Source organism: Rattus norvegicus, chromosome 2, assembly GCF_036323735.1.
Source record: "Rattus norvegicus strain BN/NHsdMcwi chromosome 2, GRCr8, whole genome shotgun sequence".
Classification (NCBI taxonomy): Eukaryota; Metazoa; Chordata; class Mammalia; order Rodentia; family Muridae; genus Rattus; species Rattus norvegicus.
This window is the reverse complement of record NC_086020.1, coordinates 30586816-30872601: the sequence shown is the minus strand read 5'-3', so window position 1 is coordinate 30872601 and position 285786 is coordinate 30586816. Positions and strand designations below refer to the sequence as shown.

The 285786-nt window shown below is 44.7% G+C and overlaps 5 long non-coding RNA genes and 1 pseudogene across 11 annotated transcripts in view; 1 reads left to right on the top strand and 5 right to left on the bottom strand.

Moving 5' to 3' along the window:
* Window positions 1–463: 463 nt before the first annotated feature.
* On the bottom strand, window positions 464–2489 carry Atp5f1b-ps2 (ATP synthase F1 subunit beta, pseudogene 2; annotated as a pseudogene).
* A 32697-nt stretch (window positions 2490–35186) lies between these two features.
* Window positions 35187–38157, bottom strand: LOC102551263 (uncharacterized). Its single transcript, XR_351297.4, has 3 exons — window positions 37987–38157; window positions 37473–37555; window positions 35187–35462 (listed from the first exon to the last, which is right to left on the bottom strand). It is a non-coding gene; the product is annotated as an uncharacterized LOC102551263 (long non-coding RNA).
* A 17056-nt stretch (window positions 38158–55213) lies between these two features.
* On the top strand, window positions 55214–125530 carry LOC102551152 (uncharacterized). The gene is made up of 5 exons (XR_010063713.1): window positions 55214–55481; window positions 55610–56534; window positions 63643–66194; window positions 113120–113323; window positions 119997–125530. It is a non-coding gene; the product is annotated as an uncharacterized LOC102551152 (long non-coding RNA).
* LOC134485581 (uncharacterized) lies at window positions 62249–70949 on the bottom strand. Of its 2 annotated transcripts, XR_010063714.1 has the most exons (3): window positions 70718–70949; window positions 67180–67320; window positions 65475–66161 (listed from the first exon to the last, which is right to left on the bottom strand). It is a non-coding gene; the product is annotated as an uncharacterized LOC134485581 (long non-coding RNA). The 2 variants fall into 2 exon arrangements; XR_010063715.1 differs by lacking the exon at window positions 70718–70949 and having other exon boundaries at window positions 62249–66161; window positions 67007–67353.
* Window positions 125531–128297: 2767 nt separating the features above from the next.
* On the bottom strand, window positions 128298–232140 carry LOC102551027 (uncharacterized). Of its 3 annotated transcripts, XR_010063712.1 has the most exons (4): window positions 182909–183216; window positions 144041–144140; window positions 133726–141099; window positions 128298–128687 (listed from the first exon to the last, which is right to left on the bottom strand). It is a non-coding gene; the product is annotated as an uncharacterized LOC102551027 (long non-coding RNA). The 3 variants fall into 3 exon arrangements; XR_010063711.1 differs by lacking the exon at window positions 182909–183216 and adding an exon at window positions 231590–232140 and having other exon boundaries at window positions 128298–141099; XR_351292.4 differs by having other exon boundaries at window positions 128298–141099; window positions 182909–183210.
* A 52986-nt stretch (window positions 232141–285126) lies between these two features.
* Window positions 285127–285786, bottom strand: part of LOC102550768 (uncharacterized) — a 57936-nt gene continuing 57276 nt past the window's right edge. For all 4 annotated transcript variants that reach the window (XR_001836540.3, XR_005500528.2, XR_005500529.2 and 1 more), the window contains one exon: window positions 285127–285786. This exon is cut by the window's right edge and continues 6004 nt beyond it. This is a non-coding gene — a long non-coding RNA (uncharacterized LOC102550768).

Genomic DNA, 285786 nt, shown 5'->3' with positions numbered 1-285786 from the left:
TGTGTGTGTGTGTGTGTGTGTGTGTGTGTGTGTGTGTGTGTGTGTATGTTTCCCACAAGGCTATATGTGCTGGTTTCAGGGTCTTTTTTTTTTTTTAAAGATTTATTTATTATATCTAGGTACACTTGTAGCTGTCTTCAGACACACCAGAAGAGGGCATCAGATCCCATTACAGATGGTTGTGAGCCACCATGTGGTTACTGGGAATTGAACTCAGGACCTCTGGAAGAGCAGTCAGTGCCCCTAACCACTGAGCCATCCCTCCAGCCCTGTTTCAGGGTCTTTATATACTGCCTTTACATGTCATTTCTCTTTTGCCTTTTTTTTTTCGAGGGATATATGCTTTATTGAAAATTTTAAATATTCTTCTGAGAGAGAATATCACATCTTCAATCAAGGCTCTTATGTGACCTACATTGCAAACTGAACTCTCAGCATGGAGGTCAGTGCAGAGTGCTGTGTTTAGCCCAAGGGCCCCTCAGGACCCATGCTCTTCTGTCAGCTTACCAGCCTTTGCCACAGCTTCTTCAATGGGTCCCACCATGTAGAAGGCTTGTTCTGGGAGATGATCATAGTCACCTTCTAAGATCTGTTGGAATCCTTTAATGGTGTCCTTCAGGGGCACCAGCTTTCCCATGTGACCTGTGAAGACCTCAGCAACCTAGAATGGCTGAGATAAGAAGCGTTGCATCTTCCTTGCCCTGGACACAGTCAATTTATCTTCCTCAGAAAGTTCATCCATACCCAAGATGGCAATGATGTCCTGGAGAGATTTGTAGTCCTGCAGGATCTTCTGCACCCCTTGGGCAACATCATAATGCTCACTGCCAACAATGTTGGGAGCCATAATTCAAGAGGTGGAGTCCAGCAGATCCACAGCTGGATAGATGCCCAACTCAGCAATAGCACGGGACAGCACAGCAGTAGCATCCAAATGGGCAAAGGTAGTTGCAGGGGCAGGGGCAGTCCAGTCATCAGCTGGCACATAGAGAGCCTGCACCAAGGTGATAGATCCCTTCTTGATGATGGTGATTCTTTCCGACATCGTACCCATGTCAGTGGCTAAGGTAGCCTACAGCAGAAGAGATTCTGCCCAATAAGGCAGATACCTCTGAGCCAGCATGGGTGAAGCAGAAGATGTTGTCAATAAACAGCAGGATATCTTGGCCTTCCTGGTCTCTGAAGTATTCGGCAACAGTCAGACCAGTCAGAGCTACCCGGGCACGAGCACCAGGCGGCTCATTCTTCTGCCCATATACCAACGCTACCTGTAGACCATAGACAAGTCAGAAAAGCCAGCAGGGTAATAAGGAAGCTACAGAGAAATGTAAGATTCCCAGTCAGAGAGATACCACTAATGGGAACGCTCACTAGATGCCAATGTTTCTGTTTGCAAATTTCCTTTTCCCATTAGACATGAAATTCAAAACACTAAAAATGATTTCTGTACTAAAAATAAGACTGCCTATGTAAGTAGCTTCCATTCTATACCTTCAAATCAGCTTTCAAACAGCCGGGTTACTTGTCAAAAAAAGGTCTATATCTCACACCAACGAGAAAAATGTACATCGGTATTCTAGAAAATGATGGTGGGAAAGACAAGTATTTTGTTTACAGAACCGGGGCACTTTGCGTCAAATGTAACACACTAGTTTTATGAATAGGTGTCATGTGGACATCCATCAACAACTCAGAGTTCACCTTGGAAGGGGCATCTTTTAGGTTGATAACACCAGATTCAATCATTTCATGGTATAAATCGTTGTCCTCATGGGTCCTCTCACCAACACCAGCAAATACAGAATAACCACCATGGGCTTAGCGACACTGTTGATTAACTCCATGATCAGTACTGTCTTCCCAATGTCAGCACCTCCTAAGAGTCTGATTTTCCCACCCTTGGGGTATGGGGACAGCAGATCCACAACCTAGTCGCCAGAATTTCCTGTTCAACACTCATCTCTATGAACTCAAGGGCCTCAGCATGCATTGGAGCGAATTGTTTGGTTTTGATAGGACCTCTCTCATCAATCGGTTCTCCAACGACATTCACGATTCTGCCCAAGGTCTCAGGACCAACAGGAATTTTGATTGGTACCCCTGAATCCAGTACTTTCTGGTCTCTAACCAAGCCTTCAGTGCCATTCATAGCAATAGTTCTGACCGTGCTCTCCCCTAAATGCTGGGCTACCTCCAAAATCAGTCTGCTCTCCCTGCCTTGCACTTCCAAGGCATTTAGGATGGGTAGTAATCCCTCATTCAACTGGACATCCACCAGGGCGCCCATGACTGCCACAATTCGCCTGGTGGTGGTGCCTGCCTTCGGGGCTGCAGATACCGGTGCCGAATAGTCTCTGGCAGGATGGACCCCGGCGGGAGCCGCTTGCAGTAGAAGCTGCGCCTGTGGCAGCACAGCTGAAGGGCTGAGTCCCTATAAGGCCTCCGAGGCTGAGGCCAAGGCTGAGGCCACGCCCCACAAGACTCAACATGGCGGAGTCTGGGTGGAGACTGCACTTTTGCCTTCTTTAGTGGCTCACAGTTTATGTTTCCGAGATGAGGTCAACATCATGACCTTGAAGACCACTAGTGAAGATGTTACATAGACTTCTCTTTGGTTTGGCTTGGGCTGGTGTTTTCTGGAGCTCACATGGAGTTCAGACATTATAGTAATCAGGATTCTCTAGAGTCACAGAACATATGGAATTTCCTGGAATGATTTACAGTCTGCAGTCCAATGAACCCAATGATGGGCAGTTGTGAATGGGAAGTCCAAGAATCTAGTAATTGCTCAGTCCCATGAGGCTAGCTGTTTAAGCTGGTCTTCTTCATAAGCTGGGATCCTGAAGAAGTAGGTTCCAGCAGATATGCTGGCAAACAAGTGCAAGCCAAATGAAGAACAAATACTTCCTTTTCCCATTGTCTTCTATAGGCCTCTAGCAGAAGGTATGGCCCATATTAAGGTGTGTACCACCACACCTGGATTTGGGACTTTGCTGTGTCCCAGGTTGACCTTGAATTTAGAGATCTGCATGCCTCGGTCTCCTGGAATTAAAGGTGTGTACCACCTTGGCTAGACCTAAGCATTTCTTGGCCACTATGCCTCAAGAGATGGATCCCAGGTGTGCCCTCCATTTCTGGATTGTAGTTCATTCCAGATGTAGTCAAGACATAAAAAAGCATCTCATGCTTACGCCAGCTATCACCAGCCGCCAACCAGTGGACAGGCGGAGACTACATTCTTCCCTTTTATCCAGGGTCTGTCACACCAGGCTGGCTCTGTCTCTCTGGAGCTCTGTCCTGTCATTTCACCAAGGTACCATGGCTTGCTGTTGCCATCCACGCCCGGCTTTTCCAAATTCCATGGCTGGCTGGGATACACTCTTGCACACCAACCTCTGCCTCTGTACCTTTCTCTGGAACCCAGTTGAGTCGTTGAGTGAAGGAAAACACACACAATCTTAGTTTAGAATCAACAGGTAACACAACCACTGGGGGAAGAACCTAACATCTTAATACAAATTATTCTGTTAGAAATCCTCCAGGGGCAGATCCTGGCGGATCCGCCACTCAATCGGCAGCCTCTGGCTTCCTCCATTCTGTCTGCCTCCCTCTTCCCGACCTGGAACTCCCGCCTACTCGCCTGTGATTGGTTCCTTGTAATGTTTATTTATTAGGGGAAAATCCTACCATAAGCCACCACTATCTTTTTGTTCAGCATACTACAAGACCTATATCCTTTGTGCGTAATGGCACAAGATGCTGATATTTCCTCTAACTGGTAATTTGAGTCCTCATTTCTTGGAGAAGACTGTGTCTACTCAGTGTCTCTACCACAAAAAAAACAAAGCTACTGTTTTTCCCTTTGGCACTGATAAAGATTTTTATGGCAAAAATACGTTGAGGCTAAGCAAATTCTATTTCTTCTTGAAGTGTAGTCCACTCCTCTTAGCATTCATTGATAGATCTTGCCTGGAACAATGCTTATTTCGTATTCTGACGGTGAGACTCAATTTCCTTTATTCTTTGGCGCTTTTGATCGAGATTCTGTGAGGGAAAACTAGCCCTCATCTTCTCCCATAAATTAGTATCAGCATGGTTTGGCTGCCATTTATTTTAGGTTGTGAGGTAAAATCCAGTATTAGTGCTATTGTTTTAGTGTCAACCACTGAGGACTCCATCAGTTCTGCTGTGTTCTTTTTCTGGTGCTATACGATGTGAGAGCATTAGTTTGTGGTTTTGCTTTTTTCATTATTTAAAAAAAATAAATCTAGTGCAATTCTGGCTCTAAAGACGGGAAAGAACTAGTGAAAAAAATGTTCATTCACTTCTGAGTACAAATGTAAGATTTTTCTCAATATAAGACAGAACCTATGGGTACAAAGAGTAAAGTGATCAAATGTCAATTCCCGGAACACTTGTGTGAAAACCCCAAACTGAATTTGTACGTCCCATGGTTCATTTTCAAAGGGGCCTGTTTAGGTCCAGCTACAAAGCAACAGAAAACACTGACCCCTGAGCATGTCTGCTGGTCTAGCTTTTTCCTCAACATTCAAGTCCCACCAAGCTCCTCCTTGCAAACCAGAAATTTGGAGTAGACAAATATGAGCAGACAAGATGATGCAGTCGATAAACTTTCAAACAGACAAGTTGTAAAACTTACAGATGAACCCTCACACAATTTTTGTTAAGAAAAGGAAAACTGTAAGGGCCATAGGGAAGCAGGCTGCCTGCATGGTGGGCAGCTGTGCACTCTGCCAATCATCAACAAAAGGGAGGAAAGGTGAAGCACTTAGGTTTCATAAACCCAATGTAGGTTGATGCTTGACAAGGTCCTTAAACAGACTGCCTGGTTGGTTTCACTACTCTAAGCTTCTGCGGCTCTTGGATCTGTCAGAAGTATCGAAATGAGGATCTTGAAGAGGCATCCAAATGCCTTTATCCAGTGCAGTGCTAGCTACGAAAGCCCAACTATAGAAGCAATCCAAGTGTCTCTTGACAGGTGAATAGATAAACGAAACACAGCATAGATACTAGCAATAGTCTTCAGTGGAATAAAGAAAGAGTCTGCATTTATAACGTGAATGAGCTGGTAAGCCAGTAGTAGGATAAATACTGCAGGACTCCACCTCTGTGGTGAGCTAAAATTAACCAAATGCATAGAAGCAGAGTGTGCGAGGCTACAGTATATAGGCAGGGAGCTTGTTAGAATCAGAACATCTAACATCTGAAAGACTGGCAATGCAAAATGTCGACAAGGAGCACCCAGAACTTTATACCTTGTTAGCAGTTGTGGCGAATCACAGGTAAGGGAGGCAGTGTGGCCATCCCTGGTGAAGGCTGCTCGATCATCTTCAGAGAGTTTTAAGGTAATCATAAGACTTCACATGCCAGTCCAGTTTTGGAGAGAAAGGGCGGCTTGGAGACTGAACATGGGCGCTTTATACATGGAATGCATGCACTGTACGGCTGAGTTGTAAACTCCAGTTTCTGCTTCTGTGAGCAAGACACACTATCAGTTTTAACCATTATAAAACACTTCTACCTGAAAAGCATTGTACTGACCTCAGTGCTAAGTGATTATTCTTGTATTATCATAATGCACACATAAGCACCCGATGAACGTGGACATGTGAGTGATTCTCTGGTCATTACTGCCTACTCTCTAGTCTCATTCCTTTCTGTTGACTTGCCTGGAACACATTATTGGCCCAGATTGGCCTTGAATTCATGGGAATTCACCTGTCTCGGCCTCCTAAGTGCTTGAATTGTATCATAAGCTACCAGCCCTATTTTGGACACTGTGAATGGCCATGGGGTGAAGATGATCCCTTTCACATACTGATTTAATTTCCTATGAGTATGCAACCAGTAGTGGGGTCGTCAGATTCTATGCTTGAGATTACATACACACATATACACATATGTAGATGTATGTTCAGAGATTTTTGAGGAAACCCCATGCTTCCCTCCATATGCTTGCACTAATTTTCACTCCAAAGCCACCAGCTAAGAGTCCTCTTTCCTCGCTGCTCTCCCTAAAGCTCATCTTTTACGTGTTTGACAGCAGGCAGTCTAACTGGGATGAAGCACTGTCTCACTTTGCCAAGGGTCCAGGTTGGCCATTCGTATGTTTCCCACAGGACATCTGTCCATATCAGGAACAAGTGGGACCAGTTTGATGCCCCACTTCCAGCTTGACCGCCCCATTGTTTCTTTCTCTTGACTGATTATTGTGCCCAACAGAAAAGGTAGAAGTGAATAAAGCTTGTCCGGAAATGTCTCTTTTACCACCCCCCTTTGTTGTAGAAAATAATCACCTCTAAGGATTTTTGAAATCCTCACCCTGTACTTTCGACCTTTAGATATTGCCGTTGAGAAATTAGATTTCGGGGCCACAGAAGTGGCTCAGTAGCAAAGCCAGCAGCTTGGTAATTGTCAGATCTGATGACCTGAGTTCAATCCCCAAAATCCGTGTGGTGAAAGCAGAGAACCAACAAACAAGTTGTCCTCTGACTTTCACATGTGTGCAGGAGCACGCACACACGCACACACACGCACGCACACACACATACACATACACACACATACACACACACACATACACACACAGATACATACAAATACACACACATACACACACATACACACACATACACACACATGCACATGCGCGCACATACACACACACAGACACACATGCACACGCACGCACACACACACGCACACACACATACACACATACACACATACACACACATACACACACATACACACAGACACACACAGACACATACATATACACACACACAGACACACAGATACATACACACACACAAATACACATGCATATGCATACATACAAATATGCATACACAGTAAATAAACCTTTAAAGCTTTTATAAAAGAAGCCTGATACACACACACACACACACACACATACACACACACACACACACACACACACACACACACAGGTTCTGATCTCCATGGAAGCTTTTAAGATTTTGTTTCCTTCTAGTATTCTCCCGGTTCAAAGAATATTATTCTATTGGGTGTGTTTGCTTTCATCTTGCTATAAATTTTATGATTCCCTTAAAGGTAGAAACTTTTAAAATTATTTATTTGAAAAAAAAAAACTCCCATCCCCATTTTCCTGTTTCTTTCTTCTTTTTCTGTTGGTACATCACGTACACACTGGATTTCCTTGATTAATTCTCTAATTTTCTTCCCTTTCTTTTTTTGTCTCCTGTTAATTTGCTTTTTGATTCTGCTTTCTGGGAGAGTCTCTTGACTCATTTGGCGCACCTCCCTCTCATCTCTGAAACTACCCGTTTTTTGTTTGTTTTTTTTTTTATTTCTTCATTCACTTATTATCTGTGCGGGGCTGTGGACCTTTCTCATTGGATGCTGTCTGAGAGGAGAGGAGGCTTTTAGCAGCTTCCTCACAGTGATCCTTCTTAAAAGACATCGGTCTCTGGTCATTGGAAAGAGTGAGAATGTATACAGAGACGTCGCTCGCTAGCTGAGGACACACAGCAGGTTGAAATTTCATGCTCAAAGGTTGTCAATACCTTATTCTTTCCTCTCCAGGAACATGTACTTTGTCGGGGGAGTGAAGAATCTTCCAGTCTTTTTTTCTGCTGTGTATGCCTGCTGTTAACATTTATTTTCATTCAACATTTTTATTAAAACTTTATTGCTGTGAGCGTATGAGTATGAATGTGTGTGTGTGTGCGCGTGCGCGCACGCACGCGTGCGTCCGTACGCACATTCTTGCCAGAGGATAATCTCTTGTTTGAGACAGGGTCTGCTGTACTTTACCACTGTGTGTGAGGCTCTCCCGCCGGTCACTGAGCATTTGTGTATTCCATGCGGGGTTACAGATGTGTATGCTACAGTGTCGCAGATTTACGTGGGCTCTGTGCATCAAGCTTATCCAGCAAGAACGCTACTTACTGAACCATCCTCCTAGGCCGGTTGTTAGCATTGTTGAAGGAAAGGGAAAAGAGAACCCAGCAGTCTCCCAGTTCATACCCCAAATTTCTCTTAGTTCTACAGAATGTATTCTCATGTTTCTTTCTTCCCCATCCTTCCTTGCTGTAGCTGACATCTTTTTTTTTTTTTTTTGGTTCTTTTTTTCGGAGCTGGGGACCGAACCCAGGGCCTTGCGCTTCCTAGGTAAGCGCTCTACCACTGTGTAGCTGACATCTTTGATTCTAGATTTTCTTCAGTCCAGTTTTCCCAGACACTGAACTTTGTTACCTCTCTCTCTTGCTCTCTGTGTGTGTGTGTTATGTATGTGTGTGTGTGGTATGTATGTATGCATGCATGAATGTATGCATGCATGTATGTATGTATGCATGTATCTATGTATGTATATATGTATGTATGAATGCATGTGTGCAGTTTTATGTTTAGCATCGCTTTCTGCCCCTCATTGATAGCTACTGACACTCGGTCCTCGACCAGACTGCCTGAATTCTGTCAGATGAATTTCTTTTCTTGGGCTGTCTGCTAGTTCGGATCCTGCCCTGCACCTTATCCACTCTGAAGTTAATGTGCTGCTTCTCTACTTCCTTCCAGTCTTCTGTCGCCGCCTCTTACCCGTCTGACTCATGTTCCCTTTGTCTCTGTGATTGTATACACTTTAAATTTCTGTATTCTTATTTTAAATAGCCTTTATAGGGAGAGGATATAAACACACTTGGCCAATATGCCATATTTAACAAACTGCCTATAAAGAATTTGGATAAAATAGCTAATTTTATAATGCTTGCTATAAAATGGACAAGCTTTATAAACGCAGTCATCTCAAGCTGGTTTAATGCACAGGAAAAAAATAAAAGGAAGAAAGGGTGAGCAGTATTCCACACAAGAGACAGATACTGGTGACTTTTAGTTCCCCTGTTAGCCTTTTCTTCCCAAGTATCTGTGCAGAGCAAAAATGACTTTTGTGACCAAAATAGATAATTACTAAAAAATAGTATTCAAAGTAGAGGAAATGAGGAATTATGAGATTATCTCAGTGGGAAGTACTGTCCTGTAGGCACACTGTGTGCAACTGGAATTGTGCACAATTGGAGAATTCTGATTCTGCTGCCCATGAAGAAGCAACATTGCTAACACCACCTACGTTTGCTGTTCTTAAGTCGCTTTCCTTCTTTTCTTTTTAATAAGTTACATATTTTATTATTTTTATGTGCAGTGGTCTTTTGCCTGCATGTGTGCCTGTGTCAGATCTCCTGGAACTAGAGTTACAAATAGTTGTGAGCCACCATGTGGTGGCTGGGAATTGAACTCAGGACCTCTGGAAGAACAGCCAGTGCCCTTAACCACTGAGCCATCTCTCCAGCCTCCTTTTCTCATCTAACAGGAATCACGGTCAGAGAGAAAGCATGCTGGCCCTATGCTGAGGAGCAGCAGAGCCGGAGTTTGGATGCACTGAGTCCAACTCCTCAGCGGTATCTTAACTGTAACTTTATAATCTCACCAAATATAGTCCTCCCTCAGTATTTGCAAGAAGTTGGTTCCAGGACCACCCAGGAATTCCAAAATCTGGGAATGCTCAAGTCCCATACACAAAATGACATACAACATTTGTGCCTAACCTTCGCATGTTTTCCTGCATACCTTAAATAATTCCCTGATTGCTTATAGTATCTAACACAGGGTCAAGTCTATGGTCCTAAGTAGCTTCCAGGGAGAATGTACTGTTTCAGGAATCTCTACATGTTTTGCACAGATGCAATCTTTACCCAAATGCATCCACGATTGGTTGAATTTATGGGTGATGGCTACGGAAGGCCATATCCATTCTTATTTATCTCTTTATACACATTTGTGCTTACATCTGTGCTTTTTCAAGTGTATTGGCTGTGGAACAAACTATAAATCGAACACAAGAACAAAAGCCAACAGGACACCTCATGAAGCAAGCAGCAGAGGTGTCTGTCTATATGCCTACTTCTGTTAGAGTTCCCATCTCCCTTTCTCTCTCCTACAGGGCCCCATGCCAATGACTAGTCTCCCACACATGGAAATAGGGAGCCCTTGCTTCTGCCTGCCCTCAGAGCGAGCAGCCCTCACACCTGTCCAGCCTTGTGTTTTCTGAGGGCTGTAGCAGTATGTTATGGCCCCGGGTCTTGGTTTCACTGCTGTGAATGGAATGGAGGAGACATCTTGCCAGCCAGAACACATTAAAGGTTCACCGCAGATGCCCCCAAACCACTGCTGTGTGTCTTTCCCGACAGACTAGTTTAGACTCCCGTGGGTTTCCAGGAATGTAGGAGGTTTTTCTTTCCACTCCATTGTTTCAAAGCTCCAATTAAAGAGGGCCACATGCACTGCTCCCAGGGCATGGAGGGAGCTAGGATTTCAATGATCTGGAATGACTTGATTTTCTTTAAAACATGTTTTACAAGTAAGTGGTATGTAGACACCATTCTAAATATATTCTTTCTGATGATCTGAGACTCGACACTTGATTCTAATTGGCAAGGGATTTGTCATTATACAGCTCTTCTGTCTATCAGTCTTTTCCTTGCTTCTTAGTATGTTGCACACTGTATGTACATGTATGTTGTGTGTATGTATATTTAGTATGCTGTAGTCATAGATCATAATTCATGCATTTAAAGTGGACGGTTGAGCTTGATGGCTCAATTGGTAAGGTACTTGCCATACAACTTGGAGGTTCTGCCAGGCACAGAAGCTCCAGTCTGGAATCCCAGCTCTCAAGAGGGCTGCCATCTTTATGGCAGATCCCTAGGTCTACAAGCAGGCATGGCCCAGGCCAGTGAGAGAGCATGTTCTGGATACAAGGTGAATGGTGTTTGGAGGGGAATTACACAAAGACTGTCCTCTGGCATCCACATGCATGAGCACACATGTACACACATATTCAAATGGACACATATGCACACACACTTGAACACATACACACACACACACGAGTGGAAAACTCAGTGTCTCTTAAGCATAGTCACAGAACTGTACAATCATCAAGGGCACAGGTTTAGGACATCCACATCGTTGTAAGAAGAAAAGCGCAGCAAATCCAGTGCCCAGGTTGCAATCCTCAATAACAGAGTGTAGAATTCTTTGGGAAAACTGGATGATTTTAGAACTGAACCTGGGATCACACAGATGAGACAAGAGTAATTTTGTATCAACTAAGAAAAGGAGTTCTTAAAAACTGACCAAAACACCTGAAACACAAACTCCACATTCGTGGGGGCCTCACCAAAGAGAACCAGGAGCCAGATGAAATAGCTCCCAGCTATTTGACTGTGATAGTTTCCTGGGGAAGAGGTTTCTTTAAGGTGTGGCCCCTGGTAAACAGATTACCCTCCAGTAGATGACCTCATACCAATGGACAGCCCAAACTGGACTTGAGAGAGAGAGAGGGGGGGGGGCATGGTTAAGAGTATTTTGGGTACTATGTAGGAGTTAGGGGAATGTGTGGGGGTGAATATGATCCAATACATTGTATGAAATTCTCAAGGAATTTAGAAAAATATATTAAAAAGAGAAAGAGCTCTCAAATGCCAAGAGCTGGAAATTTAAGCAGTAAAATAAAGCAGTACTCGTTCATAACTCAAGATCAAATAAACACGTAAGGGTCCATAATGATGTGAATTAGTGACTCATTAAAAAAGTAATCGGGAGGCAAAGAAAATGAATCTTTGCTACATTGAATTTGGAACAACTTACAGTTTTAGGAATTTCTCTCTCGTCATTAGTATTCTCTACTCCATTAGATGTTGTCATTGGACAGCTTTAATTTTGAAAACATTTTCTTGGGTGTTTTGAAGTCTCTGTCGTCCACTCTGGTAGCCCGCCCTTTTACAGGCTGTTTCTGCTGCTTGATGGTTTCCCTGCCTATGGGTCCTACTTCCGAGCCTTCCTTCCACATCTCAATATTTGTTGAATGTTTTTGATAAAATATTGCAGCAGCTGTTGGTTCTGGCCTCTTTGCCCTCTCCGAGGCGTTATTTTGGCTCTCATCTACTGAATCATTTGGGTGGTTCACTTTACGCTGTTTCCTACCTTGGGAAGCTCAGGGGATAATCAGAGGATGGAGATTGGGTTGGATACAAGGTCCCTTTAGGGTGGCAGCAGCTCAGACAGTACTCTTCTCTGGGTCATCCCCCATCCCGTCTGTCCATCCTGCGCTCTCATCACTCCGGCCTTTCTCTAATTCCTGGCTGATGGACCCACTGCTGTCTTCAACATGGCCTTGGGTGTAGTCGTTTCACAGTCTGTCTAATCCTGTTGGGTCCAGTCACCTTGGTGGGGTAGCTTTGAGGTTTCTTCTGACTGAGGAAGACTTTTAAAAACACAACCCCAACCTTCTCTTAACTGATGAAACAGCTGACCTCGGAGCGAACTTGTTGCTCTCCTAAAGAGACCCGCTGCCCTCAATTGCTACCCAACCTCCTCTGACCTTAAGAGTGTCTCCAGGCTTGACCTTCCCCAGTGGTCTGCTTCAAACAGAGTTGGCTTCCCCTGGGGATCTTTGGCTTTCTGTTCTTATGGTCTCTCCATGGCCTTTATGCTCTGGGTAAAACTTCTCAGCTGCTGATATGAGGGATGAGTGGAACCCTCACACCAACAAAAAGACTCTCTGGGAGGGGCTGTAGCCACTGAGCCTCCCAGCTTACTTCTACCGGCCTGGAACCAGCACTCTATGAGCAAGCTGAGGTGATACAACCTCCTTATCACTGTGGATGTTGGAGAGGACGGGAGTGACCTCCCGGCTGAACTTGGAAGGACTTCAGAAGCTGAGAAACCATGGCCAACCCTTCTTAGTCAAGTGCTTTGTTCTCTGCACTGGGGCCGTACAGGCCCAGTGTGGAGCTTCTGAGTCTTCGAGCTGTGGGGTGTGGGGGAGGGGGAGAGTAGCCTGGAATCCATGTGCTACACAGTCTGGCTGTTCTTACCGAACTTGACTGGAATTTCTTGAACGAATGTTTCTTAATTTTCTGTTATGCCCTTAGTATAATTGCCGGAGACCTGTCAGGAAGGGTTGCGTTTGAAAGTAATTCTCACCTGGTTGCTTTGCCAGGGAGCAGCTGGCTCTGTGGGCCCATGCCCCCTTCTCAAGGGGATCCCCCCCACACCCCCATTGCTTATCTCAAGTCTCCAACATAGCTTGTTTTTCTTCAACTCCCTGGTTGTTCAACTGTCTGCACACTTAATTCACATTTCCTCTTTGACAGACTCTTGGGGCAGTGGAGTGAGTCAAATTCCTGATGGAGAAAGGCAGAGAAGGATATGATCCTGGCCTGGGTGTCTACCCATGTTGCTCTGGTCTTTCTGTACAGTGTCCTCAATGTGCTAGGCTTAGTGAGTAGGACATCCAGACACCAGCCGCAATTAGTCTAGGAATTCACTGCTGCAAAGCCACTGGACTGAAGAAGTGTGACTACAGCCTCCCCTCCAATTAACCAGCCAAATTCAGTTGAACTCACTGTTGTAAGCTATACAGAACATGGGGTAGTGTAACGTGATTCAGAATGAGTTTATTTTGGTGCTGATTTTAGGTACCCTGTAAGAAAGGACTTAAACGAAAAGGGTCTGGGAAGACAGTTCAGATAGACGGTAAAGAAAATAGGTAAAGTGTGTCAGGCAAGCCTGAGGTCTTGAGTTTGATCTGGAGAATGCACAAAAAAACCCAAGAGTGGACGGTCGCTCGCATCGGTACAGTGAGTGCTGTGGAAGGCGAAGCAAGGGGCTGGTCTGGGGTTTCAGAGCCAGTCTGACTAAGCAGTCTGATGAGCTGCAGGTTCAGGGAGACGCCACTGTCTTAAAAATAAAGCAGACAGCATCCGAGGACTACCACCCTTTGTACTTGCACATCCACACACGCACACATGCACACCACACCACATACCACACACACTGCACCCACACTTACATCACATACACACCACACACACATACCACACATCACACACACACACACACACTGTACCCACATTTACATCACATACACACCACACACACACACACCACACATACCATACATTACACACACACATACCACACATACACACACACCACATATATACCACACAACCACCACCTACAGACCCCACACACTGCATGCACACCACAAACCGTGCACATACATATACACACACCATACACATACACACATCACACATACATACACTACATATACAAACATACTGTACACACATACATCACAGTACACATCACACATATACACCACACACACCATACACACCACACACACACCACATCACATATATACCACATACACACCACATATACATACACATCACACATACATATACATACACATCACACATACATACACATATACACCACACCACATAAACACACACACCTCACCACCCCCCACATCACACCACACACACACAATGCCACACAAACACACACATTGCACATACATACATCATACTACTACACACCACATAAGCATGCATACACCACAAGCACACAACACCATACAAACACACACCATACCACCCCCACACAAACATGCACACTACACAAACACACACATACCATACCACCCAAACACACACACCATACAAACACACATATGCATACACACATGTGCACACACACATGCACATATCCATTTTTAAATTGAAGGTGTACAAAGGAAAGGACAGATCCCTGCAGACAGTGCTTCTCAGGGACAGGGCATTAAAGCTTCCTGAAGGTGGTGACAACTGTAATGTTTCTTTTTAATTTTAAATTTTATTTTCCTTTATATGTATGAGTGAGTGTTTTGCCTGCATGTATGTCTTAAGTACCACTTCAGTGTCTGGTGCCCATGGAAACAAGCAAGATGTTTTATGTCCTTGAACTGAGTTATAGATGGTTGTGAGCAGCCATATGGGTGCTGGGAAGGGAACCCAGAGAAACCAGGGCTCTTAACAGCCAAGCCGTCGTCCCTCCATGCCTGAAGCTCATCTCTTTTAAAAACAAACAGAAAAGAATCAAACCAGTTTAGGCTAGCATATCTGTTGTCATGAGTATAGAAGGTCTCTAATACTATTCTTACCGCTTCACTTGAAGAGTATCCCACCAACACTTTACTTTGCTCCATAGGCCTAGAAAATTTGAATAATATGGTACTGAACTTAAGTGCAAGCACAGACCGAGCACACATCACAATTGAAATTTCATGTTATCTCTTGGTGAAGGCTAAAGTAGCTAGTTCCTTTCATAAAAACCAGCCAACGCAAACACTATCTGGAGACATCAGAAATTATAAAGCAGTGTGAAAATGATTGGAGTTTTTCGAAAAGGGCATACACACCGGGTGAAAATTCTCCATAGTACCCAAACTGTTTACACAAAAGTATCAAATTGGTTCCTGTGACCTTAAGTTTGATTTTAAAGGGGGCATTATTCTGAATTCTCTCTTCTAATTAGTTATATCGCAGACCTTGAAACACTGGGAGTCTAAGCACACAAAAGGAAAAAAACTGCTTTCATTCATTCTTCCATCTGCTTTTTTTGTAGCTTCAGGTAGGGTCAATCTTTTTATTTTTTGAGAAGTACTGTCAGGATTAGCTTGGCCAGGCAGAGGGCCCTAGGGCCTCGGGTGACTTAAAAGCGGAGGATATGAGGGGACCCTTCTGATTTATACGGGGGGGGGGGGCGCTGGAGGGAGGGCTGGGGGGAGGGGGGGATGGGGACTGAGGTTAATTAGGAGCTACCAGCTGAGAGGCGATTGTTATGGACTAGAAACTACTGCTCATATCGGCAGCGTTTTTTCAGGTTAAGAGCAACCTTCCAGGGGAGGCCCGGGATCTTGGCCATGGGCTGGCTGCCACCTCCACCTCGGTCTAGGTCTCCGTCTAGGTTTTAGCTGCTTTCATAGTCCCGAAGCCGGCTTCAAATTCACACATTTGTCAGATGGGGCAGTGGTGGAGACTCACCCTTTTCCTGTGCTACACATCTCAGGGCCACGTTAGGTGTGTTTTCCAAAGACACTGTGTTTCAACCGCCAGAGCGTCTCCTTCTTTTCTGTTCGTCTCACCTCCCTCCCTCGCCCTTTTTTCTGAGGCAGTCAAATCTTGAGGAAACAGACACTACCTTGACACACCCTCTTCCCATTTAAAGAGAAACAAGGTTTTGCTGAGAAATTAAACTTCAGCAAAAACGATCAGGAACTAATTTTGTCCTCACTCTTGAGTTTCCGGACAACTGTCCTGGTTCTTCGACAGCTTGCCTTAATGGCTGGACAGAGACCTCCTGAGTGACGAGAGCATTACAGCAATGCGGCTTTTGCTTTTCAAGCCTCATGTTGCCCCGTGGAAGACCTACATAACCGGGCGGAAGGAGAATAGTGTGCAGAAATCAAAGAAACGGTGGTTCTAGAAACTTCTTGGCGCCCAAGAAGACTGACCGCAACTGATTATATGTGTGGTCAGGTTTCCCCAGATTCTTCCAACATCACCGCTCTCTCGAATCCTCACCTCTAACACTGGCAGCCGGAGGAAGGGAGTCAATTCATTCTGGACATCCAGGCTCTCTGGCACTGTCTTTAACCCCCCTCACTTCCCTCAAATCGCACCAGTGGGCCACTCCATGTGGTTCAGAATTTACTTCCCTGGAAGAAATGTGTGTCCAAAATGGGCCAAGAGACTCAACCTAGGTAGGGAGATTAACTTGGATAGAATTCCTTTGGACAGATGGAGACAGGAGAATGTCTACAGGGCTCCCTCCCCCCTCCCTCCCTCCCCCTTCCTCTCCTCCCCCTCTCTCTCTCCCTCTCTCTCTCTCTCCATCTTTTAGCTGTGCAGTTTTGGGTTAAGGGTTTTCCTGGAAGGTACATGGGCAAACAGCTGTCTCTGTGTTAATGGACTCTCGAAACATAGTAACCAGGACAGTGTGTATGTGACATTGTATTTTCTTCCCACTCCTACCCTCCCCTAACCTCTTTTCTCTTACTCTAGCTATCCTGTGGGTATTTCCCAGGAGTGAAGGGATACTTAGAACCTTCCCGGTATTGTGCTTTCTGTGTGTTCTGTCTGCCACAGATTCAAGTGTATGAACGCTTGGTTCACAGCAGCCGCAGGGTTCTGAGAAATGGTTGAAGTTTCAGGAAGTGAGGCCTGACTGCTACTGGTGGGTCACTGGGGATGGGTTTTTGAAGGATATCATCTGTCCCTGCTTCTGAGCCTACGTTTTGCTCTCTGCCTGATTCAATGTGACCCACTTCATGCTCCCTTGTACACAGGCTGCTTATTGCCCATACCATCCCTATCAGGGTAGATGGAAACTCCCTAAAACCAACGACCAGTATAAATCCTTCCTTCTTTAGGTCACTTCTGACAGCTATGTTGTCATAGTGAGACAAAAAACAACGGATACACCCAGGCCTGCCCTGTGCTCTGTAGCCATTCTTTTGGTGACTTTGCAGCTTCCTTTTCCTTCTACTCCTTTCCACTCTTCCTCCTCCTCTTCCTCTTCCTCCTCCTCCTCTTCCTCTTCCTCCTCCTCCCTCCTCTCTACTCTCTTCTCTCTCCTCTCTCCTCTTCTTCCTCCTTGTTCGTCTTCCCATTCAACCCCCTAACACTGCATAGGTGAGAAAAAAGGATAGGGAGGAAAGGGGGTGATGATGTCATCATAGCACTTCCTGCTGATTTGGGGACATCTTGTTCCTCAGCGTTTGCACATGCACATGTGTACATAGGCATGTGTTGTGGGGACCTGATGTTGGGCGTCTTCCCCCATCACTCTCCACTATCTTTACTGAGCCAAGATCTCTTGCTGAAACAGGAGCTCACGGACTATGAATAAGCCTAGGCCAGCTTGCCTTGGGTAGCCCTGTTTCTGCCTTCTGAAAGTGAGGGCCGCAAGTGGATACTACATTTGCCAAACTATGTACATGGTTGCTGTAGTTTCAAGCTTGAGTCGTCTCCCCTGAAGTTTTCCACACAGTTCCCACACAGTTCCGAGGTGAGTTTTTTTTTTTTTCTTGTTTTTTGTTTTTTGTTTTTTTTCCCTCTGAGTGCTTTTGTGTTCGCCAAGGTTTGTAATTCTTTCTTTTTTCACTTTTTCCTTTGGGGGAAACCCATAGCCGGGCTGGTTAAGTTGAAAGAAGATCCTGGCAGGGCTTTCGGTGGGATTTTACATTCCTGTCTTTAATTTGCCAGCCTAAGCTTCCAGTTAATTTTGATCCTCCACTTTTGTGTTTTCTTTCTTCTCTACTTGGCAAAACTCCCTGTGTCCCTTAAAGCCCAGCTAAATGTGACCTGGGGGAGGCTTTTCTTGTCACTTCCTTCCAGTCTTTGTTGTCTCCTACGGATTCTTATTCCCAGTTCTGTCCTTGCCTCTAGACCTCCCGTGTCCACAGAGAGGGAGCAGCACACATAAATAGTCACAGTGTCTAGAAAATGTCAGGCCACATCTCATCCGATGTGAAAGGCTTTGGTGTACCAGGTCTGTTCAGCCAGCTCCTGTCCTCCTGCAGCTTCTTTGAACTTTCCACCAAAGTCAAATCTGGCCTCTGGATGCTTTGCTACCGGTCTTCCCTGGAACAACTTCTGATTTTATCTGCGTCTATCCAAATCTTCTCCAGGGTCCAGCCTCCTACCCCGTAAGACTCAGTGGAGTAGATGAAACCAGGCAGCTGTCAGCTTACCTTAGCTTTGAAACTGCCAAGGCTTGGCCACAGTTTTCTCAGTCCTTCCCCTCTGTTCCCTTGCTCAGTAAGACTGCACGCTTCCCAAGAGCACGAGCCGTGACTGACACCCCCCAGTCATCTTCCTGGTGTCCAGGCAAGCAAGCAATCCTTCAGCAAATTCAAGCTAACTGATTCATATCTGTAGGGATTAGCCCGGCTGGACCAGGGAAGAAAAGTTAACCACAGGCTACAGCCTATTATTTTGAAGTTATTGTTAGATTTTTAAATCTAAAAAAAAAGGATTTTTTTTTGCTTGTTTTTACTTATATCAGCAACTATGGAGAAAAATCTGACACGCGCATTTTTCTAAATGTCTGGAAAAAGAAATACTACTGTATGTTAGGAGAGGTCATTAAAGCCCTCTTATGTTCCCCTTTCCCAGCATATGCTACAAATCTTCAGACCACTCGGGGTATATCTTTTTTCCAATTAATTTTCCCCTTTTGCCTTACTGGCAGTCAGTTTTACTAATAGTCATTTTTCTAAGTCAAATGCTTTAATTAAAACTGGGGTGAAAAAATCTGATCAAAATCTAAATTGGCTCTAGGAGCTGTGATCTTTTGCTCTGTTCTTTGCCGTTACATAATTTATGTCCCAAATTGGTACATTAGGAATTTTTCAGCCCATTTTTTCCTTACCTAAGGCTTTTACAAAAAACCTTGAGCTTTGAACCAAATAATCCTGATTTGGAAACCTTCACATATGCAATGTCAATAACTTCAAGACGAGCTATAGGTTAGAAGGTGGCTTTCCAAAATGATTTAATTCTTAAGCAATTCTGAAGGACAGGCACGTAAAGCCTTCCTAGCCATTGCCTTTCCTACCCTAAGCTGATATTTAAATATCCTCAATATTCATCCTGACACTCACTCCTGGTGATGGATGCTCTGACAGCATCCAGAAGAAACCAATTAATTTTGAATATATAAAGGGGTAGACAGGAAAAAAATGATCTGGCTTATCTAGGCTTCTCTCTTTCTGTTTTTCAAAAACCTTTCTGATGAATACACTTTTAAAGGCAGGACTTGAAAAATCCACAAGAAGCAATGTTTCGTGCCCTACACAAACAGGACCCGGAGCCACAGAGTGAGTTGTTGGATCTGATTCCAATTTAGTGTTGCAGGTGGACAGATTAATAATTTCATAAAAAATGTATGAGTCCATCGTGGGCATCTGAATTCGAACAAAGGCTTACCAAAGTGGGGAACACTTACAGAATAACATAGAAGTGACCCGGGCACGTTGGTTCTCCAAGCTCAGCTTGTGGGGGGTAACTAGAGGGGAGCTGGCCCCATGGCTTGTGCACCACAGACTGAAATGAGGTGCTGCAGGCAAATGTCGTCCTAAGGTATCCAGGACTTGCTGCTGCCTGGAAAATTTGATTTCATGCCCCACAGTAGAGCTGCTTTCTTCTCTAGCTCGAATGGCAATCTCCCTGGTTGATAACAAGAATAACACATTTCCTCAGTCATTAAACTTAGGTGGCTTCTCCATTGAAAAAGTCTTCTACAGATTGCCAGCAGAGCCAAAAGATCTGGGGCGCTCACGTGCTGAGGGCATGGAATGGAAGCACAGGCCTACCACCCTCTTCTTAACCCTTGAAGATGTGAGGTTTCTGATGGGTGGCTGATGGGGCAGAGCTACAGGGTCCAAACTCGGGCACGGCTAGCTCTATTTAGGTCAACATGGGTTTATTTATGGAGTTCCTCAGAGAAGGGAACAAATTTCAAATTGTGAGCAATTATAAAACATTGGGAACACTGAAGAAAGGAAAGTTTGTACTGGTTTGATTTTGATCTGGTATTATCTTTAATGTCTTATAAAGAATCTCCCACCCAGGGCCCCCAGTCCAAATCAAAGCCTTTGGAAAGGGAAGCTGTGCGATAGTGAGACTACTGTTGCACTAGGAGGCTTGTAAGAGGCTTGAAACACATAAACAGCAAACCCTTTCACTGCACCTGCTCCATCGTTGACCTGGCTGTGAGGTGAAAGAACGAAATCACGGAACAACCCACTGGAGATGCTTGCCCACCAAAGATGCTTGCCGGTCTCTGTTCTGAGTGAACCACCTTTAAAAAGAGCTCGTACGTACACATCGTTTTGCTTTTAACCATTATTTCTTTGGTTTTAATTCTAATTCAGAAAGACTTCGAATGTTTTCTTCAGCATTGGAAAGTCAGTCTAAAACTACAACTCCGCAAAACACCAATATATGTTGCAGACTAGCTAAAATTATATATATGTATTTTTAAATGGGAATTAGATACTGGAGTTAGAGGTGATTTTCTTTTAAAGAGGTAGAGGAGGATGCTTGTAAGCACACACAGCACACAGAACAACGTGGCTGACTAGTAGCCAGGCCTGCCAGTAAGGACTAGGAGAAAACGATGTGGAAACACATGGGTCATCCTCTCCCAATCAGCTTGTCAGTTTTCATTAATGAGATCAAATCCTGGGGTGGTGAAAGCATGTATAGGACAGACAGACCCTTAGGGCTGTGGGTGTTGGGCATCTCCCGGTGGGGGAAATGGTGGGGGTGTGAGGGAAGATGAGGAGGTGGGTGAGAACTGCGTTTTCTCTAGACACGAGTTCTAAGAACACTGGCTCATTTGAGGAGCACTGCCATTGTTAGAGGAAGCGGCAAATCTGCCCCGCTGAGGGTCAGGGGATTTTTAAATTATTCCAAGCCCTTTGATACAAAAGGCCGGACTCCCTCCTTGTCCCTGTGTGAAGGAATAAATGGGCTACCTAGTCATGTGTTGCTTTAAACTGACCATTATTATGCCTTAGCTAAATGGTTTCACAAATGCAAACAATCCTCTCAAGACAAAAATGGCGATTTTAGAAAGCCCTTTAGAAAAGGAAGGAAAGGAAAATTCTGTATCTTGGTTCTTCAGATCAACACATGGAAATGGAAATGAAAGATTTTTTTTCCCCTAAGTAACTCCTTTGTCACACAGGATGAGACATGGTAATTCAAAAGCACAAAGTGGTTTGCCCCAGATCATTTAGCTTCTTAGAAAAAGAAATATGTATTTCTTAATCTGGGACAAATTTGAGAATAAGAAGAAGTGATTGCAGCCCACTTTATCCCACTGGCCAGAGTAAAAATCCCAATTCCTGACTTACATGTAGGTGTAAAGTAGACAAGAAGGAGGAGTTGTTCTGCATTGACATGGATCCTGTGAACAGAGAAGAAATGCTGGATTCCTAGAACTATCGATGGATATTGGAGTGAGAGGGTGCGGTGACACAGTGGAGGGTGGCAGCAAGGCTCCCTGGACAATCCTGACAGCTCTCCACAGGCTCCTGGACTATCCCCCACCCACAGCAGGGAGCCATTTGCTCTAAGGTACTAGCAGACCCCCCCAATTAACATCTTCTCTTGCATCCGAGAGATCCATCATCAACCCTATGCTGTCTCCGGTGGGTCTTAATCCCTGTCAGATAAGTGACAGACATTCTTTGCTTGAATTGTCATACAAAAGCAAGAGACAAATCTGCACGGGGAAGCTTCTACTTGAGAAGAAGGATGTGGCTGCCATCTGGGACACACATTCACAGGGCAGGCAGCCTTGCTATGTTTAGAGAACAGACAAAAGGAAAGGTTGAGAGTTTTATTAAGACAGGGAAATCTGTGCACGTTATTATGAAAGCAAGTTCGTTGGCACCTCTGGTGCTTGAAGATGTTGGCAAACTCTGGCATGGGGCAACAGGAATCATTTGCTCCTTTGTAGGGGCAGAGTAGTCTGTTTTCCATACGGTTGCTAACGAGAACATATACTCTCAAAGATAAAGGTGGTCTGTTTCTCCTACAGTTCAGTGTCTGACACTGAATGTTTCACCCTTAGCCTCTTATACAGATGAATGTGACCAGAAGGGATTCATTAGCATGCTGTTTTCACAGAATGGACCACACCCTAGCAACTCAGGATCCTGAGCTCCTGTTCTGTATCAGTGGAGGTTGCTGGAAGGCAGGGACACAGCCAACATAAAAAGCCACACTCCATGCTCGACCAAACCTCTGGCTGTAGCCTAAAGCTTTCAAGAGAAGATATGCTTGGAAGGTGCGCCATTCTATGGCTATGCTATACAATTCCCAAGCACAGAGTTAAGACGGCTGAAAAACGAATCATTGTTCTTTTTTTTTCTGCGTCTTCCAATCAAGACTTGCATTTGTGGTTATCTGTCTTTAAAACCTAGAGACAACATTTGAGAACGTGACTGGAAGCCATCGTTTATGTTCTGCCTGATGAATAATGTTGAGTCATAAACAAAGAAGTAAATGGTAGTAAATCAACAGAGGCAAAAGCAAGCAAATCTAGATGATGTGACGAGCCAGGCTGTTGTCAGAAATAATGGTGTCACTGCCTTTCCCTCGTGGTTACAAATATGATATGGAACGAGCCTGACCCGTGCCCTTTACGGTAAGGAGTAGAAGACGCAGATTTAGTTCCTGAACTTAAACAGAAGGGATGGTGTTTGTACACCTGTGCTTACTACAAAGTAAGCAAGCATTTAAGGGAGTCCTGGATCTCTGATATTTCACACCTCACTGATATATTATGATCTCCAATAAGCCTATGTTTTAAATGTATTTTAGAGTCAGATTGTCTCTGCACATCAAAGCTCTATGCAGTGTAGTGCGGGAAGAGGGCTTTGCCCATGGCAGCATCTTGGTTTGATGAGAATATCTTAGGAATTTAGGTAATTGTTCAAATTCTATGGTGCTTTTTTCCTTATAGAGCCGATGTGATATATAAAGAACAATTCATGGCTTAACATATAAATCAGGGACTGAGTACTTATCCATCGTGTGAGAGGCTCCATGCTTGATCCTTAATACCATACACAAAAATCAATAGGGATTTGTGAGGAGTGAGCGTACCCCTGTATCAATGTGCATTCACGAGGTGAACATGTCAAGGACCATGATGGCTCAGACCCATGGGACTGGCAAGGCCTTCCCCTACTCAGAGTACCAGTGTTGGCAGGGCATACAGAAAATTTCAAACACAGCTTCCTCCTCCCCAATGACTGCAGCAGGAGACTGCCCCCATACAGAGATGACCCTCCCCCACACACATACACACAGAGATTACTAACCAATCTCTTTGCTCAGCTGTATATCATAAATGTGCTGAACTTCTGCCCTGTTAGTGCATCTCTATGAGGGCACACAGCTCACCTGATCTCAGCTTTTCTGGACCTATGCCTGAAATTTCTCCATTCTCCATGCCCCGATCAGGTCAATCTTAACCCCATGCAGGCCTTGAGAGGGATTTATTGTATTATACTGAGAAATATTATTGTCAAGTCCAGGCAGGTTTACAGATTGTCTGACCAAAGACTCTGTCCTTACAGACAAAACCCAGGGAAGCTACATAAAAGGTGGTTCTGATGCTAAGGTCCTATTACCAAATTGGTTCTTGATCTGTCAGTAAAGAAAGCCTTGGGCCAATTGCTAGGCAGAAGGTACAGGCGGGACTTCCTGGTCCCAGGAGGAAAAGGCAGACAGAATGAAGGAGAGGTTTCTGTCATGCTTTGGAGGGGAAGAAGCCAGCAGCCATGTGAGGTTTCGGGAGGAGCTGGAGCATGTAGCCACTGCTACAGGCTGATGGATGTTTGGCAGGGGTTAGGTGGGACTAGCTATTGAAGTTTAGGATGGGTGGGAGAAGCAGAGATAAAAATATTATTAAGGGCATACTTTTCCAGGCAAGAGATAGCAATGCCCAGCAATTGTGTCCTAAGTCAAGTTGAAAAGGAACAAACTGTGTGTGTGCCTTTTGTATTCAAGGGAAGCCAGGTGGGAGCTGGTAGTGTGGCCGATTTCCCGGAGCAAAAGGCAGTGCTTAAAACTGTGGGACTAGAAACTTGAGAGTTTATTTTATAAAGGGGATGTTTTATGTTTTGACAAATGGAATCAGCCAGTTTGGGGTCGTGTGTTGGGAAGTAGCATGTCTACTCATGACTGATGAGAGTGTTCTAATCCTTAGTATTCAATCTCTTTACCTAATTCATGAGTGTGGCTGACCAATCTTCCTGGTTTAAGGGTACCTCCCTTCTTTATCCATGTTAACTATTTCCAGTTAACACTTTTCCTCCAAGGGAGCCAGAGTGATATAGACACTTAATATTTCTTTCTGGACTTTAACTCTCTGGGGAGAAGATTTCACTAATTCCCCATATCTACGTTCTTCAGGAGCAGTCTCTGTCTCTCTTATTAATCAAAGGCTTGTCTCTTCTACAAAGGACATGAGCCTGCTAAGTAGCAATGTTTTAGGATGTATTTTATGCATCTACCAGAGAAAGTTTGCTCGTTGAAGTTTACATTTCCTCATGGGAGCAACTTCCTTTGACTCACTGAAGAGTGCCTGGACTTTCATCCCTCCCAATCAAGGAGGCTGAGATGCCCCTGCCCTCTGCCCTCACCCCAGCACCTGCAATTTTCATTGCACCCTCCTTTAGGGTAATATTTAAATTGCATTGTTTTTATTTTATAACTCTGTCTCTTCTAATGGCATATGAGCTCGTGAAGCGTTGATCCATACTTGACTCACCTTGAATTTCCCAGAGGCACAATATGCCAAGGTCAAGACATTGTCTAGGTGTCATGTTTGCTCCAATATTTCTTCCAATTCCCCCCAGCCTCCATTTTTCTCATCTACCAAATGGGAATATTAGTAGTAACTTCCCCATTAGATGACTGGGGATGGGGGGAACAACAGGATGACATTGTAAGATGTTCAGCATTAAAGTTGCCACTGAAAGACACACTCAGTCATTAGAAAACTAGAAGTTGATGTGTGATACACAGCTACTAATAAATGGGTGACAGAGACAAGCCTGTGCATCGAAATCCGAAAGAGAGCTCCCAGTCTGGTCTCTGTCAACCGGCCAATAAACAAAGACATTGGTTAAGACCTCAGTAGAACAAGTCTCAGTGGCTGCTACAGATAGATAGATAGATAGATAGATAGATAGATAGATAGATAGATAGATAGATAGATAGATAGATAGATAGGATTGCCGGCCTTCTGAGATTTTTGAACTTGCCGTTCTGTGCCCAAAGAAACTTTCCCGGGAAATCTGACAGCAGAGATCCAGCCCCATTGGATCATGTGATAAATAAGTAAGGGTGGAACATTGGGTGCTGAGGTGGAAGAATTATATTCTTGCAAAGCTGTTTACCCTCCCCAGCGATGTTGAGGAAAGGGGCAGAACCAGAGGCACACACAGTAAGAGGTGTCTTGATTTGAAGGGGGAAAGGCTAATGACCAGGCTTTAAGGCCCTTTTGAGGGTAACTTCTTTAAGAGGGGCTGCCTTGCTGCAGACACACTGGTACATGTCACAGGGACAAGCAGACACATCTGAAAGCAAACTTCACAAACACAACCGAAAACAAACCAGGTCTGTAAGAACATATTCCTCACATTAGCTCATCAAGTTCACCCCCTTGTCAAGAAGAATCAAGTCTCTGGGTAAAAAGGCAAAGCATTTGATCCTTTCCAGAAGGCTGAGAGAATGTAACTTTTTTCCTTTCCAGAACTGATAAGATCTCAAATAACCACATCGGTCTGGCTCACGGGAGGGGCCAGACCTGGCTCTTCTGCAGAGCTGGTAGTTGTTAGAGGGAGCCCTCGACTACAGAGAAGAGGGATTTCAAACCACCAGGCTGTACTTAGGTTTGGTTTTACATCAGCCTTCTCGGTGGGTGCTTACCTCACCAGCTTGTTATGCAGCTCCGAAGAGATGAGTGTAACAGAAACGTAAGAGAACCGTGAAGCTCCCTGCCTGTGTGCCGTGCCCCCATCCCTCCAGGCAAAGAGCTTTGGGTTGAATACATTTATGACCTGTGTATTTATGTGTTTTGTGTGTGTGAGCCTCATAAACAGTCTGCCTGAGTGACAGATTGATGGGCGAGAAGAGCACAAAGAGGTCTAGACAGAACCCGAGGTGCTGGTCTAGCAGCCAGCAGCATAATACACAACATTGCCCAGGTCCCACCGCTGATTTCCCTCACTAACTCCTTTTCCCTCTTAAATGCTCCAATGTTTGGGTCAGTAGTAGTAGGTGTTGCTATACATGGCTTTGCCAGCTCCCCCTGGGTCCCACCATCTTGCTGTTCCAGCCTGCACCGTGGGTACCACCACCACCCACAGCCATTCCATAGTTTATGTTATTTTACTTTCTATATTACACTCAGCTGGAGAGTTCTCCTAGCAAGGCAGCTTGATCACCCATCCCACTGTGAGTTTAAGAGAACAACTTCTCACTCTTCTTCTCTGTTCCTGCTGCTCTCCTATGTTGAGTCTGACACGGGAGACCTCAGGAGGCAAATCGATGGCACACTGTATACTGTGCATAGACGTGCCTTTCTAAAATGACAGCTGGGACTTAGCTTGGGTCTAACCACGTATATCCCACTTCTTCCCTTTGAAGACGTGAGACTTTTCTTGGGAGAATAATCAGTAGCCTTAAAGTTTACGTGATCATTTTTCACATATGCCCATGAGTTTTTGTCTTTGGTCTTTCTTCTCCTGTACACTTACTATGCAATTTTTGTAAAGATGTATCTTTTTTTTAAAAAGAGATTTACTTATTTAAATTATATAAGTACACTGTTGCTGTCTTCATTCACACCAGAAGAAGGCATTGGATCCCATTACAGATGGTTGTGAGCCACCATGTGGTTGCTGGGAATTGAACTCAGGACCTCTGGAAGAGCAGTCGGTGCTCTTAACCACTTAAAATTGTGTGTGTGTGTGTGTGTGTGTGTGTGTGTGTGTGTGTGTGTGTGTGTGTGTGTTATGTGTGCATGTGAATGTATGTGCCTGGGAAGTCCAGAGGAGAATGTAAGATCCCTGGAGCTGGAAGTACGAATGATTGTGAACTGCCTGGTGTAGGTGCTGGAAACCAAGCCAGGGTCCTCTGCAGAGCAGTATGTGCGCTTAACAACTGAACTATCTCTCCAGTCCTCTCACTTACCATTTAAAATAACCTTTTGTTTACATTTACGTGTGTGTGTGTGTGTGTGTGTGTGTGTGTGTGCGTGCATGTGTGTACCTGCACCATGGTGGAGGAGGTCAGAGGACAACTTGTAGGAGTCCTTCTGGAGATCAAATTCAGGTCCTCAGGCTTAAGCAGCAAGCACTTTGACTGGCTAGGTCATCTTACCAGTACTCCCTACTTAGCATTTTAAACACTCACTCACTTCATAGATTTCCTTCAAGAATATTTGCTACATGAACCGTTTCTTAAGCTGTAAAATTAAATTGTGTTCCAAGTCTAAGCAGCAATAAAAGACACTCTGTAATCTAAAACCTCGCAGCCCTGCAGGAAATTAGGCTTGTGGAAAACGGAATGACTTAGTACTGTGATGATTTTATTGCTTAAATGGAGTTGTAAGAGATAATTTAAATAAAATCAAACACGGAAATCGATTTAGAGGGTCTTATTAAAAATATTTACTTTGAATTGTACCTTACCTAAAACAGTCTAGGTATAACTTTACATTGCAAAGTCACAAAGCAAACAAGTTCATTTTGACTGTCTCAGGATCTCCTAGAGCCTTTGAGTCCTGGAAAGAACTAGAAGCCTGCAGAAGCAGGAGCCGGAGTGATGGGCAGCAGCTGAGGTGGGGAAAAGGCTGAGCTGAGCCCTCTCCACCCCTTTATCCTGTTACCCCTCTAAGAAGGTCTTAACCTATGTCTGCAAAATACTCCCACCAGGTGCATTGTGGGAGGGATGGAGTGTCAGAACATAGGAGATGATCTAGAAGGGGACAAGAGAAGACACTCAAGAGCTCTTTACTGCAAAAGCGTCTCAGCTGTTCTTCTAGAGTATCATGTAGGAGTTGGTCCCTACAGGAGCAGATTACAGGCTGAGACTGCAGCTTATGGGCCCACATGAGAAATCTGATGTGGGGCTAAGAGGAGAAAGTGTGGGTGAGTGGTGCCTTCTGCTCACACCAGATGTTTCCCTTCCACAGCTTTGCTTCCTTCCCTCTCTGATCTCCTCTCCACTTCAACATTTAGAGATCTGTATCAACTCATCCTGCCACAGGCAGGTTGTGGCTTGAGTTTTTTTTTTTTCTTCCTGGTCATGATTTGTTGATGCTACAGTTCCCTTTTCTGCTCTTTGATCATCAGCTAAGTTGGCAAAGGGAACTCCAGAGAACGATTTATTACTTGTTTACTTTTCGGTATTGAAAAAGATACAGACGAACAGGTCAGTGGAAGAAATGCACAGCTCACCGGCAGCCAGAGCTATGAATTCTCTGGGATGGTCAGCCTTCAGGTACATCTACATGGTTCAGAGATCCAGAGTTCTTTGGCTTCCACAATCCATGGATTTGTACAACCAGGATTAAGTCAAATCCCCTTGATGGAAGACGTGGGGATCAGGATGCAGGTTCCAAGCATCAACTCACTCATGGCTTGGTCGTTTTTGGTGACACCACCCAACTAGGAACTCAAGTCACCTCAGTAGAACAAGAGATGTTGCCATCACTCCAAGTGCAGCCAGGAACTGAAGCCCAAGGCTAGCTGTAAATGAAAGGCATTCTTAACATTCTTGCCACCCCAGAAATTATGAAAGCTTTAGAGATTCCGCCCTGCCAAGACCCATTCTCAGAGAACAAACGCATGTTTATTATTCCATCAAATCTTCGCCCAGCCCAGCTCCAATGGCATCCTTTGCTTTCACTAACACTAATTCTGTTTCCTCTTGTCTTGGAATTGTCCAAGGCCTAGGGTCCACTCTAATGTGGTCTCAACCAATGCCCCAGAACGCTGTCATTTGGAAACCTTCAGGCAGACTTCCCAACTTAGGCTACTTCTCACTGAAACAGGTGGTGTAAGTTCAAGTCCACAGGATGCCGAGCACAAGTCTGAGAATTTCCCAGGAAACCTTGATCAGTAGTGCATGTGTTGCCATTCTGTGTTAGAATATTAGCCAACACTTCAACTTCAGATGTCCAAAGTTTATACAGGAGTCTCAGTTCTACTACCCCAGCTGGCAAAGACCTTAAAACCTGAGGGTGCCAAAGTGCACAGGAGGCTCAGCTCAGTCACAATTGTAGCCATTTTCAGACACACCAGATGTTTGTGAGCCACCATGTGGTTGCTGGGAATTGAACTCAGGACCTCTGGAAGAGCAGTCAGTGCCCCTAACCACTGAGCCATCTCTCCAGTCCCTCGTCGCCTATTTTTACCATGCACTTTACCTCTTCATTCCTATTGCCTCGACACTTGTTCTGTTCTCCCAGAATGTGTTGGACATTTTGTCATAGGAAGGCTTTCAGAATGTACAGTATTTGTGGGAACAGAGCTTCACTGATACTCTTTATGCTGATGAAATCTGGTGACCATTGGCATGAGAAGAGGAAAAAAAGAGATGGGTGACACTCACATGGGGCAGGGGTCCTATTCGTCAAACTGGAAGTCAGGACATACAACCCCGAGTGTCTCACAAGTCCCTTTTCAATAAGAGCTGGTCTGAGAGGTTCCTGGATATATCACCACTGTCGTTCTCATCTTTTGCTGAGGAGAACTGTCTTCAGGGACCAAACAAGAGAGTAAAGCTAGACAGGTATCCCCAAGTTGCCTCCTGTCAGGTCTCCAGAGATGAAGAGGTGAGACATTCTGACCCCAGCGAAGTCCTGATTTTCTTTCTCAGGGTGAATTTCTGCTCTAACCCTTATTTTCTCAAAGAATTCGATCAGTAAGGACATATCATCATATCTGAGATCCTCAGTGTTTAGAATGTCACGCGTTCTGTTTTCTTAACGGAGAAAGAGACTGACAGAAAAAGGATTCTTACCGTAGGACACACAAGTTGAATTCTTGAGTCAAGCATCCATTTTATTTTAATATTCCACAAACAGAGTCTCTACTAAATGCAACCCATTCCGTCTATCTCAGGAACATTCTTATCCCTGGGCAGACTTTGGATGTTGTTTGATTTTGATTGTCAGTTGGGTTGGATTGATAAAGCACTCCTCTTGTTGTTCCTGTGGTCATGGACTCACTGAATGGTTTGATGAACTCAAACCATGAATGGAGTACTGGGACACAGTGGCCTTGTGGAAGTACGCCTGGCTGATCACTGGGGTGTATCCCTGAAAGCTGTATCTTGCCCTGGCTTCTTGTCTCTCCTCCATGCTGCCTCCTGTCTGTGGCGTGCGTTGCTCTGTGCAACTTCCCATAGACTTGACTAAAACCTTGAATAAAACTATCTTTCCTCCCTGAAATGGCTTCTGTTGGGAATTTACTAATAATCACAATAAAACTGGCTACCACAGGAGATGTGGTAGTGGTGGTGAGGCAGGGGGGTGGCTCTGGTTTAATGTCCTCCCTGGTCACCCCTGCTTGGAGTTTAGTTTCCCATTTCTCTGTACCTAATAACACATAAAGCTCCCAGTTCCAGTGAACTGTATTTTTTTTTTATTACTTGTGCCATTAAATTTCCAGCTTGGCTATGAAATCAGTATTGAATTTCCATGCTTATTATGTAGGAAGCATTTTATCTCCTGTGAATTCTTCAGCTGTGGGAGAAGCCATGCGCAGACGGCATTAGCAGTCTCAAGTGAGTGTCAGTAGGGTACTTGACACACAGACGTGTTTGAACAATTGACAAATCCGTATCTGTCTGAACCGTTGGAAATGCTGGGCCTCGGGATGGGCAGTACTACTCGTATTTTTCTCTATCTGTCCACTCTCTTTAGGGCTACCAAACCTGAATCCACTGTGTTTAAAAATCCATACTCCTATAACTCATTTTCAGACTGGAAGGGTGTTTCTTTCCTCACGTCTCTAAAGTAAAGATTGTGAAGGGCCTAGTGCTGTGCTCTCCTGAGGCTGTGTTTTCTTTCTCTGTTTCTCAGCCTGTCCCTCCTCAGGACAGTAGTGGAGTAAGAGGGCTTGACAAACGGCTGGGAATGATTCCCTTCCAAGGCAGTGTGAGACTTGGTTCTGGGGAGCTGCCTGCGTTGGCTGACATGGACTCAGCATAAACACATGACGGCTACAGAGGCCAAACAGACCCTACCCTGAACTGTGTCTCTACATCTCCAGGCTAACCAGACAGGTCATGTCTGGCGAGGTGTTTCAGTAAATAAACAGTTGCCTTTGATTTTCTATTAGGATCAAACTACTCCCTCAGCTTGTAAAGAGGAGCCCGTGGTTTTATGAGTGTGGAATGTTTGCAGCTCTTGTCCCGTTCTCTGTGTGAAAGGACGGTCCCATTACAATGTGGCCCACGGCTCCAGGTGTCCAAACCATCATGTGAACGTCCCCGACTCAACAACCTCTAAGCCAGTTCTCCTTCAGATTGGATTAGAGAGATGGAAACATCCAGAAAATTTGAAGTACGCATTTTCTATAGAGGCCATTAGGCCCATGATGCCGATAGGAAGTCCTGTGTTTAGTCCTCATTGGAAAGGGAGCTCTTGATGTTAGAAAAAGCCTTATTGTTGTAAGTATATGGTCATTTTTCTCATCCTGACACCAGACCCTCCCAAAACATCTTGGAGGTAACCTACGTCAGAGTTCACGGTAGGTCAGAGTTCACGGTCGTGACTTGGTGGAAAGAGTTGGAGGCGAATGTCCTGGATCTAGGTGGCTGATGCAGAGAAATACAGAATTCTCAAGGGTTTAAGTGTGGCCATGTCCTCAATGCAAACGGTTACTCAATGGGGGACTCAGAGCAGGTATAGTAACAACCCAGGCCTTTCTGTGGTGTGACCCTGGCTGTGACCACAGCATGACTGACTCCCTTTCTATCTGCACACTATCCAAACATGCCACTCTACAAGCTAGTCGGTCTTCCCACAGTGGAGTTCTTTTTTGGCTCAAGTCATTTATAATGCTTTCCTGTGGCTTGCCACCACCGGTCCTGATTGACCCAGTCTTTCTGTGTTTTGTTCAACGGAAGCAGGAGGATTTGAAAACTGAACCATGGTCCTGCACACCTTATTGGAGAGGAGTGAAAGCTGGCGTCTCACGATCTGCTGGAAGCTACCTGTCTAGCCCTTGTTGGTGGAAAGCGGGGCCATTCAGAACCAGCAGGAGATGGTGGCCTGTGTTAAATTGCCCATGTGACTTTGCTGCACACCCCCCCCCCACCCTTATCCCACCTTCCAGCCTAGAAGCAGGTACTGACAGGCATCCTGTGGATTTATTTTTCCCATTTCTGACCCTCTCCTCTTTCTGGCTCTCCTTTTCCTAGCCAAAAGTCAGGCCCCACAGCTGGATGAAATAAAACGACTGTTTTGGAAGGCCTGTAAGTGAACACGGTTCAATATGTCTTAAAGCTGGGGCCATTCCCTAGGTAGAGAGTGGGGCTTTTCTCACTTTCTCTGTGGCAGCTGCTGGGGATAAAGTCAGGACTGTCCTCAGGCTCCCCACCCCCAGGCTCTCCTCCCCCGCCCCTTGCAAACCCATGCACTATCACACTCACCAGGTACCACAGGGAAAGACAAGCCCACTCCATCAACGGCACATTATCGTGTGGCTTCCATTTTTCTTCATCACCTTATTCCTTTGCTCTTCCAAAGTTGAGGATAAATTATTTAACAAGTCTCCCGGGGTCGACTTTATGAGAACTTAAAGCCAGTGCCCATCTGCTACAGGTTAGGCCCGGCCAAACCCTGAAAGCTAATCCTTCTTGTTCCACTCTGGAAAACACCCAGCTCTACACACACACACACACACACACACACACACACACACACACACACACACACACACGTGCAATCCCCAAATCCGAACACCTCCTAATAGCACCTCCCAAAACACATGGCCCAAGTGCTAAAACATCAAGGCCTGAATTCCCATACAAGGGCCAATAAAAACTTCACTGTGTGCCCTGGGAGGGTGGTTAGACTGGGCTGTCAGTCTCCCCGTGTGCCTGCTTCTGTGAGGGAAACACTGCCATAGCTTCCAGACAAGGGGCTGGGTTTCGGTAAAAGAGCTACCCTTCAGTGCATCTGTACCTTTACTGAGCGGTTTCTTAAATGTATGGAATGCGAGAGACAGAAGGGAAGGCGCATGTTCTACACACCTCATCATATTGTATAATTTTAAACATTATTGATTTCCACACATTTCATCTAAGGGACAGCTAATCCAGTCCTTTCCAACCTGTTACAACACAAAATGGCTTATAATGTGACTCTGCCACATGCTTATCAGCTGAGCTTTCTGAGTTGGGGCTCAGTTCTTTTTGCTCTGAAACAAGGGATCAAATTAACAGGTGCCTTGGAATATGTAACAACAAAATAAAAGATTGCATGAAGTCCTAGCCGTCACCTGCCAGACGATGAATGACATTATACTCTAGGGAAACAGTAGCGACGATTGCTCCTCTGTTATACGATTCACCCTAATATAATAGGTTTTATTTTACACAGAGGTTTGTCAGCTCTGTGTATTTATGAATGAGTGATGCATTTGGTCCCTGGTCCTTTAAGAGTTACTACTTCTCATCTGAACTTCCAACCAGCGTCTCTATCTTCCACCATAAGTAGAACCATCTTGCTGTCAGTGGGTTATAAACAGCCAAACTGTTAAAACATTTTTTGATGCAATGATGTATGTACAATTGGTCTGATATGTTCCCCCCATTCCTCAGAAGAGAAAACAGATGTTCAGAGAGGGAAGACTTTGCAGTAGGCTTCAAAGCAGAACTAGAGTCTCCCACCCTCAAGTCTCCTGCAGTCTACTTGAGTTTGTATCTAACTAGGAACTTGAGGCCTGCTCTCAAACTACGAGTCTGTGTGTTCACTGAGCTACCCCACATTAGGAAACCAATGACTCACACCCTCCCCATCTTTTGGGGACCTGTTCTACTCCCCTCAGCTCCTGCCTACAGCTTCAGAAGGCCTATTTTGCGGGAGTTAATAGTGAGTCAACTCATGCCCATGGACCTGGAAATGATAACTGGGTTATGCTGGGCCACTAGGAATAGTTGTTTGTAGGACTACGGAATGAGGGGAGAGAGCCAGCCTTGGAGAGGCCCTGTGGATGGCTGCACTGTTGGAATTCTGTGGTTACTCTGGGAAGCAGAGGAGTTACATAAGGCTATGGAGGAGCGGAGAACAGGGGAAGAGTCCCTTAGATCCTAGTTTTTTCTAAAGCGGAGTGTGCCTTTGCTTCCGAGCCTTCTGAAAGCATTGTGGACTAAGCCTTTGTGGATTGAAGCTCAAGACTCATTCCTAGATCCCCGCACAGGCAGGCTGCACTTCAGCAGATGGGAGCTCAGAGGAATCTGCACCCCATCGACCACTTAGAAGGAACTCCACCCTCTGGAAACATCTTTTCTGGCCACCGCTGATGGCTCTCCCATTGCTTCAGATGTCTGGAAGAAAGGGCACACACCCTGCCTGTAGCTTCTGAATTGATCGAGCATATAACTGTCAGTCTGGTCCCTGCTATTGTGCTATTTCCTTTGCAAATTGTCTAAGGATTGGAGCCACGCCCCAGCAGCCATTTTTTAAACCTCAGTCAAGCTTTATTTATACTTTCATCTCGGCATAATATAGTTGCTTGTTCAGCCGCTGCGGCTCCTTGCACACAAACACGCATCTTTTGCATGTATCTTGGCTTTCAATACTTGCTCCGGGACACAAGCTGAATGACCAGGAGAGGAATCTCGGTGATGTAAGTGACGGGTGTCACAGAACACCCAGAGCATGGCCCCTGCTGATGGTGTGCAGAGATCCAGACTGGAGGCTCTCCCTCGTTGTAGACGCTAACTTAGAGCCTAAGGAACACACCAACACACACCAATCGCTAAGCAGGGTTGTTAAGTGTAACTATTCATTAAATACATGAACAAAGACACACTAAAACATTAATTCAGAGGCATGTATCAAGTCAGCTATATAACATGGGGGGATATATACCTTTGTAGCCCCCAAAAAACATTTATTGGTACAGGAACCCAGGAAATTTGTTAAAAGCTATGAGGACTAGTTAGACTTTGATTCATACTTAGCATGTGCTGTTGTAGTAGTACAAAAAACTGAACAAAAATATCTGTCACCGTGATGCTGCTGTCATAGACACGACAGTTCTAATGGAAACAGTAGCCATGGAAAATAGAAGTATAACTGCTTTCTACTTATCATGTTTCCAGGATACTGTGCCAATGGGGATTTATGGATTGTGTCACATGTTCTACACGGAAATAACTTCGTAAGTGATGGGCTTATGATGGGCTTTTCTCTTAGTTCTTTGTGACAGAGTCTTAAAACAGACAGTAGCCCAAGCTGGTCTTCAATGCTCTGGGTAATTTAGACTGGCCTCAGACTTGTAATCCTCCTGTCTCAGCCTTTTGAATGCTGAAATTACATTCTCCCTCTCCCTCTCCCTCTCCCTCTCCCTCCCCCTCCCCCTTTCTGTCTGTCTCTGCCTCTCTGTCTCTCTGTCTTTCTGTGTCTCTGTCTCTCTGTGTCTCTGTCTCTCTGTATCTCTCTCTGTCTCTGTCTCTTTCTCTGTCTCTCTGTCTCTGTCTCTCTGTATCTTTCTCTCTGTCTCTTTCTCTGTCTCTCTGTGTCTCTGTCTCTCTGTATCTCTCTCTGTCTCTGTATCTTTCTCTCTGTCTCTTTCTCTGTCTCTCTGTATCTTTCTCTCTGTCTCTTTCTCTGGCTCTCTGGCTCTCTGCCTCTCTGTCTCTCTGTGTCTCTGTCTCTCTGTGTCTCTGTCTCTCTGTATCTCTCTCTGTCTCTGTCTCTTTCTCTGTCTCTCTGTGTCTCTGTCTCTCTGTATCTCTCTCTGTCTCTGTATCTTTCTCTCTGTCTCTTTCTCTGTCTCTCTGTATCTTTCTCTCTGTCTCTTTCTCTGTCTCTCTGTCTCTCTGTCTCTCTGCCTCTCTGTCTCTCTGTGTCTCTGTCTCTCTGTGTCTCTGTCTCTCTGTGTCTCTGTCTCTCTGTATCTCTCTCTGTCTCTGTCTCTTTCTCTGTCTCTCTGTCTCTGTCTCTCTGTATCTTTCTCTCTGTCTCTTTCTCTGGCTCTCTGGCTCTCTGCCTCTCTGTCTCTCGCCATCTCTCCCCACTTCCCCCTGCCAAAAACAATCTGAGAGATGAAGCCTGAATGGGCGCAGAGACTCCCACGCATGCTCAGGTAGCGGAGCACCTGGAGCATGACATTCCTTCTCACTGTGCGTCACCGAAGCATTTCGTCTTAAAATAACTAAGCACTAACGTTTTGATGAAAAGAAGAGATCTTGAATTCTCACGTGGATGAGCACTAGAAAATAGCAGAGACTAAAAACAGGAGCTGTAAACACACCCAGCCTGATTACAATTGAGGAAGCTTAACTCACTGTGTGAGTGTGTGTGTGTGTGTGTGTGTGTGTGTGTGTGTGTGTGTGTGTATGAGTGTGAGCATGTATGAGCATGTGTGAGTGTGTGTGTGTGAGTGTGTGTGTGTGTGCTGTATATGTGTGTGTGGTGTATATGTGTGTGTGAGTGTGTCTGTGTATATGAGTGTGAGCATGGATGAGCATGTGTGAGTGTGTGCATGTGTGTGGTGTGTGAATGTGTCCATGTATATGAGTGTGAGTGTCTGAGTGTGTGAGCTTGTGTGTATGTGGTGTTTGTGTGTGAATGTGTCTGTGTATATGAGTGTGTGACTGTGTCTGTGTGTATGAATGTGTGTGTGTGTGTGTGTGTGTGAGAGAGAGAGAGAGAGAGAGAGAGAGAGAGAGAGAGAGAGAGAGAGAGGAGACAGAACAAGAGAGTGGTATCTTGAACGTGTCAGATAAACTTACCACGTAGCTGAAGCTCAGGGCCACGCAGGTGAGTCCCCTTAGCAGGTGAGCATGTGGGACATCAGTCCTCTGAGGCTCCAGCCCTAATTGTGACACAGAGGGATTAGACTTACAGTTTCACTGGTCTTCATCCAGTGTCACCCCTTGGAGACATCTCCTGACGTGGGCAGGCCTGGGTTTAGAACTGTGGGATAAAAGAGCATGCTTCGGGGAGAAAAATGCCAAGAAGAGAAGTTTATTAGGTGGGAATAAGTTTACAATACAGCCGGAGACCTCGATGTGGTCTGCATCTACAAGGGTGGTACTGTAATTAGGAGCCATTTTAAAGGGAACACTCCCAGCCAGGAATAATATAATTCTAGTCTTTTCTCCAAACTTCTCGGTGCCTGTGCATTTGAACTTATTAAACCCCCCCAGACTCCTAGAATGAAGTATAAATATCATTGTGTCCCTCAGGCAATAAAAGGAGCTGTGGCCACAGAGAGTGCTACCTCTGGGCTCCAGAGTTACCCACCAGCTTAGGGGTCCTCCAGGGGTGGTCCCTGCTCCCCTGGTGGTCTGCATCAGGTTTCCAGGGGGCCTAGGGTTGGCCTCCTAGAGGAGTCAGGCTTCATCAATAGCACCGACTTTGCTCGTGTTCCAGAAGGGATCGGTACTTCTCTTCTGCTCTGTGCCTTCTGAGAGCTTGCCAGATTTTTTTTCATTGTCATTCTTCTTGTGTCTATGACATTGTCCACGCCTACCCTGCTCCTCCTTTTTAGGGTGCTTACTCATTGAAGGACAGCCTGAAGTTTCTCTGACCCTGACCAGGTAGTCTTTGACTCCAAACACCCCAATTCCCTGGTTCATCCCTGGGAATACTGTGCCTTAGGCTGTCACCAAACATGCCTTTATTCAAGGCGTTGGTGGAGAAACGATCAATTTTTTTACAGTAACAGTCGTTCCTGACATTCAACAGGAAGTGTTGGTTGTTAAGATATCTTCCAGATTGTGCCTCCTGCTTTCCTAGGAAAAGACTCTGAAATAAATTCATGACAAAGAGAGACATTTGTAGGTCAAGGTTTGTTACTCAACATCAAGGCTTCAGTTTAGCAAGAAGGAAAGAGAAAATTCTCAGGCCCACCCAAATAGTTTATTAATGTGCACAGTCCTTTTCTTAGTAGCTATTATTTCAAGCCCTCTTGGATATATACATACAGTCATATTTTTAAAATAGTAACTGTTTGCAAAATTTCATATTTTACATCGAAGCTTTAATCTGCTACCTCAATTTTTCAATGAACAAACATTCTATCACAACAACTGGGGATCCATGAAACATTTTTTCACTCTTTCTTTGGCCTATTTGTTTGACAATAAAGTTTCACATCTGGCTGACAAACCCAGTGCCAAGTTTCATCTTAATGTAATTTCGAGCGGAAGAGCTGTTACGTTCGAGCAAGCAAGAAAGTCCAGGCACTCTAATGGGGGTGACTTGATGGCCTTTACGCACAACTGCCACTAAACCGACAGGATTGTTGTTTTGAGTGACAGGGATCTCAGAGTCCTGTTGCAGACCAGGAGAATTGTTCTGAATTCATTCTTCACTGGTTAAGACAATCATGTCTTGTGCATCTTGCCTCCCAGTCTGCTGGTTAATTCGGTCAATTTGACGGGATCTAGAATCTAGGAAACCAGGCTGTGCTGTGGACGTGCTTTGTGTGTTTGTAGAAGGAAGGAGTCGCCAAGGCTATGTGTTGGGATCCCAGAAGGAACACAAAGGAGAAAGCAAAGTGGTCATTGGCCACCATCTCTCCCTGCTTCTAGACGGCAGATACATAGTTGACCAGCTGCCTCACGCTCTTCCATGACTTTCCTGTTCCAATGACCTGAGTCCAAATAAATCATTCCTTCCTTCAATTGCTTTGTCAGGTATTTGTTTTCACACAGCAAATAAGAAATGAACCGATTCACAAGGCCAGAAAAGGAAACCACAGAGGCTAGGAAAAAATAGGGCCTTCCTCATTTCCTCCTTTGTGTCAAATGTTTGACTGCCACCGCGAAGATTCTCTGAGGTAAATGTTCCCAAATGCTTGGATATGAGGATAAAGGTAACTGCAGTTCAGTTCAGTTGGTCAAACTCATCTTCCTCAAGGGGACCCCTACCCAACCCCGGATACACTGCCATCAATTCCTTTCTGCTTCTCTTATCTTGGCAGACTAGCAGTCCTTCGCTCAAAACCCAATGCGAATGCTCTGTAACAGGCGGCATGCCCCACCCCACCCCACCCCCACATTTTCATCGCTCAAGTGTGATCACGATTTAGTATTTCTTGCTTATACCACACCCAAAATACGTTCCCAAATGGCAGCCTGCTCTAATTCATGTGAGCGGGGCTCAGGGTCTCCCTCCCGGGGGCTCTGTTATCTGTCTCCAGGGCCCTGTGGACACCAACTCATCATGAGAGGAGAGTGGGAACAATTACGTGGGATGCAAGTAGGGTGGAGCCTCCTGCACCACCTCTCCTAACATTTCATTAGTCCTAAGAACGAGCTGCGCTGTGGAGAAGTCTGGGAACCGCAGCCCAGCCATCTGGCCAGGAGGAAGAGGATTTGGGATAGTTGAGTCACGGCCTGCTGTCTGCTTCCTCACCTGGAGCTAAACTTGACCGTAGACTTGGTGTTCTGTCTTCTCCCAACCCCCAGCCTCAGAGGTCATAAAGGCCCCCAACACATGTACTTGACTCACATCTGCCTTTAGTCCTGATCCTGTCTCCAGACAAGTGAACGCATGAATTTTAGCCAGATGAGGAATTGTGTAGACATGGTTTATGAACCTTGGACCTCCTTATTGCAAGAACAGACGATGAAGAGGAACAGATACAGCCGGTAAGGTCATCTTTTGCAGAACTAAAAAAATAAAAAAAGGATTCTTGTCTTTTCTAATTATTAAAATAGCATGTGCTTATTGTAAAAGATTGGACGAAAATGCCGAAAATCTTTTAAGAGAGAGGATAAAAATCACCCATAATCCCCTTTCCTGAGAGATTCTAAAATTTTTCTGGCTCATATATTCAGAGACTACTTACATGCACACCGTTTCAATTATTTTGTGTCTGCAAAACAGACCACCTTTATCTAGTATACACCATTTTGGAATGTGATTTCTTTCACTTGCAAAAATATGTTATGAATATCCAAACATGCAAATAAGGCTATTTTTGACTACATATTCTTTAATAGCGTGTACCTGCATGGGAACAAACATACAACAATACATCATTTAGCTTAGCTAAACAAATACAGACTTGAGAGTGCCAATGAGACCCAGGATTGTGTCTATTTCATGTATCAGTTTTCTCCAGAGTGGGCTACCTAGTGTTTTGGTCCTGACAGAAGTTTAACAGTTTTCCGGTTAAGCAAGCCATCAACGAATCAAGTGTTCTTAGAGTCTGGTATGCCAACAAGTGACATGGGGACCCTGTTAGAACTCAGATGATTATTCAGAACGGCTAGGCTGGCCTGAAGGTTGTGCCCAGCATCTAGAAGCTACTTACACTTCTGTTACCGGAGTAGTGATTATCTAAACTAGTAATTCTCTACTGGGGAGATGTAAAGACGTAGAGGACATTGATCTTGAGACCTCTCTCTCTCTCTCTCTCTCTCTCTCTCTCTCTCTCTCTCTCTCTCATACACACACATACACACACACACACACACACACACACACACACACACACACACAGTGAGTAGCCTATACATGTATGAATGTGTGCATGTACACATATGTGTTTATTTGTGTTTAGGCTTCACAGATGATTCTGTTTCTTTTGAGCACTTCAATGAAGACGGTGGACATCCTGTCCCTTCTAAGAAGCTGACCTCAGTGAAGCTGCTTGGCCCTGTTCTTCTGGACTCCAGGTGTCTGTGTTTATGTGGGAGCAGGGCTCCAGCCTCTGCAGTTGCACAAGCCAGGAGCCCTGACAAACATGACATTAGCTAGAGAATATTTGCTAAGCAAATGAGCAATGTAAATAAGGCTTGGGGGAGTAGGAAGGGAGTTCAGCTAGGAAAATGCTTGAGAGTGAATTGTGTGCAAGCATCTTTAAAATCGTCCATTAGTGCTTCGTAATTTTAAATTAATTGCAAATGTGTTCTGTCGGGCCATGTTGTTTATATTTCTACCTATGTACATGCGTGCATATAGGACAAGCAAACAGCTGCCTTTCAGCCACTCTCTAATCCATGGGTTTTATTTATAGCTCAGATAACCTCAGCACACCAGTTTGCGAACTCAAGTGAAACGACACCACAGTTACTGCCCATATTCTGAAGCCTCATCGCGTGCATTTGTGCTCCTCAGAAACATATAGAATTTTCAGAAGAGTGACATCCTTGTGTCTGTGACTCAGTTAGGAGTATGGCTTCTCCCTGCCTCTGCTCTGCACATGCGGGCTCCTGGGGTGTCTCTTTCCCACAACCCTGACCCCAGCCACTCCACCTTGGCCTTTGTCTTTTGCAGCTGCAGTCCCCCACAGAGTTGGCGCCTCCCTTAGTTACATTCTTGCTTTGACCTGGACCCTTTCCAATGGCTTTCTGCCTGGCCAAGGTTTCAGCTAGTCAACCCTGGCCACCAGTGCTCTCTGTCACCACGAGCACCCTGACAGCTCCACAGTGTCTTGTAATTAGAAAGAAAACCACTCGCTCCCTCCAAGCCATCTTCAGATGAGGGTACTGTGGCTGGGTCCTTGGCCCTCAGTTTATTGGAAGGTTTATTGCAACACCTGTCAGCTTACCTACTCAGCTTCAAGGGGTGGACCAACACCACCAGGAGATCAGCAGCCTGGAGGATTCGTGTTTGGACGTCTTTCTAAGAGCAGGAGAGAGGAAACTCAAGTGCATACGGGCAAAATTTTGAAGATTTAAAGTTTACATTTTCCATTAGAAAAGTGGAATACATTTTAAAAGTCGAAGAATGTTGAAAAAAAAAAAGACTCAGTTGTGTGACAGACTACTGTTTAGTATGAACAGTTCCAAAAGAAATGCTCCGTCTTTATGCATTTCTCTAGGAAGCTCATAATTCCAAGTTTATTCCAATTTCACACACCTTTATTTTGACAGCGTTTCAAGAGAGTTACAGGAAATCAGCTGGGTGTCTAGTAGAATACTTACAGTGGAAGTCTTTGAGTCTTCGAGTGGTGCTTTCCCCACTCAGTGGTGAAGCCGAGTCTTTATGCTTTGACCTTACCCTGTGGTTGAGTGTGTCTTCTCATCGGCCTCTCCAGCCTTGATCTCTGCTGAATGGTGGGTGTGTGGCAGTCCAGACCACACCTAGCAGGCATCTGTCTTTATCCACAGCTCAGTGTCCAAAGGCAAATTAGCTCTTCCCAGTTCCCCTCCAACCAGATCCATGTCTCACCAGCCATTGCCTATTTGGGAAATGGCTCTATTTTGCTATTCCGTAGGAAATTTACTAAATAATTTTCAAAGAAGCGAGAGAATTTAAAAAGTTGTTTGCTCCCTAGACCTGAGGTGAGAGCATCTCCCTTTGTCTCATGGCTTTAAAAGATGCATGCAAATATGAATGCGTGTATATATGAATGCATGTACATGTGAGTGCCTGTACATGTGAATGCATGCATATATGATTTATACATGTTTGTGTGTGGACGCACTATGCCATGGCACCATTGTGGAGGCCAGTGGACAATCCGTGGCAGTTAGTTCTCTCCTTCTATCCTGTGAGTCCTGGGGAACAAACTCTAGTCATCAGGAGTGGTGGCAAGTTCCGTCACCCATTGAATGATCCTCCCAGCCCTCCTTACTGTTTTTAATAAGAGAGAATCTAATAAAGCTAACCATTGCAGAAAATTATAGTGGCTTCAGGAAGTGTGTGCGTGTGTGTGTGTGTGTGTGTGTGTGTGTGTGTGTGTGTGTGTGTGTGTGTGTGTAGAGAGAGAGAGAGAAAGAGAGAGAGAGAGAACGAGAGAGGGGGGGAGAGAGAGAGAGAGAGAGATGCTGAGACGGAGGAGATGAAGTTAGGCAAGGATTTCAGAGCCAGATGCCATTTTGGAATGAAGTCAGTGGCCATTGTTCCTGCATTCTCAGCATCCCAGGGGAACAGGAGTTGGGCGTGCACTACTGGGGATGCAGTGTCTCCAGCCAGCATGGCTCCATGCTGATGGGCACCAAGCATGCTGATGATGTCACTGAGCACAGCTGCTGCCATATCTGCTCTGGAGTTTGTTCCCAGCCTGGCTTAGACTTGGCGTTGTTGCTGGCTGGATGTGAGCAATCAGTGGGAGTCTTTGAGCACATTCTGTGCTTCCTAGGCTTGTCCAGGATAGGATTCGCTTCTCGGATCTATTTATCAATCTATTTATCCTGAAAGGGGAGGTCACAGCCGCTGCCGCTGCTCATAATTGGTTCTTCATGGTGTCTTTCCACACTGGCTTGAAGAGAGAGATGTGCTACCTGACTCCTTGTCTTCCAGTTCAACGATGCACATTAGCCAAGACTGAACTGTCCCGGGGGAGAGCAGACCCCACACCCAGGCATTCGATGAGCTATGTGATAGTGGGCAAAAGACTTAGTTTCTCTAAATCTCAATTACGTCATCTATTAAAAGTAAATAACAATCTTACAAGACTATTTTGGTATTGTGCTTGACCTATGCAATATTGTAGTTAATATAGGTGATGATTCATTTCACAACATTCTATTGTACAAGTAAAATTCTAAGATATCTAAGAGGTGTCTGTTAACCCAATAGCCATTTCTTGTGTAACAGAAAACAGTAATTTCACTTTCACCTCAGCATGTGTGATAGACAAAAGCTGAGATTTTTCTTTTGGCTATTTTCAACGACTAAGTTTTAATAACTGGACCAAGATCTCAGAGTTTTAAGATTGGAGTCAAAACTTTGTCTCTGCTCGGATTCTGTTCTGTTCTTTTTCCCACTGTTTCAAGCTGATTTGGACGGTGAATAGCTTGTTCAATTGATATTTGTGGAAAGTTGCCTTGGTAATAGAGAAGAGGGAAGTAATCAGTAATCGGGTGTGAAGAAGAAATGGCTGCCAATTGCAAAGGTGTAGTAGGGAAGCTGATGTAGGGCCATTCGCCCAAGAGCTGGGTTCTTCACACACAGCACACACGTTGCTACTCCACGTGCTCAGCGTGCACTGCATCTCGATGTGAAAGCTGGAGGCATCTTTGTATACCATGGCACCCTATGCAATGAATATGTAATATCATAAAGTTTTTAAATTAGTTCATTGAGAATTCATTAAGCGTGGTCTGATCATTGTAGCTTCTCTCCCAGCTCCTCTCAGACCGTTCCCCTCACCGTCTGCTCTACTGCTCAACTTTGTATCATTTTATTCCTTGAATGCCAATCAAGTCTGATGTGTGCTGTCCGTGTATTCTTGGATGTCTGGCCTTCCCACGGAATGTGGTTGACTTAGCAGGAGTTACATTCATGACGAAAACTGACTCTCTCTCCCAGCTGCTCTCAGTTGCCAATCGATCCTCAGCTCGGGGTAGGATTTGGTGTTCGCCTCCTCTCTCCATGCTGGTATTGGATTGGTTTGAACTTGCACAGATGTGTGTGAGCTGTTATAATCACCTCAAATTTGTATGTACAGCTGTCCTGCTCTCTCCAGACAACACTGTTTCCTTACGTCTGTCTACCACCTTTGGCTTTTACAGTCCGTACGCCTCCTTTTCCATTATAAACCCCGGGGAGCAGGAGGTGTGATCGGGATTTCCCATTTAGGGCTGAATGTTTCACAATCTCTTATTCTCTGTACCTTGATCGTTTGTAGGTCTCTATGTCAACTTTTATTTCAAGTAGAAGCTCCTCAGAAGGTTAAAAATGCACTAGAACACGACGAATGTAACAATGAATCATTAGAACTCAGTTTAATATTATGTGAACTTTAGCATGATAACAGTAGTAGGTCCTTGCTTAGGGCATATGATCTGTGTAGCCACAGCTTCTTGAACTGATAATGGTGTCAGGCATGAGTTTTACCTTGCAGATCCAGTCAGAAAGTGCTTGATTGCTCCAGTGGTGATGCCAGTATTATATCAGCAGGAGTGTCTTACCAGGCCAGTCATTGTGGTCACCTCACAGGGTTCACATCTGAGTGAGGTTGATAGTGACTTCTCTCTTCCCTCGGTGTGTACAGCCCCTCCCAGCACCCTGAAAGCTATTCAGTTAGGGACAAAATTCCCAGGACTGTGCCAGCTTAGTATCTTCATGTTCTGTGACTTAGGTATGCGATGGCTTCAGCATTAGGGTCTTACCATCACCTTCTAGAGGGTAATCAGCAAAATTGGCAATAACCTGTAATGTGTGGAGATCTGTGGAACCCCACTGACCAACGACTACAAAAGGGGTAACCTATTTCTGGTCCTGGGCTTTTATTTGTTAGCCTGTGGTTTCCTACAAGTGTTATCTCATGATAACTCCATTCTAAGTCTCTCTCTCTCTCTCTCTCTCTCTCTCTCTCTCTCTCTCTCTGTGTGTGTGTGTCTGTCTGTCTGTCTCTCTCTCACTCTGTGTGTGTGTGTATGTGTGTGTGTGTGTGTGTGTGTGTGTGTGTGTGTGTGTGTGTGTGTTTCTACAGTAGTAGGTTTCTAGGTGACTTGTTTTAAAGGTCTTTAGTGTTGTTGATTCCTCTGGTATCCCTTCCTCTCTTCTGCCTTCCCATTTCCCATCCCAATTTAACTCCAACTTTTAATCCTTTCTATTATTGTCTCTCGTCTTCTCTCCTTTGAGAGCTCCATCCTAATGACCCCTTACTAAAGTCTTGACTTACAGATATTACACATTGGCTGCTTTAAAATTATTAATGGATTTGATCCACTTAAATCAGTCAGGTTGTTCTAAAAATGTTTTAGTTTTTTTTTTTTCCTTTCTCATATTGGTCTTTAGCATTGATTGGGGTCATATTTCCTGGAATAACAATCTAGGAGTAAACATCCGATTCTCTCGTGGGTCATGCTGGTCTCCCCTCCCCACTTTCAGCAGGGAGGTTTTCTACCTTACTGATGTTTCTGTCCAGTATCCCAGTCTTCAGATAGATGCAGCACATGCTTCCACCCACCACAGGCTGTAGATTAGCCACTGTCTCCCCTTATCTTCTTTCCAATTCTAAGTGTGCTGGTTTGTTTTTGTCAACTTGATGGAACCTAGACATATCTGGGAAAAGAGAATCTCAATCTCAGAAGTGCCTGCCATCAGACTGGCCCGTGAGGTACACTTGTGATAATTGATGTGGGAGGGCCCAGCCCATGCTGGATGATGTCATCTCTGGTTTTGCAGTGCATAAGATGGCAGGCTAAGCAAGCTAGGGGGAGCAAGCCAGGTACAGGCATTCTTCCATTGCTTCTGCTTCTGTTCCTGCCTTTAAGTTCCCGCCTTGAGTTTCTGCCTGGTTTTTTCTTCTTGGTGTGCTGTGGGTTGTAGGTAAAATAAAGCTTTTGGACTTGGTCCTTACCATAGCAACAGAAACCCTAACTAAGACCCTGGGTTAGCACAGGACCCAAATTACTTTCAAGTCTCAAAGTCTTTTTCTTCTGTTTTTGACAAAGTCTGTCTCTAACAAATGTGAAAGATATTGACTAGCAGAACAACTGTTACTAGTGTGGGTTATAAGAGCTGTTGAAAGACAAAAACTGGACAAATATTTTTTCTAGAGGTGTTTCTAGAAACAGAAGCATTCAAGTATAGCTAACACACAAGTATAGCTGATTGATGACGAAGTAAAGTCTAATAAGGAAAGGACGGCTTAATCTCATACCATCTGGGTGGACTTAGATACTATGTGGGAGGAAAATAACTTTGATTTCTCCCCCAAAATGTACCTAAGTATTAAGCCAGAATGGATAATAACCTCAAATGAGAATTAAATCATTAAGTATTCTGAAAGAAAACATGAAAGAGACTCTTCATGATCTTGGGACAAACAATAACTTTTAAAAAACCAAAGGGTAAAAAGGGACCATGAAAGAAAAAAGCAGTAAGTAAAAGACAAGAATATTAATTGAGGAGAGAGAGAGAGAGAGAGAGAGAGAGAGAGAGAGAGAGAGAGAGAGAGAGAGCGCTGAAGAAGCACAGTAGTGAACGTGGCTATATTTACGGCTAGTCACTATGTAGGAAGTGCGCGGCGTTATTAACCATTAGTCAATATGGGTGAAATTACAGTGATGTAGCACTTCCTATTCCCCACAATGTGTAAGTTTATAAGGGGTGAATGGGCAAAACCAAGTATTGACAAGGTTGAAGGAAGTGACAGACTTCCACAGTGCTGGAGTCAGTTCGTAACGGTGCAATCACGTTGGAAAACTACTTAGCTACATCAATATAGCTAAATGTATGTATTGTTTCCAGATATATGTCCAAGAGAAATGAGTATTCATATCCAACAAACTTTACACATGTCCACGGGAGCTCTATTTATTATAATCAGAAACTGGGAAAAACAAATATTCATCAGTGGTACAAAGAGTAAATATATTGTAATATATTTATACAACAAATACTAGACAGCAATTTTAAAAACGTCAACTTCCTCCCCATCAAAAACATCCTTAATTCCCAAAGACAGTATGCTGATTTCTGAAACCAATAAAAACGAAGTCTGTCCTGTAAGATTATATATAGATAAGGGAATCAACTACTCTGTGATCATAGAAGTTACAATGAACATTATCGTTGACAGGGGCTGGGTATTGATTGGGGAATTCACTCAGGGCAGTTTATGGGAAATTTTATGTCATGTTCTGGGAGGTAGTTACATGAGTATGAATGCTCGTAAAAGTCCAAAAATCTTAAAAGTGAGATCTGGGCTCTACTATGGGTGTGCTATCTGATAGGAATAAAAAAACAGGTATAGTTATGACTGAATAGGTAACAGGAAGTGTTGGTCAATGTATCCTTGGATTACTTTGTGCTAGTAGGAACATCATAAAATGATTCTGACAAGCTTAGATGCTATGAGCCCATCACTTAGACTGTCTCCTGGAGGCAAGGGAGGAGCAAGCGAACACAAGAGATGAGTGAAGCTGTCATGGTCATTGTGAGGCATATTTTCAACATTTTTGTTTATTATTGTATTTATGTGCACAGTGTGTGCATTTGGACACATGTGCCATGGCGAACCTGTGAGAGAATGCAAGCCCCTGGAGTCAAGTCTCTTCTTCCATTTTTATGTAGGTTCTGGGGTCCTAATTCAGGCTCTTTTCTTTTCTTTCTTTTTTTTTTTTTTTTTTTCGGAGCTGGGGACCGAACCCAGGGCCTTGCGCTCGCTAGGCAAGCGCTCTACCACTGAGCTAAATCCCCAACCCCTCAGGCTCTTTTCTTACACAGCAAGCCCTTTACCTGCTGAGCTATCTCACCAGCCCTACCATACTATTTTATGGAAGACTTTTTCATATGCAGAAGTGTATACTTCAAGATGGCCGCGCGAGTAGATTGTAGTATAAGTACTTCTGCCAGTGACGGCCATTTTCTATTTTCTCCTATTAGGCCCTGAACACAATCATGGGTGACGTTTTCCATGACTGGCAGCTCAATAGACTCTTCTACATCAGCATCTCTACCAACATGTGAGCAACTCACTGTTCTGTGATCCCAGATGGCTGCAGTGTTGCCATGTGGTAAGAGATTTTTCAACTCCATTCTTGAGGCCACTGTCACATACGGGACCGACTGTTAACCTAAAGCTTGCTTTTATAAGGATCATATTGAAGAAATTTGGGGGATAAACATCAATAAAAAATTTAAATTCTCCAAGACACAACACATATCTTTGATTACCACATCCACGTGAGTCTGTGGAGCAAAAACATGAATTTTCCCACCTCCACCCCTATACTATAAGGCAAGTTTGTGCAGGATATGAGAAGACAAACAAGGGAAGGAATCACCGAGGACGCCCCGAAGAGCCTGGTCCCTGTCACAGTGATTTGCATACGCCATTGCAGATGGACATTTGCCAAGGCTCTGACTGCATCTTTACAAACATATTCAACCCCATTAAAGCCAAACAAACAAACAAAAAGAGTAAAAGCCATCAATGTACTCATCCTTTTACAAGAGGATGACCTGGTTCCTCCCTTCCCTACGTGTCCAGATGAGGTTCAGAAAGCCACTCTCCCATGCCTCGTGGAGATGATGGGGTCATCTAATTGTTGCCTCCCCAGCCTGGGAGAGTCCTTTCCTTATAAAACTTGCTGGCCTGCTCCCCACTTCCTATCCTAGTGTGCTCACTGGCTGTTGTGTAAACTAGACACTCTACATTTGAATAATCCTATCACGAGAGAGGAGCTTAGCTCAGTCTAGCCACGGACTTAAAAGTACCTGCAGTCTTTGTTTTGGAAAATCCATCCATGTCTAGAGAAATGAGCATCCTCTCCCGTGAACGCCTAATAAATGTCTGTAAGATCTCAAGGAGTGAACCTTGGCTGACCCACTGGCGCACATCTTTGAAATCCCTCCCTTCCGCACTTTCTGGGGAGCCAGGAGAGGGGATCTGAAAACCCCTTGAACATTTTCATGAACCATAAATTCAGAGAACTGTTAGTTTGGGGATTTGAGGAATAGATGTCAGGAAGTAGCGAGGAATAATCATGCGTTGGGTCATTTCATCAGGGCCAATTCCCAAGGGTTTACATGTGTTCTTCGCCTGTATCCCCAGTGGATCTGCATTTCCTGCTGGATGAAAAGAAACCAAGTCAGTATTCCATTTGCAAGTGATATTAATCAAAACTGTATTTTAAGTGACAGCTCAGTAATGTGGGGAGAGCCCTATCTCTCACCGAAGACCTATTTTGTCTGTTTGAATGTGAACAGAAAGTGGCATGCATCTTCCCTGCATGAAGAAGCATCTCATAAATATATATTCCTTCCCCATCCGACACATCATCTTCTCAGCCTTCATTAAGTGTGCGTTCTTGACAACAGCGTGCGGGAGCTTTGAACTCTAAGACCAAATTCGCGCTATTTTAACAATCTAAGGATTCAGCCTCAGTTCAGCGGCCTTACTTAAAATGGACAGACTCTTATGACTATAAAAATGGGAATTCTTGGCTTGATGAGTTTATTCCATCATCTTTGGGATAGAATCAATAGGAGATACTAGTAATTAGGGGAAAAAGAATTAATTCATTTATGTCCTGTGTAGAATTCATGGACTGCAAGTTTTGGGCTGTAGCCTAGAAATGGAGTCCTCTGGTGTTTGGACTTGTTTATATTGGTCAAAATATGACTACAGAGGAAGAAGATTAAAATGCTTTTGAATACATTCCAAATGCATCTCAGACATCAAAAGAAGTCTATAAAACAAAATCTTAATGATTTAATGTAAATGAACCAGAAATGACATACTGTATTTTCTTTAGATGTGCACTGGATTTAAATTAAAGGGGAGATGTTTGAAGATAAGCTGTTTAATTCTCAATCTCTCTCTGCTTCTCTCTCTCTGTCTCTGTCTCTCTGCCTCTCTCTCTTTGTCTGTCTCTGCCTCTCTCTGTCTCTCTGTCTTTGTCTCTCTCTGCCTCTCTCTGTCTTTCTGTCTTTGTCTCTCTTGGTCTCTCTCTGTCTCTCTGTCTCTCTCTCTCTCTGTCTCTCTGTCTTTGTCTCTCTCTGTCTCTCTCTCTGTCTTTCTCTGTCTCTCTCTGTCTCTCTGTCTTTGTCTGTCTCTCTCTGTCTCTCTCTGTCTCTCTCTCTGTCTTTGTCTGTCTCTCTCTGCCTGCCTGCGCCCCCCCCTCATTTCCAGACTGGGTTTCTCTGCATAGCCCTGGTTGTCCTGGAACCCACTCTGTAGACCAGGTCAGCTTCGAACTCAGAGATCCTCCTGCCTCTGCCTCCTCTCAGTGCTGGGTCTGCACCACCACCGCCCAGCTAAAGTGTCTGATTTTATTGATCCAAAAATGTTTCTAAAACTGATCTATGCTGGATAGAATTAAAGCAAAATAGCTTACTTTTCTTCAAAAAACACAATTATTGGTTATATCTTTTAACTCATAAAGCTCTATATTGACTAGCATTGGTCTTTTTTAGTGTTTTATTTTTATAGTATGTGTGTGTATGTGTGTGTGTGTGTGTGTGTGTGTGTGTGTGTGTCGGGGGGGGGGGACTACAGAGTTCAGAGAAAGGTTCTTGGATCCCCTGAAGTTGTAGTTACATGCAGTCATGAACTGCCCAACTTGGGTGTGAGGACCTAATAGGGCTCTTTGATGAGAACAGTAGTGACTCTTAAGCACAGAACTATTCTCGGGCCCCTACCTAGCATTGTCTAAATAGAGAGCATTTTTCTCATCAGTAAGACGAAAGAAGCTACCATGGTAACAAGACAAATCATTTTTTCACTAGGTATGGACTTATTGTAACAATGGTACACAAAGAGTGTGAAGTGTGGGTGTCAAGGGAATTGCAAGGGCGTGTTAACGTGAAAGCTGCCAGGCGGAGGCGTGTGGACTGAATCGACTCCGCCCACGGGGTTTACTTGGCTTAAGGAGCATAGAAAGTGGGTTTTTTTTGTTTTGTTTTGTTTTGTTTTCATTTTCCAGGGTTTAAAACTCAGGTGTATCACTTGACAATTTACGACTCCTACTTTTTCTTAACAAGTGGAAAATCTAGTGGATTCTAAGACCCAACTCTTACATATTGGCCCTAGCAGGAGCTGAGCACAGGCTACCTCTTGAGAGAACCTGTTCTCTCCGGCTTGCACAGTCATCTTCTCAGGGGTGTGCATCCCTTTACATCATCTCTCTAACCCTCTGGGCTCCGAGGGTGTGGTCCACGTTGAAGAAGATTGTAGAACACCGCACTCCCAGAAGACCTCGGCCTTCTTCACGCCTGCTCTGTGTTCTTTAAATGAAAAGTCAGCTCTACATTCTTCATGGTCTGCACAGTTCCCAAGTACAAATTCTTTTTTTTTTTTTAAAGATTTATTTATTTACTATATATGAGTACACCGTATCTGTCTTCAGCCACACCAGAAGAGGGCATCAGATACCATTACAGATGGTTGTGAACCACCATGTGGTTCTTGGGATTTGAACTCAGGACCTCTGGAAGAGCAGTCAGTGCTCTTAACCACTGAGCCATCTCTCCAGCACCAAGTACAAATTCTTTAATCTGTTGTCAGTCCCTTGCCCTTCTAGCTTGTTTGGCATGGGCTCTCTCATAAGAACCACAAGATGCCCCCATCTCCTGTAAGTACGTTAGCTGTTTGTACAACCGCTAAAAGGGATGGCCCTTGGAAACAAAGTTGAATTGCATTATTAATTATAACAATTAATTATGAGAAGTAAGTCTTCAAGTTTCTTTGTCTTGGGAGCTGTATAATTCACTGTGTTTGAAAATTTATTTCTGGGAGTCTTTTATAAGTACAAAATAGCAATTGGTTCTATTGCCCCGCATTTTGGGTTGGCCAAGATATTGTCCTTAGGTAGGACCAGATAATGAGATCAAATAATGACATGGACCAAATTCTCATATGATAGAGACATTCCTAAACAAAAACCAAACCCCTTAATTTAAGTAAACTGCCTGTCGTAAGCAGAAAGGACGTTGAAACGTACCCAAATTATTGTGAAAATCCATCATTATTTGAGGAAACAGTTGCAGCAAGACTGTAAGCAGAAATATGTCATTTTATAACCGGGTTTGCCAATTTATACTTTCTTTATAACCATGCTATAAATAATGTGACTAGCTCTGTACAATAATATGTAACATGTAATTGATTAATACGGTGGTTCTCAACCTTTGGAGACTGAATGACCCCTTCACAGGGGTCACTTAAGATCATTGGAAAACACAGATATTTACACTACAATTCATAAAAGTAACAAAATTGCAGCTATGAAGTAGCAACAAAATAATTTTATGGTTGGGGTCTGTATTAAGGGGTCAAAGCATTAGGAAGGTTGAGAAGCACTCGATTAATGTGTAACAAGAAAGTCTCTAGTTGCATCCTCAAATCTTTGCACACAAGCTAGGTCTTATAGCGTGTAGGTCTATGTGACATGTGATTAATTTTGTGAGAACTAACATGGTGCTTTAAAAAATGGTGACACCTGGATTCTGTCAAAAATCACTTAATTTCTGACAGTTCTATACATATATCCATCATATGATTATATTTGCCTTACATTTCCATCTATTATCCCCTCCTTCCTCTTTGACTTTTCAAACATGGTCGAGATCCAGGGTTTGGCCATGAACCCCGTCCTCTCTAAGACTGACACAGACCCCACTCTTCATTACAGTCCCCATGTGTGAAGGAACCATTGGCTCCACGTGCCTCCCTGACCCTTCATGCTCTCAAACATCACCATGACTGCCTCTCAGAGAGCGTCCTGGAGGTGCATCTTGCTACCCACTGGGCAGAGTTCAGCCGTGGGGAAGTCCTCGGTGTCCCTTCTCAGTGACAGTGCTGGGGGTCTGGAACCAGCATGTGTGGAAGAAAGCAGGCCTCTGAGGGGATCAGAAGTTATGATTTGCTTTTAGATTTGATAGCTCTCATCTGCTTCTCGGTTCTATATTTACTCAACAAATGTGATTGGCCAGGCCCCCTGGATTATAAAGCTGCTGAGCTCTGACATTTAACTCAACTGTTTCTCAGCATCTCCAGCAGTGGAGAATGAACCTGTCACAGTCATTGGTCACATGTTACCTTTTAATAACGCTGCTCACGTATTTCTGTGCTTATTGACATCACATGTAAGGACTTAAAACTACACCGTTTTTTTTTTTTCTTTTTCTGAAGACAGAACACACTTCACAAGAACACATCGTGGATGGCAGTCACAGTGGAACTCAGATATTCTTCTCCCTTCAACCGAGTTGAATGCATTTAATAGAGTCTTTCTTTTCTTTCCTTTTTAGGGCAGAGTCTCATGTAGTTTACCTTGGCATATAAAACCGAGAATAACTTTGAACTTTTGATCCTCTTGCCTCTTCCTCCTGAATGCTGAGATTACCTCCATGAGCCATTGCACCCTTTTCTGAAGGTACAGGAAGTGGGTGTCAGGGCTTTGTGCACACTAGGTAAGCACCCTAGCAATTGAGCTACATTAATAACCGTTAAAGTGAAAGTTTCAGGTGGGAACCGAGACAAGCTTGTTCCTTTATTATTTCAAACAATTTGTTCCATCCCAAAGTGAAAATGTACTACTTTGTCATGAGCAGTTTGTGGTGTGCTGAGCTGGCATTTCTCAAGGAAGGTATTTTCATTGCCAGATCTCCCAAGGAGCTCAGGAAACACAACAGCTGCCCAGGGTTGCAGACGGATTTCTATAAGAAAGGCTAAACAGTTTGGGTGGTGGGGCTGCCTGCCGAGGAATCAAATACGATAGCAGGGAGCCACTGAAACGCTGTTCCTGGCATGGTATCATGGTAGGCAGCGCGCAAGAGTTCTGATGTATGTGATTCAACCTCCTCGGGAACTCAGGTCTCTGCTGCCTTTCTAAAATGGGGCTCTTTGTGCCTCCATGGGCCTTTCCAACAAAGGCGTCTTTCAGGATCTTTTTATAGCTAAGAGACCAATGGGAAGCAAGAAAATCACAGGGGATTTCAGACATAAGAAAAGCCAAATGAAGCCTAAGAGAAGACAGCTCTCCCTCCCTTCTCTGTGGGGTGACTGTTTGCGATTCAGTGCGTGCGTTGTTGTGGGACTGATAGCGAATGGAAATCTTTAGGGACTTGTTGAAGACGAGCCTTTGCAGAAATGTGAGGTTCTCAAGAATCTTGAAACAAGCGCGTAACAGGGTAGAAAGGAAAAATCTGTGTTTATGAATTTGAGCCTTCAATTCAAGAGTTATTTCCACTTGTGTTCATGAATGAACCGTCCAATAAAAGTCACGTGGTAAGGGCAGTTGCGACGGAAGTGCAGGTGAGAAGCCCGGAAGCAAGGTCCCTACCACACAGCATGAACAGAGAGAACCCAGAATGGCAGCTTTGCAACCTGAAGCCCCAGCTTGAACCTGGGCAACAAAATGGCTGGCTGCCAAGAGGTAACCTTAATTTTTACCCTTGAGTATAAATTAGAGCAGCATTCCGGCTAGGGATACTGGAAGCTCAGTGCAGACTCAGCTTGCCTGAATCCCACCACATACTACAGCCAAATCTCTTATATCCACAGGTTAATTATCCTAACTTCCTGCAGAGGGAATCTTCAATGAACACAGGCTGTATGACAGAGATCAGAGAAACACTACTGAGGTGGTGGGCAAGTAAAGGGTTATATCAACTCCCAATGCTCAGCTACAGTTGGTAATTTTATAAACAAATTTATTCATTTATTTCTCCCAGGGCAAAAGGCAAGCCTAAGACACAGAAAATATTTTGTTCTTTATTGGAAAAGGCCGTTGAGTAAAAATTATTTTTATGGCTTAAGCAACGAAAAAAAAAATAAGTTCAACCTAAAACTATTTCAGAAGCATTAGGTTAGTCCGTATTAAGTATAATTAGATTAATTATTGACTTGATCGGGAATAAACTAAGTTACCATGCTGGAATTGTTAACATTATTGTTACATGGGAAATGTCGGAATAAAATTATAGCTGGAACAAAAAAACAAGGACACGGAAAATAACCCCACTGTCAACCTAGTCTGAGGGATCTCTGAGGGGAGGAGTAGAGAGTGAGGTTAGCCACAAAGGAGGTACAGTGGTTCTCACCCTTTCTAATGCTGTCACCTTTTAATACAATCCCTTATACTGTGGTGACCACAACCATAAAATATATTTCCTTGCTACTTAGCAACTCTAATGCTACTGTTAGGTATCTTAATGCAAATATTATATATGTGTGTGTGTGTGTGTGTGTGTGTGTGTGTGTGTGTGTGTGTGTGTCCCTTAAGGGGTTGCAACCCACAGGTTGAGAACCTCTGGGACAAGAGCTTGTTGGAAAAAAGCATCCACTATTTCTCATGGTCAGAACTGCACAATGGTGGAGCACCAGCTCGGTCTACACAGGACGCCGGGCTGGATCCTTGGATGTCAGACAATGGATTATCAAGAAATCTTAGACTAGCTCTCGGTTTCTCATACAGAGATCAAAACATGTGAGTAAAGGTTAAAGGTGATCTGAAGTCGGGGTGTGTGGTTCACTAGACAGGAGGGGTAAGAGGAAACCCATACAAATCGCACAGACGCCAGTCTACTAACATTATGTGTAGCTTGGCTGAGAAGCCAGTAAACCCTTCCACAGAAAGCTGTGAAGAGGGGAGTATGCAGAGCGAGCGGTCGGGATAAGGACAGCTGAAGATCTACAAATTAAAGCTGGGAATTGAAACCAGTTAGCTACAGTGACAGAAGGGCAAAGTGCAGGATGTTAACAGAGTCAAGAAGATCAAAGTGCGGCACCGCAGAAGACTGGGAAATGAAGAGAATAATCAACTGAACTTATGTGGGTGGGGCTGCACTCCTGACCAGTGCTGCACAAGTCCAGGGGGTACCCTTCTCCCCCCGACTGGTGCTTGGGGCTTGGGTTGGTACAGGTTTCACCTGGAGGTAAGGTTTCTTAGTGTTTTATGGCTGTGATCAGATACTGTGACCAAGGCAATTCTTATAAAGGCAAACATTTAATTGGGGCTGGTTTACAGTTTCAGAGGTTTGGTTCATTATCATGGTGGGGAACACGGCAGCCTGCAGGCAGACATGGTGCTGGAGGAGCTGAGAGCTCTACATCTTGATTTGAAGGTAGCCTAAAGGAATGTGTGTGTCACACAGAAATGGCAACAACTCTTAAGTTATTAGTAATCAATACACAAAAGGACAGCCGTTAGCCTGTAGTTCTATCCTGATAGTGTTTGAACTTCGAATTATCCTGTGAGATGGGCAGGTACTGAACACAGCAAAGACACCACAAGTCAACAGCTCTTTTAAAATACAAAACAAAACAAAACAAAAACTTAGTCTTGGCCTTTGCCCTTGATAGGAAAGAACCAGATCAGGATCAATAAACCAAGGACAATTAAAAAACCAAAAACCAGATCTCTGCAGAACTGGAGCTCATGAGTGATAAAGAAATAAGCCAATCAGATTCGAAAACGGTAAAACTACTGCAAAGCCCTCACCTCATTAGGAAGATGGTGATGACCCTAGAGCACTGGCCTCCAAAGATCTACTGGAGAGAAACTGGGGGCATTGACGCATGTGTCCCTTAGGCCTACAGAGACCATACATACCAGTGAGAGGCAGAGGCTTCCCACAATGCCCACCTACCCCTCCTCTCAGCTTGCACACCTCAACCCCCTCCACAATGTAGTTCCTCTTTTTTGTCGGGAAGGATGTTACAAAGGCATGCCACCTGTCCCATTGTCTATGTAGATGTCTAGTCTGGAATGTTTAATGTCAATCCCCGCCTCCTTTTTTGGTAAGTTTCCCACAGGTTTTTAAATAACTTCCTTGTTGTTCCTTTGAATTAACAGGGGCTGGTTCATGGCCCTGTCAAACACCCATGAATTCAGGATTCTCTTTCCCTAGTCCCTAGTGGGTCGGGGTGAGAGTCTTGACCAGTGAATAGGAGGAACTACTCAGCCATCTCCTGTTAGTACCTGTAGAGAGCTGTCCGCTGATGGGGACAATTCTCACTAGGATATAGACATCTTCGACACCTTGTTTTCAGCCATTTTTTTTTACCCTGAGAGAACAGAATCCTTTTATGAATGAATAAACGAATAGGAAAAACCAGGTCAGATCAATCAACGCAACAGTTTTGAGTACCCATTTCACGCATTCAACACTGGAAACTGGTTTGTAGTAAGAGGTCTGAGTAGATGGAGGAAGTTAACTATAATAAGAAACGGAGCTGGAAATCACAGATGAGAGAGGGGAGTGGCTCCTCTGTGAACCGGAAGTATTATGTCAAACCGGAAGTACTCTGTCCCGGGGCTTTATGTGGCTGGCTTTTCCTGCTTCCCTCGTTGAAGCAGTCCTAAGTACAGCCTGGGGATGGTGAACGCTGCATAGCTAAGTTAGCTTATCTTTGTGAACTGCCCCGTGTGGGGAATGTTTGTTCAGGGAATATACCGCACTTGTCCTCATTTCATCCAATTGTCCACAGAGTGATGGATTTTATGTTCTATAACTAATACCGCAGAGCATGCTTGAAATCTATTGGCTTTAGACAAGATATGCTTTTCCAAACTCCCTGTACATGTGTTCTCTGATCTTGTTTTGTTACTAAGCTGATCAACACTGCTGCCCCCCCTTATTTAGACTTTTTTCCTTTCTTTTTTTTTTTTAATTTAATCCTTGGGGTTGGGGATTTAGCTCAGTGGTAGAGCGCTTGCCTAGCAAGCGCAAGGTCCTGGGTTCGGTCCCCAGCTCCAAAAAAAAAAAAAAAAAAAAAAATTTAATCCTTTTACACAGTTCAGATTTTATCCCCTTCCTGGTCCACCCTCTGTGCCACATCCCATACCTCCTCCCCGCAACCTCCTACCCCAGCTTGGTCTCCACAAAGATGTCCCCATCCCCCCTCCCACCCCACCTCACCTCCCCACTCCCTGGGGCCTCCAGTCTCTTGAGGGTTAGGTGCATCTTCTCTGACTGAGTCCAAACCTGGCAGCCCTCTGCTGTATATGTGTTGGGGGCCTCATCTCAACTGGTGTGTGCTGCCTGGTTGGTGGCCCAGTGTCTGAGAGATTTCAGGGGTCCAGGTTTATTGAGACTGGTGGTCCTCCTACAGGGTTGCCCTCCTCCTCAGCTTCTTCCAGCTTTTTCCTAAGCTTTTCAACCAGAGAGGTCAGCAGCTTCTGTCCATTGGTTGGATGCAAATATCTGCATCTGCCACTTTCAGCTGCTTGCTGGGTCTTTTGGAGGGCAGTCACAATAGGCCCCTTTTTGTGGGTGCCCCATAGCCTCAGTAATAGTGTCAGGCCCTGTGGCCTCCTCTTGAGCTGGATCCCAATTTGGGGCTGTTCCTAGACCTTCTTTTCCTCAGGCTCTTCTCCATTTTTGACCCTGGGGTTCTTTCAGGAACAATTTTGGGTCAGAGCTTTTGACTGTGGGATGACAACTGCATCCCTCACTTGATGCCTTGTCTTTCTGCTGGAGGTGGACTTTATAAGTTCCCTCTTCCCACTGTAGGGCATTTCAGGCCTCTGGTACACATCCTACCTCCCGAGGTTGCCTGTTTCCATTCTTTCTGCTGGCCCTCAGGATCAGGCAGAGAGTGTTCACAACCCCTGGGCTGCTGGACTCGGGGCTTTGGCAATTCTTGGTGGCAGCAGAGCCGAGATTCCATTATTGCGTGATTGTTCTAGAAGTGTGTGATGGCAGGGCTGGGAGGTCAGATGGCTCTGTGGCCTTGGGAAGTCACTCACTCTAAATGGCTATGACTGTAAAGATCCTTCCCCTGACCAGGGCTGTGGGGAGGATCAAGTAAGAAACCTCTCAGAACAGTGCCTGACACAAGCCACTGCTTAATAAACACGGCATGTTATTTAAGGAGCAGGACGCATCAGGTTGGAGAGACTTGTTCTAGCCGGTAAATACAGAGGCAGTTACAAGTTTTCTAGGCACTTGAGCAAAAAGAGAATTGTAGTTTTTCCTGAGACTGGGGGACCTTGTCTGCAGAGAAGGAGATTGTCTCGTTGGGTTCACGTTCTGCCCTTGCAAGTGTTGCTGATGTTGACTTAGTTCCCTTGCGAAGCTGCCCAGCACCCAACAGCACCTGTCACCTTCTGCAGTCACTTATTAACTCTCTGGTTACTCCTGGAAGGGGGGTATTTGTTTTCTGGGAGAGTCACCAAGAATTGAAAAACAAAACCCTCAAAACAAGCAAACAGGGCCTATCTGGGACAGTGAAGAACTCGACTCCACTTCTCCTCAGGTCCATCAGAGTCTCAGGTGCCATTCATATCCCTCCATTTGATGTCATTCTTGTTGCTGCTTTGGGTCTGTTGTTAGTTAGTTAGTTAGTTAGTTAGTTAGTTAGTTAGTTAGTTAGTTTGATTGAGACAGGGTTTCTCCGTGCAGCTCTGGCTGTCCTGGAACTAGCTTTATAAACCAGGCTGATCTCGAACTCAGAGATCCACCTTTGCCTCCTGAGTCCTGGGAATGAAGGTGTGCACCACCACCGTCCCCCACTCTAAATCTGATGTTTTAACTGTAGAAGTTTCACATTTGTATAGTGAGAGCAGCAGGATAGGTGCGGAGAAACTGCAGCAGCGATCGGTTGGGATTTAGTCCCTTCCCTTTTCTCTACTGTGACTGGCAGGACTCGTCCCGTAACCTTGACAATGCTCATCTTATACCCCTGATAGTACAGGGCTACACTGGGCCAATCCTCAAGCCCCTACCAATGCAAATGCTCCACAGTCTCATGGGCTTGGATCAGAGATGACTTCTATGAATGACCCTAAACAATTTGACGGATTTTAGAGGTTTCAACTTAACACTCTTCTCATTAAGTAGTATTAGGCAAGCGCCGGCTGTATGTGCTTCAGGCCCATGTCTTCATAGCCTCAAGACCCTTGAAGAGCCTACTCTGGGCCCACCTGACCCCTCTGGATTTTTCTGATGCTGTGGGTGCTGCTGCTTCCTGCTGGGAAGCTTCCGGGCAGCTGCTGTTCTTGGATTTCTGTTTCCATTTGTTGCCAAAGACAGTGAGCTCATGGCAGGCTGCCTGGCTCAGCATCCCACTCCGAGATCTCTTGTTCTATAAAGAAGTTGCTCCATTTTCCTCCAGGCTAATGTACAGCTGCGTTCAGGAGCATTGAACTGTAGGATAATCACTTAACTGTGCTCTAAGATTGTAAGGGCCCTGCCTTCGCTTCCTCAGCAGAGATATGCCCACAACAACAAGGCTTTGGTTGTCTCCTGACTGCATGTGGCCTGTGGCTCTGTTTCTCATGAATATATCCCATAAGGGAAATGCTCAAAGAGCCAATGATTCAGAAGTCCCCACATGTGGCTCTCTCTACATTCAGGTTTCTAAAGGAGCAGTGCTGGGTAATTCCGCATGCATTTTGGAAGCTGGGTGATTTTTCTCACGGTGTTCTGTAAGAGGACTGTGTCTTCTAATAACTGGCTCACCTCAAAGGCCAATCACTTTGAATTTAAGACAAGGCACTGTCACATATTAATGGCAGAAGAGAGCAAGAATGATCACGAGTATCACAAATATCCGTACATCTTGCAGGGTGAGCATTTTCTAGGACAAGTCTTCCTCTCAACACCATTTTGGAGATGAAAAATCTCTCATGGTCTCAAAGTCGCACATAGCCAAACTGAAATTTTAATTAAGATTTAAATTAGGAAGCCAAGAGGGTCGATACTGACAGGAGGGCCTGATGCGTCCCAGGAGACATCCCCTAAGGCTTAGGAGGCCACAGAGTCATTTTTAGGCCTCCGTTACTTTCACGCAGGACATCAGCTACCACTGTTCTTTCGATCACCTGGGGCCTCTACAATGCTGACCAAGCTCCAAGCTCCCGTGCGAGAGACACTGAGGGGTCAGGAACCCTGCTCAGTGCTGTAGAACCCAGAAGCCAACGAATGAAACTGCTAAGCCTCTGTGCAAAGTACTCCTCCATCATCCAAGATGGCGCACAGCCAAGTGCAGGGAAACCCTGCAGGCAAGTGTCAGGGTCCAGGAGAAGGGCTAACCATGTGCATTGCACCAGTTCTATCAGCTTCCACTTCTTTACTTTCGCATACTTCTATAAGTCTTCACATTTGGTTTCAAATAACCTTTTATTAAAGTATTAAATGTTATGGATATGGGTATTACATAGTCATTTATCAAGTACACATAGGCCGAGTCCATATGTTTTTATTATATGTAATTTTTATTGAGGCATATTGAGCAAATTTAGACATGTCCACCCAAGTGCACGTGGCCTGAGGATATGGCTTTGAAGGCTCTTTAAATATGAACTAGTATCTCTTCAGAGACGCCATCTGTAACCCCTAGAAGTCCCTTCATCCACCAAGATGAAGAACATGCATTCTACCACTGTAGGTCTATTGATTGCTTTTGTTCTTTATAATCATGATGTAAGTGTTCACACGTAGATGATGTATACATGCTTCAACATCTGTCACACCTACCTAGCATCAGATCTGGGAGATCCACCCATCATGGGACTGATCGTGGTTGCTCTTTCCTGTCATGTACCCTTACCTCAGCTCACTTGCTTAGACCTATAGCTTAGCTGCTTGGGAATCTGAGGAAGAATGATTACAAGTCCAAGTCCAAGGTCAGCCAGGACACCTTAGTGAGACCCCATGTCAAAATTAAAGTTTAAAAGAAAGGGTCTGGGAATATAGCTCAGTGGTAGAGTGTTGGCTTAGAATATTAGGTTAGGACCTTGTAAGGCTCTAGGTTCAACCCCCCAGTGCTCTGATGAGAAAAGAAAAGTATTCCCTTGAGTAGAAATAGCCATGTACTTATCCATCCTTCAGATGATGTGGGGTAAAAGTTTCCTTTGGGGTCTATTAGATGTAAGTATATATGCCTACATACACAAATACAGACACAGACACAGACACAGACACAGACACAGACACACACACACACACACACACACACACACACACACACACACACACACACACAGAGGAGAGAGAGAGAATGAGAAAGTATGCATGCCTTCAATCCCAGCACTCAGGAAGCAGAGGCAGCAAGTTCGTAGGTTCAGGGCTAGCCTGGACTACATAGTATGACCCTGTCTTTTAAAAAAGTCTCTGGCCAAGCCACACACATAAATTGCTGTGTAACTGGGACTCAGCAACGGCCTCCTCTGCCTAGCTTCAGATGAACCTAGAGGGATGTCATTCCCAGACTCTCAGAGTCAACAGAGAAAATCCCTGAGTTCTGGAAAGCCCGTGGATACCTGCTGTCTGTATTAACAAGTCCGATGGGTAGATACCTGGGTCAGCTCATGCCTTGAGATACTATCCAAATATTCTGGGAATTCATGTACTGCCTGCTCTGAGTCAGGGAGGACGATGCTATAATTTGAGACAACTAGGAACATTGGCTCACATCTCTCGAATTTCTGACACAGTTGGAAGAGAGAGATCTTGAGGCTAGGGATCATACTTTGAGGTAAACCTGCCACCTCAAGTTCAGGCGTTTTCTCTGCGGAGAACAATTTGGGGCTGGCTCGGGTGTGTGTGGGCAGCCCGAGTGAGCATCTCTTTGCATATTTTCGGTTACAGAACAACTTACGAGAGCCACATGGGCAAAGGGCAGTGTAAAGGCCGTTGGTCCTCAGAAAATATCCAATTACAGACTCAACCAAGCTCAGAAAAGGGGAACGGAGTCAGGAGAGCCAGGGAGCCTGGTGATACCCAACAATGTGGGAGAAGCATGATGAACTGAAGCCTCTGGGAGGCTAATCATGGAATCGCAGCCCTCACCACCTGACGCGGAGCCACATATTTCAAACCACAGGCAGTTCCTGACCCACGGTGGGTCCACTTTCCACATTTCCTCGTCACTCTGCTGTGACAGCAACAGGCACTGGGCAACTGGGATTTTGAATTCTGATCTCTTCCCTGGCCAGCAGCAATGCATCCTTGGGTCCTTCCCTTTGTGACAGGCAGCACTGGTGAGCTACAGTTCTGAGCCAGCTCAGTAATGGGGCAGGGGGACAAGGGAGCCTCCGAGGTACGCTGTGTCTCTATGCTGTCATCACTCTGTAATGGCACTTTTTTGTTTGTTGGTTCTTTAGAGATGAAGTCTTAGGCATCCAAAGCTGGCCTTCAAGTGGCGATTTTATTGCCACAGTGTCCAAAGTGCTGAGATTACAGATGTGGGCCACCATACCCAGCAATTCGATGCACTCCTGAGTTTGGTATATTCAACATGTCATGGGTTTATTAGGACACAGCCTCACCAGTATCATCTTCTATCAATGGGTTTATGATCAAACACCACCTGTCAGAAGTCATTTGTGTTGCAATTTAATAAGATAACTTTCCCTAATTGGTGTCCCTAATTAGTTTTGGAAAATTTGTACATATATTTGTATATGTATTTGTATATATATTTGTATATATTTTGGAAAATTTGTATATATTTCTTTCCAACCTAAGAACATTAAAATTTTGCTTTCTGACTTGTAAGTAGCCATGACTACTTCAGCAAAATCAGGCAGGAAGAAATGGGAAAGAGAAAAAAAAATCATACACCCAGCTCCATCATGCTTAGCTTACCTTGGTATACATTAGCAAAGCCCCCCCTGTTCTTTCATTTTCCCCTAAATTTCTCTTTTTCCCTCTTTCTTCTCCCTTGGTGGAGCATATCACATACCACGACGTGATAGCAGTCTGGTTTGTTTGTTTGTTTAAAACTTTGTTGTGAGACAGGCTTTCAGGGTGGAGCTCAGACTGGCCTCAACTGCAGGAGCGACCCCCACCCCACCCCACCTTGCTTCGACCTCCAAGAGTTATGAGACACAGACATGTGCCATCTTGCCTAGGGAATAGGACATTTATAATGTGAATATTTTCACATATCCTGGAAGGTTTCATAAGTCAAGCTTACTTTGTCCTACTCTCTTTTAGAGATGATCGTGCCATATTACGCCTCCCCTCCTGCATTGCGGGAATCTCATTTATCAGCTAAATTGTAACGCGACCATAGGCACATCATCCTCACCGGTTGGCATAGAATTCGGCTTTGTGTGCTTTCCCTTCCTTTCTCAGAGAAGGAAATTGAGAGGCTCAACGCTGTTTTTGTTTGTTCTGTTCTGTTCTGTTTTGTTGTTTTGTTTTAAGGAGCCTGTCACAATTTTAACAAAACCCACTTCACATCATGTATACTATGAGTAAACTACGAACTTGATCCCCAGAATCAAGAAGCCAAATAGGAGGGAGTTCTGGAGTTTGGAATCAATGGGAGAGAATGCACTGTCTGAGATCTGGGCACATTCGATCGTGAGTGCCCCTTACAGAGGGAGCCAGACACTGCCAGGTCCCCAGGGACAGTTGGCAGTGTGGAGCTACACTAAGGAGGCAGGGGACAGTCCTGCAGTGATGCTATGGCGTTGTCATCAGAATGTCTCTCTTTTTAATTTATTTTTTGTTTTCCAACCGCAGTTCCCAATTTACTATCCTTCGACTCCTCCCAGCCTCCCCCAACCTTCCCTCTTCCCCAGATTCACTCTTCCTTCATTTCCCTCCAGAAAACAGCAGTCTCCCAGGGATATGGGCTGAACACTATGTAACAAGGTACCGTAAGACTAGGCACAAAGCCTCCTATCAGGGCTGGGGGAAGCAAGGCATAGAAGGAAAAGAGTCCCAGGAGCTGATGAAAGAATTGAGATAATCCTACATCCACTGCTAGGAATCCCACAAAAACACCTAGCTAAAAACCATTGTCATATATGCTGAGGACCTAGCACAGACCCATGCAGGCTCCATGATCGCTGCTTCAGTCTCTGTGAGCTGCTACGAGCCCTGCTTAGTTGATTCTGTGGGCCTTGTTCTCCTGGTATCCTCAACCCTCTGGCTCCTGCAATCCTTCCTTCCCCTCTTCTGCGGGGGTTCCCTGAGCCCCAAGAGGAGGAGCCTGAGGGAGATCTTCAGTTTGGGGCCTCTATCCGCCTAAGGTTTGGTTGTAGGTCTCTGCATCTGCCCCATCGGCTGGCAGCGGAAGCCTGTGTGATGACGATCGGACTTCCAGGGCCTTCTCTTTCCGAGTCATTTTTCCTTTCACTCCACATCTCGGAGATCTGCAATCAGCAATTGCAATCCACAGTAATCAGGTAAGGGATATTCAGACTCCTGCTGCTTCTAGGGACAACGGGCAAGAAGATTACAGGAGTCACTGGTTCCTCTAAGAAAGGAACATCGTATGACGGTAGGGTGGGTGCCCCTTAATGATAAGCAGAATACAGTCTGGTTGACCGCAGCAGATCAACGCAATTTTTATTTTGATTTTGAGATATGGTCAGATGTAGCTCAGTCTGTCTGGAACTCACTATGTAGCCGAGATTGACTTTGCGCTTTTTGTGTGTGTGTGTTGTTTGTGTTCAGTATATGTACATCTGAACATAGGGGGCATGCGCACCGTTACCGGAAAAGACCTCAGGCATCCTGTTTCCCCACGCTCTGATTTATTACCCACAGACAGGGTCTCCTCTGAACCTGGGAGTGGGCTCGTGGTCAGCAAACCCTGACGCTCTTCCTGTCTTTGTCAGTAACACCCCTGGGTTACAGGTAATCATTGTCAGGCTCAGCCCTTTTATGTGGATGACGGAGATTTGAACTTGGGTCTTCATGTCTCTTCAGCAAACTCTCCTACCCACTGAGCCACCTCCAAAGCTGAACTCTGACCTTCTGACCCTCCTGCCTTCACTTCCCGTGTGCTGAGATTGCAGGCTTATACCAGCATGCTCAGTATATTTGATGCTGAACCCAGGGCTTCATGCATGTCCGTACAGCATCCTATTGAGTATCCCTAGCCTCTGCATTCCTCTTTAGGAACCCCCGGGGCCCATAAAGGTTACTAGCCGCCGTTGGGGTTGGAGGCCAGGAACCAGAAATCACCATGCCCACATGCATCCCTGCAACCTACCGTCAACCTAGCAAGGATGGGATCCCTGTCAGGTAGAGTGCAGGACGAGCTCAGCCTGCCTTCCCAGCTGAGATGCATGAGTTCCAGACATCCGTGTCCTTCCTCTACAGGCACATCTGCTCAGCTCTGGCTATCTTTGTCTGTTAGCCTTCCTTCCCGAGTCCCCGACTCACCTATCCACTGGCCTCTCCTCAGCCTCTGTGGAGGACTGCACATGTGTGTGCACACACACTCCTGCCACCTGGAGTCCTCTCTGCGTTCCCCCTCTTTGTCTCATTTTGGTTCACAGCAGGGCTTCACGATTCTCTTGCATTCTGTTAATAAAAATTAAGCAATCAATTTTCTTCCCCTTCATTACATCTAATCCCCCTCTAACTCAATTATTATTGCAACCCTGGCAAGTGCTTTGCAATGGCAGATGGCAGGAAGGACAGGTTGCCAAAATAAAGGGCATTGTTTGCTGAGGGATATTGTTTCCATGAAAGTGATGACACTTTCCTTCCAAGGATGGATTATTTTTTTTTCTAAAATCAAATTCGTGGAGCTCTGTTAATGTAATAGTTTTGAGCAAGTGCTGCCAAGACTAACATAGGCATACACAACGAACTTCAGCGGCCATTAAGAGTCCTTTATGTAATTTAGTAACGTAAAATAATAGGATGATATATATCGTTTTCTTTGAAAGAAATTAGAATAAACGTATGACGTGACTTTGCGTTCCCAGACATTCGAGTTCTAAGCTATCCAATTGCAAAGGTGTTTTATTTGGTGCCGCAGTACAGCGCAAACCTGGTAGACTGACTTATAGTCCTTTACAATGTTTCTTGGGAAATTTCTGACTGACTGAGAAGGCAGGTATCCAAGCCAAAGTGCAAACTCTAATCGATTGATCAATTGAACGATAGATTGATTGCTATTGTCTGTGCTAATGCGAGAACGGGGTAAAAAGGGAACGGGTACTGTCTGTAATACCCCCAAGGAAGTTCAGCAAGAGTAGAGGTTAGAGGTAAGTGTGCCTCCTCAGGGTTGAACCCTGAAGAATTTTGGAAGGCTAATTTTTCCCTCTTGCAGGTGCTTGCATGTGTGTGCTTGTGTGTGAGCCTTGTGTGTGTGTACTTGCATATGTGCTTATGTGTGAGCCTTGTGTGTGTGCGCTTGGATGTGTGTGTGTGTGTGTGTGAGTGTGCATGCCTTGTGTACGTGCTTGCATGTGTGTGTGTGCATAAGCCTTGTGTGTGTGCTTGCATGTGTGTGCTTGTGTGTGTGGCCTTGGATGTGTGTGTGTGCGTGTGTGTGTGTGTGTGTGTGTGTGTGTGTGTGTGTGTGCGCGTGCGTGCACATGCATGAGCCTTGCCTATCGTTGCTCAGGAATTACCCACCTTGTTTTCTTGAGGCAGGTTTGCTCATTGGCCTAGAACTCAACAAGTAGACTAAGATGGCTGTCCAGTGAAACCCCTTGGATCCATGTCTTCAATTCACCAATTCTGAGATTTCAATTTTGTCACCTGCCTGACTTTTTTTTTCTTGTTCTGTGTGGGTTTGGGAGAATTGAACTCTGGTCCACATTCTTGTGTCAAGCACTTTCCTAACTGAGCTATTATCCCAGACATTCACCTTTTTGAGACAGGGTCTTACTATGTAGCCCTGGCTGGATTGGAGCTCACTGTGTGGACCAGGATGACATGTCCTTGAACTTGCAATAGTTCTCCTATCTAGGCTTTCTAAATGCTGGGATTACAGGTGTATCACACCGTGCCAACCCCAGCAAGCTATTTCTACGCTATATTGGTGGAAAGGCTGTTTTGTTTTGTTTGGGGTTTTTTATTTGGTTGGTTGTTTTGTTTCTGGTATAGAATCAGTCTCCTTAGTTGATAATTAATTACTCCAATTATAATACTTTCTGTCATGCTGTGTTTTCTTGTTCACTGCTTCTAGTCATTTGGTTTTTCTAGAACACAGGAGAGTCCCAGAGATGGAGGTCTCAGGGTCAAGAATTATCAGTAAAAGGACCTTAGCATGCATCTTTCTGCAGGCCAGGAAACCTGGGCATCTCTGTCCATTAATTCCCAGAGTGGACTTGAGTTTATCAGGACACAGTGAGTCTAAAACATCTGGCCAAGATTTCCCTTCTCCTAAAACAACTTGGTCCTGCATTACATAAGCGACTGCTAGACGTAAACATAAAAGGTGTTTCCTTTGTACGATACATTTATAACATTGTATAAAGCAGCAAGATACACTCACCATGGGAAACTCAGAAGGTGTAAACAAGCGCAGCAAATTTTAAAAACAAAAAGCAAAATCACCTATAATTCTGTTCTACAGAGACATCCGCCATTGAAATGCTACTGCGTCTGAAAGCTTTTGCTGTTCAGACTACGTCCGCTGTTGGCCAAGGGAATGGCCGTTCATACATGTCGCCTTGTCTGTTTAGCTTGCCAGTTGTTTTAGTGAACTCTCGGTTGCTGTGAAGAAAAACCTGAGATAGCCATTTTAAAAGGAGGACAGTATTGTTTCAGCTCATGGTTCAGAGCTTTGACCCAATAGCAGGGAGCATGTGGCAGAACTCAGCTGCTCACCTGTGACAACTGGGAACAAAGGAGAGAAGAACGTCCCAAGGTCTTCATATCCTGCAGCCCATCACTTCCTAACTCCTTCCACTAGGCCCCGCCTCCCACAGTTTCCACATCCCCCAATTGTTTATAAATATGCCCGTGGGGCACATGCCAGATCTAGACAGTAGTGGCAACATTAATATTGCTAATATGACCATCATTTGGCCAAACATACCTTAGTATTTTTAATGGCTGCAAAGTACTCTGCTTGTTTACGTGGATATACCATAGGTGATTTTTAACCACTTCCCTGCGTTTTACAGTTAGAAAATTTCCGAAGGTTAAGTTACAATATGCATTTTAGTCAACTGGCTTGTCATCAGTGCTTTACGTTATGTGGCGATGATTACCCTGGGACAGATTAGTAGAGGTGAACTGTTGAGTCAGAGTTAGTTTGTTTTTAATTTAAGGATTTTAATGTTGCTTGTCCATCTGACTTCCTGCAAGGATACGTGGTATTTTGCAAATCGTGACTTTTCAAATGTGTATAATCTGATTATATTTTCATTATCTGAAAATCACACACACACACACACACACACACACACACACACACACGCTTTTCTCATGTGCCTTCCAGTTTCAACTAAATATGTGCCTTCCAGTTTCAGCTAAATGACCTTACTGTACTTTAGAGCAATTGTTAAATAGGACCCCCTTAGAGTGTACCAGGTTCTTTTGAAAAACAGCCCTCATTTATACAACCGTCGCACTTAACATACAAATGAGTGTGGCCTTGAGCTCATGGGATTCAGATGTCTGTTCAATTAGAGCCATTTTCATAATGCATTTGAAGACTTTTGCTCAATATTCATAAACCCAAATGTTCAGATACTCTATTTGCCAGACTATTATGTCCCTGCATAATGGGAGGCTTCTGAGGCAGGACTGGCTGCCTTGCCCTGGCTCTGGGAACACACTACAGGTAACGTGCCTTTGGCTTCACTCCCAAAACCGCAGCACACAGATGGCAGGGGAACAAAAGGCCCGAGTGGCCCACCAGGTTTCAGCTGCTCTTCCAGCCTTCCCCTCAGCCCTCCTGGGGTCTGTCTGCTCCCTCCCTCCCTTCCTCTCCACCCACTCCACGATCACGCACCTCTGCCCTCCAGGACTGACAAAAGACCATGCTCAAAATACCCGAATGTTGGCCCAATATGGAAAAGCAGAAAAGCGAGCCATTTGATGTCACCCAGTCTTCTCATTAGACACTGTCACTGCTCTCCTCTTTGAATGTCAGGGAAATAAAGTCCATTTAGGTGCCAAGAAATCTTCCTGGTGGAGGGGTTGCTATAGCAACCATGGGGCGATGAATTAACCAGCAAGCCATTCAGTCCTAAGGTGCTGGCTTGGAAACTGCTCTGCATGGTGTCCTACCTTCTTTTGAAACTAGACGGTTCTGCGAGGGCCCAATGTCTGCTTTCTATTTCTGTGTTTTCGGCACGACTGTTAGTTAAGGTATTTGGTTTGCTATAGAACTAAGACTCCCAGAGGGGAGAAGAGGTGGGGTGGAGAATAAGCTGAAAGACTAGCAAACTATGACGAACCCAGAACAACTTTAAAGTGTAGGGGGGTGGGGGGTGATCAAACAGACTCGGCTCCCTACAGAAGCAGGTGCGGGAGGCTAATGTAAATTCTGTGCCCTGAGAGGAGGTAGAACAAAATCTATCGAATGTGGGACTGGTTGAAAATAAACCTCACGCTTTTATTAATCTAATCCCTGCTTTGTAAGCCATGACATTTAACCGGGTAATTAAATGATAATTGAATAAGTCTGCGAGGCATAGAACCAGGCTGAAAGGCACATTCCCTTGAGACAATTTTTTTTTTATCAAATATTGACTCACTCTTCAATATTAATGATGGAGAGTTAATGCTGTATTTTATATTTACATACTAACATTGTTTGGAAGATCCTTTGTGATTTATAGGTTCTCAACTTACTCATGTGAGTTGAATGGAAAGCACAAAAGAAAAATCCGAGGTCTGGGGAACACACCCGGATGGTAGTGTGGCCCAGGGCGAAGCTGCACTGCCCTTCCTCCTGCCCCTCATCTATGGTGGCCTTCAGAAAGGCACACAAGTCTGAGTGTCCTTCCCCAAACACACTGGCTTGGTGCCGGGGGGAGAAGCAGAGTTTCTTTTCCTTTTAAGATTATGATATTATTAGTGTTTAGTTAACATGTGCGTGCATGTGCATGTGAAATCAGGTACCTGTGGAGGCCAGACTCGTCGAACCCCATGGAGGAATTGTAGACCGTTGGGAGCGACCTAACGTGGGTGCTGGGAATGAAACTTGGGTCCCCAGCGAGAGCCATGTGTCCTTCTACCCCAGAGCCAGCCTTTCCAAGCAGCCCCTTGCATTTCGCTGGCACACTAGAAGCACCAGATAGAGAAGGGTGTGGCATCCCCATTAGCAGTGTGCTAGTAAATGGCTAAAGGCTGATTCTTGGAGATGAGTGAATATGTTTGTCTATGTGTACACATTCGTCCTGTACTTTACTCCCGTGAAGGTCACGTTAATCATGCTTTTAATAACAGTGTTCACATAGGTAATGATCTGTCTAACTTTCATATAGACAGCTCATATGCCCTTTATGCATAAGTGCTTTTAGCTTCTTGGTCGGCGATGAATTCTTGTGTCTGCACTCAACCTACTGTTAATTACCATTGACGAATAGTTCGTGCCCGAAGGTTACAGTGAGTTTGCATAGGATGAAAGTCCAACAGTAAGGGTGTGTCGGAACTTCACTCTGGCCTATGACATGATCTGTCCCTAAGTTATGACTTCATAACTCAAAAGACTGTCCCTCAGTATCCACGGCACAATGGCCACAGTCCTGTCACCCTTTCAGGTGTAATTTCATTGTTAGCATTTTCCCTCAGATCACATAGAAACAATCGGCAAAGCAATAAGTTATATCCAGACTTACAATTTGTAATTTCCCCTCTAATCCTAGAGACTGTGGCTACCAACAGTGAAGGATTGAACAGAGTTGAGAAGAGTTGATCTTGGCGACAATTGTATAATATTTCTAGCATGTACATGAAAAAAATAACTTTTAAAATCTCCAGAATGCCCATTATAATAAAGATGTGGAGAAATCATTTTAACAATGAATTTCAAGCACTCGTTGGCTCTGGCCTGGTTTTGTGTGGTGCTGGGTTAATACCTACGATTTCATGTACACTAGGTAAACCAAAAGGACCTACATCCCTAGCCTCTGTGATATAATTTTTCTAGTTGCTGGAAGTCCTTCTCTGTTTTCCCTTGGGTCTCTTTAGGGCACAGAACGGTTCAAGTTTGGGGACCGCAGATCCCAGAGGTGTGTCATTTTGTTTTATTCAGATGAATGTGTTTTCTAAAAGAGCCACGCCCCTCTCTGGACTAATGACGAAGAAACATTGACACCCAATGCGAATGTGACTGACTGTTTTCAAAAGCTCTGTAGGATGTGTGGTAAGGAGGGGTGCACGCTGGCCCTGGCTCTCCTAGTGCAGCTCAGTGGCTTCTGAACCAAAGGCACAATGTGTAGCCCTGGAAGAACCAGGCACTGTGCAGCGGCACTGCCTGAGCTGTGCCTCTGCTCCACACCAGTAGGATTGTCAGACGGCAAGCCCGAGCCTGCGCTCTTTCTACTGTCCCATTAGGAGGACAGTCGGGAAGATGGCACCTAGTCTAGCACTTCATGTTCTCCATCTCTACCCGGCACAGGGTAGCCTGCCAGCCTGCCACGTACTCGCAGGCTGCTCTCTTTTGCTGCGGTAGTTGCTTTTTTTTTTTTCCTCATTTGTTTGGTTTTGTAAATATTCAAATTTGAGCACAAACAAAAAATAAAAGATGTTCAGGAAATCCGAATGATCACTCTATGTGCACAGAGAAACCCAATCATTTTGCTGCCTTCCTGACTGTAAGCTTCCCTCGGATGTGTCTAGAAAATGCAGGACCAGAATTTCCACAGAAGGATTTCAACAGGGGAGATGTAGAGGTGTCTTGGTTTGTTTTGCTCTTCCTTTCTTTTCTTCCTTCCTTATTCCTCTCTCCCTCTGTCCCTTCTGTCTGTCTGTCTGTCTTTCTTCCTTCCTTCCTTTCTTCCTTCCTTATTCCTCTCTCCCTCTGTCCCTTCTGTCTTTCTTTCTTTCTTTCTTTCTTTCTTTCTTTCTTTCTCCTTCTTCCTTCCTTCCTTCCTTCTTTCCTTCCTTCCTTCCTTCCTTCCTTTCTTTCTCTCTTTCTAAGAGAATCTCTCTCTGGTTTTCAGGCTGCCTGCCAACTCCACACCCCACACCCACAGAAGAAATTTGACCCTTTTATTTTCTTTGTTTTAGGAGAGCTTAGAGACTTCAGACAGAAGGTAGAATATGAATCACGGAGCCACTGGTGCTCAGAGCTCCCAAAGACCAAATGACATGACAAGAAGCTGGCAGACCTCTCAAGGTTCCTGTCAGGGCCACTGGCATTCAACCAAAGTTATCCTATGCACTTATCAAAGTGACCAGTCTTCCCCTGAGTCAGAAAGTTAGTTTAATCCTGCAGTATGGGATTCCTGATCCTAATTGGGGGAAAGAAAGGCTTGCAAGACGCTCTTCTCCCAACATCTGAACTGCAAACAGTGCCTTGGGTCACACGGAATGAATGCAAAGGTGTCCGGGCAGTCTTTTGAATCCTTTAGATGTCTTGGTAGTGCTAGAGAGATACTTCCCCATAAGATCTTAGGTAGAAAGAGGACATAATTTCACTATAAAATATCGCTAGTTTGCCAAAGGTGCGTGCCAGTTCTTAATCAGGCTTTCTTCTGAGTCATCTACACATAAGAGGAGTAAAAGGGCCTCCTTTCTCCCCACACTGACAGTCTGCCCCAGTGGCTGTGCCATAGTATTTCTTCAGAACCAACGAGTCAGAGGAGCCTCTGCCTTCCTACAGCAGTCCTGAAGTCAGGGCAAGAAAACTTTGCTTTTGCATTTGAACTTTAGAATTCTCACTCCTCTTGAAGACGCGTGTTGAAGGTTTTGGGTTCTGGTGTCTTTCCATGTTCTGCCTTGGCAACCTTCAAGTCCAGCTAAGAGGCTGACTCTGCTGAAGGCCGATAATGAATATTCACTGAGGGGAGGAGCTGCTGCAAGGAATGATAACACGCTTGAGTGGTGAGCAGTTCAGCTCCCCTAGCCTTTTGCAACTGTCCACTGATAGAGCCATGGGCAGAACAGAGGTGGCCTTGGAAACCCGGTGTGCCTGGTGTTGGAGCAGGGAGCAGCTGGACCTGGCCATGGTTGACTGGGAGGGTGACAGTGGCAAACACAGAAACCAACATGGCTTCTGGGAGAAACCTGGGAGCATGTGATATGCAGATGAAGTATCTCCAGGGACAACCAATAGGCAGAGGGATGAAGGCTATGATTGATATCAGGGGTCCCCACATTCCAGTTAGTGCTGTACAGTAGAAAGTAGCCATGTTGCTGGTGCAGGTTTGCTGAGGTCTTTCCATCACTGTAAAGTCAGCCTACAGCACTGTCATTTATCCAATGACGTAGTGCCCGAGGTTAAACACCATTGTCACTTGTCTAGGTTTTCCATCACCATGGAAACACATCTCTGGATTTCCAGAAAGAACTTATTGAAAAGGATAGATCTACCCTGAACGTGAGTGGTACCATGGGATTCTGGATCAAGTAAAAGGGAAAAATCAAGCTAGGCACTAGATGTCATCTATTTGCTTCCTGACTGGATGCAACATGAGCAGCAGCCTTACTCTCCTGCCCTATGAGTTCCCCATCCTGCTAGGCTATAACCTCCATTTGTGCACCAAAATAAACCCTGACTTGAGAAGTAAAGTGACTATGACATACCTCTAGTCACTGGAGTCTGGTGCCCGTCCAGCATACTTTGAATGAAGGAACAAAGGAGGAAGAGGCATGGATAGGACAGAAGGACATGGACACTGGTATCTGAGATACTTGAGTTCAAACCCTGACTGATCCTCTTTTAGCTATGAACCTACAACTCTTGATCTTCCAAGCCTCCTTTAAAAATAAGAATGAGGGACAGCAATGCTACATCTCTGTGTTCCCAGGACCCAGAGGTAGAGGCAGGAGGATTAGCACTTTAACACCAATATGGGTTACACAGAGAAACTGTCTTAAAGCAACAACAACAAACTGCACATACACACACATACATGTATACGCACATATACATACATACACATGCACATGTGCACATGCATGCGTCCACATACACACATGCACACATATACACATACATGCACACAAATACACACATGCACACACACGCACATGTGCACATACATGCACACATGCATATACATACATGCATACACATACAATGCACATGTGCGTACACATGCAATACACGGATGCACATGCACACATGCATACACATATGCACACGTGCACATACACACACAAAGGGAGAAGATGGGATGAAAACATAGGAAGGGAAAGTATAGGAAGGGGAGGGATATGGAAAGAAAGAGCAGGGATAGATGGACAGAGAAAGGAACTAAAGAGGTGGGAGGGAGATAGAAGGGAGTTATGGTTGTGAAGGTTAAACAGTGCACACAAAGCCTGGGCATCCATCCATCTTTTTGGAATATGACCAATGCTGGGGCCTTATCCACTGCCTCCCATCTGCATGAGGGCACCCCATCTCTCTCTTGCTGCTTCCTTGAAACTCTCTAGAGGGAAGAATATACCTTGACTGTATTCAAAGCTTCTGGGAGACCTAGGGAAACTTCAGGTGATATAGAATTTTTTAATTTCGTTTTACTTTTAGTTTTTAGAGATAGACTTTCACTCTGTAGCTCAGCCTGGAATAAGCTTATTATAGCCCAACTTAGCCTTAAACTTGTGGAAATCCTTTTGTCCCAGGCTCTTAAATTCTGAGATTACAGGAGTGACCCGCCATGCTTGGTTTATTACCTAGATTTCTTATGAACACAACAAAGACACCCCTGCACATTTTCTACTGCACTAAACAAACCATTCATCTGAAACATCTTTTCCCTTTTCATAAATCCCAGAGCCATTCCAGCCTTTGGGATGTACTTTTTCAGGTTACTACTTACTCACAAAAGCTTGTAATGTTTTTCTTGTCAGTGGTCTTATTTGATTTTGCAATTCTATACTGCGTTCCTCTTTGAAAGAGGACAAGGTATATTATTACTGTGCACTTGAAAATAAACACATTTTTTTTCTGATGCGAGTCAAAGTGTAGTCTTACTAAGTTGTACTGATACGGAGAATATCATATTACTATATGGTCCAAAAAACCCCTTGATCTAATGCACATTTATTAGGCCAGAAGTTAATTGTGTGTACAATCGTTTAGTGAGTTGGTATAGACAACTATTTTAAGTCTTAAAGTTACAGTTGCCTTTGAATATCTTGGATTTTTCTTATAGGTGTTGATTATTGATCTGTTTCCTGTCAGATGTTGGAAATCTTAATGATTTCAAATAATGCATACTTCTCAGAAAAACACAGTATGCATAGAAGCTAACAAAAAGTTCACAGAATTTAAATGGGTGTGTATTATACCATCTTTTCTTTCAGAGAATAATATTTCGCCCCTAAACACAAGATAGGGGCTAAAGTCTTCTTCAAAAACGTTTCCCCTTATAGATGTATGTCTCGCTCCTTAGATGGGATCCCTAACGGGACATCCATTTTCTGCTCATAGACTCTCAGGGTACAGCCTTAGATGTGACACTTCCGTAATCAAAGCATTCGCCTCTCACCTAGAGACTGCATCCTGAGATCAAAGCAAAGAGACGCTCCTCTTCTTAGAGAATCTTGAGTTTTAACCGAGCATTGGCTGAAGCCAACACTGACTGCAAAAGTTCTGTGTGGATTGAGGACAAGGTTTCTGAGACAGAGTGAGCTAAACACCATGTCATTGGAACAATAACAGAGAGCTCTGCCAGCGTGGATCTCAGACCCACTGCCTAACGGGTGGCAGAACAATGGGCAGATGTCCGGAGCTCAGTTCCTTTCTCACACAGCAAGAAAGCTTGGAAAATAGATGCTTTGCTGCTATGTAGTCAAGGGCCCAGATTACTGTTCAAGCATACTGTAAGGAAACCCTCTGTTTATGGCTGTGGTCTCAGTGTCAAGAACCCACAGACCTATGGGAAATGTACAGCAGAGACGATGATTGGTCCATCACTGGTAAGGAAGGATCTCAGGTGAGGTTAGGGTCGTCATGAACTTTCCTCGTTGGGCTGGAGAGACGGAACAATGGCTCATTGGCTAAGAGAGCACATTGCTCTTCTAGATCAGAGTTCTGTTCCCAGCACCCACATTGGAAGCTCACAGATGCCATTAACTCAATCTCTAGCTGCACCCACAAACTGTTATCTTGGTATGGTTGGAGGCTGTACGTGAGGGAGGTTGCCAACATGGCCAGCCTACGGGTAAACCACATTCTGTCGGACAGGTGTTCTACTTTCTTCAAGAGCTGCCAGGAGAGTGGCTGTCCTTAGGAAGAACCCTCAGCAGTGTGGGTCGCTAGTATTCTGCTCCCCATGCCATGAAGCACTTAAAGACAAGCCAGCCGTTTGTCTTACTGTTGTAATCTTGTCAATGACACAATATATAGACAATGAACCATTCAGAGGTTTAGTGTCTGACCCAGTGTCTTTAAGTCTGAATCTCTATTCAGTTGTTTCTATCATATAAAAAATGCAGTCGATTCTTGCATTTTACCCCCTTCCTGTCAGTCCGTTACACTGGCTTCTTGGTTCTTCAGATACTTTGGGGCTTTCTATATGAACAACTGTGACATCTGTACATAGAGAGCTTCATTAGTTCCTTTCTGATTGACATGTATCTACTGCTTTCATACTGGTCATGTTCTATGGCAGTGAACAGAGAGACAAGCCTATTGGATGTCCTTGCCTTTACGTGGTGTGGTGGTGGTGGTGGTGGTGGTGGTGGTGGTGGTGTGTGTGTGTGTGTGTGTGTGTGTGTGTGTGTGTGTGTGTGATAGGTGTATATATGTGTATGTGTGAGTATGTGAGTCCTAAGTACTATGTTGACTCTGGGGCTTTGGTAGATTTCCTTTTGAGACTGAAGGAGTTATTTCCTGTTCTTAGTTTGACGTGGATTTTAAGTTGATGCTTTCCATTGTCACTTGCTTTCGTGCAACGGCCTGCTGTTCCCTGCTTTTATTATGAGTCTTAGTGATTGCCCTCATTGTTTTTCCAGTGTTGAAGTGTCCCCACATACATGAGCCTGCTCCTCCTTGTAAATGATTGTTTTGTTTCTCCCATGTCGCCAGGTTTGATTCACTGGTGTGGCACGAAGGATTTTTGTGTTTACAGGCATAGGTAATACTGGTTTGTTGTTTTCTCTTATTTTGGAATGTGTTCTAAATTTTGATATTGGATATGTTTACTTCCTAAGGTGGAAAGTGTCCCTTCCTCTTATCTTTGATTCTCCCTCTGTCTCTGTCCCTCTCTCTGTCTCTCTCTGTCTCTGTCTTTCTCTCTCTTATTGTGCTTTGTTAGAACAGGATCTTCTCTCTCTTTCTCACTCTGTGTGAGTGTGTGTGGTGTGTGTCCTGTGTGGTATGTGTGGTGTTTGTGGTGGAGATGTATTTGTGTGTGTGTGGTGTGTGATGTGGTGTGTGTGTGTGTAATAGGTGTATTTGTGTATGTGTGTGAGTGAGTGTGTGTGGTATGTGGTATGTATGTGTGTGTGGTGTAGGTGTATATGTGGTGTAGGTGTATATGTGTGGTGTGTGGGTGCGTGGTGTAGGTGTATTTGTGTGGTGTGTGTGTGTGTGTGTAATAGGTATATTTGTGTATGTGTGTGAGTGAGTGTGTGTGGTGTGTGGTATGTATGTGTGTGTGGTGTAGGTGTATTTGTGTATGTGCGTGAGTGAGTGTGTGTGGGGTGTGTGTGTAATAGGTGTATTTGTGTATGTGTGTGAGTGAGTGTGTGTGTAGTGTGTGGTATGTGTGTGGGGAGGGTGTAGGTGTATATGTGTGGTGTGGGGTGTGTGTGTGTATGTGTGTGTGGTGTGTGTGTGTATGTGTTGTGTGGTGAGTGTGTGTGTGGCATGTGTGGTGTGTGTATGTACTCGGTGTGTGTGTGTGTATGTGTGTGTGTGTGTATATGTGTTGTGTGGTGTGTGTGTATGTACTCGGTGTGTGTGTGTGTGTGTGTGTGTGTGTGTGTGTGTGTAGGCCAAGCTGCTCTCAGTCTTACAGGACTCTTTCATTTATACCTGAATAAGGTTAAAGGTAGCAGGACTCCTGCTTTGGATTACTTCCGTTTGTCTCCACACACAACCATCAACACGCACATTCACTGCCTCCTACCATCTGTTAGGAGATATATTATCAGAATGCTCCAAACAGTTGAGAAAAATCTCTAAAATGTTTAATATGCATGGTCCTCTATTTAACCGAGGACTGGGACATCTTGTGGAGAGAAGGCAACTGGCACAGTAGTCTCGTTATGTCCCCACCATCTCCAGTTCGTGCCTTCCCATCTGCTTCTCGCTGCTGATGATACACTTGGGTGCAATTCAGGTTCCGAGCAATCCTGTCTTCTGCACAGAAAGGTGCCTGTTTGATTGTTTGCCCATCTACTCGAATGGCTTCCACGCAACCGTATTTCCTTTCCCACCTTGCCAAGTGCTCACACTCCTATCAGTCTCCAAAATAAAAGCAAATCAGGAATAGATTTTATGATGTGTAAAAAAGGAGAAGACACTTCAGATGGTGCAAAAAGACAGGGTTAGACCTCTGCAGGGACTAATGCATAATCCAATGAGCTTTGACTTAGAGCAGTGTGGCTGGCTTGCTTGCACAGGTTTTAGTGAGTGTCTTTGGGCTTGAATATCTCCTCCATCACCTTGGATTTGTGGTCTCTTCCTGGACTATAACAGGACTACTATAAAATGAACAGAGCTAGAAATGGCTAACTGTTTAACTGTTTGCAGGGATCAACACTAAATGAAAATTCATGTTCTTTACTGAAAAGCAAGGGTTTGGGGTGGAACACCACAAAAGGCACTAAAATGTAAGCGCTGCTCTGTCACATGGAGTTCTGAGTATGTGAGGTAAGATGACTCTCGTAGATACCTGAGGACCCTGCCCTGTGTCTGGAAATGTGTGTAGTGTATTAGTTAGAGGTTTATTCTTCCTGACAAGGACTAGAAGGAGGCAGGGAGATTGGGCCAAGGAGCCTTCTTTCTTGAAAGCTCTTTGTCCAGTCACTGAGCTGTGGATACAGTGTGTATCCCCAGGTTAGGGTTCTGTCCTCCAAAGAGATTTTTTTCTTGCTTCTGGTGTGATCTCAGTTAGTTCTCATGGGAGTAGATTCTTATTAAAAGATGAATCTGATCCCTAATTGCTCTGACTTGTTTTGCTAGGTGACAGCTCCTTCTCAACTGTATTCCTGCCATGATGCCACCTGCCAGGCTGGGCTTTCTCTCTCCAAATCTATGAGCTACATAAATAAAGTTCTTTTCCTTATAAAAGATGCAGCCTCTGGTATTCTGTTACAGAACAGAAAGCAGGCTGGGATCGAACTCTTGGCCAGAGGGTGATCTTCAAGGGATTGAAATCTCTTTGAAAGGACTCAATGTCTGGGTGACTGTAGAAAGAAAATTCTCCTCAGCAGATTGACCAACGGGTACTCACAGGGTTGTCAGCCAAGGACAGGGATCGTTACTTCCCACGAGACACCGCGGAGTGCATGGATCTGATCTTGATCTTCGGCGCCAGGTTTCTTGCAGAGTTTTGGTGACTGCCATGTTGGGACACAGGGATTGGGCAGGATCTAAGACCCAGGAAGTGGTAGGAAGATAGTAAAGGGTAACTTTGATTCGGTGGAGTCACAGAGGCCAACATGCATGCTCCTTTGTCCCATTGGACTTCACTTTTGAACACAATATGAAGGGTCAGTTATTAACAATGAAGCCAAAGAAATGGTTACCCAAAGACAGGGCTCTTCTGACCAGGGAACCTTTATGAAACTGTTGACCAATCATCCATGAGAAAATCCTGTGAGGGAATCACCTGTAAGGTTTTTTTACACGGTGCTTGAGACAAAGCTAGAAGTAAAAACCAGGTGTACTGGGTGGTATCCCTACCATTGCCACATGTATGTGTGACCTGTGAGGTGACACACATAACTGTAATCCCATCATAGGGAGGTAGAGACAGGAATAACAGGAGTTCAGAGCCAGCCTTATTTTCACAACATGTTGAAGGCCAGGCTGGGTTACATGAGACCCTGTCTCATATAAAAAAAGTGTGGAAATGTTATTGATGTTCTTATTGACTAGACCATGTATTTGACATGGAGTGTAACGTTAACGTGTGGCAGCGAAGTTTATGAATGGGATCATGTTGATATTTGAGAAGTCGATGAGGGAAAGAGCATCTAGTAAGGTCATTGACCAACTGCAGCACTGGCCTGGAGCTTCACGGTGGCCCATCAACAAGTCAGCTTTGGCTCTGTACTTGCTTAAGTATGGTTTTGTTAAATACAACCTCAAATCGACCCTTATTTTAGATGAGGAATGGGTTTTCCAGAGTTTGGTTTTGTAGGTTGATGTCTATATGCAGGTGAGGGCTGGCACAAGTTAAGGCGAGGCCTGTAGTTGGACAGTGAAAAGTAAGGTGGGGACAAAGTTTTTGTAAGGCGGGAGAGAGGAAAAAGAAGGAAGGAGAAGAACCAAGGTGGAGGCAGAGAAGGATGACCCAGATCCATGTGGCCTAAATGGCCATAAGTAGTTGTGAATATTTCTTAAAGGACGGATTTCTATAGGTCAATTTATCTTATCTAGGTGGGCAGTTTACATCCTTATCAATTGGTTGTGAGTTTATTATGTGGATGTTTTGTAGATTGAGAATTTAACATATAAATCTGATAGCTAAATTACAAGCATCTGGAGTTTTGATTTTAATGGGTTGCTAGGAGTTGATACTATAACCATTAGGGAGCGGTGGGCAGTGTCCATGCCAGAGAGCCAGCCAGGAGAGGGTGGCCATGGCATGTGGCTAGTGACAGGGGCAGAGAGATCGCCAGGGACAGAGAATAGCGGGGAGTAGCATGGCATGATGCCCTAGAACCAGCCACCACTGAGATGAATATACCCCGCTAATGCCGTATGCCGTATGGCTCGACAGTGCCAGCTAGTGAGGGTCTGAGGGTATTTTTATCGTTTACAGCAACAGGGTTTTCCAGAGTCAGCTCGAGCTCAGATCATCCTTTAAGAACAGTTGCAGTTTAAATGACTAGGAACCACAGCGGTAGGAGAAAGCCCTTCCTCCGTCCCCCGGCTTGCATTTGTAGCTGTGCTTCCCATGGCTAGGCAAAGTGACTCTAGGCCCCTAATCATTGAAATAAACTTCCACCGGAGGGGAATAGTCTTGGAAGGAAGTGTCAATCAGTGTGTCGCCGGGAGCAATGTGAGCCCAGATGAGGTGCCAGCCCTGTACCATCAAAGGCCTTCCGTTCTAAGAAACTGCTTTGAAGAATCCAGGAACACCGCACACTTCCCACGTCCATCTTCTCATCTGAGTGGCAGCGCTCATTCGAAGCTTAACCACTCCACTTTGAAGTGCTCACCTTGTCACACGAGTGTGCTGGCTGTGTTTGCACAGGCTTTCTGAATACTTGGCCCTAGAATTCTAAGCCATACACTGATGGCAGCCACTCAAAGAAATGGCCAACCTTTTCCATCTAGAGATCAGGACAGATAAGAAATGGTCAAAGAAGAAAATCCTTGAAACAAGGAAAATTTCCCTTAAAACAGTATGGTCTTTTCTCAGTATTCTCTCTCTGGAAGCCCAAACCCTTGCACCAATCACCTTTTTTTTTTTTTTAAAGATTTACGTTTATTTGTTTTTATTAATTTTTTTGCACGTGGGTCTGTGTGGGTGTATGTTTGCATGAGTGCAAGTACCTATGGAGGCCAGAGGAGAATGTTAGATACCTTGAAACTGGTGTTAACTGGCTGTGGTGAGCTGCCAACGTGGGTGCTGGGAATCGAACCTAGGTCCTTTGCAAGAACACTACATACTCTTAAGCACTCAGCCATCTCTCCAGGCCCCATCAATCAAGTCCTTTGTTTGCAATGGAATAATAGTTGTGTCTGATCTACATATACCCTTCTGGTCCTCTAGGCTACTTATGATATCTCACACAGTATAAAGTGTAACAAACAACAGAGCACTTTATTGTTTGAGGGATCATGGTAAGGAAAGCATCTGTGCATGATCAGGATAAATGGGGGCTCCCCAGGATTTCCAATCCACAGGACACTGAATCCATGCATGCAGAATCCACAGATGTGGAAGGTCATCTGCACGTGGGGTTGGGGGACCATCGCTTTCTCACTCGATCTCTGGGAATTTCTTGGTTAATTTCAAGTGCAAATTTCTCTTATAGATGAGGCAGGGCAGAAGAGTTTTAGTCTGCCAAACAGTGGGTATAGAAGGCTGCCCAAGGGGTTGGGGATTTAGCTCAGTGGTAGAGCGCTTGCCTAGGAAGCGCAAGGCCCTGGGTTCGGTCCCCAGCTCTGAAAAAAAAAAAAGAAAAGAAAAAGAGAAGGCTGCCCAAGTCAATCTGTTCTATTCTCAACAGTAGCCAGGGCCCGGAGTCTGGCTTGGTGGGCAATGTGCTTGCTGAGCAAACACGAAGACCCTAGTACAGATACGCAGCACCCGCTTAACAGCTAGACTGCGGCACACATGCACATCTGTGACCTCAGCACCAGGCATGAGCGCATCTGAGACAGCTTGCTCCTGGTGCCTCACTAGCCAGCCAGTCCAGATGAAGTGCTGAGCTCCAGCCTCGGTGAGAGGTGTTGTGTCCAAACGAAAGTGAAGAATAATAGAAGACACCAGACTTTGACCTCTGATCTCCACAGGCACAAGCATGGGTGAGCGTGCACACACACACACACACACACACACACACACAGGGACTTTTCAAAGCGCCTTCTATGGATAAGCTAGCAACCTCACCACCAGAGGAGGAGACTTTACGGGCCGTGCTCAGCTGCTCTTTCTGTGACAAAGCCTGTTACTTCTACAGATCTAACACATTATCTTTTGATTTTTTTTCCTTCAAAAGTAAGCAACACATGGTAACAGAGTCAGGATCTTCAGCGAGGACCGGAGGATGGAGGAGACAACACAGCACACTACTATAATGTGATAGTGCTGTCCCAGGGGGCCAGGAGCTACTCGCATGGCTCCAGTTGCTTTATTAAGACAAGATTGTGGAGAATACACATAAACATTTGAGTCACCTGATCAGTCATCTCAGTCACCTGAGGATACAGCTTGGGGTGGATATGGAGATGGTGGGAAGTAGTTGTATTTTTGAACCCGTTAGAATTATTTGAAGAAAAAGAAAAAAGAATTATTTGAAGAATTGGAGTGGGGTACAAGATAAAGATTCCAAATGATATTCAAGTGCTTCGCCTGAGCTATTAGAAAATCGAAACTACCTTTGGTTGGAGAGAGGAAAACCGAGAAGAGGTCTGGGGAGAGCGTCTTAAGAGCTAGGGGTTGAGGACATTAATGAATGAGGTGCCCTACAGCCATCTAAGCAGGGATACAAGATTCTTTGGGAGTTAAGAGAAAGGTTGGGCCTAGACACGAAAATTTGCTAGTTTTTAACATGAAAAACTAGTTAAGAAAATGCATAATGTCATCGCTGAAGTCAATGATGGAAAAACTTAGGCAAGTTACTCCAAATACAGCTTACTGATAAACGGTGCGGAATTGCCTAGGAACTCGTTAGCTATGCAAATCCGTTGGCTTATCTGTGCCCTGGCAATCAGATACTCTTTGGGTAGGGCCCTGCACATTGGTACAATGAGCCTTCCAGGTGTTTCCTTTGCCTACTAAAATTTGAGAACTATTGATTTAGAAATGAGAGAGCAAAGAAGGCCAAGGAAAAACCCAGATTGGAAGAAGACCAGAAGGCGTGGGTGTGCTGGAAATCAAACCAACAGAGTCGCATGTGGAAGGGGCACCCGTGGTATGCCATTCCCCAAGAACTACACACACTGTCTCCAAGGTGGAGGACACTCTGCCATCTGTAAGTCAAGCTTTGGTGGAGTAGCGTAATGGCCACCGACCTGATGAGCAGACTTTAAGAGAGAGGGGGAGGGGCAGAGGGAGGTGCTCAGAGGACCTTGGCCTCAGGGGGAAAGACTGGATGGACAATGGCTGAAGTGGGGAACAGTTGAGAGAGGGCTCTTTTCGTCTCTCTCTTTATTCCTTTATCCCTCCCAGCAGCGCCCTTTTCCTTTTAGATGAAGACTAGACAGTGCATTTTCATGAGGCAGTGTTTGGTCCAGATGAGAAGTCATGATGAGAGAGGCTGGAAGGAGCCAGTGGGAGAAGGCGAGATGGAGGGCCAGTCACTAGCCAGGAGCATCCACCTGGGTCCTCCTTCCACAGTAATAAGCAGGACGACGACATGGGTGAGCAGGGGACTTGCTAGTAATCCCAGAACCCGAGAGGCAGAGGCAGCAGAACTGCGAACTCTGAGACAGCCAGGGCTACGTAGAAAGACTTGGTCTCAAGATGAAACAGGTATTTACGGTGAGGCAGGAAAGTGAAAAGGAAGAGAAAACGAAAAAGAAGAAATACAATCTGGAGCCAATCTGGAGCCAAAAAGGAAGAGGTAAAAGAGAATTATGTAATGAGAAGAGAGACATATAAACCAGAGAACAAAGAAAGGAGAAAAAGAAGGAAAATGCTAAGTCACAACGACATGATCATCTCTTTGAAGGGCTCAGCCACATTTATGACAAGCACACGCCAGATAGTTCTCAGAGCATCCCGTGAACCAGAATGAGGCCTTAGCAACCCCTGGATATCATGATCAAAATATTCAATTTCAACAGGCTTTGAATGAGCAAGTAGTAGACTCCTCAGATTACATCAGGGTCCAGTCGGTAACTTGATGACATTTTATGTATTCTGATTTTAAAGGCTTTACACGATATGCTCGAGTGATGTCAAAACCTCGTGTACAGGATGAAGCCCTTCACACAAGCAAGGCGCTGCCAGTCCTTTCGGACAAGAGACGGTCTAGGTGTTCACTCACTGCCAGGTGTGAGTCTCCGAGGAATCGGAGAGACCTCCAGTCCCTTCGTGGACCTCTTTTAGAAGCAAAACTGAGGACTAAATCCAAAGTTCCCTTAAGTCCTTAGTCGCCTTTCCCAGGATGGTGTCTAAGTCCCAGGTAATGGCATAGCCTAGGACACTGGTGGGAAGGAAGGGGTGAGTCTGAGCCTCCCCCGACTGACATTCTCTGAGACATGCACCTCCGATCACTCAGACCACCCGTGTTCGCTCAGATGGTCTACTTCTTAGTTATTTTCAGTTCCTGGAAATATTTCTTGGTCTCTTGAAGTGTTCTGAGACCTAAGGAGAGGCTAGGGCTCCCCAGAGGCCTTCACTATTTCCTCTCCTCCTCCCTGGGCTTTTCCAGGAATGGATGCATTAGGTCCCACCCACCGAAACTCCAAAGTTATGTGGCCAGTGGTGGGGACAGGCCTGTGGGGTGACCCATTGGCTCCCTCCTTCCCTCTGACAACCCTTTTCCTGCAGCGGGGAAGCACACAGAAGTGGGGACAGGAGGAATGAACAAATGAAAAATTAGTCTTATTATGTTACCGTTCAAAGCTTTTGTTTATGGCCTGGGTTCCTGAAAAAGAGAAATCAATGGTTTGATCAGTTGATTTCATTCATGCTTGGACACCCAGCAGTGATGGAGACACAATCCCGGGGACTACAAGGTGAGGGAAAGGGACTCACGAAACAGCAGCTATTACTTCCATTGCTACTGTTACATGAGCACACATGTCTCACTCTAGAAAGCCTCTACTTCGTCTCGAATCGCCAAGCCAGCACAATGTCCGGTAACATTCGTACCTTGATGTGGGTTGATGGCAAGGAGCCCAGATGCCCCCCGGTAGGCAGTAGGAAGGCATTGCTGGCAGGCACTTGAAACAAGTGCCCCAAGAAAGAGAGGAGCACACTTTTTGTTTCAGATCTGGGACTTTGCTCAAAGCACGTTTTCCGATCCCAGGAAAATGCACTAGTAAGTTTCCATGTGACGATGTCTACCTGGGAGGCCCCGTCCCTCTTGGCACCATCCCACTCCAAAGAGGCCCTGCTTGGAAATCTCATTTTTCTTACAACAGATGCTGGGGTTCGGTCCAGATGTCTTAGACATGTTTTCAGTGTGTGCACAGCGCAGGCCTGGGATGGAAAGTGAGCCAGAAAGGGATGGAGAGGGTGTTAGGGCCTTCTCCCTCCTCTGCCTGGCTCTCTGCACGGATTTGTTTTCTCCTACAGACTTGGCTGGCAGTAGCAAGGGTTTTGGAAGTGGAGCGTGTTGAGGGCCAATCTAACAATCTGGATCCTTTCAGTGGAAAGCAGTGTCTGTCTGTTTGTCTGTCCGTCTGTCCATAATTCTTTTCTTTTTCATTAATTTATTTATTCACTTTATATTCCAATATCCGCACCCCTCCTCCCAGACCCCCTCCCACATCTCCCCTCATCCTCCCTCCCCTTCTCCTCTGAGAAGGGGGAAGCCCCCCTAGGTATCACCCCGATTCTGGCCCATCAAGTCTGGAATTGGGGCTGTCCCTGAATCTGTTGTCTGTCTGTGGATCCTATTCCCTTAACTGGGCTGCCTTGTCTGGCCTAAGTGGGAGAGGATGGGCCTAGTCCTGAGAGATGACTTTCTTTGAAACAATGTTCAAACTTCAATCAACCAAGAAACAGAACAACAAAACAAAGCAAGGAACTAAGGTATTAGCAATGCTAATGCTAACCCCACCCTTAAGATTCTCTTTCTTTTTTTTTCCCTGTCTGGCATGGGAGACCCAAGAGTCAACATTTGTAGTGAGCACCGCTGGAATTCTGATACAGGTGATTCCAGCCAACGTGCTGACAAGCACACGGGGGAGGGGCTTCATGAGGTCTGTGTTAGCCTTTGGCTTTTCCTAGGCTTCAGACCTTGCCTTGTCCCTACAGCCAGGTGCAAGCTAGCATCTATTCCTGTCCACCCACGGCAGTGGTGCACGGAAACTGCCCTTGTGCAATTGTGAGCTGTGAACCACAAGGCAACTGCAAAACAAGACACCGACGCAAATACACACTGGAAACAGCTTCTGGATTGGATTTTGCAATTCTGAAGCACTTGCTGGCTCCATGCAGTTTAAGATTTCCCTGTAGACTGCCTTCCTGTTGGTTGTCTCAGACTTGCTTTTGTCTCTTAAAAGCTAGGCAACTTCTAGGGAAGAGAATGCCATCGTGTATTTTCTTCAGTTTCTCCAGTGTCTACCACCTATCGGTGTTCGTAACTGGAGGAAAGCCTCTGACTTCTTACCCGGGTGTATTCCCAGAGGTCACTGTTGCTCAGTTATTTGGATTTTGTAGCTCCTCAGCACAACCTACTAGAAGGTAGCGATGCTCCCAAATGTTTGTTTAACAAAAGCAGTTGAACTATATTCAGATAGCACTACAGGATCTAAAATAACCTATAATGTAGGTTTCGATGGAAAATGGGATCCAGATTCTAGTAAAAGACGCCAGGAACTCATGTTTTCCTGGTTGTTGTTCCAGAAAAGGACTGGACTCATGCTGTAGGAACTCCCTCTGCCCCTTGACACACACACACCGAGTGCATGCACACGCTCACATACCCCCACACACACACCACACAAACACACACCACACAAACATGACACAAACAAACATACTCACACATAAACAGACAGACAGACAGACAGACAGACAGACAGACAGAATGGAACAGGTATGTACCTGTCAAAGATGCCCCCACTAGTTCTAACAGTCAGAACAAGTGATCTAGAAGAAAGAACATTACAGGGAGACAGGCAGTCCTTGAGAGATTGGAGGACTGAGTCCCTTATCAGCAGTGCAGAGGCCAGTTAGAGCTATCTGACTATTGTGACATAACAGCAGGGTGGTGGTGACACCAAGTGAGGATTTATAAATATTAGAAGGGATTTTGGTTATTTATCACTGGATAATGAACCACTAGAACATGGTAGTTAAAAAAACAAACAAACAACTACTTAAAGTTCTCATGAGCCTCTCTGTTATAGGCTTGCTCAGGTGTCCGATGCATGACTGCATCCAGCTCACAGGAGGTTGGAGCCTGGGCTTGGTGGATGTGGAAGCCACTAGGTTCCCTCTCCATTTGTACAATTTTTCCATCGAAGCAGCCGTATACCACAGCTCGTGATATTTAAGAAGCAAACCAGAAATTTCTAAATACCCTCTTCTTCCTTCTTTCAGACAGTGTCAATATGTAGCCCAGGCTACCCCAAAACTTACTATACAGCTCAAGCTACAAGCTACACACTCGCCCTCCTTTAACCCCATTCAGTGCTGAGCATACAGATATACAACAAGCCTAGCCCAAAACTTGAGAAAGCAATAGCGAGAGAGAGCGAGAGCAAGAGCAGGAGAGAGCAAGACAGAGAGAGAGAGAGAAAGAGAGAGAGAGAGAGAGAGAGAGAGAGAGAAAGAGAGAGAGAGAGAGAGAGAGAACACTAAAGCTTATAGCCCCTAGACATGGTAATGAACTGCCTTAGTTGGTGTGAGGCTAGTTCTAGCCTGTGGGTAGTAAAAGGTCTGTACTACAGCCCCCTCAGAAGTACTGCTGACACCCCCAGGAGAAACTGCTAAATGGTTTTATTTATAGTCTTCTCGTGTCTAAAGCCAGTGTTCTGGCCATAAATTTCACCTGGTCCTCTTTTCTTCATTTTCCTCAGCCCCTAAGCTTTCTGTCCATCAACACAGCCACCCACTTTATCAGCCACAACGTCATAGAATTTTGGTATATTGCCATGGATTTCGAAGTGACGGCTAGAAAATAACACATAAATTTCCAAAATTTTCACGGTGCTTGCTTTTAAAAAAAAGAAATCTGCCTAGCCTAGAGTCACCTCTGACTGCAGTATAACGTCCTCTCAGGCTCGTGTATTGACGTGAGGGGCGACGGAAGAGGCAGAGAAGGGAGAGCACGTTGGGAATCGTGTAAAACCGTGGTGTGGTGGAGACAAGGCTGGTCGCTCCGACAGCCCCTCCCAAAGTGCGTTTCTTTTGGATTGGTGGTGGCTGTGCGCCCTGCGTCTTTCTCCAATCTAAATGTGGCCACACAACTAACTTCTAACTAGAGAAGTAGATGACTCGAAGTCAGGCTTCTCAAAGGGAAGTGGGCCACTGGGACGGCTCAGCAGGTAATGGTGTTTGTCACACAAGCCTGCTGACTTAAGGTCCACCCTGATCTGCAGAAGTGGGCAGGTGATTGGAGCCAAGACAGAATGGGAAGGGTGGAAGGGAGGTGAGTGGGAGACTGGGATACTCCGATAGGAAGAAAGGGGCTCTTTCAGCGTTTCCGTGAAGGCTGCCAGGGAGATGGGAAGGCAGTTTTCATAGACCAGGATCAAATGGCAGTGGCGACAGTGCCCTTCAGTCTTTTCATAGTTATTCCTACAGAGGTTTTTCCCTTCCCCACCCTTGTTTACAGTTAAGACAACCAGTTTGTTTGTTATTTGAATTATAAAGGCACAGGATGAACATAACCATTCCAACAGCAGAGCAGAGAGCTCCGTACCCCAGCTTTGTCGGGGTTTTAGATTTTATGTAGAAGGTAAGTTTGATGAGGGTGATCAGATGTGTGTGTTGCCTGAGGCGCCACCACAGTTTACACTGCAGTTGGAAGCGATCAATTAAAAGGTACCTTCTGAGTGTTCTATCAGTACCTCTTGTTGAGATCCCATTTAGCTGGTGGGGTTAAGTGGTCATCTGTGGGGCTGCTCTGGAGCCCCCTGAGTGCTCCATGGTGACCTGGCCATGAGCCGTCTCACCTGTCATGAGATGTTTTCATTACGAAATTTTACTCCGGGTTTTATAATTTAACCAAATGTGTGGACTGTCAAGGCTGTCGTTAGGAACTGCTCTTTGTAGATTTTTCCTTCTCACAGGTCATGAGAAATATTAACACTCCAGGATCTCATGGCCTGACCTGTTTCCCTAACCTGAAGACTCATGGTTATTTTTGCAAAAAAAAAAAAAAAAAAACCACAAGAACGCCCCACCCCCATGCCTTTTTCAAGGGCAGTTCATGGGACTGACCCTTTCCAATTGGTCAGAAGGAGATTCTCTGATTGGACATTGAACCCAAAGGAGCACCACATTCCTGAAGGTCAGCCTGGAAGAGCGTGGGGAACACCGGCTGCCATTCTATTGGCCCACAGGAAGGATCTTCACACAGAACTAGCCCCAAGAACTATCTGTGTGGGTACACGTGCATGTGTATGCTACACGTGCATGTGTGTGTGCATGTGTCTGTGTGAGAGCTGCATGCCTGTGTGTTGCATAGGCTGTTCTTTTGAGGCTTGCCACAGTCACCACTCTTCCTTATATTCCATCGAGTCACTTGCTTGTTGACACTAGTTACACATCCTCTCCTCACTTTGTTTATAAGGCAGATTGTTTGGCTGTACTTACTTCTCTATTGCCCGAGGTCTCAAGAGTTTGGGAAATACTAATGCTCTGTTTTGTCTGTTGCACAGCACAGAGCGTTATGCAAGCAGGATACCTAAAAATGAATTCTGGAGATGACAGTTCTCATTAGAAATGTCAGATACCTTTGAACAAGGCAGAAGTCTCATGTGGGTTCATGATTGGAGCTTCTTCTTGGGAAGGTTTAAACATGCTGGAAGCAGATAGCAGCATAGTACAGAGAGACATTTGTCACACATTCCCAGGGATTAGCTGAGCTAGGGGAGAGCTGTGGCCGCTCGCACAGCCCAGCGAAGCCTCTGAGGCTGCAATCCATCCTTTGCTTTAAGGAATCTGAACTGTGTTTGGAATAAACACATCTGGATTGAAGGTTGACTGTATAAACAAGATCTAGATCCCTTGCTTCTGTCTGAAAAGAAAATATGAAGGAACTGGTCAGGGTTTTCTGATCAGGTCTTGAAGAAGTTGAACATCACCAGCCTTCTGTTCTTTTACCTTTATTGTTTATTTGATTTCTTAACAGAGGAATCTGAGTCATGTCTTCAACATGAGCCCAAACATGGCCCTGACTTCTAAACATATTTACTTCTCAGTTCTTGTCAAACAGATTCAGAAAACGAGCTCTGAGTCTAAATCACTGCATACCGAATCCCTGAATGCCTTCCGGTCAACGATGGTGCATGACGTAGGCCTGGCTTCACTTTGCATCCTGACTCTAGCCCACTAAATGATACAGAAACACTTGCGTCGTGCCTCGACGAATTTTAGAAAGCTTTAAAAAAAATGGTGCTCAGCATCTCCAGCACAACTTGAAGCGACTGAACTGTTACCAGGGTCACTGGTGTGTGAAATGGTTTTCTTTGTCCATGTCTTTGACTTTTCATGCTCTTGAAAGCATGTTGACTTTTAGCTTATTTTCTGATTTCCAAAGACTATCTCATATTCAAATGCTTCTTCTTTAGGGGGGGCCTGTAATTTTATAAATGCAATGAAAAATTATTCTGCAGTAATTAAACCTTGGGGGCAGAGGAACAGTGCTTACAGACCAAGCTGTCACCTTCCTAAATAAGGAAGCCAGCATTAGAGCAACCCAGGATAGATTTCACTTTTGCTGACATTTTAAAGGAACTATGGTCTCTACCATCCGATTACTACCCCAGCAACCACTGTTTAATGACATTTCCTTGGGGGTTGGAGTTGGGGTTGAAACAGGTCTAATTCTAGCCTAGACTAGCCTGAAATCTGCTGTGTAGTCTAGGTCTCAAACTTGTGACAATTCTCCTGCCTCAGCTTCCCATTCACTAGGATTATAAGCATGAACCAGCACACTGGTTCTTGATGAAACTTCCAAAAGGAAAATGGATATTCTCAGCATAAATTCTGCAAACTCAGTGCATCCACTTATGACAATGAGATTTAAGCCCAGCAGTTTGTTCCAGAAAGTATGGATTGTGCTCTTGGTTCCCTAGTAGTAATCTATTTGTGACTGTATTAAAACACAGATCACAACACACACACACACACACATGAACACACGAAAAGGATTTGAAGAGCCTAGAGTGCTTTGTGTAGGGAAAACACGTCAACTTCTGGTCATGTGCTTTATCTTAGTCTCAAGAGCTCTGAGTTTCATTTCAAAGAGCTAGCTGAAGACACTACCAAATGAAAAGGCCAGGATTATCTGGATAAATTCCAGATATGTTCTCCTGCTGCAAGAAACTACAGGGTGATCCTTTTGCTTTGTTTGCATTTATTGGAATTTTTTACTTACATTTTATATGTTATCCCCTTTCCCCATTTCCCCTCCATAAACCCCCTATTCCATCACCCCTCCTCCTGCATCTATGAGGGTGCTCCCTCACCCATCCACTCCCTCCCACCTCTCTGCTCTGGCATTCACCTACACTGGGGCCTCGAGCCTTCACAGGACCAAGGGCCTCTCCTCCCATTGATGCCTTCATATGTGGCTGGAGCTAAGGGTCCATTCCTGTGTACTTTTTAGATAGTGGTTTAGTTCCTGGGAGCTGTGGAGAGTCTGGTTGGTTGATACTGTTCTTCTTAGGGGTTGCAAACCCCTTCAGCTACTTTAGTCCTTTCTCTAATTCTTCCATTGGGGACCCTGTGCTCAGTTCAATGGTTGGCTGTGAGTATCAACCTCTGTATTTGTCAGGCTCTGGCAGAGTCTCTCGGGAGACAGCTATATCAGGCTCCTGTCAGCATGCACCTCTTGACACCCATAATATTGTCTGGGTTTGGTGTCTATATTTATATGGTCTAGATCCCTAGATGGGGCAGTCTCTGGATGGTCTTTCCTTCAATCCACACTTTGTCTCCATTTTTTCTTCCTATGAGTATTTTTGTTCCCCCGTTCTAAAATGGTCTGAAGCATCCACACTTTGCTTTTTGAATTTCATGTGGTCTGTGAATTGTATCTAGGGTAATTTGAGCATTTGGGCTAATATCCACTTATCAGTGAGGGCATACCATATGTGTTCTTTTGTGACTGGGTTTCCTCACTCAGGAGGATATTTTCCAGGTCCATCTTTGTCTATGAATTCATGAAGTCATTGTTTTTGATAGCTGAGTAGTACTCCATTGTGTAGATGCACCACGTTTTCTGCATCCATTCCTCTGTTGAAGGACATCTGGGAACATAGTGGAGCATGTGTCCGTGTTATATGTTGGAGCCCAGGAATGGTATAGCTGGGTCCTCAGGTAGTGTAAGTCCAATTTTCTGAGGAACCGTCAGGCTGATTTCCAGAGAGATTGTACCAGCTTGCAATTCCACCAACAATGGAGGAGGGTTCCTCTTTCTCCACATTCTTGCCACTGGTCTGGGAGGACAAGCCTGAGGATCTGGTTCCAGAAGGTTTCATTTTAGAACAATACTTCCCAAATTTGAGTGGGCATCAAATTTTACTTGGAGGGTGTTCTAAAGACCAGGGAGATGAGTCCATTTGTGAAGTTCCTGACTCGGTAGGTCTGGAAGTAGACCAGTGGGTTTGAATGTCTAGGAATAATGTAGATCCAGGAAGCATATGCTTTGAGAGCAAATTGGCTTAGGTCCTGGGTAGGCAATGCCTGTCAGTGTCAAGCAGAGTGGCCCAGGAAATGTCAGAGCCTGTCAATAAATGTACTAAGGGAAAATGTGACACAAACTAAGGAGGGAAGACAGGGTTCTATGCAGTGAGGCTAGGCTGAGCATCTGAAAGGAAGGTGTAGTCAGGGTTCTGGGGAGGAATAGAACCAAAAGAATGAAACTGCATTAGGAGACACTATCATAGCAGCTTACATTAACTAATAAGAGCTAATGCTCACACCCGAGAGGCTGAGGGCCTGGTGGTTGCTTGACCCTTAAGGCTGAATTCTTTGCAGCCAGAATAGTTTGACTCTGTCCTGCCCTACAGAGTCTAACAAGCAGATAGTCTCACTATGTAGTTCTGGCTGGTCTAGAACTCGCTTTGTAGACCAGGCTAGCCTCAAAGTTACAGGGCCTGGGCATGTCCTCCAACTTTGGGGATAAGATATGTGCCACTAAGCCTGGTGTCACATTTATTGTTGTGATAAATATTTAAGGGAACTAATTTAAAAGAAGAAATAGTTGGTGTGGGCTTATGGATTCAGAACCTTAAATTCATGGTCAGTGATCTATTGTTTTGGGCCTGAAGTGAGACAGAACATCATGGCAATGGGAGTATGACAGTTGGGAAGGACACACACACACACACACACACACACACACACACACACTCACACACACACTCACATACTCTCACACACTCTCACACACACATACGTTCACACACACATTCACATACACACACACTCACACACACTCTCACACACGCTTACACACACTCACGTTTACACACACACTCACACACACTCACACACACTCACACACTCACACTCACACACTCACACCACACTTACACACACTCACACACTCTCTCACACACAGATTTACACACACACTCACACACATTCACACACTCACACTCACACACTCACACCACACACACTCACACCACACTTACACACACACACTCACACACTGACACACATACACTCACACACACACATTCACACACACATTCACACACACTCACACTCACACACTCACACCACACTTGCACAACACTCACACACTGACACACCCACTGACACATTCACACACAGACTCAGAGAGAGAGAGAGAGGGAGGGGGGGATGGTTGATCAGTGGCCTTCTTCATCTTTCCCTTTGTTTCATGGGGTTCCCAGGCCATCAGATATCTGCTTTCAGGACAAGTCTTCCCTCTCAGAACAGGTCGTCCCCTCTCAGTTACTGTCTGACATGCCAGTTATCTCTGGAAACATCCTCACAGGCATACTGATGAGCAGGCTTTACTCACGTCTTAGACATCTCTAAATCTAATAAAGTTGACCATCATGATCAATCCTCATGGGAACAAGGTTATAGAAGACCACCATGGGAATTCATGGGTCAGATACAAAAAAATAACATTATTTCTGCTAAAAATCCACAGGTCATGTGACCACACCAAGTAAATAAGAATTTTGGTCACCGGCTTGCCAGTCCCTGCCACACACGGATGAAGGGAAGCAAATGACACCCCAGTTGTTACTAACAGGACAAAGAAAAGGTTCACTCACAAACCAGTGATGATGCTAGTGCTGCCTCCGGAAGTGCTCCTTGGGCAGTGTCTTGCCCGTGTACCGGTCTTCCTGTAGGTGTCAAGCAAAGAGGGCTTACCTCTTCCTGTGTGTGCTTGAGGGAGGTTGTGCTCTCTCCTTCTCTGAACTAAACTTTCTCATCTAAAAATACCACATCCAGGAATGCAGCCATGTCTGGCTGCTGTAAATGGAGATGAGTGGTTTCTCCATCTAACATCCTCTGAATGGACCCATTCAAAATACCCTGGATGGAGGAGCCTGTGCTCCAATCATGGGCACACACGCACATGTCTTGCTTTGAGTGTATTTTTAGATTTTGTCACACTGTCTGGAAATGTTAATTGAGAGGGGCTACCGCTGATCTTTTGGCACATTCGGGGAATATCTTCAAGGATGGCACAACTGTGTGCTAGAGGGTTTTAACGCGCTGAGGCTGGGGGCTGTTCACTTTGGGGAAATGAAGACAGTGTGGGAATATAATCACACACACCATGCAGGTGAGCACACATGCTCACACATGCTTGCACGTGCACACACCTGCGAGATCGATTCTGCTTAGGAGAAAGAATCTTTTCTTTGTCTTGAAAAACAATCTGAGATTTATGAGTCTGATCCCCCACCTCCCATCCCCAAAGCATGCAAACCACAGAACAATTCTAAAAGGGTTTTTTAAAGAGATGAGCATTTGAAAACAAAAATCCCACCACTGAACTAACTGAGGGATACCACATCCTGAGAAAAGTGGGATTTAAACTGTGTCAGTGGGGATAGTAGGGCTGTGACTTCACTCTATGGTGGTGTCACAAAACACTTACTGGTGACTTTCATTACCTTTTGTTTTTCCTTTTTAAGTTTCGTTTGTTTGTTTGCTTTGTTTTTGAGACAGAGTTTCTCTGCGCTGCCCTGCCTGTCCTGAAACTCGCTCTGTAGACCAAGCTGGCCTGGAACTCAGATCCGTCTGATTGCTGGGATTAAAGGCATGAGCCACCACTGCCCCGCTGCTTTTTGAGTTTTAGTTGTTATTTGCAGATGTTTGTGCTTAGGGGAGGAGTAATAACTAGTTCAAAATATTGATTTGCAATTGCATAAAAAATATCACGTAAAAACATCTTTGTGAAGATGGTGGTTTTGAAGTAACTACCTAAACACCAGAACCACAATTTCACAGCAATTAAATGAGAACTTGGCTGCTCCTGGTGAGCAGTTTTCTCTAAGAATAAAATGTAGATAGAGTAAGTGAGAAAATAGCCTCCCAGAATTCTCAAAGGAGGGGAAGGAGATGGTGCACACACACCTTAGCTCTTGGGTGAAGAGGTGGAGATGAGCTGGGGTGAGGATGGCTTGATCTTTGAGTAGCACTCTACCCCAGGAGCACTTAAGAATCTCCCAGGAGCCTTAAAACCCTATGTGGCCGAGGCTCCCTGAACCTCTGAAGCGATTACATCCTGAAAGCCCTGGGAACAACTGCGCCAAGAAGTAAATCTCTCTTGCTTCATTTACCCATTGAGTTTCCGTGAAAGTGGAAGGTGGGAACGCACAAACCTGGACAGGGTAAGGAAGGAGATTAGGACGTCATCAATGGCCTCTTGTAGCAAAATGCAGAGTACAACCTTGACCTAAGCCCCTGAGCAGGACAGACTTGGTCTTATCCCCTCTCCCTTCACCATGAGGATCTCTGAAGTCTCATGTGCTGGGAACCAAAAGTTTCGATTCAGTTCTGCGTTCCCCTGTTGGACTGTGGTTTACCACATGCTCTGCCTCTCTTCAGCATGGCTATCCAGCTCGGATAGCTGCTTCCCCCTCAGGGTTTCAGGTGAACTATGCTCAGTGACATTTTCGATTTATTTATTGATCTCACAAATATATCCACTTCCCTAGGCTAGGAGCTGCTAATTTATTCATGGCTGAGCAAAGAAAGATCCAGATTTAAGACCTCCCACTCAGCCCCTTGGGTTACAAGGCCAGGGCCAGCTCTCTGATGAAGAGTACTGACTATTGATTGCTCTTTCCAGAGACTGGCTTCTGGGGTATGACTGCTAATGGACAGTGGCAAGCTCACCCAATCCATCCATGCACAAGACATAGAGACTGTGTTAGGTTAACATCTCCTAGTGCCTCTTGGGGATCAGAATCTCAGTGAGTTAAAATGAGGAAGTTCTTTGTCTATACAACCCATTTCTTCTAGGCCATGGTTTCAAAGGATGTGACATAGCAGAGTTTCTTGACATTGAAATGGTCCCTAGAACCATGTAGAATGGTTCTCTCAAGGAGACTGCTTACTATCTCTGTGGATAAGGAGGTCAAACAATGCCATGCCAATAGGTGAGGGTTCATTTTGTAGCTATCAGAGGAAGAACAACTAGAAATGCCAGCTTCGAATGTGTCACAGGTAAATCTCTTGACTGTCACAGCCCATGGGTAATGCAGACTTTCAACAATTTAACATTACTCCAAATCTGTGGGAAAGTTTACATTTCAATAGCCTTGAACTGGGAAACAGGAACCTACCTCGTACATAAAGAAATGGCTCTCTCATTATTTGCTTCATGCGTGTGCTATGGCAGAATGCCACAGGTGTGGTAATGTGCACATGCATGTGGAGGCCAGAGGCTGATGTCAGGAATCATTGCCAATTACTTTTTCACTGAGACGGTGTCCCTTAAACCCAGAGCTCATCAACATGGCTACTCTACCTAACCAGCTTGCTCTGTATCTCCTACAGGCAGGACACCATGCCCAGTTGGCATTTGTAGGGATTCTGGGAATCCAAACTCCATTCCTCACCCTGACTTGGCAAGTGCTCCCCACTGTGGACCTTACTCCCATTTATGAGGGAGTAGCCTTCACTGACATAAGCACCTTTTAATGTTATCACATTGCCATATCTCACGTAACTCATCGATTTTTGAAGTCCATTCAAACCATAGCATCTCATGATATGATTTCAGGATTGCTGCCTGAAATCACAGCCCATAGTTCACACTGCTCTCAGACATGTGGACCAGTCCATGGCCCCATTCTAAATATCAACCAAAGCAATAGATTCCCGAGAATGGGGCTCTCTGAGTCAGGCTGACTCATCCATTCTTCCAGGCCCTCTGAGCTCTCTGTATGTCAAGATAAATCAGCAGAAAGATTTGGGGTCTGGACCACGTTAGCTAAATTCCCCAAAGAAATATCTTTGCTGAGTTATGATTTAATAAGCAGCTTGCTCTCATGTTTTCTGCAGGTCAGTAGAAGAAAATGGCTATAAGAAAACCATTTCTACATTACTATATTAGTGTAAGCCACCTTTCAGTTTGTATTGTCACAGCAATCTTCATGCATATATTGCAGGGGAAATCATGTCGCTGTTAAGGAACTTTGTGCTTGAAACTGTGAAGCTCAACACACCTCCCCATTTCCTAGGGTGACTAATGAGGCTTAGGGTCCCGTTTACTGTTTTTGGTACAACTCTCTTTAAGCTAGATCGAAGGGGTGTTAATCCCCTCTCTTCTAATCATTGCCCTACTTTGAGGATTGCTCTTGTAATTTACATGTCTTCTTTCATACAGTGTTCGTTTTGGAAGTGAGCCGAGGTTAACAAGCATCTCTACTTCATGTTCCTACTCCATGGTTCAGGTATTTCTCATTTCCTCAAAGGCAGGTCTGGAAGGAACCAGACACAAACTGTGCGTAGTTTGTGAGGGTGTGGAGCCTCCCACAGGAGTCAAAGCCCAAGAAGCAGGCTAGAGTGGGAAGTGCTAAGCATCTTGGGAAAATCACTATGTGAATGGAGAAGCCAAGAGACTGAATTTTACTAAATGTGGTAATGTATGAGAAAGTTAGACAAATTTATAGCCAATATCTATTAAATTACAAGCCATGGCTTAAACTGATCACATCTATTTCTATGACAATTGCCAAAATACTTGCATATTTCAAAGTCATAGTGTTCTTATTAGTGGTGCATTTATTTTCTGATTATTATCAACTCAAAAGAAACTATGAACAGTTCTACTAAAGTTTTCTGCTGAGTCCATTGGCTTTTAATAGTTCAAAAAGGATTTCTGATTTGGTGCCCAAGGGGTAGGTGTCCAAATCATTCTCTGATTCTAATAACACCTGGCTTGTCTGCAGGAATGGTTAACTGCTACAGGTGTGTGGCTTGCCCATCAGAAAGACACAGTCCTTACAGATTTTCCATACCTCAACTCCCCATGGATACAAAATAGTTAGGAAATAATTTTAAACAGACATCGAGCAAAAAAGTAAGCCTTTACATTGGACTAGAGGCAGGAGCTTCCAACGGGAATTCATGTGGGAAGAAATGCTTACTCTGATGAGAGATGGATAAGAGAGATGCAGAAAGTAGGACCATCAAGAGCCATGAAAACAAAAAGTTTAAGGTCAGGACTTGGGGGGCTTATGAACAAAAGGGGACTGGAGAGAAAAGTAATTGCCAAGGGAATAAAAATGCTGAATATGGGTATTAATTTTGTATGTCATCGAAAATTAATACAAGGAGTGGGGTCATAACTCAGTGAATAAAGAGCTTGCCTTTCAAGCATGAGGACCTGAGTTCAGTCTCCCAGAACTCACATAAGAAAAGCCAGGTGTGGTGATGCAAATTTTTAGTTTCAACTCTGGGGAGGTGAAGACAGGGGTATCCCTGGGGCTTTCTGGTCTGCCAGCTGTCTTACTCTATATCCTTCTGCTTTGAAAAGACACCATGACCAAAGCAACTCTTAGAAAAGAAAGCATTTTATTGGAGCTGGCTTACACTTTCAGAGGTTTAATCTATTATCCTCACGGCGAGGAACATGGCGGCATGCAGACAGACATGGTAGCTTAGAGTTCTACATCTGGTTCTCAAGACAGCAGGAGAAAGAGCTACTGGACTTGGCTTGGGTTTCTGAAACCTCAAAGTCCACCATCAGTGACACTTCCTTAGACAAGCCCACACCTCTTAACCCATTCAAATAATGCCACTCCCTCATTCAAATCTATGAACCTATGGAGGCCATTCTTATTCAAACCATCACACCAGCTTAGCCTACTTAGCAAGACCTCATCTTAAAAAGTGCATGGGTAGTACCAATAGTACCTGAGCTTGTCCTCTGGTCTCCACACACACACATATGCTTGCACCTACACACACACATATGCTTGCACCTACACACACACATATGCTTGCACCTACACACACACATATGCTTGCACCTACACACACACATATGCTTGCACCTCCACACACACACATATGCTTGCACCTACACACACACACATATGCTTGCACCTACACACACACACACACACACACACACACACATATGCTTGCACCTCCACACACATACACTGATTCACATTATCCAAGTAGCTAAGATCAAGAAAAGAACCTCCCAAAAGAATAAGCAGTTACCTGTAGATTCTGAGATAGCACTTGAAACTGAATTGGTCAGGTTCCTTTTAATAAGTTGGAAAACTACTTTGAATTGTCTTAAGTTTCAAACCTGACCCAAATGTAGCTTTCTGTATAGGAAGCTCTTTACGTTGAAGGTCATAAGTGGAGATTGAAACTGTTTTTTTTTAATATCAAAAGTTTCTTATGAAATAGTTTTTGAAATACTTTGAAACAACATTTTGGTTGGGCGAGTGTACGCGGATTATAAACACATGCATAAAATTTTGCTTGAAGTGCAAAGTCTTGTTTAAGATACAGAAAGGAACCTACAAAATGAAGAAATGTTGAAGAACGTACTTGTGTACTACTTACCTTATAAGAAATTAGTATACCCTCAATATGTAAGGGATTTATACAAACTAATAGCAAAGAACTTGTTGGAACACTCTTTTAATTCCAGCACTCGGGGGCGCTGAGGCAAGTGGATTACAAATTTGAGGTCAGCCTGTGGTACATACTGAGACTCCTCAAATAAGTTTTAAAAAATTATTATTATCATCATCATCATCATCATCATAACAATTACTATTATTACTGTTACTATTGTATATGTGTAAGCACATGTGTGCATACATACATGTACTATACATGTGAAGGTCAGAGGACAATATACCAGAGTTACTTTTCTCCTTGCACCATGTTAATCCCCAGAATGAAACTCAGGTCACCAGTTTGGATACAAGTACTTTTATTCACAGTGCTCTCTTGTTGACCTTAAAAATTACCTTAATTAAACAAAATGTTTTTGTGAAGAGCAAAGAAGTGAATAACTAAAAAAAATTAGGCAAAGGCCCTGAATAGATATTTGTCCTAGTTTGTTTTCTATTGCTGTGGTCAAGACCATGGCCAAAAGCAATGTGGAGAGGAAATGGGTTATTTCATTCCACAGCTAGGGTCCATCGTGGGAGGACTCCAAGGCAGGCAGTGGAGGGGGAAAGGTGATGGATGGAGGGGTGCTGCTTACCAGCTTGCTCCCCTTGGCTTGCTCAGTCAGATTTCTTATGCAGCCAGGACAATCACAAAAGCCCCTCACCACCCTCAGTGAGCTTGGATGTCCCACATCTATCAGTAATCAAGAAAATGCCAGCAATGATCCCCCAAGACTTACCTATACTTATCCAAGGAGGCAAGTCCTCAGCCGAGGTTCCCTATTCCAAGGTAAGTGTTTTGTATCAAGTTGACGGAAACTAACTGTGGGTTAATGTCTATGTGCAGGCAAAGGCAGACACAAGATAAAATGAGGCCTGTCATTGGATGAGAAGGAAGGGAGGTGGGAATAAAGTTTTAGAAGGAAAAGTTATTAAAAGTTATTTAAAAAATAGGAGTCTGTACACCAGGCAGAACGAATGCAGACATATATGATAGAATATATATGATAGAAGTTATTAATAAATAAAAGTCTGACGTCCAGGTAGAGAACTTAACAGACGGGTGAAGATATACTGCTTTATTAAGTCCTTCAGCATACCCATATTCTCTAACATGAGCTCCACGGGAATTTTGAGTTAAAATCCTGGTTAGACAAGCTGCCTGTTAGTCACTGACTCCAAGTAGAGAGTGGTATATTTGCCAATTACAAAAGTTATTAAAAGATAGAAGTCTGTACACCGGGCAGAGTGAATACAGACATATATCACAGCAGTTTTTAATAAATAAAAGTCTGAGGCTCCAGGTAGAGAACATAAGAGATAGTTGTATTTTGGGCTAAAATCCTAGTTGCTTACTTATTGATATTGGTATTAATAAAAGTGTGATTAACTTGTCTTATGAATTACCCCACTAAGGCCATATGGTTCATCGATGCTGGCTAGCAAGGATTTGTGGTTATTTTTTAAATTACCACAGCAGGAGGCTCATATTCTCTTACCGTGGGTTCTACCGGAATTTTGAGTTGATTTCCTGACATGACAGATTAAAAAGGCCTAACAGGCTCATATATACTTCAGTTTTCTAAATTGTTTTAATTTTCATAATGGTATGATTTTGAATCTTGTGGTTATATTATTTCTCTGGGAGAGAGTGCAAGATACAAGCTTTTCTGGTAACAGACTAAAGAACACATTATTTTAGAAGAAAGGTTTTGTGTTTGTGTTTTTAAAAAGGCTGGTTAGGCTCTGACACCTTCCAGAGTTATTCTGATCAGATTTGATAAAGGTCGACCTCCTGAAAAACTAGATTCATGAGAATCAAACAAAAAGGTATCTCAGTGATACTAAAATTTTGTTTTGAGATTTATATATTACAGAATGTACAGCTTTGGTGAAGCTCATCATCAGAATGCTGAATTGGCCTGCTTGGATTCCTGATCTCAGGGACTTTCCAGTCAAGACAGACATCAGGCCACAACAATTGTTGGATGGCCTTCTTTAGGCTGAGCAAATCCCCCATTTTCCCTCCCCCTCCCCTCAAGGATATCTCAACACCCACATACAGCTTGAAGAAGTTATTGAAGCATCATCACTCTGAGTCCCTAAACTTTGGGAGGCTGGAGGTGGTTATTCTAAGGTTGTCTTTCTAGAGAATTTAGAAATGGTCATAATTTAACAGGGAGGAATTAGTTCAAATTGATTGTACAGCCATAATCTCATTTGGTAGAAATCCTTATATTTGTTACTAAGCTAAAGTTATAATCTTTTACATTGGTACAGAATTTATTTGATACAAGCTTAGATTTTCTTTTATATGAACTTCTTATTGATTTAAGATTAAAATTAATATTGCTAGTGTCATATATAGGCTTTGTGCCTATACAACACCAAGTTCTTTACTGCTATTAAAAAACTAGGCATTGTGGCTAGGTAGCCACTGGGCAAAAATTGCCTATTTCATCTATAGACAAATCCTGTCTAGAAAAGGACACATTGCAGGATAGTCGACTGGTAACTTCTGCCGAGCCAGAATAATCAGCCTTTCATAAATCTGGATTTCAAAAGTCTCTCAGATGATCGTAGGCCAAAAGGCTGAAGACTTGCTCTCACATGTTGCTAACAGGGGACTGCAAAAGTAGAAAACAGTCTCTATAACCTGTCTCGGTTCAGGGAGCTATGTTAGGCTTCCTATATTTTCAGATAATATTGGTCATTCTCAGATTTCTGATGAGGTTGAAACTAGTTATAGCCTATACAGGCTATTAACTTTGAGAAGACATATTTAATTAGAAAGTTATCAGATAATATACAAGCTAGCCAGGATATAACACGGATTTTAATTCTTTCTTAAGCTGGACTAGATAACTAAATGTTCTGTTTAACTGATAAATGTTGGACTGGGTGTTAGGTGTAGTTTATGCTTTATAAATTACAGAATGGCAATAGTTGTACTTCACAAATATTTGAGAGAGAAAAGGGTTTTTTGTTTTATACTTAGAAAGGGTGAAGTGAGGTTGATATCTATGTGCAGGTGAAGGCAGACACAAGATAAAATGAAGCTTGTCTTTGGATGAGAAGGAAAGGAGGTGGGAACAAATTTTTGAAGGAAAGGGAGAGGCAAAAAGGAGCAGAGAGACAACATGGAGGAAGATGTAAACAATCCTCACCATGCATCTCTCCACAGATACAGGCTGTTAAGAATATTTCTTTTTTTTTTTTTCTTTTCTTTTTTTTGGAGCTGGGGACCGAACCCAAGGCCTTGCGCTTGCTAGGCAAGCGCTCTACCACTGAGCTAAATCCCCAACCCCAAGAATATTTCTTAAGGGACAGATTTCCATAGGTCAATTTATCTTATCTAGGTGGGCAGTTTATATCTTTATCATTTGGTTGTGAGTTTATTGTGTGGATGTATTGTGGGTTGAGAATTTAACATATAAATCTGATTGTTAAGTTACAGTTTATTGAGTCATGATTTTAGTGGGTAGTTGGAACCAGAGAGTTCGAGGCTAGGAGAGGACGCCTGGGAGAGATACTAACCAGACGTAAATTATGGTTAGTTCCATATGGCCCTCCGGTTCCAGAACTAACTCCGGGGACCAGCATGGCAAGGTGCGCGCTGGAATGGCTCATGGACCACTTGGGTCTGAGAGTACTTGGGGTAGCATAGAGCCACTGAGATAAAGATAACCCGCAGGGCCATGTGACCCTACGGGTGCCAGTGCTAGCGCAGGATAAAAGGTTCAGGTATTTTTAATATTTACCTCAACAACTAACCAGCACAACGTTTCTCCAAAGGAAACATAAACAAGGCCAATAGTTAGATGAAAAGTTCTTGATGTCTCTGATCCCTCGGGAAATGTAAATCAAAACACAGTTAGGTGTAGTTTCACATCTGTTAAGATAGCTTCATCAAAAAGACACAAAAATAACACCAGAGGTTTGGCCAGAGGTCAGTGTTAAAGGAATGTTGGGTATGAGAATATTTGTTGCAAACATTGTGGAAATCAGTATGGAGGCTCTGAAAGAGATCAAAATGGTACTGTGGTATGATCTAGCCTCTTCCTGCGGAGTTTGACTCAAAGTCAATGAAATAGTTCCTATATAAAGCTATCTAAATCCATGTTCATTATAGAGTGACTTAGAATAGCTAAGACATGGAGACAACTGAGATACCCAATGAAGGGTGGATGGAAGGCCAAGGTTGTAGGTCAGTGCTAGAGCACGTTTAGCATAAAAAATCTGGGGTTCAATCCCCTGTGATGCCAGAAAACTTTCGAATGGGGGGAATTGATCTGGTGGAGGCGTTGACTGAGAAATTGTGCTGCAAACATACAACAGATTATTATTCAGCCTTTGAAAATGAGGTCCTGTCATTTGTAACAACATGGGTGAGTCTCAGTAACATCATGCTCAGTAAAATACCAGAAGTGGGAATTAAAATACTGCATGGTCTCACCAATACGCGCAATCTAAAAAAAAAAAAAAATTAAACACATAGAAAATAAAATGGAGCTAACAGAGGTGTGGGAAAAATGGGATAGCATGATTCAAAGTCATGAAGGATGAGCCAGGCTAGCCATCTAACGTAGTAGGCTGCACCCTGAGAATTTGCCGAGAGAGTAGGTTCTCTTTACAAACGCATGCACTCCTGCACGCACGCACGCACGCACATACTCCCTCCCCCATACACACGGACTCCTGCACGCCTGACTTGCACATAGCATGCACTCGTGCAAGCACGTGTGGCTACTTTGAAATGATGAGTAGGTTAACCCGACTGTAGGAGTCACTTCGCCATGCAGCGGCATAATCAAAATTTGGTATGGGACAGACTACATCGTCTTGATGGTAGTACCAGAAGGTAATATGTAAATTGTTATGAAAAATTATTCAGTCTCTGCTTCAAGTATGTGCTCTCAGTGGTGGGAAGATGTACCTACCATAGGCTACATTTCATCAAGGACCCGCCACCTCAGGTGACACCGCAGACTGGTGGCCATACGCTTAAATAATCGAGCCTGGAGATATTCCAAATCCCATCTGTAGCAGCCTGTTCCTTCTGAGGCTGTGTCAGTGCATCCCACGATGTTTGCACAATGAGCAAATCAGTTGACGGTGCAGGTAGGTCTCAGAGCTCAGCTGTGGCTGACTGATGCATGGCCATATAGTGACATAGAAAAATACGTGTGTCAAGATTTCACGCCACAGTCCTTACATTCAGTGAAAATTTAAGGATAAAAATGAGTAAAGCCAGCACTGAGGTAATAATGTTTAGGGGTTTGATGTGTGGATGGGATGGGAGTAGACCTGGAGATACTGTGGACAACCTGACTAACTCTTAGGACCTCGAACTCTTCCTCTGTTATCGGCATCTTGTCTCAGTGTCCATGCCTTGATGTCTTTTCTCCACTGAATAACTCTACCATCAGCATGAAGATATCCTAGAGGCTTCTTTCATCTATTGCTTATGATTCCCCAACGTAATATTTCAGTTTTGTTTGCTTTTTGAGAAAAGTCTTCACTATTTTGCCTAGGCTGCCTTTAATCTCCTGTTTCCTCTACCTCGGCTTTCTGGATGCTGGGATTAGAGGTCCGCACCCCCGTGCCTGGCTCTAAGATATTATTACTTAATCTGACATGAGGACCATTGCCCTAGTCTATGCTTTCTTAATACCTAATTCAGAACATGTAGCTTTTGTGGAGTCTCCTAGATGTAAAGGCTTTTTTTCTTAAGGGGCAGTTTTTCTTTATCCCCAGCTAACTCTCAAATGAAGGAGACTGAGACTGTAATGTGTATTTAATTAGCTTCCAACACAAAACCTGAGAAGTCACTGATCTATTCTAACCCTCTAAAATAACCCTCTGGCTCCCTCCCAGTCCAAAGTCCTGACATACTTGCATTTTAGTACTGGACTGGCTCTCTGGGCTCCGGTGTTTTTTCATGAAGGCTCTCTAGACCTCTTCCTGGTGGAGAATCCCTCCCCAACCCCCCAAGTTCCCCAGCTAGTGGAAGTCTGGTCCTCTTTGGCCCAGCCATTGGATGGTCAGCTTTTATTGACAAGTCAGAGAATGAATGGGGAGCACTGTTTACACAAACTTGAAACAGGAGATACTTAGAGAAAGCGTTACAATGCCATGTCTGGACTGCAACACAGTATTGGGGGCAGGATAATCAGCATTTGAATAGCATAAGGATATTCAGGCAGTGCACAAAACCTTTGTGCCTACACCTAGAAATGGTGCTTGCAATAGACTGCGACATATTAGTCATGTGATTGACCCATTGGTCATGTGACTGTCCTTTACTCATGACTCTTGATGGCAGATACAGCAACTGGAGGACACTGAGTGTCGGAAATCTTATCCAGCTCTCACAGATGGCTACTGCAACACAGGTAGTGCTTAATGCTCTAACGTTGTACCACACACACACACACACACGTGCCTGGTAATTTAGGCAGGTGTGTGATGCTTAAACACTAGGTGCTCTTTTCGCCATTATGTGCCGAAGTCAGAGGATGCCTCTTCATCAAAGTTTCATAGATCAGGTAAGTCCAATAAAAATAGCTAGAATGTGAACCACACATAGGATGTTCTCGCGTCAACATTTAATCAATATTGATATCGTTTGTTGTTAATAGTAAAATGTTAGGATGCTTTGCCCGTTAAGTTTGTAGTACGTCTTCGAGGCACGTGTGTTTTATACTCAGTGCTCTGCCTTCGCTCACACAGAGTGAGGCACCTCTAGACCTACAGTGGAACTGGTCTTGAAGGAGCACTGGTTATCACGGATAACGAGGAAAAGAAAAAAGAAACTTAACTAAGGATCGTCTTTTAGAGAGGAGTATGTCACTTTCCTATACTAAAGTCACCTAGAATGCTTACTAAAAACAAATAACCTAGAATAACCTGGGCATAGGGCTTTACCCAATTGAAACCTCTAAGGATGAGGCCCGGAACACCACCTTCTTAAAGCTTCTAGAGAATTCTCTTGCACAGTCTCTGCTCTGCTCTGCTCTGTCCAGAATAAAAGTCCTATCTGTGTGCGTGACAATGTGCTCTGTGTCCCTGAAGTATTGTAAAACACAACAACAAATAAACAAAAAACGTTTTAATCGTCAGGGAAGCATACACAAATGCACATTTTTAAAGTACCTGAAAACGATAAGCAAGCTCCAGTCTGTGTAGCCACAAAGGTTAGGTATACAGTAAGGGACTCAAGGGGGGGCGGGCAGGGATAGATATCCCTAGGAAGGAGAAATACAATAGACAATTATGGATGGATGAGTAAACGAGACTAGAATGGAAGGATTAAACAGGGAAAGAAAGGGGAGAGGAGTCTAAGAGAAAGAATATAGGGAGAGACAGCTAAAACTAAGGGCCATCTGAGGGGTCATATGGAAACCTAAAACTTCCTAAAATATTTGCACGTATGAAGGTGGTCTAAACGAGGTTGCCAAGTAACAGAGGAGACAGAGCTCCAGCAGGACATATCTCACTACCAAAGGAAGTTTCTGCTACCCAGAATGGGTTACGTCTAATCAAGATGACAGTCAAAGGAGACCCATAGGGATTCCCAAACTGTTCAGGCTGTTGCCAAAGCTGTTGGTCGATCTCTGCAAAATAAGGCCCTATGACTGAGGATAACACAGGTAGAATTCACTCTGGTGTCAATTTAGAGCCTTCACCCCTGTGGACCTAATGTTACTTGAGTAGCCAAGAACCCAACACTAGCTAGGAGAGGGACCTAGGCTAAAACCAAATACTAGTGTTCTCCTAAAAAAAAGACAGCAATAAAAAGACATTCTCCTAATAACATTCTGCTGTACTCATAGACCAGAGAACTCATCATCAGAGAAGCTTCCTCCACGGCAGTGGGGGATAAATAAAGAGACCCACAGCCAGACAACATGCAGAGAGACCTTGGAACACTCAGCCCTACATGGGATGTCTCCATGACATCCCTCCCCTCAAAAGTCAGGAATCTGTGGAAGAGAAGGGTTAAAAGAGTGTTAAGAGCCAAAGTCAGTGGATGACATCAAGGAAATAAGAGAATCGGGCCTTCTAGATACAACAGGAGTAGCACCCAGAGACTGAGGCAGCATGCACTGGGCCTGCACAGGTCTGCACCGGGTGGAGTCCTAGAGCTAAAAGGAGACGTGGACATATATGCTCCGGACCCTCACCCAGAAGCTATCTTCAATTATTAACCACTAACAAATGAAAAATTAGTGCTTTCCAAGAGAGTCTATGAATTTAAAAAAACCCACTTTGGCAGAGGGGATAATGATAACTAATAATAAGATAAAACAAAACACTAACATGTTAGAATTGGACACACCAAGAAGAAAGGAAAGAGTCTAAGAGAAGGCACAAGAACAGAGACCCACTCGTCTCGTCAGAACACTCAGAAACTCCATAGAGAACAAACAAACAAACAAACCGCTAAGCTGGAAGCTGTAATAATACATACACAGAAGGAATCCATAGGGCTGAAGTAAAGAGTAAGAAATAAATGAAATAAAAATTTAACAAATTAAGATAACATTTTTGGTTTTGGTTTTGTTTTTTTTTTGTTGTTGTTGTTGTTGTTGTTGTTGTTGTTGTTATTTAAAGATAAAAAGGAAGGGCTCTGACAGGACATTATTAGACAAGTAACATCCAAAATTGCTGTCTCATTCTTTTTCCGTTAGACATCTGCTGCTGCTGAGTGTAGGGCCTACCCTGAAGAGGCCCTGAAGCAAACCACTTTTAGGGGTGGGCCTATGCCCAGCAGTGGACGGCCAACAGAAAATGAACCCAGTGGCATCTTTGAAGTCGGGAGTTCTTTGTCTTGAATGTTGAGTCAGGGCATATTTTTTTTTCCTTTTTTAACTTTACAGGTCCTTTGCAGATTTACTATGGCTTCCTGTTTTGGGTTCCTATAGGATTCCCGTGTGTGAGAATGCCTGTGTCTCTGTGTCTATGTGTGTGTTTCTTGTGGCCTTCTCGTTGACTCTTTCATTTTTGTCTTGTGCTATTCTGATTTATCTTATTGTTTATTGTTTATTATTATCATTATTATCATAATCATCATCATCATCATTATTATTATTATCATCATCATCATCATCATTCCTTAACTGCTCGCTTGTTTTCTGATAAGGGATGGAAGGACTATAGGTCAGGGTGGGAGGAAAATGAGGAAGAACTGGGAGGTGGGGAGGTGAGCTGTGATCAGAGTGAACTGAGCCAACAAAAACTATTTTCAAAAAAAGAAACACGAAAGTGCAAGGCCCTGGGTTCGGTCCCCAGCTCCGAAAAAAGAGAACCAAAAAAAAAAAAAAAAAAAAAACACGAGCAGACAAAACATTCTTGAAAAAGTTTTTTCTTAAGGAAATTGTGGAACTAGAACCCACATTTCCACATGGTGACTGCTGTCTAGAGCTCTGCTGTTCAACACTGGCTACACAGGATAAGGGCTTTTCTGTGTGTGCCCGGGTTTGCCTGGTTGACTTTATTCTTCCGTATTACATGCTAAAAGCAATATGGCTTTAAAATTACATAGTTTTAAACTTTCATAGTAATTTTAAACATAAAATATTGCAAAAGACGCTCAGAGATTTACCATATGCTGTACACTCAGCTTCCCTAATGTTAACACAAACTGAGCAATACACCTTGGTGGGCTGGTATTAAACTACATGCTTTATGCAGGTTTCACCATTTAGGGTAATTAGCTATAATTGTTGACTTGTAACAATTCAAAATTACCTTGGAAGAGGGTCTCAAGGAGAGATTGTCTGCACTGGGTGGGCCTGTGGGCAAGACTGTGGGGAACTGTCTCAATTACATTAGATGTGGGGAGACCCAAACCACTGTGGGTGGCAACATTCCCTAGGCTGGTGGTCCTAAACTGCATAAAAGTAGAAGGAAAAAAAAAACAAGCATAAGCAAGCAAATGACCATTGCATGCACTCATTTATTTTCCTCCATGGATGACATGTGGAACCTGGACTGTGTAAGAGTAGAAATAACATGCACTAAGCATGCATGCATGCATGCATACATTTTCTCCGTGCTATCAACTATGGAGTTTATTAGCTACTTTGAGCTACTGCCACTGTAACTTTCCTATTATAGGAGACTGTAATCTCCTATACTATAAGTCAAATAAGCTCCCTTTTCCCTAAATTTTTTTTTTAGGGCATCAGACTATTTTTAACAGAGCAACAGAAATGAAACTAAACCAGTGTTCCTATGGATGTCCCTTTCCTATTGGTCCAGGATCTAATCTAGATTCTGCATTCTACTTAGCCTTTCAGTAATGATCAATTATCAAGAGCCACGGCCACAAGCAGCCCCTTCCTGTCTCCTCCCTTGGATGGTCCCCAGGTTCTGTCGGGCCCATGAGGGGCAAATGATTTCCCAGAGCTTAGCTATTCCCAACTCTTTTTATTCCAGCATCTGCACCACTGACTTTGATAACAGCTGCAGATGTTGACTGAAGCACAATCTTCCCGTATCCAGTGTGGAAAGACTTCTTTGTTCCCAGGCCTGTGAGCACACCTGCACTCACTAATGGTCCTGTCAGTAGCGTGGCCTTCCAATAACTAGGACAGTGTTATGATTTATCTATGAGGATTATCGTGTGACTACAGCACTCAGGTAAGACAGGAGCAGCTGAACTTATATGTTTAAATACCCTCTTCCCAAAGAGTTCCCATGCCTGGATATCTTTTGGGGATGTGGAAGTGTTTAAACACATCCCATCTGACTTTCCCATCCAAAGACGTGAGATGGAAACATTAGAGTACTTTTTCCTTTCCTTTTGTTAGCCTATGAGTTTTCTTTCAGGCCACTTTTCCTTGAGAAGAAGTCTAATTTTGCAGTGTCTGAAACCACTTACAAGCTTGCTCACTTCTCTGAAAAGAAAGCTCCATAAGCCATTCTGCAAGGTGGAAACTTTTTTTTTTTGTTGTTAAACATCTTCTCGGAGTATTTACTTGCCTCTGTCCCTCCAGTTGTCTAGATCGTCTGTGATCTCCGGAGAGATTGGTCTAATAAATCCATCTGTGCAGATACTGGAGACCAATGGTTAATGCATTAGCCCTTCTAGTCTTGGTGACTTTTTCAGAGATGTTTCTCTCTGGTTCTGATACCAGAAAATAATTCAATAAACAGTTCAAAAGACTGTTTATTCTAGAAATAGGTAATATTCTAGGAAGAGAGTCAGTTAAGGGAGCTCTAAAGCCAACGTCCAAGTAAACCAAAATATCCCAATCAATATCCCTGTCAATGGGCAGGTTGGACTGCTATGGTGTCCCCAAGTGTGTTTTGTCTGTCTTAAGTGTGTATTACTGCCAACCCACTCAGGCGCTCAGGTTTCTGGACTGTGACTGGGCCTCCACTGTGTCTTACATCTTCAGAGATACAACTTCCAAAGACTAGAGCAGTGTTTGTGGACAGCTCCTTTCCTTCCAGGATCCTGTCAGCTCCTACCTCCATCTTCCAAAGGTCATATCCACCTGGTGCAAGACAGGAAAATCACCATGAAAGTCCTACCTCAGATTTACTGAGGATTTTGAGCCCTTCAAAAATACTGTCACACTTGTTTGTTCTCTGGTCTTGGGAGAGAGAATTAAAACGTACACTAAATATCACTGTGGTCTGCAGGAAGGAAAAAATGCTTCCAATGAGGTATCGCTGGGCATGGTGTCATACATCTTCCTTGAAACAATCTAGTTGCTAGACTTCTGTCCCCAGTTCCTCTCAAATGGTACCCTATGGGCCCCCTGAGGTTTGTGATCTCTCCTTCATTGGCTTTAAAAACGTTCCACTGGCAAGACATTTCAAAATCTAATTCATTCTAGGGTCCTCAACACCTTCCCGCAATTCAGAGATTTAAGCTGAAGCTCCCACAGGAGATCTGTGCTGTGGCCAGCCAGGACATTGAAGAGTCTGTGAGTTATGTTCTTACTGCTGTAAACAACCTGACAAGAAGCAACTTAAGGAAAGGAGAGTTTGTTTTCCTTTACAGCCTGAGAAGGGACATAGTCCATTATGACAGTGAAGGCATGGCCAAGGGTTGTGCTGCTTCTACAGTCTGGAATGAAGGAGGGAAGAGTGCTGGTGCCCAGTCCCCTTTTTCCTTCGTATTCAGTCTGGAACTCCAGCCTACAGTGGTGGCACATTTACAGTCAATGTGGGCCTCCCCACCTTTCAACCTTCTGAGTTAAACCTTCCTGGGACACCTTCCAATATACTCAGAATTATATTGCCATGGTGGTTCTAAAACCAGTCAGGTAGATGATGAAAATTAACCCTTGCAAGAGGAACAGGGCCCGCCAGCTTTCCGAATGCCACAGCAGAGGTAACACTCGTGTGGACATTTGGTTTCGCTACATCACTAGAAATAGTGAAAAGTGCTTGTCTTAACCAAGTGTCATTTAGAAAGCTGGACCAAAGCCCCTGTGCTGACAAGTGATCTGAATTCTGGTGGTCCTGACTCCCAAAAATCAGATGCAGCATCCTGATTAATAAGGTTCTTTAGTTTGTGAAGTCAATTATGTCATAGACCATTAATTATCCAGCGACTCTGTCAATTCTGTGTCACTATGTGCCTTTGTGTTATAACTGGCCAGAGCTATCATACTGTTTGTAAAATAAATAACAATAAATCATTTAAATTTTCTGAGAGAATGATAAATAGTGACATTACCTGGATTCCAAAAAGATTCTCCCTCAATTAGGCAGCTGAACAGCATTGGAATTAAAGAAGACAGAAAATGCCAGAACTCAAACATATATTGCTGTCACGTTAACTCGTTAGAGAATTTCCCACTGTCTGCCTAGAATCCTCTGCTTAAGAGTTTCCAATGGATCCTTGATTTTCCAAGACCTCCCAACACCTGAGACCCAGTTACCTCTGCTGCTCCCAGCAGTATCTTAAGGCCCTCAGGGGTGAGGGTAGTACCATGTATCTGGTCTCCAGAAAGTCATTCCCCTCATGTGGTTTACACGTGTTCATAATGACATCCTTGGAGTGTGTCAGTCAGTACCATCTGGGGCGCCTGGAGGAGTATCTGGGCGAGGGTGACAACTCAATCTTAGGCCAGAGGATGAGGAAACATATTGGGTGACTGCAGTTCCCATTTAGACAGAGGGAGTCTGGCAGGAGGATGTCCACATCTGCTAAATCCATTACAAAAACTCAGCTCATCATGAATATTACAATAAGACTAGCTAGCCATCAATCTGGCTCAAATCAGCACCACTCTTTTCTGGTCATTATTTTCTCTCTGACCTCATTCAGCCTGCTCCTAATAGCATGTTGGGGGAGTGTCAGCCTTTCACTGGGGCACCTGGTTAGTTATCTGCCTGTTTATGTTGGAAAAGTTGAACTAGGCCCCTTGATATTGAGTTGACAGGCCCTGAAAATGACAAAGGCCTGATAGTGCCTGGGAGCTGAAATTGCTGTGGACACATGTCCTGAACTCAACACATCTGGCCTTTGTGGAACTTGATGTCTGTACCAGGGCTTCCCAGTCTTCAGAAAGTGTAAGAATTGCATTTGTTAAAACATCACATATACTCTTAACTCCCGGAAATCCAGATTCAGTAGGATTATTGGGGAGGGTCTGAGGACTTGGTGAGCATGTTTTGAGTAATTCTATTCTATTATTCTTCTAAAGCATGTTTCTTACCGCCCCAGCTTTGCTTCTCCTGAGAACCTCTAATAACTGAATTCCCAAGCTCCAACTAGGCCCGTTTGTTGCATCTGAAAACTCTATTTTAACACAGACACTCTTTGCACCCTGCAACATGAGGTGCAAAATTGGCTATTATCATCTCAGAATGCTCTCTGGTTCAAATGCTTTGGATCTGAGTCTTCAAAGAGGCACTTAATTTGATCCAAATTACTTTAAATGGACATCTCAAGGTTCTCTGAAGAGGCTGCATCTGTGTGAAAGATCTTGCAGATATGATGTTGACTAACTAAGAACATGGTGTCTGTTACAGGTCAAGAGCCAGCATTTATCTTGGACTGTTTGTTACCACTTTTACCACTTGCTACCAACTTCTGTATCTGAGCTAACGGTCTCTTGATTTTCCATTAAAGTTCTTGGAATATGTCTCTACTCTTGTTGTCCCAACAAACATCACCATTCCTAATGCCAGGAATGTTCTACAGACAACATATGTGTAGTTTCTTGCTAGAGCTTTTCTACCCACCCATGCCTGTTTTCAAAACACTCACTCGTGCCTTTTTTCCTTGCTGTGACCATAAGTTTATATAATCCTTGTGAGGTAGAACTAGCCATTTAGGGCAACCTGAATCTGTATTCCTAAACCATAGTCCTTCACATTGAGTCAAAAGAAACTAGTCTCCTATTTCCTTATTGCAGAATTGGTATTTTACTTCAAAGGGGGTATCTGTATCTTTTATTCACCTCAGAGTTACCTCAAAAGGCAGTCACTGTGCATTGAAATGTGCACAAAGAATATCCTGCAGTAGGCTAGAACACAGGAAGCATGCACTGCTTGATATTATACTGCAAACACTCATCATAAAATGACTATATGGCCCTTGCTTTGTTTGTAAAGAAAGGCATTGCTAGTTGTGGTGTGTGGTTATTTTGAAGTGTAAATTTACAAAACAGAAAGCCAGAGGATGATCTCAGCTATGCAGTCTGACGTCTTCTCCTCCCCCTTTTCACAGTCTGATGTTACTGTATTTATAGGAAAAAGCTCTACAGTAAATAAGGCTTTGGCTTGGAGTCCATTGTTCCTTTCGATTTTATCCCAAGTTTCCTTTGGAAAGTTTTGTTTCCGGAATGATGTAAACTTTCTATCAGGGGAACTCAGAAAACAAGCAAAATCCTACTTGAAGACCATAACTAATTTAGTCATCAGCCTTCCCAAGTGAACTACATTATCATTCTTGGGGCATTTTGAAGGACTATGCTTCTTTAAACCTTAATACTTCACTTAGAAATGCTTTCATTTTAGACAGATTGCTGTCCCACAGAGGTAGGCAGTGGTCACCTTTATACTCCTAGGGATGGTGACGAGACCAACAGTGTTGCACAAATATTTTTTAGTTGCCCACCAAGATGCAGTACAGGCAAAAGCCTTTAAGGTCTTTATTGAGAGTTGGTTAGATGGTGGTCTCCTAGCCAATCCTGACCACCTAAGTCAGGTTCCACACAAGCCTGTAGGAGTACAGAGCATGTTTGAGAAGCCAGTTCTCCATTGGTGCCCGGAAGGAGACTGTCACCTGTCCAATAAGGGGCTGAACAATGCCCACAGATAAAGTACCATGACGGTGAGTACAATTGGTCCAGGAAAAGAGAGAGCGGTGGACAGGAGGCTGGAGCAGGAAGGGGCATGGAAAGAAGAAATGAAGCCTTTAAACAGACTGCTAGTCACACCAGTCCTTGGACCCACCGCTGGCATTTCTTCTAGGCTCCACCCCCACAGTTACCTGGTAATAGCCAGGTGTACCTGACTTACTATAATGCCCCCTCTTCACTCTCTTGCTCTCTTGTTCGATTCTTCTTCTCCTCTCCTCTCCCTCCCCCTCCCTTCCCCTCCCCTTCCCCCTCCCCTCTCCTCCCCTCCTCTCTCCTCCTCTCCTCTCTTCTCTTTTCTTCCTCTCTTCCTCTCTTCCTCTCTTCCTCCTCTGTCCTTGTCCCTTCTCTCCCCATTCCCCTCCCCCACCTCTCTCTCTCTCTCTCTCTCTCTCTCTCCATGTGCTCATGGCCAGCTCTCCCCTCCTTCTCTCTGCCTTTCTTTGTCCCTACAACCCCCTCAACTCCCCTCTCCATGCTCTGAATAAACTCTATTCTATAATAACCATCCATCGTCTGGCTGGTCCTTCAAGGGGAAGGGATGCCTCAGCATGGGCCTGCAGAGGCACTCCCTTCTACCTCACCATACTGCAACTCCACCAAACATATCCCTGGCTTCTTTTTCTTTTTTTGTAAAACACAACACTCACTTCTAGGAGGATCCAGGCACAAGAGAAAGAACCTTAAAGACCTTGCGCTACCTATTGAAACAATGGACCCCAGTGAATTTTAAAATTTCTAGTACTTTCATACTGGGGGACAGGGGACAGGGAACGGCCCGATCTGGGTGCCAACCAGAGAAATAATTTGCCTCTTAGGAAGAGATTTCATATAGTTCTAATACCTTAGATCGTCTTTGTCCATAGACCAAACTATGGTGGGTAACCGATAGGCAGGACCACACCTTAACTAGGGCTACTTAGTTAATGTACTTCTTTCCCTCTATTTAAATGAAACCTCATGTCAGTGCCCTTCTGATGGACTTGGGAGTCACTAAAGGGGACTCCTTTATTTGATCCTCTTTCTGATGTGGCCACATTGACCAAATCTCCTTTCTCTGCTCATTTCACTTTTATTGAGTCTTTAACTGGTGTGTGATGGACGGGTGGCCAAGCCTAACATGCTAAGATAGCTCAGGCCAGACTTTTTCTGTAAAGTCTCCAGGAATGGGGCCAGTGAGATAGCCTAGTGGGTTAAGGTGCTGACCATCAAGCCTGATGCCCTGAGAGAATTGATTTCCCAAAGTTGTCCTCTGAATTCCACACATGCACTGTGACCATGTTCACGGTCACATTTACAATCAATCAGTTAATCTATCAATCGGTCAATATTATATCAGTGTAGTTTCTCAGTAATAAGAGTCTTTATTCAAGAGCAAACCAGGGGGGCTGGAGAGATGGCTCAGCAGTTAAGAGCACCCAACTACTCTACCAGAGGTCCTGAGTCCAATTCCAAGCAACCAAATGGTGGCTCACAAACCAAAGGCACCTGGTGGATTTCATGCAGAAAAGTCCTCTAGTTGGATAGTCTCAGTGTCGTGTATTTGAAAACATGAATGTGCTTCCTTGAGGCACTGAATGTGAGGGAGAATGGAGGCTGAGATCTTAAAAGAAGGACTTAGAACAATTTCTCGATTTGGGGAAAGCCTCTAGTACTACCTGCTAAGCCCAGGAAGGTGAGGTGACAGGGACTTGTAGAGTCATTCACATGGCAGCTGGCAAAATCAGAAATGGAAGTTTGGCATCATTGACTTGGCAGCATTGACCACGCTGGCTTTGAGTTTAAGATGAGCAAAGAGTCGCCTGATTACAATAAAATGAGCCATTTTGCTCAGGTCTGGGCCAGAAGTAAACAGCAATGGACTCTTAACATAGACCATTCTTGGATTCTTTGATGTACAACCCTCTAAGTACGATGGGCATTGTCTCAGACCAGAGCAAATGAGTCGTCTGATTTAACTGGGCCTCAGTACTGTTTTCCTCTTCCAGTTCTAGGTGCACCCCATACAAGGAAAGCATCAAAACTGTGTCTCCAATGGAACTCTATTCTCTATACATGGAAGAAAGCCCAACACAGTGAATGCTCCAGAAGTACACCCTGAACGGAAGGCTGCAGGGAAGGCAGGAAGTATGGACATGACATGGTGCGAAGAATCAGAAGACTCACAAAGGCTCAAGAAATCTAAGACCCTGAGACCATTTACCTAGGAATTTTCCCAGCACAGCTCATAACTCAACAGGCTCTGGGGTCATCGTGTATCCTTAGCGGAGTAGAATTAACCATGCTCACAGCAGTGGCTGAGTCACCGTGAAGGTTGAAATAGTTCATTCTTTTAAATGAGGGTGACAAGAAATATGAAGCACGCTAGGAGGATGCTTCTATCCAAAGTGGTGAAGATGAATATTTCATAGCCAGAGTCTGAGCATAATTTACTGGACATAGTCAGAAAGTGCTTATCGTCTACTGATATTATCTAGATGGAGAAAGCAAGACTTCATTACACTTCATGAGCAATTACCTACTGCCAACCCCAGGCAATTTACTTTACCAATGAGTGTGTGTTCCTAATTAGCTGTAACACTCATCTGAACACTAACAAAATTCTTTTCTGGAGAAATTACAGGCCGGTGTTATATGTTAACAAGGACATTTTCCTTCTGCACACAGTTAGCACTGCAAACAGAAGAATTGTGGAGGCATCCACCAGAGAGTAAACAGATGTAAACAGCACATGAGGAAAGATAAGCAGAGGAATGAGAAACACGTGTGCGGTTCCCATGGGCAGAGTCGATCGGCGGTCCACCGAGGTTTTCACGTGACACTGTATGAACATGGATCCTCGCAACAGGGAGCTTTGTGCATCCTACGTGCTCAGTACCCTTTTAGAAAATGTTCTTTCGGGTTCCAGACATGACTTGGTGGGTAAATTGCTCACTGCACATGAAGACCGGAGTTGGAGTGCCCAGAATTTGTAAAGCTGAGAGACGGAGCACACATCTGTAATCCCAGACGGAAGACGGACAGCAGAGACAGGAGAAGCTCCAGACGTTTGTGGGCTGGCTAATCTGACTTACACAAAACTGAACAAGAATAACCAAGATGTTCTGTACAAATAAGGATGAGGGGGAGGGAGGAACAGTGCCTGAGGTTGTCCTCTGACTCCACACTCCTACCATGGCATGCACGTGCCCCCTTCAGACACCCAGACACACACTCCTACACACAGACACACAGACACACACACACACACACACACACACACACACACACACACGCATACCATCATCATCACCACCACCCCTTCATCATCATCATCATCACCATCACCATCACCATCACCATCACCATCACCATCACCATCACCATCACCATCACCATCACCTCTTTAAGTATAAATTTCTCGAGAACTAAGAACACGGCCTATGAACGAATACGTAAGCAGTAGCTTGGGGGCTGAGGGTGAGCTGTATCTAGATGGAGGGAGATTTGATTATTTCTGTCAAGCTGACCTCACAGCATTATTTATCACATAATTTGGAAATAAATCTGTTTTAGCTTCAGGGACACCAAAGGCAGCATTGTGTCATCCAGGACAATCACGTGGCGCTGAGGTACGTTTCCACAGAATGTGAGCCAGGCTGGCCTGAGAGCCAAGCACCAACTTAAACTGTGCATAATATGCAGTTTGGAATAATTCAAAAATAAGGCTCAGGGCAGAAGTATACCCAGAGGGAAGGACCTTTCAATTATCAATAAAAAATCCCAGAGGACCATACCCATAATGAACAAGCAGTCAGTTCTGCAAAAGTCACATGACACGGGAGTGGTGGCAGCACAGACTGCTGTGCCCCTGATGCCTCGGCTGGAGCTGGGCTTGGCACATGCCTCATCCTATATGTCAGCTCCAGCCCGTGAGGGCTAGAGAAGCAGGGGGAACAGACCATGCTTAGGACAAAGAAAACCTTGGCTCTTAAAACAGCTGCACCGAAATGCTGGGTTTTATGCATGTTTACCATATGAGTCTTTGAATATTCAAACCCCACCAGATGCCTGGATGTGTCTTTATGGCTACCCAGAGAATAGACGTTTGATAAGAGGGCTACTCCACCCAAGACAGGACAGGAGTAGGAAACTCGAAACTTCAGTGAAGTTGGCAAGAAGCCAAATGTCAGCTGTTTCTCTGCCTTTCCCATACGGCAGGAGGCATTTCACACCGCTTTCCCTAATTTCTATAAATCTGCTAAATGATAGGAGTCCTCTGCATGCCAAGAGACACATAAGATGGATATCAAAATAGATGTCGGGGTTGCTGTATGACAAGAACCAGACTTCAACAGCTGAAGCGAGCAAGTCAGGCCTGGCCTTGGTTCAGCACCAACGGGAGCGCTAGCCAGAGCCTTTCGTGGTCTTTCTGATTATTTTCCTCTTACTTCACTCTTGAATCATATTTCTTCCATATTTGTTTACTCCCCAAGAACTCTGGACCATCTCAATAGCCTCTTCCTATTCATGCCCCTACCCCCATGGCCCACCCCCATCACCTGAAGCCTGGCTGGGTTCTCCAGGCAACTGAGGCTACAGAACATTAGGACTCAGGAATTCATTTATCCATTCAATAAATATTTAGTGAGTGCGAGCTATGGGCCAGGACTCGTTTCAGACACCGCTGCACTCTAATGGTGGAAGAGTCTCCACATATAGAGAGAGGCTGACAAAACTCAAATGGTCAAGAGTCTATGCAACTTGTCAGGTGGTGATGAACAATGGTGTCTAGAAGACTAAGCCGTGTGGGCGGGCAGGGAGTAATTGGAGGTCATCAATGGTTTTGATGACAAGATGGCATGTTATCAGAGACTATGGAGAACTGAGCGCAAGATATGGGGATGGGATCTCTACTAAGGTCCTCGGGTGCTGATTTCTTTTGTACTGTTTACTCAAGGAAAAGCAAGGAAGAGACCAGAGCAGAGCAAGAGCATCCTCTGTTCAACCTCCTGTAGCAATAAAAAGAAAAGGAGTCGGGAAAGCAGAAGACGACAAGGAAAAGACCAGTGGTCCTTAGGAGAAGCAGCCAAAGTGAAGGGTAAGAGTGAAAGCTAAAAGCTCAAAGCTGGACATTGTCAGAGGCTTGAATCCAGCGCTGTCTGGCTTACACTGATTGCAGTGGTTCCTGCTAGAGCAGTGGTTCTGGACCCGATCCCCAACCATAAAAATGTATTTTCATTACTACTTCATAGCTGTAAAATTGCTTCTGTTGTGAATTGTAATCTAGACACCTGATTTTCCGATGGTCTCAGGCAACCTGACCCCAACCCCACAGGTTGAGAAACACTGTATGGTGACTACTCTGGAGACAGGAGGAGAGGCCGGAAGGATTCTTCAGTCTTAACAAGGACAGCGATCATGGCTGAAGGGAGCAGGAAGATCCAGAATTTATTGACACAGATGTCAGGATGAGAAAAGCTTAAAGTCGCTTCATGTCTGAGGTGGAAGGCCTTGTGCTGTAACATTACCTACCACAGCCAGACGATACGACCTACCACAGACAACTGACAACCCATTCGATAAAATCTCTTGTGTACCCCATGTTAATACATGGGAGGGTGAGTGGAGCCAGGGCCTGTTAGGTTGGAGGTCTCTGGGCTATGTCTGATCCAGTTGTTCTGGAACTTTCCTAGAAGACTCAGCCTTTCTAAGCTTCCATTGTGAAGTGTTTTATTTTGAGACAAGTCTTTATGAAGCAAAGGTATAACTTTAATTTTTTTCCAAACCTTATTTTTAATGATGGTTCTTAAATGCTTTAATCTCCCTTGTGGCCCACCACCCACCAGAGGTGGTGGAAAAGAAAGGATATGGGGGAAGAGGACCTGTTTAGAAAGGTTCTTTGGAGCAACTCCTGTCTGTGTTGTCTGGAAATTGGCGGTTCAGTTCACAGGTCAGCAGCAGCAGCTCGATCCACTCAACAACACCTCACAGATACACCAGCAGTCCAGTTCGGTAGAGTTGGGATAGCAAAAAGGAATCAGCAGTGGTGGCCAGAACTTTTGCTGTGCCTCTCTCAGTGAAGCGATCAGAGAAGACCAAACATCACGTGTCCTCCACAGGTCTAACCTTAGCACACGTATCTCAGCTGACATCCCTCTGAAAATTGGCCAGAGCCCCCAGAAGCTGCAAGAAACTGCAGCACATCACCAGAAGATTTTGGTGTGTTTCTATGGAGTCCCAACAAATGCAGGTCAACTGTGCAGTGTAAGGCGGGACAGTACACATGTGTCGTTAGTGAAGAATCCTTCATCACGTGTCCTTTCACATGCTTGCTTTAGCAGAACATCCTTTCTCCTGAGTCTGCTTCAGCTAGACCTTTCATCATGTGTTTGCTCCAGGAAAACACCATTCAACCGACTTTCCAAAGAACCCTTAAGTTTCCATTTCACAGGGGCTAGCTTTGAGCTCCTGGTTTTCCTGCCTCTACCTTTCATGTATTGTGATTGTTATTATGATTATTATTTTGAGTGGCGTGTGTGTGAGTGCATGCATATGTGTGTGTTTGTGTGTTTGTGTGTGTATGTGTGTATGGTATTTGTGTGTGCTATGTGTGGTATATGTTGTGTGTGTGTGGTATGTGTGTGGTGTGTATGTGGTGTGTGTGTAGTGTGTGTTGTGTGCTGTGTGTGTTGTGTTTGAGGTGTGTATGTGTGTGTGGTGTGTATTTGTGGTGTGTATGTGTGTGTAGCGTGTGTATATGTATGTGTGGTGTATATGTGGTGTGAGTGTTTGTGTGGTGTGAGTGTGTGTGTGTGTGTGTTTAGATAGGTAGGTAGGAGGATAATCTCAGAAATGTTATTTGTCTCCTCTAAAACAAGGTCTCTCACTGGTTTGGAAATCACCAGTTAAGGTAGACTGACTGACTCTCCTATGTCTTTCCAGAAATTATAAATGTATCACCACGCCCAACACTTTTTCTTTTCTTTTTTGGCATTTTGAGACAGTGTCTCCTTACATAGCTCTGTCTATCTCCTGGAACTTACTATGTAGAACATGCTGGCCTCGAACACAAGAGATCTGCTTGCCTCTGCCTCTCAAATGCTGGAATTGAAGTATGTGCCACCATGGCTCTTCATGCCTGGCATTTTTTAATGTGGGTTCTGAGTATAGAACTTGTCTCTTCACTTAAGGTGTGTGCTCCCTAATGAAGTCACCACCCCCACCCCCACCCCAGCTTCTCATCATGTAACTCTTTTTTTTTTTAATTTTTTTTATTGTTTTGGTTTTTTAAAATTTATTTATTATTTAATGTATGTGAGTACACTGTAGCTGTCTTCAGACACACCAGAAGAGGGCATCAGATCCCATTACAGATGGTTGTGAGCCACCATGTGGTTGCTGGGATTTGAACTCAGGACCTCTGGAAGACCGGTCAGTGCTCTTAACCGCTGAGCCATCTCTCCAGCCCATGTAACTCTTTTTAATGAGTGACTTTTTCCTGAGGCTACTTTATTTTGTTTTTAATAAAAATAGAATTGTATCATTTCTTCTCTCCCTTTCCTCTGTCCAGCCCATCTCTGCCACCATCCTTTGAATCCTTCTCATTCTCCCCAACTCTCAAGTTGTAGCTTCTTATTCTTTGACTATTATTGTTACATACATATGTGTGTGTTGTAGGGTATCCACCAGAGAAGACTGCTCAGACATGGGTTTAAGCCAATAAAAAATCTTTATTAGCAACCCCTGACTACACTAGGTATTTGGGATCACAGTGTAGTCTTGAGCTTTTCTTGGAGTGAGCTTTAAAACACAAAACCCATGTTCTGGTTTGTTATACTTCAGTCAACAAAAAGCACAAAGTGGAACTACGGAAGCCAAAAAGCAAATTTAGAACATTTAAAGACTTTCCCAGAACCATAGGGACGTGGTGGTTTGAATACGCTTGGCCCAGGGAGTGGCAGTATTTGGAGGTGTGTCCTTGTTGTAGGTGTGACCTTGTTGGAAGAAGTGTGTCACCAGGGCGTGGGCTTTAAGACCCTTGTCCTAGCTCCCTGGACATTAGTCTTCTCCTGTTTGCCTTCAGAAAAAGACATAGAACTCTCAGCTCCTTCTCTAGCACCACATCTGCCATGCTTCCTACCGTGATGATAATGGGCTGAACCTCTGAACCTGTAAGCCAGCCCCAGTTAAATGTTGTCCCTTATAAGAATTCTTGGTCATAGTGTGTCTTCACAGCTATCTAAACTCTAACTAAGACAAAGTACTAAGACAATGGAATTTGATGGATTCGGCCTTTGTTTTAGTTTTGACAGGTGGTGCTGTCCATATTCCATTTTAAAACCTAAATGGCACTTACACTATGCACTCAGTTGTGCTGAGGACTCAGGGCCTACTAAGGCCTGGGGCCTGTTATACGTGTGTGTACAGATGTGTAGAAATACAATCTGCTGAGCTCCTATGTGCTCTTTGTGCATGTATGGTTTCAGGGTAGACTACTCTGCACTGGAGTCATCACTGCCAGAGGGTAAGTTCCCCTCTCTCAGCAGTCATTAGCTGCCTGTGGTTCTTGGCTAGAGTGGGACCCTGCAGAACTTCCCCCCTTCTGTGTTAACAGCCTATTCCTCTCATCTTCTTTATGCAGCCATTTTTAGGAAAGGCTCCTTCACAGCACACTTCCTGATGTTCTGTGTCTTATAGTCTTTCCACCCCTTCTTCCAGTATGTTCCCTAAGCCATAGATGCAGGAGCTGTGGTGTAGACATGTCTGTTAGGGACAAGGTCCCAGGATTTGCTGATCTCTTGCATTGTGACCTGCAACCATTTTAAAGGGACAAGTCCACCTCACATGACCCCCCCACAAAAATGTCAAAGAAAGCAAATTCACAAAAAGTGCCAATCTGGGTGTCCATCAATTGAGATAAACATAGTGGAGAAACCTCCTGTTTCTCTTGAGAATAGGGTTGTTTGGAGCTGGAGAAAAGACTGAAGGCAGGCACTGTTTCTCTACTCTAGAGTTGCTCTTACCTGGCAAACCCACTCTAGCAAGACCCTGGAGCTCCTCAGAGGCAGGCCTGTCCTTCTGTGACTATGAAGACTGGAGCAGACTCCTCTCCAGATGGCAGCTGGTATCACTCAGTCCACCTCTCTAGATGATGGACATGATGTCCATGTATGTATCTGCCTTATGGGACGATACAGTGAGGTGCAGGATGTGAAGAGCTCCCAGTGGCCACCATCTCCCTCACTGATGCCAATGGAGCAAAAAACAGCCATGGGAGGTTGCTAACCCCGTGGTTTCTGACCATCTTTACCTCCAAGAAGACTATGATAGAGACTGAGAAACAGGTCCTAATAGCTGAAATATAAAACTTCCCCTTTCCTTCCTTCCTTCCTTCCTTCCTTCCTTCCTTCCTTCCTTCCCTCCTTCCTTCTTTCCCTCTCTCCCTCCCTTTCTTCCTTCCTTCTTCCCTGCTTTTGTTTGCTTCTTTACTCCCTCCCTCCCTGCATTCTTTCTTCCTTCTCCTCCCTCTCTTCCTCCTCCTCCTCCTCTTTAAGATTTATTTATCTTACATCTGTGAGCACACTGTCAGACACACCAGAAAAGGGCATCAGATTCCATTACAGATGGTTGCGAGCTACCATGTGGTTGCTGGGAATTGAACTCAGGACCTCTGGAAGAGCAGTCAGTGCTCTTAACCGCTGAGCCATCTCTCCAGCCCCTCTCTCACACATCTTAATTGGTTTCGTTTTTGATCCTAGACTCTTGACAGCTCTTCCTTCCATAAAATAGAATAGTGTTCCAATAAATTAAACAGAGGAAGTTGGTTTTATAGAGAGAAAAATTAAAAACTTGAAGAAAAAAAACAGGAAGAGCTAAAGGTGGAGTGTGGGTCTGGAAGGAAGCTCCATGGGTCACTCATTTGAGAGCTTTGGCTATTCCTCTCTAATCTTGGTTTCTAGATATCATGTAAGTGGTTGCGTTTCAGCTTGATGATGAATGACTTTAGGAAGAGCGATGGCACTTTTAGCTTTGGCCTGGTTTCTCAAGGCCCAGTCTAGGACTTTAGTCTAGCACAGTGACCTCCTGGGATTTGGAATTAACAATTTCCTGCACCAAATCATGATCTTACAAGAGCACAAAACAGACCTCTGTCAGTCTCTTCAAAAATCATACAATGCCCAGTGTATGTATCAATGAACAATGAGAAGTGTCCCAGGAGTTGGGCTCTTCTGTCTGTTCTAAAGAAGGGAACAAAAGATCACATCTTGCATTCTAAAGATCATCCTCAGAAAGCATAGGACCATGACTGAAAGCCTCTGTCCTTGGTTCATTTGTGTGCTTTGTCTTAGATGTACAGACCCAGAATAAGAGTGGGTTGAAGCTTCAGAATGCCACAGAACAGCCTTGAGAGCTGCACCAGGGTGTGGAAGCAGCCATTCTCTGGGATGAACTGTATGCTGCTGACGTCAGCTCTGGAGTTGTTCCTCTTAACATGTTCTGGAACCATATTTGACCACAGTGGTTTGAAAGGGAGATGATGGTGGTGAGGGGTTGGGCTGCGTCAAAAAGAGGTGGTTAGCAATAGCTTCCAATATACTTGGGATGGTCTGACTGTTCTTGAGGACTTTCACATGGCTACATGCATCTCATGAGGCACAAAGATACCCAAGTAAGTCTTCTATCCCTCTGCCAAGTACCTGGAAAGACAGAAAGGGATCATCTGCCATCCCCAAGCTAATGCTGCAACTAAAACATTTGTCTCCTGACAGTCTTCCCAGTCTTCTGGTCTTCTGGTGACACCCCTTGATGCTCAGATAAAACATTTCAGTTTTAGGGCTGATATGGCTCAAACGATGACCCAGGCTGTTGTCTGTTGGCTGAATGGGCATCTGTCTTAGCCCCTGTAGCTGGCTTATTACCACCTTCTCAAACTCTGAGCACAGCTTCTTTTCCTCACCTTCTCCACCCCTCACTAAAGATGCTCTACAAAGTAAACGTGTGCTAAAGTTCCAAGGAGGCATGGGTGAGAACCACAATGCAAAGGAAAGTTCAAGAAAGAGAATCAAACGTAGCAAAAGTTATGCTGTGAACCTGCTTAGTCCTCTAGTCCATCTCCATAAACAGTCGTCTCCACCCTACTTGGCATCTGTCCTGGGAGCTCAGCTCACTCATGCAGACTGCCACTTGGAAAAGCCCAGGCAGGGGTATTCCTTGCCTGTCACCAGGAAGCCTTGGTAGGCTCTAGTGGGTGTGGAATGTGAGTGCTCTTCCCCTAAGAGTTCTCAGCACCAGCCCAAGCTGTTCTCTCACCTTCTCAGGACTCTTGTCTCAGCAGGGAGATAGCAAGACAGCAGGGGAATGTTCTGGGAGGAAATTCCCTCTCTCCCAAACTCTCCACAGGGTAGATCTTACCAGTGAAGATAAACCATATGGTCCTAAGAAAAGCACCGAAGTGTGCTCACCCTCTGGGCTTCTCGTGAAGGCATTCCTTGTCACAGTTCCAGTCAGGCTCTCTCTGGGGGATGAGCAGTGCCTCTAAGCCTAGAATCTCATGAGAAATACTTCTTAATGAACCGAGGCAACTCCACCTGAACCTGGATGTCACATTCACCTGGCTGGAGCTTGTGACTGGCAGTTAGGCACCTCACTGCCTTGCCTTGTGAGCTTTTTCTGTTTGCGTCCCCTAAGTGGCTTGGCAATGTTTACCACACAGAGACTAAGCAAATGTTTACTGAGAGAACCTCTACACAGATCCCAGAAAAATCTCCCTAATGGATAAAAATGTCTTGGAAAAACAAGCCGGCAGAGTTCAAGGTATGGCCTGGCTGCTCCCTGTGCCCTACAGGGTTCTTTCAAAGGCCTGGGGGCCCAGGTGCAGCCTACCAGTGCTGTTTGTGGTCTTTGTGAGGTTTACACAGGGACACCCCCATTCAGGTGGAGTACAGAGATCTTTCAAGCCTCTCATAAATCAGAAAAGTGCTACATCACAGAGGGCAAGGTTGTTCTGGGGCTCCCACCTGGGGCTGGAGAAACAGAAACAAAAGCAGGCTGCCTGCAGGGAGAAAGGCAGGAGGGGAGGAATGTGATGAATCAGGTTCTGAAAAATTCAGCCCAACAGTTCTAATAGGGTCAATATTTAGGCTACAGTATTTGACTAGACCCATTATGCAATTCATCTTCCCACAAGACGACACAAATGATCTGGCCAATTTATTTTTATGGAGTTAAATTAGACACTATTTATAAAGTGAAGAGTTTTCAAATAAAAAAAGTCTATTTAAGGAAGGTACCATTAGTTTTTCTGGGTCTGTTTGCCCTTGGGTCAGTCTGGATCGTTTTTTGTTTGGTTGTGGTCTCTGAGTAAGTCAGTGGGGGCTATTTCTATGTTCGGGTAAAGTAACATCAGCTGTCTGCATATGTAGATTGCCCATCCTTAATGGGGTGACATACTAGGAAAGGCCAAGCAGCCTATATAAGCAGGGGGCATGTGTAACTGCATGGTGCCTGACTCAGTTCCCAAAAGGGCCAGGATCTCTTTTCCAAATTTCTTTACCTGGTGATACCAAAGCTGTGTGTCAACTCAACACAAGCTGAAGTTATAACAGAGAAAGGAGCCTCAGTAGTGGAAATGCCTTCATGAGTCCCATATGTAAGGCATTTTCTCAACTAGTGATCAAGTGGGGAGGACCTAACCCATTGTAGGTGGTGCCATCTGTTATCCTGGGTCCTATAAGAAAGCAAGTTGAGCAAGCCAGGGGGAGCAAGCCAGTAAGAAACATCCCTCCATGACCTCTGCATCAGCTCCTGCTTCCTGCCCTGCTGGAGTTCCAGTCCTGACTTCCTTTGGTGGTGAACAGCAATGTGGAAGTGTAAGCTGAATAAACCCTTTCCTCCCCAACTTGCTTCGTGGTCACGATGCTTGTGCAGGAATAGAAACCCTGACTAAGACAGACAGGTCAGATGCACAAAGATAGTATTGCTCTTCTTATCCCTCTTAGCTTTTCTTGATCCACTCAGGCCTTCCTACTCCTCCATCTTTAGCAGGTAGATGAGTATCTCAGAGTCCCAGGGGCCTGGCTGATGTGTGGCCTGAATGCACAGACACTGGGGAAGTGGAGCAGGTCGCTGGAAGAGCCCACAAAAAAGAACATGGAAGTGAGGTCTGAGTCTCGGCTGACCAGAGCGGGTTGGTTGGTCATGGGGAAGACATGGACAGAGGTTAAGACTCTGTCCAAGGAGCTGGGAGTGAGATGTGACTTGAACCCACTAGTTTGACATGAACCCTCCCGTTCTTTTCAACTTCTGCTCCTGGGAGAGGCGGAAGCCCAGAGCTCCCAAAGAAGACAGTCTCCTGCTGCCTTCACTTTATGACGGCCTTTTTCCAGTCTGCACCTCTCCATGACAGGGACCCCTAGATTGTTTCCCAGAACTTCATCTCTCCTCAGTGAGTGGTGTCTGTACTCCCCCAATGTCTACGAGCTAGGAATCACTTGCACTTCTCTCAGAATGCTGAATCTGTGTACAGACATTGATACCCTACCTCCAAGCCATTTTCATATACCTTTAAACTACCAGACTCTGGGAAGGAGCATGTGGCAACTTTTCTACCACAGTCAAAAATAGCCTCGGCTCCTAGGCACGTCACCGACTGTGCTCCCCAGGCATCAGCTCTGAATCTGGATCCTTTATCTTGCTGATTACTGAATGTCACCTGTATTAAGATACGTCCTACCATCTGCCTCCACCATGGGAACCCAAGGGCTCGGTTATCTTCCCAGAGAGTTAGTGGGACAGACGGATTGACAGAGTGCAAACGAAAGACTGACACTATTTACACATTCCCAAATCCTGACGGCTAAGGACAGATTGGGGAGCATGATTGCAGGCATTTTTTGGGACCCAACCTGCCACCAAGGTCTATGTACCCTGCAAATGATGTGTGTGACTTTCAGTTTTCCCCTTGTGAGACAGACTGATGACAACATTGCCAACATAGCATTGGCTGGATCCCTTCCTTCTGCAGACAACAGAGAAGCATAAAGGAAAGAGTGAGATAAGGACCATGCACTCCTAGGACCCCAACTGTCTGGCGTCATGCCCCTTCTGGAGGTGTCGCCCACTCTCCCACGAGCTCCATACCTAAGGATTTCAGACTGCTATTTCCTTACGATTTGAAAGGTTTCAAACAAAATCTGTATTCGAATCAAAGATAGAAATTGAGAAGTATTTTCAAAGGTGCGTGATTTTCCTACTACAGACTAAATAAGGCAGGGTAAGTACAGCACACTTTGAAATTCTATAATCCTTGGATTTGGGCTTGAATATTTCCAAAATGAAATCATGGTACTTGAAAGAATATTGATTAATGGACAAGATTAAATGATCCCACACCACGTTCTCCTCAGTTTCAGACACAAAGGACAAATGCGCAGTTCTCAAAGCTCTCCGGTAGAGCTTTTCTATGTAACAAGCATTCTCCTTGTATGTGCAGAGTGCCTGACATAAAAAAAAAAAAGAAAAAAAAAAGGGGGGCTATATCTGACTTGGATCCTGACGAGAAGTTAAGGCAAACAGAACTAGGTGATTCGACATGGCTGCTGTATTGGTCTCAGCTGAGATGTTCCATGAAGAGCTAGCTACAAGCAGAAGGACCAGGAAAGCCCTCAGCATCCAAAATCCTAATGAGAAGGCTAGGCTGACTCCATGGCAGGCTCCAAATTGGCAATTCAGGAGACTAGGCCTAAATCTCTATTTCCAAGAACTGGGCAAGTTCATGCAAATCAGTTAACTGAAAAAAACCCAGGCCTCAGGTAGCCAGTCAGAAGCTGTCCAGCAATCAGAAACTGCCCCACCATCAGAAGCCACCCCGCCTCCTGACCTGAGGCAAGGGCAATTTGTCAGCAACAGTTTCCAGCCCCTCCCCCCGCCATGCCCCAGCAATGGGGCCCTAGAGATAGACAACATAAGATAGAGGTCACTTACCCCTCCCAGAATTCCCCTAATGTGCTTTAAGTCAGGTCTTCAAGCTCACTAGGGGCCTCCATCTTGGTTGATGGTAGACCCCAGCATGCTGGACTTCTGCAGAATAAAACGCTCTTTGCTTTTGCATACTATTTGAGTCTGACCAGGTATCATTCTTTGGTGAATCATGGACCCTTACACTCGAGTCCAAAGCCCCAAAGCCTACAACCTCTGTTGCATGGCAGGAAAAGGTGTCAGGAAGTGAATGTGTACACCCTGTTCTGCATTTTGTCACAGTCAAGCCCTTAGTTGATTCAGGGGGGTGTATGCCTCCCCTAGTGACAGTGGATCAGCTTTACAGTCTGTGACTCAAATGCTAATTTCTTCCAGGAATGCCTTGGGGATACCAGGAAATGTTTTCCTCCTGACCTGGGTGTCCCTTAGCCCAGTCATGCTGACTCATAAAAGTTCCACCGCACTTCCAGAACTCATAGTAGCCACCAGAAAGGGGCTTCGAAAGGGCAGTAGCCAGGGAGTTCAACAACAGTCAGGAACTGAGTGTACCCGATGGAATGTTGGGAAATGTGTGTGTTGGGAGAAGGGCCGTCTGTAGAAAGTCTGGGTGGCTGGCCCTTCGGGCTCATCCAACATGCTCTCCAACTTCCTCTGACCTCTCCTCAATATTACTTTCATTTGCCACAGTCATAGTGGCCTCTGCCTTCACTGCACTTTATGTCCTAGTGACAGTCTCCCCTTCTCCCCCCAGGTCCTTACCAGAATGCTCCATTTTCAGCATAACCTGTTCTGGGTATACATTGCACACTGCTCCCCCATCCTTCTTCCCGCCTAGCATCTTCAATAGTATTTAACACTGTTTGACAATAGTCCACAGTTTTAACTACTGTTACCTCATTGCCTGCTTCTGACACCCAGAGCTAGTTCTGCCCGGCCACCACTGCAGCCCTTTGCTCCCTGAGTGCCTGGAGGCACATAGTGACCATCGATGAGTATTTGAGGAATGGACAGAGGTAGCTCTGTAGGACTGGAAATCACCATCAGCCTTTCCCTCCGAGTGTTTTCAACTCTGCATCCTGATGGAATTTATCCATGGCAACAGAGCCCTGATTATCATAAAAGCCAACTGGAAAATATCATCTGCTTTACCAACAGTTGCTACCCTTCCAAGCCTGCTAGGTGGGATCTAGTCTATAAACCACCAAATATATTTATTTGTAGAATTTCTCCTGAATAACTACTACTTCTCGCATCTCCCCAGCCCATAAAAGTCCCTGGTTCTCAATGACTCTAAAAAGGAATGCGCTCTCCCCATTATATGAAGGCAATTTGGCCGAAAGTACATCTTTGTAAGCCGATGTAAAAATGACCACCCTGTTGAAGGGAGTTTTACAACTTGGGCTATGCAGATCAAGGACAGGAGCCTTTGATTTTTATGGTGAATGCTTTCCCTCAAGGCCGTGAATATTTCACAGACTTCCCTAACAAACACAGATAAAGATCTGTGTGGGTTTCATACCATGAACAGTATCTGCCTACGGGACCAGAGAAGCCATGGTGTGGGCACAGAGGAGCTAAAGGGTCAACTCTGGGCAGGGAGCTGGCCACAGAATATGCTTCCAGGAGCAGAGTGGAGTTGTGGATGGCACTGCAATCAATCTCTGTTAGGGATTAAATCTCGGCTCGCGCCCAGACAGAACACACCGAGCCAACACGGTTCCACGTGGAGAGGTTTAATGAGAGAAGAGTAGAAGAGAGGAAAGGAGGCCGGCCATGGGCACGTGAAGGGAAAGGGGTGGGGAGAGAAGGGACAGGGAAGACCAGAGAAGAGAAGAGCAAAAAGAATGAGGAGGGGGGGGGCAAGCAGACCCTTATATAATGTCAGGCTACTGTGGGGCGGAGCTTGCCAGGCTACTGTGGGGCGGAGCTTACCAGGCTGTTGCCAGGCTACTGTGGGGCGGAGCTTAAATAGAATACTAACAATCTCCCTACTTGGAAATAAGATTCCCTTTGCATTTGGGCTAAGAAAATTGAGGAAATTAAAAGAGAAAGCGTTTTATTAGAGACTAAGGATTTATCATTTATTTGCTTGCTTGTTTGTTTGCTTGGTTATTTATAAACAAGGTCTTGTTAGCCCAGGCTGGCCTTGAAGTTTGGAGTCCCTTGCCCCTATCTCCATCCAAGAGTTAGGTTTGTGAGCCTACATCACTATACCCAATTTTATAAAGGCCCTAGGTCACCCTAAGCAAGTACAGTAGCAACTGAGCTGAGCTGGATCCCCACTCTCCTCCCAGTGTGTGCTCCTACCCCGTCCTCGGCCATTTAAGCTACTCTGGTCAGGTGCTCCTATCTCTTCCCTACAGGGCAGATCGATTCTAGAACAAAGTCTGGGTCTTCAGGAATTCGTTATCACCCAGCTCCGTGAGAAGTCTCCACTCCCAAGAGTATTTCCAAAGATAGTACAACGCTTTCCAAGGGATTTATGGAAACCAGCCTAGTGGCCCAAGGTTTTTGACAAAAACTCTCATCCCTGGGAGGCAAGAAAACTCAGCTGGGTTCACAGAACTTTCCAATTTCATCTGCTTGGCAAAAGCCAAGTTAAAGATCCCTTAAGGGGGCCAGGGCAGCCAAGGGGAGCTGCTGGCCTCTGTTTTTCTTTCTGGGCCCTGCCAAGAATGACATCACCTAGTTGGATTATTAGCGGGCCCTATCAGCAAACACGATCCCATCGGTCACATCAAAGCAGCCCACATATGTGCATGCTGGTCAGGGAACCAGCTTCCATCAGCTTTGAGCCATCTTTAAACAAACCCGAGGTGGCCTCTAGAGGTGCAAAGGCACCCATTTTCGGCCTTAGTTTTTAGCAGGGAGGAAAAATTCTTGGTCAGGGGTGGGGTCAGAACCATGAAAACGAAACCTATTAATTGTGGAGATTTGACACACCAGAAAGCAAACTGGTCCTGAGATTCAAAAAGCTAAGATTTACAGAAAGCACCAGAAATGGAATGGCCAGGGTCAAGGTGAGATGCAGACAAGAAGACACAGTTAGACAGAATTTATTGGAGATCGAAGGAGTTACAGGAGAGAAGGGAAGAGTGGACGAGATAGGAGACTCACCCTGGACTGCTCTGCTTTGGAGGGAAGGTTTCAAAGGCTGTCTTGGAGTCCTCAGGGCAAAACCCAACCCTCGCAGAAGTCTCCCGTTTCCCAGGCTATCTCGGTCATGCTCAGGCTGTGACGGCCCACCCTTGATGACGTCAGCACGCAACAGGTTTCCATGAGTAAGAGCTCGGGCCCTGTGTACTTAAGTCCCCCCAGAGTAAAAAGTTTAAGCTGCTACAAACCTCAAAACATCTCCGACTGAGGCTTATAAAGCAGAGGATATGTAGAATATTGCTGGTAAGTTCTCTAGGCATTGAACCATGTGCTCTTACCTTACGACCCGGCTCTTACCAGATAAGGCTCTGCTCCTTGACACGTGACCTTTATCACTGCGTACTGACGGCAGTGATTTCAAAGGATCGTAAGAATCCAGTAAACTAATGAAGGGAAGGCACAGAACGATTGTCAAGTTCGCACTAGAAATTAACCATAAAACTTCGTTTTTACGAGATTTACTTTAGATGTAATCTGCCATGAGTTGAATTGAGCCTTGCCGGAAAGACATGTCTTCCGAGCTCTCATTCAGCACCTTTATGGGCTGGCACACGCGGACAGGGACGTCACCAACACAGTCAAAGTAAAACATAATTATTACGCTGGGCCTTTGAGTGGTGACTTTATAAAAAAGGAAATCTGGACATACAGACAGATACCTTTACAGGAAAGAGGGCGTGAAGGGGAACAAGGAAACTAGGAACGAGGAAGCCAGGGAGGTAAACCAGGATCAGATCCCTCCCTCACAAGAAGCAAGTCTGCTTGTGTAAATATCTTGGCAAGAATTAAGCTCCCCTAAGGAGACAGACTTGTGCCCCACCCTTTGGCTATCAGACTATTAATCTCCAAGGAATTGAATCTCCCCCAGGAATCTCATGCTGGGAGAAGAAAAAGGCTAAAGCCTCGTGCTAGAAAAAGATTCTGTCTCCCAGAAAGAGATGTCACAAAGTTCTGCCGACTTGCGGGAACACCTTGCAGGAGAGTCTAGAGCAGAGGCATTGGTGACCAGTGCTGAGTAGGACCACACTTTGGCCAGGACTGCTCAGTTCTGCATGCTTCTTGCCTTCTATTTAAATCTAAACCTTGTGTTAGAACCTGGAAGACAAACTTGGAGCTCACTAGACCCCTTTATTTGTTCTTCTTCCAAGTGTGGCTGCATTGAATAAATCTCCTTTCTCTGCTGTTCAGGGTTGTTTCTAAATCGACATATTGAGAACGGGTGGCCATGCTTAGCTTGTGAAGCCCATCATAGCCCAGGCTTCGACTCTAACAGCTCTGGTGACACTGATACCTTGATCTTGGACTTCTGGCATTCAAGACAGTGGATTTCTGTAGTTTATACCACCCAGTCGTGACCGTTATGGCAGTGTCAGCACACAAATGCAGTGACTTCTTTTAATTATTTTGTTTTGAGACAAGGTCTTGCTAGACTTCAATGCATAATCTTCCTGCCTTAGTGCCCCCAACCCCAAGTTCAGGGATTGTAAGGATGTGTCACCATCACCCGTCCTATGCAGCCAATGCTTAAATTCTAAAGCCCAGTCCTTTCCCAGAAAGTTTTCTGTTAACACTCACACAAAGCACCAGCCCAAAGCAACTTGAGCCTGCTCCAGAATTTCAGATCTGTGATGTCAGGGCAGGACTGCCTTCTCAGCAGCAACCTGTGACATCCTCATGTGGGTCCCCACCCAAGGGACAAAATTAGCTCCTTACTATTCTTTTAGACCATGTACAATTTAAGCAGCGGTGGCAGACATGGAAATTGTCATTTGCCCATAATCACTGTGACCTCGTTAGAAGATGTCACTCCTGGCATCATCTGAAGTGGGGTTCCAGGTTCCACATAATGAGCGGCTTACAGAGCCCCAGATACCCCAGATGAGGTTTCCCATGAGCTCACCCTGGAAAAAAATGGGGCCAAATAAATTAGGTTCTTTCAAGATATGTGGGGGCACTTTTGAAAACCAACCAGAGCCCTATTTCTCTACCCAGTGTTCAGTACGATCAGACTGTGAGAAACTGTCATGGCGAAGAGGCAGAGGTGTGTCCTGGGGTAGGGAGGGTGTCCGAGAGGAAAGAGAGCAATGCATCTCTGAATGTTGGTGGCATTTGCCTAAGAATTCATGCAGGTTTAAAGGACTTTGGTGTGCCTGCTAGCCAGTTTGATTTATTCCATCGTTTAAGTGGGAATGCTTCTCACTGAGCATCTTCTGTCATTTAAGTCAGGATATCTCTCTCTCTCTCTCTCTCTCTCTCTCTCTCTCTCTCTCTCTCTCTCTCTCAGCTCCTCCAGCTAGTCTTGAGACCTTTCTACGGACTCAGTAACTTCAGTCAGGGCAAGCACCATCTCATGAGCTTCTCGAGGCTGAGCTGACAGTTCTGGACGTGTTACACGTGCCAGAGATGGGAGGACTGATGCCCCACAACCTACAGCTCACACTTAGAATTGACAAGCACCTTCCAGGCCACCTGAGTCAAAGCCTGGCTTTTTCCATCTTCAAGGACATTGATTTTTCAAAGGGTTTGCAGGTTAAAAAAAAAAAAGTGAATGTGAGGGGTTATGGGGCCTCTCAAAACTCCTGGATGTTCTCAAGATGAAAGGAATTCCTATAGGAGAAGCAGCTCCCTGATCAGTAGGTTTTTTCTAGAGGTGAGGAAGCCTGCAGGAACAGGACTCTCTTCTCTATCTATCATCTATCTATCTATCTATCTATCTATCTATCTATCTATCTATCTATCTCTATCTCTCTCCCCCCTCCCCCGCAGGGATTCATACTATAAATTCATTGCTTATTATACTCTCAAGCCCAGAGAGCAGATGAACAGGAAGATCCAACCCTGCACCCTAACAGATTTAGAGCAGAGGGTGTGTAAATCACTGCTTCTCATGAAGCTGCACATGAGAATCACCTGTGGAACACTGAAACGTCTCTCCAGACTGTACCACCAAAGCTTTTCATCTGAAAAAGCCAAGCCAGGCTCAGCACGGGTGTTTAGAAGCTCCCAGTAGGAATCAGCCCAAGATGTAAAACCAACCACGTAGATCCTGGCCTCGAGCAATGTAAAAGGTAACCCAAGTAACCCAGAAAGACAACTTTTCTATTCCTGGGTGTAATTCCAACCCGCTGTCCTCACTGATCTAGAGAAGCTTCCAGAAACAGATGATCCAGACTGACTGAGTCCCTAGTGGCCTGGGGATGCCAAGGAAGCATCCTAGAGTCTGAGTTAGGACCGCAGATGCCATGAAGTCTTGTATAGGCCAGGATTTGTTCCTAAGGAGCCGTCTACCTCATTTTTTAAAGACAGGGTCTCTCCCTGTGTTCTGGGGTTTGTAGATTCAGGTGGACTGACTGGCCGGTTAGACTCAGGGATCCTGCTGTATCTCCCCAGCGATAGGATTATAAGTACCCACCACCGCACCTAGGTTTTTATGTGCGTTCTAGAGATAAAAACTTAGGTCCACATGCTTTTATAGCAAGCATTTTACTGATTAATCTACCGTCTCCTATATCCTCCCACTCCGCTACCCTCAGTGAGCGACCTGTTTCTACGAACTAGAGGTCACATAATCTCCCAAACCAGTACCACCAGCCCGAGAATGCATACTCTGAAACGCTAGCCTGCTGAGGCAATCAGACGTGAGCTCTAAACAAATGTCATCCTTTGCGCTAAGGACTTTACAGATGTCTCTGCAACGACATCCATTTGCAAGTGGCCTCTTAGGTGCTGGAGAGGAAGTCTTTTCCTATTCCGATCCATCTTCCGGGGTCTGCTACTTTGATGGCTGTCGGGGTGGGCCCTGCTTGAAGGGTGGTAACAGCAGCTGGGAGGGCAAACATACCAAGATTATCCGTGCGGGACTGGCTCCATCATGCAGTGAAGTATTTGTGCCTTGCTTCCTAGGCACCCTCCCTCCCGATGTGGGCTGTTCCGTGTGCACGGCAGCCACCAGCCCCAGATGTGAAGGGAGCGCTCAGCGGAAGTCTGCGGGTTGCCGCCTTTGCCTCTGAATTGCTGTTAAGCCTCGTTATTGGGAAATAAAACTAGATTGGCTTTTAAGTGCTCAAAGAAGGATTTCTGAGGAACTATCTAATCCCATGGCCTTTGTCAGCCGGGCCTTTAATCTGTGCCCCTCCAACCCGCTGGCTGGGAATAGAGGGCAGCTGCGAGTAGCTGTCAATCACCTGGGGAGGTGAGGAGAAGAAGGAACTGCCTCTGTTCACCTGCTTCCATATTTTTCTGGTAGAGATAATTTCTTTTATTTGGGGGCGATTAAAGCTCGCTTGAAGGGAGAGATGTTCTTGCAGCGAATTGTGTCTCCCGGCTCCTCTGTGGTTGGAATGGAGTTGCTGGCCTCTACTCCAGAGCCTTCTCATTCACCTGTCAGCATCCTGCAGGCCTCTGTCCTGTCTGCTCCCGGCAGCACACTAGAAGGAGCGCGTGATGATGAGCAGTGGGAACTCTCTGCTGCCTCTGCCTTGACAGTCCCTTTGTGCCACATTGCAGATTCCCCAAGATGTCTATGTCAGCTGACTCAGAGGGAAAAAACTAAGGGAGAGAATGTATAGGGTGAGTTTAAGACTCGCAGTAGCTAAGTCTCTGAAGAAGTTGACTGGATTTGGCCAAGTTGTTGTTTGCCTCTTGGCTGCTCTTCCACACCACTCACAGTGGCCACAACTTTGGACAGCCCTGAAGAGGGTGTGGACCTCGAGAGCCTCCAGTGGCTCTCACTGTTTTTCCTAGGCAGCCACTTTTCGTGAGTGATTCAGGTCACGTGCCGTAGAGCCAGGTGGCCCTGACATACCATGGAGCCTGACAGGAAGGATGCCCAGTCCCTCCATCTAGTTCCCCTCTCCTCCTTTATCCTCATGTCCTCAACACACTGAGAGACCAGGAGCTAGACAGGTAGAGAAATGGCTGACGGACAGGTAATAAAGGTGGCAGATTTCCAAAATGGTCAGCTTCTTCCTCTCCCGTCTGGCTTGAGACAAGAAAAAGACATAGCAGTTGTAGATCAAGCAATATCATATCTTCCTTCAAACTGACAAACCTTAAATTAGGGGAGGGAAAAAACACCACCACCACCACCACCACCACCAACAACAACAAACCCAGCCCTCAAGAAGAGCCTAGTTGTTTCAACTTTCTGAGACCCCCACTCCCTCTACATTGCAAAGGGACTTCTCCTCTGTATGCCTGTGTGGGTGTCTGTTCCTCACCCTCAATAAATGCCTTTCTTTACCTGCTGACTCTCTATTCCCGTTTGCAGCCTTTGAGAGGTCTCTACTGCTACTTGAGAATTTTCCCGCCATTTAATTATTTAACTGGCAGAGGAAACAAACCCATTCAAGACCCCCTAGACTGTGTTAGCACCTGTGCTGTTCTCTCTGGCCATGTTCAGATCTTGTATTTCCATTCCCATGGCACCAACCAGCCTGCCTCATAGGCTTAACCATAGCTACAGTGTTCTTGGTGGTGTCTCTCACTGTATGGGAACCCAGGAAGCCAAGAACTGCTTCAATCTTACTTCCTGTCTTAATCTGCGGCATCCAGCAGGTTCTCTCTCTCCCCCTCCCTCTCCTTCTCCCCCTCCCTCTCCCTCTCCCCCTCCCTCTCCCTCTCCCCCTCTCTTTCCCACTCCCCCTCTCCCTCTCCTCCCTCTCACATGTGCATGCGCTCATGTTCTCTCTCCCATCTGGTACCCCACCCACACATATAGACAGATGTATCTATATTATTCTGTCTCCCCTCTGAGTAAGAACCGGTTAAAATCAGAGCCCTACCAATATCCTGAAGGTAACCCACCAGCTCTCCCAACACTCTTCTCCCTTAGAACCACTTAATAAGCTGGTGGGACCACAGTACAGTAGAATAAGGAATGTCTTTAGAAGTGACAAGATACAGGAAACCACAGAGCTGTGCCTTGGGAACATAAAATAATAGAACAAATCCTCAAAGATCTAATCTTATCCTTAGAAGCACTTTGCCAAAGCCATTTCAGCCTCTGACAAGTATTGGCTCTAGTCCCATCCCCCTCAAGCCACGCGCTGCCCTTACAAAGGACAACGGCCAGGCCATGCGTTTTGTACCATCAGGCTTAGGGAATCTGAAAACAATATACTTGGAGGTTGACCACAGACTATTTCGAGGCAGAGGGACCTTGCAGAATTGGCTCCATCCTGATCCTCCTGGGAAAGAGGAGGCTGCAAAGAGTGCCATTAGTCACTCACTGTAATTATCAGGGATGACTAGGGGGTGTGGTGTGCGGAATGGGGCTTGTTGAGACTCAAGGGACTGTGTGTTTGAAAGTAGAGACTCCGGTCAAAAGACCAGCATACGGGCCAAGCTCCACAATTGACGGGGTACCTCAGAGCATCCTCGGCCTCCTCTCCTCATGTCTCCCCATGCTAAACAAGATATGACGGTTGTACTCATCACACAGAGCTTGCTGCAGGGTTTGTCATGCACTTTACCCAACATATACAAATTACTCAATACAGAGTAGATACAAAGGCTTAGAAGGCACAAAAGCTAAACACCCAGACCGGCCTTTTGCCGGGTAAATAGAGAAATGAAACACTGGGCAGCTCTGTATCTTCTTTTATTAAAACATCTTTCACAAGTTCTGTTCACTACTCCGTTCCACCGGCCTCCCTGGGCAAACCCTCCCTTACTCGTTTACCTGGCTCGGTACATAAGATCAGGTTGCATATGTTAAGGAATTACAGGCAAGGAACATTTGAGGTGGGTTGGATCCCATGAGTCAGGAGGAATTTGAGTTCAAAAAATTACTGTCTTTTGTGCTGTTGAACATTCCATCAGTTCAAGAGGAAGAAGTCTGTTTACAGGTATAGTCAGGTCTACGGGGACCAAAGCATAGCTCCTCTAAATATGTCTTTTAGGACATTCCTGAAATGATTCTCTTTGTTCGAGCCTCTTTTAAGAAACCACATGTAATTACACTCAACTATTCGGAAGGTTAAGCTTCCAACGAGCAAATGCCAGAGCATTCTGAGTTCTTATTGCCAACCGGCCCCAATTCAGCAGGCGAGCCTTGGCTCCTCCGTTCAAGCATGCCAGCAGAAAAGAGTGTGAGGCAATATATTCATGGATCCTGCCTCCTCTCCGGTCAAGCATTTTTTTCCATTGTTTGGGCAGGTCTTTGGATAATCAATTCTCACGTTGTTTATAAGCATTCTTGTCTAGGAAGCAAGTCGCTTACACATCTTAAGAGAGATCCTCTTGCTACTGACGAGGCACTGTGTGGTTTTCCTATGTCTCCAGATGAGCAAGATCTCTCTGAATATTCTAAAACCTTGCTCTCAAGTTTATTATTCCTTTAACTCACTTAAAACATGCACATGCATGCCTTCTGCATGTAGAAACCTTGCCCTTATTAATTATGGAGTAGACCCCTGTTGGATTTAATATTCTAATTATTTCAGACTACTGAACCTCCCAAACACTTTCCTGCTATGCTTAAATTAACATCGGTATATTAAAATCAGACTTCACACAATTATGTATTAGAGAAAAAGAGTAGCTTTTCCCTAGAGCCACATTCGGGGGGGGGAGGGGTGTTTGCTTTGTTGTTGTTTTTTATGCACATGGAATAAGTACATATATATGCATGTCCACATATGTGTGGATGCATGTGTGAGTAAGGTGCGTGTGCAAATGTGTAAGCCAGTGTTTAGAGGCCAAGATTGGCATCAGATGTCTTCCTTAATCATTCCCTACCTTACGCATTGATTCGAGGTCGCCCTTACACCTATAGCACACCAATTCTGTTAACCTAGCTTGTTTGCTTGCTCTGGGGAGCTCCAGTGTTCACCTTCCCAGGATTAGGATCACAGATGTGCCTCCATCCCCACCCTATGCTCACGTGGGTGCTGAGAATCCAAACTTTGTTCCTTACCCTTCCTACGCAGTAGGGCGTTATCCACAAGGCAATCCCACATCTGTCCTCAAGTGGATTCTCATGAGTTCCGGTTCTCAGGAAACTACTACATGGATACCTGTAATAAGAACGGAAAACCAAAAAGAGGCTGGTAGGCTAAGAACTTCTGTCATGCACTCACAACTAATCAGCAGCATCCAGCCTGATCCAAGGGCTGTTCTAGGTACCGAGGACACAAAATGCCTGCCCATATGGCGTTCACACTACCGTGTTCTAGTTCAGTGTAAAATGGATGGTAGGTCATAGGGAGAAGAAAAATGTTGTAGAAGGAAACTAAATGAGACTGGGAATTGTGGTGTATGCCTGGAATGTAAGACAATGGCTGACAAAGGCAGGAGGACACCAACACAAGGCCCGGCTGAGCTACATCATGAGGTTCTGTCTCTAAAACAGGAAAGGGGAAGAGACGGTTCTAAAGACAAGGTCACAACGCTCCTCCACTATCTGAGCAAAGACCTAAAGAATGGAATGACCGGTCGTGTAATATCTCAATTAAAATCATCACGACGGTCATGGAAACTCACACCTGCTGTGTGCAAGGAAGAGGCCAGTATCACTGGAGCAAGGAAGAAAGGGACGTCCAGAGTGAAGGGCAGAGAGGAGGGAAGGACACCTTAAGCAGCATGCCATTTCTAAGACCTCGAGCTTCTAGTCTGAGCAGGAAAGAGCCACTGTAGTATCCTGAGTAGAAAGGAAAGGACCTGACCATTGCTATAGCAACACAGCCTAGGAAGGATACTGAAGAGTCACGTGACAGTTGGGAAATGTGGCCAGGTCCTCGGCTATTTCAAAGAAAAAACTTTAAAGGGATTTGCTCATGGGCTTAAATATAAATCAAGAAAGAACAGGATGAGTCAAGAACAAGTCCAAGTTGGGTTGTTTTTTTTTGTTTGTTTGTTTGTTTTTGGGGTTTGTTTTTTTTTGGTATTTTTTTTTTGTTTTTGTTTTTGGCTTCCGTCATTTTTCTTAAGTTAGAAGAATAGAAGGGAAGCGAGGTTTGAATGTTGATATTGATATGTTAAGTTTAAGATATTTCCATTAGACATCCTCATGGAGATGTTAAGTGGGCAGATGTAGAGAAAAGTCTGGAATTCAAGGGAAAGGCATAGGCTTGAGACATATTTTCAGGCTCTACCAGCATGTGGATGACGTTAAGCCATGAGACCGGCTGCTATCACTCAGGTAGTGAGTGTGGGTGGAGAAGAGAAGGCATCTAGAGACTGAGAGCAGGCAAGCAGCACTCTGGGGTTTGGAAATCCACACCTGGCATGGCTCCGGATAATCGTGTTCAGAATTACTCCTGCTTGGTTCAAAACACTCCATTTTGCTGAATCATGCAACTTGGCATTGATTGTTGTCTTTCTCCGATGTTTTCAAATGGAGTTGCTCAGACCATAAAATAGATCTTAAGGCTAAAATTGCAGACGACTTAAAACCTTTCATCTTTGTGCTGAGGAATCCTTAGACAGTGACATTCAGAAACAATTTTCAAAACTTTCTTTGTCCACGACTAGACTAGACCTAGCACTATACACGCAAGAAACAATGTATCCAAAAGCCCTTTCATATGCACAGTCAGTCAAGCGAGTACTGTCCCAGAGCCAAAAAATCACAATTCATCCTTGTGTGTCACTAAAAGTGATTAACGGTGACTGTCACCGCACAACAAATTATCCCCCAAACTCAGTTTCTCGAAATAAGTATTGAGGATCATGTCGCTCTGAAGCCAAAAGATTTAGTCGTGATTGGGCTGGCTCCTCTGCCCAGGGTTTCACACAAGGCTGCACTTAAGGTGCTAGCAGAGGGAGAGCAGCTTCTCAGATGAAGACTCGGCTTAGGAATAATATGCAGTTGTTTAGAGGGTACCTTCAGTGTCCTTGGCACATGGACCTCTGTAGCTTCATTCATTGTAGAATTGTGAAAACTCAGAAAGGGAATGTCACCAGGAAGGCCAACCAGGCTCTAATGAAGCACTAACAAAATACAGCATCCCACCACTGTATTCTATTAACCAGAAGCAAGTGCGTGGGACCAAACGATATCTAGAGTCAAGGACCTAGAGGGGTGGAATCTCAGGAAGGCTATGTAGAGGTTTGCTTACCATCAACAACCTAAGAAATATTTTTAATTAATAAATTTATTTTTAGAGGAAAGTTTCAGGTACAAAGCAAAGTTAAATAGGAGACAGGGACAAAGAGCTCGTATACCTGCCCTCAAAGGCTTAATCTCTCCTACCATCAACATTGCCTACTCAGTCAGGGAATCTACACCATTAACAAGGAACTTACACTGATACATTAATATCCTCCTGAATGTATAGTTTATATTAGGACACACTCTTGGTGTTGTTCATTCTGTGAGTTCGATGGGTAAAATATGATACGTATCTGTCATCACAGCACTATGCACAGTAGTCCTCCTACCATATAAATCCTTTTTGTCCTGCCTTTATTCTTACCTTTCTTACCTTCTCCAGGTAACCTTTGATATCACTATTCTTTTAATTATCCCAATAGTTTCATTGTTTTTCAGAGAGTCAGACAGTTGAAATTATGTAGTATACAGATTTTCAGTTTGCCTTTTCAAAACTTGATGTATATTTAATATTCAATGTATATTTGTTTCCTCTGTGTCTTTACATGGCATGATAGTTTGTTTCTTTTTTTAGTATTGATAAATATCTCATTGTCTAGATATACCATAGATTATTTGCTTATATACTTCCTGAAGGACATCTTGATTTCTTCCATGTTTAGGCAATTATGAATAAAACTACTGTAAATATCATGTGCAGGTTTTGTGTAGTTTAAACACTCAGTTCTTTTGGGAAAATACCAAGGAGTGTTGTTGCTGGATCATATGGTATCAGTATGTTTAGTTTCCCAGAAATTGCCAAACTGTCTTCCAAAGTGTACTATTTTTGTATTTAATGAGTGTTCCAATAGATTCACATCCTCATCAGTATGACTATTATTGGTATCAACAGAATTTTTAATTTTAGACATTATAGCAGGTCTGTAGTGATGCCTCATTGCTACTTTAGTGTGCAACCCTGCAATGTGTTCACAGTATGAAAAGCTTCTTATATGTTTATCGTGTGTGTGTGTGTGTGTGTGTGTGTGTGTGTGTGTGTGTGGTGTGTGTGCTGGTGAGAAATCTGCTCATTTAAAAGTATTTGTTTTTACAAATTTAAAAATAAAAATACTTGTTCATTTTCCAATAGTTGATTTTAAGAAAGATTTTGTGTATTTTAGAAAATAGTCCTTTATTCGTTGTGCTTTTAAAAATGTTTTCTCCTAGTGGTTGGCTTGTATCTGTATTTTCTGATAGTTTCAACTTGAGGCTGCTCGGGTGCAGACCGTATCAGTCTGAATAGGTCTACCTGCCCTTGGAAACGTCTCTTATCCTTGGTTCAGAGCTGAAGGACTCAGAGCCAATGATACCCCTTGCTACTCCTACCCCTACATGGCTTCTCAGGTGCAGGCCATGCCAGATCAAAGGCCACTCTAGATGCCAGAAGCCCAGTCCCCAACTCTGATGGAAACTCCTTGCTGGACCAGAGGTCACACAGGCCTGAAGAATACAGACCAAGAAGACCAGAAATGACAGAGGAAACAGAAACCAAGGAACAAAACACACATCCAACACAGACAAACTCAGAAATAGACACCTAGACCTTTATTCATTGCAAACACAGATGCCTAGACATCAGTGTAAGAACAAAAATCAACAACAATACGGCAGGACAGCAGTACTGAAGGCCGGCTCTCCCATTACAGCAACCCTGGAATATTCCAACCCAGATGAAGAACAGCAAAACAACCTTAAAACAAACTTCAGGAAAATGAGGGAGGACTTTAAAGAGGAAATGAATAAACCCTTTAAAAGAAATCTAAGCAATTGGAGGAAATGAACAAATTTCTTAAGGAAAGCCAAGAGGAAACCATCAGGTAAAGGAACTGGAACTAGAAATAGAAGCAATAAAGAAAACACAAACTGAGGCAACTCTGGAGATGGAAAAATCTAGGAGAGAGAACAGGGACAACAGACACAGAATACACGAGAATGAAGAGAGAATCTCAGAAGGAGAAGATACAATAGAAGATGCTGATATATCGGCCAAAGAAAATGTTAAATCTAAAACATTCCTGACACAAAGCATCCATGAAATGTAGGACAAATAAATGTAGAATTAGGGTAAATGCATATTTGACTGAACAATAGCACCTAGACTTTGATACTACCCGTCCATTCCAGTATTTTGAGTAGGGAAACAGGTCACTCTTTGTTGAGTCAAAATAAATTCAGTGCTCATGACCACCATTGTTTTAATAAGAGAAAATGAAGCCAAAGCTACTGGCATACACCGCATATAAAAAGGCTGAGTTAGCTGATATACTGCATTTATTTTTATGGCTCAGAGTTTAAATTAGTGATTTCCATAATGTCACCAAACAGGAGTAAACTACAAAAATGAATTTGGGGAACACAGCCAGATGTAATATGTCAAGGAATATCAGAGAAAAGGAAACCCCATATGCATATACACCAGCTTCCCTTCACTCTTCTTACTCAGCTCTTTCGTGGGTGTGTAAAGAGTAATCAATAAAAGATTGGAAAACCCTGAACAGACTTGACAGACATGGCATCCTGCCTCTGCAGAGGCAAAGCAGACACACCACAAACTAATGAATAGTATACAGTCCTACCCATCTTGGAAGCTCAAAATGTATTTATTTAGTTTTGTTTCAAACAACCCAGCTGTGAGTGCCTAAAACCAGTAGGCGGGCTCAAGACAGGTGAGGCCATTTTTCAACTGGAACACCCCGTCCTCTCTCAGGAGGCAGCCACCACAGGTAGACTCATTTCTCAGCCCCAGAGAGAACTCAGTGTTAGTGCTCTCACCAAGGTCTTGCTAAACCTATTTGCAGCCGGAGGTCCAGCCACTTAGCACCTCTAACCTTCCTGTCTCTCCAGCCCATCTGAATGCCCTACCGGGTCAGCATGAGGAGTGGCTACCAGTGGCTGTGAAACAAAGAGTGCCCAGTTTAATTGCCTCTTTAGTGTGTCACTTTAAGACCAACACTCCGATTGTGCTGGAAAGCCAGCAGAGTCTTCATCCCTCATCCATCCTTATCAAGCAGACAACAGGCAAGCCAAATTTTGTTTACGGAGTCCAGCTTTGCAAGCTACGCCATCCGCCTGATGCTTCACATTTTCCACACCACTGCACCACAGATCTTCCTGGCTTCGTGTGAGAGTGCTTCAGATCCCGTGAAACCAAAGCCAGGAACTGGTGAGACACGCCGCTGCGAGTGAGGGCCTCTTGGCAGAGTTGACTCCTTGGGGAAATGGAGGCTTATTTAACAGCATGTGCAACCTATTAGCTTTGGGCTCCATGGGAAAAGGCCAAGAGAAAGAAGGAGACGCAGGGGTGGGAGGGCTCACTTTGTGGTTTTAGTCAAAGCCTCAGGCTCTCCTAATTCGCTGAGATAAAAAGAGCTAACCATTTTGGGGTCTTTGCATAATGTGAATTTGGAAGTGTCTCTGCATTTTCATTTAGCATTGAATAACTATTGTCTCAATTTTTTTTTTCATTTCAAATTGGCCAATGAGCCAAAGGGTTATTGTTCTACTCATCTCGTTTGTTATAGATATAGAATTGCAGTATGGAAGTCAGGGAGTAAAGCATTGTCTGACTGTGTGCTATGCTCTTAGTTAACTAAATAGTTTTGACGTTGAATTGAGGGTAATGATGGGGTCTCGGGTGAACTAGATGTTGAGAAAAGAGTATTTTTCTTTTTCTTAAAAATAAGTCACATTAATGAAATTTTCTTGTGTGTGATAAAATCAAAGAAAGTAGAGAGAGCGTGGGGTTTGGGGTTGGTTAGTTTTCAATGGAGTAAAAAGGAACAGTCAAATCACGCATAGATTTATAATAACTGGGTGTGTATCATTATGACTTGCTATCTGTGGTCTTGGCAGTCTGTAACTCAATAAATAACAGAAAGGTTCTTACCTGTTTTTTAGTTTGGATCTCGTTTTAAGTAGTTGTATTTAATTAGGATCACACGCCTATTGTGTTATGGTAAGGTTCAGATTAAGGTTAGCTTCATCATGTCAGATGAAGACTAGATTCAAGTTTAAGGTATGTTCAGATATATAGAACTAATAGCCACTCTTCCTAGCTAGTTTTAGCAGCTAGGAATGCCCTAGGCTGCAAGGAATACTAGCCTAGCCAATGCAGCCTTAAAGAAAACCCATAGAAGGGGCTGCTATAGGGGCTGCTATTGTAAGGCAGAGATGTTCAGTTGTCACAATGTTATCATGAAGCCAAGTGCTTTCATCTGGTCCCACATCCTTAGAGCATCAGCTCCTCTCTGGGACTGCCGGATGTCTGTCCATGCCCAATGCCTGGCCTTTTGAGTAAGAAGCTAACAACACAGATGACCTTAAGTTTGTTTCTCACTCACTTCAACTCCCTTTTTGGCAAAGAATCACTCTGAGGAAAACAGAGAAAGCAAGTATTAATTCTTCCCTTCTTTGGAGTAGAAATGAGTTAGAGGAAAACACTGTTAGGAACAGGCATCAGGGACATTAGAGGAGTATAAAGTGTCAGATGAGGATTTGCCACAACATATCACACATGCTGGCAACTTCAGGAAGAACAGAGGACCTGTCTCCTCTAGACAATAAAGACAGGGCTTATTAGAAACCAGATGTCACCTTCTTCCTGGATGGTAGAGATATGTGCCCCTATGGATAGAAATCTGAACTCTTAAAGGCCAACGAGAGATCTCATTACCAACCTAGGACACTAAAAACTATCTAGAACTAAGATGAAGACTTACTGTGGTTTTAATTTTACAAATTAAAACTTAAGTAAGTTGTATATATCTGAATATCAGATAAACCAAGTAGTGTTTGTCATATTGTAGCAAATTAGATGAATTTTCAATGAGATCTGACCTCTCATAATCATCTCTCATATAGTGCTATCTACACACATGTTCACTTAAATATCAGCTCAGTCATCTGCATTAAACCCTTAAGCTCTGGGGGCACTGGGGACGTGGTGGTGAGCAACAATGGTCACAGTCCCTGCAGCAGGTTAAACTGTAATCATAATCAGTCTTAGCTTGTACAGGACATTTGGGGACTTGCTAAGAATGAGCCTAAGGAAAAGGGTTAAAGGGGTAAACCCCCGAGAGCTTAAAACACAGTGTGAGCTTGGGGGTGGGGGAGGAGGACCAGAAGCAGGCCAAGCTAAAAGGAGAGGAGAGGTCAGGCTCCAGAAAAGGGCAAACTTTGCAGAACCTGAAGACCAAGGAGAGCAGCGGCTTCAGGCTCCACAGAAGAGAAAATGGGTATGGAGAGAGGATGGAGGGGGAGGGAGGTACCTATGTGTAAAAAATGATACAAATGACTGAGATTTCTCTCATGCCAAAATACTTGTAAACATAACAATTTTCACATTTCTAATCATGTGATGTCTAAGTCATTGAGATGAAGCCACTTCATTCCAAGCAAAAGAGGGAAATTGAAAGATGTGACGTCATTTATATTTTATGCACAAAATGAAAATAAGTCACTCATTCTCAAGGGCTGTACCTTTGTTGTGTATAAGATGAGCTTGGAAAAAGCTCAGGGTGGCCTATCAAGTCAGGGTGGCCTTAACAAACTTGCAACCTAGAACTCCTTACTATGGTATCATGGGGATCTTTATATCAGCCCTCTGCCCTTGCAATCTCTACCTCTCCCAAAGAAAATAAGGCAAGACAGACTAAAAATAAAGTCTTGTCATGATAGCTAAAGTGTCTCGCAGTGTGTTTACACAGTACACAGTTTTGTCCACACATCTTTACTTGCAAATGTTCATTGCAATGACTTGTTGGTCTGGTCGACACCTCTGGCTTCTGCTGTACTATCAATACTGGTTCCTCACAGGGACTCCTCTAGGACATCTGGTTGTTGCCCTATGTCACAAAGATCTTGCAGCTTTGGATCCACAGGGCCAGGCCTTTCCAAGCTCCAGCAGATCATCGATGGGGCAGATGTTGGGATGGAGGTGAAGAGGATCTCTCCCTTGTACCATGGACATCTTACTAAGGCGTTGCTCATGGATGTAAGAAGGAACCCTATAATCTAAAGGACGTGTGCCTGGGTAAATGAAAACAGAGGTATTTGGAGCACTGCAAAGGAAACAAAATCCTGTAGTCATTTATAGAAGAACGAGGTTGGCGCCATCAGAAAATAAAGAAGTTATCTGTTAGGAGATAGAGAAGAAACAAGAGAGTCAGAGTGGAATTGAGTAGATTAAAGAGAGGGCGGGGCCAAATTGGAAAAGACAATCATGAAGAATGGTGACACCAAACTGCTGGGTTCCGTGACTACCGTCAGGCAGACACACAGACAGAAACCACACAGGTTGAAGTAAACTCTCCTTCAGAAGGCTAGGTCTGTTGTGCCTGGAGGGACCAGGGTTCCAAGCTTGTCATCTACCAACCATCCCTCAGCACAGCCCGATGGCTGTGGGCTCTCACCTTGGTGATATTTAACATCGATGTTCCTGGAAGAAAATGGTTTTTGAATCTGCTTATGAGGGATCTTCCCAGCTAGTGCTGAGCTGGTTCTGCAGGTCAAGTTGTCAATCTGTCAAAGCGTTGCTATAGGCTGAGTTCTGCTGCGGATCATGGACCATTCATTGGGTCTTTGAAACTGCTATTGACTTCATCAGCTTAAACAATAAAGCACCCCAACTTCTAACTGCTTTGTTCCCAAACGTGTGTGTGTGTGTGTGTGTGTGTGTGTGTGTGTGTGATCTATGCACGTGAGTGTGTGCACACATATGTAAACCTGCAGAGGCCACCAAAGCACATTGAGTGTCTTCCCTAGCTCTGTTTGCCCTATTGCCTAGAGACAACACTACTCGCCACATTGGTAGTTAAACATTTTGGCCCAACTGACTGACCCACCATCTGACTGTCTCTACTTCTGGTACTGGTACAGGAACTCACAGAGATAATCCTGCCTCTGCCTCCCAAGTACTGAGATCAAAAGCATGGCCACCATGCCAGCCCATGTCTAGTTCTGCATAGTGCTGTGGATTCAAACTTAGGTCCTTGTGCTCACACCAGAAGCATTCCTACTCTCCTTGGCCCCTGCTCCCACACTTAGGAGAAGCCAGGTGAGATTATCTACTTTCTAAAAATTTAATTGTCTTTAGGAACATAATATTAAAACTGCAGCCAAGTCTTAAGTGCCATGCCTACCTCAGTAACGGTAGAGCAATTCTTAACTTAGCAGGCTTTCCAGGTGCAATAAGAAGGACAGTGAAGGGAGATAGGACATGGAATCTCAGAGCAGCTCATGTATCCAAGTCAATTAGAAATCTTTTCCACTGTCTCTTGTGCCTGAACCTCTAGTACATTTAGTAACTAATTGATGCTCTTAAAGATTTGTCCGCACATGTTTGAACAATACCAATTACGCAGTAAGACAAATATGGTTTATTCCTAAAGCCACACTAACTGAGAGCTTCATGTAGATTGAGGAGATGATTTTTGACAATTCTACAAGACTTGAGAGCACTAAACTTCCTTCTGGAAAGACCTGAGAAATTTGGAGTGCCCAAGTTCTCTTGGGGATCACTCTTTGCTAAATATCTCAAACTTACAAGAGAGGTGTAGTATTAAGGTGTGCCTGGGAGTAGAGTATTACTTGCTTAATATGTATGAGACCCTGAGACTGGTTCCTCGCACCATATGGGGGGTGAGAGAGACAGACAGAGACAAATAAAGAGAGACAGAGAGAGAGACAGACAGACAGACAGACAGAGACAGGATAGGGAGGGGGTGAAGGAGAGAAAAAGATAGATAAACACATATACACAGAGATAGATGGACAGACAGACAGAAGAAAGAGATCTTAATATAGTGTCCTAGATAACACTAAAATTTCCCCCAAACTGAAGATCAGCACACATTATAAAAGAGGGATTCTATAAAAAAAAAGGAGGCAGACACAAGATACAAAAGTTCTACCCCAGGGAGGTTTCATTTGTAATTTTGGCAGTCGTGCCCTGATGTGGTTGGAAATTCCTTTCTTTACATGCTGCTATATTCCCTTGGTCCCCTCAGAGCCTCAGAAAATCTGATGAATCCACACAAATGTAGATCTGTCCTTGACAAGTGAAGTAAGGGATGGATCCTGTCTGTCCTCTCTGTGGAGATCCTGAGGTAGATAAGAGGAGGAAGCAAAACTGAAGCCTGAAAAGCATAGTCCATTATTGTCAACCACTATCACCAGCAAGCGGGGTGGTGGCCTTCTTTAGATCAAAGTAGGAGAGACTTCCTGGAGCTGTAGTAGGCTGGTCTAGGAACAGCTAGGAGCTGAATGAGAATGGCGGGCTTTTTTTTCTTAGGATGACGAATACAGTTGACTCTTAAGAAAAAGAACTTTTATTTTTGATGGGACCATCTGACAATGAAGACATACTGGTCTCCTTCCTGTGGCTCTGGGATGATGCTGGGTCTTCTTTGACCAATTCAGTATAGTGGGACTAATGTTGTGCGACTTGCAAGGTCTCGCTACACGGGGTCATACAACCTTTGTCTTTCTGACTGGAATGGTTAAGGGATTCTGATTTACTCAGAGAGACAGTGCAGAGGTCCTGTAATGGACCCTTGATGCCACCCCAGTCCGGGAGCCAGTTGTTCAAGTGAAATCCCCGGGTAAGTCTTCTATCCAACTGTTCCGTGTCCACCCACCTCACAGCAAATGTAAGCCACATCCACTGCGTCCTACCCACACTTCTGTCCCACAGAGTCTGTGTGGTCACTGCCTTTGCCATGGACCTCAGGCGTGATTTGAGGGACAACAGTAGATAACTGAAACGTGAGCCACTCACCTGATTCAACCACCTGCTCTCTGCTTTCCTGAGGTTCACATTTTCTGCTCTATTCTTTTATTCAAACCCTAGACTACTATCTTGGTTTAGACAGTGACGTGTAACAATCTGTGATAAAAGTGTGCAGTTTGGTTACATGTATTTCCAGTGAAAGGAGACTTGCTGAAGGCACATTGATCAAATTTTAAGTCAGCCTGCATCTTCGTTTGGATTTATATTGCTGTGGAAAGACACCATGTCCACAGAAATTCTTATAATGGAAAACATTTCATTGGGGCTGGCTTATGGTTTCTGAGGTCTAGTCGATTATCATCATGACTGGAAACATGAAGGTGCACAGGCAGATATGGTGCTGGAGAACGAGCTGAGAGTTCTACATCTTGATCAGAGGGCAGCAGAAGGAGACTATTTACCACACTGGGCAAAGCTTGAGCATAGGAGACCTCAGAGCTTGCCACCACAGTGACACACTTCCTCCAGCAAGGTCACACCTACCCCAATATATCTTCTAATAGTGCCAGTCCCTGTAGACCAAGCATTCAAACACATGAGTTGGTGGGGGTCATTCATATTCAAACCTCCACAGCCTATGAAGGATGGGGTCAGTGTATTGGTCTGACCATATTTCAGAAAGGTTAGCATGCCTTTAACTCTTCTGAGGAGGTACTTAGGCAAGATCACACTGAAACGAACCACATGTGTTCACAATGATCATTAAGACAGGATGACATACCTGAAAAAACCTCAAACTCTGTAGGATGATGTCATACAGGTGAGGCAGGTACAAGATAGAACAAGGCTTGTCATTGGACGAGAAGGAAGGATGGGCGGGAGAAAAGTTTGAGGGAAGAGGAGGAGACTGGAATGAGAGAAGACTGGAGGAGAAGCCACCGAGAGAACATGGAGGCTGATGTTAGGATTCCATGCTGTACCTTTACAGGTTGTTATGAATGTTCTTCAGGGATGGATGTGTACAGGGCTTTGTATGTTTGGGTGGGCAATTCTATCTTATCAATTGGATCACAGGTTATTGTGTTGTGTGTTCTTTCTTATGGAGATTTGACTTTGGGAGAGTGTGTGGCGGCAGAAACACTAGGCTGCCATGGAGTTGGGATGTGTGTTTCTGGCAAGATATCTACCAGATATCTTGGGCTACTGTGGTGCCAGAGCAAGTGGGGGTAAAAGACAGCCATTTTATAATTTTACAACAACAAAACTCATTGACAGTTCACAAGGTACAGAGGAGCAAGATGAAGAACAGCTAATGAGATTTTATTCTCACTGGACGTACTGAAAGGGGCAGACAGACACCTAGGCATGGGGCAGGAAAGTGCTTGAGAGTTGACAGTATCTGGATGATATGCAGAAAACAAACAAAAGGGACTAGAGAAGGCAGAAAGTAGCGTTCTAAGATAGCAAGAGTCCCATGAAAGAGCAACAGAGTAGACAAAGGTTAGGACTGAGCAGGGACTAGCAAACAAAATGATGGGCAGCCAAGTCTGTCGCTGATGTCAATATCAATGAATGGATGCCAGTTGCAAAGGGAAGTTCTAAGACCCATGTGACAGTATTGTGAAGATTACCAAGTCTTCACTCAGTAACATCGCACTCAAATATAAATTTGTTGTAATGAGAAAATACAAATCCAGGTGACAGTGTGTGGCACTGTGTGTGTGTGTTTTATTTTTAACAGTTTATAGACGTTAGCTTGGGGCTGAAGCACACACTGTCCCTTTTTCCTATCAAATCTTCCATATAACACAGTCATATTATGTGGGACTAATACAGATTTGCTTCAGATGCTGTCAGGGCTCCTGGACCCATCTTTTTGATGGAACCACAGCCCCTACTGACTTCACACACAACTGTAAGTTCCCAGGAAGCAGCAGCTATGACTATATCACCCTTGGAGAACATACAGGAGGTCCCTTCATATTCTCTTGCCTGGTTTCTGTAAACCTAACACAAGACCATCACAAGGGGGTCAAGGAAGAGTCACAGGAAGCCCTGGACCACTTCTCAAAGCCGTCTTTCAGTGATAGCCAGTAGCTGTCAGAACGGAGATGGGCAAATGATCCCTCAGAGAGGTTGAGATGAAGTCTTACTGAGTCAGCAGTCAACATGAAGAGATTTAGGGAGAGATGGAGAAACTGAGTTCATACTGACCCCTCAGATTTTGGACCAGCTCATCTCCAAAGATTTCCCATAAACAACATCCCAACACATTCATAAAATAGCCTTGGCCTTCTACCAGAAGCTTTAGATAAGTGTTATGAGCTGAGACTGGAGCAGAGAAATGTACTTCTCACTCTGAGGCACATTGCCGTCATGGTGGGTAGAGTGTAGGCATTCTTCAGGACTTGCCAAAAACGAGTCCACCTACGAGCTGCCTCTGTACCATATTATCTAATGGAACCCACGCTGACTTAACTGAGCCAACTTCCTGCTCTCTCTGGCCCTGGGCAGAAAACAAACAGTGTGGCCCTTTTCCAGACACTATTGTTTGGCAGCCACACACCCCTCATGAAACTAACCAGTCCCTCAGACTGAGGACAACACGGGGCCGTCTATTAATGCTTGGGTTAATAGCTAAGAAAGCTTTGTCCATATGGAGAATTATCTGACCAGGTATTGTCATATGAGTGAAGAAGTAGGGTTCTGAGAGCAGCCTGGCAGCGTCAGGGTGGTGCATCCATGGAAACCTAGCAAGCAAGAAGCAATCCCTGTGTCCCCATGTTTCCACGAAAAACACGATTTAATAATAACAGGTAGGTGCAGAAGGAAGCGAGGCAGGGAGGGGCTTTACGTGTGCCATACAGAGGATTAGTGGTGATTAGTGGGGACAAAGAAAAGACCAGTTAATGTTTTGGGCAAACAAGGAGAGTTGACAGGTGCAGGGTGTGCTGTGTACACACAGCAGCAGCCGGAGTTATGTGGCGTCCACAGGGCAGCAGGTTTAGAAATGTCAGATTTCCTCACACAGCTAATTAGCATGGGCTCTTCAGTCCTCTGGCAACAGCATGCCTCTTATTAATGCCCTACCAGGAACTGGAAAATCTTCCCCCATTTACATTGGGCTTTCATTGACATTTCTTTGCCCTGAATCTGGCCCTGGCAGGGTGATGTGTATCTCGGATACAGTTCAGCAATCGAGACCCGATTAGTCTGTAAGACTAAAGACTTATTAAACTTTCTGGAAGGTGGGAAAGGAGTTCTGCTGAGGGGTTACAGTATTAAGGTCCAGGGCTGAGCCGACGGAGGCCCATGAGCACGGCTCTCATCAAAAGGTTCCCTGCCTGGTGCTCCTCTGTACTTCCCCTCTCCACGATGGATTTTCTGACATGCCCTCTCTGGAAGCAGGAACCTATTTTAGGTTGGAGACATTTTGAGCACTCACACTAAAGAGGTTTCAGCCCGTCAGAACTTCAGGCGGGAGGAGCTCATTCCTTCGCGATGTTCTAACTCCTGTTGGGACCTGGCTTCTTCCAGGAGCTCCTGCTTTGTTCTCTTTTCCTTTCTGCTGGAGGTACGAGCATCACGCCTAGCTTCCTTTCCTTTTCTAACTGTGGCACTGGGTATTCTGGTTTGGATGTAGAATGTTTCACACAGTCTCATGTGTTTGAATCATTCTCAGCTACTGGTGGTGGTTTAGGGGTCTGTGGAACCTTTAGGGGTTGCCTCATTAAATGAAATGGGTCACTGGAAGATGGATGGTCTTGAGGTGTGTGAACCCTTTGAGCTAAGCTTTCCCTGTTTCTTGATCTTCTGTGACACAAGCCACACCACAAGCTCTTGCTGAGAAGGCTTGAGCACCCACTGCCATGCCTCTCCTGCCATGGTAAACTGTTTCCCTTTAAACCACAAGCCAAATCTGTGAGCTATCCTGCCAATGTGACAAACAAGGAACTAATACACCGGGCATTGAACCTGTGGACCCCAGGCAAGCACTGGACCACTACGGTCTATCTCCAGTTCTTTCTTGCTTTTTGCTTTGAGAAGGGTCTACGGTGTCCAGGCTAACCTAGAACTCCCAAGACTCCTCTATCACTCTCACAAGTGCTAAGTACCACTGTGCCCGACTCTAAAGAGGGCATTTAAGCATTTGATGCGTTTTTCCTTTTGCAGTGGTGGGGATTGAACCCAGAACCTTGTGTATGCTAGACAAGCTGAGCTACACCTCGGACCTCATCTCTCCTGTCAAAAGTGGGGGCCTCTCTTCTAGAAACAAAGCCACCTACTTACAGCAAAAACACTTTCTCACTTGGTGTCCTCTTAGTTTTCTTTGTCCTGCTCTCCCCAAAGCCAGCAAGGACTGCTTTTCTTACCCTGCGACATTTAAGGCACAAAAAACATCTGGTGTGTCCTCCCAGCTCTGTGCCTGAAGCAAAGCAGCGCGCTCTGTTGGTGGCTCTCTACCCTAAGGCTTACTGCCTTCTTGTCTTTCACCCTCCCAGTCCAGCCTGCTTCTGGAGCACCCTCAACTCTGCCCAATGTGCACCATTCCACTGGGCGAGCTCTGACTCATTTCAAATGGCCATTTAGCCCATCTGCATTTACAGTGGGCGGTGAAAGGAGACTCTTCAGGAGCTGAGGCAGCAATCCGCAGCAGATGTTGAATGCTCCTTGGGGATAGATGCTCAGGGCATAAGAGAATCCCAGGCTGACACTCCACATGCGGGAGGGCAAAGCAAGTGGAGTAAAGACTTTGGAGTACGTGGAAGTCGGGGGAAGGGCCCCGAGAATGCACCTTATGACATTAAGTCCCCAGGACTCCAGCTTCAGAGAGGAAGTGAGTCACTTGGATTTCACTAGCAGATATGGTACATTAAATGAGAAATTCTGATAAGGTTCCTGATTCAGAAGCCATTTGATTCTCGCTCCGGCCCCACCTCTACCCAACACCAATTCCCCCTTCTCCCCAGGGGAAGCCTCAGCCCTACTTACGGTCTTGGTCTTTCACCAACTCCCAGGCTCCAAGGCACAGTATAAGATCTGGATGAGGCAGAGGCCCCTTTTGTCAGGGTTAAAAAATCCACAGGAGAGTTTCACAGTCAGGAGACAACTCGGAGTAATTGAAGTCCAACCCCGCATTCTCCCCTGGCACCCGCACCTTGACTCATGGTCTTAAAGTCCAATTTTGAGCCCTAGACTTTTCAAAAGCTCACAATGGAATTCCATGGACTCCTTTGTGTTGAAAGAACCCTCAGCTCAGTCCTAGGGCAGCACAGCAGGGGCCTTAATCTTCTATGCAGCTCCAACAGTCTTCTACCCTACCCTACTCCAGACATGGAGACTATGCCTGCAGGGGTAAGTGACACAACAACCCTGGAGGGACACCCAATAACAACTGGCATCTACAACTGCCCAGTGTCCCACGTATCAATCTCCCTTCCTAAGTCTTTCTCAGTTTTACAGATGAAGACATAGTTTCTCGCCTGGGGCGATACCTCTTTTGGTAAAGAGCTTGCTGCACAAGCATGAGACACGAAATTCAATAGCTAACACAGAAGATTTGGGCATGGCTGTACCAGGCAGCAATCCCAGCATGGGGCTGGCAGAGCTCGCTAGCCAGCTGTATCAGCAAGCTCCAGACCGAGTAAGAAAATTTGTCTTAAAAAAATAAGGGAAAGATGGTTGGTGAGGTGACTCATCTAGAAAAGACCCTTGCCGCTAAACCTGACAACATGAGTTCCATCCCCAGGACCTAAATGGTGGAAGGAGAGGAGAGACTGATCCACAAATTGTCTTCTGACTTTCTTATAGTACTCAAATTCCCACAGACATGTATGTGCACACACACACACATACACACATATACATATATATGTATACATATACATATATGTACATATACACATATGTACATATATGTGTGTGTATATATATTCATACATACATGACAAACACACAACTAAAGTAAATAAACAGATTTATGTAGTAAAATAAAATAAGGCAGAGAGTGGCTAGGAAGACACTCAATGTTGATGTGCACATGCAGGCTTACATAGGCACACAACACACACACACACACACACACACACACACACACACACGAACCGTTTTAAACATGAGTTTGTAATTTGTCTTAAGTCACATAGCCTGACTGCCAAGAGCTAGGCTTTCCTGAAGTGACCTAGAGACAAGGTTTCCTGTGGAAGTGCTTCATCCTGAAATCTTCCTTGAAAAACTGACAGAAAGAATGGGGAAGTGAGACAGGGAAGGAAGCTGGTCAGGTAAAGAGACAGGATCGAGGAGAGGTCCAAAGGTTAGCTCTGAACACCAGCCATTCAAGCGAGTGTCCTCAGATCCACACTTCTACACACTGGGGGAGGAGGGGAAGCAGGGAGGCAGGGAAGGAGGAAGGGGGAGGGCCAACCTCTAACCCCCAAACTCTAACCACACCCCCACCGCAGGCATAGCCATTAAGATGTAGGTCCTTTGCACCCAGAGGACTCCAGGTTGAGCTGTGACTGAAGCATCCCTCCAGGCCCGGGGCTAGGCTGACCTTCACACTGTCAAGGCCCATTGCAGTGTAGTATGGGGGGCAAAGGGAGAAGGGTTCCACATCACAGTCCACAGTCACACAGAGCCCAACTTGAAGCCTTTAAACATTGCAGAGAAAAACTAGGAGATCATTCTACAATTTGATCATTCCAAGCGCAGATTGTCTCAAAAGCACGATAAATTACTATTTTCCAACTTCCCCATAATTAGCTGATAATTAGCCCATTTATATTATGTGACACTTCCTTCTGTGAAGGAACATTTTTGACCTACTTCTAGGATTAGGTCAACTGCTTGCAAATTGTCTGTAGCAAGGCCTTAAATCACAGTATTCATATTTTCCTGCTTTATCGAAGTTTAAATACATATATTTTGATGTTACACCATTTTTTCAAAGCTACAATTTTTGGTGGCCCTTCCTGGAGCAAAGACCTGTGCTGAGAGCTGGTGTTAAAATATGAATAAGTTCTATTTCCTCCTATGGGCTTGTAAGGAAATCAGCCAAAACCTAGAGGTGAGGATATGGAGTGGGGAGTATGCACAGGAGTTAACAGTAGGTCACAAAGTCCCTCAGGCCAGAGCAAAGCTAAACTCAGCCAGCTTTAAAGAGATTAAACGTAGTTATCATCCTCCACACCCAATGTACAAAAGGAAATGGAAACTTAGGAATTTAAAGGCAAGACCGTTTTTTAGGTGTGGAAGGAATGCGGTTTGGGGCACAAGGCAAAGAACTCTGGCTGAACAGAAGACCTCAGGAGATGGAAGTGGACTTTGCACTCAGAGAGCAAGGAAAGAACCCTTGCCACAGTTGCTGGAGCTGTGTACTGGTTCTGAACCTGACCAAAAGCTCACAAGGTTGGGAGGCAGGAATGGGACAGCCTTAGAATAGGAAAGACCTCTACCTTCAGCCCCCTGTGAGAATCTTCTGGAAGGAACAGCACCACCAAATGTCTTCTTTCTTTAACGAACTGATCTTTAGGGATGGCTTCCTCCTTTCAAGCCCCTCTGCACTGCATGGTACCTTTACAGCTGGCTGTCCCTTCAGTGTCCTCTCCTCTACACGTTGCCCAGTCAATTGCGGCCTCTTCCCCATACCTTTGACCTACAGGGAGACCATTGCCGCTGAATACCTATTTCCCCCACAATTCATGTATAGGAATCTTACTCCTTAATGTGCAGGTATCGGAGGAGGGAGCAATTAAACCACGAGAGCAAACAAACAAGCCAAACCCAACAACAATAAAACACAAAGTCCCAGTGAGCTGCCTTGCCCTTACCACAAGGGTGAAGGTAGACCAAGAAGCACATGACCGATGAAGCAGACTCTTGTCAGTAAAAGCTCTGTTTATCTCTGATAAATCTCTATAATTTACAGGCCACCCAGTCTCTGGTGTTCTGTCACAACAGCCAGAATGAATGAAAGACAGAAGTGTTAGGAAAAAGCACGGGAGTGCAAATGTGTCAGAACTCCCAAACCAAAGGGTAAACTCTCTGTTCCCATCTTGGAATTATTGTTAAGTTCAGTTGCCAATCTGATTGGATTAGGGAACACAGGACACGTGTCTGCAAAAGATATGCTCTGGCTATGGGTAGCACAGTCCCAGGGGCTAAGTCACAAACTGAGCAAAGAGAGGTAAGGAGAAAATCAGTTAAACTTCGCCATTCCTTTTTCTCGGCTTCCTGACCAGCCCGATGTGAGCAAGCAGCCTCATGCTTCCACTACCCTGGAGCCACTTGCTCCTCTGCCTGCCTCACCACCAGGGACTGTATCCCTTCAAAGTGTGAGTCAAAATGAGTCCTTCCTCCTTTAAGGACTCTTGTCAGCTGTTCAATAACCTCCATGAGAAAAGTAAGTAATACACCTGGGGACCCATTTCCTAAGTCTCCAAACCTCCTGATTGGATACTCAGGCTTAGGAAACAAGATCAGAATTTTTCCGTTTGGAGAGTGGAAAGACAGTACCAACAGTTCCAGACTGCTGGAGAGATGGCTCAGCAGTTAAGAGCACTGACTGCTTTCCCAGAGGTCCTGAGTTCAATTCCCAGCCACCACATGGATAAAATCTGATGCTCTACTCATATATGTGAAACAGTTCCGGATTGACAGACACCCACCACCACCACCACCACCACCACCACCACCACCACCACCACCACCATCACCACCACACAGTATTTGAAGTCCTAATTCTCAACGTGCTGCCTTTGGGAGATGAATAGGAAGATAAGAGGCCATAAGTAGAGACAACCATGGTAGACAAATAGGGAAAAGAGGCTCTAGGAATATCAGATATCTAAGATGGCCCATTTCAGGGTTCTTCCCCCCACCTCCTGTAAGACAAAGACTTGGTGCGAATGCGCGACACACACACACACACACACACACACAGAGAGAGAGAGAGAGAGAGAGAGAGAGAGAGAGAGAGAGAGAGAGCGCTGTGTGATTGGATTCTCAAGCTATCCACTGAAAGGCAAGAGCCATCTTGTGGTAAGAGCCAATCACCTTTCCTGTCTTTGGATTATCCAATCCCCTGCAACAATTCAAACCAGCCAGTTCAGGAGGTGGAACGGAAGTCACCTCCCAAGTCACCTCCCAAACATAAAAACCCTAGTTCACCAAAGAGATTTGGATGTGTACTATGTGCTTTCACTTTCTATGAAACTTGGCTGAGAGCTGAAAGTTTGCTCTTCTTGCTTTTTCAATTCTTTAAATTGGTGAAGGAAAAGACTCAGTGTCCGCAACGCTGCACGGTTCATCCCTACAGTGTGAATAGTATGAAGGCCCATGGTGGGATCGGCGTCCTCATGAGTAGAGGAAGTAAGGAAGTGGCATACTGTCCCCTCCTCCTGCTCCCTGTCTTTCCTACATTTGAGCACCATAAGAAGACAGCTAGTTGTCTTCAAGCCAGGAAAGAATCCTCATTGGAACTCAGTCAGTCCGCTTTAGTAACTCAGGCTGCATAAAATACGGGTCAAAATGGCTTTGTACACAATAGCTTCTGTACTCAGCCCGTGTTCCCAAACCCTTCAGGCTGTCCTTCAATTACCCTGAGATGCTGGCCTCTTATCGTTCTGCTCCCCGTGCAAGCACCGCCGTGACGCAGAACGCCTGCTTATTATCCGTGTCAGAAGCAGCAAGAGTTGAGGGTTAAGGTCACTTTGCAGACCGATGACAGTGGTTCTCGGGAGAAGTTTCCCAGTCCCATACTCAGAATTGTTTGAGGTACAAACTATTCACATGCTCGCCCTCCCATTCCCTCTAAGGGGAGTGAAGGAGAGTGAGTAACATTGATTCAAATATGGACATACTATCCAGAGTGTAAAGTGGTCTTGCTTCTCTCTCCAATTTAGAAATTAGCTAGTTTGCCTCGGACTCCTCCCTACCCACTCAGATTCTCAAAAACTTGCCCCCCACCCCCAGAGGCGGCATGTTGGCTCAGGGTGGTTCTCCCCACACTACTGCACACACACGCCCCCTCTTCTCTGCTCACAGCCAGGTCCGTGGCGTGCTGCCCAGCTTCTGGGTAGGCCTGGTTGCCCAAGAGCTCTTCAGACACGTCTTTAAATTCATTATCCAAAGGCGCAGAAATGATCACTTGGAGTCACTATCCTAGTTCTCAGAGAGATTATGTGGAGGGGGAGGGGATGGGGGGAACGTGCCCATTTGACAGAGATGGTATTTCACCGGTGTTCCCTTTCAAAGGGTTGCCTCTTTATCTCCATTACCAAATTGTTCACAGATCTCCAAAAGCAGGGCAGCTATTGTGATGAAAACCCACATGTAGAGTGTAAATGTCCGACCCGTTTGTTATTTCATAAAAACAAAGTCTTAGCCGCTGAGATCAGGTGAGTCCCAGGCCTTCTCTCAGGTAGGAAACTCAAAGGCTGTTCTTGAAGCCTTGCCCCTCCCTCTTCCTTATTCAGGTTTCAGAGGCTGCCTGAGTTGAACATGGGAACCGAGGCCCTTCCAGCATCAGCTTCCGCATGGCACTTGAGTACCCTGCTGGTTGGTATCTTGTGCTAACAGACTTACTCCTTGCCCCCTTGTCAAGCATAAAAATGCATTACAGCAGGACTTCTACTCCACGACTCATAAGACATTTAGATTTACACTGGGGAATGTGAACACAATGCATGGCATTCAACAGGGGCCTCCCATATCGATCATCAGTCAAGAGAATGCACCACAGGCTTGCCCACGGGGCCAGTGCAGTGGAGTCATTTTCTGGACGGGGGTTCCCTTCTGTAAAATGACTCTAGTCTGTGTCAAGTGGACGTAGAATTAGCCAACACAATGAATAATTGGGAATTCTGGTAGTCAGCAACCTGTGAGTCATTCTGGAGTGGGGAAGTTTTGGAGCGCCACCACTGACAAGAAAAGATGGTGTCTAGGTCAGACAAGGACTTAAAGTTGAGTAGACCAGCAAGGGTGTTGGCGAGTGAAGCACGGGTGTCAGAAACAATTGAGGATGTTTAGCCCTAAACGCAATCACAGCTTAGAGGAATTTATTCTAATTTATGCATCCTGTCTCTAGAATCCACAATTATTCATTGTTCTGGCTAATTCTATGTCAACCTGACAGAAGTTAGCCATTTTGGAAGAGGGAACTTCAATCCAGAAAATGACCCTTCCACATTGGCCCGTCAGCAAACCTGTGTGCATTCTCTTGATTGATCATTGATATGGGAGGACCCAGCTCACTGTGAGCAGTGCCACCCCTGAACTGGTGACCCTGGGTGTTAAGCAAGCTATGTGGAGCAAGCAAGTAGGCAACACTCTTCCAAGGCCTCTGCCTCAATTCTGGCCTCCAAGTTCCTCCTTTAACTTCCCTAGATGGTAGACTCCAAACATAAGATTAAATATACTCTTCCCATCCCAAGTTGCTTTTGGTCATAGTATTTATCATAACAACAGAATAACCAAAATCAGGTACACATTCATATGCACAGAATCAAACCAAATCCTCTCCAGCTTCCTGGTCATGGCACTTTGAGTGTTCAGCATGCACACTTGTGATGGGATAGGCTCAGTCCAGTAGAGCAAGGAGCCGTTGTTTTGAGGTGGAATTTCTAGAAAGGAAGTGCCCTAGCAATTAGAAGCACTGCACAGAGTTTGAACTCTGTCCTTGGGAGACTGCCAAAGGGTTATTCTTCTATTCTTACCTCCAGGGGCCTCTTGTATCCAGAGAATGTAAAATACAAGTAGAGTTGAAGAGAGGATAATCTGAAACTTTATGCTGTCAGAGAAATAGCAATGAAACTGGTAAAGCGAGGCAGAATGAGAAAAAGGAGGAAGCTGAGAACATATAAGGGCCAGAGGGGAGGGGCTTTTAAAGCCTCATCTATAAGCTTTTCTTTTCCTCTGAGATGAGCAGATAAGATACAGCATCAGGCCAGAAATGAGGAGATAAGTTAGAAGTTGTATAGTGACCCAGGTCAGAGTCAGTAATGACAGGGAACAAAGCAGTAACTGGGGAGAATAGAATGCTGGTCTCATGTCTAATAATAATAAATATCAAATGTTTGTGTAGTAGAGTTTACTGTGAATAGTACAGACAGGAACTAATTCCAGTCATAATGGCCCCATGAGGTAGGGACTAGTATTTTCATCCTCACCAGGCTCATGAAGAGACCGAGACAAAGGGGTATCAAATAACCTGTTCAGAGCCACAAAAATCAGTGCCATGAGAACTCATCTGCAGGTCCAAACCATTAGCCACCTCACCGTGGAATTTCTATGCCACTCCCAAAAGTTTCAAATGTGAACAAGGTCTTCTATCCATGTCTGACACCCTTTCTATGTCTCTTTCAGCCAAAGCAAAGTCTGGGTCTTAGAAGAGAGAGAAAGTGAGCTGGTGGGGTACAATTTACACGAGAGGCATTGTCCTGGGAATAGATAGAACTGCCTCATAACTCCTGTTGTTTCTCTAGACAACGATGAGCTAGATCAACATGGTCTTGTTGTGCTCTCTCTCTCTCTCTCCCCCCCCCCTCTCTCTCTCTCACACACACACACACACACACACACACAGAAATATGCACACACATAGGACACAGGCACTTATACAAAAAAAGTACATGCACAATGCATGTGCACACACACACACACACACACAAAGACCCTTCTATATCTTAGAATTTTCTCTATTATCCAAGTTTGGCCATGTGGACAAATCAATTTTCTTTTAAATGTGTGGTTGGTTTATGGCTGCCAAGGAGACAGGTTTGTTGGCAAACACTGAATAGAGGACACAGTCTGCAGAATGGTGGAATTGTCAAGAGCTGGTCTTGAGAGGTACATGCGTGTGTGTGTGTGTGTGTGTGTGTGTGTGTGTGTGTGTGTGTGTGTGATAGGTGTTTTTGGAAGCAGGGACTACGGCACTAGAGGAGTCAATAGCACATGAGGGAATGGATCTACACATATCAAAGACAAGAAACCTGAGCGTGCTGATTAGGAAAACACCACCATTCTGAAGCTCCAGCAGAGATCATGTTGCTCCTTCATGGAGAACCGAAGAGAACTTAACCCTGTGCTGGCTCTGCTTGAGAGCCAGCCTTAGTCCCTAGGGACACCAGTAAGTGTGGAGACCAGTTGGAAACGCCTCTGAGCCCTATCTAAGCTCAGATAATGCTCTCAAGAGCCCGGTTAGGACCTGCTTGCCTCAGAGGCACCTCCCAACTTATGGAAGCCCCAGACCCCACAGAAAGACTGAGGAATCCTACTGGGCAACTCATGTGGAAAGGTCCCATTAAGTAGTCCTATTAGCTGCAGGAGAACCTGGCCAACTTTCTATACATGACCATCTTCTGTTAGAGCATGAAGTGGTTCCAATAACCTGATTTAGGAAAAGGAAAGAAAAAAAAAACCACACACTCTACACAGTTACCATCAGGTGTACTGCCCTAGGATTAGGCAGAACTGGATCACAGTTCCTGTAGATTCTGTAAGTAACAGTGAGCTAGGTAAACATGGGCCTTATCACACATGTACACACATACAGAGAGAGAGAGAGAGAGAGAGAGAGAGAGAGAGAGAGAGAGAGAGAAGGATCCCCTCCTTCAGTGCTTGCTGGTGAAGAAGAAATCAAGAGTGTTGGTTGGTTCCATAATGAACCATCTGTCTTTAATGGTTTTAGTTAAAGTGCCTGTCAGGGAAGGCGGTTTTTTTTTTTTTAGGAATGGGGACCCCTGGTGAGGAGTGGGGTCATGAGGGCATTCCCCTGAGTGTCTCTTACACCCTCCTCCCCATATACTCTAAACAGAAGACACTAGGCAGGGCACGGTGGTGCGTTGTAATCTCAGCACTTGAAAAGCCAAGGCAGGAGGATTGTGAGTTTAAGGCCAGTCGGAATACATAGCAACGCCCCCCTCTCAACGAATAGGCAGATGTATGAAAAGGGAAACAGCAACAAAACAAGCAGAAACCCCATGACTCTGTTCTCCCTGCGACTATGACAGAGTTAATGGTGTTGGGGCACAAAATGAGACAGAGTTGGGACAGAATGAGAAGCCGGCAGGTCTCTAATGGATATAGTGGAGGAGGCCAAACAAGACAAGGTCAGAGTGATAAAGGGGAAGATGGAGCCTATGCCAGCTGAGGGAGGGTCAAGGGCCGAAGCTACAGGAAGGGACGCCTGTGTGTTAGAGTGTCAAAAAAAAAAAAAAAAAGGTCACGAGGGGAGGCCAGCAGACAGAACCCAATTCCCCCTACTTTGTATCAAGAAGAAGAGTTACTTTTAGCATCTTGCATGGATAAGGCAGGATTGGGCGTAAGATTTTCTCTGAAAAAAAAAAAAACCCACAAGATTCCTGTGCACATAAACAATGATTTTGTCCAAGTCCTGCATCTTATCAAGCAGTGTTCTTATGAATTACTCAAGGTCCACTGCTTAGCCCAAGGCCAGCTTGTCCGCCCACTTGTCTCTCTTCAACATTCTGCTTCCTGGGAAAACTAGGTACTGCGTTCCCACCCCTGCCTTCTGCTCCATCTGCAGGAGCAGGTGAATTCAGCTTTTTTTCTTTTTCTTTTTCTTTTTTTTTTTTGTAAAATCATTTATTTTTGTGTGTCTGAGTGTTCTGCCTGCACAGGTGTGCAGCGCCTGTGAAGGCCAGAAGACGACACTGAGTGGACCTCTTAGGAATTATATATGGTTTTGAACCACCATGAGAGTTCTGGTACCAAGGACCAGCACCTCTATAAGAAGAGCAAGAGTGCTTAACTCTTGAGCCATCACTCCAGCCCCTACCTACTTTAGGAATATGGGGGTGGGGGGATTCTAAAGTCTAAAACCCCAGCTCCTAGATTCTAACTAATCTCGCCGTGCCCAGTGAGACACTGCCTCTTAAGAGCCAGAAGGCCCCATCGAATCAGCACCCTGCTCTAAGTCTACAGCAGGACGCTTGTATTGGAGCGTCCACCTCTTGAATTCTCTGTGTAACCAAGGAGGACCTTGAACTCAAGATCATCCTATCTCTACCTTCTAAATTCTGGTATTACAGGCAGGCACTACCAGAGCAGGCCAGACTCAACCCTGACTTTCTTTGGCAGGTCCCTTCTTAGACCTGCTCTAGCCACATCTAGATATGGATGGCACAGTGACCTTGCTCATCAGTTAAGTCCTCTGCTTTGCCGTCAGCACCACCAGCCCCTAGAGAACATCTCGCTCCCCTGTCTGATGTCAGATCCACAGGAACTGCTGTCAATCAAAGTCACAGAAGGCTCTTCCTTCTGTCCTTATTAAAAGACAAAAGACAAACACTGAGAGTTTGGACACTTGAGACATGCTCCCCAGGACACGATTCTTTTTCTAGTCAATTCTCTGCCTTTCAGGAAAAGCTATGTGTGAAACCAGCACCTGCTTCTCCAAATGTTGCTAATTATCCTCAAAGACACACAACAAATGATTCCAGGCAACTCCGGGATGGGGTTTTGTAAAAAGGTGAGACTGTTTTGAAATACAACCAGCAAATCTGGAAATAGGAGTGAACTACTTAACACACAAGTTATCTGTCTAACATCCCAAATTTGTCAAAACGGCTCTCCTAGTGCTGGGAAAATCCTCCAGCAGGCAGCTCGAACCAAACTCAGAGCGAATTGATTTCATTTCCATCAACACAAATCAATACATAATCGCATGCAGTTATAAGTTAGGTCATCAGAGCAGGTCAGGTTTGATCCTTATCTTGGGTCTCCAATTCTTTGTTGACCTTCCTGGAAGGGGGCCCAGGTAGCCTCTTTCTCTTTAGGCTTTCCATGGGCCACACTCCCTCCTGCCTCATAGGTAGGTTAGGTGCTGGTTCATCTGTGGGATTCTGACTCCCTTTCAAGAGCTCACAGGACAGGGGAGGAAACAGAATGGAAGTGCAGCCATGATGTGGAGATGTGAATGTACTAAGCTTGTCAACACAGTGACTTATTCTGCTGAGCTTGCTGGGTTCAGGTGGGGAGAGCCCTCCAAGCTCTCGGCCTGCCCTAGAGGTCTGAGCTTGATTGACTGGTGGGGCTCTCCTGGGATTTGAGCCAGAAGGAACAACATGATTATATACATGGACTTACAGCGCCCAGGAACCAGTTCACAGAAGGCCAAGAAATCCAGTGTTGCTATAGCAACCTTGGGCAGGTGACAAGCTATCAAGGAAGGCAGAAATGGGAAGGTATTAACACTCAGCCTACAAAGGGCCTACGTGTGCCACAGTGAGGTTTCACATCACTCTGGAGGTAATTTTAAGGTAAAAACATCTGTTTGTCTTCATCCCAAATTATGAGAGAAACACACATGCGTAGAAATTAAAGGAAAAATGTGGGTGTTCACATAGGCATGCTGGCACACGTGTGTGCACCTGCTTGTGGAAGGCGGAGGTTAACGTGAGCTGCCTTCTTCAATCACTCTCTACCACTTAACTGTGGGATTGGTAGTTTTTGGTTGTTTTGTTTTTAATGTGTGTTCACGTACATGTGTGCATTTGCGTGATTTTGATTTTGATTGGGGGACAGGGTTTTATGGTGTAGTTCTTATTCTCTGGGACTATACTTTGTAGACCAGGCTGGCCTTGAACTCACACAGATCTGCATGCCTCTGCCTTCCAAGTGCTGGGGTTAAAGGTGTGTGCCTCCATGCTAACTTTTATAGCAGGGTCTTCTCGCTATCTTACAGTTTCTGTTGCTGTGAGGATGCACCATGAGCATGGCAACTCTTGTAAAGGAAAATATGCGATTGGGGCTGGCTTCCGGTTAAGAGGTTTAGTCCATTACTGTCATGGCAGGAAGCATGGCAGTGTGTAGGCAGACATGGTGCTGAGGAGGTTGCTGAGAGCTCTACATCCAGATGGGCGGGAAGCAGAAAGAGAGAGTGACACTGGGCCTGGCTTGGACTTCTGAAAAAGCAAAGCCCACCCCCAGTGACACACTTCCTCCAAGAAGGGCACACCTACTCCAAGAAGGGCACACCTACTCCAAGAAGGCCACACCTACTCCAAGAAGGCCACACCTACTCCAAGAAGGCCACACCTACTCCAAGAAGGCCACACCTACTCCAAGAAGGCCACACCTACCCCCAAGAAGGTCACACCTCCAATAATACCCCTCTGTGAGTCTATGGCAGCCATTTTCATCCTAACCACCACACTCAGTAAACTCAAGATCCCCAGTTTGGCTACACCAACCAGCCAGTGAGTCCCAGGAATCTTCCTGTCCTTGTTTCCTGAGAGCCGTGATTGCAGGTGAGGGACTCTGTGCCCAGGACTTTTTAAATGTGGTGGCTAGGGAATCAAACTCAGGTCCCCACGCTTGTAGGGCAAGGTCTTTCTTGACTAAGCCATCTCCCCAGCCCCCAAACAAAATAATTCCTTATCGATAACAATAAGGTTCCTTGAGATTCGCTCATATGAGTGCATGATAGACATTGGTTTCGTTCAGTTTCCCTCTTTTCTTGTGCTTCGTCCCCTTCCTGGTGGTCCTCCTGCCTGCCAAACAGTCCCCTCTCTACTCACATTTCCTCTTAAACTCTAGATTCTGCATACAGAGGGTGGCATGAGGCTTTTGTCCTTTTGGGTCTGACTTTTTTCATTGAGCTAGATGACGATCTCTAAGACCCCCAATTCCCCACAATGACATTTGTTCTATATGCCCGAGTAACCGTGCACTGTGTGCATAGACACCAGCTTTATCCTTGTATTGTTTGGTGGGCATCTAGGTAGTTCTGTATATCCACTACTGTGAATACAGCTGCAGCCAATGTGGAGGTACAAATGTCTCTCTGAAATTCAGACACAGATTCCTTCTAGCATGCTTGCGATTAGGACGGTAGGACCACACACCACAGTTCTAGTTTGAATGTTCTGAGGAGCCATCGCTCTGTTTAAAGCAGGGAGGATTTCCCATGATCCTGTGGTCCGGTGATAACAGCCATTAACATTTTCCCTCATCAGTTCAGACTCACACACAACCGAACATGCGTGTGTAACACATGTGCTCACAGACCAGATGTGTAGTCTGCTTCCTAGCTTTTTACATGTAACTACATATGACAAACAGCTCCCATCTCATTAAGCAGAATTCTTTATATAAAGCTTGTAGAGTATCCCTGTCTAAAGTCATGCTAAAGTCTGTTAACCAACCTCTCTTGTGGGTATTAGGCAGTCTGTAATTTTTGCATGTCTCAATGAAGCTAGAAAAGGCATGTATGCCCATTTCTGTGTTGTAGTCATTCACTTATTAACATAGTCTAAAATTGTGACTTCCGAATCCAAGATAATATAAAGGTCTTTCATATATATATACATATATATGTGTGTGTGTGTATACATATATACACATACATTGAGGAAGCCTCTACCATTAACATGCCAGCTAAAGCACGAAAGCATCAGTCTCTCATTTCATTGTCATTATTGACTACTGCAATTTTTCAACATTTCTGTCAGTTTGTTGGTTTAAAGCCAATACACCATTAATGTCTAATTTGCATTGAACTACTACAAAAATACATTATTAAATGTCCAGTGACTTTTACATTTTCTACACCAGTGAAAACCTTGTCCCTGTCCCTGGGGCTATTGTTCCATTAAACTATCTTTTTTCTTTCTGATTTGTGGAAATTTCTCAAACGTTAAAGATACAAACATTTCGTCCCTTACACATTCGTTTTGCAATGTGGCGATTCTTTGTGATCTTGTTTATGGCTTTTAATTTCTACCCTGGAAACCTATCAATTTCCTCTTTCATCTTCCAAGAGACAGTCTCTGAGATCACAAGGCTATTTGCTTTCACGTCTTCTATTTACATAGTTAGCGTGCTGTGGGTTTATTTGATGTGTGAATGAGATAAGAATCTAATCGAGCACTAACCGTAGTGAGGTGAACGATGTTAGTTCAAGGACATCAGGTCTTAATCCCTGGAACCTGTGTATATTACCGTATGCACAGAAAGCTCTTGACAGCTGTGACTAAGTTAAAGATCTTGACATGGGAAGATTATCCCAGGTTAGCTGAGGGCCACAAGAACCCCATTGTACTGTTCTTGCAATTGAATGTCACTTCTACCCTCTGTAGGATGTTCACATATGACATTGGCTTCAGGCTTTTCCGCCTCTGTCAGTCTGTTCTTAACAGCATTGTGTGAATTACCACGTCGTGATTCCTCCATTTCGTATCTGGCAACATTGATTATCCCGTTAGAAATAGAGAAGTGCAATAAACTAGTTAGTCCTCGGGAAAACAGAAAGGTTAGAGTAACTTGTTTTAATTGTCTGAGAGTTTTTATTCAAGAATAAGCATATTAAGTTTGTAAATTAATTTGCAAAGAAACCGTCTTCTAGAATTACGACCTGATCCCGTTTTCAAAGCAGACATCTGTTATTAAAGTCTTCACTGTATGTCCAACAGTAACTTGTAACTTTCTCTTTTGCCTGCTTCCACCTTTTCACCTAGCCGCGCTGTTCCTTCCCTCCTGTTTCATCTCGCTTTCTCCCTCGCCCTTTCCCATTCTTCCCCTTCCCCTTCCTCTGTCTTTAGCACACCTTCACCCGATTCTCTCTGCCTTTTTCCCTTTTCCCTTCTTTCTTTCTTCTGTGCCCTTATATAATGCTTCTGAGTAGAGGAATGACATACAATTCCTTCCATGGCAGCTAATTTAAATTTCTAACTTTGTTTTGTGATTTTTTTCCTAGGCTAATACTGGAACTCATATGTAAGCTCCGGCAGATGCCGTGTGGGTGGTAGCAAGAAGGAGTGCGGGTTTATGACGTGTGGGGGTGGGGATGGGGGGCGACACATGTCATTTTTAATTAACACTTGATAATCAAGCAATCTCTGTTTATATACTATGAGTACAGCAGGCTTGTGACTTGCACCAAAGAGGAAAATGTGCACCCAAGAGTCACCGTTAGATTCGCTCCTGCAGAGAAAGAACCTCTCAACTTCTAATCAATGGTTCCTTTCTCTTCAATGTGGGGAGAAATGCTCTGTACCACCCTGGAGTTTTGAGCCTTCATCAGCCCTGCCTGAGCTTCAGCTTCAGCCCCAGCCCCAGCCTTGCTCCAGGCCCAGTCCTAGCTAGACCCCTGCCCCAGACCAGACCCAGCCAGAATTCACACATGCTTAAGTGAGGCAAAAGGAAGCTGTAGGTGGAAATGTAGTTTATATCCCCTGCTCTCTGGGTTACCCCACCATGAGCTCATAGGGGCGTGAGGATATGAGAGAGGGGGCAAGAGTGTCTTTCTCAGTGGGAAATGGACAGAGAGGAAGAAATCTACCTCACTCTTGCTATTGTCAGTTGACCCTGCAGCCTAGATCAGTTTCCAGCCTTGGGAGTCCGTGAAGCAGAGGTTTTAATAGAACCTCACATTGGACAGCACACTAAAGCATTAAAGACTAATTAATTCTGGTGGTAATAACTCCACTATCATTCTTACTAAGGTTCGAGGGCAATCTGTAAAAAGAAAATCATCTTCCCAGCTAAGCAGACTTTCTTTAACTCATCAACATACTGCCAAAGAAAAGGGGACATTCTGCCAGCATTCAAACTGGGGGGGAAAAAAGTCCTCAGGCAAGTTTATATAAAACCCCAGAAAAGTGATACATAATAAATTAAATATCCAGAAATAAGCAAAGCATGAATATTTAAGCACTGGGCTATTTTAATTCAGAGCAAGCAGTGAGACCCAGGCTCTTTCCACAGGATGGAAAGTTTAAGCCCAGGCTGGCAGGATAGGGAGCTGTCCTGGGTCCCTTTCTAATTCAAGAGATTGGCAAGCATCACGTGTCACTAACTCAGTGTCGAGCTGTAGACCAAGGTAAATATTTTCAGGGACTGGCATAGACTCCTGGAGTCTACCAAGGTGAAGAATTGGGGCATAAAACATGCATACAGCGTGTGTCTAGCTTTCTGCCTGGAAATAGCTTCTGGGTGCTAAATGACAAGCCAGCAGCATCTTGCTGGGGTCCAGAACGAAACCAAGAACAATTTCGATAGACAGAAGTGAGGACAAAGGGGAGTGAGTTCAAAGAGGGTAGCTAAGGAGCAACAGGGCTTTACTGCCCCTTCCAAACACAGCGAAAGGAAGCTCTGAGTACTTAACGCTCTCCCTTTTCGGATTTCAGGCCGAATCCCCATCAACGTTTCTGCTCTCTGATGCTTAAATAAAATTTATTCTACCTTGTGTAGGACACAAGGACATGGAGTCTGGTGCGTGTTCTACAATCTTTTTGTGCATAAAATAACACACACAGAGAGAGCATTGGGGAAATGGCTCAGTTACAAAGGGATTGCCATACAAGCATGAGGGGCCCAACTGACCCCCAGCGCCCACAGAAAAGTTAACTGTGAAGAGTTGGGATGCTAGTGCCAAGAGAACTCACTGACTAGCGAGAGTCAGCAAACCTCCAGTCTCTGTGAGAGATCCTGTTTCAAATCTCAAGACAGGCAACGTCCTGGTGAAGAACATCCGAGGTTGACCTCTAGCTTCCAGATTCACAGGCACACCTGCACACACACACACACACACACACACACACACACACACACACACACACACACACACGCATGTATGAACACACACCCTTCACTTTCTTCTTTTTCCTATTGCTTTGTCATGTGCAGTGTATGTGTGTTGGGGGTACTGATGAGACTCACCCAAGGGAACATTTCACAGAGAGAATGAAAAATGCCAAGATGCAAAGATAAGTGGCCACAGAATTGCAAACCACAGAGGAATGGATGCCCGGAGTCTTCTGGTATGGGAAACAGATTCCAGAACGCAACACTTACAAACCATTTCCTTGCAGCCTAGCGAAGTCTGAGAACATCATGTACATGATTTTATTCATCCTCCCACGGTTCTGAGATAGGTGTTAAAACCTCATCCCGTACTGTGGATAGGAGAAAAATAGACACAGAAGGCGGAGGGCTTGTAGAAGCTTCTTCTTCGAAGCCCGTGCTCCTCATTACACACCTAGTGTGTGACGGTCGGGTCCGGGAGAGAAGCAACTTGAGTTAAGCCTATGTCAGAGCTATGCTGACACAGAGCCAGGGACAGGTCTGGGAGACCCAGTGTTCTCACATCGTCCTATTATAGTTCACATGTGTCTACCTTAAAATGCAGCTAGTTGATTCCTAAAAGTAACTCAGGACATGACAGCTAGGACTAGGGACATCACCTAAAGCAGGAACTTTGGGTTCTCAGTGCTATGAGTGAAAACCTCCCATCCTCTTGCAGAACACAATGAAATAATCTGTGGTTTTGTATTTTTTTTTCCCCAGACGGAGAGTGTTTTCAAAACTCTCACAAACTCTTCTATGTTCTTGTTCTGTGAAATCTGGCAATGTATACTGAACTAGAAACATCTGGAATGGCTTTTTCCCTCCCTCATGCTGCACAAGAACGCTCTTCTATTCCTGTTTCATATTCAAGGAGACTGAAACCTAGAGAAACCAACGGTGTCCCAGGTATGCACTCAGAGACCAGGGGCAATCCTCAAGGCTAGGATGTTCATGACTCTTCCATGAGACTCGAGTTCCCCTCTTTGGAATCAGCAGGCAGAACAAAGTCAGGCTTTCACACTAGGTATGACCTGTGTGGACAGACATTTCTCAGCCAGCTTCAAATGCTACTCACAGACGATAGTTATATCCAGGGGAAAGTCACCTGACAGGCTCCATTTTTCCTGGATTCTAAATGTGCAAAGGCAAGGGGATGGGCGAGAAAGAGGAAAAGCTTGATCACCAGCATTATTTGGTTTTGTCAGGGCTTTGTAAAAAAAAAAAAAAAAGAAATAAAAGAAAAGCCCACTCAGGTGGGATTTAAATGCCATTTGATTGAGTCTCACTGCTGTCACCCTAGAAGAATGGACTTTTTCCCTCCTACAGTGTCCACTTCATTAGCACCCCTTGGTCGTCGGTCAGCCTTTCTACACCAAGCTGGGCCCTGTGCTCCAGCATCCCAAGCTTTATATCATCGTCATCGTCACCATCATCATCGTCATCATTGTCATTGCCATGGGCATCATCATCGTCATCGTCCTTCCACTCAGGGAAGGGCTGGCTGGGGGTGGGAAGAATTGTTTGCTTCTGAGTCTGACCAGCTGGGCTTTCCGGTGCTTCTGCGCTGGGATAGTTCACAATAGCATACTGTCTGTTCTATGACTGTGTGGTTTTTCTGATTAGTACTTATTCTTTTTTTTTTAAATATTTATTTATTTATTTTATGTATGTGAGTGCACTGTAGCTGTCTTCAGACACACCAGAAGAGGGCATCAGATCTCATTACAGATGGTCGTGAGCCACCATGTGGTTGCTGGGATTTGAACTCAGGACCTCTGGAAGAGCAGTCGGTGCTCTTAACCGCTGAGCCATCTCTCCAGCCCAGTACTTATTCTTAAATAAAGACCATAGACCAGCAGTTCTCAACCCGTAGGTCTCAACTTGACAGAGGTCACGTATCAGACACCCTGCACGTCAGATATCTGTGTCACAACTCATAACAATAGCAAAACTACAATTATGAAGTAGCAGTGAAACTAATTCTATGGTTGGGGGTCAGCACAACATGAGGAACTGTATTAAGGGGTGGGAGCATCAGGAAGGCTGAGAAGCCAGTTCCGCAGACTGTTAGTCAGTGGTTCAGATGCTCAGTGCCTTCTCGTGAATTCAGCCACATTGGGTTGTGTTTATGAAAGGTGGCTAGATTTCCCCTGCCCTTCAGAAAACCATTTGTTGGAGACGAATTTTTCTTTTTATTTTATATTTATATTGGGCATACTATATAAAACATAACAATGTACATTATATATTAATATCAATCATTTATGCTTATTGTGTTGGTTAAATTTGCACAAGTAAGAAATATGCTATTTTTCAAAGGTTGGGGATGCAGGTTATAGCTAGGCTGACCTAGAAATCAAGATCCTTCTGATTCAATTCTCCCGAGTGCCAGGATTACATATGAATTCTGTGAGTGGCTTACATGCACTATTACACAATTTTACATGCCTTTTAAATGACTGTCATATTTTTGCTCATACATTTGGTAATAGTACAGACACATTCACTTCAAAGAAGCCTAAGGATGCATTAATTTAAGAAATTAGCATCAAAGACCGATAATTACACCTTTTCAGAGGTAATCTCCGATTATATTTAGATACGTAATTCCATCTTCGTTTCCTGTATACACAGTTATACATATATTCATAAAGGTAGACATATTTTTAGATACAAGCACAGACTTAATGCATATTTGCCGGTTTTAAACTGACTTGTGGTTGTTTCCATTGAAGACACTTGTGTGGGGGCTGGAGAGATGGCTCAGCAGTCAAGCACTTGTTGCTCTTGCAGAGGACCTGAGTTCAGCTCCCTACACCCACATGGTGGTTTATAGCAACCCAGGGGATCTTATGCCCTCTTCTGCCCAGGGTGTACATATGCACAATCAGGCAAAACACTCTTACACATAAAATAAAATAAATATACATGCTGAAATGATATCACAAACATCATTCAATCTGTAATGGTGTACGGGTGTCAATAGTTGAATTGGAAGATAACCAAGTACAGCATTCTATTGTCGGACACCTCTGCTCATGCCAAACTTGGCTAATGGGAATACTATTCCTGTCTATATATTTTTGTCTTTTTTCTAAGTGTGTGAGTGTGTGTGTGTGTGTGAGAGAGAGACACACAGAGACACAGAGACACAGAGGGAGAGAGACACAGAGACACAGAGAAAGACAGAGACAGAGACAGAGTGTGTGTGTGAGTGAGAGAGACAGAGAGATACAGAGACACAGAGAAAGAGACAGAGAGAGTGTGTGTGTGTGTGTGAGAGAGAGACACAGAGACACAGAGAAAGACAGAGACAGAGACAGAGAGAGTGTGTGTGAGAAAGAGACAGAGAGACACAGAAAAACAGAGACATAGACACAGAGAGAGTGTGTGTGTGTGAGAGAGAGAGACACAGAGACACAGAGAAAGACAGACAGAGAGAGTGTGTGTGTGTGAGAGAGAGAGACATAGACAGAGACACACAGAGAGAGACAGAGAAAGAGAGAGAGAGAGAGAGAGTGTGTGTGTGTGTGTGTGTGTGTGTGTGTGTGTGTGTGTGTGTGTGTGTTGAATCTCTGTTACATGTATGCAGGTGCCCTTGTAGACCATAAGAGGTTATAAGTTGAGTTATAAGCAGTTATGAACCTCTTGCTGTGAGTGCTGGGAACTGAACTTGGGTCCTCTGGAATAGCTGCAAGCCCTTGTAACTCCTGAGTCATCTGTCCCGCCTCTGCCCCAAGGTTTTTCTTGCTGGACTGCAAGAGCTTCTCTCTCCAGAGGTTGCCTGGCTGCTCTGCTAGAAGATGCTGTCGTTTCTTCCCTTTCTGAGGTAAGAGACCACGTGCCTATGCACTGAGCAATGTGGGCACTAGAATGTTCTCTTCTCTGTCTGCACTGGATGTCAAAACCCACGGCTTTGTACATGCTAGGCATTCTCTCTACCACTGAACTACGGCCACAGCCTTATAATTTTAGGGTTCACTAATTGAATGTGCAAACATTAAAGGGTGTCCATTGTCCTTGATGTATAACGTGAAATGATGCATTACTACTTTTACTTAAAAAAATTATCGAAAAGTATTTTTTATTTATTTTAATAATTTGTATTTCTCCTTTGGGGTGACCAGGGTTCATCTATCAGACTCTTCATCTTTTCTAATCCAATTGCAAATCTCTCCATGTATCCGCAACACCGAAATTGATCTTTTATGATACTGTCAAAGTTTCTTGGTGCTTAATTCGTTTTTGTTTGGCTCATAGTATTTTGGGCTGCTGCGGTTCTAAACTTATCTTAGTCAGACTTATCAGTTGTTTTTCTCGAAGTCTCTACTGCTGGTGACATTTCCTGCACCACGATTGAGGCTGCTTATTCTGTGACATACGCCATAGGTGGGAGGTGAGCAGACACATCACGCAAATGAGCTCAGAAAGCGAGGCAGAGCGGTGGGGATACGGAATACTTACAGAGAGATGAGACTGCCGCTAGCATTCTAGCAAAGTCCCTGAGTGCTTAGTCTGGGTGCCCTGGGGATACCCAAAGGCACCCAGAGATGTCATGGGTCGTTCTAGTGAAGGGAAGTTTTAACATACACTGTCTAAGGTAGGTGTGGTGATGCACTCCTGCGAGAGTTTCACATGCAAGGACCATACACTGTGGAGACCACCCTCAGCTACATAATAAGACTCTATCTTAATAACGAGAGAGAGAGAGAGAGAGAGAGAGAGAGAGAGAGAGAGAGAGAGACCCGAAGGCCATCAAATGACAAACCACTTTCTAGAGAAAGCTATGGCTGCATCTCTAGCCTGTTCTCTCCTATGATGTAACCGTCACCCTCCACCCACGGAGAAGTGAGTTGTGACTCTTCCCCTTGAAGCTGGACATGAATGTCAGGCCATCAAAGGGCAACAAAACTTGTCTCTCATGGGACACGTTCTTACTTGCTTTTGAGTCTCTGGTCCTCCATTTGAGGTTTCAGAGACTCTGACACCACGGAGAACGAAGAAACCCAACCAACATGGATGCAGAACTGACGCTCCGGGAGGAGGGAGATGCACAGCCCACCATCCTGCCTTCCTCTGGCCCTGGATTTTCTAGCAGTGGTTATTTATAAGTCTGTTCTTTGGTCGGATCCAGAAGCTACAGCTGTCAGTGCTCCCCAACACCTGGAACCAATGAACCTTCCCACCTCAGAGTTCCCCAAAAATCTAAGTGCCAGCATTGATGCTTCCCTGATAAAGGACCAACTCTGGCTCTCACACACACTTTGGTCCATAGAGCACATTGGGCATGTCAAGGGCTCCATTAACACACGTGATGTATGCATAACCTCGGTATTCTGCACTGCCCGCAGGTGCCCCAGACCTCCCTGCCCCACAGTGACAACGCACTCCATAAACTCCCTTGTTTCTATCTTCCTTCTGCTGTCCCACTTCCTTCCTGCTTAGTGTTTGGTATTTTATCACCTCTGGGCAGAAAAGCAGAGCAGGGGAAATCAGCTACTAACTGCCACTGTTCATTCCATAGTTTTGTAATACAAGCAGTCTTTGGGATAATGTCCTTGCTGTCCTGTTGCCGTGGACTGTCATGTTCATAGGGCATACACTCAGATAAAAGAGAAGTGCCAGAACAATGGCAAATTCTTTCCAAAGCAGTAGGAATGGGGCCATAGTACGTGGGGCAAGCAGCCTGGCGGAACTTCTAGTTGACGATCGCAGACAAAGGCCAGAGGCAAGCATGAACAACGCCGCAGCTATATTTAAAGAAGTGGTATCAGTTCTGCACACCGGGGAAGGACCAGAAGGAGAGGAAACTGAAGAAGTGATGTGATAGGTCATGAAGGAGCTCGTGCACCAGGCTAAGAAGACAGAGATGAGAGGCGGTCTTCAGCAGCAATGCTAACACCCAAGCCCTAGAAATCTAGCCTAGCTTCTGGAGGAGGCTTCAACCCTACTCCCCTTTGTACCCACCTCATCTGCTGGAGCACAGCAATGATCATGGCAAATGCTTGCTGCACCCCAGTGTCTCCACCCATCCCCCACATGCCTCTCTCCCCCTTCTCTCCCTGTCTCTGCCTCTTGCAGAACTCCTCAGTAGAGAGGGCGTCTTATGAGTCATACATGGCAACATCTCCTGGAGAGGAATACCCCTCGGCCACCAAGCCGGTCCACCCTCATTCCATTAACACTGCTAAGTCTCAGCTTCCCTATCGGACAACCGATTTCATTATGACTGGGACACAGGCCCTGCCACTGAAGAATTCTGAAGGCAGGAGTTTGGTGGCCTCTCCCCACAGCCCCATGAGTTCTTCCCAAACTTCTCCCAGTCATCACTGTCCTTCCTTGCCTCTCAGTGTCCTTTCCCTGGAGAAGTTTGTTACCTGAGCTCCTCTCATTGTCAGGCACACCTCTGTAGCCTTCGGGAGTGCAGGCCTCTGAGGTGCTAGGATGTGTCTCCCCAGCACTCGTGAAGATCAGTTTGTAGCTTTTGAATGGTAAAGATCAAGACTTGAAGAGGAGAAGCCCCTTAGACCAGGATTGAACAGATTTTTCTGGAAAGGACCAGTCAGTAAGTCCTGTAAGCCATGTGGGGCATGGTGTTTCTGAGTCAGTTCTGCCTCCCTGTTTACAAAACTAGCTACAGCCGGTGCCTGAACAGACCTGCCCAACACCAGGTCACTTATAAACTCACAGGCAGCGACAGCGGGCGGCTCTTTGACCTGCAAACCTTAGCTGGCTGCTGATGTAGATCAACTCTCTAGTTACACAAACGAAACTGCTGAGGCCTGGACGGGAGATGTTCTAGTTCTTTCCAGCAATCAATGGCGGAGCCAAGCCGAGGCCCTGGGGGCTCTGAACCTTTGCACTCCTTCCGTTCTTCCCATGGCTCTAGTCCAGCAGAAGCTCGGCTGCTTCCACCTGGGCTAGCGCTTTTCGCTGATACTCACTACTCATTTCCAGCCAATTTCTACCACCCTGGGAGTCTAAAACTCCCAAAGCCCAGGAACTGAGGAAAGTCGTGGCCCTTTCCAGACCCTTCCTGGCACGACTAGTAAGAGCTGTGTCAGCCTTCAGAATGCAGAATGATCTACCTCCAGCACCTATGGGCTCTCTCTCTCTCTCTCTCTCTCTCTCTCTCTCTCTCTCTCTCTCGTCTGTCTGTGTCTGTATGTCTGTGTGTCTGACTTGCTCGTGTGTGTGTGTGTGTGTGTGTGTGTGTGTGTGTGTGTGGACAATGTACAGAATCATGTCTCAAAGCCTTTTAGGAAGAAAATTTTCAAATTATGTAAATATGAACACTGTAGAGATGAAACGTGGGGTAAACCAAACAAGGAAAGCTAGCTCAGGCGCTGGTGGGACAGCCCGAATCAATGAGCCTCCTGCTAAAGGCTTTAAAAGACGAGCAGAACAGAAGAGCCTGCTCCCCACAAAGGCCATCCGATCTCCTGTCTCATCTCAGCTAAAACAGGCCTCATGACGTGAATGATCTTAAAAGTGTTCTTAGTTATGGAAGAACTTACTTTTCCTTTAAAAACAGATGTCTTCGTGAGGGATGGGGAGAAAGTGAGGAAGGGAGGGAGAGAGGAAGAGAAAGAGAATGAGAGATAGGGAGAGAGGAGGAGGAGGAGGGTGGGAGAAGGGGCTTAAATAAAGCTCTTCTTAGCTCTGCTCTTGCCAGGAACCAGGATGGCCATGGTTGGTTGGATAAGACAGCCCTGAATAGCAAATACATTTCTTTTAGCTCCTTCCAGCCCCAAGGAGTCAAAGTGTTGAGCATTCTCCCCCATAAGGAACGGCATCTACCGATGCACAGCAAAGGGCAACGATGACGGCAATGATGACGTGGCGATTGATCCTAAAGCTGACTGGGATCAGTTTTACTAGAATCACCTTCAAAACAGTGCCCCAGCATTCAAGAGTAGCAATTAAGACAGTGATGCGGAAGCACACCTAAGGGTCGTATTGACCCTAAAGACACCTTAGTGATGACCAGAGGAACTATTCTGCAGATTAACTTTGGCAGCTACTACAGTGAAAAGAATAACTCTGTCCTGACTGTGGTCCAACCATTTTTCAAGATCCAGTTCTCAGCTCCGTGAAGGAGGCCCAAGGCTACTCTGTTGACTCACAAAAGTAACAAGCCTCGCTTTTGAAAGTGAGGGTGTGAACTAATGTGCCCTTTCTCAATCCGAGTATCTCACCCGAGTACCCTGCCTGTGTCTCTAAGACATTTAACATTTGTACTCATTTTGATTAACTAATTAACAAAGAAAAGGCAAAAGTACCTCGGTGTTGTTATAGCATCAAGCAAGATGCTAACTCCAACTACTTCCTATACTCAGCCTTGTATCTTCCATAAGTAAATGAATAAAAATGAGCTCAAAAAATACAAAAGGAAAAAGGGGGTCACATTTTTTACTATACATGAACCAGGCACGCAGTAATATTTCTTGAACTGACTCATGAAAGAGATCGCCATGAAACGAGGATTTTTTTGTCAGAAAATGATAATTACAAATGAATTTTTAAATTTATCATATTTATTACAACAGAGTAAAACTTTGCTTACATCAATTAATTTAATTGCCTGGTTTGTTCTCATTCTTCTCATTTTACTGAAAGACAATCATTTGTTTTGCTTTGCTATGTTTTCTGACACAGCGTTTCACAATGCATCTCGGGCTGGCTTTGAACTCATTTTGTAGCCCAGTTTGGCCTCAGACTTACAGCAAGTCTCCTACCTCAGCCTCTGTAGTGCTGGGGTTATGGATGTGTGCTACCAGGTCACTGTTATCCCTCTTATGGAGCTGAGGTACTTGAAGAGGTATAAATAAGCGTTTTGACTAGGATGACAGGTTAGGAAATGGTAGACCTTAGATCTTCCTCTAGCTCTACCCACGCTCAAGTTCCCTGTTGTCTTTCAAGGAAGACAGGAGTCCCCAGCAATGAGCACAATGAAATGATCGATAAACTTATGCAAAGAGAAGACAGAGGGCAAATTCATGATCCAGAAAATGAGTCCTAATTCAAAGTCATAACTGTCAAAGGACAAGAAGTGACGTTTCCGTTGCAGTTCTCTAGTGACAACAGCCAATTCTCAAGATCCTGGAGCTCCCAGCCCACTCTGCAGCCAGTAGATCAATTGACTGAGACACCTTGGAGAGATCTGGTATGAAGAATGGACTCTTTGAGGTAGAGAGGTGAGTGCGAACTTCAACAAAAGCTCTGTCTGTCCTAACACAAGCCTTGTACTGTGAACATATTACCGAAATAGACCGTCTGCAAATACCAAAGGGATACAAAATGTTTACCAGGACCCAGTGATTGACAATGCAGCCTCTATGACTGGGCGATCATAAATAATATTTTTATTAGTAGTGTAAATTTCTTTTCCTCATTATTTAAATCAGTAAAAGGATGACTTCAACCTTTTGGAATGTTGAACTTACAGGTCTGTCTGTTTTACATTTGTGAGACAGGGAAACGGCCTTTCTGTTACTATTTCTAGGTAACCTGTCAGGACTCACACATTAGACTTCCAGCCTAACCAGCTACAAATTCCTCTTCTGGTTTCATGGTATACTGATGGTGCTTGAAGTTGAACAGAAAAACATTATATATGGCTTTGAATTATCGGGTACGGAATGTAGGGCAAAGCAAGTTCTGACTTGAAAGTCTGCATTTTACTCAGGGTTTGTTCGGAAAACTACCAATTTAGAAATAATGAGAATGAGAGATATCCACTGAGATGCCTAGAAGATACTTATTAGCATGATTTTTAAATAATTGAACCAGGTATGTAAAGGACCTTGACTTGACTTGATTTGATTATCTCTTGGGCATTGTGATGATGTCTCATTTGGATGAAAGAAATAAAGATACATGTCATCTAAGCCTCCATGTGACAGAGCGAGTTGTTCTTACATTCACAGTTCTGCAGTGAGGACCAAATGATGTAACAGATAAGAAATGTTGGGGGACTCTGCTAAGAACCACTTCTGTCATCACTGCTGTTTCCACCAACGTCATCATCACCTCACAGTCTACATTAAGTCACTTAATGGACAAATTTACCTGACACACAGAGTCACATTGGAAGACATCTCAAAGCAAGACAGTGGTCCCCTGTATGACCCTAAGATAGCCCAGTCCAGGGAACTACTTAGAATGTCCTAGACACCTACCCCTCTTTTTTTGGAGTCAAAAGATCTCCACTTCCATTTGTGAGACACCAGCCCCTGGTGAGTCAACCAGGTCTCAAGAAACTCGCTGTAGGACATTGGTGTGCTCCGAAACATGAATGCTTTTCTTAAAGCTAGACTGAATGAGAAGCTGTAATTAAAATTGTTTACCACTGGAGGATGCGTGAGTCAGGTCTGAGAGTAACTGTTTTGTTGAAAAAGGACCTGGTTATGGTGAGTTCTTAAGTATGGGCCATTTATTTAGCCATCTCAAAGACCTGGTCCTCCTTGGCTGTTCCCAGTGTCAACACTCAATGCAGACAAATACCTAAGAAATGGTCTTTGGGGACAATTAAGTGAGTGGAAGCTTCCTGGGTGGGCTGGAGTGGTGGTAAACTTTGATTCATGCTCAGATTGGTCTGGAGTATGTTGTATACGTTGGCTCTGTATCTTTCTTTATATACTCAAAAATGTCTCCCTACCCACAACGGTCTTAAAAGGTTTTTTTGAAAAATTTTCTCCTTGTTCTTGTCTTTTCACCTTTAATCTTAAGCATAATACTAGACCAAAGGTAAATAGTTCATCCAGGCAAAAATCAATCAGATTCATTCTCCGTGGGACTAGAGACTGGGACCAAGACACTGGGTTGGCTGGCTCAGAGGAGAGAAAAGTCTGCAGAATGTCATGCAGACTTGGGCGCTGGAGTGGGTGGCTTTCTGCAGAGGTGAAGGGTGTTAGAACATACATGCAAACGCATGAAAGGAATCGCAGGTAAAGGTGAGCTGAGGTGATGTGGATACGATCCAGAGATGGATTTGTCCAGTGATTTTTTCCACTCTCCATGAGGCACTGCTGCCTTTCCTATGGCTGCTTCTGTGGGATCCCTTTGCATCCTCACCATAAACTCATTTGGGCAACTTTGAAAGGATTTCTTTTTCTAGAAACCAAAGCTCAGTAGCTAAAAAAACATCCCTGACCACACTGGTATTTTGTTTTGAACTCACCCTCTCTCATCCCTGTAGACGCCACAGTCACCTTCTAGTGTGGGGAGTGTCTAACTGGTCCAAGTTATGCTGGTGACTGGTAAGAAGTGAGAAAGAGACAGACACAGAAACCCCTGAGAAGGAAACAATGACTAACACTACAAAGTTCTCTCCTCCCTAAACGAGAAGGTGGAGCACTCTGCTGCCTTTAAGGCATCTGCCGTCTTCACTCATGGGTCATCAGTTATTTCAGAAATATTTGGAGCAAGAAATAAAGGAGTCCCTGGTGGTGCCCAGTCTCATTCCTTTACTGCAAGAGAAAGACTGGTAAAATCTGACCTCTCTCTCTCTCTCTCTCTCTCTCTCTCTCTCTCTCTCTCTCTCACACACACACACACACACACACACACACACACACTTAACTGCTTTAATAGATACCAAATTCCTATGGCATTTAAACCAGGCATTGTAGATAATTAATAAGAAAATTTTCCTGAATAGCTAGTAGAACCATCCATCAATACACAGTTCTAGAAAGGAGCTAGATACCAAAAGACGGAGTGAATTTAATATGGCAATGAAAGGGAATTGTCTGTGTGTGTGTGAGGTTTATTTAGTCTGTTTGTAGATGACCCTCCAAGTGAAGAGCTGTGCTATAAAGGTGACCCTGTTAGAAAGCTCTTTGAGTTTGAGATTAGAGGCAGGTAGGTTGCTTTCGGTTTGCTTGGGTTTGGTTTTTTTAATTGGGAGGAAATGTGTGGGGTATGTAAGTAGAAACATCCAATAGGAAAGAGGATGAAGAGGTGTGGAACCACGGGGGGGGGAGGGGAGAGTGAGAGAGAGAGAGAGAGAGAGAGAGAGAGAGAGAGAGAGAGAGAGAGAGAGAGAGAGAGAACGAACTTGTATCTGGAGATAAAGGAAGAGGGAGGAGGACCACACAGTTCAAGAATGAAAGACAAACAAACAAAACACAGGAATCATTCCAAATCAACCAGCAAGATTACAGACTAGGAGCTATTGGGCCGCACAGCCTCCGCAGGATTATTAGCAGTCCTGGGCCTCACATGATTTCCACTAGAAGCAAGCCAAGCTTCTCTTCCAATCATCAACATTCTCAGGAAACTCAGGGCTGAATATCTAAATCCCAGTAGCAACTCTTAGAAAATACAACTGGGAAGGGAGAAAAGTAAAGGAGACAAAAGAATGGAGGTCTGAATCCCCACCCCACCCCACCCCACTCCACCCCACCCCACCCCACCCCACTCCCAGAGCTGGGCCTGAAAGCAAGCAGACACTGTGGATCCCAGCAAACCTCAAGGCCTCACCCAACCTCCTGCAGATCTTAAAGCCTTAAGCTCAAGACTGCCTGGGCTACTCTCTCCGGGTGCTGTAGTAAAATATTACATTCAGATTATCATTACAATGAAAATGAGATTATTTAAAAAGAATGAGATTATTAACAGTGACCACAAGAAACTGATTGAGTTTGCCAACAGGACATGATTGTTTCTTTTGCTTACTATGCTATGAGACTCCTACCACTTACTCAATACCAAGAATCCAGGCCTCCTGACCCACGATGTGCCAACAATCTGATATTTGACATTGCTTAATTCCTTTTCTACCATAATCTTGGGCAGGGAGCCAAAAACTGACATTTCCTTGCCCAAATTCAGAAGAACCCTTTTGGTTCACAGTTGTTTTTTTTTCCCCCAAGAACCTAACTCTGGTTGCCTTTGAGGGACAAGAGCTGATGTCTGCATGCCACAATGGCTTCAAAACATATCTTTCAAGCCATGTGTCTGTTCTGTGTGGCACTACAGTTTGTCCCGCCCCACTGTGGTCCATGGTTTCTTCTTTAACCATGACCGTTGAAGGTTCCCTTTATTCCTTTTGGGTTAAGAAGGTTTTGAAAACTGTTTTAGATAGCAGTCCATGTTGCTTGCTAAGGTACAGTGCTGGGGTTGAGCCCAGGGTCTCCTGCCTATGAGGCATGTTTCTGCTAAGCTACTTAGCCCTTAAAGTGGTTTGATACCTAAAGATTAGAAAGGGGTCCCCATGGAAGCTCAGCCCATGATCTTGGCTGGAAGTCCTCCTTAGCTAGTAAGGGACAGATCTGGGTTTCCGAGCTAGATATTCTACATGTGAAATTATGCATGATGGTTTCTTTTATTACAGCACATTTCTTCCAGAACAGCTCCATAAAACGGACTTGTCCAGAGTGAGTTTTAACAAATGGAAAATAGAGGCAACCTTGCAGAATTACTAACTCCCCAAAGTCATTGTCTGATAAAGCTACACACTTGAGAAGGGTTTCAAAGACGGAGCAAAGCCCTGGGGTGTTGAGATATTCCAGGTCCTGCTCCTGACCTCCTGACCTTGTCTCTGAGGTCAGCTCACCCTCACAGCACTCCCCTGAGTGTAGAGGGGTCTGATCCCACGTGGCACGACCCACACTGGTTTTTTTGGCCATTGGGCAGACATCCTTCCTTTGCATGTCTTCATATGCTCACATCCCCTGCCTGCTCCCTTGTGTGCTCGTTCACACCCAATGTGAGGCCAGCAAGCCAATGCTGAGAGCACGAGTCTTTTTTTTTTTTTTTTTTTTTTTTTTGGTTCTTTTTTTTCCCCCGGAGCTGGGGACCGAACCCAGGGCCTTGCGCTTCCTAGGCAAGCGCTCTGCCACTGAGCCAAATCCCCAACCCCACAAGTCTTTATATCAAGAAGTAAATTGTGCAAACTAGCATGTCTTCAGAGGTTGGCCGAAGAATATGGGGACCCTAAGTGTTCCTACAAAAAGAGCTTTTGGCTCCACACTTCTATAAGCCTCAGATAGGTTGCCATGTTTGTTTCATACAGAGCTTCCAAGCGCCAGCCAGGAAGATCTTCATCACGGTCACAATTGTATTGCTTACCCATACCCATACTCTCCCTTCCCCACTAATGCTAACAGCTACCATGCAGCTGTTGAGTATTGATTGCATATTGACTATACTCTAACAATTTCGTTAGCTGGCTTGCCTAGAAAATGGAGTGTTTGGCTGAGTAAGTTTCCTGTTTTTAAATGATACAGGTTAGAACTTGCCTTTGAAGTTCTTTTCTATGTATGTGTAGATACACTGGTTAGCTTAAGTGATTCAACCCCTGGAGCCTCAGTTCCACCATCTGTAGATTGAGAGTAATGAACACCATTGTCCAAAACTGTTGTGAGGACAATGATGATATGTGGTCATGAATGAGGAATGCTTGGTCCAGGTCCCATTGGGAAGCTCTCACCTCACAACTAACACCCATTATTGCTAATATCACTATGAAACTGAAACTGTCTCGGGCTCTCACGGCATGACAGATCCAGGATGGACTCACAGCAACCCATGGCCCAAGTCATTTATAAAAGGTGTGGCTGGAAACAGAAAGCAATTATTGGATTATGGTTTTGCACAAGAGAAAACAAATACAGGCTAGGTCTCAGGCACCCGGGCTGTTGGTTGCACTCACTGTGTTTGAGTCTGTGTCCTGATGTACCTGTGGTTATTCACGGACAGAGAATTCCTTGTCCCTATCACATACTAATGTTCTAGGGGTTCAATTTAAAAGCCACCCCCCTCTCTGGACTGATGTTGTAATCCAGCAGCTGGAGCCAAGATTGTCTTTCTGAGTGATTATATCCTGGGAGTGAGAATCATGGCCTGGAGTCCAACTAAGGAGATTTAGAGACCCTTGTCATCTAGAGAATTCCACCTCATGAACCCTCAAGCAACAGGAAGTGATTTTAGGCAGCTCAGTAGACATTCATTCTTTAGAAACGCCACCCCTTTGTCGGGCCTCTGTAGGCTACCCTCTGGAGCCCCTCTCTGGTTTCCCACACACAGTGTTTCTTCCTCTGGGCACCGCTTCTCAGGAGACTGGGGGGAAGAGAGACTGGTCTTCCAAGGTTACTGAACTTATCTCTTTTCCCTTGCTATGCAAACAACTGTGTGAAGGCCACCCAGATTCTGCAATTAAAGAGGAACTCACAGAGAAGGGTATAGGCCAAGGTTGTTTCATATTCTGCCAAGCCAAGGCTCAAGTTGCCTCTGTGGGAGAACGTCCCAGCCATTGGGAACTAAGTCTGCCTGGCCAAGGAACTAGACACTTTTCTTGCCTCTAAGCAGTGCTCTGGACCCAGGCACTGTCTGCTTGAGAACCACAAGTTGAAAGTGCTTTGTCATTAGCAATGGAGACCTACACAGGAAAATGTAATAGCCGTGGTTCTCAGGGTACTGCCTGGACCAGTAGCCACCACATTACCTGGGAAATGGCTAGACAAACTCTTGAACCTCACCCATCTTCTACCTCAGAAACTTTGAGGGCAAATGCAACAAGAGCTTCGAAAATCCTTCTTCTTTTTAAATCAGGTGCCTGCAAAAATTTGAGAACTACTAGTAGTAGAAATGAAGGGGACCATTTCAAGGACAGATTTTTTTAAGAGAACCCAGGATATGTTAACCAGGTGTCCCTGTCCCCACTTGTCACCTGCCACATGCCTCATGACCTCAGAAAGGAAGGGCAAAACCAAGCATAGTGGTACATGCCTTTAATATCAGCACTTGGGAGGCAGAGGCAGGTGGAACCCTGTGAATCCAAAGCCAGCCTGGTTAATGTACAAGAGAGAAGGAGGAGGACAAGAGGAAGAGGAGAAGAGGGGGAGGGAAGGGAAGGGAAGGGAAGGGAAGGGAAGGGAAGGGAAGGGAAGGGAAGGGAAGGGAAGGGAAGGGGGGAGAATGTAGAGGTAGGCCAAGGACTAGACAGAGTAAATATTAAAAAAAAAACACACCTAGGCCTGTTTGAGTGATATGTAGAACATACTCATCTGTCCTTTTATTAATTTTATCAGTGAATTAAAAAGGTTTCTATTATTTATCTTCTAAAAAGCCATCTTCATGTTCTGGATTCTCAAACTGACAAATAAGAATGATCTGAGAAAGACAGGCATAGAGAGGGAACCAGAAGGATTTCAGTACTGAAGTTTGGAACTGGACATCACCAGGTCTCCATGAGCATTGAGAGAACCAAACAAGGTGAGCTGAACGGGGCAGGAGTGAGAAGTAGCAAAAGTGAGAAGAGAGGGAAGGGCAAACCTTTCCACATTCACCCCATCATCTAGGAGGCTAGGAGCAAAAGGTCTAATGAAGACACTTACACCATGAAACTAAACAAGAAAACTAAACAAGGTCTATTAATTAAACTGTTTGACATCCTCCAACCTTGACGAGAAATTTGTTTAGCAAATTGGAAAGCCAAGGTTGACAAATTCAGAATTCCTGGACTCCTTAGAGTTCCAGAATGCCAAGAGGCAAGAGAAGAGGCCACTTGTTCTAGTCTGGCCCATGGTCCACTCCTTTCTTCTCCCTAATTTGGTCCCCACCATGAGGGGCTCCATTCACATGCATGGATAAGCCATCCCAGAGTTAACTTTATTCACAACACTTATAAACAGCCTCCCTTCTCTACTGCCCAGGCCTTCTAAGGTCACACAAGAGGCTAGAACCATAGGCAGGCTCTAGACATAGGCTTACCATATTTGAGGCAGGGAATCTTGGAGTCTTGGTTTCTTGAAGCCTGGTATTGTGGGAGAGCTGAAGCTAACTGGTCATATTATGGGTCTGTGGAATATTCAGCCCATGGAGAAAATAAGGACTTCAAGAGAAGATCCTCAAGGAATGAGTCCAGGAATGAGTCCAGGTGCCATTGTGCCTAGGTCCAAAAATGGTATCAGATATGGTGGGGGCGGGGGAGGAGAAGAGAGACATGAGGAATAACGGTGAGTGGACTTTAGAAATCCTAGGTGGTTTCTGCTATTACCTAGATGGGGACAGGCCTAGAGCTAATTCTTCCTCTGGATTAGTGTCACCAACGTCCTATAGAGAAGTTAGTGCCTAGGCTTTGGATTTTCGCTCCATTTCTCCACACATATTACAGGGTAGAGACCAGACATGGACTCTGTCCTAACTGAACAGTAAACAACAAAACCAAAAAAATAAACGTGAAACAATGGGCCATAGCGACCTTCACAGATGCAGTTCACAGATGTTAGTTCCCAGAAGCTAAGCCAGGGGACAAGTATCTCACATACACTGGGTTTTCCTGAGGGAACACAGAGAGGTTAGGTAAACTGCTCACTGCTCAGCCTTATGCTCTTGGGAAAGAGCCATCCAGAAAAGCATTCCGGCCTTTCAAAATAGTTCCTTCAACTATTAGGTTTTGGAGGGGCAAAATGACTTTCTAGAAGAAAAATCAACAAAATGAATCACAGTGGGAAATTATTCAAAAACACTGTGGGAAATGTAAATAAAAGCCAGCTGCGAGACAGGTATGTCCCAAACATAGCAGATGCAGCCATATTACACACACAAAACTTCTGCACACATATTTTAAAAGGCTAGGGAGGTAATTCACACAGCGAAGAAACCACACAAACCTGGAGTCCGGCATTCAGATCCCTAGCGCCCACGGAAAAGATGGGCGAGGCAGTATGTGTGATACCCAGGGCTAGGGAGGCAGAGGCAGTTGGGTCTGGGAGCTCACCAGTAGCCAACTTAACTGAACTGGTTCAGGAAGAGATTCTGTCTCAAAAGACCCAGTGAAAGTGACTGAGAAAGGGACCCAACCTCTGGCTTCCACAGGTGCACACACGCACATGCAATAGCTTCTGCACAAACGTGTGCACACACTCAGGTGAACGCGTACACACATTTTTTTTAAAGTCCTAACTTTAAACATATAAAAGAAGAAAAGTGGCAGTGACCAAAAATAGTTTTGAATATTCAAAAGAAGGTGAGGTAAAGATAACATTATGTTAATTCATATGATCTTTCTAGAATTAGTCATGCCAAGAAATGTTAAGAGGATTTAAAAAAAAAGTCATAGCTTGAACTTTGGCAATTTTTGCCTATAAGTATATTAAAAATGTCAGAATAGGCTGATATAAAGTAATGAGCTTCACAGCATTATCTTGGAAGGTAATTTAGGAGCAAACCTGGGGTGGAGACACAGCTTATGATGAAGCATGTGGGGGTCCCAGTTTCAGTCCTCTGCATCAAAAACACACAAGCAATGTTTCTCCTCTTCCGGAGTCTATCTGTGTTCTGGATCTCACTGTGAAACTGTACCTTAGAGTGTCAGATATTCCATTCTTCTATTGTACGCATTGGAAATCTCTTTATCTGCTACATACAGTTGTATCCATATATGTTTGTGTGTGTGTACACACACACACACACACACACACACACACACACACACACGGGTATCTATATATTCTGTATTTATGAAATGTTTTTCATACATATACATAATACATCCCCTACTCCACCATTAGTCTCTCCCCTACCCCCAACTTCATCTGCTCTATTTGAGCCCACACTATTCAAGTCCTCCCTTCCTCTGGACAAGGAGACTCCAGTTTCCTCTGCTCAGTTCCCATTTCCTTATCCCCACCTATTTGCTGAGTGGCCCTCTCTGTACCATCAAGTCCTTGACTACCCTATAATGCTGCCCTTGCCTCTTGCTCTTGTGCGTGCATCAACACTCCACTCTGCCCCTTCTTTGGCCACGAGGACACCTCACTCCTGTTTGTCCATTTACATCAATATCCACTCTCCACTGAGCTGATGACTCTTCTTCTTCCAATCACCTTGTGAAGAAGAGACAACCTGGGGATCAAGTCAACGCAATTATTTCCTCCTGGGATCTCATCCAAGCCCATGGCTTCTGATCACTTTTACATTATATCTTATCTATATCTCAAACCTTCCCTGAAGCCCAGACTCAGGGAATATAGCCATCTGTCTTTTCCATATGACTTTTGTGGGCTTCTGGCATCATGAATGCTTCCTACCCAAAGAGAACTTCTTGAATGGTAGGCCACACTCAGAATCCCAGCATTGAGGAAGCTGAGCGAGAGGATTGATTGCTAGCTCTAGATCAACCATCTCTACACAGTGAGGATGAGAAAGAAAGAGAGAACAAGATCTTGACTTCATTTCCTCTCCAACACACTGAGATCTCTTCCAACTTCCCTGTGTCCTTCCTTAAAATCAGTCATCTGCTCACTTATTCAAATGACATCATTATATGTTCTTTTTGGTTCTTCGTACTTGTCAACCTCTACATCCAACCAACCTGCAAACTGTACCTCTTACCCTGGGCCTCTTTCTTAGTGCCTCCTGCCTTAATAAATGGCTTCCCAAATGACATCCCTATTGCGACACCCCTTCTCACCTTTCTTTGATCTATACCAGGATTTCAAATTTTAAAATAAGATGATGGCTGACACCTTGAATTAAAATAGTGTGGAAGCCCTCACAATGGCTGCCATGTTGCACATGCCCCTTTCCTGCCTTGTGGCCTGACTTTATCTGACACCTAACACTTGTGCACTCACACTAATTATGCATGTTTTGATCCTGCATGATTCTGGAACTCAGAATCACACACACTCATATCGTGTTGTTATATTCAGTGCAGGCAACTGTAAGAGGACAAGAAATCATTGCTTTTTAAATGCATTAAACGAGTTTATTAAATGCATCTCAATTTTGGCAACTTCACTCATATACCCTATTAGTTAGGAAACATCTTTTGGCTGAAATAACAATCACATAAATAATAGCATTTTTCTCTCTTTTGTAGCATGAAGATCTGAGGTATCCAAGGAGGACAGGCATTTACATGCCACCTTCTATGCCCTGGGGTTTCTCCTAATTTTTTCACCCCTACCTTATACAGAAACTCAAAACTCAGAGTCATTTCCTGGTCTGAGGGCAGACAGCTGTTGTAAGTCTAGTGAGCATGTCTATATTGCAGAAGAGAGGGGGAATTGTAGGGATTCTACTTGAGATTCACAAAAGGGGAAACATGGTAGATTATCTTCCCATGATATCTGACAAATAATTTCTTGGAAAGGAAGAGAGGGAAATTAGATTGATGGAAAAATAAATGTGTTCATTCTACCACCAAGGATCAAGGAATCTGGACTTCAGGGAAGGAAGAGAGAATGCCAGCAACTGTTAGCATCTTTACTGCATACTAAACGTTTTAGCCATCAAATCTTAAAATATTCCCCTAGGAAAAAGGTATGAGGTGGGGCAAACTGTGTCCTTCCATAATCTTGTTGAAATCCCTCTTTCCTAACGCCTACTTCAGAATATGACTGGATTTGAAGAAAAAAACCTTGGAAGCTTCTTAGAAGAAGCCCCTGTTATGGATGAATGAGAAATATGGATGTATAGGCTCATGTATTTAACTACTTGTTTCCTATCTGATGATGCTTTCTTGGAAGGTATGAAATCTTTAGGAGGTGGAGCCTTAATAGAGGAAATGCATCACTAGGGGTGGGGTTTGAGTTTTTGCATCCTGACTCCACTTCCTGTTGTCTTTCTCTGCTTTTTTTTAATTCTCTTTTTCTGCTTCCTGTATGTCCTTGACACATGATCTGCTTCCTAATAGCCATCCCCACCTCAAATCCCCATGATCGTACCCCCCTGGAACTCTGAGATGAGACAAACCCTTTCTGCTCTAAGTAGCTTTTGGTCATGGTTACTTTGCTAAAAAACACAGAAAAGTAGTTAAATCAGCCCCCTAATCCAGTAAGATGAGTGTTATAGGAAGATGTTAGGACACGGACACAGAGAGGGCAGTCCATGTGAGGATACGTGGAGAAGAAAGCTAGTAGCCAAGGAAAGAGGCCTCAGAAGAAACTCAAACTTTACCAATACCTCAAGTATAGACTACCAGACTCCAGAAACATGAGGAAATTAATGCTGTTGCTTAAGCCACTCAGTGTGTGCTGCTTTATTAGCCCTAACTAATGAATACATATGAGTAAACCTATTTTTCCAATAAAGACACTCACACTCCAAATAGGTAACTTAACCAAGATCACAAGCCAGGTGTGGCAATAACATGACTCAGCTCCAAGCCAAAAGTCTGTGTCATCCTCCATTTTCCAGATTATTCTTTTCTGCACGGGGCCCTTCTCCGACTGAGGAGAACAGACTTCCTCCAAGATTTAGAAGATCCATGCCTCTTCTTCATGTGTTCTCATTAAAAGAAGGATACAAGGAAGGAGTACCAATCAGAATTAAGGAAAGAATGTTTCAGGCTCAACTTCTAAAATCCAACTAAAACGAGATGGCGGTGGAGACCACTCGCTAACGTGTCACACGTTTAGGAATATTTTAGTTGAGGAATATTTTAGACAAAGTAATTCGTCAAGCCAGATGGAAGTCGATCAAACGGCATAATCCCAGCTAACAAAACTGCAACTTTTTAAAGGAAGTTTAATCTTCTGGGTTCTGACATTCTGTTTACAGATCTCAGTTATTTTGAAATTCCCAGTTCTACACAAAATTAGGGAGGTGTCGCTTTTATCTCACCTTAGACTACCTTCTTGTTCTGGTTTACATGTGATGCCGCCCCCAGAAGGGCCATGTGCTGAAGGACATTAGGAGTCTGTTGGATCACGAGGGTACTAACTCCATCCACAGGTTGATATGTGCACAGAGAACTGGCTACTAGAAGGCAGAGCTTGGCTGGATGAAGCAGGCCTGTTAGGATATAGATCTAAGTAAACCTTGTCTCCACTGGCTCATGCATGTTCCCCTTTCCCCCTCTCCCTCTCCCGTCTCTGTCTCTGTCTCATTCTCCTTGGTGGCTGGGAGGTCTATTGCCTCCCTCTATTATAGACAAAATTCATGGGGATTTTCATTATCCAAGGTCCCAGAGCATTGAAATCAGCCAGCCTAGAACCAAACCCCCAAAACCATGCCTGAGCTGTAATGCATGTTTTCTCCCTCTGAGTTGATTTATCTAAGGTGTTTTATCACAGGAACAAAATCAGCTGTACTCTGCTTGGTCTGTGTCTCGCAGTCTTGATAAATTAACAACAATTCTAGATAGTTGATTTCCCTTCACGTCATCTGGGTTTTTGGTTCATTTTAAGTGAATCGTAGTATGTGTACATAAAGATAAATTTGTCAAAACAAAGAACTGATTTTTTTTGTTAGCAAAATATTGTATTTGGTTTACTTTTTAAGGTCTATTTAATTTTTATTTATGAGTTTATTGCCACCATCTTCAGACACCAGAAGAGGGCATCCGATTCCATTACAGATGGTTGTGAGCCACCACGTGGTTGCTGGGAATCAAACGCAGGACCTCTGGAAGAGCAGTCAGTGCTCTTAATCTCTGAGTCATCTCTCCAGCCCTTGGTTTATATTTTAAATGAAAATATATAAGCCAGAATTTCTATAATATGGAAGCGAGGAGAAATTAAGGGGAAGAACATCATGCACTTAAAAAGAAATTAAAGTTGTGGTTGAAAACTTTGATTTCTTTTTAAATGCCAGCATCTCAAAATCCAACATGTCCATCATGTTTCAGTTGAAAAAGTTGAAGAGATGCTCAAGCTGAGGAGATGCTTGCAGAGCTCAGTTTCTTCAGGAAGAGCTCTCACCACGGGGCTCCTTAGAAAGCACTCATGGCTCTCCTGCTTGACTTGGCACAGAGAGCAAACAGGACAGCAGTGGACGGCCGTGTATTCATCACAAGCAGATCTAGGATTGCCATATCAGGGTCTTTAGACAGTCCCCATTGCCACAGTTGTTTCACACCAACAGCATTCATTCACGTGAGATGCCACTTGACACCCAAGACACGTAAAACAAAACGTGCGACAGATTCGGACTCCACGGTCACTGAAGCAATCACATGGGCTGCCTGCCAGCTGGAATTTCAGGACACTTGAACAAATCCAGATTGAGTCATGATGGCCTTGGGGTCCAAGACATCTTCAATGTGTGGGATCTCAAAAGTTCTAGCAGTTAAGAAACAGGTTTGGAGCAGGAAGTGTCTTGTGACCTGGGGGACAATCTCTCTAGAAGTCCAAAGAACTGTTTTAATGATTCAGAGTAAATAAGGCTCTACTTCTAAGGAACAGAAAACGCATTTCTTTAAACTGTGAGCTTTGGAAATCTGAGAAGACACAATCTTCTGAGATTGTTAAGGATCGCTTTCAAATTTTTGAAAAAGGGCAGTAAAATAAAGGGGTATTGTAGGTAGTGGAGGCAAGAAAAGCAACAAGCCAGCTGCTAAACTAATGAAGAAAATTATAAGACAAGATACTTGTCTGCTCTGTACCAAGAAACGATAGAGAAGGTTACATAGCAAGCCAACCTACAAGACGTGGGACAAACCCAATGAAGAACACTTTCTTTTCTGGAAGAGAACAAGGTACCCTTAAAGACTTGAAACTTTTGTTCAAAAGTACATGTTGCTCAGGAAAACAGATACACACATGGATATATTTTTAATTCAAAGACCATGGAAACCCACACACACTTTTGGTATATACAATTACAGTCAAGATGGAAATAAATTGGATTATCACAGTTTCCTGTGCCACTAAATCACACGCTGTAAGAGAGTCCATTTTTGACAAATGATTATAACACAAAAGGTTACTTGATATGTGTGACCGGTTATAAAATAAGTAAGACCCTCTCCCGGAAAAAAAGAGAGCCTTTTTTTCCTCTTTTGAGCAATATGGCAAAGTAAACTTCATTATGGAAAACGTTGAGAAGTGAGAAGGAAACTGAAGACTGAGAATCTGGTATCAAAACAGGAAGAAACCTGGAAAGGTACAAGGTTGTCAGACCTTCACTGAAAGTCGGATGAAGGGAGCTGGGGAAGTGAAAGTCAGATGGAGGAAGCCTGAGCACTGAGAGTCAGACAGAGGAAGCCTGGGCATTGAGAGTCAGTGGAGGGAACTTGGGCACTGCTAACTTCAGGGAGAGAGTGGGTTGGTACCTCCCATCATTCACCCTTTGCTTTGTTCCATATTGCCTAGGGCAGGTCATGGCTGACCTAGCCGACCCAGTGCCTCAGCCTCGCTCCAGTGCCATGTCCACTGTGCAAAGCAAGGGCGGTGGTGATGTGGTAATGTTACAGACTAGCAGGGTTAACCTGGGGAACAGGTACTACGGTGTCCAAGTCAGGGAACCAAAGACACACACACACACACACACACACACACACACACACACACAAACACACACCCCACTGACTTACGTAGTCGAGTTTCAAGAACACCTACCATACATTTCCCCCCATGCAATGGAAAATAACCCTCTGACTTCATGTGTGTTAGGGACTGTTTACCAAGAGAAATCTCTAAGATGTGTTGGCTGATCGCGACAGAGTGCTATTCCATATAATAAAAATGGAAGCAAGAAAGCAATGCCCGTCATTGCTCCGTGCAGGGGTTCACGTATACACACACATGCATCGTCATAGCAGCAGCAGCAGCGTCACCGCTACACTACCCCCAACTCCGTGCACCAAATCACACCTATACCACAAACATGGCACGCTATGCACACTAATACACATAGTCCCACATAGCATGGACACTCCACAGCCATTAACATTATTACCATACAAACATACCACACAGGATTCTCATCACACCTCACCCAAAAGGACACACATACACACACACACACACAAACAAACTTCTTGCTTTAAGATTCTATTTCTATTACTCTGAAGCATACATCAATGACGTGCTCTCCTAATAACATTTTTAGGCTAATGTATAATCCAGGAAGCCAGTGTCATGCGCTCATAATAGCTAAGGAGAATGAAGGAATCTTAAGTGATTGTGTGGGGACTGTGCTGCCAGCAGGTAACTGTTGCCTCAGCGATGTGGCTTTGGAAACAAAAGGCTACACTCTTTAAATCCAGAACGGCTACTCCCCACGCCACATATACACACCCTCAGATCCACTCCCCCTCACATCCTGCCGTAAATCTTTCTGAAGGCTGAGCCTTTACTCCCAGATAATGTGTCTGTCTAGGCAGCTTGCATCAAGTCTTGCTTCGTTAACAGTTTCTCCGGGCTGTCACCTCCCCCCTTCTCCCTGGCCCACAGGAGACAGGCAGGTGAACGAACACATTTGACCCACAGTTGGAAGTAGCAAAGTGGGCATTCTTCTGTTGTGACATCTGCCTGTAAGCTATTCTTGTGTCCACAGAGTCAAAGTGGATGTGTGTGTCCCTCAAGGCAGGTGTGTAGGTTAGAGGGGACTCAGAAACCAGTTGGAGGAAGCTCAGGCCCAGAATTGGTAAATAGGAGGCCGGAGCCTGCAGGGGGCAGTCTCTGTGCCCCATTGTGCTGTCTTAGCCAAAATCAACCCGATGCCTCAGTAGCCTCTATGCCTATCTCAAGAACTGGGAGGAGACAGGAATGTTCCAAGCATCAGCAAAGAATTTGGTTGAAGCTTCCCTTGGCTTTATTTCTTGGAAATAACATCTAAAGGGATATAGACTAGAAATGCTGAGAACCCTATGGCTTCAGCTTCAACCTTTTTGCTGCGCTTTCCCAAGATCTGTGTCCAGAATAATGAAGGTATCCCCTTAGGGAGAGCAGCATGCATTAGGGCTCTGAGGAACCTGTAAATGCCAAGATTATTCCTGGTGTTTTTCAGGCTTGGGTCCTGCTTCCTGGAGAGAAAGCATGGGCCATATCAAGCAAATGCAAGGTCACAAAGTAGAGTAGGCTTCAGCTGGCTTTGAACCCACACCCCTCCCTTAACCAGCAGTGGGTTCCTGAATGCAGCAAAATGCCCTTAAGACCTCTCAGCCTCACACCTGAGATGGGGACCGTGATGGTTCCTGAAGGCATTCTTTCTACAACCCACCCAACAGCCAGGTAGGCATGGCTTCCTATCAAAGGGAATGTCTGGCCTCTCCCAAGCTGTCTGACTCTCTCTGACCCTTTTTTCTCTCTGACCTCCTCTCTCTGTCTCTCTGTCTCTCCATCTCTCTGTCTCTCCATCTCTCTGTCTCTCCATCTCTCTGTCTCTCCATCTCTCTGTCTCTCCATCTCTGTCTCTCCATCTCTCTGTCTCTCCCTCCCTCCCTCCCGCCTCCTCTCCCTCTCCATGTGTTCCTGCCCAGCCTCTCCTCTCCTCTCCTCTCCTCTCGCTCTCGCTCTCGCTCTTTCTCTGCTTTTAGTCCTTTTTCAACTCCCCTTCCCATGCCCCCAAATAAACCCTGGTCTATACTAGACCTGTTGGTACCTTGAGGCTGGTACCTTGAGGGGAAGGAAGCCTCAGCACGAGCCCGATGAGGTACCCCCATCCGACCGCACCATACCCACCCTATAGAGCATATCCTTGGTTTTGTAGAACACATCCGTACTCATAATTATCTCTCTTTTTATTTTTTCAGATTTGGTGAGATGATCCAAGTGGAGCAGATACCATGGCTCTTCCGTCCTCGCGTGTGAAGAAACGCCAGGACAGCTGCGGCCGTTGTACATGTCCTCACTGGGGCAGGATCGGTGTTAGAAATGAAAACACGGTGGGAGTAGACACAAGAAAGCAGAAACTCCTTCCTGTGCTCCGACTGCTTTTCCTGCTCCCTCCACCTCCAGCCCTTACGTGAAGCACTATGCGGCCTGCCTTGGTCCAGCTGAATGGTCGGATCCTTCTATGGGTAAGGGCTTTCCGGGACATTTGCAGATATGTCCGACCCTCTTGCTCCCTGCTCAGGACACACGTGGTGTTCCTTTCTTGATGCTGTGCCTAGGTGACTGCCAAAGTGCAGTTTCATGCCTCTCTCCCTCCTATCTCCTGCTTTGTGTTTCGTGGCATGAAGGACGAAGGATGAAGGACTTACGGCTAGGCTCAAGCAAGCCCCGCCCCTAAGAACAAACCGCAGAGGGAAGGTCATCGAGGCACGTTAAGTGACCATGGCTGTGCCTTACTTGAAAGGAGTTCCTGAGGAGAATCATTTGCCCAGCCAGGGACACTCTGATACTCACCGGAAGACTTTCTATTCAGTGCAGTGAGTTCCGGTACCAGCATCTCTCAAAAGCCCCTTGGACGTTCTGAGGTTCAGACAGACCCCAGAGGATCAGATGAACGCCTGCTGTCTGGAACTGCAGGCTTGCCTCGATGCAGGAACCCCGCTAAGTCTGAAGCTCAGCCACAAGGGACTTTTCCCAGTGTGATGCGCTTAGTTAGGTGGTGGGACAGAGGGGGTCGAGGGGAGGGTATCAGACAAGGAGGATAAGCCACAACAAATGGAGAGGGAAGAGAATCTCTTTGGTAACAAGGCTGTCCCGGCCATTCTCAGGCTCCCAAGTGACCTGGGCCTCTCAGGGGTGCCTATAAATCAGATTTCATAAGCCTGGGCTTGCTTGTGTGTTATTCATTACCATAAAATATTTTTAAAGTAAACTACTCTGTTTTTTTTTTTCTTTTCAAGTCACAGGACCCCAGCCCTCCCCACAGGTCCTAAGTGAAACAAATTGCTTCTAGAGAGTAAGAGCTATGCCCTGGCCTCCTCCCTCATTGAACCCACAGCTGGCTCCTTGTAAGCCTAGGATGTGGCTATTGCCCTAGGGGGCAACCAAGGGGCTGTGTCTCCCTGCAGGTGTGCCAAGAGGACAGCAGGAGTCTGGAGGAAGCAGGGGGTAGTTGGACCTAGAAGCTGATCCAAGCTACATTATTACAAAAAGTTATTAAGCGATATTCAGTTACAGGATCTGGGGCTAAACAAAGAATGAGGCCCAGGGTAGCCAAAAACCATATGGATCCGGAGGTTCCACACACCTGCATGGGAGCAGGCAGGCCCGGTTAGAAGCCGTCATCAATTCTAGGAAAGCCATAAAGTTTGGACTTGCTTCACGGCACTTTCTAATTAACTGTGTGGTGAGTTTTCTCCACTTTCCTATAAAGGCCTGTGCCCCCTCTGCCACCCCTCTCTCTACCTTGTCTCTCTCCCTCGTGGCTTACGACATCTGGGGAAAAGTTTCCCGGGGAAGATCTCCCATGGGGCTCAGACCATGGAAGGTAGTCTAAGCAGGAAAACAGCATGTATTCCTGGGTCCAGAGCAAAAAAATAGAACCGAGTCCCTTAGAAGGCTCCCTCGAGGAAATAATCCCAAACAGGTAGCCAGCACCGTCTCCCTTAAAGAAGAGGGAGAAGCTAAAGTCATTTGTGCTGATGACGGAAATTGGTTTACCTCGTTCTATTTACCCAACAGACTGGATAAACACAAAATAGAAAGATGGGTATAAATTCTGTGGTGACGTGTGAGAAGATTTACCATCTAGTGTTTAGGCTCTTTGCAAAGCTGACGCTTAGATTCATGTCCGCTATAATTTTCTTGCTGGTAAATCTGCACACTATCGTGGCGAAACCCAGAGGCGACTTAGTGTACTGAGCTGAGACTGGGGAGTTTTCCCCTTGCCTATCCCATACAATTGTGTTGATGCATTTAGAATGTTTGCATAATGCACACTTACAGTTAAATGAAGGAATAAAGTTGGCCAATTTTACAATGAGCTGGAGCGGAAGAGAAAAAACAAAACAAAACAAAAAAACCTACAAAGGTAGTAAGGCCAAACATACTCCTCAGTTTTCTGGACTGCTGGCCCATAGACCCTGAAGTAACGTTCAGAAAGAAGAATTCATCTCTCAACATTGTCATCTGCGAAAGAGAGGAAAAATGCGAAGCATTTCGGTATTTTGGAGGGAACAGAGGTTTCCCTTGGCCTCTTACCTGGCTGGGCTGATGATTTCTCCATCCGGTGCTGACAGAAACTTTGGCTGGTGCTGAGGTGAGGCCTGGCCTGTCTTGCTCCTTTTGACCTCCCTCATGCAAACCTCTTGAAACATAAATGAGCCAAGTGTGAGACAAGGCCTCAAGCCTAGGCGGATGAACGTGCCCTACAGCTTCTCAGAGCACAGCAGGGAGTCTGTACAAAGCTTAGAGACCTGCATTGAAGCCCTGGTGGGCTGTTCCAAGACAGTACTCCGGGACCTATCATTTAGACCTATCCATTTATTCCTGGCTATAAACCCTATTGCCCTAGGCCATGCTATGCTTTGCAAGAGAATTGCCTTGTGAGAGCTCAGAATATTACCACTGGCCAGTTTGTAGATGCATTTCTGCCTTTGGATTGGTAAAAAGCAGCACTTCTCAACCTGTGGGTCACAACCTCCTTGTGGGGTTGAAGGACCCTTTCACAGGGGTTGCTTAAGACCATCTGCATATCAGATATTTACATTATGACTCATAACAGTATCAGAATTACAGTTATGAAGTGGCAACAAAAATAATTTTATGGTTGTGGGTCACCACCGCACGAGGAATTGTATTAAAGGGTTTATATCTTAGGAAGGTGAGAACCACTAGTATGAAGCAATGGTTTGAGGACCAGCCATGTCTGTCTGTATGAATGTCTTTTAAAATACAAGAGACTCTACAAAGGAGGGCCACTCATACTGAATCTAAGAGCCAGGTTTTCTTTTCTCTTGCTTTCTCCTCCTCCTCCTCCTCCTCCTACTCATCCTCCTCCTACTCCTACTCTCCCCTCCCCTCCTCCTCCTCCTCTCTTTCCCCCTTCCCCTCCCTCTTCCCCCTCGCCTCTTCTTCTTCTTGTCTTCTTTCTATGATAGGCTCTTACTATATTGCTCAGGCTGGCCTTGAACTCATTTTCTTCCTGCCTCTGTCTCCTGAGTGCTAAGTTTTAAGAGCCAGCATGCCTAATAAGCCTGTTTTCATTATCATTCTGAATGTGAGAAGAGAATGCAGACTTGGGAGAAGGGGTTGCACACGCAAGAGGACAGAGTGTGGGAATCGTCAGGAGAAAGTCCCCACCCCCATGTGCTTTGAAGGATGCAAGGCAAGCTTGCACAATATCTCATATTCCAGTCCCAGAAGAGAGGCGGCCACACTGTGTAATATTTCCAGTTACATTCGAGAAACAGCCTGGAATGATCAGGGTCGTAATTCTTGGCTGCAGCAAAGGAAGGGTGAGGCAAAGGGAACCACGCAAGAGTAATTAGGCAGCCGGTGACCGTGGCTCTGAACCTACCGGCCCTGGTAAACAGAACATAAATTTTTTTAAGGGCTACAGTGGACTCTGTGCAGCACGACTTTGATATCTGAGACTCGATTAGACTTTGCCCTTACGAGGAATCAACTAAAAGCTTGTAAAATACACCTGTGATCCTGACATGTTTTTCCAGGCCAGTGTGCACACTGCTTCCTTGTGGCCCCATAGTTTGTGACAGTCCTTTGTGGATCTTCTCTTGAGGCGTTGGCCTCCTGATGAACCAGGGACTCTGTGCAAACAATGAAAATAATTTTACCAGTTGCAGCCTCCCAGTCACTCAAGGGCGATACTGAATCTAGGGTGGTTAAGACTCCCTAGAGAGATGAAGCAGAGAGATAAAGGTCTTTGCTAGGCCCTACAGGATTCTCTGCTTTCAAGCATCCTGGTGTTTTAGAAGCCTCTCCTTTGCTCCTGTCTCGTGACATTTATCTTAGCGTTTGAGCAGACACGTGGAAGATACGATCTACACGGGGATTTCCGCTGGAAGCAAGTCCAAAGCAGCGGCGCCTGCATTCCCAGAATATACTGTTCTTCCTTGCCTTTTCCTCAGATCATCCCAGACTGGAGCATCTTGCTGTTGAGCACCAGAAAGGAGGGGGGGACGAAAGATTGAAGTGGAGAGGGAAGAAAGAAAGAAAGAAAGAAAGAAAGAAAGAAAGAAAGAAAGAAAGAAAGAAAGGAAGGAAGGAAGGAAGGAAGGAAGAGAGAGAGAGAGAGAGAAAGAAAGAAAGAAAGAAAGAAAGAAAGGAGGGAGGGCTAGGAAACCCACTGTAAGACAAGATAAATGTTACTTACTTATGCCTGGTATTTATTCCTTATCAAATGGAGATCACATCCAACATTCAGCTACAACAAGCCCTATACTATAGGAAAAGCAAGCAGTTCTCAGGACCAGGGCAGTTTTAGCATCTAGAAAAATGCTTCTGTCCTCTAGGTGAAATGCCTGGCTCCCCATTTCCAAACTCCCACCTTCTAACTATCCCAACAAAATAAGACTTTCAAGGTTTCCATGAACCTTCCATCCACAGATGGGAGAGGTAACTGGTTAAGAGCACAGGTTCTCCCTGTTTTCACATATCAACAATGCCGCTGGGCAGCCCTGGGTCAAGCTTTCTATGCTCTGGTCACCTCACCTACCAAATGTGGACACAAATCACATCAACCTCACAGTTCTATTCATTAAATGTGAATATATGAGAAGGAATTCAAGAGTACTTGGTGCGAAATAACTACTCAATAATTATTAACTACTCTTGCTATTGCTTTTTACTTCCTGTGGGGATTATCTTGTTCCCATCAGCTGGTAACTCATTTCCTCGAGGTGGTGTTTTTTTTGGCCATAGATTCTTCTAATTTAAAACCATATCTTATCATCTGTCCTTTAAGGTAAGGTTTAAGGTCCGATTCTTTTCTTTATTTCTTCCCTTCCAAGTTATATACTAATAAATGAGTTATCAGAGATGTAAAAATGAGAGCAAATAAAAATTGGGTGAGAAGTGGAGACATAGCCCCATGGTGGAATGCGGATTTGACACGTATGAGGCTCTTGGTTTCATCTTGAGCACAAAGAAGTTAGAAATAACATAAGCAACCTCCCTGACTTCTGGAATCACAGTCTGGAGAAGGGAGGTGTCTTAGTCACTCTTGCTGTGAAGAGGCACCATGCCACGGCAACTTATCATTGTAGGCTGGCTTACAGTTCAGAGGTTTAGTCCATTATCATCATGGTTGAGGAGCATGATGACAGGCACACAGGTATGGTTCTGGAGAAGTAATTTGAGAGCTATAACCTGATTACCCAGGCAGAGGGAGACAGACAAACAGAGGAGATGTGTGATGGAGGGGGATACTGAGCTTGACAAGGACTTTGAAACCTCTAAGCCCATACCCAGTGAAAATTTTCCTCCAGCCCTCCAACAAGGCCACACTTATTCCAACAAAGGCCACACCTCCAAAACCTTCTCAAACAGTGCCACTGCCCACTGTTTGAGGGGCCATTCTTATTCATACCACCAGAAGAGGGCTGGTGTTTTGAACTGTGTGTGTAAAGAAAGAAAGAAATGAAAGAAAGGGGGAAGGGATCTCAAGATTGCCTGGTCAAGGAATGACATGGACCAGTGGGTGCCACTAAGTCAAGCATGTGAAGTAATTAGGGCAATGACAGAAGCATCTAAGACTCTAATCTTAGGAAACACTGAGATTTGTAGTAACAACAACACCTTTCCAATGGCATCCCATCCGTCATGTTCTCGGTGCCCTCTAGGTTTGCTCTTTGCCTTCACAGCTCCATTCGGAGAAGCTGTGCATCGCCGAAGACAGAGAACAAACTGGAGTGACGCTGGACACCTTCTACCTACCAACAGACAGCGTGACTTCCCTGTGACCCATGAGTGAAATCCTCTCCCATGAGCAACCAGAACTCCAGGAAGAGTCGCTTGCCCGCTCCTTTGCACTGGCAGGAGGGTGGAGGGCTTCCCTAAACTCTGAACCACTCAAGGGTCAGATCAAGAGATAGCCACCCATGTGGGCATGGCCATCTGCCAACCCTCCAGGAATGGTGATGTCCAGCATGTCAGAGCAGATAAGGCCCCCGAGGTCATCAGGTTGAGCCTTTGATTTCTAAAACTGGCATCCGGGCTCTTCCTCTTCCTATGACTATGAGAAATGCTGCCTGCAAGTCCCACTGTTTCCTTTCCCTCTCTGATCTCACTTCCCATATGGAAATTATGTTTGGTTTGAGCAAGTCAAATGTCCAAAGCATTTGGAACTATGATCCCCAAACTCCTTTAAACACAGACTACAGGGAGAAGTAAATCTTGATAGTGATTCAGTATATACCTTCATATGCATAGAACCAGAGACCTGAGTGTTTCTGATGCCATCCGGAAACTCTGCGTGTTTGCAGATGGTTTTGCCCCACTAAATTGAATTCATGGCTTAGACAGTGTCCTCCACAATAGTCAACATAAAAACATGTGCTGGGACATAGACTGGAAGCTGGTGGATGAACACATAGGTGAGTCTAGAAAACAAACTTGAAATAATGAAGAAAAGTGAGAAGGGAAAGGGGGAAAATGTGACAAGGCATTTATGGAAACAAACTGGAGCTCACTAGTCCCACTGGGACCCCATATAAACAATGCAGAACTTATTATGGGATCTCCTCCTCCCCCAGGATCAGGAAACCAGGTGTAGCCTTCTATAGAGTCTTGGTGTTGAGGATTCCCACTGGGAATAGTTAACCCAGAAAACATCTTCCTCACTCTGAGAGAGTTGAGTAGCTCCTTGGGAGGCACAGAAAGCCCTCCCAGAGTAGAGAGAAGCAAGAGAACCTAGTGGTGGGAAGCCATCTGTAGTCAAAACCATCTACCTCTACTGCAAGCAAACAGGCAGACAGATGGTGGAAATTTGGAAAAGACATCAGTAGATAAGTTCTGCCCCACTGTCACCTGCTGTCACGCACTCCTTGTTAATCCTCCTTCAGAGATTCTAAAACCAGAAACCCCAAAATAGGCAAAGGCAGAAAGAAAGGGTTGCCATGACAAGAGATGATGTGGCATTGCCTAAACTCAGAAAAACGCCACATGTTCCCTTCTCGACATTTACTCCATTAGAACGTCCCTGGCTGTACGTGGTGAGGGAGTTCTCTGAGATGTGTAATCCAACTGTGAAGGGAGAATTTTGATTACAGCTCTCAGTTCTTCTGCTTTGAAATCTCTATCCACCCACCAGCAGTGCATAGAGGACAGTTCGTCACCTCCATAAAACTTGGGCTAGCAGAAAAGCCCGGGGAAGCCAAACAGAAGGCCTGAGAGCATTTCCCATCTAAAAGGATTTTTGAAGATTTTTGAGGTTGAAAGACTTCGTGTAATTACAAATTGTCATCATAATGCAAACATGCATGTCTGGGTAGACAAGTCCAAGGGAAAAGTGAATTTCCACCAGTGACCAAGCCCCTGAGTTCCTGATCAAATACACATTTCGAGTTTCCCAGGCCTGGCATGTTCACCCACCAGCATGTGCAGTCCCTCTGGAACACATGGTCGGTGCAGACAGACAGGCACTGGCTGCTGGTAGGACAGACCTGGACACTTGGAGTGCTTCTGCCAACAGTCATGGGATTAAGGAGTTGCCTAAGTCTCCCAGCTTGTTTTCTCTAGATTGTGAAAGGGCTTTGAAGGGTGACTAAGGACTACGTCATGGTCCTGAGAAAGGATCAAACAGAGCGTTTCATCTTGGTTGTGAAACTTGGAATGCCCTGCTTCGGCCACTGCCCTGAACTTTCTGTCCCTTCTGCAGATGCATTAACTGTACCGATGGAACCATGGAAAAATGTCCAAGTTTATCCAAAGAGCGTTCTTTGTCCGATTTCATGTGATGCTTTTGTTTTAAGCTCCATACCAAGGCCTAACACATGGATCTGCTCTCTTTATCTTGATTTCTCTCATCTTGTCAACATCTACTACCGTGGCACAGCTGTGGAATTCCTGCACTTAGAAGGCCCTGGGCTGAGGGATCAGTGGGGAGCCGGGGGCTCTTAGCTATGGTTCTCAAGAGGATTTTATTGAAAGATGAAAATCACTCATGTAGAGGGAGACATACCAACAGGAGGCACCAGATAAGGACCAGAGAAGTGACCTAAATAAATGATGAGGTCCAGGTTAGTCATGCTGTTTTCATAGATGAGGCTATGCTCAGAACTTGCTTTCTTCTATGCTCTCAGGAACGGCCCTCTATCAACTGTCTCTGTTTTTCTAATATATACAGTGTGTTCCTCTCCACTGGATACTTGCTCCTGGATTTTCAATTATTTTCCATTCAAACCAGAACCCTCTGTGGGCCCCATCTGGTCACACATGACTCCTACCATTCTCAGGCTACCATCTGAGTCATTTGCACTCAGCTCCTCTGTGTCTTCTACCCCAGTGACTGTAAAACCACCCTCATCCTGACAGTCACCCAAGTGGGTGGCTGTCGGATCCAAGTTTTTTTCCAAGCCCCAAGCTCCTGGAATACCAACTCTGAGACTCAAAATGTATTAACAAACACCTTGGCTATTAGCCTCATTTGGTTCCCAGATACAATCATAACTAATGTCCTATTTATTCTAACCTACATTCTGCCTTGTGGCTGGTTACGTGTGCTCGGCTCCCACAAGTTTATCTCTTCCTCCTCCTCCCAGTGAGACTCCCCCCACCTTTTCTCTACCCCAGAATTCAATCTCCCTATTGGATCGTCCCACCGTTTATTCTACCCTTTCCTATAGGCCATAAGTTTTTTTTTTTATTGACAAGTGATGTATCCATACAATATGCAAGATATTTTCTCTAAAGGTGGCCAGCCATCAAGCTAAAGAATGAGCATCCCTCTATAAAATCTAGGGAACATGCTACATCCTGTACCTTTCCTGGCATCTCGGTGACTTGTGAAAGCCTTTATCACCTCATCCTCCAGTCATTAAAACATACATACATAAATAATAAATAAATAAATAAAACTCAGTAGCCATGACAGTATCAGATGAGCTACTTACCCTTCTTAATTTTTTAAAAGAATTATTAATTACTTTTATGTGTATCCATATGTTCAGTGGGGATTTATGTGCAGTGTGGACACGCAAGAGCCCTCAGAGTCCAGAAGAAAGTGTTGGATGTTGTTGTAAAAATATAAAAAGTAAATGCTTTTATCCCCCACTAGGTCCGGCACTGCGGCGCCCCAAGGTATCCGCTAGACATCTTCATCTCAGTCAGCAAAGCGTCTCACCCGCTCTGCTCCATCCCCTATCACACTGCTGAAGGCCTCTCTCTGAGCCGTCAGCAATCTCTCTACCTATCTAGTTCCCAAGGCAGGATTCCATGCCAGAAACACACATCCCAACTCCGTGGCGGCCCAGACCAGCCACCACGCACTTTCTTACACTTAAATCGCTACATGAAAGAACACACAACACAATAACCTTTGACCCAATTGATAAGATATAATTGACCACCTAAACATACAAAGCCCGGTACCATCCATCCCTCAAGAACATTCATAACAACCCGTAAATAACAGAGTGGAATCTTAACATCAGCTTCCATGTTCTCTCCTCCTCTTCCTTCAAACTTTTCTCCCGCCCATCCATCCTTCTCGTCCAATGACAGGCCTCCTTCTATCCTGAATCAGCCCTCACCTGTATTTTACAAATTAAATGGGGAGAAGGTTCTGGTGAAGTCACCTCAGTGTGTGTGACTAGGCAGCGGTCCTTGGGGCAATGGAATTAGCATCAAAATACAGAGAACTCCAGGGCAAACCACAACAGTTAGATCCCAGGGAACTGGAGTTACAGATGGTTGTAAGCTGCCACATGGGTGCTGGGAATCGAACCAGAGTCCTCTGCAAGAGGAACGAGTGCTCTTAACCACTGAGCCATGTCTCCAGTCTACCTTTCTTCATCTCAGTAACCAGTTCCAGCGAGCTGAGACCAGCCCCATGGCTCTTCCTTTTTCCTCGCAGTTTCATTTTTATCATAGTTTCATTTTGGGAGTGGGGTTGTTTGTTTTTTTTCTCACCTTTTTTGTTCTTGTTTTTTAGGGTAGCACACAAAATAATAGTTTAATATTTTTAAAAAAAACATTGTAAACATATTCATCTTCCTTTGTTTCCGTTCGTTTTCTTCCTCCACTACTTTCCACCAAGTTCCCTTTTCCTCTGGCTGATTCCGTCCTTTCACCTAAATGGTCTTAAGCAAGCAATTTGTAAACATTGGTACAGAAAATGACAACATCACGAGTATAAACATGTCCAGATGAACACGTGACCTCTTGAGCAGGGAGCCGAGTGGCAGCCATCAGGGTGATGCTCCCTTCCAGTCACTACCCTGAGTAGGAACCGGTTTCAGTAATGGTTTGGGGTCCTTCCCACACTCTGGAGCCATGAGGATCAGCAGTCAAAAGCTCTCGTGCCAACCTTTCTCCAGTCTTCATAGATGAAGAGAGACTTACCCCGGGGTCCTGTCTCCTCCCTTGGAATATCTCCTTCTGGATGAGCAGTTGGTATGCAAATGACTGTGCCCTGAAGGCCCAACCCCCAATCCAACATAACCTGGAGGGCGGAGCACAGCTGTTCCATTGGTCAGCTAGGACTCAGGTTGTGGCTTTCCCTCCCTCGGCCAGTATCCTTCACCTCTCCAGGTGTTTACCTCAGACTACAGCCTTAATAAAATCCTGTGCTCCAATCTCTGCTTCCCAGGGACCACAAAGTAAGATGTCACCAGCTTAACTACTAACATCACAGACAATGTCACTGGTTTTGAAATTCACACTACACGCAATGTGGGCTATTTAGAATGAGGCTTCTTTCTTTGTCATTTACGTGTAAGGTTTATACTGTGTCTTAGTTAGGGTCTTATTGCTGTGAACAGACACCATGACCAATGCAAGTTTTATAAAGCACAACATTTAATTGGGGCTGGCTTACAGGTTCAGAGGTTCAGTCCATTACCATCAAGGCAGGAACATGGCAGCATCCAGGCAGGCATGGTGCAGGAGGAGCTGAGAGTTCTACATCTCCATCCGAAGAAAGCCAGGAACAGACTGAACACCCTCCGGCAGTTAGAAGGAGGGTCTCCAAGTCCTCCCCCACAGTGACACACTTTCTCTAACAAGGCCACAACTTCTAATAGTGCCACTCCCTGGGCCAAGCATATGCAAACCATCACATACTGTATACACACAAGCTGGTTCTGTTTTTTATTATTTATTGTTTTATGTTTTGCCATTCTTTAGGTAAATAGACTATAGCGTATTTACATCCTTACTGCTTTTTTTTTTTTTACAAGTTTTTTCCCACTTGAGGTTATTGTGAGCAATGCACAGTAACATTTTGCTTAAGTGCCTTTGGTATGCACATGACAGAATTGCTGTTGGCTGTACACCTGAGGTACAACCTCTGCTGTGGAAGGCGTCTTCATGGCTAGCCCTCGTGGATATCATAGAGAAATGTCCAAAGGACTGTGTCAGCTTATAGCCCAATTAGTGGAGTTTGGGATTTCTCTTCAGCCCTTAATGTAAATGATTTAGGATCTCCGCTGTAAGCCAAAGCAGGCGAGGGACTGAGAACAAGCTAAGGTTCCATCGGACATCAGCTGACTTTTCTAAAACGGACAAATAACGATCGGTTTTGCCAGGCACAGATCTTTGTTACTGCCAATCAGTTTGGCCATTGTAACTCTAAAGTGGTCATGAGACTGAAAGCAGATATGACGTAACTTCAATTTTCATCATGTTCAAGTTGTCACAGAATATTACTCTTGGGACTTTTTTCATCAACAATTAGAAAACATAAAGACCAATCACACCATGAAGGTTAAACAGGAAGAAACTGTGGTCTGTGGTCTGGACTTGGCAGGTAGGGTATAGTCCATTGGAAGGTTTTTTTGTTTTTTGTTTTTGTTTTGTTTTGTTTTGTTTTGTTTGCAGATTGTAGAAGATTAAAAAAACAAAACAACAACAACAACAAAAAAAAAAAAACACCTAAGTGTGGTGACACACACCTTAAATCCCAGCGTTCAGGAAGCAGAAGTAGGCAGATTTCTGTGAGTCTGAGGCCAGTGTTACATAGTGAGACTCTGTCTCAAAAATTAAATAAAAATAAAGTAAAGGAAAAAATACAAACTATATTTGAGAAGTGAAAGACTGTTTGGTATAGATGAAGGGGATAGGGTAGACGGTAGAATAACTAGAGACAAGCAAGTGTATGAACTCATGAGGGTTAGTAAAGATTCATTACCTGCTCGTGACACATATAGATGCTAAAGAGATAGGGTGAGCGCAAACACGCACTAGGCAGGCTAAAGTGATTGATGCTGCAGGGCTTACGAGCCAGAGTCCCAGTTCTTCGCCCCACCTCAGACCACTCACAATGCCTGTAACTTAAGCTCCAGAATACCCGATTCCTCTGTGTTAGGGCTTTGTGGTGGTAGGGTATCTTGGCAATGGGGGCCAAGGGACACTGCAGAGCTCATACCACACAAAGGACCTCATGCAAGAGATTTATTGAGGTGCAGTGGGGCAAAGTACCGCCTCTAACCTGGGACAGGGCTGGGGGAGCATTATGACAGGGGTGGGGTGATGGTTATAAAGGGTACACAGCTCGTGGTGACAGTGGAAATGTGCCACATCTGGCAGCTAGTAATGACATGGCTGCGGCCGCTAAGTGACTGAAGTGCTGGCAGGCAGGGGAGGGTACCTGGTTCTGGAATGTGGGCGGTTCCCAACACTATAGTGCAGGGGCGCCAAATCCATGCAAGGAAGCAAGGGCGTGTACTCGCGCGCACGCGCACACACACAGGTACACACATGCACAAGCGCATACATACGTGTATGAACACGCACACTTAAAAGTGATAAAATATTAAGAATTAAGACAAGGATTTGCTGGCCTATAGGAGAGAAGGAAGCATCCCTGTCTGGTACGAGAGTTTTGAACACAGATCTGGGCAAGCCGGAACCTACTAATCCAGTGCAGGGAGCCAATGGGTTTCTGTACTTTTGGCACTTGATCCCCATGGACTCAGTCGGAAGCCTTGTCTCCAGGATCACTAACTGGAACCTGTCTACTTTTCTAAAAATAGAAAAATAACGACAACAACAAAAATAACCAACCACAAGGGGTTATTAAGATGGTTAAATGAGGTAGCTGTGTAAAGAGCTTAGAATGGTACTGGGCACCGAACAGGGGCCTGGGTTTCATTGTTAATTGTGTAGTTTCCATTTTAAAAATTCCTCAATGTGGGGCTGGGGAAATGGCTCAGCAGTTAAGCGTAGTAGCTGCTGCTGTTGCAGAGGTCCTGAGTTCAATTCCCAGAAACCTCATGGTGGCTCACAGCCATCTGTACTGGGATCTGATGCCCTCTTCTGGGTGTTAATATTCATATACATATAAATAAATGTCATCTTCATATACATATAAACAAATAATTGTTGTTTTGTTTTTTTTTAAAGACTCAGATCTTTTAAGAAAAATTTCCTCAAAATAAAATTGTTAAAGGCAGGAAGGAAGTTTAAGGGACAGAAGCATTCGGCCCTAGATAGATGAGTTTTAACAAAAGACTGACAAAGAAGGGCTATGGGGCCTCAGAAAGGCCAGGCAACTGTTGGAGGTAGTAGTGCTCTCGTAAAGAGCCACCAGGTTCCTCAGGAGGCCATGAAAGGGTACGGAGTCAACAGGATCAGCCTGAATGCACGGGGCAATGAAGAATCCAGGCTCTGATAAACTCTCTTCCCTGCCTCTCTCAATAGCGACAACCACCGAAGAGGAGGTTCTTTAATTCTCTCTGCCTTGGATTTCCAGTCTGCACAGTACTTACTATATTCAGTTGTCGCATATATTAACAATAAACGTGAACCTGATTGAGTCCATTTTCTGGTCTTATCATAGAATACCTGTGATATATAACGAAAAGGTTTATTTTGGCTCACAAGTCTGAGATTAGGCAGCCCTATTAAAGAAGGGCCTCAGGGTACCCCAACTCCTGGTTAGAGAGCAAAGGGGCAACAAAGAGGCCAAGCTCAGGGGATAGCGTAGCCCTTCTTGATGGCAACTCACTCTCCTGACAACTAACCCAGTCCATCCAGGAAGGCGGTAAGGATTCTCTCCCCTCCATGCTGCCACAATAGGGCCCAGCCTTCAACAATGTGCATTTGAGGGAGGCGAACCATATTCATAGGAGAGGGCCACACAGAACCACCCACAAAAATGAGAGTCTAGGAAGTATGGGCTTTGTTATTATGGCGGTATCTAGAGAAGCAAGAACACATGCGAGGGACATAGAAATGACAAAGGAGCGTGGTAAGGCAGCACCTCTCTGTATCAATGACTTATGTGCCTCTGTGACCAGAAGACCTGACAGAAACAACATAAGGGAGGGAATGTTGTATCCCGACTCATACTTTCAGTCTATAGAAAAGACATTCTAGGATAATTCAGTCCATGGTGGGTAGACAAAGTATGATTGGTAGGTGTTCACAAAATGGCTAACCAGGAAGCAAGAGAGGGACCAAAATCAGGACAAGGCTGTATCTCCAAAGGGGATTGGGGTCCCAGGGCTAGCAAAAGTGCTTGCTGGTGGGTAATGCATGCTCAGCCGACTAAGTATAACCCTGCATGCTTACACTCACACACACACACACACACACACTCATACACACACAAACACACACACATACACACACACTCACACACACATACACACACTCATACACACACACAAACACACACACATACACACACACTCACACACACACATACACACACTCATACACACACACACTCATACACACACACACACACACACACACACACACACACACCAGAGACAGAGACAGAGGCAGAGAGAGACAGAGAGAGACAGAGAGAGACAGAGAGAGAGATTTAAAATGAAGAAGGTAGACCCTAAATAACCTAGCCCTGTCCACTCTGAAGGCTTCTCACAAACAGCTCCCATTCCGTGAAGGTTCCACAGCCTCTTGAAATGGTAGCATACTCTGAGGATATGTTCAGAACATGGATTCGTAGAGGATTTGAGATTCAAACCACAGCACTCCGGACTGTACTGCTACACAGGCGAAAAAAAATGGTTTGTTTTTTTTTTTTTTTTTTGAGAACTCGATGGGCTCTGTAGCAGATCCACAAGTTTGCATTTGAGTGGAGTTGGCCTAAATCTGCTGAGTGACAATGTCACAGCAGCCCCTGGTGCTTCTCAAGTGGCTTTCATCAATGGGCTGTTGTAGAAACCCCTCTGACTCAATGGAAATCTCTCCCCTATTAAGCCCACCATAACTGAATTGCTTTTGCATGGATTTTTTGGGGGGGTTTCCTAGGGAGAGAGGCCAGCTCAGTCTCCTGCTTGCTCTGAGCTCAGCTGCATTCAGTCAGGACCTGAAACTACAACGCCCCACATCGTCTAATCCTCAGTCCTGAGTGAGGGTTTTTTTATGTTTGGTTTTGATTCGTTTCTGTGTGTGTGTGTGTGTCTGTGTGTGTGTGTGTGTGTGTGTGTGTGTGTGTAAATATATATATATATATATATATACATATATATGTTTGTTTTCTTTCTAAGGCTACTAATTTAGTACTTAGAGAATTGCTTTTGATAACTGCAACTAGCTGTACACTTCCAAGAAAAAAATTACTCCTAGCCCACTTATAGTCAGAGATCTCATTCTTTTCTTCTCCCTTTCTCCCTCCCTTCCTCCCCCTCTCCCTCCCTTCCTCCCCATCTCCCTCCCTCTCTCCCTCCCTCCCTCCAATTCATCTGACTCTGTAAGATTTCTGACACAGTGTCTTGATGCCTTGTTTAAATCTTATAGAAACAATACTGGGCACAACAAAGAACTTGACTGTGAGGAACTTAGGTGACAGTCTCCCAGGATAGAGTTGGCTTCAGGAAGGTGTCCTGTCCCCCTTATCCCCTCCCTTACTAATCGGTAAGCATGTGTCCTAGCTTGCTTTCTGTTGCTGTGATAACTGTGACGAAGAGACGATAATCTCTTCCTTGGGGAAGAGATTAGGTCAGCCTAGAGATTATACAGTCTCCTATGAAGGGAAAGCTGAGGCAGGGAACGGGAGGCAGGAGCAGAAGCAGAGACCTCGGAGGAGCACTGCTTACTGAATTACATCCAGGATCAAGTTCTACTACCTTTCTTAGATAGCCCATGTTCACTTTCTAAGTGAACCTCCCACTGTGGGCTGAGCCCTCCAATGTCAATCAGAAATGTTACCAGGAAGAAACCCCCCACAGGTGCATCAGAGGGAGACGATGCCTCATCTCTGGTTCTCTTTCTTACCAGGCGCATCGAGTTGGCAACCCAGATTGTCCATCATGCTCTGTGTATAAGATCATGGTATATGGGATGGGATGTTGGATACAGGATGGAGATGAGCTTGGAAACTGTTTGGAAAGTTTCTCAGTTGCCATGGCCTCTCTTTTGTTGCCTTGGTCATTGGTGGGAAAAGTCACAGTGAACATCTCAGCCAATTAAAAAATACTGCTTCCTGAGAGACACAGCCAGAATACGGCAAATACAGAGGCGAATGCCAGCAGCAAACCACTGAACTGAGAATAGGACCCCCGTTGAAGGAATCAGAGAAAGGACTGGAAGAGCTTGAAGGGGCTCGAGACCCCATATGAACAACAATGCCAAGCAACCAGAGCTTCCAGGGACTAAGCCACTACCTAAAGACTATACATGGACTGACCCTGGACTCTGACCCCATAGGTAGCAATGAATATCCTAGTAAGAGCACCAGTGGAAGGGGAAGCCCTGGGTCCTGCTAAGACTGAACCCCCAGTGAATGTGATTGTTGGGGGCGGAGGGCGGTAATGGGGGGAGGATGGGGAGGGGAACACCCATAAAGAAGAGGAGGGGGAGGGGTTAGGGGGATGTTGGCCTGAAAACCCAGAAAGGAATAACAATTGAAATGTAAATAAGAAATACCCAAGTTAATAAAGATGGAGAATAAAAAAGAGAGAGAGAGAGAGAGCAAGGTAATTATATAATGGGAAAAAATGCTGCTGATGAAAAAACATATGTCATAAACATGCTAGCCATGTCTTTCCATGAAGAAATGTGAATACCTGTGTCACAATAGGCTGGGAGAGGAAAAGGAGGCTGATAGGAGACAGGGTTCATTGGTCATATAGACTTGGGGCAGGAACTGGAATGAGTTCATTGTGGGTGTCTATTTAGAACACCTTTTCTAATTCTATACAGGCATAAAGAATGTTAAAGATAAACTTTGTTTTAGAAATGTGTGCATACATGTATGGGATGCAGGGCACAGACCATGTACGGAAAGAAGGAATAACTGTTGGATTGTTAGAAAGTGCTTATCTCGGGCAAGTAGGCCTGAATTGCTGTCGTTTCTGATTTTCCTTATGTCTAGGTCTGACAGGAGAGATCCCATCTTGGGATGACCAACTTCCACAGATCTGTGATGGCCAGGAACACACCCTAACCTGCTTGTAGAAGTAGCGGCACCAATCAGAGGCCACCTGAGCCAGCACTGCTCCATCTGGCAGAGAGCCATTTTAATACTGTTGACTGTCTCCCTGGGTTAAACTGTTTGCATGACCACTGTGGCTGTGGAAGCAGTGCCTCAGCCCCTCTGAACTTTTCAGCCTGTGACTATGATGCCTAGAGCTCACGGGTGGCATGACACAGCTCTCCTCTTTCTGTTTTTCTTGGCCAGACCCTCTGTTCATTCTCAATGACAACTTTACTTTCACATTGTTCTTGGGTATGGGTTCTTCCTGAGACAAATGCCTGGGACCTGCTGGATTGTATCTGAAGTAGTCAGTATCCAGAAAGCACGGTGGCAGCAGGTTTTATGACAACTCCTCCTGGAGCCAATGGATGTAATCTTCTTGTGGCCCCTTCCACAGCCACTACACTCTCCTGTCCCTGAATCTGTTTCTGAATTGTGATTATTTCTGAAACCCGATTCCTGAGGTATAATGAACCATGCTTCTCACTGCCTCAGATCTTTTCTGCAGTAGAAAAATACCTGAGGCAAGAAAGCACGCAAGCCTGAGGGTCAGCCAGGTTTGCTCTCTTAAGAACACAGTATTTGAAACTGGGTGTGGTGTTGCATGCCTTTAATCCCAGCACTTGGAAGGCAGAGGTAGAAGGATCTCTGTACGAGGCCAACCCGGTCTGCATAGTGAGTTCCAGAACAACTAGGACTGCACAGTGAAACCCCATGTCCACAAAAAATGAAGGGAGGAGGGGGAAAGAAGAGAAGGAGGAGGTGGAGAAAGAAGAAGCCCAGCAGCAATAGCAGTAGCAGTAGCAGTAGCAGTAGCAGCAGCAGCAGCAGTAGCAGCAGCAACAGCAGCAGCAGCAGCAGCAGCAGCAGCAGCAGCAGGAGAAGAAGAAGAAGAAGGAGGAGGAGGAGGAGGAGGAGGAGGAGGAGGAGGGAGAAGGGGAGGGGGAGGGAGAGGGGGAGGGGAAGGGAGGGGGAGGGGGAAGAGGAAGAAATATTTGACAAGGTCTGTTACTACAGCTGTGTGATTCTAATAACCAAGAACACTGATCAGAAGTACAAGGTGAAGATTTTCCTGGCCGCCTTAGTGAGATCTTACCTCAAAATTAAAATTGGAGATACAATCTTGTTTGGAACACTTGGCCCAACATGTGCAAGGCCTCAAGAGAAGCTCACTCTCCGGTACATATATATCATAAATACCATGTACACATACAGTGTTTATTAAATGTCAGTGGCTAAGACATGTGAATAAAATACGTGTGAATGGTGCTGAAGCATGATCGATCCAGAGTGCAAGCTTTAGTGAGTACAATTGCTGCTCTCTATTGACAGGCCATTCTGTTGGTGGAAGCCAGCCTTACGTTAGGCAGGACGCAGGTCTGGATACCGTCATCCTCTGAGGGGTTTACTCAGTGGAGCTCCTTAGGCCTGCAACAGAGTCTCCCCCACAGACACACCCAGCTTAGACCTCCTGCTCACAGACCATCACTGCTCAGCCAGAAATACATCAGATTTGCTTGCCTTTTCATTGCATTCCAAGTGGGAGGTCACAAGGGTGAGAACTAGACTCTAAACGTGCAAATCCTGATTACAATTCTTCACATTATGCTTTTGAGGGATTTGATCTGATGGATTGCATGACCCCTACCACACATACCCGGCTCCTTGGGTCTAAACTAAATGCACATACTTTCCTTAATTCTCCAAGTCGCCTCCCCAAAATTGCTTCCTTAAAGTCTCTCTAGTATTCTATGTCAGACGCTTACTAAAATCTTGTCTCGAAGCCACAAGATTACTGCATCGTAATAAAAACTCCACAGAGAACATGGTTCTTAGAACACAGGATCTATTGAGGGACACTGGCGTGGCTATTCTGTTACAACAGGCTGTGTTAAAACGTGAGGCAAAACCCATGTTTGCTTTCCTGAAGTGCTTTCTCAAGGAGATGGACAGACACTGAGTCAGCAAATCATTTGAGCTTGTATGACAGTGACCTTCAGGTCACTGCACCCGAGTCCAGGAACCACTTCCTTGTTATATGACCACAGATAAAATTGCTTCCTGCCTCTGTTTTCATGACTGTAAAATGATAGGTAGAGAGCTCCTAAATCACCACACAGTGATTATTGTTAGACTGGAGTTGCTGTTGTTAAGGAATACCCAATACTATTATTATTGATAACAGCCATTTCTAGCATGCTTCCTTCGAGATGCTAAATACGGAAGGAAACTTGTTCTAGGAGCTATAAAAGGAGGAGGAAAGTTAGACATCACTGTACATGTATTTTGTTGAGTGCTGTGGGACATACTATTAACAGTTCCCAACCAACCTTGTAGGCCAGCGGTTCATAACCTGTGGGCCACGATCCCTTTAGGGGCCCAATGACCCTTCCACAGGGCTTGCATATTAGATATCCTGCATGTCAGATATTTATATCATATCAGTAACAAAATTCCAGTTATGAAGCAGCGACGAAAACAATTTTATGGTTGGGTCACCACCACATGAGGAACACTATTAAAGGGTCACAGCATTAAGAAGGCTGAGAACCACCGTCTTACGCTGATCTGAAATTCAGTGAAATTGGAGAAGCCGTGGATCTCTTACAGAATTTATCAGACTCCAGGCAAAATCGTGGTGCTTTGAGGCCTGGAGAAGTTCAGTGGGAAAGAAAGCCAGCTTCCTCGTGGCTTACTGCAGGAAACCTGCTGTTCACACCCTGAATACCTCAAAAGTCACAGGATCACGGAAGATAAAGAGATAAGTCTGTGGGTGAGCAAGGCATGTTCACACGGTGGTAGCATTGAAGATAAAGAGAGCACTGAGCTCAACTTGGCATTTTCACACGGTGATATTAGTTGGCAGGACAGGAAGCTGAAGACAGAAATGTAGTCTCTCTCTCTCTCTCTCTCTCTCTCTCTCTCTCTCTCTCTCTCTCTCTCTCTGTGTGTGTGTGTGTGTGTCTGTGTGTGTGTGTGTGTGTGTGTGTGTGTGTATTCCTGAGGAAAAACTGTTAAAAATTTAATAGTAAGATCAGCAATGCAATAAAAATGAATAAGCAATAAAAGAAATAATAAAGGGGTCGGTGTAGTCGGTTGGTAGAGTGATTGCCTAGCACACACCAACCTCTGAGTTCAGTCCCTGCAGAGAATAAACTGGGCAGAGGAGTATGTGGCTAGCATTCAAGAGGCAGAGGTTCAGGGCCACTCTGGGATAAGCAACCCGTTTGAGGTTGTTACGTGATGCATATGACCTTGTTCCGAAAAGTAAAAGAAAATAATAAATATAAGTGGTTGGAGACTTTCCCAAAGGAAATTAAGGAGAAACAGATCTATGCATGGAAAGACAGGCAATGCTATCAGTCACCACATAATGTGAGTTAAAGCTACGGTAAGCTATCACAAAGTAGTGATTAGACTGGCTGGCATAAAAGCTGACAATAGCTACTGTTAAAGGCGTGGGCACGCGTAATTGTCATATGCTGCTGCTGGGGACACCAAATGGTGCTGCTTTAGGAAACACTGCAGTTTCCTAAAGTTACACGAAATTAGCTCTACACAAACGTATGGCCCAGAAGACCCTTTTCTGGGTGTTAACCCTAATGGGATTGAGAATCTACCTCACTGATATGGAACAATCGCTTCCCACCAATCCAGTGTCTACAGAAGGATGCTATTTTACTGTGTTCCAAAACCTTACAGCTTCTACAGATAACCTTGCTTTAAATATTTTAAGCTGACCTCTGAACTTTTTAACCCTTTTTCCCTTTCCAACTTTGTCAAATCTTAGAAGACATAAAACAGGACTCTTCCGTCAGTGTGGCCAAGGATCGTGAAGACAGTTAAGCTGTCTGGCGGGTTGGGGAAGGGATTTCAAATCTGAATGGATAGATATTACTCTGTTGTGTGGCTGTCTCTCCCAGCATTCCTCAGCACTTTAATGAGGCAGTTTGGAGTCTCCCTGGCTTTCATTCTGCCCTTTCAGATTGCTTCCACAGAGCCACTGCCTTCTGATGTCTAAATATTTAGCCACATGAATGAAGCCTTCTTCTAGCTTTTTTTTCCCCATGAGGGCTGAATTCTCTGTAGCTATGGATCTTGACCCCTGACATAGTTAGGCCTAGTGGACAATGGTCAAATCAGCAGTCATTACTCTCTAGTTTAAGAGAGGCCATTCAGCACAATAAGCTGAAAGCCAAGGTAAGGAGAGAAATGAGGACTGTCATGGGTCCTCTTCACAAATGAGTGAACTTGAGGCTTGCCTGTTGAGATGTGAGGAATCTGGGGCTGCTTCAGGAATGCCAGCCATTTCATCCTAAGGCGAGACGCTGGCATTCTTGCTCCTCCCCATGTTTGGTCATTAACTAGACACACAGAGACGAGCTCTGAGGTCGGCTCTTATCACAAGTCCCGCTTGCTGCTAAAATAAAGTCTTCTCATTGTTCCCCTTTCCTTGAAGGAAAACACCGGACCGTCCAAGTGCCCCAGAGAAGGGTCCGACTCCTCAGTTTCAAAGCTGTTTACACCAACCAGTGCCTTCTCCCAAAGGAATGCCTTTGAAACTGTCAGACAAAGGCCAGAGAAGGAACATGAGGGTTGGCCAGGCACCACTTCCTGGCAACCCGCTTGAGCTTTGCAGCCCACCCTGAAAGCCTAGGGACAGTATTTCCAATGGCCTTAGGAAATCCCTTAAAGGGGACAAGAGGGAGAGAGCCAGTCTAATTTCTATTGTGTCCAGTATAATAAACTAATTTTGTTGCCAGTCATTCTGTCCTTTGAAGCTTTAAACTGTCAATAGTGGCAATTCATACCAACCGGCCAGTGGCAGTTTACACTCGATTCTCTTCTGGAAATAGCTAGTTTGTTCCAGGATGGGCCTCCTCACCTCCCAGAGAAGCCTGCAGGATTCCTCATGGGCAGAAACCCTCCTCTCCACATTAGCAGGGATCAAAGTAAGAATCCCTTTGTCTCCTTTTGAATTCTCCTCAACTCTAGCACCAGTGAAGCCATTTTTTTTTTCCTTCAAATTCTCTCCACGTGTCTCTGAGGGTCAGGAACTGTCATTAATAAAGTTTAGAGATCTGCATAAATTTTATGGTGTTTTCAAAAATTAAGAAGAACCATTCCCTAAGAGCAATTATTAAGACTTTTCAGCAGAAAAGTTCACCTCAGGAAAATAAATCACCAACACACTTGTTCAAACAAAGCCTCTGCCATCTCTCTATTCTGTTATCGTATAAAAATGTTTTACATACACCAGGGGATCGTGAACATGTTTAGGGACATTTTCCAAATGTTTTAAAGTCCAAGGCTGACAGTCCTAGGAGTTGTCAGCTGATAAACTGGGGCTCTGTTGAAAGACATTGTGAGCAGCACACTGGTTTTCCTCCTATCTTCCCGCCCGCCGGGATCTTGTCACTCCCAGACTCTCCATGACCTTGGTTAATTTTGGTTCTCTGAGGTTTGCACGCTTCTCATGAGGCACTGTTTTAAAGCAGGCTGTTGTCATCACCATCATTCCGGGGGCTTCTAGAGTAGTTCCCATGGCTTCTTCCCTTTGATTCATTATCATCACCCAAAAGCAAAGCGACTGCGAGACCTGAGATGTTCTAGCAAGTTTAGTTTTCTAGTTAGTAGACTTTTATCTCACATACCATCCGACCAATAAACAAAACCACACTGACTATGTCCTAACCATTCAAAGTCAGAACTCAGCAAAGCACACTTGTTTTTTTAAAGTGGCCTGGGTAGGCGTTATTTCTGTCTCAGTGATTCAGAAAGTCCACTCAGCATTCTGGTGCTTTGGTTGGTTCTCCATTCTCCTTTATCTTGGCATAGGGAGTAGAAGGACTCGATGCTAGGTTATCTTAGAAGTTCACACACACACAGACACACAGACACACACACACACACGCACACTTTCATACACATACACACTTTCATACACACACACACACACACACACACACACACACACACACACCCCTATATGCTGATCCTCTAATCCTCCAACTTATATAACTGCCCTTCCTAAGTAGCAGACTCATATGCTTTCTGCCTTCCTTCCAAACACACCACTTGGGTCTTTTAGCCAGCCTAGTCCAGTCTCACGCTATGGACAATAAACTCATGCCCCTTAGGTGTGTGCCCGTGTCAGAGGATTTGTTAGTAGAGAAGCTGGCACCACACCTCAGGCTGTGGTCTTTACCTCACAGCCTGAGTTCTCACTGCATTCTGCCTCCATGTGCTCCCCTAAGGCAAGTGCTTTTCATCTCCAGAGACCTCTGGAGAAGGCCACCTTACAGCTCATCTGAAGCACACAAACGCGAACAAGAACCTTTTCCTAGATTTATTAATGTGCAGTCTATCACGAACATCTTCTGACTTAATTTAGTCAGAAGCACCCACCAAACAGAAGGAAAAGTTACATCCACTGAAGAAGGGTCTAAGTGATGACCACATAATATAACAGAGAGACACCAAGGCCTAATGGTCTAGCTTTGTTGCTATGTTGTTCACTTTACAAAAATTATTTTAAGAGAAAACTCTTACAACTTTATCTGAAAGCCCTGTTCTTTGTAGTTCAATTATATTAATGGACTCCTCAGAACCTAAACTATGTTCTTAGCATCCCTATTAAAGGGAGGAAATGCAGGAGGATTGTACACAGACCCTATAGTGCCTTTGTTGAAAGGTATCCTGGACTTTCTAACAATTGTAGTTACTCTCCTGTGATTAGAAGTGAATTCCCACACGATTAAATCGCTTTTTCTCCTAGGCCTGAGGTCCAAAGTAGTCATCTATTTGGGTCCAAGAGTAGAAGCACCCTGTATCTATTGTCACAAGAGATCTTATTTTTAAATTACTTAATACAGATTTCTTAGAGGCCTGGTCTGCCTTTTCTTCGAGGTGAAAATATTTGTCACAGTCTTGTTCTGCTGCCCAATAAATCAAAACGTTGAGCCTCTCGTAATAAAAATAGTTGCTTTGAAGTGTGACCTTAAATGTCTAATTTCCTACCAGCAATAATGAGTCTCCGTCCAGCCATTTGGGGCGGGGGGTGGGGGGACTGAGTTTCCTTTTTTTTTTTCCTGTCCTTTGTTTTTCTAACATGTGGGCTGTCTAATGACAGGATTTTGTATTCCAGATGTTTTGGCGAGAGAAAGCAGTAAGCAACCATATACATCTCAGACCTTCATACCACCCAAGTAGCCGTGACATCACTGGGCAGCCTGAGCTTACCCAGACAATGCTGGCCCTCCCTGTGTATTTAATATAGTAACCCTTTAGTCAACCACACAAAATAACAGGCATTCTTCTGTACAGTTTGTATTCTGCAGACACTCAAAGAGGGGGGTGGGGAGAAAACCCACACAGAACTTAAAAACCCACGTGGTTTTAATAAGAAGAACAGAAAGCGATGGTTTAATTAAGTGATGCGACTGGAGTCCCTGGTGGTTAATACAGTAATTTGCCACATGATTAAAGGTATGTGCACAAGAATTTCTGGTGTGATATTGGTGTCGAAGTGAAACTCTTCGGAAGGAGAGTCAATGAAATACTAGGACTCTTAGGAAACAAGAGAAGGGAACAACAGAGGTACTGTGGGAATCCCTTCAACCTTCTGGGTTGCACACTAGATGCCCTATAGATCAGATAGTTACAATGACATTCATAACAGTAGCAAGATTATAGTTATGAAGAAGCAATGAAATAATTTTATGGTAGGGGGTCAGCACAACACTAGAAAACGTATTAAAGGGTCACAGCATTAGGAAGGTTGAGAGCCGCCGGTTTGGCATGACATAACTTAGATGAAGGAGGAGCCCAATGTGGCCAATGTATCAAATGTATCAAATGTATCTAATGTACATTATCAAAACGAGGTCAGAGAAGTAGCCAGAAGGCGGGTCAAGCAAGTTTGATTTTAAGTGGGAGGGGGTCTATTGAACATGCTACGTAGACATGTGGCAGAATCTGATGTGTTGTGAGACACGAGCCTCTGTGTGGAGAGTGAATTTAAGGAGACAAGAAGAGAGAGTGGTGAAGTGCTGCACAACAATGAAAGTTCGACAGGCAAGGAAGCCGGCGATGGATCCAAAAGGGATACGAAAACTAAACGCCAGTTTGCAGAAGAAGCCAAGGGAGGGCACTTGTACGAATTCCAGATTTACATCATAAGCTCATTACCAGGACAAAAATGTGGGCTCAGATCAAACCAGAAGGAACAGAAGAGTTCCAAAGGAGAGGCAATTTGGTGACTCGGTCCTCTCTAGGAAAGCTGTCTTTGTAGACCACTTAGTTGGCCTTATTGTCTTTTAAAGCATAGATAGTGAGATTTCTACAGAGACCATGCTCTGCTGCATATGGCTTGGTAAGTGAAAATCAATATATTGATTCCCTCGAAAGGGCACAGGAAGGCAAGATATGTTCCAGACACAAGATCGTCTTGTTTCAGGCTGAACCGCAGACGCCTCCATTCAATCAGTGTATGTTCTACCGAGCCAGAACTTACCTCAGACATCTTAAAAGCCACTTGGGGTTTACCTAGATGCCCTAAAGACAACTGGCTCCACAAGGCAGGATGAGGGTATAGGGTTCATGTGTGTGCACTTCCTCCCCCTTCTGCCCCGCACCTCAATCTATCAATCCCTTGCTCCCCCTCTCCCTTTCTTCTTTCATTTTGAAATAATTTTAGATTTACAGGAACATGTAGAATATTCTCATGCAGCCCTCACTGTGTGTTCAGAAGTCACACCTTGTACAAGATAGTATTAAACCCAGGAACTGGCCCTGATATGATGTATGTGTTTGGCTCTGATTCATTTTATTGTGTTCCTCAGATTCCAGTAGCCATCAAAATCAAATTATGGGCCACACCGAGATCTACCGGCATCCATGTCCTGCCATTCGGAGTAAAGTGCAGGTGCTTATCTCCCTAAAAGTCCCCTTGTGCCCTCAGTCAACACTTTCTGTGACCAGTCCCACATGCTCCCCTCCTTATATGGAATTCAGCTTTAGACATGCTACGGTTTTCCCTAAGATGTCAAACAAGATTTAGAAGCCCCGGGTAGAAGGGAAGTCAGCTATGTTATTCCTATTTTTATTCTATCACTTTTTCCCCTTCCAGACATCCTAAGATTCTTTGTCTTTTCCTTTGTGTTTCAAGAGCCACCTGCCCCCCGTTTGCCATTCCCTCAGGATGGGCTCACTGCTAGCAACAAAGGCTCTTGGCTTGCCTCCATCTAAGAAGTCTTGATCGTCCCTCCCCGGGACAATTTCACAGGATGCAGAATTTAGAACTGACGTTCCTTTTCTCTCAGCTTCTAAAACAAGCAGTGCAGTTTGAGTCTGGCCTTTCTGCTGTCTGGTGAGGAGGCCACTACCATTGCAGTGCATTTTACAATTTAGGAAAAGCTGCAGCTGTTTCTGCTTTTAAGATCTTTTCCTTTTTTCCTTTAGTTTCCCGAAGTTGCATTGTGTCCTGGTATGGCTTCTTTGGGGTAGCTTCTCAGCTTCTTGAGAATGTAGGCTTTCTGATTTTTTGTCTTCCCTGAGGCATAAGGGAGGGGTATGCCCTCACTGCCTCGATTTCCTGAATGAATCTGTTCACTTTTTTATCTCTGTCACTCAGACTGTGATGTCTATTTTTGTCATCAAATTCACATCCTCTTTCCCTGACCTCTCTGTTCCCCTCTTAACCTCATCTACTGTTTCTTTATTTGGCTGCTGTATTTTTTTTAATGTCTACATGTTTCCCTTGGTTCTCCTCTTACACTTCCAACTTCTTAGGATTCGAGTCTGTTGATTCTTTCCCACTGTGCCTGGAGGATGGGCAGTGTCCAGCAAAGGTCTGTGTGCTGTCACCTTACTCCCCAGGGAAGCACCATTGGGAAATGTGGACCTTTCTGGCCATGGTAGCTTTGGTGAAGTTCTGAGGTCAGGAGGGCATGGATCAAAGAGGACAGTGGCATCTTGGTTTGTCCTCTTCCGCTTTTGCTTTCTAGCCAAATGGAGCCAGGTTGACTCTGTGCTCTGTACTCACATTCCCTAAATGCCTATAAGGGGCTCACAGCACCATGTCTGCCCCATCTTGCATTGGGGGCTCCCAAACCATGAGTCAGAGAAGCCTTCCCTCTTTAAACCACTTTCTTCAAGCATTTCATTATTCTAACATGAGGCTGACGAGTACACCTCTATTTTCTTTTGTACGATGTTTTACGTTTCACACCGTTGTCAGATATATTCGACTATCCCTTGTTCTAACAAGCACGATTGAAATTTGCCCCTGAAACTTCTGGTGGGTGGCACATGCCTCTGCTCCCATTGCTTGCATGAGAGAGGCCAGCCTGGTATAGAGAGCAAGTCTCAGGACAGCCAGGTCTACAGAGCTAGCTCGTCTTGTCAGAGGCAGGTGGCCCTGTTAGTGAAGGCAACCCCTCCATATCCCTCTAGTCGAGGGACACAGACAACGTGTCACTGCCCTTGGAAACTTTCCTATCTTTCCTTGGCTGACATTCTGGGCTGTTCTCCTTTCTCCTTCTTCCTCAAGCCTCTCTTTCTTAGCCCTTGGGAGTGGTGTGGGGGAGATATACTTATCTATCCTGTGGTTTTACAAAAGAGAGAGGGTATTTTTTAAGGAGTGATGGGTGATTTATAAATCAACTCCACCACTGTAGAGAGCTTGGCTCATCTTTTAGAGGAGAAAGAAGACTCAGTTCATAGTAAAACAGCATTGACTCCTCTCCCCACCAAAAACAAAGAACTTGCTCTTTCTAAGCGGCAGAGATGAGTAACACAATTAAATTTGCATATTCTATTACATTAGACTCCCCAAAATTTACATATAAACTACCTATGTCGGTATCTGGAAAATAATGAGAGTCATTAAAAGTATTGCTCATGCTGTGCTTTACCTGTTCTTTTCTCGTGCGTCCGATTCAGTTCCCAGCTTACAGGAGTCTATCTTCCTCTTTTACCCAATTGCAAACTGGTGAAAATGGAAGGAATATGTGGCCTGACGGGAAGAGCAAGCCGTAAGAGGGCAATGTGGGGTGCAGAGGGCAAGGATATGGGGAAGAGCAGCCTTGCTTTCGCCACCCTAAAGTTCCTGGCCATTCCTATGCCAATGGTCTCTGGTCTCCTTTCCACCCCCTGGCTGGCTCCTCCCCCGCAGCTGCCTGTCTGAGTCCCTGTGCAGCTGAGGTCCACAAAACAGCCACACAGACACAAAATGAGGAACAGACAGACCTTCTTGACAGACCCCAGGGAGAGCTGGCCCAGCACACATTTCTTGGTCACCATGTTGACCACCATCTGTCAAAGCTGATGGCACAGACAAGGGCAAATAAGCCACCAAATGGTCTAGTTTGTATTTAACGGTGGTCAAGGCCATTACGAAGTAAGTCAGGGGGCTGAGCTGTAGGCTTTTCTGCATCTGTGAAGTGGGAGGTCTGTGTGAAACTGGCAGAAAGAGCCCAGCCCTGGCTCTTATTTCCTTGGAGAAATGGAGTGGGGCAGAACTCCTTCTGAAAGCTAAAGAGGCAAGTGTGCATTTGAAAAGGCATGTGGTATGGCCACTTCCTACCCTTTGTTTTGGGACAGTGTCTCTCAGTGGCCTAGAGTTTACCAAGGAGGCTGAACTGCCCAGCCATGGAGCCCAGGACCTGCTCTGCCTCTACCTCATTGATCCTGGGACTACAGGTCCACAGCAGAACCCTCGATTTTTTAAAGGTGGGTTTGATGAACCTGCCTGTCCCCATCTTGGGCTTAAAGGTCATTTTATAGTAAAGACAAACTAGGCCCTATCCTGTTTGTGATCAGACTTCTATTTCTCAAGGATTGGCCTATGCCTCACCTGTGACCTTAACTACAAACGATTCTACACCGCCTGCTCTAGGGACAATAATCATGCCTTTGTTTCACGAAGTCGTTATGACTTTGCTAAGCTTACTTTCTGCTTCTGTGACCTTGATTGCTTGCCTTCCAAAACTCCCCCTTGGAAACCTCTTACTCTGGTCCTTACCTTTCTACATCAAGGAGGCTGTTCTTTGAAACCCACGTTAGGGGAAAATGGCCAGTGGACAGGCTGTGTTCTGTTGTGCACGACAACAACAACAACAACAACAGTAAAACAAACAAACAAAAAATCTTGCTCCAATTTGGCCATTTGGGTTGATGATCTTTTACCTGGTAGGCATAAGAGGTTCTCAGGATGGGAATCAGATCTTCAATATTTCAAAATAAGTAATTTACCAACTATGCTATCTCCCTAGCCTGTGTGTGTGTGTGTGTGTGTGTGTGTGTGTGTGTGTGTGTGTGTGTGTGTGGTGTGTAATCATCAGGAACCTTGGTCTCACAGGGCTCTTGTTTTACCATCAGACACTGTGTTGCTCAATGAAGAACTCATCTCTAAAGCACCATCTCAAACAGTATCCAAAATACCGAGCAAGAGTTATAAGGGCAGTCTTATTAACCTTCTAATTGCCCTGGATTCAGCAACTCTTTAACATCGTCCATCGTGTTTACAGGATCAAGGTGTCTTGCTATTGTGGTGTGAGCAGGAAGATTTTTTTTCCATATATACTGAGGTCACATTATACATCTTTTTTGTTTGCTAATTATGTCGCATATTCTTTTACAAACCTGTTCAGCATCTCAGAAACACATCCTTGTTTGCTTCATAATTATAATTACTCTTGTCTGTTAAGAATAGGCCACAGCTGCACCAGATGTCGAGGATGCCCCAGAAAAACATCCCGGCCAAAATCCTGCAGGCATTAATAGGGGATACTCCTCCTGCCTGACACTGAAGAGGTGACATTCTAGTAGTGGATGACTTTGGGTACACATAGTCCTTTCATTTACAGGAAGGAAAACCCCTGTTGTCTAATATGCTGCAGACTTTTCACTGGAGCAGGCACTGACTCTTGTACTCAACCCTTCCTCCTACCAGGGTGGGCCATAGAGTTCTGGAAAGATACTCTCTTAAGATCCACCATGCCAAGCTTGGAACTACAGTTTTATAGTACTTCCTGTTCACCGGGGCCTCCTTACAGCCGTCTTTTGAACTTTGGGGGAGCTACGACATTGTGTTTCCACAGAAGAATGATGTTGGCCAAGGTTGACAGAGGATACATGGCCAACAATACAGGGTACATCTAAACACAGTCTTTGTCCTCATTTCTTGCTTCCTTTGTTTCTCTTCTAATTACAAAAGAACGGCCTGTTTCTAGAAGATGGGACAGACAAGAAGAGAAAGGAAGAGGCCTACTGGTACTGGGGAGGAGGCACTGTGAAAGTTGCTGGTCTGCATTACTTTTTTTCAAAGTACAAAAATGCAAAAGGATAAACTCTGAATTTATACAAAAATGAGGTACTTTTCTTTCAATCCTTCTTCTAAGTAAATTTTAAAAACAAACAAACATAAAGTCAGGTGTAATGGCTCAGACCTTCAATCCCAGCACTTGGGAGGCAGAGGCAGTTAGATCTCTGTGAACATAGTGAGTTCCAGAACAACCAGACTTACATAGCAGTAGACTGTTTTGGGGGGCAAAATCCAAAAATTGAAAAGCAGTGATGTTGAGTATATAGAATCCCATTCTCATTACACCTCCATTATAATGAAGATGGTGACAACAACATACAGAACTGAGGCCACCGGCTCCTTCCCAGCAAGGAATACAACAAAGCCTTACCAGCAGCATGAACCCCTGGGGTGTGTGGATCAAGGATGCTCTGTTGTTTTCCTAATCTCAATGTTGGTTTTGAGACCTCCCAGGACAGATGGGTCTTGTGTTCATCTTAATTTTCATCCACCCTTCTTCCTTGACCCTTTATACTTTCTTCCTCCATCTAAACACTCACCTGAGGGTTCAGTTTTCTATAAGATTCTTCCTCCCCCAAACACCAAGGCTGAGGTTGGCCCCTTCCATGCTTTGTCCCAACCAAGGGCTGCATTTGAGGGAGATTTGAGGCAGACAGCTGGTCCCACACTCTGGGATGAATTTGGACATGCCTATCTCCAAATTTAGTACTTGCCAAACTTTAGTGACCATACAAGTTACCTGGGACCATGTAAAGATGTAGATTCATTTACTAAAATTTTGGTTGGATCTTCATGACTCCAGGTCAGGCTGCTCTGCTGGTCCAGCACTCTGTGTAGACTTCCAGGATTCCAGGGGCCTTCTGTGGAAATAAGCCAATGCTTACGCTGCTAGGTTCCACCCAAGGACCACATGGGTATGACTCTGTCTTCCTCATCCAGTCTGTATCCTTTCTCTTTTTCTCGTTTAAGTAAACTCATGCAGTCAGATGCTGAAGGCCACCCCAACTTTGGGTACAGGCCCAGAAGTTTCTATAATAGTTCTTGCATCACCCCTGCAGATGTTCTGTTCCCTTGGCCCCACCTCCTCTGGCAGTCCTGATCATTTCTTCCCACTCTAGCTGAGCGGTCTAGACATCTCTTTGTCCAGTTCCTATTCATCAGTAGAACCCCTCATCTTTATAAGTGCCATCACTCCAGAAGTTGACACTCTTAATGCAAGACTGCTGTCCCTCTATTGGGATTCGGTGACCAGTTCATGGGAAAAATATTCTCCCAGCTAGGAAAATACCCTTCCAAGCAATATCATCCACACAAATCTTGGCTATGCTTCTGATTCTCTCTTCTGTGAGACAGATTCTTAGAATTCCAAACAACTAGATGAAAAGCTCCGAGAGCACTGGGCTCATAATAAGAATCATCTCCCTCCCATTCTTCTTTAATGGAGCCTTACTCACTCACCCCAGGCCCTTGTGGCATATTTTGATGGATCCAGGAATGGAAAGACGCTTCCACGGTTCTCAAGCAAGCTCTTCCATGAAGCTTGAAATCCACCCCACTCTACTTTGTTTATGATCACTAAGGAGAAAATACAAAGGCTTCCAACACCTGCTGTAGGGAATAAACCATTATTAGGATATATAAAGTTTCCTCAACTTAGAAACCCCTCATTGAATCAGCCTAATGATAGGAAGTTTGAGTTCTGGTGTTTGAAGCCAGTGTGGATACAGGAAGCTCAGAGGCTATGTAAGAAGACTCTGAAGTAGGAGTCTTGTTGCTCAAGACTCAGCTCTCTCTGTCATGGTATGAGGTGCCAACGCTATCATCCTGTGATGGAACAAAGTCAGGTGTAGATGACAGGGCCCAACACCCACTTGATCTGCCATTTGCTTCTGCCTTTTTAAACCAGATGATAGTTAAAAGAGTCTACAGGTTTCTTACTCACAAACTCTACCTTGACTTCCCTTAGTTGTTACAAATCCCATTTGTTGGGGGTTGCCGTGCCAACTAGCCAGTTGGGGAATTTCCCAGAGTCTTGGAGAATTGTCCCATGCAGGACTACCACTGCCTGTGTTACTTGTTATAAAGCCTGATGTGTGGGTGAACCAGCCCTGTCCAGTCATAATAAATACGTGTGCTTCATCAAAAAGCAAATTGTGCAAAGGAACATGTATAAAAGAGTGATTAATAAAATTTAGGGAATCAGCATGGCACTGGGGGCCTCACACTTTACAGTCTGTTCATGGAAGGGAACACAATGAGGCTGATGAGGGAGTCACTCCCTCAGAGCTGGCCTATGAGTCCCTCCATTCTTTATCTTGGCACCCACCTGTCCTGTTTTGGCCTACAGTGGATGATATTTTCTGGTTTAAAAGACAGGAGTTGAGCTTTCTGAATAGCTGGACTAGTGTCTACTACAGTCCACAACAGGGCTACTGCTAGCTCCAGGACACAGCTCCAGTGTTGGTTTTCTTTGTTTGCTTTGGCCTTTGTGGGGACAGGTATAAATGGTTCTTAGGAGGCCTGGCACTGTACACATATGACACCAGCTCCCTCCAGACAAGTCATATCCGTTCACAAGCATCCGTCACATCTCTCCTTCTCCCTTCTGTTCTAGATGCTAACAGTACACCAGGGCTGTTCTAGATTGGCACCCTGACATACTTAGTTAACTTCCGTCCTGCCATCCCACCTCTGTGAGGTATCCTTTCATTATAATCAGCAGGCCCCTGACTCATACACTCCCTAAACCTCAACCCCCTCACTTGTAAAACAGTGACAACACTTCACAGCAAAAACACCAAGTGCTTGTGATGCAGATACCCGTTTAGTACACTGCCTGGCTGTGCAGAGTTAACTGTGTTGCTATTGTTGTTGCTTTCAATAATATGAGCATTAATGAACAGCAATGAAGGGGTTAACAAACTAGGTCTGTTTGTTTATAAAAATTCATGTGTTTCCCACATGAATTTAATTCTTTAGGGTGGGGGGGGGAGATCAGACATCTCCCAGCCCATCTTGGAAATATCATATTTAGACTGTCACATGAATTAAATCAGTCCTCAAACAGGGCTCCAGCTCAACAGATTTGTCAGTGAAGGGAGCACGCCAGGAGAACAAAGTGTACTGTTGCCTTTCAGCATTGCCATGCCAGGCATGATTCTGTGTCTTTTTCCCACTGGGGACTTTCTAGAACATTATCTGGTTAGGCAGCCAATGAGGATTAACTCCAATTCATTGTAATTACTGTCGGAATGACAGGTGTCGGTCACAAGCCCATTATCAGAAACCAAATGCTCATTAGGCCACCAGTGTGACCTTCACAGCTTTCTGAAGCCCTGTGACCACAGCTTGGCTGGCCCAGCATCTGACAGAGCTCAAAGAGGCCATGCTTGTGGGTAAGGAGTCCTCTAAACAGCCGGAAAATGTGTTTCCCAGACAGAAAGTCTCCCCAGTTATGGTGACACAAATAATGCATTGTGTGCATGTATCAGAGAATGAGCTGAGGGAAGAGGTGGGGAAATCTGTGGGAAATGAAGAGGATTTGGATGACTCCAGAAATGGCTGTAGTTTAAGAGTGCATCCGGCCCCCAAATCCGCCCACCTTCCTAGCCATATTTCCTACGATTATCTCTTCCCGTCCCTATGCCTCAGAAAGTAGTGAATTAAAGACGCAGTAGATTCCTATTAACTTGGGAGGAAGCGCTCCATCATCAAAATAATTAAACCAGATCCAAGGAATGGTCTTAGGCTAGGTGAGTCAAGCACAGGATTCTGGCATTAGATCCAGGGGTGGCAAGATTTAAGGAAGAACATAATGGGCTTTGACATTGGTAAACCTGGTTTAAATCCTGGCTCTGTCTCTTACTAGCTGTGAGCCTTCTTTGTGTCTCTTCCAATTTAAAATAAGGGTAAAACTTTTTCTAATAAATGGCACCTTGAGAATAAAGTCTTATTAGTACAAACATAATCTACCTTTAATAAAAATATCTATTGTTACCACCAGAATCTCAGTGCATAATTCAAGCAGAGCTTGCTCATAGATAACCAGGGAAATTGATCCCATTGTACCAATTGAATCACAAGACCAGAGTCCCAGTCCAATATTGTTAATGATTTGCTATGTGGGCAAGTCACAGCATTTTCAAAGCTAGTGGAGATCCTTGAGCTATTTTTGAAGTCTTGGAAATCCAACAGGGAGAATATAATTATTGAAACAAACGGTGTATAGCCTCCACCTCTGATGGAGGAAATTATTGCATCATCTTATGATGCTCTGAGCATTTCAGTTTTGATCCAACATTTTAATTGACAGTTATAGATGAGCTTAACGAACAAAACAGAAAGACCAGTGAATTACTATGAAAATGTTTAAGTTTTTGACAATATGACAAAAGGTATAAAAAATTTTGAAAAGAAAATTTGTGAGGATGGAATGTCTAGAAACTATTCCCCAACACACTGTTTGGTGCCACTATATTCTATTTCTCGAATTCTGCATAAACACTTGTACCTTCTATTATTTCTTCTATGGGAGGAGATTACAAACTATTTCAACTCATATTTCTGTGCTTCTACCCGTGTGTGTGTGTGTGTGTGTGTGTGTGTGTGTGTGTGTGTGTGTGTGTATTTAAATTGTTTCTGGTCACGTGACACCAGGCACCACCCATCTTTAAACAGTGGCCTCTTTCAACTATTGATAGTCTATACATGAACAGGATATTAGACATTAATTTGTTCTCTGTCTCAAGAAAAAAAAGACAAGCATATAGTCAGATAGGGTTTTAGATTGTGGTAAGACAGGAGTAAGCAAAACAGACATATCCCCTCATGGGGTTGACATTCTAGTGAGGAAAGATAGTCAATAAATCCAATCATCAAATGTCAGTCAGTTGTTTTATATAATGGTAGTTATGAGTGCTGGAGTGCTGCTAACGAAAAGAAGTCTTCCAGGACTGGAGGGATGTCTCAGCAGTTAAGAGCACTGGCTGTTTGTTCTTCCAAAGGTCATGAGTTCAATTCCCAGCAACCACATGGTGGCTCACAACCATCTGTAATGGGATCCAATGCCCTCTTCTGGTATGTCACAGACAGTGTGGCCATATACATAAGGTAAATAAATAAATGGTTTTTTTTTTAAGAAAACTGTATTAAAAGAAGGAGAAGAAGAAGAAGAAGAAGAAGAAGAAGAAGAAGAAGAAGAAGAAGAAGAAGAAGAAGAAGAAGAAGAAGAAGAAGGAGGAGGAGGAAGAGGAGGAGGAGGAGGAAGAGGAGGAGGAGGAAGAGGAAGAGGAGGAGGAGGGGGAGGAGGAGGAGGAGGAGGAGGAGGAGGAGAAGGAGAAGAAGAAGAAGAAGAAGAAGAAGAAGAAGAAGAAGAAGAAGAAGAAGAAGAAGAAGAAGAAGAAGAAGAAGAAGTAGTTGTAGTAGTTGTAGTAGTCGTAGTCGTCGTCATCGTCTTGGTGAGATGACTGGGAAAACATGTCCGAGAAGGCCACAGTGGATTGTTGAAAGCAGTACACACTTGAGGACCAGAGGTTGGGATAGTTGGTATCTGGAGTAACATGATGAAAGTCAAGTTAGAGGTGGACAAGAACTTGACCGTTCCCAGACCCATTAGCTACTAACCTAAAGAGGAATAGATTACACTGCTGGGTACCCATTTCCTCCTCAATTGAAACTCGCCCTTCTGGTGGGAAGAAGGAGGCTTGTAAGATTTGAGTAAAGTGAAACTTAAATGGCTGGGAAAGCATCTAGAATGCACAAGATTCCTGAGGACACACACACACACACACACACACACACACACACACACACACACACACACACAAGGTTATGGAAGTGGTACAACTTGTTGAGGGCAAACACTTTCACCAGATCAGTCAAGCTTCGCACAAGCTGTGAAGGGAGCTCTAGGGATGTAACTTGCCTAAGTCGCCACCCATGCTGGGTTGGGCTTTTGGGTGATACAGCTGCTTTTGAGTCACCTGTGTGCCTCTAAATCATCACCCATGCTCTGTAAGCAACCCCCATAAACTCTCTGGTTCAGCCAGTTAGACTTGAATGGGCTCATTTCTTCTGTCTGTCATCTGTGCCCTATCTGAAGTGAATAGGCATTTGTTCCCATCTTCCCAGGAAGTCCCGATGAGAAGGGGTTCAGACTCCATCAGACTCTGAATGTGCTATGGTCAGGACTGAAAAATCCTGGAAATGAAAAAGGAAAGAAAATTATATAAAGACGTTATTACCATAAAGCATGGACTAGGGACACAAGTAGCATTCACAACCTAAATTATCTTGAAGACTTAGGACTGTGGCATTTGGAATAGCAAGGTGCACTGCTTCTATGTCCCTGGATTCAACTGAACTATATTCTCTACACAGCAGAAGTCTTCACCCTGCCTGTAGCCCTCAATACGCTCTCTAATGCTGGTCACAGTACAAAGTAATTTACGTGAATTACAAGCAAATTATAAAACTGTACACTGGATTACATAGATTCTTAAACTAAGCTCTCATCTGCGTCTCTCAGACTCTCTGCACCTCAGCCTGGATGTAACTTGTGAACCAGCATTGTGTGTTTGTTGAAGTAGTGGGCCCCCTCCCCCCCCTCTCTCTCTGTAGCAGTAGTGAAGGGGTGTTGATCCATTTTTAAAAGCAAAATCTCATTTTTAAATAGATTAAAAGAATAAAAGGATAAAAGAGATGAGAGTCTCTCAGTCTACAATGACCGTCCTTTAAGTACTTAAGAGAGACTCTGATTTCGAATTATCATCTAATTCCTGGTTTTTTTCCTAAAAAAAAAAAAAAAAGGTAAAAAGCTCAGATAAAATATAATCAAATATGTACTTATATCAAGGTCTTGGATTATAGTCTGAAGTGGCCTGCTGGGAGAAGAAATTCCTTTAGAGATTCCATCAAAAACACCCAAAACCCTTCTGATTTGGAGTTATTATATACCGTGCATCTTCATAGAGCCAGATTCCTTTTAACCTGTCAGATTCTCTGTACCAGGTAAGCTACTTAAATTTGTCTCCTTCCACTCCCACATTTGGGTAAAATGATCATCGTTCCTTGCACTGTTTATCTTAGGACTTTGGCTCCTGCCTGCCACAGCAACTTGGAAAGAAGTGACAAACTAATCAGTCCTTCAAGTCAAGCTACAAAGGCATTGACAGACAGACTACATCAAGTTCTCTTTAGAATTCTTTTACACCAATGTGACTGTGGGTCGTGCTCGATATTTTAAGAGCATATAGAAATTATATTATAATATAGGAAACAGCAGTTATTATACCTAGCTGTTGTTATACCCACTGCCATAAGTCTGAAGAGCCCTCAACAGGTTCAATGGTTTGGATGTTGGTTCCCCGGTTAGCAGCGCTATTCAGGGAACCTGTTAGGAGGTAGGACTTAGGTAGCTGAGAAAGTCCCTAGGAACAGGCACTGAGGCTCTGTTTCCTGTCACCTCTGTTCGGTGGTCTTTGTGAGGTGAACAGCCTCTGCCACATGCTTCTTGTAATGAGCTGAGTGACTGCGCTGTGCTTTCCCGCCATGATGGAATGAAGCTCTGCTGTCCCCAAATAAAGTTGTTTCTATCAGATACTGTGGGCACAGCAATGGAAAATTAGCTGATAACGCTATCATATCATAACACATTCAGCAAATCCCTCTCACCGTTTTCCTCCTTGAAAAAATAGAAGTTTTCAAAATGAATGGTCATTAATTCAGCAATTCTTGTATAGCTTTTGTTGTTTTGCTTTTGGTTTAGTTTGGTTTGGATTTCTCTTCTTTCTTTTCAGCTTTGGCTGACAGGGAAGTCACCTTTGCATTAAAGCAGTGGTGTCCCTCAGTCTAAGTTTCTGACATGATCATCCCTCTGATATAGTACTAGCCCTTGTGGTGTATAAATCTTCTCTGGGGTCTTAATTCGCATCTAAGTGTGTGTCAGATATATTGAGTCGATTTTGAAAGTGTTCACTGAGTAATAAATATGAATAAGTCTTTGAGCTCTTGGGCAAAAGGGAGGCCAGAGACGCATTTACTTACTCATTGGGCAACCCTTGTCAGAACTCTGTGTAAGGCCTGGGCTTTCTTTTTCCTGAACACAGACTAAACGACCTCCAAATATCTCCTCCATTCAGTGCTCCCTTAGTCTCTCATTTGAAAACAATGGTGCTTGACTTTTAAATTGTGCATCCATGTAACAGCCTAAAGGGCTGCAAAATAAGTTTTGCAGCATGTGTTGCCCGGCACACCCTGCCTCACAGAAATCATGCTAAATTTTTATTAGCTGCATTTAATAAAAAAATGTTGAAATCTATGGCACTGCACTCGTCGTCTTAAAATAAGAAGCCAGAGAGGTTTTGTGTCTGGAGATTCTGGAAGCAGGATTGACCACGGCCTCTGTAAACTCAGGTCATTGTCTGCAAACTCTCCTGGATAAGCCATTGTCCTGGCTACAATACTAGACCCAAAGAAGTCCTCTAACAGTTTCCCTAGCACTAATCGATTTTCAATACGTGAGAACCAAACCAAATATACCTTCAAGGAGGAAAACAGCCTCAACCTACTGCCCGGCCCTGGGAGATAGCACAGCCTCGGGATCCTTAGTCCCTTTTGGCTTTCGTCTGGTGCTCACAGCCCTGCATCATCTATGAAACCCTTTTTTGTTTTCTTCTTTCAACATTTACTCCACACTAGATTCAAACTCTTAAACCAAGCTCTCCTTTTACTGAACTAGACTCCCTTGGAAGAATCTACCCCAGTATCCAAACAGAGTATCACCCAGCCATTGGGCAATGCTCCTGGGAGACAGGGTGTGGTTCAGAGAACAGCTGTGTATCTGTGCTCGACTCCCACCCAGAGCTGCACACTCAGACCTGGCCTTTCTCTGGACGATGACCATGACTTCCAAAGGCCCAGCATCCTCGGCTCTATCATGTGGATGATTTAGAGGCAATGTTACTAAATTGCCTTCTAATTAATTGGCTCTCGGTGTTACCAAGCCAGATTGCTAGAGGCTGAGTCCTTTGATACCATGATTTAGTTATTACCCAGTCTAACTCTAAGGAATTAAACTCATCTGCAAAGTCACTACGGGAAGGCACGTGACTAGTGCTTAACCATTTTTTTTGTTCAGGTTCTACCCATGCTGCTGCTTCTGTCATTGGTTAAAGGTAAGATTGCATGAAGACAAACAAGAAAAACTTCACAGCTGCCATCTTCCAAGCGTTGACAGTGTTCTTTATATAGAAGCCCTTCCCTAAATGCTGTCTGATTGGAAATGGCTTTCCCGGTGTATATTCAGGCATATAGGGAGGTCACAAAAAGCTCACTATCCCACTATATCCATTTGACTCCATTCTCAGGTCTGGGTTTGCCTTGTCTTATCCAGCCCACGCTGTGGATTACGTATCGTCAGGCACTCACATTCTCCACCCTGCCTCAGAGAAACAATGCTAAATTTTTATTAGCTGTGTTAAACATTTTGTTGAAGTCTGTGGTGTTGCATTCATCGTCTTAAAATAAGACGCCAGGGAGGTTTTGTGTTAGAAGATTCTGGAAGCAGGTTTGACCACAGCCTCTGTAAACTCAGGCATTGCCTGCAGTCTACACATTGCCATCTATGGATCCATGTGGATGGTGCCTCGGACACTCCTCAGACCCATCCAACTCATCAGAAGATCTCATTTGCTGTGCGGCAACTCTTGGTTCAGATGAGCTCACCCCCTGCCTCATCCATCGTCACCTTTCCTTAGTGAATTCCTTCACATCTCAGAGTTTCTTCAGAAAGCCACCTCAACCTGAGTTCCTGCCCTCTCACCTCTGCCGAAGCTTCATTCAACTGTGTCCTCTCTCTCACCTTCAGAACTTGTGTTTTCTCGTCCTTACCAACTAATACTGTTAATTCTTTCTGGCCTGTTCTGAAAATAAATTTCCCTTGATTCGGCTTCCCCTTCCAACCACAGCCTTCTCTGTCCTTCTCATGACGAAGCTTGCCACCTCCTCCTTTTCGCGTCCCTTTCTCTCTTCCTCACATTGCCATCTGTCAACAGCCTCCAGCTCTACAAAACACCAGCTCTCATAAAGGTTACCCTGCAGCCTCTCTGCTACCCGGCCCACGGGTGTATTTTTAATTCTTAGACTTCTGCTGTACTTGGCCTTGCTCCCTGTGCCCCCACAGCCAGCCACCTTTCTGCTGCAGCCCTCTTTGGCTCCCTGGCTTTTCTCTCTGACCTTTCTCTGCCTCTCACTTGGGCTCCACCTCCTCTGCAAATGCACATTCTACCTCTGCTTCCGTTCTTTCCTTCTGCTTGCTTTCCTTGGTCTCAGGGCGGCTCACGGCTTAAGCATTGTCTTTGACTTTGACATACAATTTTATATTCTGCTTCTTCTACTCTGAACTATTAAACCTTTAACTTCTGCTCCTTTTCTATACAGTGAGGATAAATGATATTGAGTGTATCAATAAAGATCCCCCTTTTATAGTCCTTGATCCAAGCCTGCATAGGGCTTAGCCCTGAACTGATAAATAGTAAGGTCAACACACAACAGCTATTGTCACCTTCTTGTCTTTCACTGTGACCTGAGACTGATCTCGTCTTCTCACCTGCCCTCAGGGTTCCAGCCCATGCCTTAAGCCACTTTCTAGACATCTTTATGTGTCTCAAATTCCACAGGTCTTATTATAGGCATGGGCCCCTAATCAATCTGGTTGATGACCTGAAGAGGAAATAAGGCATGGGGTGACATCAGTGGTATATGCACACTGTAAGACCATAAGAAAGGAAAGCAAGTAGGTTGCCATTTGTGAGCCATGAAGAGAGGCTTGACTAGCTTCACTCGGGACCTTGACCTTGAACTTGGAGTCTCCAGAACAGTGATCTTGAACGGCATAGAAAGTGGCTACTCTGTCAGGGTCATCTTAGGGTTTACTACTACTGTCTTAGGGTTTTACTGTTGTGAAAAGACACCATGACTAATGCAACTTTTATAAGGGACAAAATTGGGGCTGGCTTACAGGTTCAGAGGTTCAGTCTATTATCATCAAGGTGGGAACATAGCAGCATCCCAGCAGGCATGGGGCTGGAGGAGCTGAGAGTTCCTCCTCTTGTTCCAAAGGCAGCTGGGAAAAGGCTGGTTCTCAAGTGGTTAGGAGAAGGGTCTCATCGTTCACCCCCACAGTGGCACACTTCCTCCAACAAGGCCACACCTAGTCCAACAAGGCCACACCTCCTAAGAGTGCCACCCCTGGGCCAAGCATATTCAATCACTAGAACTACATACACTCCAAGATGGCATTTCTGCATCTTCTTTTAAACATGAGTCCTTCGTCTTGCATTCCACTTCATTCTTCCTCAAATCCCACAGTCTCCAAGAATCTGCTGGTTTTGATTTGGAATAGCTCACAGCCTGTGTCACCTTTGTTAGCTCAGGGATATCTGATCTTTTATCTGGTCTATTACAATAGCCTCACACTTGATGTGTGTCTCTCGCTGTCCCATTTCTCCACTTGAGTCCACCCTATACAGCAGCTGGATTTATCGCTCTGAGGCACAGCCATACTTGCAGATGCCTTCAGCTGGTCCTTCATTAGCCTCCCAATACCAGTCACTTAGCCAAACACTGAAACTCTCCACAATCTGACTCCAGCTTGCCCATCTATCTAGGATCTGCTAGTAAACTTCCCTGGGCTTTTATTTAGTTGAGTAAAACAGCTCCTGAGAAAGCCTCCCCCCGCCCCCATGAGGACTCTCTCATTTAAAAGGCTCTCTTTTCCCTCTTGCCACTCAACAGTACTAAATATCTTCTTCCTCTAATTCCTACAACAGAAGGTCTTTGCATTGAGTTGAGACCTTCTGATAGCTTCAGGACAGACCAATATGACATCTGTGTGTCATTCCTATCTCTCCTCAGCTGCAAACCCACAGAGGGCCAGTCCCCAGCATAGTCCTATGCATACACAGGTCTTCCCCAGCCTTGACTGAATGGGTAACAACACCATGAAGACAAGTGGCTTTGATAGTCTTGATATTTTATCCCAAGAGAGTTACAAAGCAAAATGAATCACAAGTCTATATTTATTCTGGAATTTAAACTCTAGGAATGAGTTAACTTTGTTTTTAAAAAGAAAATAGAAAATGACAGTTAAGAGACAGAGTACCAGGGATATTGTCATTCATACTCAGCCATCATTGATCTTTCTCCTCCAATAACAGTTTCACGTCTATTGATCATTCCTGAAGAGTGACCAGCTTACAGGAAGCACTTGTGCCATCTTAGCTGTCTTCCACATCCTCCCAGGTGATCCCCAGCCTAGACTTGCTTCAGCTCTTCCTTGTGAGCATCTGTGGCAGGTTAAATAATACGAAGACAACTCAGGGATGTACACTGTAGGATCTGTTCTGATTGCTCACTTTTTACAGCCCTTTCTTTAACCTATAACATCACAGCCCTCTACTTTCTCAAAGGCATTCACCTACTGGGTTGATGTATCTGGGTTCTCTTTCTGCTGTTCAGAAAATTAAAATGCATTAATTATCGAAAATCAAAATGGACACAGTTCTCTGAGCTGCTTCTCATACAAATTGACAAAGAGCGTATTTCCCATGCTGCACCAGCCAGGGACTGAACCCCAGGCACAACAGAGCTTCTCAGAGGTAATCACACCTTGGCTATTTTGCCATGGTTTTCAAACACTACACGTTATAACTTGCTGCATCCATGCTAGGAAAAGAGATTCTGCCAAAGCTAGTTATTAATTCCTTATCTATTTTGGCAGAGACATTATTCCACTCTATTAAAACCAAAAAAAAAATTGAACATATCCAAATAAAGCCTTAAAACAAATAGCAAGAAACACCTAGGATGTGAGATCACATACTTGCTGGTTATACACAGACACTAGCCCCATGGGAATAACTTTTCTTGTGTGCGAAGTGGCCTAGCAACTGCTTTTCACACCTCCTATATAATTTAGCTCAATTAATGGATAAGAAGTTTGAACATTATAAAGTGATATATATATATATATGTTATCTTGCCTACAGGTAAATCTCTTTATAGTAGCAATGAATATGAATGTGATAAATTTTATCATGTGCCTAATTCATAGCAAGATGCAATATGCACTCATTGGATTGGCTAATTGTTGGCTGATGTAATTCCCATCAGCAGTAGCCAGATTCACATTCTTCGGGTCTGCAGGGTTTCTGTACAGTTTTCTGAACGTATCGGACCAACCAGCAAAAGGTCTATGTAATGAGGGAAAGTATGTTATGTGCTTACTGTATGACGTATTCTATTGCTATGGAGACACATCTTGACCGCAGTAACTCTTACAAAGAAAGAATCTAAGTGGGGGCTTGCTGATAGTTTCAGAGATTTAGTCCATTGTCATCGTGGTAGGATGCACGGTCACATGCAGGCAGGCATGATACTTAAGGCGTAGCTGAGAGTTCTATACTTGGAACCTCAGGCAGCAGCAAGAGAAGAAGCACTGTGCCTGGCTTGAGCTTTTGAAAGCCTAAATCCCAACCCTAGTTATATACTTCCTCCAACATGGCCACACCTCCTAATCCTTCTCAAGTAGTGCCACTCCCTGATGACTGAGCATTTAAGCCTATGGGGACCATTCTTATTAAAACCACCACCATGGCTGACCAGTGCTTTTTTTTTTTCCATTCTCTAACAGCTTTTCTTTCTTTTCTTTTTTTCTTTTTTTTTTTTTTTTTTTTTGTTATTTTTGAGTAAATCGTAAGTTAAGTGATGGAAATCCTTGATGACACAAATTTTTCCTCACTAGGCCCTGGGGTCAAATCTGTAATCTTAATACTTAGGACCCAAGCTTCCATTTCCTCACATCAAAAAAGAAGTAATAAAGGCTTTTTATATAGTAAATAAGATATTTCTAAAGATTTTAATTATTTTCACATCATAAAAGCTATCACGGTTCCTGAAATTAAGACACTGTTTGCCTTGGTCACCGAGAGTAAGCATGGTCCCTCTTACTTGCTATTTTTTATTTGTTTGCCTGCTAGCTTTGTTTTACTTTGTTTTGTTTTTGTATTTTCTTCTTCTTGACTTAAAGAGAATCAATATTTTATACATTAGACAAGCGCTCTGGTTCTGATATGAGCAGCCATGTTCGTGCTCTGCTTTATTTTCTGTGCTGCTGGAATACATTGTCTTTGTAGCGCCTCCCAGCTCATCTCTGTGTCAATTTTGGATGTAACCCAATATTTCTTGATTCCCATGTGTCTTGAGGGGTTTTTGTTTGTTTGTTTTGACTCCTTTAACACTTTGTCAGTGCCTGGGAGCCATCCTCTGCAAAGCTGGACTTGTGCACCTGAAAACAGAATGTGTTCCGGGGGGAAGGAAGCCTTCACACCGTATGGCCCAGTGAGTGATCAGACACACTCATCTCCCCATAGGAAAACAGAGCTTTCCGTGTATGCTTATCATTACGAGGAATGACATCAGTGAAGATTTTAGAAATAGAAACTATCTCTTATTTGGGTTGGAAAGAGACTGAGGGAAAGTTAGACACACCGCCATATGGATAACCTTAATTCTAATTTGCATCTTAATGGAAATGAAGCTTCAAATGTCTGTTCCCCTCGGTCCCTGAGACAGTAAGCCTTTTGTGGCTCTCTTTAACTTAGGAAAGCCAGATTTAAGCTATAAGTGGATTTTCCCAAAGTTCACACCATCTAAAAGTATTTGAGATAAAGATATTATACACTGATATGTTAAGCCACAATTACGGGAATCCTTAAGCCTTGTGCCAGACGACATGGTTTTCTTCATAAAGAACCTCTTCCCTGACTTTAAAGGTCATTTATACTCTTTAAAAAAAAAATCTAGGGCTGGAAAGATGGCTCAGCAGTTAAGAGCACTGACTGCTCTTCCAGAGGTCCTGAGTTCAAATCCCAGCAACCACATGGTGGCTCACAACCATCTGTAATGCGATCTGATGCCCTCTTCTGGTGTGTCTGAAGTCAGTGACACTGTCTATACATACATATATGTACATCAAATAAATAAATCTTTAAAAATAGATAAATAAATAATAAAATAAAAAAATCTATTAAAAAAATAAAATAAACGATTTTCTGGAATCCCAGAACCCGAGGAATCTCTTGCCTGTCTTTTTCTCTGTGAACATGAAGAACTATTATTATTTAGGCTCTGTAGCATTGACATATCAGGTGTCCCTTTTTTGTGACTGGCACATGTTCCTTTGAAGCACATTAGGGGGGTTTTCTTTGTTCATGCATATAGAATGTCAGTATAACATGGGCTATAATATCCTACTGTGTACTGCATGGATATCCTTTAATTTAACGTGCCCCCAATGGGTGGCTATTTAAATTATGCTGAACCTTAAGCTTTACCAGTCCAAATGATGGCACTGTGACAGTTGTCAAAACATCAGACCCAGGAAGATCACTGTGACCTTCTCCTCTTCCTGCCCTGATACAGGTCATACCATCCAGAAAGAATTACCTGACTCTCCTCTGAACTACACCAGAAAGCCCTGGTGTAGGAGCTGTCCCTCACCGTACCTTGAGGAGAGAGATGTCCTCTTCTCTGAAGACAAGGACAAAGAAGGAATTTTAAAAGTTGGCCTTGCTAAGCTCCCCATTTTATTTCCAGTGGATCGTGACCTCTGTGTCTATTTCTCCACAACCATTCACCTCGCCATCAAAAATGGAATAAAAATAGAAGTTTCTGTGTCTTCACTCCTCGGAGCCCCAACATCACACAGGATATCTCTAGTTTTAAATGAATTGTTGTCTCTCGTCAACCTGCCATTTATTACAGGGTCTCAGCCACAGGCCCCACAGTGAATAGGTCCGGCTCATCTCTCATGTCCTACAGTACATCCCAGCTTGACTAATCTACACAGTGCTACAACCACCGTCAGTGCAGCCAGATCTGTGAGTGTGTTTTCAGTCAGTGTCTAACTCTGAAAACTGGTCTGCTTCTTTTTAAAGAAGACATTGTGTCATCTGTTGGAAAGAAAAGCCAGACACTTCCAGAGCTTCAGAAATTATCTAGAATTTCAATCTGATTCAAGGTACTTTTGCAGTGAAATGGGCTGGGGGAAGATAATATTGATGTACAGATAAATAAATTTCAATCTTTATATTATACTACAAAATAATTAAGTCCAAATGAAAACCATATCAAATTCTACAAGGTAACATTTTAAAAAAAAACCTTTACAAAGTTAATGTAAGTGGATTTCTTCAGTAGGGCATGGGAAATGCAACTCCTTAAAAATCTGTTTATCTGAATTTCACAGCAATTTAAAATGCCTGCTCTTCAAAGTATGCACCTGAAGAAAGTAAAAAAGAGTCCATGCATGGGTGAAGGTGGGGGTGGATGGAACAGGAGGTCCCGGTAGAGATGGAGAAAGAGGGGAGAAGGAATGTAAGGGAGGGAGGGAGGTCAAATAAAGAATACTACAAGAAAAACCAATCTGATAGATTTAATGGGCAATATCTTTCAAAAGAAAACAGTTTATTGTAGATGTATAAAAGGCCCATAAACCCATGTAAAGAGGATCAGCTACATAGTTGTTTGAAAAATGCAAACACTAGTATGCCTGAAGAATTAAGCATGTAAATGCATACATGTGCATGGACGTGTACGCGCACGCTCGCACGCGAACACACACACACACACACACACACACACACACACACACACACACACCCCAATGATGAAAGTGAGGAGTCAGTTCCTCAGATTGTAGTGTTGGGAATATAAAAAGACTCATCTACTCTCTGTTTTAGAAAACAACAGGGCAGTATCCTCAAAGGGGAAACAAATCTGTACTTATCACAGGGGCTAGGTATCCATCCAAGGGAAATAAAAACAAGTGTAGAAACTGGTGCTGGGGTTTTCATAGTACCCTCACTTACAATAGCCCCAGAATGAAACAACACAGATGTCCATCAACGGGCAGGAAGATAAACATATTGTAATGTAATAAAACACTGTTAGCTTACAGGTGGTCCCACTAGGCCCCTCCCAGGGACCTAGCAATGCCTTACATCACCTGTTGCAACCACTTCAGATTTGGGCTGTGTATGAAAGGACAGCCTCGACACTCCAACCCTCTCTCTCTTTGCTCCCACATGTTCTAGGCTGGTACTCTCTCTCCCTTTCTGTCTGTTCTTCTTGGTCCCTTCTCTGCCCTCATGGTTCTGCTCCTGTCTGTCTGCCTGTCTACATGTCCACTCCTCCACCTCCTCTGCAGGTCCTCATTCCCCTTCCTTTCCCCAAATAAACCCCCTTATACCAGATCTGTTGCATGGAGTGATTTCTGAGAGGGACACCTTGGCATGGGCTCGCCAGGTACTCCCTTGCCTCATTATATTTTATAACACTGTTCATCCCTAAAAAGGAATTAACTACTTTTGCAGCAAGTATGCGCTGAAGGGCTAACCATATGGCTTGGTGTGTAAAGGGACCTGCCACCAGCCTGGTAAGCTGACTTCAGTCCTTAGGACCCACACAGTGCCTCTCTTCTAAAAAACATGAAGTTGTGACCAAGTCTTGCTGATTTTTATTTCATGACATTGATTATATTCCCACTGACAACAAACTAAATTGCTTTTTTTCTAGTATTATTTTTTAAACCCCTAATGTCTTCCTCATCTCTAATATCTATTACTGTCTATCACCATAACACCAGGGACACACCTGCTCATGTCAATCTATTACGGCCATTCTTTTCCCAACAACTGTATTAAATGTTTCCATAGACACATACAACATATATACACACATAACACACAAATACATACACAAACAACATGCACACACAGTACATATATACACATACAACATACATACACATACACACAACATACACACAAAACACACATATACACTACACACCACACACACAATGCACACATACACAAACACAACGTACACACATAATACACCACACACACACATACACACACACACACCACACACACACACACACACACACACACACACACACATCCCAAACATGGATCGACCACCCCACTTTGTCACTCAGAAGCCTTCCGTGATCCTCCATCACTAACTGGATTACGTCTAAAATCTTCTGGTCAACATTTGAGAGCCTTACAGCCTTCTCTACTCCTCTACACTGAGCACCACCTCCAGGCAAATGATTTGCACACTTTCTTCAACTATAATGTGACCTTTTTCTTCACCTTCTTGTTCCTGGGGCTACTTAACCTATGCAGAACTAACATCCCACGACTGAGGTCTGGCCACCTCTTTAGGAAGAGGCTCTTCAATGCCTACCTTGAACTAATCACTCCTCTCTAAAAGGTTCCCCTGACTGTTCAGATGATTCATTTACTAATTACTCGTCTTTTGTCGACCTGCATTTCTTCCATTAATACTTCCTTCTGTTGACTGCTTTATTAGGTTTTCATACTTATAAATATTTCATCTTCAACTTGAGTTTTATTTCTTCTTTAACAGGGCAACCCTATCCTCTTTGATGTCATGGAGGCTTTAATAGTTACACGCACACAGTAGGACCACAGAAGACGTGTATGGATTCAGTTTGAGAACAATAACACGTACCACTGACAGCCAGGACCCCTTCGAGGTCATGACCCTTATATGTTTTCAGGTCCCAAGTCTTGATCGTTCTTAGAGCATCAAGGATGCACCCATCTTCAAAATGTCTGTGTCTCCTGTGGCTTTTACCACTTCTGCTTTGCCTTTTGTGCCATGCACTATTGTGAAACAGATTTGGTCCTTACGTACTATACCCATTGAGTCAACTGATTATTTTTTCTGAGTCTCGAGAGTAGTAGATTATGTTACAGAAAGTGAAATAAGGAAAGAATTTTCTATCTCACAAAGCTCTTAGTCAAAAGAAATTATAAATGGACAGACAGCATCTTTGCTATCTATTTATTGATTTAGCCAGTATTATTATATTTAAGTACTTTAGAAAAGATACGTGATAACTAACTTGCCCATTTGTAAGAACCAGGGATCTACAGTCATGAAATATCCATCTACATGAACATTTACTCTCAAACAGGTTTTTCTAGTAACCGCTGAGTGACCTTTAGTCAGTGACTAAGTAGTAACCTTCTGCCTCACCCTCAGTTCACACTCAACCTACTTTACCTGACCACCCCAACTCACTGATGATCATCCTAAGGAAACTTGAAAAGCAAGAGTCTTGCTACGTGCCAGCATCTGGTTCTGGTTACTGGCTTCTTCAAGCACAGTGAAGCCAAGATTTCTGAGGACCAAGTCCATTGGTACCCACTTTACTGCATCTGCAGTATCTGACAACAAGATTTTGGGGGTTGGGCTCCCTAAGCACAGAGGTCCCACCACATTCCTCTTCGAAGCTATCTCCCTGTCCTTTCTTCTAACCCAAACTCAGAGCAGGTTCTGTTGTGAAGTTGTTACTACTTGAGAAGACACAGTGGCATCCATGGTCTGTGTCCCCAGTGGGCATATGTATGTTTTGTCACACTTAGCTTCCAGGTGTCCTTTTTGTGGAGATGCCCCCATTTCATTGGGAAGCTCACCTCCTATTTTCTGCCTTTGTGATTCTGGGAAAGATGGCTCATCATGACATATGACTCACAGCATCCAAAGTGACCATTGTACTGAGTATATGACTCTATTAGAGTCAATGAGGGAAGATTGGGGTCCCAGTGAGGACTGAGATATCTGTGAAGGAAATAGCTCTTTTCTTCTTCTTCTTCTTCTTCTTCTTCTTCTTCTTCTTCTTCTTCTTCTTCTTCTTCTTCTTCTTCTTCTTCTTCTTCTTCTTCTTCTTCTTCTTCTTCTTCTCCTTCTCCTCCTCCTCCTCCTCCTCCTCCTCCTTCTTCTTCTTCTTTCTGTAATGAAGCTGACAATCATCTTGCCATCGAATAGAACTGACATTTTTTTTTCAATCTAACAAAAAACAAATAGAACTGTCAAAATTCAATGGTGATATCACAGTAGTGGAAAAAGCCAACTGAGGTAATTCTTTCCTTCTGTCCAAGAATGAAATCTCGGGTCTAGATGGACTTGCAATTGGGCAGGTTGATGACCAGGTTAAGGGACCACGCCTAGGAAGGCAATCTTATCCTAAGCCACACTGAAGAGATGAGAGGAATGATTATACCTTTAATGAGATACTGTACTTTTCCTTCTCCAAATTCCCACACACCCGCCAGCACAGTTCTGCTTTTTCTGCCCACCTTTGTTTAGACTGAGAAAGGCTTAACTCTTTCTTTTTCTTCTTTTCAGATGCGGAGGAGCCTAAGCTGATCCTGTTTCCTTACTCCTTCTCTAACCCTTGCCTCCCACCATGTGGCTGCTTAGTTGCGGTCTGGCTGAGCCGCCATGCTGCCTGAGCCGCCATGCTGCCTGAGCCGCCATGCTGCCTGAGCCGCCATGCTGCCTGAGCCGCCATGCTGCCTGAGCCGCCATGCTGCCTGAGCCGCCATGCTGCCTGAGCCGCCATGCTGCCTGAGCCGCCATGCTGCCTGAGCCGCCATGCTGCCTGAGCCGCCATGCTGCCTGAGCCGCCATGCTGCCTGAGCCGCCATGCTGCCTGAGCCGCCATGCTGCCTGAGCCGCATGACCTTTTTCCTTCTCTCCTCCATTCTTCTCCTTACGCAGCTGCCAAGATTTAGTTTTCCTGCTCTTGGGAGGGAGTGGTGGTTTCTTATTGTGGGTTTTTTTTAAAGATTTCTTTTCATTGTGTATTATTTGTGAATGTGATGTCTATACATCTCTGTGTGGCTGTGTGCGTGTGAATGTGGGTGCCCAAGTATCCGGAGGCATCAGATCTCCCAGGGTTTCTTCCATTAGCACTTATCCCTCCTGTCGTGAACTGTCTAACCTGGGTGATGGCCACCAAATGTGGTTCCTTTGAACAGAGCAGTACACTCTCTTAACCCCTGAGCCAGCCTAAGATTGTCTTTTAAATTTCAAGAAAATTGTCCCCCAAGCTTCTGTTTGAGTCTGTCATTAAATTATTCTATTAATGAGACTAAGAACCCCAAAGGAGACTTTGATTTCCCCTGTACCATGCAGTGACTCCTGTGGAACTCACTAAAATACCAGTCAACAGTGACAACAGGTAAGATTGCCTTGAGACCCAAAGGTAGTTTTCCAACGAGCACTGACTATGTCCTGCTGACAACATTTAGCTTTCCTGGCAGTATTTAGTTTTCTGACACTTATAACTGGCACAGAGCCCTGAGAGCCACCCACTTTGCCACTAAACTGCAAAAATGATCATATCTATCTACTAGGGAGTTTGAGAAAGGGCCACTTGGGGGCTATTCGTGCTGAGGTATTTCGGAAAGAGTGCTTCCTGGGTATCAGAAGCCTAGAGCAGTGGCTTCTTGTTGACTCTGTTTTTGTTTTCCAGCAGGGTTGTCTTCTGTGAGCAACAGTAATTGAGAGTAGCCATCTACTTGGTGAGCGCTTTAACATCTGTGCGACTCGGCCAGAGTAGCTTGGTGAATGAGTCACTTGCTAGGGAGTGTTCCGAGGGCGATCTCCAAAGCCACAAGAAGGCTCCTAAAAGGGAAGGGTGTGACCCAGTTGCTAGCAACTGGCAGGACCATGGCACCTCTTGAACATTCTAGTCACGCAGTCTTCCCACAGAAGATACTGAGGCAGCCTCCTCCGGGTTCAAAGATGAATTTGTTTCCAGAAGTGTCTGCCCTTGCTGGGTTTGGGTAACGTTGTTTGATCAGTAGGCTCCATAAATGCATGGTCCGGACTGAGGCTGGGGAGCAACTCAGAGTGGAGAAAATGCTTAGCAGTCTTAATACACTAGGTTATATTTGCCAGGACTGTAGAAAAATGAAAGGCTCAGTGGGCTGTGCCCATTGCCTAGTGGGTGTCTCTGATATTATTAACTTGAAGAAACTTGAAGTATTGGCCTCGGCTTGGGTCTCTTCATCCTATGTTGATGTTTTTCTCAACTAAAAATAGTAGCTTCCTGCTTCCCTGCGATCAGGCGCCTTCAACATCAATGGTGAAATATTTACTTCAGCTCCAGGAAAACGTGTCTGTTATGTCTCTACAGTCCGGCTGGCGGAAGCGAAGTTTTCTTGGCAACACCCCCACAGCGGCCTGCAGGAAAGGGTCACCCAAATCCACAAAGGGGTGACCGTCAAAGACTGCCTCTCTTCCCTCTTCTTTTTCCCATTTAGCTCTGAGCTATGAGCATGCTTAAAAGCACAAGTGAGGAGGCCAGTTCTGAATGCTCTTTGTTGTCTGAGATAAGTTCAAAGATATGGAAAGCCGCCCTCTGAGGCTAGAGGGAAAATGCTTTCTACTTAGCCGCCAAATGAGTTGAAAGTCTACAACAGGCTTCCCAGAAATTCAAAGGTGAGAACCAAGAAGGTAGTTGAAAATTGTTTCCTGACTTAGGAAAATAGTTTTCCCCTTTTTTCTTTCCCCTTCTTTTTTCCCCCTTTTTTCTCCCAACCCCCACCTTCGAAGGCAAATCAGATTCATGCAGCTGTGCCTTTAAAACAATTAGACACACCTAGACAACAAAAGGCCATGCCAAGAAACTGTCCCCAGGACAGAGACAGTGAGTGTTCTGACATCCTATGCACCGGTTGGCTTTTTACAATTCGAGGTCTGTCCATGAATGTTTCCCACACATAAAAAATGCAAGCATCCGACCTATAAGCCTGAGTGCCTTTTTCTCTCTGTTGCTGGTCAGAGCAGCTGGCAAAACATGAGCCAGGACTGAGAAACCCCTTGACACATCAGTCCACCGAGGTCCTTGGGACATGGTCAAAAAGATGTCTGGAGCTTTAAAAGACACTGATTGTTTAAAGAATGAAATCATTCATTTGAAACCTTAGCCCAGCATCATAATTAGACCCAGAAAGATATTGTGAGAGTCTCAACAAAAAAGACCGGTGTGTGTGTGTGTGTGTGTGTGTGTGTGTGTGTGTAGGGATGGGGAGAGGGAAGGGGAGGGGGAGGGGAGACACACACACACACACACACAGAGAGAGAGAGAGAGAGAGAGAGAGAGAGAGAGAGAGGTGTATATATAAAGGCCAACTTTGGATATCCTCCCTCAGATGGCCTCCACTTTTGATACAGGGTTTCTCTTTAGCCTAGAGTCTCCATATCATCTAGACTGCATGGCCATTGAGTCCCTAGGGAATCTGACTGTTCTATGTTCCCCCAGCCTAGGAATCACAAGTGTGCACTTTTACATGGGTGCTAGGAGTCAAACTCAGATATTTATGTATGACTGAGCAACTGTCCCAGACCACCTCCTTCTTTTTGTTTTGTTTTGACTCGTATTCACAAAGAAGAAAAGCCTGACAGAATAGGGTGATGCTAGTGTGGTATTGGAAGAAGACTAGTGTTGGTATTGGTATTGGACTCAAATGAGGACTCACAAGTCCTGATGGATCCCCAAACTTGATGTTAGCACCTATGCAAAAAACAAGGCAGGAAAAGTGTATTACCGAAAGGGCTACTAGGCATGAGGCCATCATAAGTCTCCAAGCCTCTGGAGTTTGTCGTCCCAGGCCATGCACTAGAGTGTGATAAAAAGCCTCTGTTATGAGGCGGTGAGGAGAGGAAAGGATGGGAAAGACCCGTTGCCGTCTGGGCCAATCATAACCTACGCACTTTGATCCCAATCTATGTGTTTTCTACAGCTTGTGGTGTCTCCCCTTTTGGAGACTCACAAAGATTATGAACTCACCCACGATCATCTCTGCTTTCTATAAAAGCACAACACAACTCAATGTTTAACCTCCATTCCAAACCCCAATCAGCTGTTTTGTTTCTTTTAGACAGTGTCTCACAATTGAACTATGGTGGGTATGGGACACATTATCTAAGCTGAAACTCAGAGAGACCTGAGTGCCTCTGCCTCCAGAGTGCTGGGATTAAAGGGGTATTCCACCACACCCAGCCCAACATCAGCCACCCCACCCCACCCTCCCACGTACCAATCCCACAAGGGCACGGATTCCAAACGCTGCCACTGCACTCGGCCTTTTTTTTTTTTTTTTTTCTCATTGCAAAACAGCCTTTGGGTCAAGAATGCATGAATCATATCAAAGAAAGAATAATAGTTTCAGGCTAGTTACTCTATGCACCGAATGAACAATTAATACATTGCCGCTGTCTGCAAAAATATGACCTAAACAAATAACAACAGTAAAAAAAAAAATCCCCACAGTTATTCAGTAGGCACACAGAACACGTTAGTTTCTGGCAATATCTCCAGGAATTAATCGAGTATAAAATACCATGCAAAAACGGGGGTACTCTAGTGGAAATGAAGAAGGGTAATGGTTTTACAGAAGACAGAGTCAAGCCTCACATCCCTCCCCTCCCCTCAGTTCCCTCCCATGCCTCCTTCCACAGAGACAGCAGGGCACAAGGAGGAAGTCGCCAAGATTTCTAAACAGAGAGCATGATTTACAGATGAATCACGACCATGTGGCCTACAGCTCTGTCAGAACTCAGGAGGGAGTCGCTCTCCGGTGGTAATGGCCTCATTACGAATGTTATGGAAGCTGCAGTGTGTCTTCTCTGAAAGATAAAGCGGTGTTACCCACACTTCACAGGGCAAATTAAATTCCTTTGAGCTGTTTACCAACTTGAAGTTGAGACTCAAATCAGTGCTATTGTCTATGAGCAGAAGTTTCAAGAGAAGACTATGTTAATACCTCAACCGAGCAGCTCTCTGGTGTTGCAGGGAGTTTCCTAAGAAGATGACTCCTTCCCATCTGCTGCTATATCTTCTGCTTGGCCGACTGGTTGATCTGATGGTCTTTGGTTCTGTGTGTTCTCTTTGGGAAGAAGAAAGCATCATTGTTAGCTTCAGACCTACCTACCAACTGTACAAAATCTTGGAATTTCTAGGTCATCTCTTGTTTACTAAATACCTACTATGTGCCTGGCTCTATCTTTAGTCAATCTGTATACAATATCTCATTCGAAGCCAATAGCCATCTCATGAGATAGGCCTATTTCCACACTGTACAAGTAGATACACCAAGAAATGAGGGTTCCTGCCCAAGTCAAGTGATAGTATTGATTACAAATTTGAACCTGTTGTGGTATTGCAGACCTGTCATTCCAACCCCCAGGAGGCTGAGGCAAGAGGATAGTGAGACCAATCTGAGCTATAAATCAAACGTTCATCCAGTGGGATGGGGGAGACGCAGGGAAAAGAGAAGAGGAGACTACTGTGTCACCAGCTTCCCTCAATAGCATCAGGAGCAGCTACGCATGTCTGTGATCTGTTCCCACATAAACATCTTCAAACATGCAAAACGAGAGGCCAGCATTTGCTCAACTTGTTCACAGAGCCTGTACTGCTCTTCCTGTCACTGCTCTTCTCAGAAGCATCTTTTCCTTCTCTGCACATGACAAACCTACAACTGAACCACAGATCACATACAATGGCCAGTAGCTGAAGGTCCAGCAGGCCTTCTGTATCTGCAGATCCAACCAGCAGTGGATCAAAAAGAAAGAGGACCTGTGTTGACCGTGTAAAGACTCTATTATTCCTTAAGCGACGTGGCAATTATTTACATAACCTTTACATTGTGCTTGGTTTTATTGGTAATCTAAGCATGACTTACGGTTTGTGGGAGGGCATACATGGATGGTATGCAAATACTAGATCATATACACCTAAAGAATCTGAGAATTTTGGTATCTGCAGGGGTCCTGGAACCAATCCTAAACCTATTCTGAAGAAGACTGTGTTGTCTTAGTTAGGGTTTCTATTGCTGAGATAAAGCACTATAATCAAAAGTCACTGGGAGAGTTTATCTGACTTACGGTTCTACATCACAGTTCACAACCTAAGGAACTCAGGGCAGGAATGCAAGGCAGGAACCTGTGGGCAGGAGCTGATGCAGAAGCCATGCAGGAGTGCCTATTGCTACCTTATTCTACAGGGCTGGCTTAGCCAGCTTTCTCACACAACTCAGGACCACTTGCCCAGGGATGACCCCTCTCATACAGCTGGGCCCACCTGCAACAATCATTAACCAAGGAAATGCCTCATAGGCTTGCCCATAGGCCAACCTGGTAGAAGCAGGTTCTCAGCTGAGGTTCTTTCCTCTCAAATGATTCTATCCTATGTCAAGTTGACAAAAAAACAAATAAAAAATAAAAAGAAAGAAAGAAAGAAAGAAAGAAAGAAAGGAAGAAAGGAAGGAAGAAAGAAAGAAAGGAATCCTAGCCAGAACAACTAACGTTTAAGAGGCAAGTAAACTACTCAGTGTCACCAGTTACCTAGTGCCCACTGTTTCTTTTCCTACTTGGTCTCTTGGTCAGGAGATAATCAAGAAAGAGATGGATGGATAGATAGATAGACAGCCAGACAGACAGCCAGACAGACAGACAGACAGACAGATAGATAGATAGATAGAAACAAAGTTCAGAATGATAGAAGGATCCAGCATCAACCTCTGGCTCTGCATGGGCACCACCTGCACACACACATATACACATATGTGCCCCCTATACATACAAAGAGCATATAGGTTTCCATTTTAAAACCAATTGTTTAGATTGCTTATGACTTAGAGAGGAAGTGTCAGCAAGATACAAATAAGGTGTTGAATGTCCTTGGCTCTTACAAGTACAGCAAGAAGTGAGGGAACACAGGCATACACACATACACAGATATACACCTATACACATACACACATATACATACATGTATACACACACATACATAAACTCACATGCATACATGCACACACACACTCCAATTTAAACAAAAGTGTACAATATGTATGTTTTGTGTCTTAGCTATATGGACACCAGAGTCTTCATAGACAGGAGCCCTTGCCATAGGACTGTGATCCACAAAGCATAAGGTTGACTCACTGCTGGATTTCCCTTGTCTTTGTCTCCTTGGCAGCACTGACCTATGGCAGATGTAATTTAATTGGATGCCTGTGAAGAGTCTGCTTTACACTGAAAACACAACTCAAGGGAAACGGCTCTCAGTTCCGGTGTCAAGGACAGATCGACATGTCTCAAGAACTTACAGGAACTGTGTAAAATAAGGTTTTGCTCATGAAAGAGACTGTCTGAGCTTAAGAACAGTTTCCTTTAATTACATTCCTGGCACATTAGAGCCAGGTCAAAATTCTTACTGTCTCACAGTCATTTATAAACTAATTATGTCAGCCGGCTTCCTATTACTACAACGAAGACTACTTAAAAGGAGGAAAAGTCTGTATAGGCTCCCAGGCCCAGAGACTCCAGTTCATGATTGGTCAGCCATGAGGCAACATTAATCCCTGGTGGGGATCTCATGATGGAGGAAATCTCACCTCACAGTTGCCGGAAAGGGTAGAAGGACTTACCCTTCCAGGGTCTCTTTTCAGAGTATGTCCCCAATAAACAGTCATCTCTCACCCCACCCTACTGCTTAAAGGTTCTACCATTTTCTAGGGTCACCAAGCTGAGGACCAAACCTTTAACACACAGGCACCAGGGAACACTTCAGCTCCAAATTCTAGCACCTGTGTGTTCCAAAGACGGACTCACAGCCAGTCAGTGAAATTGCCTGTTATTCTTATACCCCCAAGAGCCAACTTACACCCATTGCCTTGACGACCATGACTGTCAAGCTTCATTGTCAACTTGCCTGGATTTGGGGTGACCTAACAGACACATGTCCCGGTGTGTCTGTGAGAGCATTTGCAGAGAGATTCTTAAATGAGCATGGGAGGCCCACTCTGAATGTGAATGGAACTATTGCACGACTGGAGTGCCAGACTGAATAAAAAGAGGAAACAAGAGATAGTGACTGGGCCCTAGCATGCACCCCTCTCTGTTTCCTGACTGCTGATGCAGTGTGGTCAGCTGCCTGGAGTCTTAGCTGCCATGCCTTCCCTGCCAGCATGGACCGTATACATCCCAAAACGATGAGCTTCTGCTTCATTTCAGGAATTTGCCCCAGGGGTAAGTTCGTACGTAATACAGCCACTATTAAACAACAACAAAGCAAAACAGAAAATTATGTCAAAGCTACAGATAAACCGGAGTGCCTGCATGCCACTGGTTGGAATACAAAATTGTGTTGGTGCCGAGACAAACAGCATGGATATTACTCACAAAGCGAAAATAGAGTCACCCATGATCTTGCAATTCCATTTCTTGGATCGTAACCAAAAGACTGGAAAGTGAAGTCCTGAAGAGATACTTCTCCAGCTGTGCTTAGAGCAGAAAATAAGAAACCCAAATATCTCTACACGTGATAGAGCATTGTTCAGAAGGGAAGAAATACGTAATAGCTGGTTCCACACCGACGAAACACGAACCTTGAGAATATGATGCTGAGTGAAATAAGCCAGTCGCAAACTCAGTATCCCACAAGAGTCATCACAGAGAACTCGCCATAAATGGCGATGGAGTGATTGACGGGAGTTAGGAGGAATGGGTGGTGATTAATGACTACAGAGTTTCAGTTTTGCAAGACGAAGAAAGCTCTGGAGGCAGGTTACACAAGAATGTCCATGGATGAAGTACTACCGTGAAGACTGGGAGTTTCTTTTGTATTGTGCATATTTTATCATCCTTAAAATTCTTAACTAAAAATGCTATGGGCCATGGGCATAGAAGGACATGCAACTTCACCCCAAACACACGTTCCGTGGAAAAGCCACTTCAGGTGGTGAAGTATTGGGAAGCCATAGGCCATTGCCAACCCCTACTTCTCCTCCATTTCTCCTCCTGATGCGCCTCCTCTCTGCCTTCGTTTCTCCTGTATTTTACTAGTAGAGTTTATTAGGTGTGCTACTGATACAGGAAAGCAAGTGGGCTTTGTTCTTGCTATTTGTCTGCTTGTCTGTTTGTTTAATTTGTAGAACTACTCCCATGGAAGTAGAATATGACAAACCGGAGGGAGGAGGAAGTTAGAGAGAGGGAGATGGGCGGCCTGCTCCCCAGGTGGCATTCCATGCCTGACAGGAAAAGGCAAAAACCCGTGTCTAGGGAGCGCATAGACTGTAGGGGAGACACTATTAATGCTATTTCTCTAAGTTTTCTTGTCAAACCTCCTTCTAAATATTTGTGTTTATAGCCATAGGTTTGCGCTGCTCCCATCCTCCATCAAAAGATATTGCTTTCTGTTGTTGTTATGCAGTGGTAATGGCTATTACAGGAACGCACAATTGTTCCTGTTCAAAGTGCTTAGAAAATAGGCAATTATGAGTACCCGACCATACATGGAACATCTGTATCACCTCCCCTCCCTCCCCCTCCCATACTCTCCCCTCCCTTCCCCTTTCCTTCCTTTCTCTCCCTTCCTAGGGCTCAGGGAATTTGTCAGAAAGAACATAAGCACAGGAGGACAGGGGAGAGTCCTATGGATATAATATTGCTGTTGTACATGAACTCACATGAGCTCATAGAAACAGTAGTCACCTACATAATGGATGCATGCTATCAAGCCAACTAGAAATCCCACCATGTAAAGGGAGGGGCTACCAACCTATTGGCTGTTACAGGGAGGGAAATTCACTGTTCTTTAAGAGTGTGGCCACTGGTAGGTATGGAGATGCCTCAGTAGATGACCCTAATGCCTGTGTGCACATAAGCAGCACTAACTGTATACAATAGACTGAATAAATGGGGGGGTGGAAGGGAGGGAAGACTGGATGATCAGCATACATGTTACACACATAAGAAAATTCCAAGGAATAAATAGCACCTTAAGTACACGCATATATACTAGCTCCTCCTTAATTACTATTCTGGGTATACCATTGGCGCTCTTTCTGTGCTGGCTAGTTTTATGTCAACTTGACACAAGCTTGAGTCATCGGGGAAAAGGGAATCTCCATTGAGAAAACACCCCCACGAGACTGACCTGTTGGCAAGCTCCTGAGGCATTTCTTGATTGGTGTCTGGTGGGCTCAGCTCACTGTAGGCAGTGCTTGCCCTGGGCTGGTGGGTGGTCGTGAGAGCTATGAGGAAGCAGGCTGAGAGAACCATGAAGCACAAGATAGCAAATAACACTCCTCTCTGGTTTCTACCTCAGATCCTGTTGTCTCCAGGTTTGTGCTCCAGCTCCCTAGATGATGGTTGCACTGTAGAATGGCAAACTGAAAGAAAACCCTTCCTCCCCAAGTTGCTTTTGGTCTTAGTGTTTCGTCACAGCAACAGAAGCCCAACTAAGATGCTTTCCCGGCAAGCCTCGTCTTCTCTTGCTTTCTCCCTTGAGTTTCAGCTGGATGGGACTCTCTACCAGTCTCGCCTCTGTGCCTCAGGCCAAAACCTCCCCATCCTGAAACAGAACGGAATCCTGATTTTATCTACCTCAGAGCAAGCTGGAGGGCTATGGGTTGTCCCTATCTGCCATCAGTCTGAGTCCTGTACCTTGGGGTAAAGGGTGAGTCACTTAGCTTGGAGGAAGCATGGCCCTGTCGGGGGATCTCTCACCGCAGCCTGTGGTTCTTTTGTCACTACAGAAGCAAAACTGTGATGCTCACTGTGGTTTATGAGGGAAATGAAGTAGCATCATGGTGTTGACGAAACTCGGAGCTCACAAATGTCTGGCTGGCACCTATTAGACCTTTTTCTTCTCTGCAATTAAACTGTTCTTTGTTCCAGAAGCTTCTCCATGGTGGCTCCAAAGAAGCTTGACCTTGTCCTCTCTCTCCCTAAACAAGAGAAGAACCTCTGACCTACAAACCCAGAGCACAGACCGGTGTACAGTTTGATAACCTTCCTGAATGTACTCGCTGTACCTCTCCAAGCAGACTGCCTGTATTCTCTGCCTTTGCCACATCTCTATGTAGAAAAGGTGGATGCAAACACTCAAGAAACACCATGGATTCTCTACCTGGAGTCAGGACTCTACAGTTTCATAAACAGCATGGTGCTAAGACAGAGACACTGCCTGGTATTCCCCCTCTAGGGCACACAGGGGACTCCAGGAAGAAATGGCCCACCGTAAGGAGCCATCTCTATTCTCCTTTCGCTACCATATGTTTCCCCCCAAGATTTCCTCTCCAACTTTAAGAAATGGCTGACATGAGGGTGTGATCTTTCTGGAACTCTCAGTACTGAAGCATTAGTGGAAAAATTGAAAAAAATAATCACTCTGCTTTGTTGTTCTGTTTCTTGTTCCAGAGTAGACTAAATTAAGATTCCCTAGCAACTGAGATCTCAGTAAAGATTCGTTATCCTGTAATGAATCCTAGGTCCCTGAGTCACATCACTTCATGCACACAGTGTCTTACACGGCTGCCCGGTTCCTCTGATTTATCAATTGAAACGGAAATGTTATTATAGAAGTCAGGTCTGGTGAGTTCCAAACTCCATAAGCCTCATGTGTTAATCCTGAGATTTGCCAGAAAAAACAACTCCACCATTTTGGACAAAATTTGAACCAAGTTTTATTAAATATTAAATACTTGACCAGGAAATGGGCTTTAGTCAGGACGATTCTCTGAATTTCCCATCCGAAATGGCCTCAAGTCACATTTTGCAGGGGCTTATAAGCACAAACCTACAGGCCACCATACTTTCCCATAAGACTTTGATATTTCCCAAGGACTACAATTCCCAGCATTCCAGGAAGTTACTTAATTACTCGGCAGGTGGGGCTTCCAGGTTAATTTTGAACATTACACATTACTCAGAAAAGAACTAGACATGGGTTCTGTCCCGAATGGAAAGAATCTTAGTGCTGTCCCTACATCGTGACACAAGAGAATGACTGACTACTCAAGAATTCATCCAGGTATGTTCACACCCTGATAGGGCTCTGCTGGATGATGACTCCCAGTTGCTCACAGGCCTTACCGAACTTTCCACATCGACTTCTGTAGAAAACACAGAGGGAAATGAGAAACGATTGAAAAACACACTTCTTCCAGCCCTGGCACAATAACCCTTTGTTTTGTATATTCTTTATGCATGAGCATGACAATTATTTTCTGAGCTAACTCGTTTGAGCGGTGAAGTGTTGCATGGGAAAGTACAGAGACATAATTAGAATATCAAGGCCAATGAAACTAATCATTTCAAATTAAGCCCATATACAACTGTGGCTCCACAAAACCGCCTTTTCTCTTTTGCTTGTGGGGGAACATTCCAGAAGCATGAAGGAAAATCAACTGTTTTTTTTTCCCCCCTGGGAGTTGAGAGGGTGAACTACCTCTTACCCAGAATATACTTTACAAATCCTAAGTGAGCTAAACAAAGCTTTTATTCTCTGTCAACACCCTTTCCTAAGGCAGATGACTGTCCCTAACGTGAACAGGAAGTGTTGCTGGCACTCTGAGCACAAGGAATATGAAGCATCTTTTCCTGTTCATGCTACATTGTATCCAGCCACACTCTCCCCTTTGCAATGTCTTTGTCTCTTAAGAAACCATGGCAACAACGCGGCTCAGGCGCACAGTGACTTCTCGATAGGCGATGTGGCTTTAGCCTGTTATCTAAGATTGGAAGTATGATTTGGGAAAATATCTACAACGCAGCGTATTTGAAGAAAGCAGGAGATGGCTAGGACGATACGCTAGGTGGTAAAAATCCATCAGTAACTACAGCACTTAATGAAAAAAACTTCGGCAAGCCTGGGCTTCGGAAGAAACGCAGTTCGTAAGGGATGAGTCAGGTTCTCGGATGCGAAGAAACTGGCCTTAGCCACAGCTGAGGCATCAGCGCCTAGTAAAATCCTAGGTGTCTTTTTAATGACCTTGATCGCCTCACTTTGTCCTCACTTTTGTTGAACTAACACGCACAGTCTGTTGCCTTCAGCTGCCTGTGGAAAAATTATACCAACCACATGCTTAGACAGAAGGAGCACAGTGCCTTGCTTACTTAGCATCCGCAAAGCTCAGCGATGTGGGGGGGTGGGGGGGGACAGGCGCACTCAGTCTCTTTCATAAGGATAAATGACGATGCTTCAAAAGCAACGTCGGAACAAACACGAATCAATTTATTATCCGATGGCATTCAGAATAATGAACGAAGTGAACCTGAATCTTAGGATGAATGCTTCTAGAGATGTCGCATTAGCAGTCTCTAAGCCGAGGTAGTGGCAGCCCTGGTCTCATCAACACTCCACATGATGTCCTGAGCTCTGCTTCAAGGGAGATCTCGTAGATCCAGTCATTGGAAGTAGCTTGGGGTTGGTGTAGGTTCCAGCACAGCCAGCCCACATCCGGCTTCCAGTCTCTGGGAGCACCTGCCACTTCCTGCGCTTCTCCGGCCTGCCCCACACTCCTGTTACCTTCTCCTATGAATCCCTCTGCTTCAATCTACCCACAGTAGTTTCTGTGTCCAGTCTAGATATCCCTAGATATCTGCAAGTCCCCATGTCTTACCTCTCTCCAGGGAAGATTGGGAAAGCAAAGGGAGCCACACCCTGCTTTGCCAAGAGCATGGGTACAGAGAAATGAACAGAGCGCCACATGCAGTCAAATTCAACTCAAACTGAATGTGACAAGCCACCCTTAAATTGAAACGCGACAGGAACAGAGAGCTATGACGGCTTGTACTCGTGACATGTGTCACTGGGTGCCCTCAAGAGCTATCTCTCCCAAAGAAAAAGAACACTTCCTACCCTGGTTTCTGGGATTTCCCCCAAGGACCACCCCGTCCCCCAACTGTCATCTTCTTCGGAGTCTGATACAAACTGGACCCCAGGAGTCACAGCTCCTTCTGGAAGCAGTTCATCACCTAGGAACTGGTTGACAGAAGGGTATGGAAGCGCAAATCTGCATCTTAACTGTGAGGGAATCTTTGGCTTCTGACACCTTTGCTGGGTGCCCAACTCAGCTCAGCCACAGCCTGGTCCCAGGGTCCTCTCCTCTCCTGAGAGTCCATCCCATGAGCATGTCCTCACGCACCTACACTCTGCTCTCTTCCTCATAGTCAGATACACAAAGGACATAGTGATGGGTGATCCTATTTGACCACAGAATACCAAGAAATCTGGCAGAGCGTCATTTACTTCCCACACTTCTGCTGACAGGGAGACATGGCCGGTCTGGTATTTGATGACTACGCGGAAGGGTCTCTCCAGAGTCGGGTGGTGCAGAATTAGGAGAAAGAAGCTGCTTTCTACAGAAACACCCGATCTGCCCCGTCCTGTATGGGACGAAAACTCAGAGGAAAGGAAATTCACTTTGTTTTACATCAGAAGTAGTCTCTTCCTGCCTGTGGATGTCAGACCTTCTGGCTCTTGTTTTGGGCTTCATGACTCACACCAATCAACACCTGAATCCCAAGGTCTGTGCTTTTCTGACTGCTTTCTTGTCCTGAGGTGTTAGGACTTGAACTAAGCCTTGCTGTTACAGAATCTTCTTAACCCCGTGTGAAATGTGGCAGTGCTTGTCCCCTCAGAAATCAGACCATGGATCTCATTAGATAACCAAATTTCCACTGGCCTTGACTTTGGGCTCCTGGCTAGCCTCTGGAATTGTATTGGGGGAGGGGGGAATCTATTCTTTGCAAATAAATCACCAAAACTTGGGTATTTTGCTGTAGAAACACAAGCTAAGGTAGGCCTATTGTTGTTAGCATTCTGTCTAAGCTCCACCCCCACAGTTACCTGGCAACAACCAGGTGTGCCTGACTCACTATAAAAGGGGCTGCTTGCCCCCTCCTCACTCTCTTGCTTCTCTCTTGTTCTCTCTTGCTCTCTTGCTCTTACCCTTTTCCCCTCCCCACTTCTCTCCACGTGCCCATTGCAGGCCTCTACTCTACTCTCCTACTCTTCTATTTCTCTACTTTTCTTTCTCTTTCTTACTCTGCCCTACTACCCTCTTAACTCCCCTCCCCATGCCTTGAATAAACTCTAGTCTATGCTATACCATCATGTGGCTGGTCCCTCAGGGGGAAGGGATGTCTCAGCATAAGCCTGCTGAGGCGCCCCCTTTCCCATACTTCACCACACCTCTGTAGAACATAATCTACCCTCTTTATCTTTTTATAAACACAACATTGGTGCCAAAACACGGAACACATCCTCTCTTTATCTTTTTACAAACACATCAACAGTCATTCGATAAGTTTGCCTCAAAGAAAGTATCACAGTCAGTGGCTTCCACAACAGAAATGTGTTTGCTAAGACTTCTAAAGGTTGGAAGTATAAATCAAGGAATAGTCAGGGGTCAGCCCCTTCCGAAGGGGGGGGGGGTGAGGAATGATCTGCCTCAGGCTTTCTGCTTGACCTGAAGATATCCGTGTTCATGTTCTTATCCATTCTCCCTGCGTGGAAGGTCTGTTTCTCAATACTCTCTTTAGATTTTTTAAATTTCATTTATTTACTTGTGTGCTCATGTGCTTGCGTGCGCATACACACACACACACACACACACACACACACACACACACACACCATAAATACACATGCCACTGCAAACTTGTAGAAATCATAGGACAATTTGCAGGATTCAGTTCTCTCCTTCCGTCGTGTGGGTCCCAGAGATTGGACTCAAGTCTCCAGGCTCAGCAGCAAGAACCTTGACCTGCTGAGCCATCTCACCTACCCTCAAATTCCCTTTTTTAAAAGAAGATGCCACCTGTGTTAGATTAGGGCTGACCGGGCTGGAGAGATGGCTCAGCCGTTAAAGGCTAGACTCACAACCAAAAATAGATTAGGGCTCACCTTGATGACCTCACTGTCATCTGGTTATCTTTGTAAACAGCCTGTCCCTAGACCACATGGTGTACCAAGAGCTAGAACGTCAATATATGAACTGGGAGGCAAGGCAGAAGACACAGTCTAGCCCATAACAAAACCCACTGTGCAACCATATTCAATTGTGCTTTCAGAGCTCACGGCCTCTGGGTCTTCCCTGAGACTCAGTTCAGTCAAGATGCCAAGCATGGAGAGAGGGAAAGGTGCTCAGAAGGGCTTCCTTACATGTTCCCTAACACCAGTTGACAAGATTTAAATCAGGAAAAGCTCAGGTTCCCAGGCTAGGGGAGAAAACACGAAGTGGAGAACCCATTGGGCAATCCCATTTACGAGGAAGCTATTTATTACACATAGTTGCTTGATGAGGAATGTGGCTGATAGCCCAACCTGTCTCTGGAAGAGTGTCTGGGAATCCAACATAATTAACCTTCTATGCTTAATAGAAGTTGTAATTAATATAACTCGCAGTTAATAGTAGTATGATGATGGGTAGATGCAGAAGGAGAAAGGCACAGGTGCCGGAATTTTTACTAGGAAAGGATTTTATTTGTGTGCGTCTGTATTCTTTGGTTGACTGGCACGGTGGCTCTCCTCCTCCTATACACTGCTTTAATTGGAAGCCATACAGGTGAGGGTGTAGCACTGTGTACACAGAAACATTGTTTGAGTAAAGCCTGACTGGTCAACATTTTGTATCTGGGCACAGGACAACAGGAAATACAGACGACAGAGAAATCTATACATTAGTGCTCAACAGCCACTCACAGCCTGCCTGCCAGTCTTTGAGAACACAGGTTGGTGTTATAGCCTGTATCTCAAGCCATCAAAGCCCTGTTGGGATAAAGCATTTGAAGGAGCACAAACAGGCAGGATTACAGTTTGGCCCCGGGCCCTCAGTCCCAAGAACACACAGCCTTGAAAACATAAGAAAGCTACAAGGGCCTGAGAATCAAGTGCAAATGCGATCAAGTGCCAAGAGAACCTAAGACAGCTATTTTCACAGCATACTGAGACTTGGCCAAGTTCCAGAAACCATCAACCCAGTAGCCTGCCCCGATACTTCAAAGGAGGAACTGGCACTGATAAATCCTGTCCCACACTTTCTACAGCGCTCACTTAATCTTGAGGTATATGATACCACAAGAGTGAGTCACTATGCCGGAGCCTCAGGCATATCCACAGGGCAGGGAGAAAGAGAAAAAAAGAGGGCTCTCACATCTGTTGTCTAGGATAGATCCCTTCCCCCCACTCCTTGAAGCTGTTTTATATATATATATATATATATATATATATATATGTGTGTGTGTGTGTGTGTGTGTGTGTGTGTGTGTGTGTGTGTGTGTTATGGCCTAGCTTACCTATTCAGAACCCTCCATTGTAACAAACTTAGCCCTCCATTTTTAGTCACCACGTGTCACCACGGTTTGATAAAAATCCCCAGAGAGGGGGTAAGTGAGGATATTCAGAGTCTGTACTTTCTTGGGTTCTGCTGAGTGGCTCAGGAAACCTCTCAGCCATGTGACAAGGCCAACTCCTTCTTTGACAGGTTCACACCTTTCTCAGGACATCCAGAAACTTGAAACTCCTACATATTTCAAATTCATTAAAGTTCAAAAACCATTCACAGAATCTCAAAAAAAAAAAAAAAAAAAAAGAGGGCAGGTTGTTGGGAGAGCAGTAAACTGCTTGTCTAGAATATCCAAGGCCCTCAGTTAGAACCCTGATGGGTAGCCATGATAATAAAAACAACAGTAGAAAGACAAACCTACATGAAAGGAGACTGAGATAGCAACAAGGGAGTGCCAAGGCTAACTGTGGAAGGACGCTTTCCTCAAGGATGATGTGGTGGTGGTGATGGTGATGGTGGTAATTACTTACTATAAATTCCACACAGCCAGAAGTGTTCAAGGTGCTGTCTGTTCAGTCAGCAACCCCACCCCTCCCCCGCCCCCACACCTCATCATTTCCATGGATGAAGATGATGAGAAAAGCCTTACCTCTCTGTTGGGTCAGACAAGCACGTCAGCAAATTCAGAAGTGGGTAGAAAGAAGCCAACATAGTGGGGGACAGTTCGTGTGGGTGTGAGCACACCAGTGTGTGTTCATTTGGGTACATTCTGTGCAAACACATACCTCACCCTACAGCTCTCTCTTCTTGAGGCTCCTATACATGAGTCCTAGAGTGTATACTGTCCTGATGACCAACTTGTAAAAGGTCCTTTTCCAACAACCTTTAAATATCTTTTGCTTTCACTCACAATTTCGTTTATCTCTCCTTGGTTCCCAGTTCCATTCAATTAGATACTGGGGGCATCCTGAGAATGCACTCCCTCTCCCTCTCCCTCTCCCTCTCCCTCTCCCTCTCCCTCTCCCTCTCCCTCTCCCTCTCCCTCTCCCTCTCCCTCTCCCTCTCCCTCTCCCTCTCCCTCTCCCTCTCCCTCCCTCCCCACCTCTCTGCTGCTGTCGCATCTCCCAACACAAAAGAAATGAGAAGTCACCAATTACAAGTTCCAGCTGAACCATCCTCAGTAAGTCAGCGAACAGGACTGTTTCAGAAGGGATTGGCCAACAATGTGGCCTTCCTTTGGCCAGGGCCACCTTGATCATCATCTAAGAAATAAAACCTGTTACGTTTTAAGCCAGGTGGTGGATAAATCGCAATGACTATTCTCTCAAACATTAGCCACCTTAACTTGAGGAAAGTGAAGCTTGGTAAGCAGTGCATCGGTTTGCCTGGGCAAGGAACCTAGAGTCACTGACAAGAAGTGTTGGACTCCTCAGGAAGGGTCCAAACCACAGGCATAGGAACAAAAAAAATTCTAGCTCTCTACTCAACCCCCTCAGGAGCCCAGAGTCCTGTTCCTGTCAGGATGCAGTGGTGCTGTGCATGAAGGAAACTGGTAGGACAGCCAGGAGAGGAATGCTGTGTAGGGACCAGGACTAGAGTTTTGAATCCTGGGGAAGACAGAGTCACACTCAGGCAAACACTGGGCTCCCCGCCTCCTGGTTCTCCCAGGGAATAAGGGAAAGGCAGGAAAAGCTGCAGCACCTGAGGACTGTACAGAGCTCCCCCAAATACAGGAGTCTGGCTGGGGTGCTCTAGTGGGACAAAAAGGCCTCATAGTTGAAGTCACAAATATTAACTCTACTGCTAGTACTGTTCTAGAACTTGAGAAAATCACCCAACTTCTCTAAGCTTTACTTCTTATACAGTTCTTACCAAGACTGACTTTTAAAGTATAGACATTGGAGTTACTGTATGCTTCATTTGCGTTTTCATTTTCTGTTTCTGCAATAGGCTGCCAGAGGTTCAGTAATATACAAATACATAAAAAGAAAAAATATTTATTTAGTTCACAGTTGGTTTTGTGGGGATTTTTAAAGATTTTTATGTAATTTTATTTATATGAGCACACTGTAGCCATCCTCAGACACACCAGAAGAGGGCATCAGACCCCATTACAGATGGTTGCCAACCACCATGTAGTTGCTGGGAATTGAGCTCAGGACCTCTGGAAGAGCAGTCAGTGCTCTTAACTGCTGAGTCCTCTTTCCAGCCCTAGTTCATAGTTTTAAAAGTTCAAGATCATGAACCGTACTGACCAGGAAGCTTCCTACCTTCTGACTAGCCTTCATAGCACTCGAGGTCACTTACAGACTGCTGGGGATTGGGGGTAAGGTAGAGCTCACCAGCAGTCTGACCCAGCTATAAACCCCCAGCTGTAAACCCTGTGAGACACAATAACGGTCCGTGTGACAAGGCATGTCCACGACGTACAACAGTAAACGCAGGGTAGAGCACAGCACTGGGTTGTCCGGTGTCATCCCTGAAATGGATGTGTGTGTGTGTGTGTGTGTGTGTGTGTGTGTGTGTGTGTGTGTGTGTGTCTGTATCTGTGTCTATGTATATCATATGTAGATGTATATACACATATGCACACAATAATAATTGATGTTTAAAAAAGAGGCCACAGATTTGAAGGAGAGCATGGAGGGGTGTATAGGAGTTTGAAGGGAAGGAAGGGAGGAGAGAAAGGCAATCAAATTACAATCTCAAAGATAAACAACAAAGGGAAAAAAAGACACTAAGTGAGTGGGGAAAGTGGGAAGGTGGAGTCAGGTCTGAGAGGACTTTGGAGAAGTGGAGGGAAGGAGAATATGATTGAAATACATTGTGTGAAATTATCAAATAAAAGGTTTTTTTTTTCTTTTAAGATCATGGCACCTGAATATGCTACACTTTGGTGAGGGCCTGAATACACACACACACACACACACACACACACACACACACACACACACACACACCATACACCAATCTGAGGTACCTATTAACATATCAAAGTGGACACTGGCCACCAGGTTCTCCAGGCATCCCTCAGTCTCTACCTGTTACTGCGCTCTCCTACTTCTCATACCCTGCCCCCTACTCCAAACTTCTCCAGCTAAGGCACTAGTCTGGGCTGCCCTTCTCTGTGAAGCTCTTCCTATAAAGGCAGCCATGTGACATTGCCAGTCCTTTTTGGCCCTTTGGCCTCTTGGCCTCTTGACCACCATTCTGGCTCCTCTCTTCCTCTCTCCCTCTGTCCTTCCCTCTGTCCCTCCCTCTCTCCCTCTCTCCCTCTCTCCTATCCCTCTCTCCCTTCCTCCCTCTCTCCCTCTCTCCCTTCCTCCCTCTCTCCTTCTCTCTTCTCTCCCTTCCTCCCTCTCTCCTTCTCTCTTCTCTCCCTTCCTCCCTCTCTCCTTCTCTCTCCTCTCTCTTCTCTCCTCTCTCCTCTCTCCTCTCTCTTCTCTCCTCTCTCCTCTCTCCTCTCTCCTCTCTCCTCTCTCCTCTCTCCTCTCTCCTCTCTCCTCTCTCCTCTCTCCTCTCTCTCCTCTCTCCTCTCTCCTCTCTCCTCTCTCTCCTCTCTCCTCTCTTCACAGCCCTGTTTAGTTGGCTTCATGTTCACTCTGGACCCTTCCCTATGCCTTTGCCTGTGCTCTCCCTCAAATCTACACTAGACCTTCTTCTCCTTCATATCTAGGGGCATCATGTCCTCCTTTTATATTTATGTATTTATTCATTCATTTATCTTCAATCAGTGAGAGTGAGGCACATATGTGAGAAGGAAAACTGACAGGACCTGACAGAAAACAAGATTGATTTTTGCCCTTTTGTTTTTTTGTTTTTTGTTTTGTGTGTGTGTGTGTGTGTGTTTTTTTTTTTTGGCTTGTTGTTGTTGTTGTTGTTGTTGTTGTTGTTGTTGTTAAGACAGGGTCTCCCTAGGTTGTCCCAGCTTGCCTTAACCTCAAATTCCTGCTGCCTCCGCTTCTTAATGGCTGAGATTAGAGGAACACACCACCATCCCTGTCAGGGTCTTGCACTTTGGGGACAGCTTTTCTCATGAGAACGACCTTATTTTCTCCCAAGACAGCACCCTTCAATGGCCTCCAGCTTGGATGCACCTCCTGAAGGTCCTACAGGGCTTAATGTTGCAACATTGGGAATCAAACTCCTCACACATAAGCGCTTGGGGGAAGGGAGAGGACACCAAGCCTTACATATGCTGCAGCTAAGCCAGATAGCACACGGAAGTCAATATCCTAGTTGCTAAGCAACAGAGATTGCTCATGCGAACTGTGCAGGGTAGAAACTAACTTCTCAGGGCACAGGGGGCAGGGCTGGTATCCAAGACACGTTCTGACTATTTTATCACTGTAGAGTCAGGAAAATCTTGACTACTGCTATCTGCATGAATTGTGGGGGGTTGTTGTTTGTAAGTGGTATTAATTCAGCACACAAACCTATTCCTCTTGGGCCATTTAACTTGACAAAGATATGCCCCAGGACCCCCAACCTAAAACAAAGTCTTGCATAATATAGGGTTTATAAAAAAAAGTAATGCTTTTATTAATTCTTTGATAATTTCATAGTGGTTTTGATTATATTTATTCCCGTCCCCTAACACCTTCCAGGTACCCTCCTCCTCTACTCCCTACCTACCCAGCTCCACCCCACCCCCTCTTTGTCCCAGGGCCTGCCCTGGAGTGTGATTGATACGCAGGTGTGTAAGTGTCCCACCGATAGAGAAAGCTGAGGTTATCAGAGATGTGGCTCATTTTGTTTTCTTTTATTACCAAGAAGTTGATAGTTTCAGAGGTGCAGAGCTAACAAGCCTGCTCTAAATACATTATACACTGCAGCTTGTAGGACAGAATGTTGAGATCATTTTGGGTTGAGAGAGGGGGAAAAAAAGAGACTCAAAATATAAATTGTTCTTTTTTTTCTGTAATGAATATGCTTGCTTTAATGATAGCACAGGAAACTGGTTGTTTTGTTGCTTCTAGGACAAGAAAATGACACCCGCCACCTAACCTCCCTGTCATTTCAAAACCAAAGGACCTGGTAGCTGTTCCTCCCAGCCACACAGATGGCTGAGGCAGTTTCTAATGGTGACTCTTGTACTACATTAGCATTGCCCATGAAGGGAAGTAAACAATAGGAGAGACATGGATATGTTGAATCTGGGGAGGTGGGGGTGGAGTCCATTGTGGTGTCTGAGTCAACTGCCTAGAGAGGCCTTTAAAAGAAGGTCACCAGACTGTAAACGGAATAGTCCTAGCTAATAAAAGGTTTGATTCATATTCTCCCAAACATGTTGTTCTGGATTTCTGCATATTAGTCAGGTCGGAACACAAGACAGAAATGATTTGCTACTTATCACTTAGAACAGTGATTCTCAACCTTCCTAATACTGAGGCCCCTCAACTCAGTTCCTCATCTTGCGGAGACCACAAGCCATAAATTATCTTTGTTGCTACATCATAACTGCTATTTTTCTGCTGTTATGAATTGTAACTATTTGTGTTTTCCAATGGTTTCGGGCAACCCCTGTGAAAGGGCCGTTCACCCCACAAGGGGGTCATGGCCCATAGGTTGAGAAGCACCGACTTAGAAGATTTCTTCATAGGTAAGGTTGATCTTGGTTCCATTGTGATTGGCCTCACAATATGGTCTATGACAACTGGACCCCATTTATTTCAGTTCGCAGTGCCCAAGAGTTTGTTTAGCTCAGTGTGATGGTGAAAGTATGGATGAGACGTTCATATTGTGGCAAGCCGGGAAGCAAAACAGAAGAGAACGTTGGAGTCTTCCTGTTTCCTAGTTTATTCCAGTGAGGTCCCCTGAGCCATAGGATAGCCCCACCCCCCCACCAAAGTAGGTCTTCGTTAATCTAGTTAAGGTGACCGGGAAGATTAACAATACCGAACCCATCATTCTGTATCACTGGGGAGCACTTGGCTCCCCCGCTCCATCGTATCGGGCACACTGGTTAAAGTAATTTAAGAGCCAGTTCCAGGATGCTGGACTGCGGTTCCCCCAGCGCGTGCTCTGGACCTCTAGAGTCTGTTTCTCTCCCTGTTGTGTTTCTTCTTAGGAAGGTGGTTGTTAGCATGTCTTCCCAATACTTAAAGGTTTCAAGAGTCAATATCCCCACAGCGCTCTTTTCCCATGTTATCTGCTACTCGCTCCCAACCTTGCCAACCCCAGGCAAAGTGGCTGTGTTAGTTACTTTTCTGGTTGCTATGGTTATGCAACTGACAGAGGCAGCTTAGGGTGGAAGGGTTTGTTTTACCTTACAGCTGGAGATACAGCCCATCACAGTGGAGAAGTCAAGGCAGCAGGAATGAGGAATGAGGCAGCTGGTCATGTGGCCTCCGCAATCAGGAAGCAGAGTACTGTGCTCAGATCTCTTTCTCCTTTCCATTCAGCCCACACAACAGGACTGTATGTCTCCTATGCCTCTGAATCTAATCTGGAAAGGTCCTCAGAGATGTGCTCAGAGGTTTGACTCCTAGGTGAATCTAGAGACTGGCAGGTCAATACTCGCCAGCATAGTGGGCCGGTCTTTTCTGTGCTAACAAAACACTTATCCAAGTCCTCTTTCTTCGTGTATCAGATTCCTACAACTACTCTTGCCACTGTCTCCCAACAAACCACGAGTCCCTTTGAAGAAGGACAACTGTCTAGTTTATCCTAGCATGCACTCAGCAGTACTTGGATATATGATAAATATGTATAGACCGATAATTATTTATAGGAAGTAGATACAGAACGAAAGGCAAATATGGTCCCTGTGTTGAAACCATTCAATAACAGCATTTCTAGCTCTATTACTCGTTAGATAACACGTCCTGTACAGGTCACGTTAGGCTACCTTCAGCGCATTAGTTAGCAGTGCCCTCGGCTACAATAACCAATATCTGACCTTAACCAAGTGGGGATTTATTTCCTGTCATGAGAAATATGGGGAAAGTTGCCAGGGCTTGAATACTGTGTTAAATTATCACCTCAGAATAGTTCCTAAACCTCCGTGTCTTTGCTCTTGTGTTGACCTGGGTGCTCTGAGACCATGAGCCAAGATAAGTGTTCTGATGTTAGATCTAGATTCTGAGGTAGACATAAATGATGGGAAAATAGGTTCTAGCCACCTCTCCCTCTCCCTCTCCCTCTCCCTCTTGTTCTCCCTCTTCCCCTCTCCCTCCTTTCTCTCTCTCCCCCCTCTTCCCCTCCCCTCCCCATCCCCTCTCCCTCTCCTCTTCCCCCTCTCCCTCCCTCTCTCCCTTCTCTCCCTCCCTCCCTCCCTCTCTCCCTTCTCTCTCTCTCTCTCTCTCTCTCTCTCTCTCTCTTTTTCCTCTAGACTTCTGCTCAGATCTCTATTTCTAAAACTAACCCACGGTCAGTAATAAGCCCCAGTTATACAGATATACAGATGACAAAGGGTGAGAAAGCCAGAATAAATTGTCATGGTTGGTTTTAGCCATGAGCCACTGCTAGGGCTCGGTGGGTGGTTTCACAGCGCCAGACTTCTGTGGGTAAGGAAGAAAGAAAGATGAGATATTTGGCAGGCAACTCAAGCATTGCCAATTTGAAAATGTCTCAGCGTTCTAAAAGCAAAACATCACACCAGAATGAGAGCGAATCAATAGCATCACTTACTGGGAATCGTACTTAGTTCCTTTCAAAGCCTGATGATCTTTCAATCTGGAGGCTGTCTGACCCACCGCCAGGGAAAGGCTGGGGCCATGCCTATGCAACAGCCACGATACATTTAGTCCACGCCTCTTCAACAGGAAATCTACCCAGATTCACTCAAAATCTGACTACATGATATTAGTGCAGCGAATACCCTATCCACTTACGGACAATTTCTAGAACAGTAGTTCCCAACCTCTGGGTCATGAACCCTTTGGGGGTCAAACAGCCTTTTCACAGGGGTTGCATATCAGATGTCCTGCACATCAGGTACTCGCATCAAGTCATTACAGTAGCAATATCACAGTTATGAAGCAGCAATAAAATACTTTTATGGTTGGAGGCCACCACAACACGAGGATTAACGGATTGCAGCATTAGGATGGTTGAGAACCACTGGCCTAGATGGCCACAGACTCACTAACTAGTACTGGGAGTAGAGAGTGATACCATCAGTTTAAAAGGCAGTTTAACAAATGTGGTACATCTACACAATGGAATATTACTCAGCTATCAAAAACAACGACTTTATGAAATTCGTAGGCAAATGGTTGGAACTGGAAAATGTCATCCTGAGTGAGCTAACCCAATCACAGAAAGACATACATGGTATGCACTCATTGATAAGTGGCTATTAGCCCAAATGCTTGAATTACCCTAGATGCCTAGAACAAATGAAACTCAAGACGGATGATCAAAATGTGAATGCTTCACTCCTTCTTTAAAAGGGGAACAAGAATACCCTTGGCAGGGAAGAGAGAGGCAAAGATTAAAACAGAGACTGAAGGAACACCCATTCAGAGCCTGCCCCACATGTGGCCCATACATATACAGCCACCCAATTAGACAAGATGGATGAAGCAAAGAAGTGCAGGCAGACAGGAGCCGGATGTAGATCGCTCCTAAGAGACACAGCCAGAATACAGCAAATACAGAGGCGAATGCCAGCAGCAAACCACTGAACTGAGAATAGGACCCCCGTTGAAGGAATCAGAGAAAGAACTGGAAGAGCTTGAAGGGGCTCGAGACTCCATATGTACAACAATGCCAAGCAACCAGAGCTTCCAGGGACTAAGCCACTACCTAAAGACTATACATGGACTGACCCTGGACTCTGACCCCATAGGTAGCAATGCATATCCTAGTAAGAGCACCAGTGGAAGGGGAAGCCCTGGGTCCTGCTAAGACTGAACCCCCAGTGAACTAGACTGGTGGGGGGAGGGCGGCAATGGGGGGGAGGGTTGGGAGGGGAACACCCATAAGGAAGGGGAGGGGGGAGGGGGATGTTTGCCCGGATACCGGGAAAGGGAATAACACTTGAAATGTATATAAGAAATACTCAAGTTAATAAAAAATATATATATATATATATAAAAGGCAGTTTAACATTAACTAATTGTCCCAGAAACATACTCAATATATCATCTAGGGAGGCATAACTGGGAGCAGGGAGTACTGAAGAAAGATAGCATTATTTCCAAGCACATGTGAGTCCACAAGAAATCATCACAAAGGCAAAGAACAACAGGACAAAAGTGAGGGGAAGGACAGTCTGTCCTGGAGGGTGCTGGTGGGGTCCTCGGGGTCCTGGGGGATCCTGGGGAAGGGACCAGCAGCCTACGATCTGTCAATGTGGAAGCTCAGTGAGAGGCTGGCTGGGGGTAGGCTGGAACCCAGCTCAGGGATGATTTAGGGTATGGAGAATATTGCTTCTGTGTGGGAGCGTTTGATAAGGAGTGCTTGAGGGCGTGAGCTCTAGAGGGGCTCATTTGTACACGAAAAGCAGAAAAAGCAAAGAGTGGAAAGCATGCTCCCAGACAAGCCTTTGCGATCTCACAGAATGAGCAGCTCTGGGAGGGCTGAATCACTATGAGCCTGGCCTGTAAGTGTGCAAATGCCCAACATCAAACAATGCAGAAAACAGGACTAGTCATAACCCTGGGTGAGCAAAGTCGAGTATGTAAATCCAACAGAATACGGAACCATACTGCTGTTGAAGGTATGCATCCTTCCAATGAAACCATTTGATTTCCAGGTCAAAATCATCGAGGGAGCCAGGGAGATGGCTCAGGGGGAAAAAGGTGCTTGCTGCCAAGCCAGGCAACCTAAATTTGATGACGGGGACCTGAACAGTGAAAGGAGAGAACTGATTTTTGTAAGTTGTCCTCTGACCTGTACATGTCAACTATGGGATGCGTATGCAGGGCGTGAATGTGTTAGTGCGCGTGCACGCCCACACACAATCATAAAATAAACACGTTAATGTGATTTTTTTTTAATGTAAAGCTATAGAGAAGTATGTGTGCACGGAAACATACCCAAATGCTTATAGCAGAGGGTAAATAAACACTCAGTGGGGCGCGAGCAAACAAACTGTGGTTCATTCATATCCTGGGACGTGAATGGGAACCAAAGCCAGCAAGCAGGGGATGCGCTAAACGTTAATGAAACTCATAAACTAAAAAGCTTGAACACAACGAAGATGGAAATGACTCCTACGTTAGCATTTTCCTTCTATAAAGCTCCCACACTGGAAAAGTAGAGCGTTGGGGGTGGGGTATGCAGGTGCTCAAATTCTCTTATAAAGGAAAGCTGTACTCACTATAAGATGTGAGCAGAATGGCTTCTCTGGGAGGACTTGTTGGGTAAGATGAGGGTTTCTGGGTAATTGGTATACTCCAGTCCTTCAGAGGCAGTGGTTGTCAACCTTCCTAATTGCTGTGACCCTTTAACAGAGTTCCTCATGCTGTGGTGACCACCACCACCACCCCCAACGTAAAGTTATTTTGTTGCTACTTCATAACTAACTTTGCTACTGTTGTAAATCATAATGAAACATCTGATATTTGCGAATGTATGATGTGTGACCCCCACAGGGGTCATGACCACAGGTCGAGAGCCACTGTTCAAAGGGATCAGCGTGAACTTGGTGTTCATTTTATCATAGTGTGCTTTTCTGATGAATACCATATTGGAGAACTTTTAAAGAGGAATAAGAAAGACGGAGAAGAAAAATAGTCTAAACAGAACTGCGTGGGCAGGACGTGTGATTGAAAACAGACATTGTCTCTCAAACGCAAGAATCCATTGCAGGGGCTGGAGAGATAGATGGCTCAGAAGTTAAGAGCACTGACTGCTGTCTCAGAGGGTTCTGTTCCCAGTACCCATATAGGGCAGCTCACAACTGCCTCTAACTGCAGTTCTAGGGGATCGGACACCTTCTTCAGGCTCCACAGGTGTATAGCATGCACTTACATATAAAGATACATGCATACACAGGAATAAAAGTAAAAATAAATCTTAAAACCAACAGCAACGAAAGAATCTATTTCAGTGACCATAAGGTTCTTTCTACATTCGTTTATTAGACATGAGTTCTGCTTCAATGCAAAGCCTAGGGCTATGCAGACAATGAAGAAAGGACTATTCCTCTGGTAGACCATAGCTACTCTAGCATAAAAAGTATGCTTCTGGAAAATAAAGGGACTGAATAGTTTTTGATAAACTCTAACTCTTGCTTTGTGCCGTCTGCCTAGTGTCTACTTTGTGACAGGTCTTCAGAGGGGTGTCATAGATCGCTTATCTTCCTCCTCCTCCCATGGAGCTGTTTCTGGAAGCCACCACTGACTGGCACCATGACCCTGATTTCCCATTTTTCTTTTTTTTTTTTCCTTTTCTTTTTTTCGGAGCTGGGGACCGAACCCAGGACCTTGTGCTTGCTAGGCAAGCGCTCTACCACTGAGCTAAATCCCCAACCCCTCCATTTTTCAAGTGAAGAAGAATTATAAACTTCCTTGAAGTTGCAAGGCAAAAAAAATGCACCGGGGGTAATTACATCCTGCCTATCTCAGTGCCACTCATGGCTGCAAACCAGATGCAGACTCTCCCCTGCCCTCCTAAGCCAGCATTCCCCTCTGCTCTGTGCGTCCGACAGCCACCAGGGCCCTCTGCAAGAAGCATCTTTGGAGGCTGTGTGAAATGAGTCCCATATCCCTCCCACCAACACCTCAGCTCTGAGTCTGTGGTGTGCTGTGGTAACAGGGAAAAGTTATTTCCTCAGAGTTGAATATTTACTTCGAGTTGATTTCTCCTAAACACCTAAGAACAGCATCTGACAGGAAAGCCCAGGTTCTCTGAATCTGAAGAGCAGGGGAATATCTAATCAACTCTATCATCTGTATCACCATCACCATCACCACCACCACCACCACCACCACCACCATCACCACCACCACCACCACCACCACCACCACCATCACCACCACCACCATCACCACCACCACCACCATCACCACCATCACCACCACCACCACCACCACCACCACCACCACCACCACCACCACCACCATCACCACCACCACCCAGTAAACTGAAGAGCCTGAAGCAAAGCTAGGAGCAGAAGAGCTTGCTATGCAGTGCCACAACTGCTCAGAAACCTGATGGGAAATCTTGCACAGCCAGCTGCTTTATTATATGGCTGGAGTTGACAAAATGAGAGAGAGAGAGAGAGAGAGAGAGAGAGAGAGAGAGAGAGAGAGAGATATGCTGGAAATAAGAGTAATGAAGTGAAGAATTGTTTTGTTAATATTTCTGCAAGAATTTACTTAATGTTAAATTAAAGAAGCTTGAGGGAGAGAGAGAAAACAATTTGCTTGGAAAGCAGAGAAAGGGAGGTAGATAGATAAATGGACAATCGACAGACAGACAGGCAGACAGACAGACAATCTGGCAGGCAAGTACTGAATGTGGAGGAAAAGAAAGGTGCTGATACTAAGGGGAAGTGAAGCCAGGAAGGCAGGAGCATTCCCTGCCCTTGCTCATCTATTTCTAGGGGAGGTCGTCTTCGCCCCCTCCGGATTGATACTGTTCTTACACACGTTTAATTACTGTGATGGATTGCATACGAACCACCAGTGGCCTTGTTCTCACTGGTCCTAACTGCTAATGGGCTGTAAATATGGCCCTTAAAAAAATAGCCGGGGCTTGATGTGGATTTGTGTTCACCTATGTTAATGACATGCCAGGGAAATAGATTAGCTGCCTGCCTGCCTGTGACTGGCTGCACTGAGCATTTTAGCACTGACCTGGTCTGGCCTCCTCCGGCTCAGTAGAGGACAGTGCCATGACTATATGCAAATCTAGGCTTTTATGATCCGAAAACACACTGCCAAGAAAACAAAGCATTTTGTGGTAACAGCTACAGCTCTGGGGACTCTTTTTAACCCTCAGTGAGCAACTTCGGAGGGAAAGAAGACTGTTTTACAGAGAGGAGACAAACGGGAACTCTAGGCTCCAGCAGGCAAAGGCGTTACAATGTAATTAACTTCCGGACTGGGCTCAGTGATGGGGCAGCAGAACTTCTTTTCCGCGGGAATTAAAGTCTAAATCTTTGTCAGGAGGGCATTCAAACTATACCCTGCACAAGACAACAGGGGAAAACAATACACTTCAAGGAGGAAGGCTTATGTGCCGCTGCTCTCTCCAGTGTGGCTTGCAGTCTGGGTGGATTTTACAGGGAGGCTCTTGGATGTCTGAAGTAAACTGAAGGGAAGTCTGAGTCTGGACCATTTGGGAGGGAACGTGATGGAAATATCTGCCCTGTGCCTGGAGAACCCATTTGTTTTGACTACTGCTGCTGCTGCTATTTTCCTTAAGGTAAAAGATGACAGGAATGGAGGCCTGGGAGGCCCTGTCCCTTGGGTGCTGCCTCTTTGCACGTGTGCATTTAGGACAGAGATGCACGGGTGCACACTGTACATTAGCTATGTCTCTGACGGAAAGGCCATCCTTAGTGTCCTTCCTCTTCTCAGCTAAAGTATTTGCCTCAGTAACTCAGCATTCAAATTCTTAAAAACTACGGAGCTAGAAAAGGCACCAGAAATTTTCCCTTATTTCATTGGATATGTTTAATATTGCCAAAGAGAAGGACAAGACACTTGTGACTTAACAGAGTTGTACATAAAAGCGTACACCGATTTCTACTAGATTTTCACCTTAGCTTTGATCTCCGTTACAACACAGTCTTTTATGTGCAGAATTGTCTACCAACCCCTAGTAAATCCTAATAAAACAAAAATGCCTATAAAATTATAAATCAGGCTATTATTAATTTGTGCGACGGTGGTAATATTATATTTACTAGATTTATTCTTGAGTTTTTAAGCAACGATAATTGTAATGCGAGAACACATTCAATTTTAAAGATCGTATTTCAAATTTAGTGAAATTCTTCCTATGCGGATTAGCTCACACTTAAAAAATGCGTCATGCCCCATAAATATGCCACATAATTAGCCCATAGGTACACCATACTTAGCCAAAATGTCATGTGCTCAGCGAGAATGTAATTAGCAACCTGAAGGTAGTTTTCAGTTTTTAACTCAAACCAAGAGCTCACACAGGACAATAAAAAACAAGGCAGTTCCAATTCTGTCTCTTTGTTTAAAATTTTATTGTTTAAAATCCACTGCTGTAACACAGTATACACAGAAAGTGGGCAGTGTGAGCTCTAACGCCTCCAAACCACCATGAAGACTTTGCAAATGGAAGCTGATTTCTACACAAGCAGGCACCGTTTGTATGAACGTCGATTAAAAGTATATTTTTCAAAAGATTTACAGTAAAAAGTGCTGATTCGACGCATTTATACATAGTCATATATGCATCATTCAAATTTAACAGTAGTTACAACTATTGTGTATACTAGTTAAATCGCTCAATTTTCCTCCAAGGGATTTTTTTCCTTTTAAAATTTTTTTTCTTTTTATTTTGTGTGTATCAGTGTTTTGCTCGCATGGATATATATGCTCCACACGCATGCCTGATGCCCAAAAGGGCCAAAAGAGCCAAAAGAGCCTGTCCAATCCCCTGGAACTCAAGTCAGGTGTGGTTATGAGCAACCACGTGCATGCTGGGAACAAGATACAAGTCCTCCGTGAAAGAGAAGCCAGTGTTCTGCACCACTGAGCCATCTCTCCAGTCCCGAAGAACATTTCCTCATTACACTATTTTGAGTTAGCGGTAAGCAGAGCCCATGTCGCATGACTTTGTCGCTGCTTTAACATTTGATAGGTTCGTTTCTTGTGCT